The 288,358-nt window shown below is 44.1% G+C and overlaps 3 protein-coding genes across 6 annotated transcripts; 2 read left to right on the forward strand and 1 right to left on the reverse strand.

Moving 5' to 3' along the window:
• The first annotated feature begins 289 nt into the window (after window positions 1-289).
• On the forward strand, window positions 290-78,604 carry COL6A1 (collagen type VI alpha 1 chain). The gene is made up of 35 exons (XM_063116063.1): window positions 290-583; window positions 2,233-2,362; window positions 6,191-6,391; window positions 14,737-14,896; window positions 19,469-19,588; window positions 19,700-19,720; window positions 21,713-21,733; window positions 21,825-21,869; window positions 22,377-22,430; window positions 24,536-24,580; window positions 25,096-25,122; window positions 28,316-28,342; window positions 28,442-28,486; window positions 31,719-31,772; window positions 33,847-33,909; window positions 35,797-35,859; window positions 37,893-37,946; window positions 38,033-38,068; window positions 40,172-40,234; window positions 45,144-45,206; window positions 46,635-46,697; window positions 47,412-47,474; window positions 48,204-48,254; window positions 48,360-48,395; window positions 49,283-49,345; window positions 51,617-51,682; window positions 52,259-52,294; window positions 52,867-52,903; window positions 55,120-55,128; window positions 57,783-57,916; window positions 58,129-58,238; window positions 61,672-61,858; window positions 64,346-64,502; window positions 65,324-65,353; window positions 76,776-78,604. The coding sequence occupies exons 1-35, from the start codon at window positions 475-477 to the stop codon at window positions 77,384-77,386; spliced, it is 3,054 nt and encodes a 1,017-aa protein (XP_062972133.1). The 5' UTR covers window positions 290-474; the 3' UTR covers window positions 77,387-78,604.
• Window positions 78,605-110,314: 31,710 nt separating this feature from the next.
• COL6A2 (collagen type VI alpha 2 chain) lies at window positions 110,315-194,518 on the forward strand. Its single transcript, XM_063116064.1, has 28 exons — window positions 110,315-110,532; window positions 115,277-115,408; window positions 120,809-121,416; window positions 126,906-126,926; window positions 128,206-128,271; window positions 129,236-129,289; window positions 134,106-134,150; window positions 138,475-138,501; window positions 139,692-139,718; window positions 139,808-139,852; window positions 140,577-140,630; window positions 140,814-140,876; window positions 142,255-142,317; window positions 145,078-145,167; window positions 151,118-151,180; window positions 152,433-152,495; window positions 153,662-153,724; window positions 154,159-154,221; window positions 154,607-154,657; window positions 156,581-156,616; window positions 162,580-162,642; window positions 166,206-166,268; window positions 171,552-171,587; window positions 171,910-171,955; window positions 174,418-174,570; window positions 177,501-177,953; window positions 178,854-178,892; window positions 192,180-194,518. The coding sequence occupies exons 2-28, from the start codon at window positions 115,306-115,308 to the stop codon at window positions 192,785-192,787; spliced, it is 3,066 nt and encodes a 1,021-aa protein (XP_062972134.1). The 5' UTR covers window positions 110,315-110,532; window positions 115,277-115,305; the 3' UTR covers window positions 192,788-194,518.
• Window positions 194,519-201,676: 7,158 nt separating this feature from the next.
• On the reverse strand, window positions 201,677-230,818 carry FTCD (formimidoyltransferase cyclodeaminase). Of its 4 annotated transcripts, XM_063116065.1 has the most exons (14): window positions 230,676-230,817; window positions 228,064-228,247; window positions 226,545-226,673; window positions 221,621-221,709; window positions 216,856-217,035; window positions 215,862-215,999; window positions 212,996-213,127; window positions 212,026-212,087; window positions 210,497-210,626; window positions 208,043-208,204; window positions 207,531-207,574; window positions 205,114-205,252; window positions 203,479-203,574; window positions 201,677-201,976 (listed from the first exon to the last, which is right to left on the reverse strand). In XM_063116065.1, exons 1-14 carry the CDS (start codon window positions 230,727-230,729, stop codon window positions 201,890-201,892), a joined length of 1,626 nt encoding a protein of 541 aa, XP_062972135.1. In that variant the 5' UTR covers window positions 230,730-230,817; the 3' UTR covers window positions 201,677-201,889. The 4 variants fall into 4 exon arrangements, with proteins under 4 accessions (XP_062972135.1, XP_062972136.1, XP_062972137.1 ...); XM_063116066.1 differs by lacking the exon at window positions 226,545-226,673 and having other exon boundaries at window positions 230,676-230,818; XM_063116067.1 differs by lacking the exon at window positions 230,676-230,817 and having other exon boundaries at window positions 226,545-226,692; window positions 228,064-228,201.
• Window positions 230,819-288,358: the final 57,540 nt, after the last annotated feature.

The raw sequence follows: 288,358 nt of genomic DNA on the forward strand, positions 1-288,358 counted from the left end.
AACTAGTTTAAAATCTGTGGTTGCACTGTAAGGTACCAATCTGTGCAAATATATAAGGGCAAATAACAAATAATTTTGGTAATGGAATTATGCTTTACACAACCCCTAGAAGCACAACCATATTTGAGGAAAGTAACAGCAGAACTGAACTGAGCAAAGAACACTTTCAAAATGGGCTGGTTCGTTTCATGACTCAACAGCGAGGGCTGCAGTTCAGCTGAAACACCCTGTGCGCGTTCCCTCCCCTCTGGAGTGAACGGCAGCTCCGGCTACATCCACAACCTCCTCTTCAGCTGAATTCCTGATCCTTCTCCCTTCCCTCTTTCTAAACTCAGGGACAGAGTAGAAACTTAGCAAAAATTGCCCAGCAGGAACAAGTTGTCTTTCTCTGATTCTAGCCTCCCCCCCACTCTTCCCCCCCCCCCACACATTTGACTTCAAGTCTCAGTAAATGGTAACTACACTCCTTGCAAGATGAGGTTAGCCTACATTTTCCTCCCTGTCTTGCTTCAGGGCTGTTTTCTGTTGAGAAGGGTGCTCGGCCAAGGGACAGAACTATCGAGCAGCTTGGTAACCTTTCAAGGTAAGAATACATTTTCATGGCGTATGGTTTTCTCCTATCCTGTATCGAATGCCTTTTGATTACATTGAAATGATAGAGTGACATTTATCGTGCATTTGCAGTATTACTTTAGAGCAGGCTTCTCCAGAACTCTCCACGCCTCTACAAATATGAAAAATAGTTATAGGGTCGTGGTATACTTGCAATGATGGCACACAAGTGGGATGCATCATGCAGGTTTTTATTGATTTATCCTTTTTCTTTTATCAACGAATCTTCTCTCTGTTACATTGCCGTTAGATAAACCAGGGCTCCGTATAAAGAAAATAAGGTGTGGTGTGGCGTTTTGAAATACCCTGCAAATATGGTATTCCCCCTTTTGTTTCAAACATCCCCTTGAAGAATTGCTGAGAATAATTATAGTGCCCCTTTGTGATGAAGAAAAACTCTCATAATAAAATAAAAATGCCTTGAAAATGTATACTCAAGAGTATACATTTCAGCATTGAACAATAAGGCTATATGTTTAACTCTGTTTCAAATCAAACTGTGTGGAAGAGAAAAGTGTTTTATATATACTTTTAGCACAGTAAATGTTTACTGTAACCATCTATTTATATAACCCAATGTAACTATTGGTATATTCTACCTCACACTTCAATTTTTTCAGTCCCCACCTCCATTAACTCACTCCAGCAAAGTATTTTAACTGAACATGGCAACAGAGCTCTTCAGATTTCTGATGTCTGTGTTGATATGGGTGCACAGACGGCCCTGCCCTAAAACCTGTGGATTTGAGGTGATGTGTATTTGAGAACCTCACAGGGACTTTTGTGAGGTTGTGTGTACTTCATTTGCATAGGCTCTACGACTGCAGAATTTACACCTTCCATTTTTGGAGGATGTCAATTGTGTGTTCAGCAGGTAAAATTCAAATCTCATCCTCCACATGTAGATGTCCACACAGATTAACCATTTGCACAGGGCTAGTGACCATTTCAGATGTGTCCTATATGCTATGGATGAGGTTCTGTTTTCTTAATAAATATTTTGGAATTTTGGACAGTACTTCTGGCATGCCCAGACGCTCTCTTTTCTTTCCCTTTTACAGCAGGTCCTCACACCAGAAACTCCTTTTGAAACTCCTCTGAGTTTCAAAAGCAGGTTCTCATGTCTTGTGGGGTGGTTGGGTGGTCTGGGTGTACGGTGCTTGAGAAACACAAGGGGCAGACCCTACTGGGGAAACAGAGCTGGTCATCTGGATTTATTCACAGGTTCATATATATTGTTTTGTGATTTCTACACTGGTCTTGTAAGATGCTTAATTATTTGTATCCTCATATAGAAGATGGAAGGCAGGTGAGGTTAAGAGGGAGCAGCTTGTCTTAGGCCACCAAATGAGTTCACAGGAGAAGCAAGACATCCTGATTTGTACCTTAAACTGCAACCCTACACACATGTACTAGTGAGTAAGCACCACTGAACTCAGTAGGACTTACTTCTGAGTAAAACTCCAGAGGATTGCATTGGTAGTATCTTAATTGCTACAGTCCAATGCCCTCCATATAACTCAGGCGTCATCATGATGCATTACAGAGTTTCTGGAGAGTCTTGTAATAAAAAAAAGTACACCTTTTCTTTTTAAATTGCCTCTTTCTGATTTTGAACAGATTGCCCTGTGGATTTGTTTTTTGTCCTGGATACCTCTGAGAGTGTTGCCTTAAGGATAAAGCCTTTTGGGGCCTTGGTTGACCAGATCAAGACATTCACCGAACTATTCATTGATAAGTTAACTGACAGGTAAATACTGTATAAACTGAGATCTCTTGTGCTTGGGAGTCCTACAACAAATATTGTTACATTGGACCTGTATTTGGGAAGTTCTCTCACTGTGCCACCCCATCCCTTGACTGCTTTTCTCTCTCCCCACTCTCTCTCTCTCGCTCTCTCTCTCACGCACACACACACACACACACACACACACACACCTACCTGAAGCAAAAGGAAAAGCGCTTGGGAGAGCAAGTATAGGCATGCAGTTTCTGGAGAGCTAGATGATGCTGAGGCCTGAGGGTTGCATGAAAATGTCAGCTGAGGAACTTATGTGTTATGTGGGTTTCATACTTGCTAAAAATTTCTCAAGCTTCTAGATACTTTCCCCTAAGTATCAGACTGAGAGGGATGTTCTGCACTCTCTGGCTCTAAACTGCAGGTGGTGGTGCTGTTCCCTTTTTAAATGCCTGCTCTAAAAGTTTGCCAATCACAAGTTTCCATTTATCTTATACTGTTTTATGTTCCCTCAGACTCATGTAAGGGAAAGGGAGGCATCTTTTATATCTTATTATGGGTGAACTTGTTACCTCTTTACTGACCCTGCTCATTCTGAAATATAAGTTAGGGTGATAAGTCACGGGGAAAGCTATATTTCTGTGTGACAAGCAAGTATTAAAAATAATTGGCAACTCTAGTAGCTCAAATATTTGGCTTTAAAAATTGTTTGTGTTTACTAATTACCTGAATTGGATGCCCAACACATACTTTTAAATGCACCTTAATGCTTGGTGTGCAGCCCAACATTTCCCTTGCTGCAGAGGTGGAGGAAGACATCCTGAAGAGGGTTTAGGATTGCTAGCATTTTTACTGGCCCTGCTTTGGTGCCCTTAATCATTAACATTCAATGGCAGCCTGACAGGCAGAAATTAAACTGTGAAACCTTTGTGGCATGAAGATAAGAGTGATGAGAAAAGCGTTGCCTGCTTAAACTTCTGCTACATGCCAAGCCATTGTTAAAGGCATGGAAGCAGACCCAGTTGATAAAAAGGCTAGCAACTCTAGATCCCATAGTGTACTGAATTTAGGGATAAATGCCAAGTTCTACATCTAGGAAATAGAACCCAAATGCACAATTACAAGATGGGGGACACTTGGCTCAGCAATACTACATACGAGAAAGATCTTGGAATTGTTGAAGATCACAAGCTGAATATGAGCCAAAAATGTGATATGGCTGCAAGAAAGGCAAATGCTATTTTGGGCTGCGTTAATAGAAGTATAGCTTCTAAATCGCGTGAGGTACTAGTTCCTCTCTATTCAGCTCTGGTTAGGCCTCATCTAGATTTTGTGTCCAGTTCTGGGCTCCACAATTCAAGAAGGATGCAGACAAGCTGGAGCGTGTTCAGAGGAGGGCAACCACGATGATCAGGCGTCTGGAAACAAAGCCCTATGAAGAGAGACTGAAAGAACTGGGCATGTTTAGCCTGGAGAAGAGAAGATTGAGGGGAGATATGATAGCACTCTTCAAATACTTAAAAGGTTGTCGCACAGAGGAGGGCCAGGATCTCTTCTTGATCCTCCCAGAGTGCAGGACACGGAATAACGGGCTCAAGTTAAAGGAAGCCAGATTCCAGCTGGACATCAGGAAAAACGTCCCGACTGTTAGAGCAGTACGACAATGGAATCAGTTACCTAGGGAGGTTGTGGGCTCTCCCACAATAGTGGCCTTCAAGAGGCAGCTGGACAACCATCTGTCAGGGATGCTTTAGGGTGGATTCCTGCATTGAGAAGGGGGTTGGACTCAATGGCCTTGTAGGCCCCTTCCAAGTCTGCTATTCTATGATTCTATGAATTTGTACATTATGAAATCCTATCTTGAAGTATCCCATGTTTGCACTGTTTGGCACTTCAGACCATCTGCGAGCCTCTCTCTCTCTTTCTCTTTCTCTCTGTGTGTATATGTTTGTACAATGCAACAGTTTCCAATCTCTCACCATATCCTGACCTGAATGTTAGTTTATATGTTTGATGCTGCTCACTTCCCTAGAGCTGAATCTATCAGAAGAGATGGAGGAGGCAGGATGTGGTTTAAACCCCCATCTGCCAAGCAATTTGTAGTAGAGAGCAAGAGTGAGCCAGCAATGTCTAGAGAGCAAGATGGTAACGAGGACTGCATGAAATTAGAACAAAGGCCTCATATGGGCCCTTGGGCTGCAGGTTCCCGATCCCTGCTGCTAGAAGAAAAGAAGACAACTGTCCCTCTTAAAACTGATCATTGTAGATTTGTACTAGTAAATGTCATACCGAAGACTGCAAAGGTTTTTCTTTTATTATTTATTTATTTATATTTCTGTACCACCCCATAGCCAAAACACTCTGGGCAGTTTACAAAAGCAAAAAAAAAAAAAAATATTCAGCAGTTTTACATGAAAAACCTGGTAAGCTTTAGCTGGTAATTGTTTTTTCCCCAAAAAAGTAAATGTGTGAGACAGCACTAAACCTTAGTAATTACAGTATTAATTATTTATGTGAAGTAAAGGAAAGATAATTGAGTTCTGGATATTAAAATATTAGACCTCATCTCATAATGGAGAATATGGATGAATCTATTCACACGGAAGGCTTAAAAAGATGGTGATTAGGGGCCAGGGGAACCATTTACATGATTATTGATGAAATTGCTATTGTAATTGCTGCAGGGGTGGAGGAAGACATCCTGAAGAGGGTTTAGGATTGCTAGCATTTGTACTGGCCCTGCTTTGGTGCCCTTAATCATTAACGTTCAATGGCAGCCTGACAGGCAGAAATTAAACTGTGAAACCTTTGTGGCATGAAGATAGAGTGATGAGAAAAGCGTTGCCTGCTTAAACTTCTGCTACATGCCAAGCCATTGTTAAAAGCACAGGAGCAGACCCAGGGCTCTTCCACACGTCGTACTGAAAGCGCTGCCATCCGCCCCCAGTGCACCCCGAAAATGATCATGTAGCTTGCCTGTAAAAGAGATGAAGAAGACGCGTCCTTGCCAGCACCGCCACCCACCTCCCTCCTCGCCCGCTGGGTCGGAGAGCTTGGGGGAAGAAGGCGGGGTGGAGAGCGGAAGAAGCTCTCCACCCCGCCTTCTTCTGCTGAGCTCTCCGTCCTGGCGGCCGAGGAGGGAGGTGGGTGCTGGCGCCAGCAAGGACGCGTCTTCTTCATCTCTTTTACAGGCAAGCTACACGATCGTTTTCGGGGTGCACTGGGGGCGGATGGCAGCGCTTTCAGTACGACGTGTAGAAGAGCCCCCAGTTGAAAAAAGGCTAGCAACTCTAGATCCCATAGTGTACTGAATTTAGGGATAAAGGCCAAGTTCTACATCTAGGAAATAGAAACCAATACAAACTATTTGCAACCCCAAACAAGAGCAAGTGCAGAATTCTTGGGGAAATTTTGCAATTTCTCCAACTTAGATTTGTGTTCAAAAGTGCACACTTTTATATGTACAATTCTGAAAATGTGCACTTGCACACATCTGCACCTTGCAAAATGTTCTTTCCCTCCAATCCGCATTTTCATGCTTAAAAGTGTGCGTTTTTCCTGATTGAAAAAGGTTATGAAATGAGCTTTGTGGAGGAATTTAGGAAACCTGATTAAACTTGAACATTGCATGTTTGCCCATTCCTAGGTAGAAGCTGTCATTTAATAAAAACTAAAGCATTTATACATATTCCTGTCTTTCCAATTGCTTTATTGTACATAATGCGTGTGCACACATGCACTCACATGTGCGTGTGCACAAACACACACACACACACATGCACACACATGGATGTATGCAAGCAAGGGGTGCAAAACTTAACTAAGTCTTTGTCTTTGCAGATATTATCGGTGTGACCGGAATTTAGTGTGGAATGCTGGAGCCTTACATTACAGTGATGAGGTGGAGCTCATCAAGGAACTTACCCGTATGCCCAATGGGCGAGATGATTTAAAAAAAAAGGTGTCTTCCATAGTTTCTATTGGGAAAGGTACCTATACAGATTGTGCCATCAAGAGAGGGATTGAAGAGCTACTGGTTGGGTAAGTGGGAACCATAACTTTCTCATGCTGTCAAGAGAAGAAGAGAAAAGTGAGGGGAGGGGAGCTGACATCCTCTCCAGCGGGTCAAGCAAACGGTGCCATCAGTGCCTGTGAGAGGCAGCAGCTTCTGCCACAGTAGCTGTACAGGCCTGTTAACTATAGTAAGCAAAAGTCTTAAGGTACTTAGAACTCTGGATACAATTCTGCAACAAATTATAGTTCAGATTTCTGGTACAGATTTCAAAACAAAGCACATTCCTATCCTTTCGTTGTGGGTGTGCAGAAGATTTTGGAAAGGTGAGGTCTCAGAAGCTACTTTATTTTTGATGGGACTTTTCGAGCTTCATCACACGTACCTGCTTCCCTCGGATTATCCCCGTAGCGCTAAGCTTTTGCGGTTGTTGTTGTTGTTTTTGCTACCGGGCGACAGCGATCCTTTGCATACCAGGAAGTGAGTTTAAGGGGGGAAATGTAAAAAATCATAAAAAATCAATGGTTGACCCAATTCAATTCAAATTTGGTGTGCTTAAAGCTCTCCCTAATATCTATTAATGTGCCAATTTTGGTGTCTTTATCTTTAAAGCTTATGCAGATGTAAGCATTTGTTTAAAATCCTGCTCCTGTGCCCCAGCGGTGGTTTGGAAAATATGCTCAGAAAGTAGGGGCTAAATATGGCGAATCTTTTGGCTTTGAAGCACAATTAAAGCAGGATGCGTGGGAGTACTTCACAATCAAAGCAGATTATAAGGTGGAAAACTTCTGAGTCCTTTGCATGCAATTCGCAGTGATTGCACAGTATAACGCTGGTGTGATGAAGCTCTTCTATCAAATTAGCAGTCTGCTGGGAGGAAGGGCACTGATTGGATGGGAAAGATTCATGTGATCTTGGATATATTTGTTCTTCAAAACTCTCTACTATTTTCTTTATGGTTTACATTCCTCATATCCTTGATATACATCTGTGTCTCCCAAAGACCCCCTTCTCACTCTCTCTCTCTCTCACACACACACACACACACATGCACATACGCAATTCACCGGGAGCAATTGAACAATTATTGCTGTGTCTCCACCTCCTTACCCCACCCCATGCCAAGCAATTTACCTTTTGAAGAAGGAAGAGGTAGTGGCAGCTGACCCTCCTGGAGCCCCAGGGAAGTATATTTTTCCTTCAGTGTGGGACTGGAAGTATCAATCACAGAACCCCAAGTTTGAAAGATACCCTTCCAGTGTTCCTGATGGACCATCCTGGATGAAGCGGGGTTGTGGAGAGACTCCTGATACTGATGTGGAGAAGGAGCTTTTGGCCAGGTTCCTATCTGTACCATGCTGCCATTCTGTGCTAGCTGAAGCCAGACTCAGGGCCTTGCTAGACCTACCAGATATTCCACCTGGGAGTCAGGGCGACGGTGCACTACAGCTAGCGCACGCCGTCGCCCTTTTCCACACGTAAGATGCGACGGGGCAAGGAAAAGCCCCATCGCATCCGCCATTTTTTTTCAAGTTAAAGGGCCATGTATGCAGGAGCACACCGCCGCACCAGGTAAGTTTTTTTTAAAAAAAATAAAGCCCCCCCCGCTCCCCTTGCCCCTGATTCCCTCCCACAATGCCTGATGCCCCCCACCCGCTTGCTCGCCCATCCAACCCCATCCACCAGGCCCGTCCGCGTCCCTGATCTTCTCCCCCACCCTCCGCTTGCCAGGCCCGTGCCCGTTCTCCTTCCCCACCCCGCTTGCCAGGCCTGTGCCCGTGCCCGGCCCCCATCTCTCCCCCATAATTCCCCCCCCTGGCCTGATGGGCACAGCGGTCCTATGGAGCGCTGTGCCCAGTCCGTGGCTTCTCCCGGCTACTCGCGACTAAGTGAGCAGCCGGAAGTCGCTAGACTTTCCGCAGCCCCGGCCTCAGGCCGGGGCTGCGGAAAAGCCAGGCCATAAGCGAATCCGCTTATCCCGGGTTAAGGGAGGTCTTAGCCCGTCCTGACCCAGGAATCCCCTGTGCGTCATCTGGATGCACAGGAGGGAGACCGGGCCTCACACCGTGCTAAGGCCTCGTCTAGCAATGGCCTCGGGCTACGAGAACCAAGTGTCTTAGAGAGAAGGTCAAGCTTGCTGGCAAAGCCTCAGGTTTCATGCTTTGAAAAGTAATTTCAATAAAGCTTGACAATGTCAGTAGACATGAGCCACAGGTGCTGCTGGTGATGGTATTGCTGCAAGATTCCAAGACTCCAAACCTCAATTTAAGCTTAATTAAAATAAACATCACAAAACTAATTGAAATCGAATGACCTTATGCAGACTGAACAGATTATGCTATCAAGTATCCCCAAACCAGCCCTGATCACACCAGTCAGACAAAGAAGATGGGTTTGCATGATGGGTTTGCACAGGGCCTCAAGAGAAGATTGTGCAATTATAATGAAGATGTCGATGGAAATAGCAGACCACAAGCATGAACTTAAAGTGAAATAGAAGGAGTCTATTACATCACTAGAAACAAAGACCCTAAATGTCTCTCAGTTACAGATCTCAAAAACAGCAGACAAAGTGCTTGAGACTGACTTATCCTGCAAGGACAACATTGCTTCTCTCAAACAATCCAGTAGATCTACCTTGTCAACCAGATCAAAATCTTGAAAACCATTGACACCATAGAAATGTACTGGGAAGAGGCCTTGATAAGTGATTCAAGGACCTCCTCTTGGGGGCTGTCTGCATGTGGGGAAAGCCCCACGTTGGCTGTGGAACTGCACCCCGCCGATTAGATGAAACAGGCACAGCTTCACAGCCACCACAGGGCTTCCCCGTGATGCTCCAATCTGGAAAAAGTCATGGATTTACCCCAACTTTTTCAAAGGGAGTAACACCAACATGATGCTTCTGCCATGTAACGTCGCTCTGCGGCCAATCCAAGGCCAACCTTGGGGCGGAGCCTGGTGGAAGGCAACCAGCAATTGGTTGCCTTCTACCAGGAAAAGTGTGTGTGTGTGGGGGGGTGCCTCTGGGACCCAGGCGGCCACCCAGAAACCCTGCGTTCCCTCCTTGGCGACTGAATTACCTGATGCCACCCTGGGAGAGGGAGAGTGTGTGGTTGATGAGAGAGGTTGCGCCAACCTGGCGCCGTGATGACAGCACTTTGGACTTTAAGCTGGGGCACATAGACATTGAATGGGCACACAAATCACTGTCCCCAAAACCCCCAGAGGGAGAACAACATAAGGATGCCATTATCCAATTCTGCAATATTTCTGTGAAACACAACATTTAGAAATTAATTGGAGAGATCCAAAGATATCTCCTATGAAGGAAACCAACTTCATTTCCCCCAAGACCTCTCAGATGAAACACTGCAGCAAAGGAAAGCTTATTGCCCCTTTACAGAAATACTCTGAAATGTGGGAATTATTACTGGAGATGCCCAATCAAGATTAGTGTTACCCATAACAAAACGATCACTTGCACAAGGAAATGAAGAAACTTTTGGGGTCACACAACTTAATGTAGAATGGCATTCTGGGGGATGAGGAAGTGGACACTGAGGATTTGGAAAACAACAATGGCATCTGGACCTGACCTGAAGCCCACAGAACGGGTGAACAACCTTTTTGGCCTCAAGGGTTGCATTGGGCAGTGCCAGGGGCAGCACATGCACAAACACACACACACACACATGTACACACACACACACCCCGCAATATTCTCTTGCTAGTAGTAGCAAGGGAATCTCTTTCTTACCTTCGATCTCTAATCAGAAAAAAATGTATCTCATTCCATAATTTAACATGTTTAAATTAACAACTCTAAATTTTGTAGATTTCTATAAAGTTGTTTTATATCAGTGGCCTCAAGGAAAAGCCTAAACCAGGGATGGAAGGATCATTCAACTACATAAAATACTCATAAAAAGTTATAGTTGGTATCAAGATAATGTCATTTAAAGTTAGAGATTTCAAAATGCCATGTAAGAGAAGGAGAGTGCACATTTCAGTTAAAGCGGAGAAACCTGGCGCTTGTCTATATGACAACAGGATTGCTCCTCATTAAATATAAACCTGAATTTTCATTGATTCAAATGTAGGTAAAGAGTGTCACACTGCAGCAGCAGCAGCAATTTATTTTCTGAATTATTATTTTTTATACAGAGTTATAAATGTACACGTGCACATATACAATGATATGTAGCTATACATTTTATGTGCGGAGAGCGCATTTTATGACAGGGCGAGAGAGGGACTAGAAAGTTGTTCAAAGTGTGTTTCCTCCTCCATAACATGTTTCCTCCTCCATAACATGCTAGGAGAAGCGGGATCTTTTTACTCGCAGGGAGGCAATGTGTAATGCCCATGTACGAGTACAGCGAGCCGTAGCCATTCATGGCAGGCCTCCACCTGCACCACTAGGGCCGCTGCCACCGGCTGCACCACATAGCCCACCCAGGCAGAGCCGCACTGGGGCGCTTTACCATCGCTGGAGTGGGATGCTCTGTGCATACCTGCTCGCCTGAGCTCAAGTGTTCAGAGGAGGGCAACCAGGATGATCAGGGGTCTGGAAACAAAGCCCTATGAAGAGAGACTGAAAGAACTGGGCATGTTTAGCCTGGAAAAGAGAAGATTGAGGGGAGTCATGATACCACTCTTCAAATACTTAAAAGGTTGTCACACAGAGGAGGGCCAGGATCTCTTCTCGATCCTCTCAGAGTGCAGGACACGGAATAACGGGCTCAAGTTAAAGGAAGCCAGATTCCAGCTGGACATCAGGAAAAACTTCTTGACTGTTAGAGCAGTATGACAATGGAATCAGTTACCTAGCTAGGGAGGTTGTGGGCTCTTCTCCCACACTAGAGGCCTCCAAGAGGCAGCTGGACAAGCATCTGTCAGGGATGCTTTAGGGTGGATTCCTGCATTGAGCAGGGGGTTGGACTCGATGGCCTTGTAGGCCCCTTCCAACTCTGCTATTCTATGATTCTAAGTGCAGCTTGATGGGCCAGAAGCTCACGTGCCTTCTCTCCTTGCCTCTCTGGCCATGCTCTGCCCCTCCTCTAAAGGAGCTGTGCTTCCCTGCCCTTTCTAGCCTCACCGGCTGCTTCCCTCAGGAGCGACAGCAATCGAAGGCGGGGAGGGAGGGTGCCTTTGCATCTCCTCCCCTTCAGTGAGGCAGATGGAGCTGCCCATTGTGCTTGTTTTATATTGTGAAATAAATCTGTTCACAAAAACAAGGGTGCTCTTGGATCCAGATCTGTCACTTGAGGCACAGGTGAACTCAGTGGCAAAGAGCACCTTTTATCAGTTTAGGTTGATATACCAGCTGCGCCCTTATCTGGACAGAGATAGCCTAGCTACAGTTATCCATGCTCTGATAACCTCTCGTTTGGATTACTGCAGTCTGTTATACATGGGGCTGCCTTAGAAAACGGTCCGGAAGCTTCAGCTGGTACAAAACAGGGCAGCCCATTTTGCACCCCTTGCCATTACATGAATAGCTGGGCTAAAACTCGTAGGCCCTGGAATTCTTACTACTGAACTGGACTCCACTTCTGATCAGATCCTGACTATGAGCTATAGAAACCACTGCTGTGCTGGGGCCTGACAGGGGCAGGGTCTTGGGCTTGTTTTGTTTATAAATCATAACAAATTTGTGCATAGGCTGAGTTGTGTTCCTTTTATACATTGCAAAATTTTCAGATGTGTGTGAAAACTGAAGGGGGTTTGGAAACTACAGAAAATAGGAGATTGTCTGCAAAATCGGAAAGAACTCTTTTTCCCTCCAGAAAGACTTGTATTAGTAAATGAGAAGGCATCCCAACAGTCAGATGTTCACATGGTGATTAAGAACAAAAGGACAGTAGAATGATTGGGATGGGGAAAAATATGTTGCAAAATCTTTGTCCAAGTGGCATATTGCTAAAGCTAAAATTTTCTCATACAGTTGGTACCTATTTTGTGAAATATCCATTTAAAACAACTATTCCGGGGTCAGATAAAAACTCAATATATGCTGTTAAATGCCTAGGAGAAAAGCCTTAATCTGGCACCAAAAAGAGAACAATGTTGGCGTCAGGTGAACCTTGTTGGGGAGATCATTCCATAATTGGGGGCCACCACTGAAAAGGCCCTCTCCCTTGCTGCCATCCTCCGAGCTTCCCTCAGAGTAGCACCCGGGGGAGGACCTTACATGTTGAGCATAGTGTACAGGTAGGTTAATGTCGGGAGAAGCGTTCCATCAGATATTATGGTCCTAAACCGTGTAAGGCTTTAAAGGTTAAAACCAGCACTTTGAATCAGGCTCAGAAACATACAGGTACCCAAAGCAAGCAAGTCTTATATGTTCAAACCTTCTGGTCCATGTCACCAAACTAGCTGCTGCATTTTGCACAAGCTGAAGCTGAACCATCTTCAAAGGCAGCCCCACGTAGAGTGCATTGCAGTAATCTAACTTTGAGGTTACCAGAGCATAGACAACTGAAGCCAGGTTATCCCTGTCCAGATAGGGCATAGCTGGGCCACCAACCGAAGTTGGAAGAAGCACTGAGGGTAGCTGAGCCTCAAGCGACAGAGATGGTTCTGCGAGGGTGGGACGAACAAACTATGAACCTGCTTCTTCAGGGGGAGTATATCCCCATCCAGAACAGGTTGAACAGCCTCCATCAGGTCAGAAGAACCACCCATTAACAGCATCTCAGTCTTGTCTGGATTGAGTTTCAGTTTATTAGCCCACATTCAGTCCATTGTCGCAGCCAGGCACCGGTTCAACACATCCACAGCCTCGCCTGATGAAGAAGAGAAAGAGAAATAGAACTGCATCTAGTTATACATCTTGATGCATAACTAAGTTAAACATCTTCGGATTCAAATTTCACAACTGCCTGAACTCACTAGGTGTCCATAGGCAAGCTACACTAATCCTCAGCCTCCCATCTCCAATACAGGGATGTTTTTACTAATCTTCCTAGGGAGTTGTAAGAATTACAAAAAGATTACGCACTAAATCAATGCGTCTTTTTACAATCTGTTATTACAATCTGCATGACAACATCCTTGGTAATGAAGTTCAGAATCCCTGAGTATATGTTTTCTTGATACCAGCATTTCCTCATGCCGCAAGATCAAAGTAAGAAGAAATTCGGCTAAACATCTGAACTTCTTTCAAGTCTACTATTTGCCACTCAGAATTACTTAAAATGCTTCATTTTGAGTCTTCAATCTCTGTGCTGGACACCATGAGTCTTTCTACATTAGACTTTTATTGTGCGCTCATGATTAGTTACTCAAGGTAATTTGTGGGTCCTTTACACAACGTCATCATATTCCAAGGCCTCTCCCATGCTTTGCGGACATTATCGTGTTTTTCCCCCCAATGAGAAAAGTGTGGTATTTTTTCTGATTGGCGTCTATAACATCATAGAAAACTTGTGCAATTTTGCTATAGCACAGCACTACCTAGTGGTTGTGTAATAGAACATATAGAAAAGCAAAACATATATTGACACATCTGATTCTAATACCTTTTGCCACTATACTACATTAGCATATAACACTCCATCCACTGTCCCCATTAACTATTTGGAAAAGAATTTGGCAGTCATTAATGGTCCCTTCAGAAACAAGAAGCTCCATCACACCTGGGGAAAAATGCTGGCGACTGAGACTTCTCTGCTCCTGGTTTCATCGCTCAGTTACTTCCTGTTTGAAAATAGGAAGTAAACAAGGAGCAGGAGGCCCGCATTGTAATCATGCTGCTTCTCCCACACACAGCAGGAGACAGCAGCAACTGGGCTTTTTCTGGGTTTTCTTGCGGAGCAAGGAAGGCCAGAAGGGGTGAGAAAGGCAGACAACGTCATGTGAGGGACCTGCGAAAACTCCGTGAGTGCCCAGACATGAGCGCACAATAAAATTCTCATCAGATGGAGCTCAAGGTTTCAGAGAAAACTGTAGTACAATGCTCTTTCTGAGATGCAATACATAATTTTTCTCTTAAAATTAATTGATTTTTGACCAAACAAGCAGACAGTATGAAAACTCTATAAGCTTGATTCTGTCACATTGTCCACCAACACAATGTCTTCAATTGCCATCTTCATTTGGTTTCCTGGCAGTAGATTTAGTATGCCAAAGCCTCTTGAAAGATATATAGTGGTTGGACACCCTTCTAGCCTATTATTATGAATCTGCTGGTTGGATAAGTTGATCAGCAAATACTAAGCAGTGCAATTTTGTATAATTAGACATCATGATGTGGAATGTGCAACAGGCATCTAAATGAGGGAAATGTTGGGGATTATGGTGTGTTGGAGTAGTGTGCTTAAAGAGACAGTATGGATTGTTCATCAGTAGCTGGTTCAATTTTTTACAGAGGGTCTCATCTGAAGGAAAATAAATACCTGATTGTGGTGACAGATGGACATCCCTTGGAAGGCTACAAAGAGCCCTGCGGGGGACTGGAAGATGCTGCCAATGAAGCAAAGCATCTGGGGATCAAAGTGTTCTCCATCGCCATATCTCCAAACCATCTGGTATGAAATACACACACGTGGATGTTATTAGAGCAACTGCTGTCAATAATAGAGGGGATCAAAGAAGGAACAGGATATTAGGTAGTAGATTTGGCTGATTCAGTATCCCATGACCTGGAAGATGAAGTGGGTAGCCTTTGTACTAAAACCTGAATTCAAATCATCTCCAGGGCACCGCTAGCTCCCCATTGAAATATAGTATATCCAGGGAGCTTCAGCTATTGGGCAGTATAAAAATGCAATAAATAAATAAAATGATGCTGTTCAATTACAGATTCCTGGCTTGGGACATAACAGAAAGTTATGCCCAAATTGACCGGTTGTAAAGGTATAATATGCCATGTTCCTAAGGACCAGGGCCTAATCTACATCTGCCGGGGTGGTCAAGAAGTTATCCCTGTGCATCCAAATGATGCACAGCTGGTCCCAGGGTGAACCGGGGACAAGCACGCAGTTCTCTCAAGATAGATCCCCCCCCTCCCCGCTGTCTTGGACCATCCCGAACTCCGTGGGCTGTGTGGCTCTCCCTCCCGGGGTCCTCCCTCTTCCCTACAAATAGCGGGGCTCAGGAAACGGGCATGGAGCTGTGCAGGGGGAGTCCGTGGGCATCGGGGGTGAGGGGGAGAGCATTTTCACCATCTTTGGGATGGCGCTCGGCATCTTCTAGTGCGGAGTTTGTTGTGTGTGTGTGTATAAATAAATAAATAAATAATAATAATAATAACCTTCATGCAGGATCATGCTCATGCAATTGCACAAATGCTTCCTCTTTTTTTTTTTAAATGGCACCCCAGAACTTCCCTCTTTACTTCTGGGACAACACACTGGCATGTGGCCCCTGAGGGACAATCTCAGAACTGGAAGACTCTGTGATCGTCCCTTCCCACCCCCCAAAGGGCTGCAGGTGTAGTTGAGCCCTAGATGGATGTATATTAGTAAATATTCTAATATGCAAAAAAAACCCAAAAAAACCTCACACTATAATTCCTACAAAACAGCTGGTCAAGTTTTTAAGTGCCTGGCAAATCTTCAGGAGAAAGTAGTTAATATAAATCAGGAATTGCCATCAAGAAAAAACCTTTGCATATGGCCCAGCCACTAAGGCTTTCTTTGCCCATGCAATGAGTGTGTGTGTGTGTGTGAGAGAGAAGAGTGGGGTAGGGGTGGAGGCACTAACTGTTGAAAACCCTGGAAAATCTACAGTGCTTTCTGTATGTGCAGATGTCTTTTCAAACCCTACAATGACTGCAAGTAGGTTGGGGTTCGGTGGCGGCTGCTGCTGCTGCTATTGCCCTCTCCAGTATATTGATTGTACATGTGAAAGAAATGTGAAACAGCTTTTATTAGAGGATATATTTTTTTTGTCTGCTGTAGAAATCACAGGGAAACGCCAGAGAAGAGGAGACAGTGGCTCAGTTCAGACAACATGTTAGTTAATGCTGTGTGAAAACTCCACTCAACCAGGGCCAGCGCCAGGAGTAGGCAGGTCAGGCGGTCACCTAGGGTGCAGCCCCTTACGGGCGTGCTCAGGCGGGGCCGGCGGCGTTAGCACTTAGCCAGTGAGGCGGCGCTTCACTTCCTCCCTAGAAGCAGGGGAAGCAGGAGCAGAGGACGGCGCCAGCCCGTCTTTCACGCGGAGGGGCGCCACTGCGCACGTGCAGGGTCCGTTCTCCCGGCCTTTCACGTGCTGCGCGCTGAGGGAGCCTGCCTGAGTCGAGCTGGGAGCGCATCGCTGAGGGGGGCGGCATGTCGTCTCTGACGTGGCTCACTCATGTAGCTGCTCCCTGCTACAACAAGCTGCTCTGCCTGACCTCTCCCGACAGTGGCTGAGCAAGGTGGGAGCAGCAGCCAGGCTGGGGGCAAGAAGGAGCACGTGGAGGAGGGCACGGGGCTGTTTCTGCCCTTACAATTTATGAGGTAGGTTGCCCGGAGCTGCGGATTGGGGCCCTCCCGCCTTTGGAGCTGCTGCCCTCCTCTCCTCATCAGCCATGCGGGTACTGTGATGTTTGGGAGAAAGAGAGAGAGAGAGAGAAGCTGTATGTTTACGTGCCTTCTCTCCTCTTCGCTGCCCCACCGCCCACCGCCTCCCGCTCTGGACTCCAGCGAGATGGGGAGGGAATCTACACGTCGTACTGAAGGCGCTTGCATGCGCCCCCAGTACGCCCCCAAAACGATGGTGTAGATTCTGCCTACCTGCAGCCCAGAAGAGACGGAGGAGGCGGTGGCTGGGGAATCCGGCCACAGCCTTGCCGCCGCCGCCTCCCCACCGGCCTCCTGCTGCCGGGGTAAGAGCGACCCGGGTCGGAGAGTTCGGCGGAAGCGGAAGCCGAGCTCTCCGACCCGGGTCGCTCCGACCCAGGCCTCTCTTATGCTAGGCTCACAGCCACCACTCGTTGTCCCTGTATTCACCCCAGAAGTCTCTCTCCCTGACCTCATTCCAAATTCTTTGCTCAGCAGCACAAAGGGCGGACTTTATTAGGGCATTTGATGTATCAAATGCATTTTTAAACAAATTAGCTGTTCTAAGAAAAAAACATAATAAAAAGAAAATATAATAGTTCAGAAACTCTTCTTGAACAGACGAATTGAAGTTGGCAATTTGGGGTGGGGCTGCAAGTAGCTCACCTTGCCTAGGGCGCAAAATAGTCTGGCACCGGCCCTGCACTCAACAGTTGAGGATTTAGGAGGTACTCCCCACACAACATGTTCTAACTCCACCGTCGTGTAACTGTGGGCTACCATGGTGGTTCTCCCTTTTTTATTGTGAATATTGGCAAAAATAACAAAACATTGTGAAAACGGGGGGGGGCATACATTAAGTATATAGAATTATCAAATTCCATGTGCACTGTTCATTGGGGGGGGGAAGGAGAGAGTTATACAAAGGTTTCAAGAAAAGCAGATCATATATATCTGTGTGTCTTCTTGCAAGTTGCGTCTATATGACACCCGTTCAAAAGTTGATAATGTTATTAAGTGCTCGATCCATTGCATTATGGGAGGTGTGGATTTGTCCTTCCATTGTGATCGTATAAGTCTTTTGGCTGTCATAAGGGCTCTGAAAATCCGTCTGTGCTGACCACGTGTTAACTTCCAAGAAGCCGACAGGTAATTTAGGAGGACATGCACATTGTTCCATTTTATAGATTGTGAAATGTGTTGTTTGAATTGAGCCAGTTTGTCAGCCAGGTAGTCTTTGTAAACCAAAACCTACAACAAATTTAGAAATGGGCATATGGGTCTTCAAGGCTGCCTAAACTAAAGTAGTTACAATTCACTTTTATTACAAACTGGACAGCCGCATTTTGCATCACCAATCAGTCTTTAAGAGCAATCTAAGAGCTTCATCCCACGTACCTGTTTCCCTCGAATTATCCCCTACAGCGCTAAGCTGTCACCATTGTTGTTGTTGCTAATGGGCAGCTAGATCCTTTGCATACCAGGAAATGGGTTTAAGAGGGGAATTTGTAAAAAAAATCATTAAAAATCAACGAATGACCCAATCCGATTCAAATTTGGTATACTTAAAGCTCTCCTTAATATCTATTACTGTGCCCATTTTGATGTCTTCTTTAAAGCGTACGCAGATGTAAGCATTTGTTTAATTTCTCCTCAAATCCTGCCCCTGCGCCCCAGTGGCCGCTCGGAAAACAACAAATGATACGCTCGAAAACTAGTAGCAAAATATTGCACTTCTTTTGGTTCAGAAGCGCAATTAAAGCGGGATGCCTGGGAGTACTTCGCAATAAAAGCAGATTCTAAGCCAGAAAACTTTGGAGTCCTTTGCACGCAATTCGCAGTGATTGAACAGTATAACGCTGGTGTGATAAAGCTCTAATGTATGGCACATTACAGCCATCTAGTCTTGGGATGTGAAATTCACGAGAAGAATGTGTTAAAGCTTCCTTGCTAGATCAGAGGTGGGCATATATCAGGATCTAGTTCCTTTCTTGTGAGACGAGGGTTCCACCAACCACAGACTAATGCAAGATTTATTTATTATTTATATTATTTAAAACATTTCTTATCCGCCTTTCAGGGCAGAAGCCCTCCAAAGTGGCCTACAGCAAAAGAGAGACACTAAATGAAATAATTAATTTTTAGTACACTAAGAATTAATGTCATAATAAATTTGTTCGTCTTTATACTGTCAGAAGGCTCTGTTGTTTTTACTAAGAATTAAAGAATTCTGAGCATAGTAATATGTTTTGAGTGGCAGAATTGAATGGAAGTCACTGCACTCCCTCACCAATATCCACTCCTGGCTACCCCAAGCTGTCTTAATTTTAGCTTTATCATTTGGGGACGGGGGGAGGATAATTGCTGCTATTGTAGCACATTTGGGAATCTGAAAACCTTTGCTGATCTACTGCAAATCTTAGAAATTGATTTTGATCTTCATGTGTACACTGTAGTTATTTCCTTGCTCTCTTTGGACAGCTTATTATTGCAGTACCAAAAGCCAGTGTAGGAATTACATCAGTTCCACAGCTGAATTCACAAGAAACCAGGCTTAGAGAAAGAAAGCATTTTGGTTTCTGATTTTGTGGCCATGTGGTCATTTTGTCCTAGGAATCCAGGCTAAGTGTGATTGCCACAGACCACACGTATCGTCGCAATTTCACAGCAACCGGACTTTCTTCATCGCCACGTGATATCGACAATACAATTGACACCATCATTGATATGATTGTGAGTCTCGGTCTTATCTCTCTTTTTTCATCTGTTGTCTGTCAAATACATTTCATAGGCTTCCCTGATTTCTTCTCTCTCATACAATTTCTTTGTTATTATTTCTTTCAGAAAAAGAATGTGGAGCAAGAGGTAAGTCTTCCTAATGCACTATTTTTCACTGAGGAATAATTTCCAGCTTTGTTAATTTCCTCTAATCTATCGCTATTTCTTCTCCAGTAGAACTTCGGCCCTCAAGCCAAATATAAATCTGAAGGCAGGATTCTCTTTTTTTATTGCCGGTGTGTCAGGAAACAGTAAATTACTTTTCTAAAAGGGAAGTTAGTGGGACAGTCATTACCCTGTGCCCTATTTAGGAGTTTACAGTCTCCTGTCCAGATTACAGAAGAAGATGCAGAGACTCTAGCTGTTTAGCCAGTGACCTGCTCAGAACTCATCCCATAGAAAAATAGTTTTGGTATCCACTGATCAGCAGTGAAGGTGCATTCTAAGTTTGGAAACGCTTGGCTGGAAATTGTGAAATCGCTTATTACATGGCAACTGCAATAACCAGCAGGGACAATAATCTCAGGCCTGCAATGCTGTCTATTTCCCTGAATTTCTGAGCAACTATGGAAAGTTATAACATGGAATTACTCTAAACTGCCCAGAGAGCTTCAGCTGGGGCAGTATATAAATGCAATAAAGAAATAAAATAAAGAAATAGCTGTAAGTTCCCATTCACAGAGAAAACGTGTGTGCGTGCCAGTGCACACACACATAGAGAAGACAACCTTGCACTGGTCCCTCCCCCCCCCCCCCCAGACTTCTCCCAGTGTCTCTTCTTCTCCTTTGTCTGCTACGGTCCCTTCTGCTGCTGCTGCTGTGCTCTGGGCAGACATGGAAAAATGTGTGGTCTGTACAGAGAGGATTTGCCCAGCCCACACCAACAAGCTGATGCTTTTTTTTATTGTCTGCGGACTTCTCAAAGGATGCCATTTCTCAAAGGTGCAAGAGACCCAAACGTGATCCTATATGAGAGGCAGGGAGAGCATGCCCTGCCAACGCCCTGCCTCCTTAGCCCCTTTGCTGACCTTTTAGTGTCTCTGCAGCTGGGGGAATGTTCTGAACATGTGCAGCCATCACACATGCCTAATATTCCTCTCTCCAGCACTGGCATGTAGTCAAGCAATGTCACATTGCTGAGACTTTTAGGGCCTTGCTTGATGATGGGGTAGCCCGGTGCGAGCCCCGGGCCGGCCCCCGTGCACCCAGATGATGCACAGGAGATCCTGGGCCCAGGCAGGGGTAACCCTCTCTTGGCTTGGGATAACCAGCACCGGTTGTGGCCCGGTATTTCCCGCGGTCTCGGGCTGAGCCCAAGACCCCGGGTGTGTAGCCTGTTCCGCCGCTTTTCCTGGCTACCGCATTTACTCGCGAGTAGCTCGGGAAAGCGCTGGACGGCGCGCAGCGCTCCACAGGAGCACTGTGGCCATCAGGGCAGGGTGAGGATATGGGGGGGGGAATGGAGCCAGGGGAGATGGGGGGGGGAAACGGAGCCAGGGGGGATGGGGGTAAATGGAGCCGGGGGGGATGGGGGGATCGTGGGCAGAGGGGGATCAGAGATCGTGGGCGGGGGGATCATGGCCAGGGTGGAGAAATTGGGGGCAGGGGGGAGCGGGGAACCCCCTTTTTTTTTTAAAGCTTACCTTAATCGATGGTGCGCTCCTGCGCACCCGTTAGTTTAAAAATAAAAAATGGCGGACGTGACAGGGCTTTCCTGCAGCCCATTGCGCCTGACGTTTAGACTAGGGCGACAGCCCGCACTACTTTTAGCACGGGCTGGCCCCTCCTCCCAACCGGATTCAAAGGTTGGTCTAGCAAGGCCCCCAGTGTACTACTTCCAATTTATCCATCCCAGTGTTCAAATAAGTTCAGAATCACTAAACTAGTTTGATACCTCTCACATCAAGGCATATGGTACATCTGAAGCAACACTTGGGGAACATGTCAAACTCTAGCTCGCTGCAAAACCATGAATGAATTGTTTTTTACACTAGAATTGTAGCTAAGAGTTCTGCAAAATGTGTTAACTGTGGTGGCTTTCACCTTCTAATTCTATGTTTTCTTTTTGTCTGTTTGCAGTGCTGCTCATATGAATGTCAGGTAAGTAGAAATGAATTGGCTTTCTTAGGAATTAATGTATAATATTATAGTGTTTGCATTTCTAAACACTTTCTGTTTATTGTTGTTTTAGCCTGCTCGAGGCCCCCCGGGACCAGTTGGGGATCCAGGATATGAGGTCTGTATTTTACTCAACTTGCAATTTCTATGAGGCTGAGCTTAGATAAGCCACTAAGCATTTCAGTAGGATTTGAGGAACGCACTGCCACTGTGGGGGGAATGCATGGGGAATGGAGAAATATGGTAATGGGAGGACATGACAGAGTAGTGGGAGAGATATTAGGTGCTTTAAAAAGCCATGCAGCAATACTAGTCATTTACCTAACACTGTACAGCTGAAAGGGAATGGACTGATGAAACTGTGTGTCTCCTTTTGCCATTGCTAAAGGACAGACATTTAAAGTTGCCTCTCGGAAGCAACTCTGATGTGGCAACATTGCACAGCTTTTCAACTCAAAAGGGTTCCTATATTTCAGCTGCCCGCATGAAACTCATGTAGTGGGGATATTGGGCCCTCTTTTCCCTTGTTCCATGTATCTATACAGCAATCAGTTTTCATCGTTGTATTTTATAAAACTAAATGGAAAATGGAAATTGTGTCAAGGCAAATTGTGTTTTGTTCCAGGGAGAAAGAGGGAAACCTGGCCTGCCAGGAGAAAAAGGTGACACTGGAGAGCCCGTAAGTAGCAAAGTGACACATTTGAATTTGGGTGGGAAATATGCAAGTAAAATAAAGTGTGTGTAGGGTGGGGGGAGGTTAGGTACATGTTATTATTGTGAAGTATTCTCTAGATGGTGGAGGGGCAATTCAGGGCTGATTCACTCTTCAGGGCTGATTCATACAGCAAAGCTATTTGTTTCAGTGAACGCCATAAAACATTAAGGGGAAATGTGACATTGCTCCCCCCACTTTCCACCCAAACATACAGACACACCGCTTTCTGTGTTGGGTGGGTAGTGATTGGGCAGCGGGCACCCACAGATGTGGAATGCCTTCCTTAGGGAGACTCACCTGTCTCCAAATCTGATGTAATGGTGGCACGGCAAAGAAGGCTTTTTTATTATTATTATTTGCCCAAGCCTTCTAGCATGTTACTGAAGTTGATTTTAAATGATGGTCTTATTAACTCTACTGGATTTGATTGTGTTGTGGCTTTTTGTTTCTTCTGCTATTCTAATATTTAAACACTGAATTTGGCTGTATTGCATTTCATCATCTTTCATTTCATTAGATTCCCTGGTAGATTTTAACTGGTGGGCAGCATATAAATTCATAAATAAAACATGCAGTGAACACCAGTTGGGAAACAATGGTCAATCCTAGCTTTCTTGTGCATGTCCATTGCATTTTCATCCATGCAATTAGCCTTCATATTTTACAGTGTTTATTGAAGGAGAAATGTATTATAGATGCAACAAACATAAGCTGCAAAAATAAACATAAATAATCTTTCACTCATTCTTGTTCCTGAACAATTTTTTGTGAACTGCCGAGAGAGCTTTTGCTATTGGTCAATATAGAAATGTACTAAAATAAATGAATGAATTCAGATGTTCGAGATTTTCTTGGAACAGCGTTATTTCATGGATCTTGAAAGACTCCACAATTTTCAGTGCAATAATATTGCAATGCCTGGCAGTCTTCTAAAAGTTCGTGGTGAACCTCTGGCCCCTGCACCTAATGCAGGTTGGGAAGCCCCCCAATCTGTCCCTCAGACACTCTCCCAGACAGAGTCCTGTTCTTTATCTCCCATCATGTCATGCTGGGCAACTAAGATGAGGCTGGATGTGTGTGTCTGAATTGTGTGGATGGAGTTTGCATGTGGGTGGGTGGGGTGAGGGTGAGAGAGCAGGATGGCCCCTTCCTACTTTGGGAGTTTTGGCCTTGCCCTTTGCTGCCATGTGTTTCTGGAGAAGTTTAGCTGATGGCAATCCAGCCCCAAAAATGTTCCCTACCCTGGCTTACAAACTTCTTAGAATGAGAACTATCTGTTTTTCTGGTTTTGTGCAAATGTTAATTATAATTTTCACAGATCTATACGCTTTAACAGTGATGACATTTCTTTACCTGTGCAACTACTAAAAGTTTGTTGTTTTCTGTTGGTTTTGGTTCGGGTTTCCACTTCCTAGGCTAAGGGGGATCCATACAAAGAAGCAGATTTTTCATGCGTGCCTCCACCATACGTGTGGATGCAATTCTGATCTTAATTTGGGCCCCATTGAACTAGTTGGATGCATCGTTCACTGTGAACAGAGACGCACGTCTCTATCTAAGGCCAATGGTCGTTATGCTGACTTAACTGAGAATAGCAAGAGTTCAAATAGGGCCCCAAATGCTCTGGCTCTGATGCATGCCCAAGCTACAACAAACCAGTTTGTTGTTCTATTACAGTACTTTCAGTCTTTTTGCTGTTAGTTCAATATTCCCCTAAGTCTCAAAAACAGTACTGGGTAACGGCTAAACAAACTATAGATAATGGCTAACAGATAATGGCTAAACAAACTATATTCATTACCTGAAAGGTAACAATAAACTAAGCTTAACAACAGGCTATGATTGCACTAAGTCTTCCCCACTCCCGCCACCCCACTGCCCTAGTTTCTAGCCACGTGACTTAAGTCTCCCTTTGATAGAGGTCTTCTTGTGGAGCTGACCATATAGCAGCAGTAACTTATGCTCGACTAACTGACCCATATCTGACTACTGAAAATAAATGAAATAAATAGATAAATATGCTTTCTGCAATGCGGTTTGTAACTTGTGGTATTATTGCTTTACCCTAGGGGAAGCAAGGTGACCCCGGACCTGTTGGTTACCAAGGAATGAAGGCATGTATGAATTCTTTTATTGCGTAGCTTGACTTTCCTGAGTTAAATATTATTATTATTATTATTATTATTATTATTATTATTATTAATTTATATAGCACCATCAATGTACATGGTGCTGTACAGCGTAAAACAGTAAATAGCAAGACCCTGCCGCATAGGCTTACATTCTAATAAAGTCATAGTAAAGCAATAAGGAGGGGGAGAGAATGCAAACAGGCACAGGGTAGGGAAAAACTAACAGTCTAAAGTCCGAGTAACATCAAGTTTTAAAAGCTTTAGGGAAAAGAAAAGTTTCTAGCTGAGCTTTAAAAGCTGAGATTGAACTTGTAGATCTCAGATGTTCTGGGAGAGCATTCCAGGCGTAAGGGGCAGCAGAAGAGAATGGACGAAGCCGAGCAAGGGAAGTAGAGACCCATGGGCAGGCGAGAAGCATGGCATCAGAGGAGCGAAGATATTATCTCATACCTTCATTTATAATATATTTTTCATGTTTTTCTTCTTATCTTGTTTAGGGAGAAAAGGGTGGTCGAGGTGACAAGGTGAGTGTGGTACTGATTAACAATGCAGTCTTACAAATCCTAGAAAAAGCAGAGGAGACCATGTTAGTTTACCAAAAAAAAAAAAAAATCCATGGTCCAGGAATGCTTTTGTTAGAGCCAACTAAAATGTCACTTAGAACTTAAATGTAGTGAGCATAATGGAAAAGTAGTAGAGCAGAGAGAACCAGAAGGAAATCATCACCTCTGCATACAAACGCTATAAGAAAGACAGGGAAGGACGTACTGGAGGAAGTGTTGCTTTCTACATCAAAGAGGGCCTAGAGACAAGCAGACTAGAAAACCTAAAAGGAGAAGACAGACGCACCAAAAGTAATTTAGTACTTGCACATGCTATCATCCTGCAGACCAGAACGCACAGGGTGAGATGGAAAATAAAATCAGAGAGGCATTCAAATGACGACATGTTGTAATAATGAGTGACTTCAATTAGAAACAACAATGAGGTTAATTATTATTATTATTATTTATTTATATAGCACCATCAATGTACATGGTGCTGTACAGATAACACAGTAAATAGCATGACCCTGCCGCATAGGCTTACAATCTAATAAGTTGTAGTAAACAATAAAGAGGGAAGGAGAATGCAAACAGGCACAGGGAAGTGTAAATAGGCACCGGGTAGGGTGAAGCTAACAGTATAGAGTCAGAACAAACTCAATATTTGAAGGCTATAGGGAAAAGAAAAGTTTTTAGCTGAGTTTTAAAAGCAGTGATTGAGTTTGTAGTTCTCAGGTGTTCTGGAAGAGCGTTCCAGGCGTAAGGGGCAGCAGAAGAAAAAGGACGGAGCCGAGTAAGGGAAGTGGAGGTCCTTGGGCAGGCGAGAAGCATGGCGTCAGAGGAGCGGAGAGCACGAGCGGGGCGATAGTGTGAGATGAGAGAGGAGAGATAGGCAGGAGCTAGACCGTGAAGAGCTTTGAAGGTCAGCAGGAGAAGTTTATATTGGATTCTGGAGTGAATTGGAAGCCAATGAAGAGATTTCAGAAGTGGAGTGACCTGGTCAGAGCGGCGGGCCAAGAAGATGATCTTAGCGGCAGAGTGGTGGACAGAGACCAGCGGACTGATGTGAGACGAAGGAAGGCCAGAGAGAAGAAGGCCCTAAATAACTGCCCTAGAATAGTTGGTCATGAAACTGACTAGAGTAGAAATGACCCTGGATTTAATCCTAAATGGTGTCACTCAGGACCTAATGTGCAATGTGAGTTTTGCTGAACCAGGTGGAAACAGTGATCACAGTGCTATCAAATTTAATACATATTTAAGTGGAAAATTGCCCAGGAAGTCCAGTGCAGTCACATTTTATTTCAAAAGAGGGAAAGTCTCTAAAATGAGGGAACTCATAAAAAGGAAGTCAAAAGGGGGGAGTCAAAAGGCTTAAATCTCTTCAAATGTTTATTACCCCCATAATAGAAGCTCACCTAGAATGTATACTGCAGGTTAGGAAATGTAGCATCAAGTCCAAGAGGTCATCTGTATGGTTAACGAGTAGTGTCAAATGGACTATTAGAAGAAAGAGGGCTTCCTTCAGAAAATGGAAGTCTTGCCCAAATGAGGAGGATAAAAAGAAACAGCAACTTGAGCAAAGGAAATGCAAACAGATTTTGAGGCGTATATAACTAAAAATATTAATACCACCAATTAAAAATATTTAAATATATCAGAAGTAGGAAACCAGCTAGAGTAGCCGGTGGACCTTTGGATGACAACACAAATTAAAGGAGTTCTAAAGGAAGATACGGAGATTGTGGAGAAGCTGAATTAATTCTTTGTATCTGTTTTCACTGCAGAGGATGTGTAGGACAGCTCCATGTGCCTGAACTGATGTTTTCAGGAAGGGAGTCTGAAGAACTGAGGCAAACTGTGGTGACAAAAGATGACGTTCTCAACCTTATTGTTAAATTGAAAGCTAATGAATCACGAGGCCGAGACAGTATCCATCCTAGAGTTCTTAAAGAACTCGAGTGTGAAATTGCTGGAGTTCTAACAAAATCATATAACATGTGCCTAAGATCAGCCTCTGTAGCAGAGGACTGGAGAATGGACATTACACAAGTTTTAAAAAAGGGATCTGGGAAATTACAGGCCGGTTAGCTTAACATCTGTACTGGGTAAACTGGTTGAAAGCATTATTAAAGATAAAATTGTTAATCATATAGAAGGATGAGCTCTGCTGAAAAAGAATCAGCATGGCTTTCGCAAAGGTATGTTCTGTCTCACTAACCCTTTAAAGTTCTTTAAGAATGACATTAAATATGTAGACAAGGGAGATCTTGTAGACACTGTTTACTTGGACTTCAAAAATACGTTTGATGAAGTCCTTCGCCAAAGACTCTTGATCAAACTTAGCAGTCATGAAATAAAAGGAGATGTCCTCTTATGGATCAGTATCTGGTTAGAGAACAGAGAGCAGATAGTAGAAATAAATGGCAAATTCTGCCAATGAAGGAGAATTCAATGTGAGCAGTTCAATGTAAGCAAGTGTAATGTGATCCATGTTGGGGCAAAAAAATCCCAACTTCACATATACACTGATGGGATATTAGCTGGCTGAACAAGAAAGAGATTTTGGGGTTGTGGTGGACAGCTAGATGAAAATGTCAACCTAGTGTAAAGCTGCTGTGAAAAAGGCAAATTCCATGTTAGGTATAATTAGGAAAAGAAAGACACATGAAATTCTAAGGAACTTGAACCTTGTGGCCAGTATCATGTTCTATGGTTTTTCTGTGTCCCACATTAACACTGCCTACACACAGCCCTGGCAATTAGAATCAAATTATAAGCAGTGAAACTGGAATATAAACGAAGAGTTTCCTTTTTCACTTTGTCAGAGCCAAAGCAAATATGTTATGCTTTTTGTTGGTAGGTGCTGTGGCAATGGCAATGGATAGGAACTGAAATATTTTGCCAGTTTCCATTTACCCCTCCATTTTTTGATGGAAGTTCACAAAGAAATACACCTTGTTCCGAGGGCATGATCTGAGATGTGTGCTAGGATGGGATACTGCCTGGTAACCCATGTATACCACCTTGAATTCCATGATGGGATATATATTAATAATAAAACTAATGAATACCACTTTCCCCCTGTCTGGCTAGGTGGCCTGTGAGGCCTAACTCAACAGTTGATACCACAAATTGTACACAATTCTAAATCCTCTTCTCTCATCTACAGGGCTCAAGAGGTGCAAAAGGTACCAAGGTATGTCTTTCGACTTTCTGTGGGGAATGTTACTTGGAAAGGTTTTGGTGGGAATAATAAAAACCGTTTTATATTTTGTACATTGTTTTCTCCTTTCAGGGGGAGAAGGGCAAGCGCGGCATCGATGGAATTGATGGCAAGAAGGTACGGTTAACATTTGCATGCAAAGTCTCCTATCTATGTTTCTCTTACCGAAGAAATATCTGTAAGCCAGACCAGTTGCATGAAAAATGTGGTTTCAATTGGGCCTGAAGAGGGGTGTCCGTCCGTCCGTCCCCCCGGAAATCCACCGGACAACCCAAGGATATGAACAGGGTCCTTGAAGAGATGAGGACAATTTGTGTGCTGGATCTTTACCCTTCCTGGCTTAGAAAAGTGGCTGAGGAAGGGGGAAGCTGGCTGATTGGGTAAGAGTAGTGGTGAACACCTCTTTATTACAAGGTGTGATTCTGTCTTGCCTAAAAGAGGTGGGTTTTGATGCCTAGAGTATGCAGATGCTACCCAACTCTCTCTCCCTCTTTTCTTTATAAACTCAAGTTTTAAATCAGTGACTGATTTGTTAGCTGATTTGGTAGCTTAATCCAGACAAGACAGAGGTGCTCCTGCTGTGTCAAAATGTAGATCAGGGAATAGAGATTCAAATTGTGCTGGATGGGGTTACACTCCCCATGAAGACTCAGGCTTGCATTTGAGTTCACTCCAGCACCCGGCCCTGAGCTTGGATGCTCACGTTTCAGCAGTGACCAGGACCATGTTTGCACAGCTGAGGCTAATGTGGCAACTGCACCCATTCCTAGAGATGTCTGATCTAGCCATTGTCAGACATGTTTTAGTTGCATCCTGATTGGATTACTGTAACTTGGAGGTGCCTTTGAAAACTATTCATAAACTTCAACCGGTCCAGAATGCTGCTGCCAGACTAGAGATGGGGCAAAAATCCACCTGGGCCTGCAGGAGGGCCGGACACTACTGTGTCCAACCCTGCTGGGCCCCAATGAACACGCCTGGCAGATTTTCACCCTTTACTGACAAAGGGACCGCAGGTCTGGAGTCACTACCACCCTGACCTGCATGCACCCTTTGTCCAGCCACCATTACTGCAGTGGGAGGAAATAGACAATTTCTCTAGCTTTGGAGATATGACATTAGTAGTCCCCCACCACCACCAATGGTGGTCTAAAATGTCCTATTAAAAGGGCCTTTAAGCCCCCTTTTGATTTTGGGGAGAAGGAGAAAGGTTTTTCCCTTCTACTTTAATGGCGGCCTCCATTAGAGTAGAAGGGAAAGAACTTTCTCCTCCTCCTCCCCATCATCATCCCTACCCTCTTTCAGGCCCTGATGGGCACAGAGGGGGCGGGAAAATGCACTTTACAGCCTCTAAAAAGTGCACAATTCTCCCAGCACACTAATGGCATGTGGGGGGAATTGTGCACTTTCCAGAGGCCCTGGATGTGGGTGTCGCCGAGCACTTGGCTGGATCACCAGCTACAGCCTCTCCTGGACAGGGGTAGCTTGCTCAGTGAGCTCACAGGCCCCACGAGTTCTTCTTTCGCTATGCCAGATGGTTACCTGAAGCCTTGTTACAACAGCTCCTCAGTTTTAAGGCAATACTCAAAGCGCTGGCTATGACTTATAAAGCCCTATAGGCCATGTCCTCGGGCCTGGCTGTTTGAAGGGCCACCTTCTCCCATATGAGGCTGCCTAGGTTTTGAGATCTTCTGGGGAGTCTGTCTCTCATTCCCACCAGTGGCACACTTGGTGGGAATATGGGAGGGGGCCTTCTCCGTGGCTGCTCCGAGTCTCAAAAAGTCCCTGCCAAAGAGGCTAGGTTGGCCCCTTCCTTGTTAGACTTTTTATTCAGGCAAGACTTTGGCATATAAGCTGGTCTGTTGCTTCATGGGGTTTTTATTAGGGGTGGGCAAAGTGAGTCTTCTCTGCCTTGAAATTTGATCTGGAGTGCCATAGAGGTGATCCTATGCCTCGATTTCAGAGGGGCTCCCCTCTTTCCACCTCGTCGAATTATCTGTCTGAGAACCATTCAGTATTTGGGTAACCAGTATTAATAGAAATGCTTACAGCTCCCTAATTTTAAAGATAAAGAGGTATAACTAGGCACAGTGATATCTCTTAAGGAGGGCTTTAGCAATGCCAAGTTTGAATCAGATTGGTTCATGCTTTGATTTTTAGGATTTTTTTTAATGGAAATTACAAAAATGCTTACAGCTGTGTAATTTTTATAGATAAAGAGATGAAACTTGGCAAGGTGATAGCTCTAAAGGAGGGCTTTAGCCATGCCAGGTTTGAATCAGATCCATTCATGCCTTGATTTTTTTAGGAATTTGTTTTAAAAAAAACTTCCACTCCAGCCTTCTCCAACCTGATGCCCTCCAGATCTATTGGACAGAGCCCCCAGCCCCAGCACTAGAAGCCCAGCCACTGAAATAAAAAGGCTGCCTGTGCCTGACTCAGGTGTAGAAGCTTTCTCACTCATGATGCCAGCCAGCCCAGCAGCACTTTCACACTGATTGACTTCTATGAGTCCGAGCAGAAATGCACTCTCTCTCTCACCCCCACCCCCGCCACAGCCAGAATCAGCAGCCAGTTAGTGTTTCCCACTCCCCAGAACACAGGAGAAGTCAGGGACAGTGCTGTGGCTATTCCTAATTAGTTAGCTACCCCTCAACCCACTCAGCGTCTTCCAAATATGGGGATATACACACACAGCATTGACACCTGAAAAGCAGTCGGATAATTCCAGAGACTTTAGAAGCACCAATTGGCTGCGTCTCCGCTCTGAGTTTATTCAATGGGTTTGGACGCGGCCAACGGCCGCTCTGGAAGATTGAAGGCTCCGGGGATGTTCACAGTTACCAGATAATTCCGGGGCGGAGTGCACACCCCTAGTTTTTATTGTTTTCGTGCTATTTATTTCTTTTATTGATGTGTTTTAATTGTGTTTTTAATTGATTCTGGGGGTTTCGTAATGTTTTAATTAAGATTTTTTAAACTTTCGATTAGCAGTCTTGAGCTCTATTTTTTGGCAGAAAGTCAGGGTATAAATCAAATACTTAAATACTGACCATAGCAGCTTAGGTCTTTACAGAAGGACCTCAACCCAACCCAGCCCACCTCACACACACATATCAGACAGACTTGGCCATTATGGCAGTTACTGAAAAACTTATTGGGACAATCATTCAGAGCTTCCTCTAATTCATTCAGAGCTTCCTCTAGTTCCTTTTTCTCTAGATGCTGTATTTCCTAGAAGCCCGCTGCCTTCTCATGGCATGGTCATGATTACATAATTACAAACAATGTCATTGGCACTTGGGGTTACAAGGATGGTTAATCTGGACATTTTTTCTTTCCTTTACAGGGTGAACAAGGTTTTCATGGATTACCAGGGTGCAAAGGATCCCCAGGATTTGATGTAAGTAAGCAACCACTCTCAGCTTGCTATGGTAGAAGCAAGTATATAGATACAGATACACACAAAAAAGTAGTATGAGCAACGGAAGTCTGAGGAACTGAGGCAAATAGTGGTGACAAAAGATGAAGTTCTCAGCCTTACACACAAATTGAAAGCAAATCAATCACCAGGCCCAGATAGCATCCATCATAGAGTTCTCAAAGAACTCAAATATGAAATTGCAGACCTGCTAACAAAAATATGCAACATGTCCCTAAGCTCAGCCTCTGTACCGGAGGACTGGAAGATGGCCAATGTAACACCAATTTTCAAAAAGGGATCCAGAAAATTACAGGCCAGGTAGTTTGACATCTGCTCCAGGTAAATTGGTTGAAAGCATTACTAAAGACAAAATTAGTAAGCATATAGAAGGGCAGGTCCTACTGAAGAAGAATCAACATGACTTCTGCAAAGATCCTAGCCCTCCTCTGTGTGACAACCTTTCAAGTATTTGAAGAGTGCTATCATGTCTCCCCTCAATCTTCTCTTCTCCAGGCTAAACATGCCCAGCCTCTTTCAGCCTCCCTTCATAGGGCTTTCTTTCCAGACCCCTGATCATCCTGGTTGCCCTCCTCTGAACACGCTCCAGCTTGTCTGCGTCCTTCTTGAATTGTGGAGCCCAGAACTGGATGCAATACTCTAGATGAGGCCTAACCAGGGCCAAATAGAAAGGAACCAGTACCTCACACGATTTGGAAGCTATACCTCTATTAATGCAGCCCAAAATAGCATTTGCCTTTCTTGCATCCATATCACACTGTTAGCTCATATTCAGCTTGTGATCTACAACAATTCCAAGATCCTTTTCGTTTGTAGTATTCCTGAGCCAAGTACCCCCATCTTGTAACTGTGTATTTGGTTTCCTTTTCCTAGGTGAAGAACTTGGCATTTATCCCTATTAAATTTCATTCTGTTGTTTTCAGCCCAGCACTCCAGCCTATCAACATCACTTTGAAGTTTGTTTCTGTCTTCCCGGGTGTTAGCTATCCCACCCAATTTTGTGTCATCTGCAAATTTGATAAGCATTCCTTGCACCTCCTCGTCCAAATCATTAATAAAGATGTTGAAGAGCGCTGGGCCCAGGACTGAGCCCTGCGGTACCCTGCTTGTTAGCTCCCCAGTTTGAGAAGGTTCCATTGATAAGTACTCTTTGAGTCCGATTCTGTAGCCAACTGTGAATCCACCTAATAGTTCTTCCATCTAGCCCACTTTTAGCTAGTTTGTTAATCAGAATATCATGGGGCACTTTGTCAAAAGCTTTGCTGAAATCAAGATATATGACGTCCACAGCATTCCCACGGTCCACAAGGGAGGTTACCCGATCAAAAAATGAGATCAAATTAGTCTGACAGGATTTGTTCCTGACAAATCCATGCTGGCTTCTAGTAATCACTGCATGGATTTCAAGGAGTTTACAGATTGACTTCTTTATAATCTGCTCCAGAATTTTCCCAGGGATGGATGTCAGACTGACTGGTCTGTAGTTCCCAGGTTCCTCCTTTTTGCCCTTTTTGAAGATAGGGACAACGTTAGCCCTGCTCCAGTCATCCAGCACCTCACCCATCTTCCATGATATCCCAAAGATAATCGACAGCAGTTCTGAGAGTTAGAACTTAGTGTCTGTACTCAGCTAGACCTAAGGTTTATCCTGGGATCATCCAGGGTTCGCCCCTGCCTGAGCACTGGATCCCCTGTGTGTCACCTAGATGAACAGGTTTGACCCCTGGACGATCCAGGGATAAACCTTAAGTCTAGCTATGGACTAGGTCTGATCCAGCATCAGGGCTCTTCTTATGTTCTTATGTTCACATGTGGAGGAGAATGTGCAGCGTAGAAAAGGGTAGCGTGCCCTGTGGGAGGGATACCACACAGATCAGGGTATGTGCAGGAAGCCATTGCAAACCAGGAGCAAAACCAACCCATGATGACTTCCAAATGCCTGTGCAACCTTGATAAGAATCATGGTAATATAAAAAAAAATATGCTATTCATTTCCATTCCCTGATAAACTGAGGAAATTGTTTGTTTTAAACAGGGCTTACAAGGACCTCTTGGACCAAAAGGGGACCCTGGTTCTTATGGACCTAAAGGCGTAAAAGTGAGTCATTCTTTTTTGTTTTCTTGTCACGGCTTGGGGAACTATAGTTACAGGTTCCGGTCAGGTGTCAATCCCATGCTGCAATTCAGATGTAAATTGAACATGAAGCACACAAAGCTTAGCTGGGCTTAATAATCCGCTGTTTCTGGCAATAGCTTTACTAGGGCAACTTTTGACGTCGTGATTGCCTAAAATGCTTACACACCCTTTACCTTCCTTTACACAAAATTCAGAAATGTTTTTCAAAAGAAGTGTGATCAAGATCATGGTGTTGAAAAACAATCTTAATACAGCAGGGTTTATGTTGAACTGAAACTTCCAGCTTTCCTACCCACCTTTTTCAAGAATGCAGTGAGGTCAGGGGAGGACGAGGAAGGGAAATATTAGTTGCTATGAAATGGTGAGGTTTAACTCCAGATAGTCAGACCTTGGCTGTGTCCCAACAGCTTCCCACTTCTCCCCTCACAGGATTTTCTCACATTTCAGTGAGGAAATGTTTCTCGGTTCTGTCTTCAGTGGAACTGCGAAGGTTTTGAAAGCAGTGTGCCAAAATTTGTGGGCAGGTTCTGGCAGGCTGCCCTATGCCCTGGACCTTGCAAGGCTTTGCAGAGAGGCTGCCTGGTGCTAGAATGCACCAGTGAGGATGAAAGCCCTCTACAAGAACTCCATTCTGCATGAGGACAGCTAGACTGACTTCCAGGTTTACTTTTGAAATTATTTTGGATCACCTGGGGCAGAAGTGAGAGCTGTTCGTAGCAAACAATGGCGAAATCTAGGATTTTAGCATAACTGTGATTGTGCAGCAGTTCCTTTCCTCCCCCCCCCGCCCCGCCCCGCCCCGCTGCCCTCCACTTGAAATACAGGACTTCCTGCTGTTTCTTGTTCATATCTTATTTTGTGGGGGAAATGTGATAAAAAAATGTTTTAAAATATAAGGCCTCCGAAGGCAAATCAAAGGAATCCAAGGCAGTTTAGTGCTGGATTTGGGCTGGGAGAGGGTTGGGGGGAGGGGCTTCTGTATTTTTGGCTGCAAATCCAAACCAGCTTCAGCCCAACCTCCAACACATAATATTAACGGTGGATTTAACCAAAGAACTCTGTAATACAAGGAACATGGGCACCGGCACTGCAGGTCATATTTTACATATTTAAAAAGTAAGAATGAAAGAACTAATTGAGTTTTCCCAGATTAATGATGGATATAGGACCATGGTGTGAGGTCTCCTGTTCCTAGTGATTTTCCAGTTAGGGGCTGTTTATTATATTTCTTTTAAAAATTGGACTCATCCCATTGTGCAAGCGCCCCCTGCCGCTTGCAGAATGGAGAATGAAGAGCTTCTGGGGGGCAGGGGGGGGGCAAGCCCTGGAACAAAGGGAAGCCGCTTGCTTCTGCAAGGTGGCCGGCCGGCAGAGCTCTCCCATGGGAGCTCCTAACACACTGACCTGGGCTGGATCTACACTACTGCTTTAAAGTGCTTTATAACAGTTTTATAAAGCGCTTTAAAGCAGTAGTGTAGATCCGGCCCTGGCTCCCTCTCAGAGAGGAGCCTTCCTGCCCAGTTCAGCCCACCACCACCACCACCACCAAACAGAATTGACGTTGTGGAAGCAATGGGTGCCGCTTGGGCCACAGAATTGAGGGGGAACAAAAGATTTGGCACGGATGTAAGCGTGCAATTAGAGACCGCCCATTGTTTTCAAACAATACAGGAACAAGGTCTATCAGAGCCTGAAAAGTGCTTCAAAATGGTGTCTGTACTCTGGAGGCAAAAAAAATCTGCACTTGCTTGCCACTTACGATTAGAAACCCAACTATTGATTTTAGTATAGTGAGTCATATTTTACTTCACAATCTTGTTGTTGTTTTTTTGTCGATTTTCCTTTAAGGGAGAACCTGGGCTTGAGGGAGGACCTGGTAGGCGTGGAAACAACGGAGCCCCTGGAGAAAGGGTAAGGCTGAAGACGTAACCACCTCAAGAGAGGGGTGCACAACTTTTTTGGCACTGAGGACTGTGTCTAGTGGCACATGGGGCCTGAGGGCTACACATGTGCATTAGCACACACACGAGCACACAAACAGAGACACACGGAATCACACATGCACACACACACACACACTTCCGTGTGCAAGGATGGGGAAGGTTTAAACCTTCCCTGCTGCTTGCTGAGATCTAGAGATATCTGGGGGTAAGGAGAGGCCTTTCTTCATCGAAAAGGCTCCCTACTTCAGACCTGGGATTGGGGGAGGACATAGCTCCAATGTGCAAGGGGAACCGTTTGACACTGCCACCATGGGTACTTCTAGATGAGTGCATTGCTATGCATTTGCAGTTCTGGAGGCTGAGGGAGTCAGTAGACAAGCCCTGTTCAGGGGATTTGAGTCTACTGATCAAACACATGAGGAGGGGGAGCGTGCCAGCTTTCATCTCCTCCTATACTTGGAGGGCTGCTTTGTGAAGCAGAAAGCTTCCTCTGGCTGTGGAGACTGACCACAATGACGAGGGTGAGGGCTGAGGCCAGCATGCTCCTTCTCCTCACATGTTGAATCAACACAAATGCTTGAAGCGGGTTAGAGGTGAGAAGTGATACCACAGTGAGGCTCAGCTGTGACAACTTTGCCTTCTGGAGAGAAAGAAGATGGCAACTGGCAGTGAGAATTAAAAGCTGGCAGGCGGGAGAGAGAGAGAGAGAGGAAGAGGAAGAGAGATAACTTTCCTTCTTTAGGCTTTATCTGCAACTTAAGGAGGGAAAGTGAAGACCCTCAGTGTCACCATAAAATCCAAAAAGAAAGAAAAAAGATGTTTTACATGGCTTTACTGGGCAGAACCCACTGGAAATGGGAGTACAGAAAAAAGGACATATTGAGCACTGCGGTTCTAGACTTTGGCCTTAGCTAAACCTAAGGTTTATCCCGGGATCATCCCGGGTGACCCCGGGATGATTCCGGGATAAACCTTAGGTCTAGCTAAGGCCTAAGTTGGGCTACATTTATCACAGCAAGACACATTTCTGGAATCCCCTGGTGACTCTGGGCATGCGACAGCAGAAACCCAGCTGGGAGTTCCAAAGGCTAATCAGGCAAAGTGTGTGTAGGTAGGGTTCCTTCTGAAGTCACACTGCTGGTGTGGCTTTCTAGGGTTTCTCCACGAATCTCTCTGGACCTTTGGGATCTTGATTACAAAAAGAGTGCTAAAAGAGTGTGGAAGAGTAATTTCCTGGTGCATTTGTCTTGTTTCTACTTAACAAAGAAGGTGGTCTAGGCTTTAAGTGGAATTTGAAGTACTTCTTGTAAAATGCACTCAAAATCTCCAAGTTCTCCATAAGCTCATGGTTATGTGAGGCAGTGTTGCTTGGTTAGCTTAGGACTGGAGGAAGGCTGAGCATTTAAACTGATCACTTATTTTAATTCCATGAATTTGAATATAGTTGTGCATGTTTACTATGTGGCCCAGAGGAAGAGCATACTTATTCTCTGTTGTGTGTTTTATTTTTCTTACAAAGCCTCAATATCAGCCATTTTTAGATTGTAAGCCTTTGGGCAGGGACTGTCAAGAAATACTTTTGTGAGCCGCCGTGAGAGCCATTTTTGGCTGAATGGCGGCATAAAAATGCTTAAATAAATAAATAAATAAATAAATAATTTTCCTTTCTGCTCTAACTTCCAACTGGGGTGTTGGAATGCTCTTAAAAGCTTCATTCTTCTGAAGAAACACACGCAGGATCAAAACTGTAAAAGATCAACAATGATCAAGTACATAAAACGCACCGCATGGCCAAACTTCATCTTTGTAAGGCAAGATGGATTACAATTTGGAATGGCAATTGTAAGCAAGGAAGGAAATCTTGATCTGCCAGCTAAACCTGTTTCTGTTGAGATCAACTCTATCATGTGGCTCACAGCTGATGTATGAGCACCAAAACACTTATTTCAGAGCCCTTTGATTTAGTGTGCTTTTTTCTTTTGTCTTTATGTGTTTGTTTAGGGTCAGCCTGGAGGTCCTGGCACCCCTGGAGAGAGAGGAGAATTGGGAGACGAGGTATACATTTAGAAATGTTGTGCATCTAAATGACCAGATTTGTATGCACATCAAAGAGTTCCCATATTTCTTTCCTTTCCTTGTAGGGAAATCCTGGCCCAGATGGCCTCATTGGAGAGAGGGTAAGGCTATTGTTTTCATTGGAGGGAAGGTCTGCCTGCTTTGCAGATTTATTAACAAAACATGGGATTAAGGAACTGATTTTGATCAATCCTCTGAAAAAGTTCAGTAGAGTTGAGACCCAGTAGATGTGATTATAGCGATGATAATGACTCAGAGTTGAATGCTATTGCCTGTGATGTGGTGTAGTAAAAGAATTTCCTCAACTGCAAAATCGTGAGCCTCAAAGGAACATAAGAGTGTTTCATAGCTAAATCCTGTGCATATTTACTCAAAGGTAAGTACCACTGAGGTCAATAGGACTTACTCCTAAGTATTTATTTATTTCATAGTTGTTTTTTAAACCACCATCAACAAAAGTATCTAGTGTAGTTTTCAATGTTTATAAATAACATAATAAGACAATACCATAAGATAAAATACAATCATAAAACAGAATAACCAACAATTTTAGTGCCTAAAACGACTGTAAAACAATTTCCCTACTACTGAAAAGTTATCAGTGGAGCTCCTGGGGAGAGAATTCCACACGGCGGCACAACCCAAAATGCCTCCTCCCTGGTCTCTTCCCCCCCCCCCGGGGACCCTCAGATGGCAGGGGGCACTAAGAGAAGACCATGGGCAGTTGCCCTTCGTCCATGGTCAGGCTGATGTGGTAGCAGGGCTTCCTTTAGGTTCTTCAGTCCCAAGCTTTGCAGGGCTTTATAGGTAAGCACCACCACTTGAAACTATGCTTGGAAATAGACTGGAAGTCAGTGCACAGATGGCTGCCATTTTAGCTTATCAGAGTGCTTCCATCTGGACTTATTTTTGCTCTCAAACTCAGTCTACTTGACAGATTCATGTTGCACATAGGGCACAATACAACCGTTCCCTCAGGTTATCTGGGTTTTTTTTCCAGCCTTTTGTGTTTCTGGTTATGATCCGATGTGCACCAGGAGCAAAGGAAGCTCACCAATGTAGGCATGCCCTAAAGCAGTCTAAAAACACATAGCTCACCTGGTAATCCTTCATCCAGGTTTAGAAAAGGTAGAGAGTAGAGCCAGAGTATGGCAACAGCATGATTTAAGGTTGTAGAAGAAGGGGAGGCCCATGGCTCAGTTGTAGAGCACATCCCCTTCGTGTACAGAAAGCCCCAGGTTCAGCCCCCAGCATCTTCAGGTAGGGATGGCAAAGACTCCTGTCAGTAACCCTGGAGAGCTGCTGCCAGTCAGGATAGACAGTTCTGAGCCCGATGGACCAGTGGTCTGACTCACTATAAGGCAGCTTCCTATGACAGCCAAGAAGGCTGTGAGAAGGAGATGTTTCCAGCACAGTCCAAGGAGCGGTGGATTTCCAAGGTCTATGTAAGGGATGAGGAAGCTCTGCCTCCTGGCCCAATAAGGACACATACAAAATTATGCTAATTGCACTGGCTGAATGTGAAATTATAACTTGACATTGGCATCCTAGGAAGGTATAAAACTGGCGAGAGGATCCCAATAAAGTGAGGAAAAGATGGGGATTAGATGGGTTCTTCAGAAAAGAATCTTGTAATAGTCTTGGGTGAAGAACTGATGTAGTGCAGTGGCTAATAGCCAGAGACTGGGTTCACAAAACATGACAACTAACAGTGGTTTAAATAGTCAACGGTTGGTTATTTAACCCACCATAGGTTATTGTGTTGTGTGGAGGGAGTTTTTTAACCAGTGGTTGGTTATTTGGCTGAAATAGCCAACTCTGTATAGTACTGGTTATTTGTATAACCCACCCACCCCCTGTAATTTGGGCATAATAATATTAACCTACATTAAAGGGCTGTTCTAAGGATTACAATAAAATAATGTAAGTTCTGAACACTCAGAATCATTTTATGAATGATTATGGTTGTTAGTATTTCCTTCCTTCATGAGGGAGCTCAGGCACAAACTGTGTTTGATCGAGTTCTAAGAGATCCCCTGCTCCCTCTCATCCCCAACATGCCCTCAGAATCCTTCCAAATGAGTTTTTGAGAATAAGTTCTCATAATACATTTTTTAGTTGTCTGCTATGGTTGACAGTCAGATTCATAGCTGAATCTAATGTGTGAAATATTCCTAATCGGTGATATGTTCCTTTTCACACAGGGTGGCAATGGAGAAAGAGGGCCACCAGGTATCCCTGGTAACCGTGGACAAAGAGGAGACAAGGTAAAACAAAATAACACCACACAGCACACACACACACACACACACACAGAGAGAGAGAGAGAGAGAGAGAGAGAGAGAATTGCTGTTGCTTCCTCTGCGTTGTCCTGTCTTAAGTATGGATGGAAGTTGTCCAAGCTGTGCCAAACAGAAGGTATGTGCTTCTTAGGTAAGGTTAGATGGATCAGTTCAAATTTGGGTTTCAAATCAGTTCAATTTCATGGGTTTTTAAAAGTATGTTTCAACCTGATTTCACAGGAATATGTGGACATTAAAAAAAAACACGCACAAATTTCTTAGTGGAAAGGTATTTTAACAACATGATCAGAAGATTGCATTTTAAATAACTTCTTTTTTTCAAAAGAGAGAGAGAGAGAGAGATTCTTTTTTTTAAAAGAGAGGAAAGAAAGAAAGAAAATATAATAGCCACATGGAACAGCTATGAAGCACGGCTCCTGCCATGTACATTGAAAATGGGGCTGTCAATCCAGTTTAACATTGCATTAGTCTGTTTTGCAGCTTCATCACATTGCTGACTCATGTTCAACTTGTTTGACTACAAACTTCTTCGGATGTGTTGCTGCAAAACTAAGTTTTCCCATCCTATATGTGTGCATTAGATTTTCTTGTTGTTCTTTGCATTTTTGCATAAGAATTGGTGTTCTTTTGGAGAAAAGGATTGTGTTTAAGGCTACAAGATGTCTCTGAGGAGTCCAAATACCTAAAAGAAAAGCCTTTTACAATTCTTAAGAGTTTTTGTGTCAAATGTCTTGTAGCTGTGTTGGTTTGGAGGATCTGGGTGACTCACTGGGGAGTTTCTGGATTGCATTCATATGTTGGTGAGAAGCAAATCAATAACAGTGTAGTTATAGAGGAGAGGGGAGAATGTTTCTCTTAATAAGAGGTTTGAATTCCTCCATATGAGCTGGGAGGGACTAGGAAAGAATATGTCAGCCCAAAGCTGAAGCATCCAACAGGCACATGAGTAGAACTGGGCAGCTAATAGAGTTCATCTGTCCAAAACCAACATGGGCAGTGCCACGTCTGATGCCAGGAAAGCTGAAACAAGATGCCACTGAGAAAAGTTAGTTCTACTGAATAAAAAACTGTAGTAAACACAGTGAACTGCAGACCCTTATATTCATCTGTTAAATACCTCCCAGAAGTAGGCATGCACAGATCAGTCTGTTTCCACATTAATCTTCATATACTATAGGAAAAATATATTTAAATATATATATTTATAAATGTTTTTATCGTAAAATAAGCATTTTCAAGCAAACCTTGGTATATTGTTTGAGCCAAGAACTGCATCATTCAGCAAAGTGCAAAAATCAAATGATAATTACCTCCCAATCTGCACATTAATCTGGAAGATGAAGATCAGGTCAGCTTGTATTAGAATTTACAAAAATCAAATTTATCAAGCATCCCTGTCCAGAAGATAGATGTCATATGTATCCTAACCTTATAAGCAGCAAGCGTTGTCCTTTTCTCTTCCAGTGAAACTGCTCGGCTAATCTGTATGGTGTCTTTTGAAAGTCTATTTTGTAATTGTAAATAAATCTCAGTACGGCTTCACTGAGCACAAAGTTGATGATGGTCTACAGAATTCAGGATAAGAGATATTTCCACTGTCTTACAAGGCCCTCTGAGACACTTCAGGTCTCCATCAGGACATATGATGTTACAGAGGGCCCTCGCTACTGATCTGATCTTCAGATCAGAGAAGCAGAAGCGGATCGGGGTGCTTCGCCTCCCCTTAAGGCGGAGGCGAAGAGGATCGGGGGGGGCAGTGGAGTGGAGCGAGATGAAGGTGGATCCTTCACCTCAATCCAGAGCTCCGGAAAAAAGGTAAGGGAGCCTTACCTGGCACTGCCGCCACCCGTGCGGCGACGGTGGCATAGCCAGGTAAGGGGGTCTTACCTGGTCCGTCGCAGCCTGTCGCCGGCTTCATTAGACCAAGCGGGGCCTACAGTTCCGGGTTGAGCCACGGGCTCTAGTGAAGCTGGCAACAGGCCGCGACGGACCAGGTAAGTGGTGTGCGCGAGGGGGGGGGTTACCTGGCCCTGGCGCTGCCACCCGTGCAGCGACAGTGGCAGAGCCAGGTAAGGGGGCAGGGGGGAAGGGTCTTACCTGCGTCCGTCCGCGGGTTCAACTAAGCCCGAGGACTCAAACCGGAAGACCAGGCCGGTCTTCCTGTTTGAGTCCTCGGGCTCAGTTGAAGCTGAGTTGAGTCCTCGGGCTCAGTTAAAGCCAGCGCTGCGAAGCTCCGATTCAGATCCGGAGCTCTGCAGCGAAGTGAAGCAGACCACTGGCGGTTCGGCGCACAGTGGATCAGCCCCAATCCGGAAGTTGCGGATCAGGATCCGAAGCAGATTGTGGGGTCCGTGCACAGCTTTACTCACAACACTATGGCTATAGTGGGACTTGTGAGAGTAACAAGTCCCACTATGGTCACCCAATGCCATTAAGATAAGTAGGACAAGCTGAAGGGACTGCAGGACCAGGGAGAGGAACTTGTGGCTATGCCCACTGGCTGTCATACGGAAAGGACTTTGCTTGTATTCAGTGTGCAATCAAAACCACAAGTACTTCTTCCTGTACTGAATTTCTTTTAAAGTGCCCAGTGGATTAACTTGAAGGTACTACCACCTTTGAAGCTAAATTAAAAGCTGGTGAGAACCTCTTCTGCAAAAAGGGGGTAAAGACTGAGTTGACAGCAAAACACTTTGACATTGCAGCCCCAGGACAAAGCTTGAGAAAGAAAACCTGGTGACTAGGATTTTATGTGGAAGCAGAGTAGGTATAGGTTGTCTTTAGCATCGTGGAGTCTCTGAAATAGGGGAGGTTGCCCATGTAACCTTAAACTGTGGGTGGCTGGCCTTCTTTGCCTTCTTAGGCCTCCATCAGTGTCTCTTTAAGGTTTGCTATTCTGCATTTTTTTCTACAGTAGATGTGGAGAAATGTTGTTGGACTAAAACTCCAATAATCTTTGACTATTGGCCATATTGGTTGAGGCTGATGGGAGCTGGAGTCCAACAACATCTGGAAGGCCACATCCTGTACATATCTACTCCGTTGAGTTCAATGGGGCTTACTCCCAGGTAAGTGCGTTTAAGATTACAGTCTTAAAAGTTCAACTCTTCTCTTCTGTTAGGATTGTGCTATGAGAGCTTGTGTTGCACTAGAACATATTATACATGCTGACTTCTTTTAAATACATTGTCATGTGTTACTCTCTGTAAGGGTTTAGGTTCTAGCTAAATTGATTTTCTGGCATGAACGGACTTCCTGTCCTAACTGCACAGTTTTGCTCTTTGCTGTTATAATGGGACTAGAACTCAAACGAGCATACAACGCCATGAGTCTGCTGCTGTGTTGAGTAAGCACATTGGGGGGAAAGTTTAAGTTTCATCTAAATTTGAGTTTCCTGTTTATATCTCATGTTTTCACAAGCAGCAATGCAACTGTACTTTGAGGAACAGATGTGGACAGATGTGCTACGAAACTAATGCCAGAATTGACCTTGTTAAATTAACATTTATTTAAAAGAAAGGAAAGGGTAGTTTTCCAAGTTTCATGGCATCTTCACAAGTGGTTGTCTTCAGAATATCTTTCATGCTTTTTCACAAGACTTACAGGATGCCTAATGTGAGCACCCAGCAGAAGTTCCTCTGAGAGGCGTACGTCTTAGCCTTGCTACTCTAATTCCACACAAAATGCTTGGTTTTGAAAAGAAGATGTTCATTTCTAGTTGTCAGGCTTTCTCAAGCTTTCTTGAGCTGTAACATTAAAATGTTCTGAGTCTAACCCTACCAATATGACTTCTTTCAGATGTTGAATATTGAGTTCTAGGCACTGTTTTCAAAGTAATCAAAGCCTAGAAGCCAAGTAGATTTGCAGTCTCATTAAATGCTTAAGATCCCATGGATCTTAAGTTATTTTAAGTGCAACACCCACAGGGAGCTGTATATAAATGCCTATTGTCCATGTGTCCACAGTTAGATCACTATGCTTGATGCACCACCATGTGCAAAGGAGAACAGTGGATTGTATAACAGTTTCACGGGTCCTTGCACAACAACCCTTCAGCAGTCTGCAGAAAGAAATTGCTACACAAGAGAAATTTTGAGGCAAAACAGGAATTGTTCAGACTGCAAGCTCTTTGTGACAATAATGTAACTTTGGCATGGATTTAGTGGGGTTTTCAGCTTGACTGAGAAGGATAGGTGCTGCTGCTGCTGCTGAAAACTTTACACAACTCAATAAAGGGGCAAAGCACATATGGTGACCATAACGCTCCTGCATTTTCCATATGTGCCCTTTAACATATAAACACTTTCCACACATTAACCCATTTGTATGTAGACTTAGCACACACCTGCCCTGGCCACCAGTTGCTAGTGTGCTAACTCTACATACACACACGGGTCAGTTTATGGGGTAAGAAAGTCCATTTATACATTACAGAGTGCATGCGGAATGCTTACATGGCCTTACCCATGGCTGCTAGCATATCTGTTTTGGTCCATAGTCACATTTGAACCAGTTGAACGTACTCCTCAGTAACCATGTTTAGGCCTGAGTTGTCAGGCCATTTGAAAATAGTTCTCTCAGATGGGTCAATATATTCATGTATAGATCAAGTACCTGAGCAGGATATGAACAAAATAAATTACCTTTCTTTCTAAGCTACTATTTCCTACATTCCAAACTCATCCAAGCTCTAGAGAGCTCCTCCTTTATGTGACATTCTTAACTCTGTTGATTACAGGGAAAATCCAGTACCATTAGAGATATAGAAGGCATATTATATTCATTCCTGAAATTGTAACACTTCATTTCCCTCTTTACTTGTCCTGTTTTACAAAGTATGTCGAAGTTGAGTTTGCCCTCCCCTTGTTTTTAGGGTGATCCAGGGCCACAAGGTGACCAAGGCCGAGAAGGACCTTTTGGACCACCTGGAGATCCAGTAAGACACTTTCAACCTCTTTTACAACCCATCTTTCTTGCGTGGGCAGAGGGAGAATGTGAACGAATGCAAGGGAAGGAATGGGACACCAGGCCAGGCACCCAGTGAGGTCTGCAATGGCTACAGTTCGTAGTCTCCTCTCCCCTGCTCTGGGCTGGTCTACAGATTACCTCTGCTCTGTCTCACAGAGAAAGCTGGAAATGGCATGATTATTTCTTCTAGGCATGGCAAGTAATGCAGTTTTTAATAATAGAATTATATTTAAGCAATATGAAGCTTGGCTACTTTAGAGTTATAATCCGGATTGTCAAACTGTATTAAGTTCATTCTATCCCTTCTCACCCCATTCTATGGCACAACTCAGTTGCACTGCCAGGCCTTCATCTCTAGAGATGGCTTTTGTTGGAAGGGCTGTGACCAGAAGGGGGCTTGTAGTGGAACTGCCCGACTTGGGCAGCCAGTATATGAAAACTTAGTAATGATAAAATACTCATTTTTTATTATTTAATTCAGCACATGGACAAAAGATACTCCCAATTTATAGGGATGTATTGCATATCCTTCTCACAGCAGCAAAATAGAGCTTGTAAAGAAATTAAAATTTTGATGTTTGATGTGGGAGTTCCTTTCATGCTGAAATTCTCATATCAAAGAATGAGTCATGCTAATCCTTTTAATTTCCTTCTAACATGGAAGCCATTTCTATTACCTTTATAGAAGCTAATTATGTGCTTGCTAGTAAACCCCAGCTGCAAGCCCCTGCAAGCCTCAAGACCACGTGCTTTGCTGCCCCTTCCCTTTCCCCTTGCTAGTAAAGCAAATCCCTAGATTTGTGGCAGCTATTAAATTGCTTATCTTTGGAAATCTACGATGATGATGGTGACAACAATGTTAAAGGCTCATTTGCTGTCTTCCCTAATAGGAAAGGATCTTCAGAGTGAACTGTCTCTGTCCAACATTCTGCCTTGTATTTCTGTGTTTATACTATATAATACGTCAGCTGGATCTATGGACACTACAGAAATACTCTCAAATGCAGTGTATCTAAAAGGGGGTTCAGCAACTAGACGCCAATAAGGCAAAACTTGCCTGTGATACTATCTGCCCTGTCCCCCACTGGCCAAGCAAGATACAAAGAGGAATGTGGAGAGAATGGCATCTCTGTCAGTGTGCATCCTTTCGTGCAAGCACTGAGTCATTACTGACTCTTGGAGGGACGCCAGCTTTCGCTGACATTTTCTTGGCAGGCCTTATATAGCGAGGTGGTTTGCTGTTGCCTTCCCCGGCCGTTATTACTTTTCCCCCAGCTAACTGGGTACTCATTTTACCGAAGGATTATTTCAGGCCTTTGCTCTCTGCAAAGCTGATTAGTTGCTGATTATATATTTAGAAGGATAAAACCACTAAACAACCATTTCATTCTTCAAGGGTGAAGCTGGGCCAGCTGGGCCAAAAGGGTACAGAGGAGATGAGGGGCCTAATGGAGCAGAGGTTAGTGAACATTAAAATGTCTATGATTGGGGGTAGTTAGTAAGGAAGTATCCCTACAGGCTAGATTTCCCCCCCCCCCTGAAAATAAATTGCAACTAACTGCCACATTTTGTCCAAATTAATGCCCTTTGGTAATTAATGCCCTTTAGTACAGCTAAAGGTGAAAGAACCTGGAATACTTTAGCTCACCGAAATTCTCTGGACTTTATTTATTTATTTATTTATTTACTGCATTTTTATACTGCCCAATAGCCTAAGCTCCCTGGGCGGTTCACATCAAAGCTCAGTTCAACTCACTCCCATTCTTGTTTGTGACTTCTTGTTGTTGTTCATTCAAATGAGAAATGTGCACAATTCGAACAGGAAGTGCACATTTTGCAAATGCAAATGCAAGTTTGGGAATTTGCAAACATTTTTAGAGAACATGTTTCTGGGTGGCATTCAAGGTACTGGTGGCTATGAACTATAAAGCTCTCTCTATAGCTTGAAACCAGGCTACCTGAAAGACTGCCTTCTCCCATAAAAGCCAACCCAGTTCTTAAGATTTTCAGGAGAGGCCCTTCTTTCAAGACCATCAGAGATGCATTTGGTAGTGACACAAAGGAAGGCCTACTTGGTGAACACTCCCCAGCTGTGGAACATCAAATGATTTCCAAACTGGAATGGAATGCTCATAAATCAGCAATCATCGCTATTTCCCTTTTTACTGCATAGGGCCCTAAAGGACTGCTTGGGCCACCTGGATTACCTGGTGACACTGGCATGATGGGAGAAAGGGTAAGTGGCATAATTTGGGGCTACATTCACCAGGCGCGGCCAACTGCACTTGTACTTGGGGGAAATCGACTTGGTCACAGTCACTCATGGCTTGGTTTCATGTAAATTAGATTGCTGTAACATGTGAGGCTGACTTTGAAAACCATCCAAAAATTGCAGCTAGTGCAGGACACAGCAGCTAGGCTGCTGACTGGGACCACTTTTGTGAAGGGTAGAATGCAACTCCTTTGGTACACTGGTGGCAGTAGCTACGGATCTGTTTCCAAGCATGATTCAAAATGCTGGTTATTGCTTTTAAAGATCTAAGTGGTTTCAAATCAGGAAATTGATAGGGCCATCTTCTGTTGTATGATCTTGTTATTGGGAAAGGCCTTTTGGGGTGATCTGTCCCATCTGAGCCGTGGTTGATGGGGAGGCACTCTCAATTGTGGCACCCACGTTTTGGAACACTCTGCTTTCGCAAGATAGGCAAGGCCTCCTCTCTGGTGTCATATCCCTGCCTCCCCAAAACATTTTGTTTAGGCAGACTTTGGCCTGCATGTTGGTTGATTAAGCTGATTGTCTTCTGGGGATTGTTAATATTTTATGTGATATTTTATTTGGTAGGGATCTTTTCATTGCTTTTATGTGACTGCCAATTTTTCATATGTCAGCTGAAAATTTTGGAAATTATAAATATCCTTAATAGACTCAACTTTGACTTCTACTGACTTCTCAACTTCTTCCTAGGGAGAAGATGGCCCACCAGGAAATGGTACAGACGGTTTCCCTGGCTTCCCAGTGAGTTTCATTCAAAAATGCCAAAACTTTAGATAGAACATTATACAAACTTGTTACCATTTATGTTCTTCTGATTTAACTTCCTATCTTCCTTCTCTTCCCAAGGGATATCCTGGCATCAGAGGTGCCCCCGGAGTTAATGTAAGTCTTAGTCTCAACCTCAAACCGCCTTCCTTCCCTAAATTAAGCAATTTAAACTGAAAAGCAGGATGTTGGCAAACTTCTCCAAGCTGAGGCTTAGGGAAGAACTTTTAGGGCTTGGAAAGCTCACCTTAAAGGTGAGGGAAGCTTTCCCTAAATTTCTTCTCCAGCTCAGATTAAAATAAATGATCTAGAGCAGATCTTCCAGCTTCCCTGTTCCCACCAGGTTTGGGTGCCAGAGGCACCAGCCCATTCCCAACGTATACTCCACTTCCTTTCCTGACCAGTGCCAGCTATTGCTCTCAGAAGGACTATATTTCCTAAGTACGCTGCTAATCAATGTGTGAGAGTTGCATAGAAGGAAGGGAAAAAATCTCTCTTCCCATGCTCACTACTGCTACATCTGCCACCAGTGAAGGGGGTGATTTGGAGAGGATGGAGGCTGCAGTGAACATTGGCAGGGGTATGGGTGGGCACTCTTCTGAGCTCTTAGATGGACTTGGGAAGATCTTATGAATTCCAAGGTTGAATTAATCCAGTACAAAATTGAGAGAGCTCATTATCTGAACTGAAATACCTTTCCTTGGCTGACAGTCCTATTGCAGACTTAAATAATAGTATATGAGAGGCTATATCCACATCCCCCCCAATTGCCCCCAAAATGTTCAGTGCATTGGAATGTAGCTTAGAAACAATTCCAATGGACCAAATTAATTTGGAAACCATCTGGTGACTTTTCCCTGCATGCAGCTGACCACTCCGTCAAGAAGAGAGAGTGCTGTGGTTGCCCTGACCCATAAGCAAGTGTCATTCATTGTTGACTGCAGAAGTCTGTTCTACCCGGTTTGTATGCTTCCACTAGATGGTCTTTGCTCTGTCCTTTTCAGGGTACTAAAGGCTATCCTGGTCCAAAAGGTGATGAAGGAGAGATTGGAGACCCTGGGCTGGAAGTAAGTAAAGAATGGGATATATGATACTTGTCAGAAGTTGACTAGACAATGTGGACATATACGTCTGCTTCTGGCTCACCTGCACTCTTTGCCAATTTGTTCCTGGTCCAAATTCAAAGTGCTGCTTTTAACCTGTAAAACTCTACTTGGCATTGGACCCCAATACCTTGAGGACTGCCTCTATCCATATGAACTTCCCCAGTTTCTGAGGTCAGCTTCAGAGGCCATTCTCCGTGTGCCCCCTCCAAGGGAAGCTAGGTGGAGGGCAGTTCAGTAACAGACCTTTTTGGTGATAGTGCTCAATGTTCTCCCAAAGGAAGCCCATCTGGTGTTGACACTGGCCATTCTACACCTGCCTTTTTTCCAGGAATCATCCCGGGATCATCCATGTGCATGCAAGGGGATCCCAGGAGCAGGCAGGGACGATGCCTCCATTTTCCTGGGATAATCCTTAGGTATAGAAAGGGCCACTGTTATCTTTTCAGTACCAGATGAAGACATAATTAATTTACCAGGCATTTTGGATATTAGTTACGGCCTAGTGGTTCGGACCTCTTTTCTAGCGTTCACTCTAGATTGTGGGGAGGGATTTTGTGTATTGTGAATGAACACTTTTTGTATTCAATTGTTTTTTGACTATATTTTTATGCTCTTTATTTTTATTTATTTTATTTATATTTATATTATTGTGCTGGTTATATTGATTTTGGGGTTCCCCCCCCCTTATATTAATTATGGATTTCTTTATTGTGTGTACGTTGCTTTGGGCAGATTCCAATAGATGCTTTTTATACCCTGTGCTTCATTTGCACCCCTGTTTCCACTGCTTGTGCAACATCAATTTGGTGCTTTTGGGGAAACTGGAAACGAGCGAAAAGGCTCATTTCTGGAAGGAGGCAGGTTGGTGGAGCTCACATGATGGACCTCCATCAACCTGCATCCTCCCAGAAACTGGGAGCCCCACTCATTTGGGGGCTTTCTCTAGGAACTGCTAAAATCTCCTTCACGTAAATGGTTGTTCCCACTTGCACAACATCATCAGTAGGACCCATTACCTGTGGAAGGGAATTGGTGGGGCAGAAGGGAATTTGTAGGAATTAAAGTTCCCTATTGGAGTCTGCCCTTTGAGACTTCTTTTTCTGGTGGGAAGTATAATAATAATAATAATAATAATAATAATAATAATAATAATAATAATAATAATAATAATAATATAATGGCACATACAATTGTAGCCTTAATATGTTTTACAAAACTTGTAGCTTTATGTCTTGCATTTGGCAATCCCCTGAAGTTGTCTTTAATTGTAGTAAATAGCTTCTTATTGAGGAACCATAGAATATTGTGTACCTTGCCCGTTGCATTAACATCTGTCATTATGCGTATAGGGCTAGTTGGAAGTATGTGTTTGGTTTGGGATAGCAAAATCTACAGCAGACTGAAGAGCTGCAGAAAGATCTCTCTAAACTGGGGCAATGAAATTCAGTGTAAATGTAAAATATACGTTGGGACAGAAAATCCTAAATTCCTATACATACTGGTTGGGTCTGAACCAGCTGTGACATTTCAGGAAAGAGATCAGAAAAAGTCAAGATGGATAAATGTACTTCACACAAGAGTGCATAGTCAAATTGTGAGATTTACTAATACAAGACAACTTTAAAACATAATTAAACAATTCATGTAGAATAAGATTATCAATGGCTGTTAGTCATGATTATTAGGAAAGGGACTGAAAATACAATGGGCAGTGTTATATAAGAGAGAGAGAGAGAGAGAGAGAGGCTGCATATTGAATATTGTGTACAGTTCTCATTCTAAAAGGGAGCAATCAAAATCCACAAGTGGTTGGAGTACCTTCTCTGGAAAAAGACTGTAGCATTTGGGGATTACACACACACACACACACACACACACACACACACACACACACACACACACAAAGGAAATGATGGAGTTTTATAAAATTATGAAGAACAGGGCATTAGTATTTCATGCAATGCGTAACCTATAAAACTCACTGCCACACTTTATGGGAGGGAGCTTTCAGAGGTAGTAATAAAAACAATTTGGGACTTATTTGAGTGTTATTTCATCAGAGGTATAGCAGAAAGGGTAACATATGGAAAATGTGATGTGTACAGAAACCGATCATCCGCATTCAGGTAAAGGGAACACCTGGCTAATCCTTCTAACATAAATATCTTCTCTAACAGAGCTAATATTGTGGCCCACCTATATATGGAAATGAATGTCTTTCTTTTCCTTCAGAGCAACACCACTGGGATCAGAGGCATGAAAGGAGCCAAAGGGTACAGAGGACCGGAGGGCACGCCAGTAAGTAATTGTGGTTATGAAAGAGCGGAACACCCATTTCATGATAGCTAAACAGGGTAGGCCAGGGGTGGGGGACTTCTTCCGCCCTCCGCCTGAGGTCTGCATTTCCTTGGGGGCAAACTGTTGGAGGTTGCATGCCGGCCGTGGTGGGGCTGCTGCCAAAGCTGGGCACCCCACAAATCCATACACACACAGACACAGACCCACGCTTGGTCCCCATTTATCCATTTCTCTTATGCACATTGGCTCCCATCCAATTAAACTTACCGCAACAAGAGAAATAGAACCTAAGTTAGTTGCAAATATTTAGTAATGATTAAGTGAATTGGGATAATTATCTGACATGAATTATATCAAGTGGTCACCTAATGAACATAACTCTTTTTACCAAAGTACATGGTAATTCCGTCAATGAACAAATTCAAACATGGCGGTGTCATTTCATCAGCCATTGGGGCATCATGGGACTCTGCCAGACTTTGGGTCACAGCTGTCTTTTGCATCGCTTCCCCTCTGGAATTTGTCTGATGTAACTGAGGGTTCTCTTGGCACTTCTCTAATAGTTTTGTTTTGCAGGGACCTCCAGGACCCATAGGCCCTCCAGGACCAGATGTGAGTGCAACTCATCTTATATGGTGTCTGTCATTCTCTATGTTATGAAGCATGGAGGGCTAAAAGAGTCTGGTGGGAAGTATTCAGCAAAGCCAAGCAGAGCAGATGTTCACTACAGTATTATATAAACAGTGGATTTGTTTTAAGCTCATTATCTTCTATGCTTTGGTCAGCTAGGAAGGAACAACTTCAAATGTGGCAGATCAAGTTCTCATTTTTTCAAGGAAGTCATGGGCCTTACCTATTCTCAATAACAAGGATCCATGGCTTTAGTCCAAAATAAAGAGTAAAATGATGGTGTGATCTTTTCTATTGGAAATATCTGTCTTTACTTCTTGTATATTGTTCAATGCTCCACAAATGCTGACGGCCCTCTCAGGAAAAGCCCTTGAAAACATGCTATGCTTTATGTGCTATAGGTTTCCAGAATTTTGCTTGCTGAATTCACTGTAAACATGACAGGGGGTATTTTCTATGTCTGGTCCTACAGTTGAAGGACCTGGCTAATTGGGGACAGAAATTCTTTATCTCCAGCATCTGGATGAGGCCAACTTTTCTTCCTTTGTTTTTAGGAATGCGAAATTTTAGATATCATCATGAGAATGTGTTGTAAGTATTTGACTTCAACTCTTGCCAAACCAACCATAACCATGCCAGAAACCATGATACCATACCAAGTAATGGCAGCCTGTTGGCTTTACTAAACCATCACCCCAATTTGGCCTGGAAGAAGGTGGCCTTTCAGATTCCCTGGTGCCAGGTCACTTATTTAAAGGGCAATACTAGCAGCTCGAACTGAGCCTGGGAAATACCTGGTAGCCAGTGAAGCTTTTTCAGTACTGGAATTGGATATTACAAGAGCATAGGTAACTGTAGTCAGGTCATCTCTTTGCAAGAAAGGGTGTAGCTGTTGCACCAACTAAAGCTGTTAGAAAGCAGTGCAATCTGCTGTTGCCACCTGGACTTATAGCAACAATGTTGGATCAAGCAGTTTCACCAAGTGGCTAAACTGGTTCCTAAGAAAAGAACAATCCAATCCAGAACAGGCTTAATATCACTTCCTAGGATTGAGAAACCTTCCACCAACAGTATCTCTGTCTTAACTGGATTGAGCTTCAGTTCGTTTGTTTGTTTAATACATTTCTATACTGACCTATAGCTGAAGCTTTCTGGGTGGTTCATTACAATTAGCACTTATTCAACACATTACTGACCTCTTGTAGTAGATAAACACCAGGAGAGATAATATAGCCTTTCAGCAATACTAGGTGGATCCACTTGCTTTCAGCCAAGAGGAGAACTCCAGAAAGAAACCATGGTTGATACTATCAAATGCTGCTGAGAGGTCCAGGTGAATCAATAGGACACAATATGCCTCTCATCACCTCCCCACCTAGCAAAAAATATTATTTCTTCGACACAATCTCTCCTACTAAGTAGGCTTCCAAATCTAGGGTGACCCTATGAAAAGGAGGACAGGGCTCCTGTATCTTTAACAGTTGCATAGAAAAGGGGATTTCGGCAGGCGTCATTTGTATATACGGAGAACCTGGTGAAATTCCCTCTTCATCACAACAGTTAAAGCTGCAGGAGCTATACTGCAGCTATACTGTGACCAGATTTAAAAGAGGGCAGGGCACTGCAGCTTTAACTGTTGTGATAAAGAGGAAATTTCACCAGGTTCCCCATATATACAAATGACGCCTGCTGAAATTCCCTTTTCAATACAACTGTTAAAGATACAGGAGCCCTGTCCTCGTTTTCATAGGGTCACCCTACCAAATATGTACTTTCCAGTTTTAAAGTAGACTTGCTATTGATCTGTTTCCATCTGCCTCCTCTTGTCATTGTCCCAATTATTTCATCATGCATAGCTTTCTGGAAGCCCAGGGAGCCAATTCTGCTCTGGCTGGTAGAAAAGGATGCCTAGAAGAGATTGTGCTAATTGCCCAAGTCATATGAGTTTCAGAAATCAATCAGGGTTTTGACAGCAGTGCAAGGCCTGTGGACTGGAAAATCCTCCAGAACCATCTGATTAAACCCAGAGGAGTTCTTGCTTCTTATCTACCTCTAACCCAATTTTAAAAAGTTATTGGCACAACCCAATATTGAGAGGGACTATTACTGCACCAGCACTTTATCTCCTGTGTGTACCCAAGGGAAAGTACCCTGGGACCTGATTCTTTGTCCCGCTGCCTTGGCAAAGCAGTACAAAGAATCGGGCTGCAAATGTGTTTTTATTATTTATATTTTGGAACTAATAAATGGTTCTACCTACTATTTGGATATCAAGCAAGCAAACTATTACTTTCATTCCATAAATGGCAAAGAAATGATAAGAGCAATTTTTACAATTTTTGGAAAAGGCCTCCTTCCGTACATGCTACTTGCATGCCATTTTTAACTAGTTGAGCAACTCTCTTATGTTTGTATAGCACTGTAAGTTGGGATTTCTTGTATATATTCTCTTCCAAAACATCCTTGTTTGGAAGTCAACAAGGGAGTTGGTTAAACTGCAGATACATCAGGCATTCATAAAATTGGCACGCATGTGTAAAGGCTTTCAGCATTTTGATTATATTTCTTTCTTTTCTATTTGCTAAACAGCATATTCTGTAAGTGAGAAAGAAATTAATATCTGAGACCTGGGAAACATTTTAAAGTTTACCTAATATGAAAGGAAACATTTTTAACGGTTTTATGCTATGCTTTTTTCCTGATCAGAAATGCTGTATGCATTTAATTTCAGCGTTCTTTAGGTTTGCAATGTGTGTATAAAGCATTGATTCTCAGTATATTGTGTTTTCCCCCTTCCTTTCTCCTAGCTTGCTGTGGTGAGTGTCATTTTTCCAATTTCTTTAACAACGTAGTTTCGTTTTTCTTTAACCACCCTCTAGCGTCATCATTAAGGTTTAGTTGAGGGAGGGTCACTCTTCATGCTGCCTGCTGCTTCATGCGGCCACCTATCACCATCACCCTGGCGTCAGCCCATTGCAATTGCTGCTTGCTGCCACAATTTTAAATAGTTAAATTGGCCACCATGTCTAAAACGCTGGTTTTATTCCGGTGCCAAGTGAAAACATGGCTTTTTAACAAAGCTTTTAATGGTTAAATTCACTAAGATGGCACATTGTTTTAACGGTGTTAATTGTTTTACTGCTTTTAAATTATATATTGTTTTAACTTGGTTTATGGTTTAATTAGTTTTTAGCTGTGTATACTGTTTTATACTGTATGCTTTTATCTGTACGCCACCCTGAGAACTTAATGATATAGGGCGGGGTATAAATGTTATAAATAATAAATAAATAATAAATAAAACTAGCTGCCATATCTATACATGCATGTTGGTATCCCAGAGATGCATGAACAGCCCTTCTAATTATCATTATTATTATTATTATTATTATTATTATTATTATTATTATTATTATATTTATTTGTATCCCACCTTTTGCCCATTATTGGGCCTCAAGGCGGCCTTTCAAAATTTAAACATATACATTTTAAAACCTATGAATAGAAATATATTCCAATATTAAAAATATATTCCACTATTAAAACAAAACATTTAAAATACATGACAATTTTAAAAGTCCTTAGCACAGATGGAGGCCCAGGTTAATCACCAAAGTCCTGCTGGAACAAAAATGTTTTTGCCTGCCTCCGAAAGCACATCAAGGAGGGAGCCAGTCTAGCTTCCCTGGGAAGAGAGTTCCAGAGCACCGGAGCAGCCACCGAGAAGGCCCTCTTCCACGTTCCCATCCAGGCGCGCCTGTGATGGTGGTGGGATTGAAAGAAGGGCTTCCCCAGAAGACATCAAAGCACTTGCAGGCTCATAAGGGAGAATACAGTCTTTCAGATAACCTGGACCCAAGCTGTACAGGGTTTTATAGGTCATAGCCAACACTTTGAATTGTGCCCGGAAACAGACTGTAAGCCAGTGGAGCTGTTTTAACAGGGGAGTTGTCTGCTCCCTGTAACTAGTCCCGGTCAACAATCTGGCTGCAGCTCTTTGAACCAGCTGGAGTTTCCGAACACTCTTTAAAGGCAGCCCCACGTAGAGCGCGTTACAGTAATCCAATTGGGATGTAACTAAGGCATGTGTCACCATGGCCAGGTCCGACATCTCTAGGAACGGGCGCAGCTGGAGCACTAGCTTTAACTGTGCAGATGCACTCCTGGCCACTGCCGAAACCTGGGCATCCAGGCTCAGGGCTGAATCCAGAAGTGCACCCAAGCTGCGGACCTGTGTCTTCAGGGATCCAGCACAAGCTGAATCTCTATTCCCTGATCTGTCTTTTGACTGACCAGGAGCAGGGACATTAAATGTAGAAATGCAGTGTAGATTAAGTTAACCAGGAAAAACACATTCTTTCATTGTCAGTAAGTGCTTTGGTAAGTGTTAACATTGATTATTACATTGCTTTGCTGTTGCCAATTTGACAATTAATACTTGCGCTGTGTGGCCCACAGAGAAAATTATCTAATACTTTCTCACCTAATAAATTACCTAATACTTTATCCATGAACAATAATTTAGGCTTACAGGTATTATAGATCAATATATCTCTTAAATTTTGTTTGCATTTATGTTAGGCAACAAAAGGCCATGTTAACATCCAAGTACATCCTTAAGTAAACACCGATATTTTTATTTAGAACACAAAATTTATTAGACTAGCCTTCAAATGTTCATGGAATCACCATCCAATCCAATGTATTTTGTTGGTTCCTGGTTGCAAATACTTCCTTCTGTCCCTATTTATTGCTTATAACCCTTTTCAAGCATTTCAAAGGGTATCCTCTAACATAAACTTGATTTGTTAAAATATCAGCCTTTTTACCTAAAGATATCACTATGATTTCATAAACTAACCATCTGAGAATAAAGCAAATTACACTTAATATGTGCAGGATGGTAACTATCATACCTCAAATAAGAATTAGAAGTTCCCGCCACCCCTCAGGCATCCATTCTTAACACAAATCTCAACATCAAGGAAATTCAGCACTGATTTGTTGTAATTAATTCAAATTTAATAACCTAATGTTTGTCATTTATGTATTATGTTATAGAGTGGCTAAGTGTTTTTAATTTTTGTGTTTTTAATTTTTGTTACTATAAAATGTGTTTTCATAAACTAGAAAGAGAAAAAAACCATGATTTGAAGTAGATTTGCAATTTATAGTTTGTGCTAACTGTAATTTGAGTACTGCTCTGCCTCTGGATATATTGGGAGAGTGGAGTGCAGACTGTACATGATGACTTGCCTGTGCATTTAGAAATGCTAAGCACAGCTGAGTTCTAAACTATGCTTAGCACAAATCATGTTTTGACATGTCTGAATTGAGGCTGAAATCAGCAAGAACACCGCTAGCATTTAGTAGCGCTATAACAGCGATCAAAGGGTTCAGCATCTAGAAGATATAAAGTATTCATACTACTACGCCTGCTTCTATGCTGTGGCCCTGTGCTTTGTTACAGAGTGCAAGTGTGGTCCCGTCGACGTGCTGTTTGTTCTGGACAGCTCAGAGAGCATTGGCCTGCAGAACTTCCAGATTGCTAAGGATTTCATCGTTAAGGTCATTGACAGACTGATCAAAGATGAACATGTGACGGTAAGGCTTGCATGAGTCACATCTACTAGAAAGAACTGAAGCTCGCTTTCAAAACGCGCAGCATAGTCAAAAGAAACAATCCCAAGAATCCCATCTGGCCCAAAACATGTTGCCAACACATTTCCCAAACGTTACAAACCTTCCTTGATGTCTTTCACTATGATAACATTTGGCCTAAAAAAATAATTTGATCTCTAACTTTTCTTTAACAGTTTGCTCAAGGAGAATCCCACGTTGGTGTTGTGCAGTACAGCCATGACAATACCCAGGAACTGGTAGCCATGGGAGCTAACAACATTGGTAACATTGGAGCCTTCAAGGAGTAAGTTTAGTTCAGATGTCAGTGAGCTACAGAGGAGTCCTTGTGCTCCGTTTTATATGTGACACCTCTACATGACTGTCACAGGAACAGCTATGCCGTGAGCTGTATGTGGAAGGGAGACCAGGACCCATCGTGCACCCCATTCCTGTCCCTTCCAAGGACCTTTCCCCTGCCACCAGGTAGAAGTCTTTGTTTTCCCTGGATGCCCCCACCAAGCAGCCTGGGTTTCTTGTAAACATCTTGATGTGTTTTGCTTTTAGAGGTGGAATAGGGTGCAACAAGCAACACAATTTTAAATGTTTACTGAAAAACTCTTACTATTAGGAAAAAAGGGTTTTAACGTCTGAATGATTATGACATATGTGCCCACAAGCGTAGCAGTGTAGTGGAGCCAGAGCTTCCAGGTGTGCAATGTCACCCCCACCCCACCCTTTCAGACTTCCCTGTTGCCCCTGAGTTTAGCTGCAACCTCACAGTAGCTGGGAATTATCTCAGCAACCTGTTATAATGCAAAGTATTATTATTATTATTATTATTATTATTATTATTATTATTATTATTATTATTTATTTATATAGCACCATCAATGTACATGGTGCTGTACAGAGTAAAACAGTAAATAGCGAGACCCTGCCGCATAGGCTTACATGCTAATAAAATCATAATAAAACAATAAGGAGGGGAAGAGAAAGCAAACAGGCACAGGGTAGGGTAAACAGGCACTGGGTAGGGTAAAACTAACAGTATAAAGTCAGAACAAAATCAAGTTTTAAAAGCTTTAGGAAAAAGAAAAGTTTTTAGCTGAGCTTTAAAAGCTGTGGTTGAACTTGTAGTTCTCAAATGTTCTGGAAGAGTGTTCCAGGCATAAGGGGCAGCATCTGGAGGCTTGGGTCATAGCTAGACTTAAGGTTTATCCCTGGATCATCCTGGGGTCAAACCTGTTCATCTAGGTGACACACAGGGGATCCAGTGCTCAGGCAGGGGCAAACCCTGGATGATCCCAGGATAAACCTTAGGTCTAGCTGTGGCCTTGGTCTTAAATGAGCAATTAAGACCAATTAGCTTTACAAAACACCATTCACTATCACCATTCAGCTGTGTAAGTAAATTATATTTAACACGTAAAACAGAACATGACAAAAAGTCGATGTCTGGTCCTATTAATTAATCCAAAGTAGAAATCGGCTTATCCATACACGTCCTCCACAAAAACACTTCCTTTCCAATTCTTAAAATCTGGATTTCCCCATAAAGTTAATTTTGTATGAGAGTACGGATCAAAATGTAATTGGCATGATATTGTACGCCACCCTTCTCCAGTGGCCAAGATTGTGGGAGGGGGGTATTTATTCTAATATGTCAAGAACCGAGTGACATTCATTTGAGAAGAGGTTCTAACCATAAGGATTCCAGAATTGACCAGGGTGGCAAATCTAAACGAAGTGGTAAAGACCAAAATTTAGTACATGCGAATAGATAGGCCTGATGGTACAAAGCAAGATCTGGAAAACCAAATCCAGCTTCTTTAATTGGAAGCTGTATCCATTTCAAGGATATCTGAGGTGGGGTAGGACCCCAGAAGAATTTCTGAAATAAAGCATTAAGTTGTTGAATGTATTTACCAGGTATAAGTAAAGGAATCCCATACATAACATAGACGTTTGAGACATAATATTAATCTTAAGTGTGTTGACTTAACCCCACAGTCTCAACTTTAATGGTGCCCATCTGTCTATATCTCGTGCAATCTCACTAATCAGTTTATTCAAATTCATTTTGAACAATTGAGATAAATCTCTGAGAATAAGTATTCCTAGATAGGTAATAAAAGCAGGGCACCATCGAAATTGACCAATAGGCAACACACTAGGAAAAATGCTATCTCCAGTCAGCATCAGTACTTACTTTGACCAATTAATTGAATAACCAGACAGATCACCAAAAGTATTAATCAATTTCATCAAAGCAGGAATAGATGCCTGGAGTTTAGAAATAAACAATAAAATATCAACGTAAAGAATTATTTTAAATTCTAAGTCAGCATGTACAAACCCGTGAATACTACTATTCTGTCTAATGGCAAAGCCAGGGTTTCCAAAAACAGATCAAATAGCAATGGGGAAAGCGGACACCCTTGCCTAGTACCTTGCCCAAGCATGAAGAAAGCCGACAGCGACAATCAGCTAATGGTCATAACTTTTGCTCTTGGGGATGAATATAAAATTCTAACCTTCAAAAATCCCATTAGAAAACAAAAATTACTCAATGTAGTAAATTTCCAATGAATTTTGTCGAAGGCCTTCTCAGCGTCCAAGGAGACCATGGCCATCTGGTCAATTCTTTCTGTATTTAAAGCTATCAGATCCACAACAAATCTCAAAGTATAAGCCACCTGCCTGCTTTTAATAAATTCCACTTGATCTGGTCCAACCAATGTTGTAATGACTTGTTGCAATCTATCAGCTAAAATTGCTGTTCATATTTTAATATCAATGTTTATTAGCAAAATCGGTCAATAATTAGCACAATTAGTATGATAAGCATCATTTAGCGATGAAGGAAGTGAACCCGTTTCAGCTATATATTTGTAAAGTTGATAAAGTTCTGGAGCTAGAAAAGTAGAAAATGTCTTATACCATTCAATTGGGAACCCATCTGGACACCTAGCCTTGTCAGAGGTGAAAAATGCTAGGACTGGTTTGCTGATATGTATCAACACAGCTGTTGTTGAATTTTTGGACTCCTCTGGGGGGCGTAGCTATGGGGGCTGTCATAATGAATGCCTTCACTTCAAAATTTACCACTACAAACAAAACCATAAGAGCAAAAAGGTAAGAAAATAACCAGGGTCAATGCATCCAGCTAGCTAGAGGGTGACATTTTCCCAGGTCTTTCCAGCAATATCTTTCTCTCAGTTCTCAGCTTTTCCAAGGACTCAGCTTCTCCCCAGCATTTAACACAGGGGTGGGTAACTTCAGAGGATCCAGGGGCAATTTCCTTTTGCCAGAGCCCACCCCAGACTTCCCCCTCATCTGCCGAAATCACCGCTGCTACTGAATTGCCACCAAGACTTGACTGGTGCGCCCTTTAAAACAAGCTTTTGCACACTTTGTGTTAACATGAAAACGCGCCCTTTTTTGCCCCCAGTGCCACTGAGCTGCCGCTATTCAGCGACAATTGGGCAGCAGTGACTTGGGCAGCACAAAGAGGGCTGGGGAGCATAGGCAGCCTGTAGGCCCCATGTTGCCCACCCCTGCTTTAACATATTGCTAACCCAAAAATATTTAGGTATGTTGAGAGAACAAGCCAAGCTTCTCTGAGGTGAGGCAAGCCAAGAAAGGAGCCCCTGGGAGACGCGTTTAGATTTCTTTGCCAGGAAAGGAGTTTTGCTTCCAGCAGCAGATGCTGACCCTCACTGATGCTTGGTTGGAAGGGCTGTGAAGAACCTGCACTGGATCGCTGGCGGCACCTTTACTGGGGAGGCTCTTCAGTTCACCAAGGAGAACTTGCTGCGGCAGTTTCCCTCTGACAAAAGAGTGGCCATAGTCATCACCGATGGACGATCAGACATACTTCGAGACCGAACCCCACTCAATGTTCTCTGTGAAGTCAATACCCAGGTGAGATCAATATTAGGGAGGGTGCAAGAGGAGGGATAGGAAATGAGGGCTTGGGATCAATGTGTCTTCCTTCTGAGTAAAGATCAGGACAGCAGTATTAGGCTACACAGGAGACCAGGTGGGAATCTACACTGATGTTATTCTAACGTTTAGAATGGGTTACTGTGACGCACAGCGTCACGTGACCCTGGGTCTCTAATGTTGTAAATGAGTTGTACTTACTGGTTCTATTTCTTCGTTCCAGTGCAGCTACAGATTCATGTGCCTCGTTCTACCGGTAGTTTTCCTCTCCCTCTTCTCTGAGAGTAGCAGAGCTGCTGGGTTTGCTCCGCCCACTTCCTGTTCTCCTTCCTTCGCCCTGTTTGCTATCTTATCTGCTACAGCAGATAAAACACACCAGCGTTATACTGTGCAATCACTGACAATTGCATGCAAAGGACTCAGAAGTTTTCCACCTTAGAATCTGCTTTTATTGTGAAGTACTCCCATGCATCCTGCCTTAATTGTGCTCCTTTTGCAAAAGATTCGCCCGAGCCGCTGCTGTGGGCGTAGGAGCAGGATTTTAAACAAATGCTTACATCTGCATAAGCTTTATAGATAAAGACACCAAAATTGACACAGTAATTCAAATACCAAATTTGAATCAAATTGGGTCATCGGTTGATTTTTTATGATTTTTTTTAGACATTCCCCCCCTCTTTGCAAAGGAGCTGAGGAGCGCTCAAAGGATCACTGTAGCTGTGTGCAGGAAAATTAACAAGGGTCTCTGCTCCCAGTCCAAAACGGGGCTGCTGCTAAAACTTTTCAATTTGGTCTCCCATCCAAACCCTGACCAGACCCAGCCCAGCTTAGCTTCAGCAAAGTGGCTGGCTCCTATGCACCCAGGCAATTCCCTGGGACTGGTGTTAAGATGTTTTGGGAGGAGGTTTGTGTGTGCTTATGACTATTGCCCTGCACTGCTGGCTAGGAATGAGGCAGGCAGTAGGCGGAGCAAACCCAGCAACTCTGCTACTCTCAGAGAAGAGGGAGAACAACAGAAAGAATTGAACAATGTGCCCTGCAGTAACATTACAGCTAACGTTAAAAGTCACGCTAGTGTGCCCCATGATACAGAGAACCATGTTAGAAAGGGACACTAGCAACGTTATAAGACTAGTGTAGATCTGGCCCATCACTTGTGCAAACAGATGAGTGCAAGCCATCGAGGCGTGGGGAGAGTGATACTAGTATAGTCTAGTTTTAACTGTAAAGTTCCTGTATGTGATGGGGGTAAATGCCAGATACTTGGTGAAGGTTGATATTAATTCATCATTCTTAACATTTTAGAAGGTCAGTAGGAAGTATGCAAAAATTCTGACAAGGCAAGCTAGGATGAATCTTAAATAAGCTTCTTAATGAGATACATTCTGAAATTCACCAAGGCAGGCTGAATCAGGAAAGCTGGATCAAAAGAAAGTTTGGGGACATAATCCGTTCTTCTGCTACAACTCAGTTTCTGTCTAATTTCCATGAATTCAATCTAGTGTAACTCTTTGCTAGATTGATGACAGATTTTCTGGAAGGGAACTCTTCTTGGCATGACAGTCAGAGCATCTAATGCCAGTGCATGTTATTATCTCTCGGTTGGACTACTGTAACCTTCTTCTCAGTGGCCTTCGTCTCACATCAGTTCATTGGTTTCTGTTCACCACTCTGCTGCTATGATCATCTTCTTGGCCCGCCGCTCTGACCAGGTCACTCCACTTCTGAAATCTCTTCATTGGCTTCCAATTCACTCCAGAATCCAATATAAACTTCTTCTGCTGACCTTCAAAGCTCTTCACGGTCTAGCTCCTGCCTATCTCTCCTCTCTCATTTCACACTATCGCCCCGCTCGTGCTCTCCGCTCCTCTGACGCCATGCTTCTCGCCTGCCCAAGGACCTCCACTTCCCTTACTCGGCTCCGTCCTTTTTCTTCTGCTGCCCCTTACGCCTGGAACGCTCTTCCAGAACACTTGAGAACTCAATCACTGCTTTTAAAACTCAGCTAAAAACTTTTCTTTTCCCTATAGCTTTTAAATATTGAGTTTGTTCTGACTCTATACTGTTAGCTTCACCCTACCCGGTGCCTGTTTACACTTCCCTGCGCCTGTTTGCATTCTCCTTCCCTCTTTACTGTTTACTACAACTTATTAGATTGTAAGCCTATGCGGCAGGGTCTTGCTATTTACTGTGTTATCTGTACAGCACCATGTACATAGATGGTGCTATATAAATAAATAAATAAATAAATAAATAATAATAATAATAATAATATTAAAGTCCATAGCATAGGTACTAGAGTAATTCACTCATGTCAAATCACATTTGTCAAATCACTTTTATAAATTCTTCAAGTCAAGGATTAGTTTCATTCTATATTCTTTGGACTCTACCTGGGACATCAGAAAACATGTGTAATATTGGTTTTTAAGAGCATAAGCACTACAAATTTCTGTCACCCTCTAGGTGGTCCCAGTGGGTATTGGTGACCTTTACAGTGCTCCTCCAAACCCTGAGCAATTAATATCCATTTCCTGTGGAGGCTTGTCTATACAACGGGAAAACTTTGCTGAACTACTCGACGACACTTTCCTACAGAATGTTACCTCTGAGATATGCAAAGGTGGGTGAGACCATTTGGGGTTGGTGCTAGTTTGGGGGCAGTTGACGCTTGATTATGGGTTGGTGTGTGTCCAAGAAAATAGCCAATATATGTTCTCACTAATCACAATGAATACAAAAATGCTGGTGAGAAAATAAATGACTATAGAGACCTGGGATGGCTTTAGACAGCCATGTTTATTTGACTATACACTCTGCTAGTTCTTTAGTGACCCAGACAATTAAACATGTTATTCATCATTCTAAAAGAAAATATTTCATAATCCAAAATTGCTCATTTTTTCCAAATTTTCTGTGGGAAAACCAAAAGGTCCTTGGAAAAAAATGGGGAAACCCTTTCCCCCCCCCCCTGAATTTTTCCTTTTTCTCCCCTGAGCTTTCACATTCTACCTAATATATGCATTTTTGCAAGTAATATCCATTTTGTATTCTTTTTTCTTTATATATTATTTTTATGCATAACATCCTAATATATGCATGTTGTACATACTTTTTTAACTGGAGAATTGCATCACAAAATCAGGAAAGGTGTTAATATGGAAGGTATAACCGTATTTCAATTAATATATTGGTTCAGGAAGTGTGAATTAGTTAAGTTTGCATTAAAATGTGAATCAAATTAATTTCTCCTCTATCTCTAATTTGTAGTCACTATTACAGGCGACAATGGGCAAACTTTCAGTGTGCCCCTTCACAGCTAGGGTAAAGGATGGTTAAAGGGGGAAAGGACCCATGTGAAAACTATCTTACTTGTATTGGTGCTCAACATTGTCTGTAACAGGAGTGCCTTAATGTGATTTTGTCTGTTTGTTTATTTTATAGAAAAGAAATGCCCAGATTACACTTGCCCAAGTGAGTACACTGTACAGCTTTTATCAGTTGGCAATTCCTTTGCCCCACCTCTTTAATTCTACTGTTGCCTTAGTTGCTAATGTTTAGCTAATTCCATTTGCCTTGGACACTGCCCATTACCAGAGACTCTTGCTATATGAAATTAATTAAAAGCTACAATTGGCACAGAGCACCAGAGATAGGCAGGGCGGCAGAGACTTGGGGTAATTCTTTTGGGTTTCTGCAGCAGTTCTGACTGGATCAGTCAATCACTCCTAATGCAGACATACAGCAAAATGGTCTGACTTCATAGGCGGCTGAATGTTGCATCGTTATTTGAATTGCTGCTGAACTGCTAGAACAATGGCTCAGACAGAAGGCACGGAGTAGTGGGGGCTTCTCTGAAAGGTGATGCTACTTACTCGGATACAGTAATCCTGCATACTACCATGACTTATCCTTCCCGCAAAGCGCAACTTCAAATTCAGCATAGTTTGTTTATTTCTATGATGATTGTTGTGGATGGGGGTTATCCTGGAGGGCAAGCCCTGAAACTAATACTGACACTCTCCATCCTGTGATTGGAGCCACCATTCACCACATAGAACACCACAATGTTGGGACTTGCCACCTTGCAGGCACCTTAGTGATCAGTGAACTTACCCGAAATGAGTTCGTTATTTCCTCGGAAAGTTCCAGCTGGACATCAGGAAAAACTTCCTGACTGTTAGAGCAGTACAACAATGGAATCACTTACCTAGGGAGGTTGTGGGCTCTCCCACACTAGAGGCCTTCAAGAGGCAGCTGGACAACCATCTGTCAGGGATGCTTTAGGGTGGATTCCTGCATTGAGCAGGGGGTTGGACTCGATGGCCTTGTAGGCCCCTTCCAACTCTGCTATTCTATGATTCTATGATTCAATGATTCGTGCATTCTCAAACAACAGTTCTCCCTTAATTTGAGATTTCATTTTGTACTAAAAAGTTTTTGCACATGTTCAGTGTCAAACTGAACCTTGGGAGCTTCAGTTTGGAATCACGTAATGTGTCATGATGTCATGCATCTCCAACTTATGTATCCTTCCTGATTGGTTGTTTCCACATGGTTTTTCTATGTCATGTTTACTCACTGTTGCCCATCAGTTCAGTATGGAGAAGAGACAAATGGTGCCATTGAGTCCTCACAGAGTCAGAGCAATGGCAGTGAAGACAAAAGATCAAGGAGAATTCCTTGCCGGAGGACCCCAGCTGTTGATAAGAATGTTAATCCAACAAACTCAGTGCATGTTCAGAAATGCTGTGATGTAAATGCATGCTGTGAAGTTCACAATCAGGACTGGCCCTACCATGAAGCGGGAGGAAGCGGGTGCGGCAGGCAGCAGAGTATTTGTAGAGTGTTGCTCTCCCCTTCCAAAGGCTTTGCCACTTCTTGGTCCTTCTGGTCGCCTGCATGGCTGGCCCTGCAGACAGACAGCAGGACCAAGAAGCAGCCACTCACTTGCCCATGTGTCTCCTGCCTTGCCACCCATCTGCTCTTGCACCTCCCAACCCAGCTGGCCCGGCTCACCTGGCTTACTTTTCCTGGCATGGATATGTGCGCCCGCCTTGCCAGCATGCTGCCCATAAGGCGTTTCCACTTTCAGGAGCCACAAAGCACCTGCACGAGGTCAGGCAAAGTATTGTAAGAAGTCCCAGACTGCGGCTCCTGAAGGTGGAAACACCTTAAGGGAAGCACACCAAGAAAAGTAAGGTCGCTAACAGGAAGGTGCGCAGATCAGGAGTGAGGGAGGCAGCGGCGGGTCCCCACTTCAAGTGGTGACCTGCCTTGGGCCCGGCCTGCTCTCAGTCTATTCTGAAATTAGTAACTAGTTCATAACTCAGTAAGCAAAGTTTGCTACAAAGGTGAACATTTCAAACACTCAAGTTGCAACTAATGAACCAACTAATTACAATTTGTTGGCATCGCTATTTGGCACTATGAAGGTTATCCTGACAAGGACTGTTGATATCATCGTCAGTGTTGTCCACATCTCCACCTTGATATCAGGCCATCTACCACAATCTCAAGACCACCACCTTGCCCCACTACTCCAATGATTGTGACATTGGCCTGTTCAATGGTCTCAGTACTGACAACCTCTACTCAATGAAGGGCTTACAAGCAACCTTTGGTACCTCAACCACATGTTTCAGCACTGACATCATTATCAACCACATGTAAGTGTAGAGAGTAAAGGTCCCTTCTACTTGCTACCTTTAACCTCTACACCCATCACCCAGTCAGTACTAGAATCTCTCCTATTGCTCCACTACCTGCTCCCTCTAGGCCAGCCTTCCTCAACCTGGGGTGCTCCAGATGTGTTGGACTACAACTCCCAGAATGCCTCAGCCAGCATTCTGGGAGATGCAGTCCAACACATCTGGAGCGCCCCAGGTTGAGGAAGGCTGCTCTAGGCCATCTCTGCTATCACCTGCCCCTATGATCACCACTGCCTCAACACAACCACAGGCCAGACTTTCTGAAGCCTTCTTTTCTTTCAGATGGACATGGATACCAATTTGACAGCATTCCTATTCATCGGCACCCCCATTTATTTCCTTGTCTGACCATAGGGTGGAAAATCAGAACTCTCCGCTCTCCAATTATGGCAGACCATTAATGAAATGTGTCGTATGAATAGTGCACTCCTTAGGCCTTGACGTACACCAGACTCAAACTCAAATGAATCACCCAGTATTTGAAGTAATACAAATGGAACCTTAGCCCTGGCTGTCAAACTGATAAGGCTTCCTGCCCTGTGGCAGTCTGATAAGGCTTCCTCACTCAAGCCCTTATCCATGCTGTCCACATCATGGAGATTGGAGAATCTCTACGAGGCACAAGAAGTGAACAGTGGCTTCTTGCTCAAACCTGAATTCTATCATCATCAAAGTGGGAAATCTTCAAATCATCATCAAAGAGAAATCTCAAAAAACACATTTGGCCACTGTTGAGGAGCAGGAACAGGAATTGGAGGCCATGGTCCTCAGGATTTATTCTTCAGCAGAGCTAGGTCTTTGAATAGCGACTTACTTGGCCTGCCTGTCAGAATATCAGTTCTTTCTCTGGGAAAAGGTGTTCAGCCTTTTTCAGCATCTGCAGAATTTGAGTTAGTGTCACAGACCACGCAGTCGTGTCCCTGCCTTTGGTACTAAGGACCCTTGAGCTGTCAAACTTTTCAACCTCCTAGTATCTTCTTGGCTATTAAATAACAGTCCTCCACATGCAAGAAGGCTGAGGAGGCCTCCAAGACATTTCCTTGCCTGCTGCCCCCAATGATGCCATGCCATTTTGGGGGCAGACCTGCTTTATATGGCACCGACAAGCATTACTTTGGATACTTGCATGGGAACTGGCTATTGTACAAAAGAGTCACAAAATCAAATTCCACACCATTCCCCCTTGGGTCCAGCACTGAATACAATGCCTTCTCCACCCCATACAGAGAAAGTATTCTCCTTGCTGGCCAAAGGTGCAATTGAAGAGGTGCCCTCGGGAAACCAACATGGAGGCTTCCATTCCCACTACTTCACTGTCTCAAAATGAGATGGTGCTCAAGCTTTTGGACTCCCTCAGATTTTGTGTCAACAGAGAAAACCTCCACCTGGCTCCAACTTGGTGGCTCCAATTCACCCGTGTTCCATCTGAATGATGGATTTCTGGTTCTTAGCAATTGAAGCGAGTCTGGGTTCTTGGTAGGGAATACGAAAAACCTCTATGAAACCAAGTTCCAAAAAAGCCACATCCTGTTGCAGCAGATAGCGTGCCAATAGTCGTTGGAGAGGTTCAGTTTTAACTGGGCTGGGGCCCTTTGGGAGGTGGCTGTTGCCCACCAGGCTTCCTAGGTCCTTGTCCTTCCCTGTTGGTACCTCACCCATCCCTGGTCCTGGGGCAGCTTGAGGCTGGAGGGTGGCCACCACAGACTGGGCACTCATGCTGGTACCTGCATGGAGAGCGGGTGCATATGCCCCAGGCACTAAACTCCCAGCGAAGTGGGTGGTGTTGAACCACCTGCCTTGCGCTCACCCTGAAGGTAGTGGCGGGTTGTTTAGCCACAATATGGCCACTGTCAACCAAATCACCGAAGCCCTGCCTTGCAGGTGTCATGAACTGCAACCAAAAGTCATGGTCCTTGACATCCCACCTCAGGGAACAGTCAAATGCAGTTTGGTGGTGAAAGGATTCATCGTAGGCCGGCCAGGATCTGCCCTCGTATTCTGTGTATGCTCAATAAATCATATCGAGATATTTTGTAAGAATACCACCCTTCTCCAGAAAGCATTGTTGCACAACACCCATATAAATGAGAAAGCCAGGCAACCCATTTGCCCAGGTTCTGGCTACTCTTTTCTTCAACCTCTCTGCCGCTTCGTCAACTACTTTGTCCTTGTCGTTGCTCTCCTGAAAGCAAGGGGGAAAGGTCCACATAGTCACCTTTCAAACCCTTGTCCCTTGTAGCAGGCAGCAAGTGATACCCCAGGGCAGCGGATGAGCTTCCCGTGGGGATTACGTCCCGATCTGCGCCTGCATATGGGTCCCTGATGGCACAATTGGAATCTGCACTGCGTATTCTGGAGGATCTGACTGGACCTCGCTACACCAAAGCACACGCAGTGGTTACAGATGGCAACTGTTGCAGTGCTAATTCATGTGTGGCTGGATCTGTGACTGATTTACGGGCTCCAGAGGAGGTGGCGCCCACCATTCCACCCGTGTCTGAGCCGGCCAAAGTAAAAGGAGGCCCTGCTTGTGTGTTAGGAAGACCCCAGTGGATCTACAGTGTTGTTTGCTGATGTAGGTGAAACAGAAGCAGTATGAGTGGGTCCTGCAGGGACCGCCTGGGAAACAGACACTAGGGCATTGCCTGTGTTTGCAAGCGTCCAACTTATCCCTGTGAACCAAGGAGGGAAGGCACCCATGGCCTGCTGAGGTGCCTCAGCTGTGCTTGCATTTTGCTCACCTTGCACTAGAGAAGATTGCCCAGACAATGGGGTTGGTGCAGGAGCAGGGACTGCCAGAAGAGCATTCAGGGTCAGTAACCCACTTCCAGGGGAAGGCCCCTTGAATCCAGCACACGTGGGCGACTTGGCCCAGCGAGAGAAACTCCCTGGCACACCTGAGGCTGTAGCCACGGGCAGGAGTGCCACCAAACAGCGGCCTACCCACAAAAAGCTCCCTCTTGCTTCTAAATGGTAGGTGCCATGGGCGGGGTCAGCCTACCCAATGGGAGGAGCGAGCCCCGGATCCACAAGTGGGCTCACCAAAGCCTCCCAAGAAAGAAAGCACCACACAAGTGGGCTAGCTGCAGCAGTCACAGGCGGAGATGCCACTGGCTATCGGCCTAAAAGGCGGGTATTGCCCCTGTGGGCCTGGATGGGCCCACCCACTGTGCAGCCTTTCAGGGGGACCGGCCGGTCCACCCACCAAACCTGCGGCCCAGGGAAGTCCAGTGTCGAGCCACTGCACATTCTCCCCCACTGCTCATCTCCCTCACCACCGTGGTGACCGTGCCCCCTCTTCTCCACATAGAATCGGCTGCAGGAACATGTAAGTTGTGTCCAGCGGCTGTGCAGCAAAAGAGGCGGCTGGGAGGGGCGAGAAGGCCTATAAAGACTCTCAGTCCCCTCCCCGTACTGGTGGCACCATATGGAGGCCACCAATGGCGAGCCTCCGCACCCTGTCCTTGCCACCGCCACCTGCAACTGCCCCCCCCCCACTCAGGTGAGCCGGGCGTGGAGCCGAGCCCTTGATGGTCATTTTCCCCCTTTCTTTCACAGTCTCCTTATTTTCATATCACCTATTCATTCTCTCTCACTCTCTCACACACACAAACACACATGCATCTTTTGTGTTAGTTATGCAACATTTCTTATACATTGTATGACCCTCAGTCTCTGAAGGAAAGCTGTAATTTACAACAGTTAAAACATTCACAATTATAACAGAGCCTGGATAACCCCAGGACTCACTGGGCAATGCCAACCGTCTTACGTGGCCTACAGCTGAGATCAGATGTTTGAGAGCTTTACTAGCGGCACATCATTTCAACAAAGTCTGGATCAGTATCAACTAGGGGTGTGCACGGACCCCCCGCTCCGCTTCACTTGCAGATCCGCCATTTTTCGGAGCGGGTCGCTCCGCCCCGCCCCCGCTCCGCCCACTTCCGCTCCGCTCCGTTTTTGCCCCCCCATAGGCTTGCATTGAAAGCTAAAAAAGTAAACAACTTTTTTTCCGTTGAAGTTAGAAACCTCACGTTTGGCACCATGACACCTCATGGGCGTATACACACACACGCCAAGTTTCAAGGCAATCCCATCATCCCCTGATTTTTGGCGAATTTTTGAAAATCGGGCACCCCATTCACACCCCTTGGGATAGCTCCGTCAATTTGCATGTTACAAACCTCAAACTCGGCACCAGGGCAGCTTATCCATGTGTCCACATGCACGCCAAGTTGCAAGCAAATCCCATCATCCCCTGATTTTTGGCGCGGCTCTACCCTCTAACGCACCTCCCATAACCCTAATTCACACCCCTTTAGATAGCTCCGTCAATTTGCACGTTAGAAACCTCAAACTCAGCACCATGATAGCTTATCCACGTGTCCACATGCACGCCAAGTTTCAAGGCAATCCCATCATCCCCTGATTTTTGGGGAATTTATGAAAATCGGGCACCCCATTCACACCCCTTGGGATAGCTCCGTCAATTTGCATGTTAGAAACCTCAAACTCGGCACCAGGAGAGCTTATCCATGTGTCCACATGCACGCCAAGTTGCAAGCAAATCCCATCATCCCCTGATTTTTGGCATGGCTTAACTCACCCCAAATTGTCCCATTCTACAACTACGTCAATTTGCACGTTAGAAACCTCAAACTCAGCACCATGATAGCTTATCCACGTGTCCACATGCACGCCAAGTTTCAAGGCAATCCCATCATCCCCTGATTTTTGGGGAATTTATGAAAATCGGGCACCCCATTCACACCCCTTGGGATAGCTCCGTCAATTTGCATGTTAGAAACCTCAAACTCGGCACCAGGAGAGCTTATCCATGTGTCCACATGCACGCCAAGTTGCAAGCAAATCCCATCATCCCCTGATTTTTGGCGCGGCTTAAACTTTTTAACTCACCCCAAATCAAGTCCCATTCTACAACTACGTCAATTTGCACGTTAGAAACCTATCCTTTGGTCCCATGACAGCTTACCCATGTGTCCCCATGGACACCAAGTTTCAAGGCAATCCCATCATCCCCTGATGTTAGGGGAACTTTTGAAATTTGAACACTCCAGTATGTCAGGGATTTAAAGTTGCAATTGCAGACAGCTCAATGGGGCCAGTTCCAAGGCAATCCCAACATGCCACGAGATAACCCTAAATCTTCTGGCACATTTGAAAAAGGGATTATTGAATTTGATAAAGTCTAAGTGAGCGCAGGAAGGACTTCTCCCCTTAGTCAAAGCAAGACACATACACCATCGCTGCAAGGCGGGAAGGGGAGAATTATTATTATTATTATTATTTATTTATATAGCACCATCAATGGAAAGCAGGCAGGCAGCATGCATTGTAGTGCCGCAAGGATGGCTTGAGCACTAACGCATAGCAAACCAACCCATAAGTGGGCGCAAAGTGAGGCAAAGATGGCTGGTTGTTTCTTTCTAAGCCAGCAGTTACGCCTTGAGGGGCACAGAGGAGGACGATTGGGAGCAAACCAGGCACCAGGCGGGCAGAGAGGCAGGCAGAGTAGGCGAGGAGTCAGTCCTGGCAGATGCCCCACCACAGCAGCACCCCGGGGGAGGCGGGCAGGCAGGCAGGCAGGCTGCGGGCATTTCTGGGGGCACAAGGAAGTGATGGCTGGTTTCTAAGCCAGCATTGCAGTTAGTCACGCATTGCAAACGCAAACCATCCCAGCGAGTCGGTCACCGAGGAGGACAGGCTAGCAGAGGGGCAGGCAGAGTGACATGTCATAGATCTAGTATTGGGGAGGAGTCAGTCCCGGCAGATGCCCCAACACAGTAGCACCCTGGGTGGGCATTGGAAAACGCCATCTTGTGGGTCAATACTTCCCCCACCCCATGTCCTGCAGGGTTGCCTGCCTAACCCTTGTGGGGATGGGAGATGGAGAGCTTAGAGTGGCAGTGCCAGCAGCAGCCTTCGGCTTTCCCCTGGAACCAGTCGCCTTGCCCGCCTCTTTCCCCAGCAAGATCGCCTGGTGCTGCCTATGAAGATGCATCTTCATGCTGCTGGTTCCATAATGCCCTGTCGATGAACCCCTGCTTAGGCTGAGTTTGCAGTGGCGACAGACAGCAAAGCGGGGATCCGCTCCCAACTCAAAGTGGTCCCACACGATGCTTGTCTTTCGTTTCTGTGGTGACACCACCAATTGCCCGCCTGAGCTCTCTGGTGTTGCCACAGAAACAGGGGTGTGGGATGAGACTGGGGAGAGAGCCTCGGCCTGCTGCTGCTCCTCCTCAGCCCCCACATCCTGGAGGCCCACCGCCTCCTCCTCCTCCCCCCCCTCCACTGTGCTGAGGACCTCGTCTAGGTCCATCAGCGGGCTCGTGGGCTGAAAGGAGAATGAAGGAGTTGGGGATACTCCTCCTCCTCTAATGGCACTGCTGCCACGTGCCTCTTGCAAACGGGCACTTTTCCCATTCCCACCCTCAAAAAGAGAACGCCGGGCACAAGTTGCAGAAGAGAGTGGCTCTGCCTGCTGCTTGTCCTGCTTCTGTTTTGGAGCAGTCAGCCAAGGAGTTGCCCGTTTGAGTTTCACAGGAGGAGAGGAAGCCCTGCTGGCAGACTGAGCCTTGCTGCTTTCAGCACGCCTGCTTTCTCTTTTCATGATGACTAACAAAATATTAATACTACTAATACTATGTATAAGGTACTACTAAGAATATGTATAAGAAGAATATAATATGTTTAAATGTAGGGAAATGGGACAAGAACAATAAAATATACTACTACTAATATGTATGAGAATATACTACTAAGAATATCTACAAGAATATAATAATATGTTTTAGAATATTACTAATAAATGTAGGGAAATGGGACAAGAAATGGGACAACCACTACTATAAGAAGAACAAAATATGAATACTACTACTAATATGTATGAGAATGTATACTAATAGACTACTAAGACTATGTCAAAGAATATAATAATAATATGTTTAAGAATAGGGAAATGGTGTGCGTATGCTTTCCCCAAAATGCTCAATCTGTGGCTGCCTGTTGAACTTGACAAAAGCAGCCCACTCCGTCGAAGTTACACAGAGAAGAAAAAGAGAATCCAATTTTTTTGGTATATTTGGTATATAGAAGATAGAAGGAAACACAATCAGGATTTAAGAGAGGGGAGGGGGAAAAAGAACCAACCACTACTATAAGAAGAACAAAATATGAATACTAATATAATATGTATGAGAATATATACTAATGGACTATGTGAAAGAATATAATAAAATATGTTTAAGAATATAAATGTAGGGAAATGGGACAAAAAGTGTGTGTATGCTTTCAAAAGAAAGCTTTCACAAAAGCAGAACAGTCAGGCTTTAATACAGGGAAGGGGGGGGGCAACCAACCCAACCACACACTCCAAAATTCAAAAATAAAGTTTATATTAAATCAAAGTAAGGGGAAAACACAGGGCAAACTAAGCTACAAGTCAGAAAGAAGCAAACAAACACACACACGCGCCAAACTAAACCTATATTAAATTAATCTATCTCCAAAGCAGGAGCACTAGCTAAGTAAGTGTTCCCTCCACGAACGCCAACCCACAAAGAGACACAAAACAGAAAGTTCTCAGGGTGGGTCTGCCTTAGTCCCCCCTCCAACGCTGGGATTGGAGGAGGATGCTTTCTGAGGAGATGAATTCTCATCAGGATTGGGAGTTGAATGTGCCTGTCATCGCTTCCAAAAAAATAATAATAATAAAAAAAAAAAACCCAAACCCCGATTTTTTAAAAAATATTGCACGTGAACCACAGCACGCAGAAAGTTGAGAGTGGTCTCAAAATGACCCCCATCCACGACTCTCTGTGCACAAGAATTTTCAGAACGATAGCTTAAACCCCCCCCCCAGTTATCCCCGATTCTTTCCCTCAATGCAATCCTATGGGCGAAAAGCCGAAACGCCGTTTGAGCCCTGCGGTTGACCCGATTTTTAAAAAAATATTGCACGTGAACCACAGCACGCAGAAAGTTGAGAGTGGTCTCAAAATGACCCCCATCCACGACTCTCTGTGCACAAGAATTTTCAGAACGATAGCTTAAACCCCCCCCCAGTTATCCCCGATTCTTTCCCTCAATGCAATCCTATGGGCGAAAAGCCGAAACGCAGTTTGAGCCCCGCGGTTGACCCGATTTTTAAAAAAATATTGCACGTGAACCACAGCACGCAGAGAGGTGAGAGTGGTCTCAAAATGACCCCCATCCACGACTCTCTGTGCACAAGAATTTCCAGAACGATAGCTTCAAAAACAACGTAGTTATGCGCGATTATTTGCCGCAATGCAATCCTATGGCGAAATGTTTTCAAGATGGCGACCGGAGCGCTCCGACTGAACTCGGAGCTCCGAAAAATGGTCGCTTCTCTTCGCCTTGCTTCTAGGGGGTCCGCGGTCCGCTCCTACTCCGCCTCTGGGTAAGGCGGAGCAGGCCAATCCGCTACTGCTTCTACGCTCCTAATCGGAGCGGAGCACATCCCTAGTATCAACCCATAGCTTTTAACCTGCCCATTTTTCTTCTCTGACAAAAAAATTATTATGTAATTTACAGAGACCATTGTATACCAACAGGACAATCCCTACTCCCTAAATGTATTGTGCTGGTATTGGGTTGTATTCAATGGCTGCACAACTGGAAGACAGCTTGTACAAACAATCTTTCCCTTCTCCTCTCCCCCCCCCTCCTTCTGGAAAACCTCTCCAGAGGTTGAGGGGCATCCAGAACAGTAAGGGTGGTGAAGTTGATTGGTGAGAGATTCAGGGCAGATTAAAGTTCACAAAGTCCATAGTTAAACTATGGAATTTGCTACCACGAGATGTAGTGATGGCCACCAATTTTGATGGCTTTAAAAGGGGATTGGACCAATTCATGGAGGATAACGCTATTGATGGCTATTAGCCTTGATAGCTACATGATGCCTGTGTTCACCAGTTACTAGCAAACGTGAATGGGAGAGTTGCTATTGTACTCATGTCTGCCTGCAGGTTTCCTGGGGGCATCTGGTTGGCCACTATGTGAACAGAATGCTGGACTTGATGGACCCTTGGTCTGATCTAGCACAGCTCTTATGTCTGCTTGCACAGCCATTGGAAGCAACTCATTGCCAACTATAGAACATTCAGTGCAGAGTTATTAGAAAATATGTCTTCTCTTTTCAGTCTCTTTTGCTGGCCCAGTGGATCTCACACTCCTTGTGGATAGTTCTACCAGTGTTGGAAGCCGTAACTTTGATACCACCAAGAAATTTGTGAAACGCCTTGCAGAACGATTCCTGACAGCAGCCAAACCTGCAGAGAACACCGTGCGCATCTCTGTCATCCAGTACAGTGGAAAAGCCCAGCAGAAACTGGAAGCACAGTTTGAACAGAATTACACAGTGATTGCTGATACTATCGAAAAAATGGAATTCATTAATGATGCCACAGATGTGAATGCAGCCCTGAACTACGTTACCAACCTGTATCGGCAGTCTTCACGTTCTGGTGCTAAGAAGAGAGTGTTGGTTTTCTCTGATGGCAACTCTCAAGGCATCACCAGAAGTGCCATTGAGAGGGCGGTTCAGGAGGCCCAACAGGCAGGCATTGAAATTTATGTACTAGTGGTTGGCACTCAAGCCAACGAGCCCAATATACGTGTTCTTGTCACTGGAAAAACGGCTGAATATGACGTGGCCTATGGAGAGCGCCATCTTTTCAGAGTGCCTGATTACCAGTCTCTGCTGAGGGGCGTCTTCTATCAAACTGTCTCCAGAAAAATAGCCGTAGACTGAGGAGGTGGAGCATAGAGAAGCAGGATATATAGATTCTATGTTTTCAAAAATAAAATGTTAGCAACCAATGGAACCCATGTTTTTATAGAAAACCATACATAGCCCACTTGCATCCTTTCTCTCAAGAAATGTTATATCCATCCCTGTCCATCCCTGTTTTCTTTATTGTGGATGAAGTCTTCTAACCTGCAGGGGGGAATGTAGGGTTGATTTATTCCTGCCTTAGTCAATAGTTTTCTGAAAAGACTATTTTCAAATCATATCTCACAGATAAACTGGGCTGATAAGGAAGTTTAAATGCACTATCCTCTTTTCTGAGGTTGATAGCACATTTAGCGCAGATATTAGGATCTTCTTCATAGAATAAAATAACCCTCTATCTCACTGCTAAAATTACTATTTTCAAAACTTGGCTGTTCTTTTATTTTGTAACAAGAAAGATATTGAATAGTGATTATTGTTCAGACAAGTCAGCTCCAGAAAGATGATTTTGTCCTCAAAAATATATGGGCTGCTTCTTGAGATACCTATTGCTCTCCATTGTGGAGGTTATTAAAGTGGTAACTTCAGGTTTGCAATCCAGCTCAAAGCCAGTTATGTTAACAACAAGATTTAAACCAACAGCATCTCACCCAAACTAGAATCTACATATGGAGGAAGCGACAAATGACTTATTCAACAACAACGTTTGGGCATCTTGACTTCAGAGGGCCCGATCCTTTCCACTGTGATAGTCAACATGGGTGCTACCTCAACCTGGCATCCACAGGCTGAGGTTTACATTGTTGGTTTGTTTACACCAGCCTTCCCCAACCTGGTGCCTTCCAGATGTTTTGGACTACCATCAGCCACAGCAAGTATGGCCAGTGGTTAGAGATAATGGGAGTTGTAGTCAAAATATCTGGAGGGCAAAATGTTGGGGAAGCCAGTTTACAAGTCATTCCCGAAAAGTGTATTTAAAGTTGGGAATTGGTTTGGACAGGTTGAATTCAGTATTTCCAATGGTGCTCTTGCTATGAATTCAGTATACTTGTAAAAAAAAAAAAAAAAACAGGATTTTTTTCAAGATTGTGGCTTTTATTGTTTTGTAATCAATATTCATTTTACCATTTCATTTTATTTTATTCCTGTGTTTTACTGACAGTTGTTCATTTCAAGATTTGTTCAAATAAACCATTTTCCACAGTTTCGGCGGGAGGAAAATTGGTTTTATGTCAGTCATTAAATTACAAGGAAGGATGGGAAGTAGTGTTCATTGGATAAAATATGTGTGTGTTTTCACTGCTTATCTGAGACAACCTTGAATTCTTGATGAGATTAAAGACGTAGGCCATAGCTAGACTTAAGGTTTATCCCTGGATCGTCCAGGGGTCAAACCTGTTCATCTAGGTGACACACAGGGGATCCAGTGCTTAGGAAGGGGCGAACCCTGGATGATCCCAGGATAAACCTTAGGTCTAGCTGTGGCCATAGTTATGCTACAGAAGAGCAGACTTTTATCTCAAAACCATGATCCTTCACGAATTTACCCACCATGTTCAGTGAGGCTTTTTCCCAAGTTAGTGTGCCTACAATTGCAGCCGAAAACTGCTTAGACAGTTACACACCTACCAGGAAATCCTGGGAACTTTTGTTCCGAGGAGGGCTAGGAATCCTGACTGGAGGATTCTTAGTACCTAGGTGTCTCAGAATTTACTAGTGGAAGCCATGGGAGTTATTGTATATAACTGATACAGATTTGTAGTGGTATAGATCTGAATCTGTTTTCTTATAAACAGCCTACACAAGCAGGTTTTTATTTTCAACGATAATCCTTTGAAGAACACTTGCATATGAACTTTGCAAGGGAAAGGTTTCACACTGGATACAGTAATTTATCAGATACTACCAAATACTGATCTGTCTCAAGCTTTATATACAAGATGCAATTTTTAAAATGTTTGTAGCCCCTGCTCTGTAGATCAAATGAAAAAAAAAATACATTGACTAGAAACTACATTTGGTTTAAAATGGCTTTTTTTTTGTACTTCCTGACTGTTAGAGTAGTATGACAATGGAACCAATGACCTAGGGAGGTCGTGGGCTCTCCCACCCTAGAGGCTTTCAAGAGGCAGCTGGACAACCATCTGTCAGAGGTGCTTTGAGGTGGATTCCTGCATTGAGAAGGGGGTTGGACTCAATGGCCTTGTAGGCCCCTTCCGATTCTACTACTCTAGGATTCTATGAGTTACCACATTAACAGTACAATCCTATGAATATTTACTCAGAAATAAGCCCCACTGAGTTCAATAGGACTTACTGCTCGCAAAGTGTGTCAGGGATTGCAACATATCAGTTTTCATCTGTGATGCATTCGAGACTAAAAAGATGTCCTTCGTGTCACACTTTAAAAAGACCTACATTACTCTGGTAACTTTCTTGCCTGGTTTTCTCCAGCTGCCACTTACTTATTGTAGTGCATGGCTGCTATTGTTCTCTCTGTGTGGTGCTCTGATTCTTTGCATCAAATGAAAAACACTAAAAATAAATGTATAATGTAATGAAACCCAGAGAAGCTTGCAGACATTGATGACACCTATTTGGTTCTTAATTATAATATTTATAGACCACTTTTCCATAAGGTTAACAAAGCAACTACAAAACCTAAATCCTAAAGTACAGCAACTAACAATAAATCAGGACACCAGGAAACCACCCGCGAAACAAATCAAATCATCCACATGCCTGCTGAAAAAGAAAGGTTTATAGCCTTTCCAAAACCCTAGTAAATTGTAGATTTCCCATCTGCAGGCAGAATGTTGAAAAGATTAAGAGGAACTGCTCCTAGATGTCATAGCTTTCGCCTGTCGTAGCAACAGAAGTACAAGCAGTGCCTACTGACCCAGTTTCAACGGGTGTGTGAATGGAATGAGTGTATAGTGTGAGAAAAGGTGGTCCTTCTGATATGTGAGTCCCAGGCTGTGCGGCTTGAATTGCATCCAGAAGCAGTAGGTAACCGGTGTAGTTGATGCAGGATAAGACTGAATTGTCAGCCACAGACCAATTAAAGTTTCTGAATCATCTTCAAGGATAGCACCACACAGGCAGCATTCAAGCCTAAAAGTTACAAAACTATGGATCAGTGTAGCAAGGTTCCATCTTGAAGGGGGCTTTCAATGGCTTTATATTGGCACTGAATGGCTTTGGTGATGACACTCAGGATTTGACATGGCAACTCTCTGACACAAAAGGAAAAACCACTGGATCTTTCTCCCTGAAACACCTTCCTCCAATTTGAAATGGCCAAAAAGAACAGTGTGTTCCACTGTATCAAAAACACTAAGGTGTTCAAAAAAAAAGTCATAAACCACCCCCAGCATGCTAGGAGTTTTAGGAGTTGCTGTTTTTTTCAGTCTAAACATACATAGGATTGTGCCCTAAGAGATCTAACAAGTTTACCCAGATATTCCTTGTTCAAAAAGATACACCATTGCCTCCTTTAAAATTTGACAGAGGCTACCCTCCCTCAGGAAGCCTTTAAATATTCTAACCAAAACTCCATTATGTTCTCCCAGGCCTTAGCTAGACCTAAGGTTTATCCTGGGATCATCCCGGGGTCGTCCCTGCCTGCTCCCGGGATCCCCTGTGTGTCATTTACATGAACAGGGTTGACCCCAGGATGATCCCGGGATAAACCTTAGGTCTAGCTAAGGCCCCAGTTGACCTAACCAGCCATCATAGGCATGAGTCCAGCTTGCATGGCTTCTGCTACTTCAAGCTTCTTTAAAGGAGAGCAGCAACCCGTCTACACTTGTCTAGATGAAACGTAACAAGTTGGCAGAGATGACATCAGCAGTCACGTGATGCTGTTGTTGTTACGTTTCTTCTGACTTTTAAAACCGTTCCACTTTCTGTTAAAATCGTTTTAAAACTAACAATGTGCCCCAACCTTTCGTTGTATTCAATGCCGTCTTTCAAAGTCATGTCTCGTGACCATGGTCTTTGCTTCCTGATTAGGACAAGTGAGGGCTTTTCTAGGGGAGGGAGAGCTGGCACAACGCGACGAGGGGGAGGGGGAGGGGGGGCGGTGAAAGAGGGGACAGAGGCTTAATTTTTTTAAAAAACCGCTTATCTTTCGGGGCGCACATGGCCCCTTTAAGACGCTGCAGGGCTTCCCTCGTCCCTATGCGTCGCCCCACCTCCCTGCCGGCTTATCCCGGCAGGTCTAGCTCAGAGTCACCGGAAGAAGGAGGTTTACTTCAGAGCCGGTATGAGCATAATGAAGAACGTTCTAAAGAAGAGCGTGCCCGGGTAAAACGATAGAAGAAAAGGTATTTCGATTGACTGGGCTCAAGTTGCATTTTGTAACGTAGCAAGGGAGGACTCAACAATGCACTTAAACAACGGTGTAATGAATAGTGTAGATCCTGCCCTGATCTGAATGATCCAAAACAGTCATGGTAAGCAGCTGCTCCTAACACAGCCAGAAAAACTATTTACATCGCACAGTACACCCATCCCTAAAAACAAGTCAATGGAACAGTGTCTCCCTCCTTTACTCTCTCCTGCTTGTACAGAATGGCTGGCTGCTTCAAAGAGAGTCCAAGAGAGAAAGGGACTAGTGGGTGTTGGGTCACGTAGCCTGATGGAAAATGTTTTATTTTATCTCTTTCTCTGCTACAGTGTTGATGGCCCTTGATGGGATTTGGTAGGCAAGGGGACTGATTGCAACTGGCCAGGGAGGCTGAAGTGCCCCTCTCTGTGTCAGTTGTATTGATTTATTTATTTAAACATTTATATCCCGCCCTATATCACAGGGATTTCAGGGCGTCGTAAAGATAAAGTAATACGTATAAAATAGAACAATAAATATACAGTTCTAAAACAAATTAAACCATTAATATGTTAAAACCAGCATGGAATTTTAAAACAGTAAAAGCCAATTGAAACACGACAGGCTGTAGGCTGCAGCCATCAAATGCTTTGTTAAAAAGCTGTGTCTTAACCTGGCGCCGAAATGAAGCCTGTGCCGGTGCCAGTTAGGCCTCCAGGGAGAGGCCATTCCACAGCCGGGGGGGGGGGGCACAACAGAGAAATCCCTCTCCCATGTCCCACTATAGTGTATATCTCATGTTGGTGGGGCATGAGGAAGGGCTGCCCCAACAGATCTCAGGTCTTGGGCAGGCAGATATAAGGAGAGGCGCTCCCTCAAATATCAAGGTCCCAAGCCATTTAGGGCTTTAAACATCATTACCAACACCTTGAATTCCGACTGGAAGCGTATAGGCAGCCAGTGCAATTCCTTTAAGACCAGTGTTATATGGTCTCTGTAAGATGCTCCACTCAGCAATCTAGCTGCTGCATTTTGCACTAGCTGAAACTTCCGAGTCATCTTCAAGTGCAGCCCCGTGTAGAGGGCATTGCAGTAGTCTAATTGGGAAGTTGGGTGGGGGAAGTATGGAGCCACATGATGGCATTTTCCAACGCCCACCCAGATCACCACCTGCATCGGTGAGATGGTGGCGTTGGACGACCAGCCATTCAGCCTCGTTGACAACGCAGGCTTCAAGAGGCTGATGGCGCTTGTGGTTCCATACTACAAGCTGCCATGTTGCACCACCCTTAGCAGGCGGGTGGTGCCTTCCCTGTACTGTTCCTGCAGAGAGTTAGTGCTGGCTCATCTGTGCCAGGCAGAGGCACAGATGGTGCACTTCACCTCGGACATTTGGTCCAGCGAGAGCGGAGCACATGCTTACCGATCCCTGATGGCTCACTGGTGGGCAGCCGTGGGGCAGGAAGCATTCAGCACTAAAGGGACTGGCAAGGAGGGCTACTGCTGGGCCCTCCTCCATACGCAAGTGATGGACCGGTCCCACACAGTGGCGGAGATTACGGAGGCCATGAACCGCATGGTGGATGGGTGGCTAGCTGGGCACCAGCTCACCCGCGGTTACATGGTCATGGACAGGGGAGCCAATGTGGTGAAGGCGGTGTGCGATGGCGGATTTGAGGGCATCCGCTGCATCGCACATGTCTTGAACCTGGTGGTGAGGGAAGGCCTTGGAATGGGCAACAAGGCCAAACTCGGTCCCCTGGCTGGTATCCATAATGTCCTGGAGAGCTGCAGAAAGGTGGCAGGGCATTTCCACCACAGTGTCAAGGGCAGTTGATTGCTGCGGGAGAAGCAGGAGGAGTTGAATCTCCAGCAGCACAGGCTAGTGCAAAACGTGGTGACACGCTGGAACTCCACCTACCTGATGCTGGAGCGTATGGTGGAGCAACAGCGTGCCATCCACGACTTGTTCAGGGTCAGGGACATTGGCCTACAGGCACCACTGGGCAGGCAGCAGTGGGAGGCCATGTCCCAGCTGGTGGCGGTCCTCAAGCCGTTCCTTAAGGCCACCGAGACCCTGAGCACTAGCGCTGCCCTCCTCAGCCAGGTGATCACTGTATGCAGGCATCTCCAGAAACAGATGGGCGAGTTTCTGGAGTACAAGGATCCCGTCACCAGGAAGCGCTTCAAGGGGGCGGAGCTTGGCAGCCATGGCGGTGGCAGGTTTCTTCTGAGGCTCTGAGCGGCGTTGCCGGAAAAAGCAATTATCTATTTTCTAATGGGCATAAATCTTTGAGCAAACGACAGGAAATGATTATAAAAGCTATCGGAGCTGGAAAGTGTTGAGAAGAGCCGATGGGATGAGGTGAGCTTGACGGAATGCCTTTATAAACTGCAGAGGCGAAACCGAAAGTAACATGATTGATGTCGCAGTTTGAAAAGAAAGAACTTATGCTTGTTAGACGTTGATCTGATTTACAGCGATCCTCACTTCTCATCCTTTATCTTAAGTTGGAAAGATTGAAATACTGGCTTTGAAGTTGTTTGCTGTAATTTTTGTAAAGTGGAAAGTGGAAGCTGTTTGCGGTGTGCCGAGAAGGGGGGGGGTGAAGGGGAAGAAACAGCATTCTGTGAGGGAGATGTGGGATTTTGAGAAACTGTGAATGATTGGATCTGATCCCCTCTAGTGAATGCTGTTGTGAACTGAATATATTTCCTCCCCCTCGGGAAGAAGGTGGTGTGTTTGGCACATAGAAGAGAAGCCAGTAAAAGTTGCTAAGGAAGTGGGGGCTCTAAGATTTATGCCCTACTCAGAAGGGTCCTATGTCCAACATTAAAAAAAAGATTAAGAAGTGGGAAAAGTTGAATATACAAAAAAAGAAACCTTCAAATCATAATTTAACCCACCTCTCCCACCTGGAAGATACAGCCCCTGGAACAGACCAGGAAGACGAAGTTATAGACCCAGTTTCTTTGGATACAGTACCAAATAAAGAAAAGAATATGGCTGAAGGGGGAAAAGCAATGGACAGCAACTTTCCCTCCCTAGCAGAAATTAAGGCAGTTATTGTAGAGAATAATATCATCATTTTTAAAAAAATGGATCTGCAAATGAATGAATTTAGACAACAAATGCGTGTTCTTTCGGATAAGACTGCAGAAAACTCGGATAAGATCAAAGAGATAGAGGCAAAAGCGGAATTGGACCAGAAGAAGCAAGAGGCCTTTGAAAAATCAACAAATATTCAATTTAAGGAATGGGAATTACGTCTGATCGCCTTGGAAGACCAATCTCGTAGATCTTCGATTCGAATAAAGCAGCTGAAGCAGATACAAGGAGAAGATCTTAGAGAAATCATTCTGAACTGGTTCAAAGAGCTGATGCCTGACATACCAATAGATGGATCGGATCTGGACCGAGTCCACCGCGTGGGGGGGCAAAACTACAAAGGGACTAGAGATATTTTGGTGAAATTTGGTAACTATTATAAAAAAGAGCAAATCATGAAAGAATTGAGATCTTTGACCCAGTTACAATATAAAGGCAAAGCAGTGCAAATTTATAATGATCTTTCTCAACATACATTAAATTGGAGACGGAGTATTAAACCAATAACTGGAATGTTAATGCAGAACAAAATTCCATACGCATGGGGTTACCCGGTTTTCTTAAGATTTACATATGGGAGGAGGGAACACAGAGTAACCTCATTGGATCAAGGTAAAGAATTGCTGAAGAGGCTGGGTCTGGATGGGGAAGCAAATGGGGCTGGAGTGGGTGGGGGAGGGAATGAGGCTGGGACATCTGGAGAGTAAGAGAATTGTTAATTATGTTTGGAGATAATTGCAAATAGAAATGCTAATATAGAAACCTGCCGGCCAGGCGCAGCACTGCCTCCCCCCCCCTTTAAAGTAGATGGCTGGAGTACTAGACTCACGGGGATATGGGGGGGGATTAGAGTGGGGGGGTGGGGAGGGGGGGAAGGTAGGAGAGGAGGGATTGGGGTAGGAGGGTGGGGGTTTTATGTATGGAGTTTGTTTTTTTATGTAAGCAAGTTTGAACTGCTGAGCACAAGGGATCGGAAGAGATTTCAAAAGGGTGATTATGGATAAAAAGATAAAGGTATCAACACTCAATGTTAAAGGTTTGGGGGCAGTCGTGAAAAGGAAGAGAATAGAACAAATGCTTAATAAAGAGGGATCAGATATTATAATGGTCCAAGAGACACACCAAGGCTCCGAGAATTCGAATATGATAAAATTAAAGTGGTTAGCCTATTATGAAAAGTCATTAGGGACATCGAAAAAAAATGGAGTGGCCACTTTGATTTCAAAAAAAAGTGGGTTTATATTAGAAGAAGTAAAAAAGGATGATAAGGGCAGATATCTTATGTTAAAAGGTAAAATTGAGGGAAAGGTCTATACTTTGATTAATGTTTATGCCCCAAATGAGAGGCATAGAGAGTTTTTTATAAAGTTGTTTAAAGAAATAGAAGAATTTAAGGAGGGGTATGTTATATTAGCTGGGGATTTTAATATGGTTATGGATAATAAATGGGACAGGTCAAATCCCACTAATGCTGAAAAGAGGAACAATATGACTATATTGAATAAATTAGTAAAAGAAAATGATTATTTAGATTCGTGGCGTTTATTTAACGGGAATAGGCCTGGATTTTCATACTTTTCCCCAGTTCATCATACATACTCCAGGATAGATTATATATTTGTTTCAAAAGATTTTGCAACGAGGATTTGTAAAATGGAAATGGGGGTAATAAAAGTAACTGATCATGCCTTGTTAAGTCTAGAATTTACAGTTAAGAAAGATTATAAAGAGGCATATAGATGGAAGCTGAATACAAAGATATTGAAATATAATAAAATAGTAGATAAAATTCGGAAGGAACTGTCGGAGTCATGGGAAATTAATGAAAAAGGAGGAACAGCTGGGTCAGTCATTTGGGACACCATGAAGGCTGTAGCAAGAGGAATCTGTATTAGAGAAACATGTAGTTTAAAAAGACAACAACGTGCAGAACAGGAAAAGTTAGAGATAGAAATTAAAAACTTGGAGGAAAGATATTGGCGAGTTAAAGATAAATATAAATTAGTGGAAATACAAGCTAAGAAGAAACAATTAGAAAATTTAAATATAGAAGAGATTCAAAAGAATTTAATGTATATGAAAAGGGAATATTTTGAAAACAGTGATAAGAACTCGAGGTTGCTTGCCAAGCTCACACAAAAAGAAAAAGGGAGGAATGGGATAGAAACATTGAAAGATAGCCGAGGGAATTATTGTCATGCAATGAAAGCTAAAATAAAAATTTTTCAGGAATTCTATCAGGAATTGTATAAGGGTAAAGAAATTCAACAAGAAAAGATGGAGGAGTATATTGGAAGGTTTATAAAGAAGGGAATAAAATTAGAATATAAGGAGTTAATGGAGTCAGTAATAACTCAAAGAGAAGTTGAAGAGGTTATTGATAAGTTAAAAGTTGGTAAATCACCGGGAGCAGATGGTTTGGGTCCAGAATATTATAAGGTCTTCAAAGACTGTTTAGTTCCAAAATTGATGGAACTTTATAATAGGATATTATCAGGAGAGAAGATACCTGAATCATGGGAACATTCAGTGATAATTCTGATCCCAAAACCAGATAAAGATTTGACTAATCCCGATTCTTATAGACCTATTTCTTTAATAAACCAGGATGCTAAAATTTTTACATCTATTATGGCCAAACGGCTAAATAAATTTTTGGCAGAATATATAGGAGCAGATCAATGTGGGTTTGTGGTAGGAAGGCATATGCATAATTTAGTGGGTAGAGTTTTAAATGTAATAAATGTAATAAAAAAAGCAAATATTAAGGCAGGTATTATGGCATTAGATATTTTTAAAGCTTTTGATTGTGTGAGCTGGCAGGCACTAAAGAGTATTATAGATAAATTGGGATTTGGAAATAAATTTAAAAATGTAATAGAACAGCTATATTCCCAAAATACGGCGATAGTGGTGGTAAATGACGGACTTACTGAAAAGATACGACTAGCCAGAGGAACAAGACAAGGATGTCCGCTCTCGCCGGTCCTGTTTGTAATGGTTATGGAAGTTTTGGCGAAGGCACTAAGGGAGGATGAAGAGTTAGAAGGAATTGGAGAGGTAAGGGAAATAAAGTTAAACATGTTTGCGGATGACACTTTATTGACCATTAAGAATCCATTAAGAAAATTAGAAAGAATTAAATATCAGTTGAGGGAATTTGAGGAAATTACAGGGTTAAAAATAAATTGGTCTAAATCAGAGATGATGTTGTTTAACTATACCAAGAAGGAAGAAAAGGATTGGGAATTTAAGGGAATGGAATTGAAAGTTAAGAATGAGATTAAATATTTGGGAATTAAAATTACAAAAAATTTAGAGAATCTTGAAAAGGAAAATTTAACGAGGTTAAAGAAAGAGGTATTAGAGAAATTGGAGAAATATAAAAGATTAAATTTATCTTGGTTCGGAAGAATAGCCTTAATAAAAATGAAGATATTAGCTAAAATTAATTTTGTATTTAGAATGTTACCTATAAAAATATCAGAAACCGAGATAAAAAGTTGGCAAAATATTATTAATAAATATTGTAATGGAGAAAAGAGAGCAAGAGTGAATAAAAATAATTGGTACCTAAGCCAAAAAAGGGGGGGAATGGGTCTCCCAAACATAAAATTATACTACGTAGCAAATAGATTAAGACATGTTGTAGAAGCAATTATGGGAGTAGGAGATTTATATTGGATGGAAGAAAAAACCATAAATAAGGTAGAGATGAATTTGGAGAATGTTTTTTTTAAAGACGGAGGAAGAAAGTGGGTTGGAAGTATAGATAATCCACTCCTGAGGACTCAATGGGAAATTTGGAGTAAATTTAAAGGGAAGCTGCTTCCGAGCAACTCTCCCTTAGCACCGATAATAATGTTAAAGAATTTCCCAGAGGATCTAAAGGGTAGATTATGTAAAATATTAAAAGAGAAAAATAAAATAAGATTAAAAGATTGGGTAAGAGATATTAAAACAAGAGAGGATATGGAAAATTTGTTAAAGGAGAAGAAGCTATCTTGGCTAGAATATGGTCAATTAGAGCAATGGAATAAAAAGTGGATTAAAGATAATAGAATGTGCAGAAAGATGACGAGGTTTGAAGAATTAGTAGTAAGTAAGGAGGAAGGGAAAGGAGGGAGTATAGTTTCAAAAGGATTAATGAGTGAAATATATAAAATATTGTTAGAGAAGGAGTTTAGAGAGAATACAGAGAAAATGGTTTGGGAATCAGATTTGAAGATACAAATAGGGCGACAGAGCTGGGAGGGACTATGGAAACAAAGAGTGTTGAGAAGTTTATCAGTAAGAATAAAGGAGAATTATTTTAAAATCCTATGGAGGTGGTACCTAACCCCGGTTAGATTGAATAAGATAAGTGATCAACATTCAGCAAATTGTTGGAGAGGTTGTGGGGAAAAAGGAACGTATTTACATATGTGGTGGCAATGCAAATATGTACAAAGATTATGGAAGATGGTGTTCTCAGAAATTGAAGAAATAGTGGGAATGAAAATAGAACAAACACCAAAAATAGCATTGCTGTCACTATTTGAAGATATAAAGTGTGGAAAAGGAACTATAGAGCTGCTATCGAATTTGTTGGTTGCAGCACGACTGATGGTAGCTAGGAACTGGAAGGTCCAAGGGGAATATTCTATTGAGGAATGGTACAAAGAAGTATGGGACATAGCCATTAATGATAAACTGACATGTAATATTAAGTGGAGAAAAGGCGTAACTAAAATAAATGAGTTCGAAGGAATTTGGAAACAGTTCCTAGTGTTTGTGTTTACTAAGGGAAGTGGGAAACCACCAGCAGAAGAAACGATTAGATTTTGGACTCAAGAATGATCCCGAGGTGGGGGGTGCACTTTTATGTTAAGAACGAAGATGTTGTAGTATGATAAGGTATATGTAATAGTTTTTGATATTTGTACTCAACAATCATTCAATATGTATGCAGCAGATATTTGATGTTTTTTTTTTTCTTATTGTGTTTTGTTTCAGTTATATTTTGGTAATGTTTATCTATGTTTATATAGTGTTGAAAATGAATAAAAATTTAATAATAATAAAAAAAAAGGAAGCGCTTCAAGCCCGAGGTACGCAAAGCGGTGACTAGGCTGAGGGATGGCCTGACGCGGAGTCTGGAGCCCATCCAAACAGACAGGGTCCACATGTTGGCCACCATGTGCAACCCTTGTCTGAAGGATGGGCTTTGTGAGCCAAATTCCAGGCCGCACTGAGTGGAAGTGCTCATGGGCCAAGTGCAGGCAGCACAGGCCAAGAGGGTGGGGCAGAGTGAGGCAGAGGAGCAGGCCACCACTCCCCACAGCAGCAGCAGCAGCACCAGCAGCCTCACCTGCATCCCTCCCAGCAGGAGCACAGGCCAGGGGTTTTGGGCACAGGCTCTGCACGCTGTGGTTGGGCAGAGTCCTGCCCCAGCCACCAGCCAGGATGACGCTGCAACCACCGTGCAGTGTTACCTGGCAGACCCCATGGAGGACTGCTCCATGGACCCCCTGGCCTACTAGTCATCCCGCCACCGGATTTGGCCAGACCTGGAGCAGGTGGCCAGTGATTGACTCAGCTGCCCACCCACCAGTGTTCCAAGCGAGAGGGTCTTCTCTATGGTGGGTGACATAGTGACCCCTCACTGCTCTTGCTTGGTAGAGCAGCTGGTGTTTCTCAAGGGCAACCTGCCCCTGCTGGGATACCCCACCCTCAAGCCCTCGGGGGAGTGACGAGCAGGCTCCACTCCCTTTAATTCCACCCCTCCTTTGGTTGGCAGACTATAGTTCAGGCAGGCAGGCAGGCCTTTTCTTTTTAAAAGTGATGATGATGATGATGATGATGATGATGATGATGATGATGATTATCGTTAGCATTTTATTTAGTGGCTGCATTTCAGTTCACAAAATCAACTCTGCATCATTCGATTCTTCTTTCTGTAAGGTGATGCCTTGCATCCCTCCCTTCTTCCTCTTACATACAGGCAGGCTGTTACAGTATTTATCCAATTCAGTCTAGTCAGGCTGGCTCTGTATTACTCCTACCACAAGAGTCATCATAGGCAGGCTGAATCTTCCCCTAAAGCAGCACACTTCGTGCCTGGGTGGACATCAGCATCACCATGAGCCTCTGCAGAAGCTGTAGGCAGAATTTGGGACTGTGTGTATGTGTGACTATGTGACTGTGTTTGCTTTGCTCACACTGCAGAAGCATACCAAAAGTGAGGACAAAGCAAGCACCACACGACACACCCATCTGTGATTGGGTGAAATGCAAGCGGGGGCAAGGCAATGCCTGGCACCACTACCAGTAGCCAGGCTGCCTCTCCCACTGTGAAAATCAAATGGGCTAGTCCTTCGCTCACTTGCCACAATGACTTCCCAGAAGTGTCTCCCTGCTGTGAATCCCTCACATCCCAACACAAACATTATCTTTCTCACAGTCAGCTCTGTTGTGTGCTCCTCTCTGGGCTCCTGGCTTTGAGAAGTTGTAGGCACGCCCGTCTGTGGTTGAGTGAGGTGCAAGCAGGGGGAAAGGCAATGCCTGGCACCAGCACCAGTAGCCAGGCTGCCGCTCCCGCTGTGAAAATCAAACGGGCTAGTCCTTGGCTTACTCGCCACTATGACTTCTCAGAAGTGTCTCCCTGCTGTGAATCCCTCACATCCCAACACAAACATGTTTCTCACAGTTAGGTCTGTTGGGTGCTCCTGTCTGGGCTCCTGGCTTTGAGAAGCTACTTCACACATCAACTCGTGGCAGTCATTGACTTCACCATAGCTGTAGGCCTGGGCTGTTCTCCAACTGGAATGGGATTTAGACTCCAGCAGTCCACTGGTTGTCCTCTGGAGGTTGCTGGTTGAGGATTAATTTCTCCAGGTCATCCAACACGTCCACTTCGCAGTACTGGAATGCTATACAGGTGGATCATCCAGCAACGTTAATGCTCCAAGCCACAGCATGGTAGATGGCTGCATCATCTCCCACACTCAAAGTAACTGCTTCAATAACAAAAGCATCATCATCATGGGACTATGGAACCCAAACCAGGTCCGGCTTCGCTAGCTCCTCTCACTACATTCACCGAGTATTTCTTGCAAGCAGCAGAATTGCTGCTTTTCCACCCCTCCTTTCTCGTTCTGGTTTTCTCAATTCAGTGAAGTCAGGCAGGCTGTAATGTGGTTCAACTTCATATTGTTGTTGTGATTGTTATTATTAATATTAGTAGTATTACTGCTAGAATTCTTGTTACTATTATTATAATTGTATAATGGCTGTGATGACAGTGCAGTCAATCAACTCTGAAGCAAGGAAGACAAAGGTTTACTCTTCTCCTCCTAGCCCCCTATTAGTTATGGGTCGCGAAAGACATCTGTCTGTGCTGTTCCCACCTAACAAGGCTGGTTTGCAATACTGGCCTGGAATGGAAACAATCACGTTAAATTCCCTAAAAAGTAGGTGAGACCAAAAATAAGGGCTGAGTCTGAGGCCATGGCTAGACCAGGCCTATATCCCGGGATTGTCCCGGGATCATCCTTGTGCATCCAAATGACACACAGGGGATCCTGGGAGCAGGCAGGGACGACCCCTCTATTTGCCTGGGATAATCCTTAGGTCTAGCTAAGGCCTGATTATCATGTCAAGAATCCAGCCGAAATTAAGCCTTTAAGAAAGCAACCCTATGCCACCTAGACAGCATCTGAGAAGACATAGGATTGTTCATTTTCTTGGAGCCCAGAAACTGTGCTCCTCGCCCACCATTATGAGGTCAGCACATTATGCAGTATCCCTTGTTCATCCTAACCTCCTTCCCTCCCTCTCCGGAGTATTGTGGCTGGATTAGTGAAATTGTTCATCTAGTGAAAATGCAGGGCGGCTGGAGCCCAGATGCAGGGATCAACGCTGGGCTCCAGCCGTCCTGCATTTCTTACTCAGCAGCCCCTGAGCTTGGAGGCTGCCCGACTATCTCCAGAGGGTTGTGCCCTTTCATTTATTCAGTGGGAGAATTAAACAGGTGCTTTAATCTTCCCCAATATGTTTAAATTAACTTTGGTTAGCTCATGTTCTATTTTTAATGAATACATGTGAGATGTTTTAAGTGTTCGCTTGGAACAACAAGCGGATGGTGGGGACATTTTTGGGGAAGAAAATATTGTTGATGGCTCTCGATCAAGTATATTTGCTGGATGGCCCATCACATGGCTGTTCTATCCTGACCAATACAGGGCTGCTATTGGAAAAGTTCTGTTGCTCATGTTAACTTCTTCCCTGTCTCTCCATAATGCTTGGGAAGGAAGGAAAGGAACCTCTCGTGCAAGCATGGAGTCATTACTGACTCTTGTAGGGAGGCCAGCTTTCGTTGACGTTTTCTTGGCAGGCCTTATAGCGGGGTGGTTTGCCGTTGCCTTCCCCAGCCGTTATTACCTTTTCCCCAGCTAACTGGGTACTCATTTTACCGACCCTGCATGGATGGAAGGCTGAGTTGACCCGAGCTGGCTGCCTGAAACCAGCTTCCGCTGGGAACAAACTCAGGCCGTGGGGAGAGTTTCAGCTGCAGAAACTGCTGCTTTACTGCTCTGCGCCACACGGGAGTTTTTCTCACCCGCATCACATAATTGGCTGCCACTAGACCTGGCTGAGAAGTTCAGTTCAGTTCAGTTTGATAAGGATTTATCAAAATCCACAACATTCTCCATATTCAGGACAAAAAGAAGTTGAGATTTTTTAAAAAAATCTGATTGTGGGAGAAACTGAAACTGGCCCAGGGCTTTGAATCCCTGTGTGCTCAGCCATGTCAGTGCTTCATTGATGTCGCCACCTCTTTTTGCAGACAAGCTCAGGCAGTTATATCTCCATGCTGGGAATAGCTCTATATCTTATGAATTTGGCTGGTGCAGATGGGTGAGGATTTTGTTTCAGGTAATTTTGGATAACAATTCACCAAAGTTCTTCATATTCGGGAGAGAAAGAGTTAAGATTTTTAAAATTCAACTGCAGGAGAAAGTGAAACTGACAGAATTGACTTTGCTCTTGCTTGCTGCTGGGAAGGGTTGGGCTGTCTGAGTCCAACAGGGCAGCCTGAGTTATCTTTTGTCTCCCTTTCCTTTGGACGTGGTCTGTGCTACAAGAGAGAAGCTCCAGCTTTTGCGATTTTAGAACAGAAGGAAATAGCTGACCACAAGTTTAATGCCTCATGTTGGCCCCCGTGGATAATGACTCATTCCAATACAGCCACATCTGGATTTACTTACTCCTCCTTCAGAAAAGTGCTGGGAAATAGTGAGGCAAACATATGTGTCAGGCTGAAGTCTGACTCCCACTCTTCATTCTAAAATTATTGTAAGGCTGAGGGCCTACTTTTAGTTTTTTAGTTGTATATACTACCAACTGATTTTAGGCATTTCATAAAATCACTATCACCACCATCATCATCATCATCTCGCTCTAATGGCATTGCAATGAAATTATTTATTTATTTAAGCATATTTATGCTGCCATTCAGCCAAAAAAAAAGGCTCTCATGGTGGCTTACAAAAGTATTTCTTGACAGTCCCTGCCCACAGGCTTACAATCTAAAAGGCATGACACAAAAGGAAAGGTGACTGGGAGGGAGGAGGAGGAGGGGGAAAAGGAAAGCAAATTTAGGCACTACAATCTTAGTTGCAAAGTTCAGCAGTGACAGTTGACAGCAGGAGGGAGGGGGCTCTCAGCTAGAGCTGGACCCAGGCACAATGGAGAGGTGCCTGGCTGCTGCTTCCTCCCTCACTGGTGGTCTCTGCAGAGACAGTTGGTAGGAAGAGGGAGGGGTCTCTCAGCTGGAGCTGGACCCAGGCATGATGGAGAGGTGCCTGGCTGCTGCTTCCTCCCTCATTGGAGGCCTCTGCAGAGACAGTTGGTAGCAGGAGGGAGGGGTCTCTCAGCTGGAGCTGGACCCAGGCACAATGGAGAGGTGTCTGGCTGCTGCTTCCTCCCTCATTGTATAGATAAATGCACCCCAGGCCTGCCCCCCACCCCGTGTGTGTTTCCATCACCCTATCGTTGATGGAAGAGGAGAGTAGCTGTGGTTTACAAAGATAATCTTAACCTGACCAGACTCCTTGTCTGGGAATTGAATCACATTGACTCCGAAGACCAGGGATAGAATGGGGATTCTGTTAGTTTACCAGCCACCCCGCTGCCTAGCAGACTTCCTGGCTGAGCTCATGGAACTGGTCTTGAAGCTGGTGTTGGAGTCACCCAGGTTTTTGGTCCTGGGCGACTTCAATATTCCATTCGAGACCAATTTGTCAGGAGCAACTCAGGAGTTCATGGCATCCATGACAAACATGGGCCTATTCCAATTGGTCGCTGGACCCACACATTCAGCAGATCACAGCCTTGGTGCTGTTTTTAGTTGCGAACAGATGGATCTGGGGGAAGAGGTGTTAAATACCTCTGCATTGTCATGGACAGATCATTCTCTGGTCAGGATTAATATCACGGCTACTATCCGCCCCTGCAGGGGTGGTGGGCCCATTAAGATGGTCCACTCTCGAAGGCTAATGGATCCTCTTGGATTCCAGAAAGCCTAAGAGGGTTCTGTGGCTGGTATCGTCAACGACAATATAGTGAAAAAATGTTGTCTTCAACCAAAATCAATCCGAGAAACAAAAGGGTTTAAGGAAAATAATATAAGGCAGTATAAAACAATATTCTTAAATAGAAATGGAGCTATACATACAATGGAATCATATATATATATATATATATATATATATATATATATATATATATTCATTGAACAAAAGTATATGATTTAAACTTACAACATAAAATTACCCCAAATGCATTTTGACCCACATGGTCTTCATCAGTGGGAAAAGATTAAACAATTTTTAAACATGTTATTGCCCCAAATACAGTTCTTCCAATAGGATCAAGATCTGACTAGGACTATCAACACAATCACCCCCCCCACGTCCTCTCCGACCTGCTTCTAACAAGGCACCCTGTTATACAGCAGATCTCAGAGAGTTGAAGCGGGAAGGATGATGAATAGAGTGCCGATGGCAGAAAACTCGACCCATATCTGACAAGACGCAACATAGAGAACATCTTCATTCCTATGGGGTGGCAATACGCGCAGCAAAGAAAGCTTTCTTCTCTGCATGCATTGCGTCTGTGAATTCACATCCAGCAGAACTGTTCAGGGTGGTGAGGAGTCTAACGCAGACACCTTCACCTCTGAACCCGACTTTAGAGCTTACGACAGTTCGCTGTGATGCCTTTAACGATCATTTCACAGATAAAATCTCTCAGATAAGAGCCGACTTAGACGCACTCATTATAGCAGGTTGACAATGGAGTGTCCAGCAACTCCGCAAGTAGGATTACTCTGAATCAGTTTCAGTTGGTGAGTACTGAGGATGTGGACAAGCTGCTTGGATGAGTAAGGAGAATAACTTGTCCTCTCAATCCTTGTCCTTCTTGGCTGGTCGCCCAGACAGCAGACGCAGTTAGACTACAACTACAACATATTATTACTGGATCTCTAAGGGAGGGGAGTTTTCCACCTTGTTTAAAAGAAGTGGTGGTATGCCTCTTCTAAAAAAAAGCCCTCCATGAACCCCCTGGACCTTAATAACTACAGACCAGTGTAGAATATTCCATTTTTGAGCAAGGTGATTGTGAGGGCAGTTGCCTTCCAACTCCAAACAGTCTTGGATGATACAGATTTTCTAGACCCATTTCAAACCAGCTTCAGGGCAGGATACGGAGTTGAGACAGCTATGGTCACCTTAATGGATGATCTACACTTGAATATTGACAGGGGTGCTTTTGGACCTCTTATCTGCTTTTGATGCCATTGACCATGGTATCCTTCTGGAACGCCTGGGAGGTATGGGAATCGGGAGCACTATGCTTCAGTGGTTCTGGTCCTATCTTTCAGGGAGGTTCCAGATGGTGATTCTTGGGGATAGCTGTTCCTCAAAGAAGGAGCTGTTGTGTGGCGTACCACAAGGTGTCATCATTTCCCCAATCCTGTTTAACATCTACATGAAACCGCTGGGAGAGATCATCCGGAAGCATGGAGCGGGGTGCTATCAGTATGCTGATGACACCCAAATATACTTCTCTATGCCTTCAACAACAGCTTCAGCTAAGGATAGTGTGTCTTTCCTGAATGAATGCTTGGAGGCGGTGATGAGCTGGATGAGGAAAAACATACTGAAGCTGAATCCAGACAAGATGGAGGTGCTTACCGTCAAAGGCCCCAACCTGGGTTTGGAGGTGTGTCAACCAGTTCTGGATGGGGTTACACTCCCCCTGAAAGACTGTGTTCGCAGCTTGGGGGTGCTTCTGGATCCGTCGCTTCAAATGACAGCCCAGATAGATGTGATGGCCAGGAGTGCCTACTATCAGCTTCAGGTGATACGCCAGCTGTGCCCCTTCCTAGAGCTGGAAGACCTAAAGATGGTAGTGCATGCACTAGCAACTTCAAGGCTTGATTTCTGCAATGAGAGCTACCTTTGTACTTAGTCTGGAAACTTCAATTAGTGCAAAATATGGCAGCCAAGGGCCGATCTACACCAAGCAGGATATAACGCTTTTAAAACGGTATGAAAACAGTATTTGTAATGTGTCCTGGGCCTGAACAGTTCTCATAACCATTATAAACCGTTATAAGCAGTAGTGTAGATCCTACCCAGGTTGGTCACCAGTACATCTAGGGGTGACCATATTACACCAGCTTTAAAATTCTTACACTGGCTGCCAATTAGTTCCTGGGCAAAGTATAAAGTGTTGGTTATTACATTTAAAGCCCTACATGGTTTGGATCCAGGTTACCTGCTGGATCGCCTTCTCCTATACAATCCGCCCCACACACTCAGGTCCTCTGGGAAGAATCTACTTCAGCCAGCAAAAACTAGATTAACAACTGTTACCCAGAGGACCTTCTCTGCTGCCGTTCCCAGACTGTGGAATGGCCTGCCAGCAGAGATCCGCCAACTCAGTAGTCTTTCTGAATATAAAAAAGCAATAAAGCCTTATCTCTTGTGGCAGGCCTACCCAGTCAAATTTTAAGATGTCTGGCTGTTATTTTAATAATGTATTCGTTTTTATTATGTTTTAATTTCTCGATGCAAAGATTACCGCAGACACGGACTGCAGCCAGGAAATCAGAAGACGTTTACTTCTTGGGAGGAGAGCAATGACAAATCTTGATAAAATAGTTAAGAGCAGAGACACCACACTGACAACAAAGGTCCGCATATTTAAAGCAATGGTATTCCCCGTAGTAACCTATGGCTGCGAGAGCTGGACCATAAGGAAGGCTGAGCGAAGAAAGATAGATGCTTTTGAACTGTGGTGTTGGAGGAAAATTCTGAGAGTGCCTTGGACTGCAAGAAGATCAAACCAGTCCATACTCCAGGAAATAAAGCCAGACTGCTCACTTGAGGGAAAGGCAAAACTGAAGTACTTTGGCCACATAATGAGAAGACAGGACACCCTGGAGAAGAGGCTGATGCTAGGGAAAGTGGAAGGCAAAAGGAAGAGGGGCCGACCAAGGGCAAGATGGATGGATGATATTCTGGAGGTGACGGACTTGACCTTGGGGGAGCTAGGGGTGGTGACGGCCGACAGAAAGCTCTGGCGTGGGCTGGTCCATGAAGTCACGAAGAGTCGGAAGCGACTGAACGAATAAACAACAAAATCAGTTTTATGTATTTTATAATATTTTGTATTCTATGTTGTTCCCCACCTCGATCCAGAGGAGAGGTGGGTAATAAATAATTTTATATTATTATCATCATCATCATCATCATCATCATCATCATCATCATCATCCATGGACGCTCTCCATGTGATTAAGAAGCCTGAGGTTCCTCCATGACACTTTCTGAGAATTCCAAACCTGCCTTCCAGCTCACACCCCATAGATATGCTACCACACAACAAACCAAAACTGCTGGCCTAAACATGTTTGGGTCTAATTTCCACGTAAAGATGGTTAAAACTAAACTACAAATGTAGTAGTTACAATAACTCCTCTTTCTTTCCTTTCTCTGTAGTTGCTGGCTTGGCTTACTTAGTTGAGTTGTTTTGGGCTATTCCCCCCATCCCACCCCCATAATGTCTTTTTCTATGTTACGTCAACTTTCTGCTTGGGTGTGGGTTGTGTAGATTGCTTGATGAATGGAAAGTCCAATAGCTCTTTTCAGAAATCATTTTCTAAATATAGGATTTGGAAAATGTCAAAATAATGTATGCTAAGAAGTCACCTCCCTCAAGTTGGAACATTAAAACCATCTGCACATAGGAACTGAGAAAGCTGCATGGTAGAAGTTGCTTATTTTTCATCAGAATTCAATAATGGAACCGGTTTTTGTGAGTTCGTATTCTAAAAATGGTGATTTCTTTCCTCCTTCAACATCTTGTATGACAAATCAGTTTAATCCAATCATGATAATGAACAGATACCACATTGCTCTTCATGCCAAGTGACGCTTCCACCAGCCAATGGGGCGGGAGGGGGGGGGAAGGCAACTTTCACCAATTCTCTCTTGCCCTTTTGGCTTCTTGTACCTAGAAAAATTGCATCCCCTTCGTTCTGCCACTCATGGAATAGTAATGCTCAGGGCCCATTCTTCACTGCCTTATTACCAAAGTAACTGAAAAGCCTAATTTCGAAAGAGTAATGCCTGCCATATTGTTAAAATGGTTCCACATATAAATTGTGAGGTAAAAGTCACCCCATGGTGTATGAATTAGCCCTATATTATGATCATTAAAATTTAGGAAGCAAAAGATATATATATATATATATATATATATATATATATATATATATATTTAAACTCCTCATTGCAGCCATATTGACCCTCCACCACCACCCCAAACAACTGGAAAAGAATGTGTGTTCCAGTCTACAGCATTCCGAAACCCATATTTGTGTATTCAGAGCAGTGCTGAGCTGCCTAGTTTTATAGAATTTGTCCTGCTCCTGTCCAAGACTAGTTCAAATTCTGCTTCTGGATAATTCAATAATTAATGTCCCCTTCCTAAATATCCTCCCTATTACTCATTGCAAAATAGTGGCCTCTGAGCTGTATAAACCAACCACTATGTTCCAAGGTAGCATTACTCATTCAACCAACAAAATGTTAACAGCAGAAATATTGTATTTTCTCAGAAGCTATTGCCAACAAGGTTTTTCTAGGTGGTGGCATTTGAGTCATGCAGAGCAAAGTCAAAGGCTTAGAGTAAAGAAAAATGCACAAATATTACTTCAGGGGTGGTGTATAATGATGGGGTTGAATGAACCAAAAGGGTGCTAGAGAGCATTCACATTTCAAGGCATAATTAGAAAAGATACAGAAGGAAACCCTTGCTGTCTGTGGTGTGTTTATCTGTCTAGTTTGATTTCTTGGAAAACTAAATTCAATATTTCTCCTTCTGGTTTCTCTGGTGACTAGAAAACAAAGCAAATACAACTGGACTTTCCAGTCCTTAGTATATTCAACCAGGCAACAGTGATGTCATGTGGAAAGGAACAAGAACATGCCAAACTTACAGCTAGCTTTACCTTTTCACATTATTATTATTATTATTATTATTATTATTATTATTATTATTATTATTTCTTACCCGCCTCTCCCTCTGGATCGAGGCAGGGAACAACACAAAATACAAAACACCATAAAATACATAAAGCTGATTAAAAACATATAAAACTAATGCATTATTAAAAGGCATCTTAAAATCCAACTGGGTAGGCCTGCCAGAAGAGATCAGTCTGACTTTCTTAAATTCAGGAAGACTGATAAGTTGGCAAATCTCTCCCGGCAGCCCATCCCACAGTCTGGGAGTGGCAGAAGAGAAGGTCCTCTGGGGCCTTAGCTAGACCTACCTTTTGTTCTGGGGGAGAGGAGGGGAGACCGCACATTGCGATTAACGCAAGATCTCACCCCCGTTTACACGTAAGGTGTGACGACCTCAGGAAGAGAAGTGTCACACCCGCCATTTTAAAAAAAATTTTTAAAGGAGACAGAGCGCATGAACGGTCGTGCGCAAAGGTAAGTTTTTTAAAAAAAAAATTAACTACTTTCCCCATTCCCCTACCCTACTCCCGATGGGCACAGAGCTCCTGAGAAGAGCTGCGCCCCGTGCACCATCTAGATAGCATAGTAGACAGTGCTGGAGTGGAGTCAGTTGGCATTTATTTATTTATTTAGAATATTAACTTCCTGACTGTTAGAGCAGTATGACAATGGAATCAGTTACCTAGCTAGGGAGGTTGTGGGCTCCCCCACACTAGAGGCCTTCAAGAGGCAGCTGGACAACCATCTGTCAGGGATGCTTTAAGGTGGATTCCTGCATTGAGCAGGGGGTTGGACACGATGGCCTTGTAGGCCCCTTCCAACTCTGCTATTCTATGATTCTATGATTCTATGATTCTATGATTTATATACCGCTCCCCATTGAAAAATTTCAGAGCAGTGTACAAGATAAAATGAAAATAAAAACAGAATAAAACAGTTAAAACAAAATTTAAAAGAAGCAAAAACAGAGATTCAAGGCTGCATATTAAGGAAAGGCTTCTTGGAATAAAGATGTTTTCAGGAGGCGCCGAAAGGAGTACAAGGTTGGAGCCTGTCTGACCTCCAGAGGCAGGGAATTCCACAGGAGGGGCGCCACCACGCTGAAGGCTCTTCCCCTGGTGGACTCCAATCGGACGATGGATCTAGGTGGAACCACCAGGAGCAGGCCCTCGGATGACCTCAGGGACCGGGCAGGTTGGTAGGGGAGAAGGCGCTGTCTCAGGTATCCTGGTCCCAAGTTGTTTAGGGCTTTGTACACAAGTACAAGAACCTTAAACCTGTCCTAGTAGCGAATAGGTAGCCAGTGCAGTTCACTCAGCAGAGGAATTACATGCTGGAAAGGGGCAGCTCCAGACAACAGCTGAGCTGCAGCATTCTGCACTAGCTCTGGCTTCCGAAACAGCTTCAAGGGCAGCCCCACATAGAGCGTGTTGCAGTAATCCAATCTTGAGGTTACCAATGCCTGTACCACCGTGGCCAAGCTATCCCTGTCCAGGAGAGGCGTAGTTGGCGAACCAACCGAAGATGGTAAAAGGCACTCTGAGCTGTGGCAGCTACTTGAGCCTCCAATGACAGAAATGGGTCTAAGAGTACCCCCAAACTACGAACCTGTTCTTTCAGAGGCAGAGCAACCCCATCCAGAACAGGCAATGAGCCTGTCTCCCGGACTCGGGAACCACTCACCCACAGGGCTTCCGTCTTGCCAGGATTCAGTCTCAGTTTATTGGCTCTCATCCAGCCCATTACTGAGTCTAGGCACTGGTCCAGGACCTGCACAGCCTCACCTGATTCAGTTGTCACAGGGAGATAGAGCTGTGTGTCATCACTGTATTGATGACATTTAGCTCCAAATCCCCTAATGACTGCTCCCAACGGCTTCATATAGATGTTAAATAACATTGGGGACAAGATGGTGCCCTGCGGCACTCCATAGCTCAATTGCCAAGAGGCCGACGACTGGTCACCCAATGCTACTCTCTGAAAACGACCCCGTAGGTAGGACCGGAACCACTGTAACACAGTGCCTCCGATGCCCATCCCACAGAGTCGATCCAGGAGGATACCATGGTCAATGGTATCAAAAGCCGCCGAGAGATCGAGCAGGATTAACAGGGTTGCATTCCCCCTGTCCCTCTCTCGATAAAGGTCATCCATCAGGGCGACCAAGGCTGATTCAGTCCCGTAACCAGATTGGAACCCAGACTGGAATGGATCTAGATAATCAGTAGCCTCCAAGAGTGCCTGCAGTTGCTCCGCCACAACCCTCTCAAGTACCTTCCCTAAAAAAGGAGTGTTTGCAGCTGGGCGGTAGTTGCCTAATACCATCGGGTCCAGGGTGGGCTTCTTCAGGAGTGGTCGCACTACTGCCTCCTTAAGGACAGCAGGGGCCACCCCTTCCTGGAGGGAAGCATTTATCACTCCCTGGACCCACCCAGTCAGACCCCCTCGGCTTGCTTTTACAAGCCAGAAGGGACAGGGATCGAGAGGGCAAGTGGCTGGTCGCATTGCTGCAAGCACCTTGTCCACATCATCAGGCTGCAATAACTGGAACTGATCCCACAAAATCGGGCAGATGGTGGCATCAGACACCTCAACTGGAGCTGCACTAACAACAACATCAAGTTTGCTGTGGAGAGAAGTGATCTTGTCCTCAAAGTGTGATGCAAAAAGGTCATAGCGGGTCCTCGACAGGGCCAGGGCCCCATTTGCTGGGGAGGATGTTAGCAGCCCCTGGACCACCTGGAAGAGCTCCGCTGGACGGCTACTTGAGGACACAATGGAGGCAGCAAAATAAGCCTTCTTTGCTGCCCACACTGCCATGCAATAGGCACGAATATGCACTCTACAGCGTGCTCGGTCATCTTCGCTTCAAGTCTTGCACCATTTGTGTTCTAGCCGATGTCCAGCCTGTTTCATTGACCGCAACTGCTTAGTATACCAAGGAGCAGAGCAGGCTCTACAGGACTGGAGAGGACACTCAGGTGCGATCAAGTCGATGGCCCTCCGCATTTCACCGTTCCACAGTGGGGCTAGGGCCTCGGCTGGATCACCAGCTCTCTCCACTGGAAAATCCCCAAGAGCATTCAGAAATCCATTGGATTCCATCAGTTGTCATGGTCCATGTTGGTACCAACGATGTGGGGAAATGTAGTTGTGAGGTCCTGGAAGCCAAATTTAAGTTGCTAGGCAGGAGGTTGAAATCCAGGACCACCAAGGTAGCGTTCTCTGAAATGTTACCAGTTCCACGCGCAGAGCCAGCTAGACAGGCGCAGCTGAGAAGTCTCAATGTGTGGATGAGACAATGGTGCAGAGAGGAGGGGGTTCAGATTTATTAGGCACTGGGGAATGTTTTGGGACAAGCCGGGCCTGTACAAGAGGGATAGGCTGCACTTAAACCAAAATGGAACCAGATTGCTAGCACTGAACATAAAAATGGTGGCAGAGCTGCTTTTAAACTAAATCCTGGGGGAAAGCTGACAAGAGCTGGGAAGCATCTGGTTCGGGTTAAAGGACACGGCAGAGACATCTGGGGAGGGACACCATGTTTAGGTGTTTCTATGTAAATGCTAGAATCCTCTGAGCCAAAATGGGAGAATTGGAGTGCTTGGTTTAAAGGAGAACCTAGACATAGTGGGCATTACAGAATTGTTTTATTATTTATTTATTTATTTATTTATTACATTTTTATACCGCCCAATAGCCAAAGCTCTCTGGGGGGTTCACAAAAATTAAAACCATAATAAAACAACCAACAGGTTAAAAACACAAATACAAAATACAGTAAAAAAAGCACAACCAGGATAAGATTAAAATACAGAGTTATAACAGTAAAATTTAAATTTAAGTTAAAATTAAGTGTTAAAATACTGAGAGAATAAAAAGGTCTTCAGCTTTTTGTAAAAGAGTACAGTGTAGGCGCCAGGCGGACCTCTCTGGGGAGCTCATTCCACAACCAGGGTGCCACAGTGGAGAAAGCCCTCCTCCTACTAGCCACCTGCCTCACTTCATTTATTTATTTATTTATTTATTTATTTATTTATTTATTTATTTCACTTATATACTGCTCCCATAGCCAGGGCTCTCTGGGCGGTTTACAGAAATTGGCAGGGGCTCACGGAGGGGCTCACAGAGAAGGGCCCCTGTAGATGATCTTAAGGTCTGGGCAGGTACATATGGGAGGAGGCGTTCCTTCAAATAACCTGGACCCAAACTGTTTAGGGCTTTAAATGTCAATACCAGCACTTTGAATCGGGCCCGGACCTGGACTGGCAGCCAATGAAGTTGTAAAAGGACTGGCGTAATATGATCTCGCCGGCCAGTCCGTTAGTAAATGGGCTGCCCTGTTTTGTACCAGCTGAAGCTTCCGGACCGTTTCCAAAGGCAGTCCCACGTATAACGCACTGCAGTAATCCAAACGAGAGGTTATCAGAGCATGGATAATTGTAGCTAGGCTACCTCTGTCCAGATAAGGGCGTAGTTGGTATATCAATCTAAGGCGATAAAAGGTGCTCTTTGCCACTGAGTTCACCTGTGCCTCAAGTGACAGTTCTGGATCCAAGAGCACACACACACACACACACACACACACACACACACCGGTGGAATGGAGAGAACCCGTGGGATACGGTCATCCCTGGATACAAACCTTACAGAAGGACAGGGAAGGGCATACGGGGGGGCAGTGTTGCTCTCTATGTCAAAGAGGGCATTGTGTCAAGTAGACTAGAGCACCTAAACAGGGAAGTCTCTTCCACAGCAATTACAAGGCCCTAAAACTAATGTAGTGCTAGGAACGTGCTATTGTCCCCAGACCAAAATGGTCAGAGTGACCTTGAGATGGAGAATGATATCAGGGAGGCCTCCAAACAAGGCCGTGTTGTAATAATGAGTGACTTCAATTATCCTCACATTGACTGGACAAATTAATATTCCAGTCATGGCAATTAGGTTAAATTTCTTGATGTCCTAAATGACTGTGCCCTGGAACAGTTGGTTATGGAACCGACCAGAGGGGAGGCAACCCTGGACCTAATCCTAAGTGATGCTGCCCAGGACTTAATACGAGATGTAAAGTTTTAACAATGTATACTATGTTTTTAATCAGTATTTTTTGTATTTTATACTTACTGTCGTTCTCCGCTTCAATCAGGATGGAGAGGCAGGTAAGAAACAAATTTATTATTATTATTATTATTATTATTATTATTATTATTATTATTATTATTAAATATTGTTGAACCAAACAGTAGGGCTGTGCTTCGCTTCTCTTCGGATCAGAGAAGCAGCAGCGGATTGGGGTGCTTCGCCTTCCCTTAAGGTGGAGGCGAAGAGAATCCGGGGGACAGCAGAACATCGCGGAGCGGATCGAGATGAAGGCGGATTCTTTGCTTCGATCTGGAGCTCCAGGGGGGGGGGGCTTACCTGGCGCTGCCACCACCAGTGCGGTGATGGCGGCAGAGCCAGGTAAGGGGGCAGGGGGGAGGGGGGTCTTACCTGATCCATCGCAGCCCATCACCGGCTTCACTAGAGCCCACGGCTCAACCCAGAATGGGGCCTACAGTTCCGGGTTGAGCCATGGGCTCTAGTGAAGCTGGCGACGGGCCGTGATGGACCAGGTAAGTGGTGTGTGCGAGGGGGTTTACCTGGCCCTTACCTGGTGGTGAAGCCAGGTAAGAGGGCAGGGAGGAAGGGTCTTACCTGTGTCTGTCCATGGTTTGGCAGTGGTTTCAACTGAGCTCGAGGATTCTGCGGCCTGGTCTTCCGGTTTGAGTCCTCGGGCTCAGTTGAAGCAGCCACCGGACCGCGGACAGACGCAAGTAAGGGGGGAGGAGGGAGGGGGGCTTACCTGGTGCCGGCGCCACTGTTGCCACCGCTGCTGCAGAGCTCCAATTAGGATCCGGAGCTCCGCAGCAAAGCGAAGCGGACCACTGGCGGAGAGGTGCAGAGCGGCCAATCCAGAAGTTGCGGATCAGGATCCGAAGCAGATTGGGGGGTCCATGCACAGCCCTACCAATCAGTAACAGTGAGCACAATGCTATCAGGTTCAATATACACTTAAGTGGGAAATTGCCCAGGAAATCCAACACATTCACACTTGACTTCAAAAGAGGAAACTTCTCTAAAATGTGGGAACTAGTGAAAAGAAAGTTGAAAGGGGGAATCAAGAGGGTTAAATCCTTGGAAAATGCATGGAGTTTACTCAAAAGTACAATAAAAGAAGCTCAACTAAAATGTATTCCACAGGTTAGGAAAGGTAGCACCAAATCCAAGAGGTCACCAGCATGGTTAACAAGCAGTGTCAAAGAAGCTACTGTAGAAAAGAGGGCTTCCTTCAAAAAATGGAAGTCTTGCCCAAGTGAGGAAAATAAAAGGGAGCACAAGCTGGCACAAAGGAGATGCAAGCAAACAATAAGATTTGCAAAAAAGCATTTTGAAGAGAACATCGCTAATAATATCAAGTCCAACAACAAAGAATTCTTTAAAGATATCAGGAGCAGGAAACCAGCTAGGGAAGCAGTTGGACCATTGGATGACAATGGAGTTAAGGGAGTACTAAAGGAGGACTGAGAAATTGCAGAGAAGCTGAATGAATTCTTTGCATCGGTGTTCACTGCAGAGGATACAGGACAGATGCCTGTGCCTGAACAGATGTTTTCAGGAAGGGAGTCTGAGGAACTGAGGCAGATTGTGGTAACAAAAGATGAAGTTCTCAAACTTACTGACAAATTGAAAGCAAATAAATCACCAGGCGCAGATGGTATCCATCCTAGAGTTCTCAAAGAACTCAAATATGAAATTGTGGACCTCCTCACAAAAATATGCAACATGTCCCTAAGCTCAGCCTCTGTACCAGAGGACTGGAAGATGGCCAATGTAACACCAATTTTCAAAAAGGGATCTAGAAAATTAAAGGCCAGTTAGTTTGACATCTGTTCCAGGTAAATTGGTTGAAAGCATTACTAAAGACAAAATTAATAAGCATATAGAAGGGCAGGTCCTGCTGAAGAAGAATCAACATGGCTTCCACAAAGGCAATTCCTGTCTCACTAATCTACTAGAATTCTTTGCGAGTGTCAACAAACATGTAGACAGGGGTGATCCAGTGGACACTCAGCAATACTACAAACGAGAAGGATCTTGGAATAGTTGTAGATCACAAGCTGAATATGAGCCAACAGTGCGATATGGCTGCAAGAAAGGCAAATGCTATTTTGGGCTGCATTAATAGAAGTATAGCTTCCAAATCGCATGAGGTACTGGTTCCTTTCTATTCGGCCCTGGTTAGGCCTCATCTAGAGTATTGCGTCCAGTTCTGGGCTCCACAATTCAAGAAGGACACAGACAAGCTAGAGCGTGTTCAGAAGAGGGCAACCAGAATGATCAGGGGTCTAGAAACAAAGCCCTATGAGGAGAGACTGAAAGAACTGGGCATGTTTAGCCTGGAGAAGAGAAGTTTGAGAGGAGACATGATAGCACTCTTCAAGTACTTAAAAGGTTGTCACACAGAGGAGGGCCAGGATCTCTTCTCGATCCTCCCAGAGTTCAGGGCACGGAATAATGGGCTCAAGTTACAGGAAGTCAGATTCCAGCTGGACATCAGGAAAAACTTCCTGACTGTTAGAGCAGTATGACAATGGAACCAGTTACCTAGGGAGGTTGTAGTCTCTCCCACACTAGAGGCATTCAAGAGATAGCTGGACAACCATCTGTCAAGTATGCTGTATGGTGGAATCCTGCATTGAGCAGGGGGTTGGACTCGATGGCCTTTTAGGCCCCTTCCAACTCCACTATTCTATAATTCTATGATTCTATGACATTGTTTACTTGGATTTCCAAAAGGCTTTTGATAGAGTCCCCCCATCAAAGAGTCCTGAACAAACTTAGCAGCCATGGAATAAGAGTAGAGGTCATCTTATGGATCAGTAACTGGTTAAAGAACAGAAAGCAAAGAGTAGGAATAAATGGTCAATTCTCCCGATGGAGGAAAGTAAATAGTGGGGTCCCACAAGGATCGGTAGTGGGACCAATTCTTTACAATTTAGAATCATAGAATCATAGAATAGCAGAGTTGGAAGGGGCCTACAAGGCCATCGAGTCCAACCCCTTGCTCAATGCAGGAATCCACCCTAAAGCATCCCTGACAGATGGTTGTCCAGCTGCCTCTTGAAGGCCTCTAGTGTGGGAGAGCCCACAACCCAGGCAACTGATTCCATTGTCGTACTGCTCTAAGAGTCAGGAAGTTTTTCCTGATGTCCAGCTGGAATCTGGCTTCCTTTAACTTGAGCCCGTTATTCTGTGTCCTGCACTCTTGTTCATAAATGATCTGGAATAAGAAATGAGCAGTGAAGTGGCCAAGTTTGCTAACGACACCAAATTATTTAAGGTTGTTAAAACGCAAAGGAATCGTGAAGAGCTCCAAAGGGATCTCTCCAAGCTGGGAGAATGGGCATCCAAATGGCAGATGTAGTTCAATGTAAGCAAGTGTAAGGTGATGCACGTTGGGTGGAAATACTCCAACTTCAAGTATAACCTAATGGGATCTGAGCTGGCGGTGACCAAACAAGAAAGCGATCTTGGGATTGTGGTGGACAGTTGGGTAAAAATGTCCACCCAGTGTGCGGCCACTATAAAAAAGGTAAACTCCATGTTAGGCATTATAAGAAAAGGAATTGAGAATAAAACAGCCAGTATCGTATTGCCGTTATACAAATCTATGGTGCGACCACACTTTGAATACTGTGTACAGTTCTGGTCGCCACACCAAAAGAAGGATATTATAGAGCTGGAAAAGGTGCAGCAAAGGGCAACTAAACTGATTAAGGGGCTGGAGCATCTCCCCTATGAGGGAAGGTTACATCAGCTGGGATTGTTTAGCTTCGAAAAAAGGAGGCTAAGGGGAGACAGGATAGAGGTGTACAAAATTGTGCACGGTGCAGAGAATGTGGATAGGGAGACATTTTTCTCCCTCTCTCCAAATACTACAAACTGGGGTCATCCCATGAAGCTTACTGATGGGAGATCCAGGACAAATAAAAGGAAGCACTTCTTCACACAGCGCATAGTTAAATTATGGAACTCAATATCACAAGATGTAGTGAGTCCCCTTTTTTTTTAAAAAAAAATATTATCTGTAACTCCACAGCTGTGCAGATACACATAATAAAAATAAATGGGGAGGTTGGAACAGACAGCCAGAGGGAGTAGAGGGGGTTCTCCCTGGCACTCCCCCCTCTCCTCACGTCCTCTTCTTGCTGCCTTATTCCTAAAAACCCCCATTTTTTTTTTTGTTTTTATACAAATAATACAATAAAATGAAAAAGATGAAATGGCCGAGTTCCTCTCCTCCCACCCACCCGTATTTTTTTTTACTTTTAAAGAGGGGGAAGTTCGCACTTGCGTTCCTTCTGGTGCAGATGCCAGGAAGGAATGCAAGTACGGGAGCAAGGCACTAAAGCACTTTTTGTGGCAGACTTTGCAATATCACACATAAAAATCCGGAGAAAGACAGAACTGGACTCAGAGCTGAATTTTGCAAAGGTAGGATTGGTCTGAAGCATGACGCTTTTTATTTGAACAGTTTTACCCGGTCCATTTTGTTTTGTTAGCTGACAAAAAAGAAAAGAGCTGGACATAGTAGAGGAGGCACGGTTAGGCTAATGTAAGCAACACTGTTCTCGGTTTCATACATTTCCGTCATAAAAAGAGGCTCCCTTTTCCCATCTTGGGAAAGGACAGCTTCTCTCTCTCCGACTCAGCCTTCACTTTCCTCTCCACCCCTTTCTGGGGCAAGGGGGGAACCCTGCACCCCACCTTTTAGGGATGTAGAATTTGGTAGATCCACAGCACCACTCTGTGGGCTTTTGAGGTACTGACTGTTTGGATCTTTCTCTCAAAGATAGACTTGAAGGAGGAGAATTCTAAAGTAGGCAGTTACTTTTTGCCAGCGAGCTAACAGAGGCTTCCAGCTACAGAAACCTCTACCACACCCAATTGGTTCCTTCGCTTCTCTCAAAATTTAAGAAAAGGAAAGTAGTCGTTTCTCCCTGAAGATGCAAATTCCCATTTGAAATCAAAGGAAAGCAAGACATTTCTTCATTTTATATTTTTCCCCAAAAGAAGCTTTGATGATCTCACTGTTTTACAAGTAAGTTGACTATAACTTTCTATTGCAGCCCTTTTCTTGCTTTTATTTATTATCTTCAGAGTAAGGCAAATTATACATAAAAGTTGTGCATTAAATATAAAGCTAAGTAGGCTGTATTGCAACTTGAGCAATAATTAAGTGTGAATTATGCTGTGCATCCATTACACAGAGGCAGACCCGGCCCTTCAAAACTCCTTACGTGAATGCTTCATCTCAATGGAAGTTGCTCAGAGGAAGTTTGTGTTTTCTGTTCGTGCTGTGTCTCCAGCAGAACTGAGCTCCTGGGATGAGGGTGGTGGACTTAGGCAGCAAGGCCAGGAATGCCATTCATGGTGTTGGTGGTGGAAAGTTTAATAACTATTTGTACTGTTACCTATGGGATTGTATTAGCCCAAGTAATTCCTGGACTATTCTCAACATTTCTGCACCAAAAAAATCTCTGGTTTAAGTCTGCTGAAGGATGAGGAACTGTAGGAACAACACTTTTGGCCCCCAAATAATCATTTTGTAATAATCTGTGATTATTATTAGATGCTTGTGTTTCTTCTTAAAACACAGACACTTTTCCCTTTAATGTTGCCACGCTAACTTCCATAGTTTTACAAAGAAATCACAGAGTTCACAGGTTGGATTAAGCTTCTGGCTTGATTCTACTTTACTGAACTATATCTATTACCTTTAAATAGCATTTTGTGATTTTCAAAGATGAATTCTGTGTGTGTGTGTGTGTGTGTGTGTGTGTGCGTGCGTGCGTGTGTGTGTGTGTGTGCCTGTGCCCATGTGTTTCCTGTTTGTGTTCTGGTGTTGTATGATGAAGACAGGTTAGGCAGAAGACTTGCAGGAATTGTCCATCTATCACATATGCCACGCATGGTTTTCTTCCTCTTTGTTATTGCAGAAGACTCTGGACATAATCTCTAGCCTAGCCAAGCCAGCTGTTTGGGCCAGCTGTTGCCTTTCATAATAGGAGATGCATACTCAGATGTACCAGCAGCCCTCCAAAACTGCAGGTGGTGAAGGGGAGCAGTTTGCACAGGCTTTGTTTCTGGGAGTCTCACTGTAGCTCATAGATGAGGGTATGAAACAGTGAAGACACAATCTCCCTGTGTTGCCTTACAATGGGCACCATCAGCTGGGTTTGGGGCCAAAGAAAGGCATTGCATGATGGGACTCTTCCAAAAGCACTTTGATTTTCCGTTCCCTTCCTTGGCCTGATGGGTGGCTCCTGTGACACTTCTAGAGCCACGGGAGCATATGCTTTGCCTGGCATTATGAGAACACAACTGAGTGATTTTGGCCGTCAGAACTTTTAATTAAAGCTGCATGTCATGTTCTCCTAGGGAGCATTCACACAAAAAGCTACGGGGGGGGGGGGGGAATGCAATGGAACGTTGAAAGAGAAATTAAATCTTAATATGCAGTATTAGAGAAAGCATTCCAGGCCCCAGTTTTGCAGTCAAGAAAAAACGTGAAGATCAGGGCAGGATCTACACTACTGCTGTAGTTTATAACAGTAGTGACAACAGTTGGGGCTCAGGACACACTCCATATTCAGGTTTAAAAATGTTTTCCAAGTGTCATATCCTGCTTGATGCAGATCTGGCAGATCTTGGCAGAAAAACATAGGTGGAAGATCTCCATTTGAGGCATCTAAAGCAACTCATTGTTTAAATTTACAGTATATTTCCTCTGCAGGGGGGGAAAAAACCCTGCATTCTATAAGAGCATGAGGATTGTCTGTAAGTGTGTGTGTGTGTGTGTGTGTGTGTGTGTTTGTGTGTGTGTGTGTTAAGACTCACATTTTTCTGAAATCTTGCCAACCTCACTTTTACGATGGTGTAACTTAGACAGAACAAACTCTGGTGGAAACTTTTCAGGGTACAGAAATGATGGGTTGGATCCAGGATCTGCCTTGCATGAGAGAAAGGGCTCCACTCGGAGAAGGTACCTCTGGTCAATTTGGGGGGATTCCCAAGCTCCCGCGTCATAGCTCACCCCATTCAGCAGGGTCTTCTGACTCTCTGCGTAGCATTTTCAGGGGACTAGCGGGGCTGCCGTGGGAGGGAGGGGGTGGCCAAGCCCACTTTTGTCAGGGCAGTTGCTACAACATAAATCTGGATCCAATCCAATGTAATTTAGGGAACCGGGTGTGATTAGGGTGCAGAGATGTAGGGAGCTAAAGTGCAGGCCTGAAAATGCTATGTAATGTCAAGGAACTTGAGCAAGGTTGACCAAAACTAAATGGGGGACAAGTAGACCATTTATACCAGAAATTTCAAATTTATAGGGCAACATGTTGCTCATAAGCTATTCTAATACACCTTAGTTCTAGAATTTAATGAGAATCAACAACTTAGCTCAGTGCTCAAGAATAGGCTGGCTTGCCAAAAGCCCCGGGCTGCAGGCCAGGGAAAGATCACTGGGACCAGAACCTGAAACACACTTCCTAGAAGGGATGATGCTACCATCCGCTGGCTCAACAGAAAGTAGTGCCATTAAACAGTGCCTTTTAATGTGAAGACCACAAGTGTCAGTCTAGTCCTCACTGTTTAAAGTGTATCCATTTTTTATTTGCACTCTTTGATTCTTCTTATGTTTCCCTTTGGGAGGTTAAAATACACTTTGGTTCCTGAAGGCTTTCGGATTATAGATGGATACGGAGGTATCCATTTATATTGTACATTAAAATTAGCAATTTGTTTTGAGTAAATGTGTTTAGTATCAGGGCTATAAATCTGGTAACCACTACCTGCATGCCTCTTCTATACCAAACAGAATAAATTCACACCAGCTAAATCCAGTGCACACTGTATTTATCTTTCCTAATCAAGGTACCTAATTTAACTGGGCGCAAGCCTGTAAAATCTGGAGTTGCTAACTTCTTTTGAAATCAGTACAAATGGTACTCAAACCAATTCCTTTCACTGACATGTAAAGAAAAGAGTTGGGCTGGGTTCCTTCTCCGTAACATGCGAGCATCCTATGTGAAGGGAGTAAAAAAAAAAAAGAGTAGCATCTATTCATAAAATAGAGTAGCACCCACTTCTGATTTCAGTCTGAAGTTGGTACAGCCCCAGCAGGAGATTGACCATGCCGTTGAATTAGGCCATACTCTCGCCTAATCTTCTTTTACAGAAATTTTGTGAAGATACAATGGGAGGAACATCGTAATCTACTTTATATGCTGAAAGTGTTGCAGCACGGGTTACGAATACTACTGTATATCCTCAGCCTTGCCGCAGATGGGGGCACTTGCTTCTTCAATGCCTTGTCACTCAGAGAAGGCATAATGGCAAACAGGGGGCTGCCTATGTGCAGGGGAAAGCCCTGCAGTGGCTGAAGATCTGTGCTGCATCCGTGAGATGACGCAGGTGCAGCTATGCAGCCACTGTGGGGTTTTACTGCAAAGCTGTGGATTGAAAAAGTCAGGATTGCCTTCCCCAGAAAGAGCAGGGGGGGGGGGTCGTGGACCCAGATATCCTTTGGAAACCCTGTGCTCCCTCCTCAGTATTAGGATTATCTGACACCACCCTGGGGGAGGGAAACCACGGGGCTTCGGAGGGGAGTGGCCACCAGATAATCTAGAAGCTTGTATTCTTTTCCCTACTGTCCATCATTCCTATCCAGGAAAGTTTAACTTCCTTTCCCATTCTTACTAGTGATGAATGGCTTATATATAAATAAAATAATGGTGCTGTCACCCCTGACAGGAAGCACTTGCCCACTTCTGCTCTCCTGGATCGTTCCCTGCTGGACTAGCAGAAATCCATGACAGGAAGGAAGGTGCCAGATACCACAAGTGCAAAGAATGCACCCAGCCTTGGGATTAAACTGTAGGATTAAGCTAGGCATTACTTAATGATGATGATGATGATGATGATGATGATGATGATGATGATGATAATTTTATTTATTTATTTCTTACCCACCTCTCCTTTTGGATCAAGGCAGGGAACAATATTAATACAATACACTATAAATCAGATACATAAAATCAATACAACATCAAAATAATAATCAACAGAACTTAAAAATTCTTGGTTTAACTTTCATCTGGGTAGGCCTGCCGGAAGAGATTAGTCTTTATGGCTGACTTAAACTTGGAGAGAGTGTTAAATTGATGAATCTCCTCTAGCACGCCATTCCACATGAATGGCCTCAATGTAGTATTCATGCACAGTGTATGTAACTTTCTGAACTGATTTGGTTAATAACTAGAAGTAATCAGCACATCTTGTGTAGGATTAGCCAGATAGTTCATCAGCCAGGTCAGGTATAACGAATTGGATAGGCTTGTTACACCGATGTGCATGTTCATGTTGTCCCCAAAGCTGCTGATTTCCCACATGCCGACCTTCATTTTGCTTTTACCACCAATAGCTGGACAGCTCCATCCTCGACCACCACCATATTCAGCCAGCTGCCTGAGTGCTTCAAGCAGAATGACTTTTCCTCTAGGAAAGACTCTGGTGGGTTCACAGAACAAATACAGCCAAGGACAGCCTTCTGGGGGAGGTCCTTCCTGGGAAGAATTGCCCTCCCAGGCTTGAGTTATCTGGAAGGGCATGCCCTCTTTCTCTAGGCTAGATTTCACTAACCTCATGTTAAGGCTCCTTCTCCAGGTCATTCGATAACATTGTCCTGAAAATGAAGTAAGCCCATTGAAATGTTACACTGTGCATGCCAAATGTCTTAGTCAATTTAACTCTCATGTACTGTGACTATGTTGGCTCTATCCTGACAGGACTCGAAGTATATGGTAGAATTGCTGAGATGTTCTCAGAAGCTTTCTTAGCTGTTCTGCTCTGCACAACTCTGGCTCCCCTCCATGCTCAAAATGATGAAGATACAATCCCTGGCGCTTCTTCCTGTGCAGGTAAAAGCACAAATTTTAAAAGCTCAAACTACTCCATTATCTTTTCCTTCCACCTTATTCTCCATCATACTTATGGAAAATTCTTTGCTGTCTACAATTTGGCAACCTGGGAGTACATCCAGGAGTGATCCTCATGCTAACCAATGAGCTTCTTTTACCTTTGGAAAGTCAAACTTCATATGTTTCTCTAAAATTGGAGGGGATAACATTTGAGTGGTTGTTTCCCCTTCAATCTACCAAGATCCAAATCTGATAGCAAGAAAGTTAACTAAAGGCACAAGCCTATGCATGTTCAGACAGAAAAAAAGTCTCACAACTCCCAGCACGACCAAGCCAGCATCACTAGCTGCGTCATGCTGGCAGTTGTAGGACTCTTCCCATCTAAATGTGCATAGGATTGCACCCTAAGTTTGCAATCCTATTCACACTTACCTGGGAGTAAGTGCCATTGAACTTCTGAGTAGTCAAGTATAGCATTGCACTGTAAATATACTTTGAAAGAACAGGGAAGAAATAAACAAATGGACATGCCATTTCAGGAATGATGTTACTTGCAACTGCTTACGTGGATGTGTTTAATCCGCGGCAGGCGGTGGAGCCAGGTAAGGAGGGAGGGGGCTTGTTCAGCCCCCATTTTATCCCTCCTTCCCCACTTACCTGCCCCCGCCGTGGAGGCAAGTAAGTGGGGAAGGGGGCAAAATGGGAGCTGAATATCAATCCGGACCTCCAGATCTCACTCCAGATCCAGTTCCGGAGTGGATCAGGGCAGGTTTGGATAGACCCGAACCGGATCAGGCCTGGTCTGGATCGGGTTCCGAAGTGGTTCGGGTAGGTGGTGCACAGCCCTAGTATTTATGGAAGAAAAAGACTAACTCATGCAAACTGGTAAAGGGGAGGAAGAAGCGGGAAAGGAAGCCTGCATCCAAAAGCACCCTGGGCATGTATGTTGGGTGTAAGTTTTGCTTCCCAGTAAGAAGCAAATCTAGTTCCCATGCAGTCTCAAGCAGGGGATTTATAAAGTTCAGTTGGATCCTGTCTTTCTCAATGGAGGTTTACTTGGAAGTAAATGTCACAGGCGTCAGTAGGACTTACTCCCAGGTAACTACTATGTTTAGGGTTGGGACTGGGAAGGATGAATCAAGGTTTGCTTTTTCTTGAGGGTACCTGAGGGGGATTCACCCCAATGCTGGATGAGAGGGGAGAGGTGTTAGGTAACAAGGACTTAATTCAGCCCTTCTAGTACCCTTCCCTGAGCAGGGGAGGATACTAGAAGCAGGTCAATGATGCTTTTCATGCTGAAATCTGTTTTTTCCCCTGCGAGTGGCACATTAAGCAAGAAAAGCTGGGTTTTTGGTAGGGCCCACCAACATGTCCAGCCCAAAGGGCTCAGAGACAGGAGTCTTTTCCCTTTTTCTTAGGGTGACCAGATGACCTGGAAAACCCTGGAGACATCTGAAAAAATGGGGGTTCTCCAAGACAACCAGGGCTGGGACCCCATTTTCCAGGGGAAAGGCCTGGAAAGGACGTGTTCCCAGACTTCCGGGAATGCATCCTTCAGCCCCTCCCAGTGCCAATCTGGTCTTCTCATTGGCTGGTGCAACCTCCAAATCATCCCCCCAACTCACACCCAGAAAACTACAGCCCTCCCCCCCCACACACACACACTGCAAACACGCACCTGCATTGTTTGTCATAGTCAAACAACCAGGCACACCATTCAGACATCATCACATCAATACACTCACGCACTGCCAGCACACAAACACACACACACATTTTATTTATTTATTTATTTATTTATTTATTTATTTATTTATTGCACTTATATACCCCTCCCATAGCCAGGGCTCTCTGGGCAGTTTACAGAAATTCTAAATTAAGATTAAAACGAGTTTACAAAATTTAAAATTTCTAAAACATAGAACGTACACACATAAAGCATTAAAAACCGTTAAAAAACTAAAACATGTGGGTGATTAAGATGTGCCACCATATGCCTGGGTAAAGAGGAAAGTCTTACCCTGGCGCTGGAAAGATAGCAGCGTTGGCGCCAGGCGAGCCTTGTCAGGAAGATCATTCCATAGTCTGGGGGCCACCACCGAAAAGGCCCTGTCCCTCGTTGCAACACTCCGAGCCTCTCTCAGAGTAGGCACCCGGAGGAGGACCTTAGATGTTGAATGTAGTGACCGGGACATCCATTCACTCAAACAACCAGGCACCCCATTTACCCAAACACTCTCTCTCACACACACGTCTTACCTACAACTTGCTTCTTCTTCTCTGGGAGAGGCAATGGGAGGGGAGGCATGGGAACGCGTAGTTCTAGGTCCTCTTCCCACTCACCCCGCTGATCCAGGTCTTCTTCATGGCCAGCGCAATCCCGTCAGCCAAGGAGAAGGCCAGATCAGTGCTGGGAGGGGCTGGGGGATGCATTCCCAGAAGTCAGGGAATGCATCATTTCCAGGCCTTTTCCCCAGAAAATGGGGTCCCAGCCCCACTTGCCATGGAGAACCCCTGTTTGTCCAGAGGTCTCCAAGGTTTTCCAGGTCATCTGGTGACCCTAAGAAAAAGGGGAAAGACTCCTCTCTTCAAGCCTCGTTGTGGGGTTCCCAGGAGATTCTGGCTGACAACGGTTAGAAAGAGGATACTGGACTTGATGGGCCTTTTGTATCATCTAGGAGGAATCTTCTTATGGCCCCAGGGCAGGGGTAGGCATCCAGGGACCATTTTCACCCCCAAGCTCCTCCGCAGATCACACCTCCTTTACTACAGTACTAAAAAATTAAAAATAAATAAAAATAAATTTAAAAATAGCATCAGAATTTAAAAAATGTCATCGAATAAAACAAAGTGGCATCTGGAGCAGCAATGGAGCTCTAAAAAGGTCAACATTCACTTGTTTTAAAGCTAACTTTGACATATTTGATGCTCTGTAATAGCTACAGAACAGTCAAATTACCCCAAAAGCTTCAAAATTGCTGTTCCAGATGCCATTTGTTTTGTCTGTTTTAAATTAACAATTTGGGGGCAGAAGGGGCCACCTGCAGCCCACAGACTCCCCACCCTTGCACTAGGGCGTGGTCCAAAGGCACACGATACAGCAACTTTGTTGAGGCTAAGTGGGTCTGGGTCTGGTGAGTGCTTGTGTGGGAGATCCACCTAGGAAGGCTCTACATGTTGCCCTGAGTTCCACCTTGGAAGAAACATGAAATACGTGTAGAGAGAATGAATTTCTATGTTTGAAGATAAACGAGAGCCCATTTTCACAACTAACTCCTGGCAGGGCAAGCATCAGCTATCATTCCAGTGAGGAGTGACACCTTGAGTGAAATGTGGAGTGCCCTTAGCATGTGCTGGGGCATGCAATGCACGCAGGGTAGCTTGAAGTGGTTCCTCTGAGATCAGGGAGTATAAAGAAGATGGTTACCCGTATAGAGCAATAATTGTTCTTATAACACTGTTATAAGAACACTGCACAAGAAATGGGTCCTCTAAAGGTGAATACAGAGTACACTTGTTACAGAGTGAACAGCAAAGCCATAGTGTCTGTATGCATGCTTTAATAGCGCCTTCTTGCTCGCTGCTCTCAGAAAGAGGGACATTGCCCTTGTGTTTGGCATGGCATGAGATGCAGGTATGGGGAAGAAGAGGGAAATTCCAGAAACTCATCTTGGAATTTTTACTTTATATCTAATAACTGCTTATGGATCATGTCTGAGTTTTGCGACCTTGAGACACAAAAATATTCCCTGGTTTTTTTTCGTGACGTTGAGTGTAGCTGAGAACTTTTCCTGATTACAGTTTATATATTCATGTGGTGTGGGTAGATTGTCTGGTGTCCCAAGACCCAGACCCTCCGATATTTGTTTCCAGCCCATAGACTTTTCTGGCAGGAATAAATAATAGGGATGTGCAAAGTGGGTCTTCTCCGCCTCAAAATTTGAGCCAAATCTCCATTGATGTGATTCTCTGCTCCAATTTTGGAGCAGCTCCCCTTACTCAGCCCCATCAGATTACCCATCGGAGAACCGCCGCTTTTTGGAGAACCACTCTAATCAATGGAAATTAAGCAAAGGCTTACAAATCCCTTATTTTTAAAGATAGAGATAAAACTTGGCACAGTGATAGCTCTTAAGAAGGGCTGCCAAGATTGAATCAGAACAGTTCCTGCTTTGATTTTTAAGATTTTTTAAATGGAAATTAATAAAAATGCTTACACTTGAGTAATTTTTATAGATAAAGAGATGAAATATGGCATGGTGATAGCTCTTAAGGAGAGCTTCATCCATGGCAAGATTATTATTATTATTATTATTATTATTATTATTATTATTTTATTTATATAGCACCATCAGTGTACATGGTGCTGAATCAGATCCATTCATGCCTTGACTTTTTAAAGGATTTTTTTTTAAAAAAAATCCCCATTCCAGCCTTCTCCAACCTGGTGCCCTCCAAATCTATTGGCCAGAGCCATCCCCACCCCCACCCCCCACCCTGGAAGCCTAGCCACTGAAATAATGTGCTTTCTCACTCACAATGCCAGCCAGCCCAGTAGCACTTTCACTCCGTGGAAATGTGGATGATTGACTTCTATGAGTCCGAGCAGAAACGTGCTCCATCTCTCCCCTGCCCCAGCCCAAATCAGCAGCCAGTTAGTGTTTCCCACTCCCATGAACATTGCAATTGGAGGAGAATTGCTGTGGCAATTCCTAATTGGTTACCCACAGAAGTTGATATCAAGGCTACCCCTCACCCCACTCAGTGTCTTCCAAATATGGAGATATTCAATTTAGACACACAACACACACACACAGAGCAGGATAATTTCAGAGACTTTAGAAGCTCCAATTGGGCACGTCCCCACTCTGATACTAATTGATGGATTTGGAAGCAACCAATCTCTGCTCTGGAAGATCGAATGTTCCGCGGATGTTCACGGTTACCAGATAATTCCTTGGCAGAGTGCACACCCCTAATAAATAATGCTAGTACGAATAATTGTGAAGGCTCAAAGTGTTACCCACATTTTATTATAGCAATTCTTACAACAACCCACTAAGGTAAGTCAACATTACCATCTCCATATTGTGAATGTGGATGGTTGAGAGAGAGAGAGAGAGAGAGAGATGGATACCTAGTGAGTTCATGGCAACAGTGTATATTTGTTTTTAATGTTCACTGTTTTTAACTTTTGTAAACCGCCCAGAGAGCTTCAGCTATGGGGTGGTATATAAATGTAATAAATAAATAATAAATAAATAAACAAACAGTGAGGTTCAAACCTGCAATTTCTCAGTTTCTTACTAATGGCATAAAAAGGGGCACAGATTCAAAAGTGCTCAGACCTGGGTAGTACTGATGCTCAAGCACATTTTTCCTCACTTTCTTTCTATTCAGACAAGACTGACTGTCCCATCAGGGTGTACTTTGTGATTGACACATCTGAGAGCATTGCCCTGCAGACTATACCCATCGAGAGTCTGGTGAAACTCGAAAAGAACTTTGTCCATGAATTCATCAGAAGGCTAGAGAATGAATTCTACCAGAGCCAAGTGTCCATGACTTGGCAATATGGAGGACTTCACTTTTCAGATGTGGTGATTACCTACAGTGATTTCACCAATGACAAGAACACGTATCTCAAAGCGTTGGACAACATTGAGTACATTGGCCGGGGTACCTTCACAGACTGCGCTCTCTCCAACATGACTGCACAGATACTGGCCAACACAGCCAGCACAGCACAGGTTGTGAAGTATGCGGTTGTGATCACTGATGGCCATGTGACGGGAAACCCCTGTGGAGGGATGAAGCTGCAAGCTGATAGAGCACGAGATGCAGGAATCAAGGTCTTCGCAGTGGCCCCGAGCAAAAATGTTTATGAACAAGGGCTCCGAGAAATTTCATTCTCCCCGACTGAGCTTTACCGTAGCAACTATAGCACCACACAGAAAGATGGCATTGATGTAGATCACAGCACAGTTAATAGGATCATCCAAGTTATGGTAAGAATTGACCTGTTCCTTTAGAAAACAAAATTAATATCCCCAACCCTGTGCGAGAACTAAAAATCCCCATTTATGCCAAAGGGTTTTCAAGGGGGGAAATGGGAAGTACATGTGTGAAGGGGGGAGATTGAAACCTCCTCTCAATCCGATTTTGGAGCCCTGTTCACTTACTTGTGAGTAAACAAGATATGGTCAACTGCTCATTATGCATTTTACATATCTTGTGTTTGACCAAAAGGATTCCAAATATTTTGCTGATTTCTTTGGCTCATTGGGGCTCACTCTCCAAACTTTCAGGTGAGAAGGGTTGAGCTGGATTTTGTTCTTGACTGAAACAGGCCATCTGGGTGTTCCCCATTTCTGATCAAATCACTTCTGTTTGTTTTTTCCTGATTTAACCCAGACATTTAAGAACATGGCTACAGGCTCCTCCTGCTCCTCAGAAGTAAAATAAATTCCATTTTAAGCACCCTATGATCATCAGATAAGATTGCTAAGTTTTTAACAAGCAAAACATGGCAGTTCTTTGAGTTTGGGATTTGCTACAAGTGGTTGTTTCTGTGCTGCTGTTACAGATACTTGCCAAATATATGTGAATACACTTGCAACAATTTTCATAAATCAAGTATCTTCCTGATGTCCTCTGCTTCTGCCAAGCCTACGTATTTAATCATCCCCACTCCAAAACTGAGAAACTGCATGCCCTCCACAATGGAGACAAAGTCTCTGATTAGTGGGCTGTGCTTTTCAGAATTGTTACCCTTTACAGGCGTTCAGAAACACAATCCTAATTCTCATTTTTATGGTCAGTCCTACGTCTGGACTCTACCACTTCAAACCACAGGTGAAATTCATGTGACTGAATCCTCCCTTATGCAAAAAAAGATCACAAAGAAAATTGGCATATGAGGAGAAAGCGTTGCAGTCCAGCCTTTTCCCTAACATGTCCAGGGGCACATCTAAACGGGCTCTTCAAATCAGCTTACCTCCTCATTTTCCCGTTGTTCAACACATGATGCAGTGCCGATGTATAGCTCCGAAAATGTGCATATTTGTAGCTTCGGTTATACAGTTTTTCCTAAACCTTCACATTTACCCTGCTTTATTCCTTATGTGTCGCTGGGGGGGGGGGCATGGCGGGGATAAATCCATCTTTTGTGGGCATAGCTTTGAGGGCAGGACAAAGTGATGTCATGTCTTGCCCATTTCCCGCCACACCTCCCACTTCTCCTACCTCTCTCATACCTGCCCGTTTCTGCAAGCAAGATTGTAGTTATAGGCACCAATTTCAATGGAAATAAAAGGGGGTTAGGTCGGCAGAGCAGGCCGCCTTTGTATTGTATGGGTAGACGGGACCTCATATCATGTAAAGTCCATTTAAAGGGAGAGCATTTAAGGGGGTAGACTGGGCACTCGATTGTATACATGATGCTGCACAGATCAGTAGATCGGGCTGCAGATTGGTAGACCAAGCCGCCGTTTTACTGAAGAAATGAAGGTGGTAAACTGGGCACTTGATTTAAAGTCACTTAAAACACACAGGAGAAGTACATTTATCACTGTTTTTATTCCTGCCCAGGAAGAGCAGTCGCCATTTTAGAAAGGGAAATGAAAAGTGTAAGAATGGTGACTGGAGAGAGAGGGTGAGGGGAGAGAATTCATCAAGCCAAGCTGCTCCTCTCACAAAGGGAGCACTTAAGGGGGTAGACTGGGCACTCGATTGTATATATGATGCTGTGCAGATCGGTGGACCAAGCTGCCACTTCACAGAACAAATGAAGGGAGATGTATAGTGTGATGGAACCGCTCGGCTTGACTCCGCGATTCCCTGGCCAGGAAAGGGGGCTCTGGCTCAGGCAGCCCAGTCACACGCCCCTTCACTGCCGCTTTTAACCCTTTAGGAGTCTAGGTTCTCAAGGAACGACACCACGCAGGAGATAGGGACCAAACACTTTTATTCTTCACACAACACACTTCCATAAGGGTCCACACATTAAGGTAAACACGTAAGAGGTTTTGCGGGAAAACACGGACAAAGGAATGACACACTTCGGACAGCAGGGACTAATACCTCACCCTTATACACACTCAGATCAATTGGATTCGCACTCCCCACTAACCACCCACCAGACATAACTCCGGCACTTGTACCCAAACCTAATCTAAAACAAAACAAACACTTAACACTTCGACTCAACCTCTTGTTGCTCACTTCAACTCGGCTTCACACCACTTGAACTGACTCTTTCCGTCAGCGGCCACGTGGGGCTTCCGCCATCCAGCCAGCCTGGCCTGGATGCTCCTACTCACCATGCACTCACCGGACTCCTAACACCCATAGGAAAGAGACCGGACCCTTGGGTGCCAAAGCTTTTTATCCCTTTCTGGGACCCTCTTGTCACCAGACCCACCCTGACCAATAGAAACTCCTTAGCAACCCACACCTCACCTGAAGGGAGGGGGGAATGCGCCCAGTCTCCCCCCAGTACCAGCCCGGGGAGGCGTTATCAGATGCCAGGCACTTCTCGCACAGCGCGGCCTTGGCATTTTACTTGCTACTCCCTTTTCAGACACAAAGAAACCCCTCTCCCTCTCCCCGGGATGAAGCAAAGATGTTCTCTTAAAGGGACCATGGGCCCAGCCCATGACAAATAGGTAGATGGGAGCGATCGCCATTTTGGATACCAAGGTGTGCGCATCCTGCAGGTAATTACTTGCCCAGATGCAAAGGATCGCAAGACCACGTCATACCTTCCCCAACATCATGGGCAGAACTTTGACGTCACCATTTCATTTTATCTTCCTTACTTCTTTAATATTAATAAATCTCGGTATGTGGATTTTAAATTATATGTTTAGCCATCCGACCGTGCAGACTTCTGTACCCTTGTATGTGCATAAAGAACGTACTTTTTAAAAAGGTTCCCGCCCACATGGAGTAACTTCGCTCCACAAGGGCTCGTATGACAGGATTCCTGCCCCCCGTAAATTGAAGGGATAACTCGCTGTAGCTGCTGCAGTATGATGATATGGGAGGAGAATCGAATCTCGGAAAATGCAGGTTAAAAAATAATGAGGCGCAATCCCAGCGTCTTATAGATGAGGACCAGGAAACTTTTTTTGCTGGAGGGGAAGCATTCCATGATGTAAGTCCCCCCCACCTCCAGTTTAAGGTTGTTCAGGCCAGATACAGGTTGACCACCTCAGTCAGAACTAGGCCTGGGAATAGCAGTTATGGGTGAATACATCTAAATATAGTAGAATGGGTTTAAACACCATTCTGCTGAGAAAACAGATGCAGAACAGTGGCTAACCATGTATTCCTGAGCATTTACCCATTGTTCCTTGTGGTGAAATGCTTGCTTTTATTTTTACAACAGGAGAATATAATGCTTCTTACTATCAGACATGATTCAGATGTTGCAAGAAGGGGCAGCTTACTCCACACCACCACTCCCAGTCTGTATAACACTAGCAAATATCAGGGTGACCAGTAAGAGAGAGTTAGTCCCATAGAGATGTACGCATATTAATTTTATTTAAAAAAATAGTTAAAATAAACAATTATGTGAACATGAAAATAAAATTATAATAACATTTTACAAATATAAAAGTAACATAATTAAACACAGTAAAAAGTGTGTAGCATTTTTAAGCCCTTATTTGATAGTATTATTCAACATAATCCGTAACTCGGAGCAATGTTAGCCACAACTGGAGCAATGGCAACCACTGGAATTTGATAGCCCCACCACACTATGTCAGTGTTCCAGGGCATCACCTTCAATCCTACATGGGGGTTGTGATATATATACACACATGCAGAAATGTTTAGCCACACCATACTGACCTTAGTTGGTGACAGCCAAGCTTTAGCTCCCGTCTCTGGATGAAAGTTGTGCCGCTGAAATGGCTGATAGGTGCAAGAATATTGCACCTTCATGTTATAGTAATCCTCCCTTGAGCTCCCAAACTCTACTTATCAAGACCTTGACCTCCCCTGCATTTATTTATTTATTTATTACATTTTTATACCGCCCAATAGCCGAAGCATAACGAAGGCTTTGATGGGGTGAGGCTGGGGAGGTAGATTGGGCTTGTTATATGGATTCAATAGGAAGCTTTTCCTTTCCTGCTTTTCATCCTTTGAAAGAAAGGAGAGAGAGAAATGTGCCACTTCCCCAAAGCTTCTTATTTCTAGGAGACTCCACACTCACATTCTGCTATGTGGATAGTCCAGGATCATGGCATTCGTAAGTCACATCATGAGGTCTTAAGCAACACAGAAAAAGGAGAATGTTGCTGTACTTCCTTAAAAAAAAAAGAGTTGCAGAACCAAGGACTGATTCACAGAGCCCTCTCTGAGTGACAATGTTTATTTATTTATTTATTTATTACATTTCTATACCGCCCAGTGTTACCCTAGAGCTTTCAGTGGAGTGTCTTCAATCATTTTCAGTGAACATGAAAGTGTTTATAATTTAAGCCACCTTTCAAAGATTTTCTGGAGCATAGTAAGACAAATTGGTGTATTAGACAAAATCACTGAATAAGTCCAATGTGTTGATCTCACACAAATTCTGATCAGGTCAACAAAGGCCTTAGCTAGACCTAAGGATTATCCCAGGCAAATGGAGAGGTCATCCCTGCCTGCTCCCGGGATCCCCTGTGTGTCATTTGGATGAACAGAGATGATCCCGGGACAATCTTGGGATATAAGCCTGGTCTAGCCATGGCCAAAGGTAAGTGATTAGCAGCTATCCAGTAAAAGAGTAAGTAGGGAGTGAGAGTAATCTGTATTTTAAACCCTCAAATGCTGCAGCTTATACTATGCAGATTGAATAGATCTGCACATCAGCCTGTCTCATTCTGAGACCATTGACTTCTCCCAACCCTGCTACCTGATCCTTTTACCTGGGATGGCAGGGATGGAAGCTGGGGACTTCTACAGGCAAAGCATGCTGCCTCCCACTCAGCTATGACCCTTTCTGTTTACTTTGTAGAATATATTCTGTTTCCAAAATACATATTTCGGAAAGCATTTGGGTTTTCCTGACAAGATGTGCAGTGGCAAAGAGCAAAGTGGGGAAAGAACATGAAGACAGGTGTTTGATAACAAGAAGGACCCAGGGTGTCAGGAACAGGAACCCAGGGGCAGAAGTGAAGAGCTAAGCAGAGAACCACCCATCATCCCTAAGATTGCTCCATTCCCTCAATAGTTTCTGATGCTTTGTCAGAGAAGCATTTCTGGGCAATTAGAAGGCCTGGATGTTTGCTTTAAAATTAATGGGACTTGCTTTAACATTAATGGGGGAGCTGGGATGTCCAAAGTGCCAAATTCAGGGCCAGAACCCATGTTTGCTCAGAAGATACTGCGGTAAATCTGAGATATATATGGAGGAAAGAAGTATGTATGCACAGAAATACTCTGTAGATGTTTCCTACAATTAATTGAGTAATTTTTCTTTTTGTCTTTTCCCAAACAGAAACATGAAGCCTACGGAGAGGTAAGTACCTGAGACAGTTTGTTTTCAAACAGCAACATTCCAAGGGGTTGGCAAAAATGCCTGCAGCTATGGATATGCAGCCATAAGCTTCAAGGTAGTCCTACCATTTTTATGTACTTACTTGGGAGAAAATGCTATTTAACTCAGTGAGGCTTATTTCTGATGAATAATGTATAGTTCTGGGCTGACAATTTGTCTGAGGCCGTTGCTAGACGAGGCCTTAGCGCGGTGTGAGGCCCGGTCTCCCTCCTGTGATCCAGATGACACACAGGGGATTCTGGGGTCAGGCCAGGCTAAGACCTCGCTTGAACAGGCATAAGCGGATTCGCCTGAGGCCGGGGCTGCGGAAAGTCTAGTGACTTCTGTGGCTTTTCCCGGCTGCTCGCTTACTCGCGAGTAGCCGGGAGAAGCCACGGACTGGGCACAGCGCTCCATAGGACCGCTGTGCCCATCGGGCCGGAGGGGGGAATCATGGGGGGGGAAATGGGGGCCGGGGGAAAGACCGACCTGGCAGGAGAGGGGGGGAGAAGAGCGGGCACGGGCCTGGCAAGTGGGGGGGGGAGAAGATCGGGGACGGGGACGGGCCTGGCAGACGGAGGGAGGACGGGCGAGCGAGCGGGCAGGGGGGCATCAGGCATTGTGGGGGGGAATCAGAAGCAGGGGGGGGCTTTATTTTTTTTAAAAAAAATCACTTACCTTGTCCGGCGGTGCGCTCCTACGCACATGGCCCTTTAAGACTTTTAAAAAATGGCAGACACGACGGGTCTTCCCCTTGCCCCGTTGCGTCTTGCGTGTGGAAAAGGGCGACAGTGCGCGCTAGTTGCAGCGCACCGTCGCCCCGACTCCCGGCCGGATTATCAGGTAGGTCTAGCAAGGCCCTGAGTCTGTCTTAACTGTTTTATGGATCAGCTTATTATAGGCTTCTTAACTAATGGTACTATGAATGAGGAAGGAGGGGAAATGCACAAACCCAAATTCAGTAGGTGCCCAGTTCATATTGCAAAATTATGGGGTAAAGATGCACAATTCACAAACCTAGAAAGAGTACTAGTGTATGGTAGCAATCTTATCTTCCCTCTTGGAAATAGGGCACAGTAGGACCAGAACCCTAAGGGTCATTTACGGAGTGGTGAAAGGGATAGGAATTTGAAGGGACTTTGCCACTTAAATGTCAGTTTGCCTCTTGGCTCCAAGGCCTCTTTTGTGAGAGTATAGATAGAAATGCATCAAGTTCTTAACTATGAAAGCTTCATTTAATTTTCATTGTAATTGTTTTCAGTGCTACAAAAAGAGTTGCCTCGAAATTGAAGGCCTACCTGGTCCAAAAGGCTTTCGAGGACAAAAGGTAAGTTCAACGGTAGAAGTCAATAGGGTGAACCTACAAGCAAAACGAACAAGGGGTGTAATCTACCTGCCAAGGAAAAATCCCTTTAGTGGCTCTAAATTACCCAGCACATCATAGGTTCAAGGGTGAATTGTCCAGTACCTACTAAGAACACATACTCTACTACTGGACAGTATTTCATGAGCTGTAAAGGAGACAGTCAGCATGACTTGATTTTGTAAGATAGCAGAATATATGTTAGAGATTCATTTTACACAGGCACATATACTGTCCCTATAACTGTGATATTTCTGAGACAGATGTTTCTCCTTTATTTGTGATCTTCTTAGGTCTGGGTTGGGCAACCCAGGGCCCTCCAGATGTTTGAGCCTACAATTCCCATCAGCTCTAGCCAGCATAGCCATTGGTGAGGGATGATGGGAGTTGTGTGCCAAAACATCTTGATGGCCACAAGTTGTCCACCCCTCCTGTAGCTGAATTTAGAATGCCGAGAAGTTACTAGCTGTCAGTCACATTGAACGTATATGGCACTCTGCAAAGAACAGTGCTTGAAGAAGTAAAAGGCAGTTTGGCAAGACAATCCAGAAGCCCTGGAACCATATTAAGCCAAGACGCTCCTTGGCTTAGTCATATATGTACATGTGTACATGCATGTGTACGTATACCATCTGGCCATTAATGGTCCTTTGATAGTAGATGATCCCAGATTGACTATTTCTACTTTCAGAGTTGGTCTCTTCTGTAACAAGATCCTTCTCATAACATATTCATCTTCTTCTGCTATGTGAAATCTAATATGACTGATGGAATTCCTGAAGACATTTGTTCTGAGTTTTTGTGATGTATTGCCTGGCACAGACACTACAAACTGCTAAAATTGCCATTTTATTACAATAAGCGAAATGCAAGAAATACAATTCTATTTTTTACAATGTTTATTGATTTATTTTTATTTTGCTTTAAGGGTGCAAAAGGTAACATGGGAGCCCCAGGCTCACCTGGGTTGAAAGGACGACAGGTGAGTAATTGAAAAATGTGAAGATTCAAATAATTTCACTACTGACACTGCGCTAGACAAACCACTGCGTTCACTTCAGACATTAAATATTCAGTATCATATTGAGTCATATTCACATTTGAATGCCAGTTTGGGGATTGATAGTTAACCCACAAGTTAAACGTGATCCACACATGGAATTTGAATTTGATTCTATCAAATTCCACTTGAGAGAGAGCCCAGTTAGTACAAGCCTGCAGTTTTCCTTGCAGCAGCCTTTGTAACTTACAATCTATGCATGCTTATCAACTGTTGCAAACTGCCCAGAGAGCTTAGGCTGTGGGCAGTATAAATATGTAATAAATAAATAAATAAACAAACTGAAAGCCAGTTGTGTATAATCTTCATAAATTCTTTGATTTTTAACATATTAGTATTTTATTTATTACATTTATATACCACCCAAAAGCTCTGGGTGGTTCACAATTAAAACACAAATACATGATAAAATATAGTATGAAATGTAAAAGTTTAAAACTGCAGTGCAAAAATACAAACCAAAATAAAACCTAGCAACAATGAAGAGAGTTAAAATACAACAACAGATTTAAAACAACAGAGCTAAATCATTAATCTGACTGGGAAAATAAGACGGTAGGAAGAGCACAATATAGGTCTGAGGTGAGCCTCTTTAGGAAGCTCATTCCATAACCGAGGTGCCACAGCAGAAAAAGCCCTCTTCCTGGTAGCCATGCACCCCATTTCCTTTGGCAGGGGCTCCCAGAGAATGATTGCTGAACAGGCAGGTATACATGGGAGGAGACAATCCTTTGGATAACCTGGCCCCTGTCTTGACAGCACTGGTTCCGCCATTCTTCTAAAGACCATGGCCTAGGCGGTTTGAAAAGGCTGAGGCCCGGCATATTTTCAAAGGGGAGTGACACCCTATACCACATAATTGTGGGAATTGTAAAGTTAGCCCCAATAAATCTCCAGGAAGTACACAGCAGCCCACATTGGCCACTGACGAAGACCTTTTGTCAAAACGTGTTTGGCCTTTTTCTACATTGTTTTAGTTATACATTGGTCTGTGCAATATGTTATTGCACTTTTAATGCAATATTATTGTTAATCCTTATTTTATTTTTGTATATTAAATATTATGGTTTCACTGTATATATATCCTTAACTTTTGTTGAGCATTATATGGTTGTTTGTTAAGGATTTCACCTTTCCTTGCTCTTGGAGTACCGGTTTCATGCCATGAGGCCTCGGGCGCCTGCATTTGCGCTCCTTCCCGGCATCTGCATGAGAAGGAACACAAGTGTGGAGTTGCCATCGCCACTGCTGCCGTACTAAGCACTGGAGGGGGGAGGGGGGAGAAATGGAACAGCCAGAGGGAAATAAAACTCTCCTCCCTCTGACCTCCTTGTGGCTGCCCGTCCCTCCTCCCCCCCATTTTTTAAAACTGTATCTATGCAACTTAACAGAAACAGATAAAAAAATGATTAAAACCAGGGGGAGGAACGGGACCCAGTCCCCTCCTCCTTCCACTCCTCCTTCCCCCCATCTTTTTATTTATTTATTTATTTGCAGGAAATGCAAGGCCGTTACTCTCCTCTCCCCCACCCCATTTTTTATTATTATTATTATTTACAAGGTTGTGCAGGGCTCTGCTGAGCTCCTGGAGGTCCACCCCCTTCCCTGTCCAGCCGATGGCGACCAATCAAGGGGCGCTATCGGCTGTGACACGCCACTGCAGCCAAAAAATTGGGGTAAGTGCCCAACTTTTTTTCAGCAGAGTTTCTGGGGTTTGCCCCTGGATGGCTTCACAATGGTGGTTGCATCATGTAGATGACCTGCTGCAATACTGCAAACGAGAAGGATCTTGGAATTGTTGTAGATCACAAGCTGAATATGAGCCAACAGTGTGATGTAGCTGCAAAAACGCAAATGCTATTTTGATCAGAGGTCTGGAAACAAAGCCCTATCAAGTTCAGTGCAAGAATCCACCTTAAAACATCCCTGACAGATGGTTGTCCAGCTGCCTCTTGAATGCCTCTAATGTGGGAGAGCCCACAACCTCCCTAGGTAACTAGTTCCATTATCACACTGCTCTAACAGTCAGGAAGTACAAAAAAAACCACATTTAAAATCAAATGTAGATCCTGGCCCTCCTCTTTGTGACACCATTCAAGTATTTGAAGAGTGCTCTCATGTCTCCCCTCAGTCTTCTCTTCTCCAGGCTAAACATGCCCAGTTGTTTCAGTCTCTCCTCATAGGGCTTTGTTTCCAGGCCACTGATGATCCTCGCTGCCCTCTTCTGAACACGCTCCAGCTTGTCTGCACCCTCCTTGAAGTGTGGTGACCAGAGCTGGACGCAATTCTTAAGATGAGGCCTAACCAGGGCTGAATAGAGAGAAACCAGTACCTGGCAAGATTTGGAAGCTTTACTCTATTAATGCAGCCCAAAATAGCATTTGCTTTTTTTGCAGCCACATCACACTGTTGGATCATATTCAGCTTGTGATCTAGAACAATTCCAAGATCCTTCTCGATTGTAGTATTGCTGAGCCAAGTATCCCCCATCTTATAATTGTGCATTTGATTTCTTTTTCCTAGGTATAGAACTTGGCATTTATCCCTATTAAATTTCATTCTGTTGTTTCCAGCCCAGTGCTCCAGCCTATTAAGGTCACTTTAAAGTTTGTTTCTGTCTTCTGGGGTATTAGCTATCCCACCCAATTTTGTGTCATCTGCAAAATTGGTAAGCGTTCCCTGTACTTCCTCATCCAAATCATTAATAAAAATGTTGAAGAGCACTGGGCCCAGGACTGAGCTCTGTGGTACCCCACTCATTACCTGCCCCGCAGTTTGAGAATGTACAATTGATAAGCACTTCTTTGAGTCCGATTCTGTAGCCAACAGTGGATACACCTAATAGTTCTTCCATCTAGCCCATTTTTAGCTAGTTTATTAATCAGAATATCATGGGGAACGTTGTCAAAAGCTTTGCTGAAATCAAGATATATTATGTCCATAGCATTCCTACAGGGTTATTATGTCCATAGCATTCCTACAGGGTTAGGGTAACATGTAAGGTTTTAGTTGTATGTGCATGTATGAATGAAATCTTTATTGCTAAGTGATAAGCCTTCACAATTTGACATAGTTAGAAAACTAAAATACAAGTAAAAATATGAGCTAAAGTAAATGGAATAAAAATAGATAGTTTAAAATAAAATAAAAATGTTAAACAAAAATACAAGAATATAAAAATACAAAATCACATTAACATAAATCACTGCATTGTTTTCAAGGTGCTTACAGACTGACTTCTTCATAATCTGCTCCAAAATTTCCCCAGGGATGGATGTCAGATGTTGGCAGGAGTGCTATAAACCAACTAACCAATGGGAGCTTCCATGTTTTTCAAAAAACCCATAATACAAACTGCCTCTCTCTATGGATCAATGACAAGACATAGTCCCCAGGGGTTGGGGGCAAATACACCTGAATACATAAACTATGCAGAGGTCTATTCAATGTTCACTCACCACTTAGTTGCACGGGTGCTGTCATTAGCCCCTCCATCTGCAGCTTTGTCATCCTTCAAAGCCCCCCCAAGCTAAACATGACACCAGTCACACAATTGCCAATTGTGTGCAAGGCCTTCAAGTTAAGTAATAGACACAGGAGTTCACCAGGAAGCAAGAGGTTAAAGAGCCCTTCCCTCCCCACTAGGGTCCCAATCCAGATTGGGGCTCCCCATGCATGATATTGATGTTTAAAATAAAAATGTATTCACCCAATTACTAATTGCATGAGCAGTGTCCGATTTAGCCTGGCCTTGGTCTATGATATGAGTCTCATGTGGCACAGAGCGGTAAAGCAGCAGTTTCTGCAGCTGAAACTCTCCCCACGACCTGAGTTCGATCCCAGCGGAAGCTGGTTTCAGGCAGCCGGCTCGGGTCGACTCAGCCTTCCATCCTCCCGAGGTCGGTAAAATGAGTACCCAGTTAGCTGGGGGGAAAGTAATAACGGGCGGGGAAGGCAATGGCAAACCACCCTGCTATAAGGCCTGCCAAGAAAACGTCAGCGAAAGCTGGCATCCCTCCAAGAGTCAGCAATGACTCAGTGCTTGCACGAGAGGTTCCTTTCCCTTTCCTGGTCTATGATATAGACAGAGAGCAATTCCAATAAGCAGATTGTTTTTTTTTAAAAAAACCAACAACAACGGGGGTGGAGGGATATCTCACTACAAAATGCACTACTGTGTGGCCCGATTGGAATCCACCAGGAGAAGAGCCTTTAATGTGGTGGCCTCTTCTCTGTGGAACTCTCTACCCCTAGAGGCCAGGCAGGCGCCAACACTAGGCTGCTTCCGGCACCTCCTGAAGACATCCCTGTTTTGAGAAGCCTTCCCCAGCTGACTAGCCACTGTTTTCTCTAGCTCCTTTGTTTTTAAATTGAATAATTTTAATTTGCTTTTTTAATCTACTTTTTTAACTCTTTATATCTATGTTCACCGCTCTGGATTAATTTGAGCGGTATTTAAATGTTGCATATAAAATAAATAAATATAAATTACTGCTTTTAAATTATATATTGTTTTAACTTGGTTTATGGTTTAATTTGTTTTTAGCTGTGTATATTTACTGTTTTATACTGTATGCTTTTATCTGTACGCCGCCCTGAGATCTTATTGCTATAGGGCGGGATATAAATGTTTTAAATAAATGAATGAATAAATAACAATGCAATCCTAAACATGTCTACTCAGAAGTAAATCCCATTGCATTACAACTAACAATATTATTTGTCTCTTTAAATATAGGGTGACCCAGGAATTGAAGGTCCAATTGGATATCCTGGTCCCAAGGTAAATAATTTTGTGTCTCATGTTAATACATGTATTTTTGTGTATATTTCTTAAATAAGATAGAGGATACCATTTTGTAAATTCATAATTGGCTTATTGCTTCATCAGTGGCACTGCAGAAGGCCACAGTGTTTGACCCAGGGGCACTTTGCCAAAAGGAAAAGAGAACTGACTATTAGATCAATATGTACATGGACTAGTGTTAGGCAAATGCCATGTTATGATAACTGAATGATTGCTGTGTTAATAAGGAATCCGTTTTCATGTTCCTGACCAATATGCAAGGGGTATCCAAAGCATCAGCAATTGATCCATTTCAGGTTTTATACTGTACCTGGGCACAGGGAACAGACTGGGGGGTGGGGTTTGAATAGCCCCAGTACACCGAGACAAAAGACCAAGGAAAGTGAAGGATGGGCAATACGACAGTCACAAACGGCACTCACAGTAGAGTAAAACTGCCAGAAATGTTGGGCGACAGAAAGAGTCAGAATTTACAGTGGCGTGGGTTTATGCAGAGATCTTTTTTCTTCAAGGAAGATCAGTGTCAGTGAAAGTAATCCAGAGAGGAGTTTTGCATCTCAGGAATGAAATCAGGGATGCTTCTGCACCTCGTCACTGCTACTCTGCCTCGACCAGCATGCAAAATATCAACTCTGCTCCATATCACTCGAATCCAAATAGCATTTTGTAACCACATGTGCGCTTTCCATTTTCCCAGCCTCAAATATTGGTGTTGTGGTCTTCAAAATGGCATTAGCATTCACTTAATTGTTTCTTTTTGCTGCTTCACTCCTGGAACATAAAGCTACATCTCATGTACCTGCTTCCCTCGGAATATCCCCATAGCGCTAAGCTTTCACTGTTGTTGTTGTTTTTGCTACCAGCGGACAGTGATCCTTTGCATACCAGGAAGTGAGTTTAAGGGGGGAAATGTAAAAAAATCATTAAAAAAATCAACGGATGACCCAATCCAATTCAAATTTGGCTTAAAGCTCTCCCTAATGTCTGTTACTGTGCCGATCTTGGTGTCTTTATCTTTAAAGCTTACGCAGATGTAAGCATTTCTTTTAAATCCTGCTCCTGCACCCCAGCGGCGGCTGGGAAGATACCCTCAAAAAGTAGTACCAAAATAAGTCGGGTCTTTTCCCTTTATAGCACAATTAAAGCAGGATGCAAGGGAGTACTTCACAATCAAAGCAGATTATAAGCTGGGAAACTTTGGAGTCCTTTGCATGCAATTCGCAGTGATTGCACAGTATAACGCTGGTGTGATGAAGCTCGTAATTCCTGGTATTACAATACATTTATTTTCCCTAAGCAGGGCGAAGGGGGGGGGCGGGGACCAAGCCACTCACATGTGGTTGATGATGCCCATTTCAACTAGTGGGACTCCGCCCAACACAACCCAAAGTAAGGTGGATTAGAGTGAAGTGTGACTGCAAAAGCGCTTGGTTTGATGGGGGGGGGCATATAGTCCACTTTTTGTGCCGATGATGTGCCAAAGCCAATTTCACCCCAAAAAAGCAGAGAAAAGCTAAAAGCAATTCTCAGTGCATTTCAATGAAGATACCTCCCTGCTTTTGGTACTTTTTTTAAAATAAGTTGAAATAAAAGTTAAATAACTTATAAATAAAAGTTAAAAAGCTTTCATTTCTGTGAGACAGCTTTGCAATGGTGGGGCAGGGAGAAATGGGGGAGAAATAGTGAGGCTAGAGGACAGGAGGGGAGAGGAACAGCAAGATAAAGGAGCGAGTGGCAGAGGAAGAGCCAGGCTTAGGTCTAAGAAGGGAGAGAAGGCTAAGGATGGGGAGGGGGGAAATAGCAAGGAGAGAGCTTGCAGGGGAGAAAGAGCAATGCTAGTCATAGAATCATAGAATAGCAGAGTTGGAAGGGGCCTACAAGGCCATCCAGTCCAACCCCCTGCTCAGTGCAGGAATCCACCCTAAAGCATCCCTGACAGATGTTTGTCCAGCTGCCTCTTGAAGGCCTCGAGTGTGGGGGAGCCCACAACCTCCCTAGGTAACTGATTCCATTGTCGTAATGCTCTAACAGTCAGGAAGTGATAGAGAGAGGGCAAAAGGGAAAGTTTTACAGGGACAGGAAAAAGATTGGGCAGGGCAGGAAGCAACACTGAGCTCCATCACATCGGCGGTTTAATGCACTCTCGCCGCATCTTGTATTTGGAATTGCAGTGCGGGACTCACATGACATCATCCATTTTGCTTATTATTTTGGTGTGGGGAAAGGCTGGATTATTTTCCCCAAGCAGATTTAATGTGCCCTTAAGCCTTCATGTATTGCTATCCTCTCACTTTTTTCTTTGTTGGGGGCCTGTGCTTTGAATGGTGTCTTGCTGATGAAAGGGGAGGGCAGAGTGGTTCTCCTCCTCCAGCATGCCGTGTCAAACAAATGGACTTGTACTTAGTCAGTTAAATGGACATTTTACTGTTCCAGCCCCACGCTCATTGCCTGCAGAAATGGAACCCAGCCGATGAAATGTTAAATTAGTAAATCGCTCAACAACAAAGCCAGAGCGGGGGTGGGGGGAGCCCACATCCCTGAGGACCCCAGCACATCTCCATTTTTATGAGATGCACAGCTGCACATTATCAAAGTAAAGGAAAACAGATCCTCCACAAATGCAAACAGATGGAATTTCACATTTGTGGAGTATCAGGAGAACGGTTTGAGGGGGGAAATTAAAAAATCCTAAAAACCAAGGCATGAACAGATCTGATTCAAACTTGGCATGGCTTAAGCCCTCCTTAAGAGCTATCACAGTGCCAAGTTTTATCTCTTTATCTTTAAAAATTACACAGATATAAGCATTTTTATTAATTTCCTTTTTTAAAAAATCCTTAAAATCAAGGCATGAACGGATCTTATTTAAACTTGGTATGCCTTAAGAGCTATCACTGTACCAAGTTTCAACTCTTTATCTTTAAAAATTACGCATTTTGGTTAGCCACAAATGTCAATATCAAAGGTACCCCTCAGCCCACTTAGCCTCTTCCAAATATGGAGAGTGACTTACTTCTGAGTAAACATGTATAGAACTGACTTTTAATAGTGTGGTCACTCAGAAGCTATTTTTTAAAGTCTAAAACAGCAAACTGGAAAGAAGTGCTCTGCAACCCTATACTTACTTCTGAGGTCTTGCTTCTGTTTACTCAGAAGTAAGTCTCTCTGTGTTCAATGGGGTTTCCTCAAAGGTAAGCATGCATCAGATTTTAGGATAACTTGGAAGCAAATTCAGTTGAAATTAATGGGGTGAGGGAATCAAGCCCAGGCAATAAACGAGCTCCATTGAACACACACCCACACAAGAGAGAGCGAGAGCGCTCCGATTCTGTCTTAATCCACCCCTGTGCAGAATCGGAGAGGTGTGTGCATGTTAATGGGAAGAAATGCCTTGAAGGGGGGGATTTAAAAAAACCAAAAAATCAAAGCATGAACCAATCTGATTCAAATTCGGCATGCCTAAAGCCCTACTTAAGAGCTCTCACAGTCCCAAGTTTCATCTCTTTATCTTTAAAAATGAGGGAGCTGTAAGCATTTTAGTTCATTCCCATAGGAGCTCCAATGAGTGTGGGGAGAAGGCTGCCACGATGGCCATCAATGACAAAAACCAATGAACTGGAGAGGGGGAAAGGAGTGAGGTGGAGTGGGTGCAATTAGCAGCAGGAGAGCAAACAAGGGAAAAGACAGTTCACCGGTATAGCGATGATCATGAAAGGGAGGAACGCTTGCCGCGCTTATGAAATGGAGGTAAAAAACGCAGAGGCAAACCAGGGAAAGAAATAGGTGTGATGGAGCTCTCTGTTCCTTTCCCGTTTCCTCCTAGCCTCTATCCTTGCTGTTTCTCTCCTCCTCTTGACTAGCCAAGCCCCCATAGCAATCATTATGTGACTAGCCACATCCTCCATGGGAGACATTTTGTGGTGGTGCCCACAGCAATTTCTCAAATTCCCAGATGTGCTCACGGACTCATGGTTGCAGTGGAATTGCAATGCTTGGGTTATCAGAGATTTTGGATTGTCCTTTTGCTACTCAAAAATCTCTGTTTAGTTGCAAGGAGAATTATATTATTATCAGTAGTAGTAGTAGTATTTAGTACATTTCTATACTGCCCCATAGCCAAAGATCTCTGGGCAGTTTTCACAAGTGTAGGCATACTTGTTCAGGAAATTAGGAATTGGAAACTTGATTGAAATCATTTCTTCAAACTGATGCTCTTTCTGAATATGGTTTAAAGCAGTTATTTCAGCTGTCACATATATCAACAAATACTAACAATGTCCATTTTTCTTTTTTTCTGTAGGGTATTCATGGGCTAAAAGGAGAAAAGGTGAGGTATTTTATATACTGCTTTCAGAAAATCTTGGGAAGTATATTGTGTTTATAGAAAAAGTTTGTGTTATATTTGCATATCTCAAATTTAGTATCCAAGAAAATGTTACCAGTGAAACAGAGATTTTATAGTACGGAAATCAAACAGAATTGTGTAAATTTAGAAGTGAGGTTTGCTTGTGCTTATTTACTCAATTAATAATGATCATTGCAATGGGAATTGATCAGTCTAGCAATGGAAACAATTGTACATCTTGTTGAACTGTATGTATTTTGTATGGCCAGTGCTTGCCGGAATGCCAGTACGTATTATATATGCCTATTCTCTATGGGTGCAGGAGCAGGGAGCTCAGGGAATTTTTGTTTTAGGGTAATATTCAGTAATGCGGAATTCTGCCCTTCTTCCCCCCCCGCCCATTCTTTCTCAAATAATCTCTTAACAGTCTGCCATGACATTGTGGCTATAAGTGGACAGGGATAGCTTGACCACGGTGGTACAGGCATTGGTAACCTCAAGATTGGATTACTGCAATGCGCTCTATGTGGGGCTGCCCTTGAAGCTGCTCCGGAAGCCGGAGCTAGTGCAAAATGCTGCAGCTCAGCTGTTGTCTGGAGCTGCCCCTTTCCAGCATGTAACTCCTCTGCTGAGGGAACTGCACTGGCTGCCTATTCACTACCGGGCCAGGTTTAAGGTTCTTGTACTTGTGTACAAAGCCCTAAACAACTTGGGACCAGGATACCTGAGAGAGCGCCTTCTCCCTTACCAACCTGCCCGGTCACTGAGGTCATCCGAGGGCCTGCTCCTGGTGGTTCCACCTAGATCCATCCTCCGATTGGAATCCACCAGGGGAAGAGCCTTCAGCGTGGTGGCGCCCCTCCTGTGGAATTCCCTGCCTCTGGAGGTCAGGCAGGCGCCAACCTTGTACTCCTTTCGGCACCTCCTGAAAACATCTTTATTCCAAGAAGCCTTTCTTTAACATGCAGCCTTGGATTTCTGTGTTGTTGTTGTTTTTGCTTCTTTTAAATTTTGTTTTAACTGTTTTATTCTGTTTTTATTTTCATTTTACATTGTACACCGCTCCGAAATTTTTTCAATGAGGAGCGGTATATAAATATTCTAAATAAACAAATAAATAAAATAAGTGGGCGTGGCTCATCTTTGATCTTTTCTTCCTTTGTCTTTTGTAGGGAGAGTTTGGAGGAGACGGGCGGAAGGTGAGACCCAATCTTTGAATGCCACCCGTTGTTCCACCTTTGACTTTATGGAGAAACCCCTTTCTAAAGCTCTGGCTGTTTTATTTCAGGGATCTGCTGGTTTGGCTGGAAGGAACGGCACGGATGGGCAGAAGGTAAAGTTACTCAAGGGTGGGTGTGGGCGTGGGGGGTGTATAATATATATATATATATATATATATATATATATATATATATATATTATAATTTTTATTATAATAGACAGCCTTTTAAAAAACAAATGTAACATTCTGAAATTGAGCTTTAAATGTCATTTCAAAATTGAAGACTAGGTAGATGGCTCTTATCCTTTATGATTTAATGTTCATAGTAATAGTAGGTGTCATCTAACACTTCTCTCCAAATCTCTAACATCATCCTCATTTCCTCAAATTCAGGCCACTGATGGATGGAGGATGTTGGGGTCTCTGAGGCAATGTTTTAGCCTGCCTGACACCCTCAACATGGATGAAAACTCGGACATGTCCCATGCTGATCCCCACTAGACCAAATGGCAGACCAGAATGAGTGCAGTTAGCACCAGTGGCACCGAAATGCGTGGCCATCGCATAGCCCCTGCACCCAACGCCTTCCTATGACCTTGTTTGCTGCTCTCCTTCCTGCCTGTTCAGTTTAGTGCTCCATTATGCTCCCATCAGTGCAGAAAGCTGCCTTACAAGGCCTCCTCTTTCCAGAATGTTCTATATAAATAGGGCCAAGTAATCAGTGGACAACAGTGGGACCTCTTATGAGGAGAACGAAAAATGTATAGAGTTTCTTTTTTCTTTTTAAAAATGTTCACAATCTCTCATTCTGTGTTTTTATATGTGACCTTTCCAGGGCAAACTGGGACGTATTGGACCTCCTGGCTGCAAGGGTGATCCAGGCGACAGGGTAGGAAAGTTTCTAATCTTGACTCTATAAGTTCCACCAGCTTTTGTTGAAACATAGGATGGCTTCATCCTTCTTTTATTTTGTGCCACACAGCCCATTCTGATAGATTATACTTTATTTTCTAAAATCGATATGGCTTGTGGTTAGTTTTGCTAACAGTTTTTTCCTTGAATTCCTTCCTAGGGCTCTGATGGTTATCCTGGAGGTGCTGGAACTCAAGGACCACCAGGAGATGAAGGAATAAAGGTCTGTACTATTCTTAAAAGTGACCAAAGGCAGCACCAGATAATCAGTGATAATTGGGAAACAAGTGGCACATTCATTTGTCTCATTGTGTCATGTTGTGTGAAAAGCATGTCCAATAAACAGCCAGTGTCAAAATACCTCAAACGGTTTTTTTAGCTTAGAAGAATGATGGGGCGTGTGGGAGCAAGGGAGAGATATGATAAAGATGTGTACAATTCTGCACAGTATAGAGATGGTGGATAAAAAGGCTTTTATTCCCATCTCTTACACCATTGTACATCTTACACCCCCTTACATTGTACACCATTGTACAATGGGCAAACAATGGGTGGGGGCATCGGGAATGAGTTGGACACAGAACGCTGGACTACGTGGACCCACCTCAGTCTGATCCACTCTCAAGTCTCTTCTTAGGCTCTTAAGAGCAAAGTCGATTCTGTGATTCCAACTCAGCAAGCAAGCAAGAAATTCAGCTGCAGAGTTCTGTGGATCCTGGCCTCTTCCCCTCCCCTATCCACCCACTCTTCTCACGCCCCCTCTCTGAGCTTCTTCAGGATCACTGTTGCAACCTCAAAGGAGCAACTGGTGCGATGCTTTCTGCTGTGTCTGCGCAGGGATGAGGATGGGTGAGGGAGGGAGGGCTAGATGTCGGATCCCCCCTTCTGAGGTCGCAGGAGAGAGAATCTGATAAATGCCATAGTCCCTGGGATGGTCTCCAAGGGATCATGGGAGTGCCCTGCAAATCCTGCCTCTTGCACTAATACACACGTCTAAAAATAGTGCTGTTAAAAAGGCTTCTTGGGCCGTTGTTAGACGAGGACTTAGCCCGGTGTGAGGCCCGGGCTCCCTGCTGTGCGTGCAGACAACGCACAGGGGATCCCGGGGTCAGGCTGGGCTAAATCCTCCCTTGACCCGGGATAACCAGATCCGCTTATGGCCCGGCTTTTCCGCAGCCCCAGGCCAAGCCCGGGGCTGCGGAAGGTCTAGCTACTTCCATGGCTTTTCCAGGCTGCTCACTTACTCGCGAGTAGCCGGGAGAAGCCGCACACTGGGCACAGCACTCCATAGGAGTGCCATGTTTTCTCAGCGAAAATGGGGGGGGGCAGGCAGTTTATTGGAAAAATAATGCATGGGGAAGGGTTAAAAAAAAGAAAAAGGAAGAAACAGTGCAGGGGTTCCGAGCTGAATTCCGCCACCCACAACAGCTGCTTTAATACTGTGTAAAATATCAGTAATTAAATATGAAAAGACAATTGTCAGGTATCAAATATCAAATGCTGAATATAGAAGAGTTTGTTGAATTCATAGAAGTGGTTTGGGTGCAGTCTACATATATACAATACAACTTTGCTTATGCTCACTTTGACGTCTATTTCAGGGTGATCCTGGCCGGCCTGGTCGTAGCGGAGCTCATGGGCCACCTGGAGAAAGAGGAAGCAGAGTATGTACACCTATGTTACGAAATACTAACTCACTTACAGCTACATCCAATATTATGCAAGTGGACGTCTGCTCATGCAGTGAAAGCTTCCATTTCCCTTCTCTCCCCTCCAGCCCCTTACACACACACACACCCAAAAACTGCTTTGGAGAGTCCCCCAACCCATTGGAGCAGATTTGGGAGGCATCATGGGGAGGGGAAATTCATTCTGCAAGCAGTGTCCATTCCACTAGCAAAAGGACATGTCTTAACACAAAACCTAGCTTTTTCACCATCTGAGAACAAGGCAGGGTCTACACTACTACTTTAAAATAGTTTATAACTGTTTTGACAACTGTTAAGGCCCAGGACACACTCCATATATAGTTTTCCAAACGTTTCCAAAGTGCTTTATCCTGCTTGGTGTAGATCTGACCCAAGAAATCAGAAAACGGGCATAAATTGTGAATACAGTGATCTGAGCATGTCCCTTTTATAGCAGCTGTAATAAACTAAGATCCTGGACAAAACAGACTAGATTAATGCTAGTCATCTTTCTCCCCCTCCCACTTTTAATGTCTGGGGTTTTCTAGGAGGTGCTATCTTTAGATTCACACTTGGTGATTCCACTCAGTGCAGATATGGGTGAAAGCGCATTAAACAGCAACAATATTCAGAATTGGGGGCAATACCTCCATTATTGCAATACCCAAGGTCTTCTGCCAGTGATGTTTTAACTAGGATGACGCTTCCTTTCAAGTGCAAATTTTGGAGAACCTTCAAAATCTTCTCTTAGATCTGCATTCATTAAGACTGAAGTCTCTTCTCCACTCCATGTGATGTTTATTGAAAATACTTTAAAAACTGTTTCCCCAGATTCAGAATGGAAAATTCCCAATATTATTCCAGATTTGCAATTGCTGAAATGAAATTTACACAGGATCTACGCTACTGCTTTAAAACAGTTTATAACAGTAGTGACAACTGTTGGGGCCCAGGACACATTCCATATACAGTTTTAAAACCATTTTCCTGGTATAGATCTGGCCCTTCTCTATTTGGAGTTAGTTTTGAAAGAATTCATCTTTTTTAAAAAAATCCAACATTTGGGGGGGGGGGCTGCTTCCTTCCCCTCTACTCTGGTGTTTTGTTTTTAGAAAATCCAAACTCTTTTTCCAAATTCACACTTGCTGAAATTCAAAAACTCAAGTGTATATTTCTGATACAAAAACTTCTTTGAAAAGCCACAGTGTTTCCCCTTTTCGGATAGTTTTGTGGTGCAACCATGTAGTGCAACCAGGCTTAATTAAATCTAACTAGCTTATTTATTTTATTTATTTATTTATTTAAGGATTTTTATGCCGCCATTCAGCCAAAAAAGGCTCTCACGGCGGCTTACAAAAGTATTTCTTGACAGTCCCTGCCCACAGGCTTACAATCTAAAAGACATGACACAAAAGGAAAGGGGATTGGGAGGGAGGAGGAGGGGGAGGGGGAGGGGGAAAAGGAAAGCAAATTCAGGCACTACAATCTTAGTTGGAAAGTTCAGCAGTTACAGTTGACAGCAGGAGGGAGGGGGCTCTCAGCTGGAGCTGGACCCAGGCACGGTGGAGAGGTGCCTGGCTGCTGCTTCCTCCCTCACTGGTGGCCTCTGCAGAGACAGTTGGTAGCAGGAGGGAGGGGGCTCTCAGCTGGAGCTGGACCCAGGCACGGTGGAGAGGTGCCTGGCTGCTGCTTCCTCCTTCACTGGTGGCCTCTCCAGAGACAGGAGGGAGGGGGCTCTCAGCTGGAGCTGGACCCAGGCACGGTGGAGAGGTGCCTGGCTGCTGCTTCCTCCCTCTCTGGAGAATTATTATAATTCATATATAAGTTATCAAGGGGGCATGACGTCCTTGTTACAGCTGCTTCACTGGTTCCCGATTTGTTTCCAGGCACAATGCAAAGTGCTGGTTATGATCTGTATCCTAAGGTGCAAAATGCCCTGGGGTCAGGCTGTCTGATGGAATGCCTTCCCCAACATTAGTCAGCCTGGGTATCGAGATATTTGCAGGATATTTGCCACTCCCAGGGATGTAATTGGCAAGGATGAAAGAGGGAGCCTTCTCCCTGGCTAAGGAGGCCTATCTAAGCCACCTTTTTACCAAGAAAGGTCTTTAGCCTGCCAAATTGGTTAGGTTCTGCTGCTGATTTGATGGTTTTAGTTCATTTGGGCTGGTTTTTCCATTTGCTCTTATTTATTTATTTATTTATTACATTTTTATACCGCCCAATAGCCGAAGCTCTCTGGGCGGCTCTTGGGTGGATTCTGCTCATTTTACATTTTACATTTTTGCCATTTACTGTTTTCATTTTAACTGTACGATTATGGTTATGATTGTGATTGTTTCATCTGCCATGGGCATTTATTGTACGACAGTAGGACAGAAACTTAAATAACAAAATTGCTACTTATGAGTAAATAAGGCTGATGTGATGACAAAAGTGCAAGATCTCCACAAACAGTTACCTCAGTGGTCATAAAGTCCCTACCCTCACTGTGCAGTGAAAAGGGAGGCTACAGGGCCAGGGACAAGATTTGGTTCCCTGTACTGGTGACAGGTATTTGCTGGTTGATGTTGGAGAATGGGGAGGGGAGGATTCTGCACCAGCCAATACCTAATGTTGGGGAATGTCGCTCCTTGATGCTGGTTGAGCCCAATACAGGCAATGCTCTGGCACTGCCTTCTGTTACCTTGCAAACTCTAATTTATTTTAATGTTTTCTTCCTTTTATTTTTCAAAGGGACCAAGAGGTGCCAATGGAGCTCCTGGCAGTCATGGTAGCAAGGGAGGCAAAGGCAGCCCTGGATCTCCTGGACCCAAAGGAGAACCTGTAAGACTGTACATGATTTCTGTAGCCCCATAGGTTTCATCTATTCATCCCAATAGCAATATTCCAATACAGGGAATATACTGAGGCTGCCCTTATTAGCCCTTTGATCCTAAATGCATGAACTAGATATAGGTTCCAATGAAATTTGTGGACTTAGCATGATAGCTTGTGGGAAATTTTACTTTATAATCCCCCTGCAGTGCCCCACCATATGTAGAGGGTTGGGGATCCTATTTCTTTTTTTATGATACCAAAATATCACTATTTAAAGAATGTGCCGTTACTCCTTATCTCTTCGTTTTTTCGGATTAATAAAACCTTATCCCCTTAACACACACTCAGTAGTGAAGTACCAGGCTAAACAGACATGTAGATCTATGTAAAAGTTAAAACAAATGTAATGGTTTATTTAAAACTTATTTACATATTATATTGTTTGATTATATGGAAGGGTAGATGTTATCAATATGCTTTATGAGTTATTTGCTTTTACAGGTACTGTTTCTTTAAGGAAGTAGTTGTTTCATTATTCTAGCTCATTTTCCTATTTTAACCCAGTTACCAGTCACCCTACGTTCTACCTTCAAACCAATTAGCTCACCCAGAATGACTTAGAGGTCTGGACCGAAGTTCTGTCTCTTGTCAGAAACTCACTTGAAGGATACAGAGCGGTAAAATTCCTTTCAATTATCTCTTACATTGGACTCGCAGCTCCCTGACACAAACAGCCATTAACTCTTAGGCTTGCTTTTGCTGCACCAGAACACATCAGGGACTTACTTTCAAGGACGTAGTAAAGAATAAGTCATTCTGTAGTCTCACTGCTTCATGAGGCCAGTTTCCTTCCTCTGACAATCTCACCAGAAGCCCCTCTTCAAGACAGTTTCCAGAGTCTTCTTTTCCTAGCATATCCTCAAATGTCTGTATTCTGCTATTTCAGCTCTTTTTTTTTTACCTCTTCCTGTAGACTATGGCCGTAACTGTGGCCTAGGTGACACACAGGGGATCCATTACAAATTTGTTCTCTCCTCTTTCTCTTCTGCCATTTCACTGGCCAAACAGCAGCACTACTCAACGCTGATCCAGTCAAATGCTAGACACCCTCAGCGGCTCTTCAAGTCCTTCAATTCTCTCCTGAAACCTAATCCACCATCTCTCCCCACCTCTCTGTCTGCCAATGACTTTGCCTCTTTCTTCAATGCTAAAATCCAAACTATTCGCTCCGATCTGGCCAGCTCTGCTCCGCTTCCAGCTCCTGTGCCTCACCTGTCAGTTCCTCCTGCAACTCTCTCGGCGTTCCCCTCAGTCTCAGCTGATGAACTGTCTAAAATACTGCGCTCGTCGAAGCCTTCCACTTGTTCCCGTGATCCAATTCCCTCTCGCGTCTTTATTAATCTTATCCCCGCTATCCTCCCGTCCTTGCTTCACATCATTAATTCTTCTCTGTCCTCTGGCTCATTTCCCTCTGCTTTTAAACATGCTACTGTCTCTCCCATTCTCAAAAAACCCACTCTTGATCGACTTTCTCTGTCTAACTACCGACCTGTCTCTCTGTTGCCCCTTGTCTCAAAGATTCTGGAACGTGTGGTCTACTCTCGCTGTCTTGACTTTCTCTCTAGTAACTCTGCTCTGGATCCCTTTCAATCTGGATTCCGTCCTTTGCATTCCACTGAAACAGCCCTTACCAAGATCACCAATGATCTTCTCACTGCCAAGTCTAAGGGCCATTATTCCGTCCTTATTCTCCTTGATCTAACTGCAGCCTTTGACACGGTTGATCACGATCTTCTCTTAGATTCCCTCCATGACCTTGGACTCTGTGGCTCTGTCTATAACTGGTTCGCCTCCTATCTAGAGGGTCGCTCTTTCAGCGTGTCGGCTAACGGCAGCTCGTCCTCCTCCTTTCCCCTTTCAGTAGGGGTTCCGCAAGGCTCGGTGCTTGGCCCGCTGCTGTTTTCTCTATACATGCTGCCCTTGGGTAAACTTATTCAATCTCATGGCCTCCAATATCACCTGTATGCCGATGACACACAACTATATCTCTCATCTCCGGAACTTTCTCCTGATGTCCACGATCGTATCTCAGCATGTCTTTCAGATATCTCAGCCTGGCTGCTTCATCGCCGTTTGAAACTCAATATGGCAAAAACTGAACTGCTTGTTTTTCCTCCTAAACCTTCTCCTCATCTCTCATTCTCTCTTACTGTCAACGATGTCACGCTTACTCCGGTCAAGGAAACTCGTAGCCTTGGCTTTATATTTGATTCCTCGCTCTCCTTTATTCCTCATATCGAGGCAGTAGCTAAATCTTGTCGTTTCTTCCTGTATAATATTGCCAGGATTCGACCATTTTTGTCTGTCTCTTCTGCCAAGACTCTCGTTCACGCACTGGTTATCTCTCGGTTGGACTACTGCAACCTTCTTCTCTCTGGCCTTCCTTCGTCTCACATCAGTCCGCTGGTCTCTGTCCACCACTCTGCCGCTAAGATCATCTTCCTGGCCCGCCGCTCTGACCATGTCACTCCGCTTCTGAAATCTCTTCATTGGCTCCCAATTCACTCCAGAATCCAATATAAACTTCTCCTGTTGACCTTCAAAGCTTTTCACGGTCTAGCTCCTGCCTATCTCTCCTCTCTCATCTCACACTATTGCCCCGCTCGTGCTCTTCGCTCCTCTGATGCCATGCTTCTTGCCTGCCCAAGGGTCTCTACTTCCCTTGCTCGGCTTCGTCCATTTTCCTCTGCTGCCCCTCATGCCTGGAATGCTCTTCCAGAACACTTGAGAACTACCAACTCAATCACAGCTTTTAAAACACAGCTAAAAACTTTTCTTTTCCCTATAGCTTTTAAACTTTGAGTTTGTTCTGACTCTATACTGTTAGCTTCACCCTTCCCGGTGTCTGTTTACACTTCCCTGTGCCTGTTTGCATTCTCTTTCCCTCCTTATTGTTTACTACAACTTTATTAGATTGTAAGCCTATGCGGCAGGGTCTTGCTATTTACTGTGTTATCTGTACAGCACCATGTACATCGATGGTGCTATATAAATAAATAATAATAATAATAATAAGGCAGGGGCGAACCCTGGATGATCCCAGGATAAACCTTAGGTCTAGCTGTGGCCTATGATTCTGCCTTCTCCTTCCTTCAGTTTTCTCGGCCTGGCTAAAGCCACAGCTAGACCTAAGGTTATCCTGGGATCATCCAGGGTTCGCCCCTGCCTGAGCACTGGATCCCCTGTGTGTCACCGAGGTGAACAGGTTTGACCTCTGGACGATCCAGGGATAAACCTTAGGTCTAGCTATGGCCTAAGTATCCAACTCATTTTTGATGATGTTGGGACTGTCCTTTTCTACTTTCTAGCCAGAACCTGCTGACCAATGACTTGTTAACATACTGTTAGCTGCAATAGGATGTTTGTTAACTGGCTTGTCACAACCTCACCTTTTTGATTCTCTTATCCAGCATATAAATATCTAGCACAAATGTAAACCTACCAAGGTCTATTATTGCTTCCTTGGCAACAATGTCAGTCATAATTATTAGGCTGCAGTTACAGGTAACCCTTTTTCCTTAGGGTCTTAACAATGCTACATTATATAACACCCTTCTGCATGGATTTTACACAGCATTTTAAACATCTTTTCACTCAAGATATTCTCCATACGGCTATAATCCATAGTCCCACAATTTCCATTTTGCTTTCTTCCACTTTTATCCTGGCCTTCCCTCCTAGAAATTCAGAGCAATCTCACCACGATCTTCTTGCACACAAAGATACATATGACAGGAACTGCCCAAGGCTACCTAGTAAGCTTCATAACTGAGTGAGGGTTCGAGCCAAGTGGCATCACACTCTAGCCATTACACTGCACCAGCTGTGTGAGGCTCCCATTGCTGGCTGCAGCCACTGGTGTCCTGCTGGCCCTCCCACAGCTGGCAAAGGAGATGGGGTCCATCAGAATGCAACAGCCTGTTCAAGATTGGGATGTGGGGGGGGGTGTATATGAGGAGCCCCCTCTCCACACAACTCAAAATAGCAAATAAGGGCTGCAGTTCATCAGGCTGCTGTGTCCACCTACTCACATTGAACAAATTCAAGATCAGACTCACATTGAACAAATTCAATTGAAATATTGCTCTATCAGTATTGTTGAGGTTCATGCCAGTGGGCTGCAGTGTACCTGTACATTCTGTCATGTACATTCTGTCATGTACAAACAACCAAAGGCAAAGGCTCACGATCAAAACCTAAGCATGTGCTGGCATTTAAATTTATCATAGCTTTAACAAAGGACATGCTAAGCATTTTTAAGGCCCAGTGATTTAAATGTAAACGCATCTTTACATGTCCTCATTGCCATCAATGTGAATTAAGAGAACTGAACTTTGCTGGATCAAACCCAACCCCCTCTCCCCAGTGTGTTTGTTTACTGACTGAACCCAAACCAGTTATATAGAAAACATGATTTCTTGATTATACTTTCACCCACTGTTTATCCTTCAATCTACACATTACACTGTGTTTCGTAATTCTTTCCTCCAAGTCTTGTTCTGTTTTTCAACCAAAGCAGCGGGTTCTGAGCAGAAGGAGGGCAGAGGCAGAGAGACAACCAAATCCTTTCCTCTCTGGTCCTCTTACAGTTCAAACTCCTCCCCACCCGACTCCCAGCCAATTTTTCACCCATGACATGAGTCCCTATATCTTTCCCCTGTGGATGAAAAAAAAAACCCAGCTTGGGAATGATGATATTGAGCTGGAAAAAGAGCAGAGGAGAAAAGTGTTAAGCAGCCTTTCCCCATCTGTTCAGATTCAGTCATAAATTGATTAATGAAAGACTTTAGTTTTTCTGAACTCAATTCAGAAAACATGTTGCATTCTTGCTGACATAATCAAGAGCACAATGGGGCATCCAAAATTCCCCTCTGGACACTGCCTCTGATATGGCAAGAACATTACAATGAACTGACCATAAAAAAAAAAATATGGAACGGCATGTCCTGGCAATGCAAGAAGAGGCATGATTACAGAGGTTGGAGTAGCCTTTGAGAAGTATTTCAATTCAAATATAACATAATGGACATGCTTGGAGAATATTTGCTGAATCTCTGCATTCCATGTCATTTGGAGAGGCCTCACCTCTCACTTGAATCTTCGCAATGCAATAATGAAAGACATCCCTTCAACAAGAGTGATGATAATAAATATCATCAACAGAAAAATAAAATGGATGAGGGCTGAGATGCTTTTGTACATTGTAGAGTCTTCTAGCTGTACGAGGTATGTCTTGAGTATCTGCCATGCACTTAGCTGTTGACAGTTCCTGCACCATACACACACGTTTTTGTATGATGAATACCACAGCCGCTTCTTTTTAATCCAGGTTAAGAGACTATGATAAATTGTGTTCAATGTTGCCATAGTTAGTCAGCAGCAGGTATTAGTTTTCATCCTCTGCTTCTTTTTCTGTCTGATGCTTTGCTGCAGCTTCCTTCTAGAGTTGAAGGTATCCTTACATGCTTTGTAAAAATATGTCAAACATTCTTAGGAGTCAGAACAGCCATCAGGATTTGTCCTAGTGAATTGGCCACAGAAACTTATTATTTTGCCTTCCCTTCCTGGTATCCTCAGAGGTCAACAGAACAAAACATATGAAAGTGCTCTTTGTGCAGCTGGGAGCATGTGTAGCAGCAACACACACACCCCAAGTTTGTATGTGTAGTAATATGTGAAATCAGTAAGTTTTTTAGCCAAGAAGTAGGTCTTCTGAAAGATATCATCAATACCTGCTGTGCGTCTTCCAAACTGGTATTCAAACTGGCGAGAAGAAAAATCCAGGCGAAAAGAAAAAGATTCCCAGCTAGGGGAGATATCTGTATAAAGCAAACAAAACACTGATCAATAAACTGATCAATGTCCATTTTTTCTGTTGTTTCTCTATTTTACTAAGGGTCGTCGTGGTGACCCTGGAGCAAAGGGGGGGCCTGGAACATCTGGACCCAAGGGAGAGAGGGTAAGTTCAACAGGTTTTCAAGGTAATGGAGGGAGATCCCTCCCGACTCCCATATATTGGACTGTGTGAGAGGAATACATCTGTATACATTTAGATTGCAATTATAAAAAATGTAAAACAAATCCATGAAGGAGAAGTGAGTGGAAAAGGGTTTTCCCTTTTTGTTAAAGATATATACAGTTGCACTGGTAGAACTCAAGGTACATTTGGGTACATTTTCTTCATACTACTCTTTCTTTAAATATTGTTATTAAGATTTGTGTTTCATTCCACTTTTCAGGAAATATCCTGGATGTTTGCTTATGGAATTAAAATGTTAAAAATATATATAAAAAGTCAACTAAAACCGCTCAAAATAATCAAAACATATATCAGTTAACAACAAATAATCAGCTACCAAACCAATCTTGGAGCAGAAGCAATCCCATGCTTGAGTTAGTTTACTAGGAGTTTACTCTAGAAAAGTAAATCACAAAATAGTACCAGAGGTAGGTAGAGGGAGTGGCCACTCACAATTTGTTTTCGTCACTGTCACTCTCCATGACATGGGAGGGCAGCATGTGCTGGTAGAGTTGAGCCTGAAGTTCTCCTTTCCTTACAACTAGTTGAGACTCTCTGCTTTCCTTGGGGATTGGCAGTTAAAGGTGCAAATCCCTGATAGAATCAGAAAAATGAGCTTATTATTATGAAAGAATGTTCCAGAGCAGTGATGCCTCCCAAACAAAGCTGAATATTGGAGTGGGCAACCTGCAGTCCGTGAGCCACATGCAGCCCTTAGACTGATTTTACATGGCCCCCAGACTTATCTGACTCTCCTGTTCTTTTCCTTCCTTTTCCTTCCTTCTGCATTCTGAATTGTTCTGTTAAAGATGAAAGAATGACTCAATCTCTTTATCCTGGTGAAAGAACTAGCAGAAGCTCTTTCCAATACTCTTCATTTCAAAAAATACTATTTAAATTTAGCATTACCAAGTAAGGAAATGTTTCTTGAAATGAGTTCCACCACCCTGGTCCCATCCAAGGACAGCTGTGACTCCACTAACTGCTGGCCTGCTCCTGACCAATTACAGACAGACAGATGTTTATAGTCTGTCTCTGTGGACATGGTCTCAAGCAGTAGGTAGTTGGTAGTAGCAACTATAGCTAGTGCTCCTCTTTCTCTCATAGTTCTTGTTACCAAACCAGGAAGAAAGAACTCCCTAATATTAGACTGAAAGCAATGGACATGTAATGACTATTTCTTTATTCACAGGGAGATCCCGGTTCTGAGGGACAAAGAGGGCTACCAGGAGAAGTTGGAAATAAAGGCGGAAAGGTACAGAAGAATGATGCAATGAAAGCAAATGCTCCTGCTTTAGACCTCTTTCGTCACTGTATTAATCTTCTCCTGCAAGAGCTGCCTAAGCATCAGGAAATCTATTCTAGGGCCTTAGCTAGACCTAAGGTTTATCCTGGGATCGTCCTGGGGTCATCCCTGTGCATCTAAATGACACACAAGGGATCCCGAGAGCAGGCAGGGATGACCCCGGGATAAACCTTAGGTCTAGCTAAGGCCTAGGACAGACCTCTCTCAAAACATCCCACCCCGTCTCAGTTCCAACTCTAAAAACAAACAAGTGTGCCAAATTGGTGGACTCTCCTCTAATTCCCACCAAAGCAGCATGGTGGCCTGTGGGTGATGAAAACAGGAGCAGCACCCAGCAAAGGAGCCCCAACAGCAGTGTACAGCCTTCAGCAAGAGCTTCAAATCAAGTATAGAGCTGCAAGTTCCAGGTATAACAATGAGCTCAAGAACGACCCTCAGCTGCAAGTCTCATAGATAAGGAGACATTGAATAAAATCAGTCACACATTTCTTTCCCTCCCTACTACTCAATCGTGATCCTAAAAATAATTATTATTAATTCATTCTTATCTGGATTCAACAAGTTGGCTGGTCCACATGGATTTAAGAGGAGAGCTCAAAGGTGAATACACATTGCATACACATGAACCTGTGAATTCATCTTGTTCTGACTTTATACTGTTAGTTTTACCCTACCCAGTGCCTGTTTACCCTACCCAGTGCCTGTTTGCGTTCTCTTCCCCTCCTTATTGTTTTATTATGATTTTATTAGAATGTAAGCCTATGCGGCAGGGTCTCGCTATTTACTGTTTTACTCTGTACAGCACCATGTACATTGATGGTGCTATATAAATAATAATAATAATAATAATAATAATAATAATAATAATAATAATAATAATGGCTGTCACAACTTTGATGGTGTAAGAGCAGAGTAACCTGTGTAGATGTTATAATGTTTGAGTGATCAGTTGTTCCATAGTATTTCCCTAACATAACAATGAATTAATTTGATTAATATGTTATGTAATGGCCTGCGGGTGGCCGGGTAGCACTTACTAGCTAGATCTCCATAAGCCTAAAATTTCTGATGTGAAGAATACAGCTGACTGTCTGTCTCATTTGGATGTTTCACAGGGAGATCGAGGATTGCCTGGCCCAAGAGGTCCTCAGGGTGGTGTGGGAGAACCAGGAAAGCCTGTAAGTTTCATCCAAGCACATCTTCAACATATGGACATCAACTTGCTCTTTCTATTGCTGCCCTCCCAGGCAGCTGTCAAGATAAGGAGACAATATATTTTATCACTCCAGATTTTCTGATGGCCAACCAAATAATTCACTGTTAATCAATGTTTAATCTCAAGTTCTTTGTCCCTTGGTATTGATTTCAACTCGTCAGCTGAACAAATTTGTCCATTTGTTTGTGAAGATTATTCAATATTGTAGATTGAATATTGTAAATGTTATCTGGGAGGTGGCAGGAGTTTCCTATTAAACCTTACTTCTTCCTGCTCATTAGTCTTTGGGGGGAAATGTAATACCCATGAAAGCACTACGACAGTGGAATTCCCAATGTTTGTACAGATCAGTGTACCTTACACTCCTTTTTTGTTTTCTACCACACACAATCACAGGGCTCACGAGGGGATCCCGGTGATGCAGGCATAAGGGGTGACGCAGGTCCTTCGGGACCAAAGGTAAGACATACAACTGAAATAGGGTTGTCTTTACACTTTATACCCTAATGTTGTTCCAATCTAGCAAGCCGATGCAGGCCTGTTTTTAATGCTGGCCATTTTCTAGGCACAGGAAACCTCCTTTTACCAGGCTTCAGGTTTTTAGTATTTGTAATAAAATATAGTGAATTGTCGTTATCATCAGTGAATTCCATCATCTCCTTTTTCTTGACAACTAAATTAGGAATGTGATGTTCTGCAACTGTTCAGTGTACCTCTTGCTCATTAGGGCTTATTAACACTAAAAGACATCACATAACTTTTGTGCTCCGCAGGAAAATAGAGTCGCCTCTTGACAACTTTGCTTTCTCCGAATAATTCCCCCCCCCTTTTTTTTTAATCATAGGGTGACAGAGGAAGACCTGGCTTTAACTATCCTGGTCCCAGAGGACTCCCGGTATGTGTGGTCCATATAGCATATTTATACTTAAATGCCTGACGTAGAAAGACTTCATAGGAAACAAAGCAGGACGGTGAACAAATGAACAGCCAATGTGCAGTCGAGGCCAAGCGAAGTCATAGAATCATAGAATAGCCGAGTTGGAAGGGGCCTACAAGGCCATCCAGTCCAACCCCCTGCTCAATGCAGGAATCCACCCTAAAGCATCCCTGACAGATGCTTGTCCAGCTGCCTCTTGAAGGCCTGTAGCGTGGGAGAGCCCACAACCTCCCTAGGTAACTGATTCCATTGTCATACTGCTCTAACAGTCAGGAAGTTTTTCCTGATGTCCAGATGGAATCTGGCTTCCTTTAACTTGAGCCCGTTATTTCGTGTCCTGCACACTGGGAGGATCGAGAAGAGATCCTGGCCCTCCTCTGTGTGACAACCTTTTAAGTATTTGAAGAGTGCTATCATGTCTCCCCTCAATCTTCTTGTAAACCATGGAAAGCCGGGGGGGGGGGCTCTAGCTCTGAATAGGAGCAAGCAGGTGGACCGCAGTCCCCAGCACCTCAGGGTCGATTAGGTAAGCAAATGTACAGCGGTGAAGGTGCTGAAGAAGAGGTGCACCAAGGGGCTCGCTGTGGGCGTCTTGTCTGCCACCACCAAAAGATGGACCTGGCATAACATAACAGTGTTGTCTGGGCACTATGTTCACACACCTAGAGGGTACAGTGAAGTCTGGGGTAGAAGCTTCACAAATTACCATGGGCATTCTTTACCTTGAGCCTCTTTCAGGATAGACCTTTCTGTTCTGGTGTCTGGGGCTGGAGCTACAGGAGCAGAGAGTTGAGGAATTGGTGGTGTTGTTTTCCAATCTGTCAGTTGATATTACGAAATGGTTTTAATAGGATTTCATTTTTTGTTATTATTTTGGCAATAATGGGGGTTTATGGTGCTATTTTTATCTATTTTTAAGCTTTTAGGATTGGGAAGGTTAGTTTGATATGGATACAACTGAATAAAACATAAATATTATTTGCCTTTTGGTGATTTGCTTACAGCAACAATATGGTAAAAGAAACTTTGCTCCAGAATTAGTTTGCCTTTCTCAGTAATCTGAATCTAACGTTAGTGCTGTTTTCATTTTTGTTCTTTCATTTTACTATTTTATTAGAATTTTATTATTAAACCATACAATCAAAAAGGGTGTTTTTCTAGTTCTTAGCTGTATATATTTATTGTTTTTTCTTGTATGATTTTATCTATATGCCTCCCTGAGATCCTAGTGATATAGGGATGGATACAAATGTTTTAAATAAATAATAAATAAATGTATAATAAAAGGTTGAAGGATCCATTACAGCATGTAGGTCAATAAACAGATAGTTACAATTACAATTTTCATTCTGACACCTTTTGACTTCTAAGAGGTTTGTGAACCCCTTAGTCTTACTATTTCCAGTATTCGAGGCAGCAAGCCTGTGTGCACCAGTTGCTGGGGAACATAGGTGGGAGGGTGCTGTTGCACCATGTCCTGCTTGTTCATCCTTGGCCGATGGCTGATCAGCCACTGTGTGAACAGAGTGCTGGACTAGATGGACCCTTGGTCTGATCCAGCATCAGGGCACTTCTGATGTTCTTAAGAAAACATAATGGACATCAGATGACCTAAAAACCACAAGTTCCCTTTGCTCAGCACCTCTGGAGACCTAGGCCAGATCTACACCAAGCAGGATATAACACTTTGAAAACAGGTTGAAAATGGTATCTGGGGTGTGTCCTGGACCCCAACAATTGTCAATACCGTTATAAAGCAGTAGTGTAGATCCTGCCCTTGCTAGCCACACTCCGTGTTTGCTTTACAGTGTCCTCTTCATTGTCTTGTTTGGGCAAAAAACAGGGCAAACTAAAAGCTGATGATCTCTTCTCTGTTTCCAGGGTGAGAGAGGTGAGAAGGGGGTCCCAGGACCAGAGGTATAGTATGACAATCAATGTGCCTGCTTTTCCTTTTTTATATATATATATAATTTTTATTTGTTTTCTACACTATATAAACATACATAAAACATTACAATAATAATAATAATAATAACAAAAAGAAAAACATCAAACAACTGCTACATACATATTGAATAAATGTTGAGTACATATATGTTGAATAACTATTACCTATACCTTATCATACTACAACAACATCATTCTTAACATAAAAGTGCACCCCCCACCTCGGGATCATTCCTGAGTCCAAAATCTAATCGTTCCTTCTGCTGGCGGTTTCCCACTTCCCTTAGTAAACACAAATATTAGGAACTGTTTCCAGATTCCCTCAAACTCATTTATTTTAGTTACGCCTTTTCTCCACTTAATATTACATGTCAATTTATCATTAATGGCTATATCCCATACTTCTTTATACCATTCTTCAATAGAATATTCCCCTTGAATCTTCCAGTTCCTAGCTACCATCAATCGCGCTGCAACCAGCAAACTCGATATCAGCTCTATAGTTTCTTTTCCACACTTTATATCTTCAAATAGTGACAGCAATGCAATCTTTGGTGTTTGTTCTATTTTCATTCCCACTATTTCTTCAATTTCTGAAAACACCATCTTCCATAATCTTTGTACATATTTGCATTGCCACCACATATGTAAATACGTTCCTTTTTCCCCATAACCTCTCCAACAATTTGCTGAATGCTGATCATTTATGTTATTCAATCTAATCGGGGTTAGGTACCACCTCCATAAAATTTTAAAATAGTTCTCCTTTATTCTCACTGATAAACTTCTCAACACTCTTTGTTTCCATAGTCCCTCCCAGCTCTGTCGCCCTATTTGTACCTTCAAATCTGATTCCCATACCATTTTCTCTGGGTTCTCTCTAAACTCCTTCTCTAACAGTAATTTATATATTTCACTCATTAACCCTTTTAAAACTATACTACCTCCTTTCCCTTTTTCCTTATTTACTATTAACTCTTCAAACTTCGTCATCTTTCTACAAACTTTATTATCTTTAATCCACTTTTTATTCCATTGCTCTAATTGCCCATATTCTAACCAAGATAATTTTTTCTCCTTTAACAATTTTTCCATATCTTCTCTTGTTTTTATATCTCTTAACCAATCCTTTAATTTCATTTTACTTTTTTCTTTTAATATTTTACATAATCTACCCTTCAGATCCTCTGGGAAATTCTTTAACATTATTATCGGCGCTAAGGGAGAGTTGCTCGGAAGCAGCTTCCCTTTAAATTTACTCCAAATTTCCCATTGAGTCCTCAGGAGTGGATTATCTATACTTCCAACCCACTTTCTCCCTCCATCTTTAAAAAAGACATTGTCCAAGTTCATCTCTATGTTACTTATAGTTTTTTCCTCCATCCAATATAAATCTCCTACTCCTATAATTGCTTCTACGATATGTCTTAATCTATTTGCTACGTAGTATAATTTTATGTTTGGGAGACCCATTTCCCCCCTTTTTTTGGCTTAGGTACCAATTATTTTTATTCACTCTTGCTCTCTTTTCTCCATTACAATATTTATTAATAATATTTTGCCAACTTTTTATCTCAGTTTCTGATATTTTTATTGGTAACATCCTAAACACAAAATTAATTTTAACTAATATCTTCATTTTTATTAAAGCTATTCTTCCAAACCAAGATAAATTTAATCTTTTATATTTCTCCAATTTCTCTAATACCTCCTTCTTTAACCTCGTTAAATTTTCCCTTTCAAGATTCTCTAGATTTTAATTTTAATTCCCAAATATTTAATCTCCTCCTTAACTTTCATTTCTATTCCCTTATGTTCCCAATCCTTTTCTTCCTTCTTAGTATAATTAAACAACATCATCTCTGATTTAGACCAATTTATTTTTAACCCTGTAATTTCCTCAAATTCCCTCAACTGATATTTAATTCTTTCTAATTTTCTTATTGGGTTCTTAATGGTCAATAAAGTATCATCTGCAAACATGTTTAACTTTATTTCCCTTACCTCTCCAATTCCTTCTAACTCTTCATCCTCCCTTAGTGCCTTCGCCAAAACTTCCATAACCATTACAAACAGGACCGGCGAGAGCGGACATCCTTGTCTTGTTCCTCTGGCTAGTCGTATCTTTTCAGTGAGTCCGTCATTTACCACCACTACAGCTGTGTTTTGGGAATATAACTGTTCTATTACACTTTTAAATTTATTTCCAAATCCCAATTTATCTATAATAATCTTCAATGCCTGCCAGCTCACACAATCGAAAGCTTTAAAAATGTCCAATGCCATAATTCCTGCCTTGATATTTGATTTTTTTATTAGATTTATTACATTTAAAACTCTTCCCACTAGATTATGCATCTGCCTTCCTACCACAAACCCACATTGATCTTCTCCTATATATTCTGATATAAATTTATTTAACCGTTTAGCCATAATACATGTGAAAATTTTAGCATCCTGATTTATTAACGAAATAGGTCTATAAGAATTGGGATTAGTCAAATCTTTATCGGGTTTTGGGATCAGAATTATCAATGAATGTTCCCATGATTCAGGTATCTTCTCTCCTAATAATATCCTATTATAAAGTTCCATTAATTTTGGAACTAAAAATTCTTTGAAGACCTTATAATATTCTGGTCCCAAACCATCTGCTCCCGGTGATTTACCAACTTTTAAATTATCAATAACCTCTTCAACTTCTCTTTGAGTTATTACTTTCTCCATTAACTCCTTATATTCTAGTTTTAGTCCATTCTTTATAAACCTTCCAATATACTCCTCCACCTTTTCTTGTTGAATTTCTTTACCCTTATATAGTTCCTGATAAAATTCCTGGAAAAATTTTATTTTATCTTTCATTATATGACAATAAATCCCTCGATTATCTTTCAATGTTTCTATCCCATTCCTCCCTTTTTCTTTTTGTGTGAGTCTGGCAAGCAACCTAGAATTCTTATTACTATTTTCAAAATATTCCCTTTTCATGTACATTAAATTCTTTTGAACCTCCTCTATGTTTAAATTTTCTAATTGTTTCTTCTTAGCTTGTATTTCTACTAATTTATATTTATCTTTACCTCGCCAATATTCTTCCTCCAAGTTTTTAATTTCTATCTCTGACTTTTCCTGCTCTGCACGTTGTTGTCTTTTTAAGCTACACGTTTCTCTAATACAAATTCCTCTTACTACAGCCTTCATGGTGTCCCAAACGACTGACCCAACTGTTCCTCCCTTTTCGTTAATTTCCCATGACTCCGACAGTTCCTTCTGAATTTTCTCTACCACTTTATTATATTTCAATATTTTTGTATTTAACTTCCATCTATATGCCTCTTTATAATTCTTCTTAACTGTAAATTCTAAGCTTAACAAGGCATGATCAGTTACTTTTATTACCCCCCTTTCCATTTTACAAATCTTCATTGCAAAATCTTTTGAAACAAATATATAATCTATCCTGGAGTATGTATGATGAACTGGGGAAAAATATGAGAATCCAGGCTTAGTCCCATTGAGTAAACGCCACGAATCTGAATAACCATTTTCTTTTACTAATTTATTCAATATAGTTATATTATTCCTCTTTTCAACATTCGTGGGATTTGACCTGTCCCATCTATTATCCATAACCATATTAAAGTCCCCAGCTAATATGACATACCCCTCCTTAAATTCTTCTATTTCTTTAAATAATTTTATAAAAAACTCTCTATGTCTCTCATTTGGGGCATACACATTAATTAGCGTATATACCTTTCCTTCAATTTTACCTTTTAACATAAGATATCTGCCATTATCATCCTTTTTTATTTCTTCTAATATAAACCCACTTTTTTTTGAAATCAAAGTGGCCACTCCATTTTTTTTTGATGTCCCTAATGACTTTTCATAATAGGCTAACCACTTTAATTTTATCATATTCGAATTCTCGGAGCCTTGGTGTGTTTCTTGGACCATTATAATATCCGATCCTTCTTTATTAAACATTTGTTCTATTCTCTTCCTTTTCACGACTGCCCCCAAACCTTTAACATTGAGTGTTGATACTTTTATCTTTTTATCCATATTCACCCTTTTTAAATCTCTTCCGATCCCTTGTGCTCTACAACTCAAATTTACTTACATAAAAACACAAACTCCATACAACAATCCCCCACCCTCCTACCCCAACCCCTCCCCTCCTACCTTCCCCCCCTCCCCACCCCCCCACTCTGATCCCCCCCATATCCCCGTGAGTCTAATACTCCAGCCATCTACTTTAAAGGGGAGGGGGGGAGGCAGTGCTGCGCCTGGCCGGCAAGCTTCTATGTTGGCATTTCTATTTGCAATTATCTCAAAACATAATTAACAATTCTATTACTCCCCAGATGTCCCAGCCTCATTCCCCCCCCCACCCACTCCAGTCCCACTTGCTTCCCCATACAGACCCAGCCTCTTCAGCAACTCTTTACCTTGATCCAGTGAGGTTACTCTGTGTTCCCCCCTCCCATATGTAAATCTTAGAAAAACAGGGTAACCCCATGCATAAGGAATTTTGTTCTTCATTAATGTTTCAGTTATTGGTTTAATACTACGTCTCCAATTTAATGTGTGTTGAGAGAGATCATTATAAATTTGCACTGCTTTGCCTTTATACTGCAACTGAGCCATAGATCTCAATTCTTTCATAACTTGCTCTTTTTTATAATAGTTACCAAATTTCACCAAGATGTCTCTAGTCCCTTTGTAGTTTTGCCCCCCCACACGGTGGACTCGATCCAAATCCGATCCGTCTATTGGTATGTCAGGCATCAGCTCCTTGAACCAATTCAGAATGATTTCTCTAAGATCTTCTCCTTGTATCTGCTTCAGCTGTTTTATTCGAAGTGAAGATCTACGAGATTGATCCTCCAAGGCTATCAGTCTTATTTCATGTTCTTTAAATTGAATATTAGTTGATTTTTCAAAAGCCTCTTGCTTCTTCTGGTCCAAATCCGCTTTTGCCTCCAAATCTTTGATCTTATCTGAATTTTGAGATGTCTTATCAGCCAAAATACGCATTTGTTGTCTAAAAACATCCATTTGCTGATCCATTTTTTTAAAAATAATGATATTATTCTCGGCTATTGCTGCTTTAATTTCCACTAAAGAGGGAGGCTGACTGCCAATTGCTTCTCCCCCTTCAGCCATGTTTTTTTCTTTATTTGGTACTGTATCTAAGAAAACTGGGCCTATATCTTCGTCTTCCTGTTCTGCTTCAGGGACTGTACTTTCCAGGTGGGAGAGATTATGATTGGATGGTTTCTTTTTATGCGTAATTAACCTTTCCCACTTCTTCTTAAATCTCCTTTTAGACATAGGACGCTTCTGGGCAGGGCATAAATCTGTAGATTCCAATCTAGGTCTCCAGCAATAATTTTCCCATATAGAGAGAATTCGTTTATTTTTGTAAAGACCTTCTGTAGGAAATTTAGTTGGTTTGTGTTAGGGCTATATATCGATGCCAATGTTATTAACTCTTTGTATATTCCTATATATACAAATATAGATCTTCCGTTTTTGTCTTTCAATGTTCGTTTTGGTTGAAAATTTATTTCCTTGTTAATAAATATTCCTACTCCTCTTGCACTTCTGGAACCTGCAGCCAAAAATTTATGGGTGCATTGCATACTGCCTAGTATTCCAGTGTTTGTCTTTGGTTTATGCAATTCTTGTAGAAATAATATCTCTGGTTTTTCACTTTTTAGTCTGTGAAAAGATACCTCCTCTACTTAGGGAACTCTTCCTGTGCACTTCCTGTACTTTCAGTTTAGTTTTAACTCATTAAATCAATAGTTCAGAGATGTGTTGTTTAAAAGAAAAACAAAGGGAAATGGGCTGGTGAAAAGAAAGAGCCAAGCTGTGAAGAAAAATGAGATATATACTTACCCTTTACACCGTTTTTGGAATAGGGTGCACGAGGCGACTTTGGACAAAAAGGCCCTCCAGGAGTAAAAGGAGTGAAAGGTTCACCTGTAAGTAGACTCTTTGTATTGCTCTATAATCTTTTTTTAACTATCTTTAAAATTTAGTAAAATTAATTTACTGTCTAGACTTGCTGGACATATTTTCTGAGCCTAAAAGACATTGCCCCTCTGTGTTGCCCTTCCACCTGTCATAGGTTTTTGGCTGATGACTCTGGAAGACAGTGAGATTACCCCCTACCTTTCACAGGCTTATAGCTTCCCTTGTGGATTTTAAATTATAGTGTAGACCACATGTAATAGACCCATTCAATCTTTTATATTGTATTTTATATTATGGTTTTATACTGTTGTTTTATACTTTGAATGGTTTTAATTTTTGTGAACCGCCCAGACAGCTCCGGCTATTGGGCGGTATAGAAATGTAATAAATAAATAATAAATAGGATAGCTGATTATAATTACTGTAATAAATGCCAGTGTTGCACAATCAAATTGTGTGTGGACATCCCAGATATGTGTATATACATCTTTCAACACCAGTTAACATGTGATAGTCCCCAGGTTACCTAGATCGGTTTATTCTGGTGTCTAAAGATGTGTGTGCCTGCATGTGTGATATCCATATTTCACACATTTGCTGAGAACAACTCTGGTGTAGCACAGGTGTTTTCTACAGCAAACACAATTATTTGGAACTGGTTTCATTCTATCAATGATCTCTTTTAATCATAGGCATGTGCAGCACATTTCCTTAGGGTGCGCATCCAGGGATGTATTTATTAAAACATTTTCTTAAGGTGAACATTGATGGAATACTCAAGATGTTGATGCCCTAACCTGCATTTGTGTCAGGGTCCGGGGCGTGGGCGGCAAGGCCTCAGCGCAGGAATGCTGGGGCCGGGATGGACGGCGGTGGAACTGGCAACAGAGTCCAGGCAGAACCAGAATCCAAAGGCAGAATAGAGTCCAAGCAGGGCCGGAGGCAAAAGGCATGGTCCAGAGATAAACAGGGTTCAGAGTCCAGGAGGAACAGGGTTCAAGCAGGGTCAGACAAAGCAGAAGGCCAGGTCTGGAATCAGGAATGGGCTATAGCTGGCACAGGAGACCATGTTGCTGTGGCAAAGGTTGGAGTGGAAATGCAGTTCTTATATAGCCCTTTCCTGGCTGCTTCCAGCTGGTCTGCATCAGGCCATCTGTGAGTGCCTGATGATATGAACCTGGATCCTGCAACTAATCTGCAGCTGGCAAGGTGCACTGCAGCCACCAGATGGTGCTGTAGGACAGAACCTGACAATTTGGCTTGCCTGACCACAGGAGGGTCATTATGGATGAGGAGGGTGGGATGAGGAGACGCTCCTCAAGCTCCAGATTTGGTGGGGCTTTGTGGTTCCACTGGCCGGAGAAGGGGCTTATGAGGTGCTGAGCCCTCCTCTGCCATAGCTCCTCATGCTTCCTCACTGCAGGCTCTTTTCTCCAAATTCATTTCATACCTGGCCTGGGAGAAAAATATGTGGGGAGATAATCCAGGGGAGCAGTTTAATTCCCCTCACCTGCACACAGCTTTTGAAGTAAATAAATAGACCCAGCCCCTTTTAAATGTGAATGGGGCAGACATCTCCTCTGTTTTGTCCCTTAGTTACTGGCCTCTATGGTGAGGCCAAAGGGTTTTAGGTTTCTCAGGGTGCTTCCAGATGGATAGCTCCTAGTGCTATCAAACCAAAGACATTGTGCAGCCGTTCCCCTCCTTAACAGACTTTTTGTAGAAAGAAAAAAAGATAGAAAACAATAGGGGAAATTTGGGAGGGTTACAAATCGAAACCATCGTCATTTGAGGCAGGGCGCTTTGCACAGCGAGTCTCTCAACTGGAAGCATCTTCAGTCTGTGTATCCCATAGTCTTCTCCTGTTTCCTATAGTAATTTCCAGTTGCTGAAGATGGAAACTCAAACATCTAATTGAAGCTATAATGTTAGCTGGAGAAAAAAGGAATAATTTTTAAGAGATGAAATGGTTTGAGAAAGGTTTATTTTCTCATGGCATACACACGGTCCTTTTGCCACACTCTTGCTTCTGTTCAAACAGGTTTTGCAAGTTTTGAAACAATACAAAACCCTGCAAATCCTGTTTACCTGAGGTGAAAGTGGGATAAGCATGTCTATTATGATCTGTGATGACTGTTTCAAGTCAGTTCCAACAATGAAAAAACAAGCATATGTTTCCAGACTTAATGATTACTTTATCTGTTTTGTTAATGATTTATTTTCTATATAGTAAAACTTTCTGCAATGATGATTTTGTTAATAGTCCTCCCATGAGTCACTGATGAGGTTGTGGGCTGTTGTTGTAGCTGTTTGTTGTACCCATTTGACAGATGAAGAATTGAGGCCTGGAGATTTATTTAGGATTGCATAAACAGTCTATGGCTATATACAGATTTGAACCCTTAGTCTGAGCACAACCCTATTAACTACTCTGGTCTCTTTAGCAGTCTAGTTAAGGAAGCTGCAGTTCAGGGAAGTGTGTGTCTTGTGCCATTAGACCAATTGGAGCTGATCAAAGACTTCTGCTCAAATGTGTCAGGAGAGGGTCCCAGAGTGTGACCTAGTTGATGGAGTGCCACAACAAGCCCGTGTACAGCCAAGAAGCTTGTTGCCAGATCGTTGGGAAGTTCCCAGGACACTTTCAGGCTGGCATTCCCCTTTATGTGGTGCGTAGCCCTCTCCCCTGCACATAACGTAACAGGTAGGTGCTTCACTTAAAAGCCCAGTTCACATGGAGACCAGATTCATGTGATTTCCCACCCCCCACCCCTCAAAAACAGAAAGGCTGATGTGCATGTGGGAGTCTTGTGCCCTTCAAACGTTACATCATGTGCACGGTGGAATGGTGAGACCTTCTTCTTCAGTACACAAAGAAGGTCACCAGCCTGGTAAATGCCTGAACTGATCTTTTCTCTCAGCCTAATGTAACCCATGGTTATGGATGAGGATTCATGAGATGAGAATCATAAAGCAGGGGCCCTTCCACACGCCGTACTGAAGGCGCATGCATGCGCCCCAAGTACGACCCCAACACGATAGTGTGGACTACAACCAGAAGAGACAGAGGAGGAGGAGGCTGGGGAATTCGGGCGCATCCTTGCTGCCGCCGCCACCGCCTCCCCGCCGGCCTCCTGCTGCCGGGGTAAGAGCGACCCGGATCGGAGAGCTCGGCGGAGGCGGAAGCCGAGCTTTCCGACCGGGGTCGCTCTTATCCAAGCAGCAGGAGGCCGGCGAGGAGGCGGCGGCGGCAAGGACGTGCCCGGATTCCCCAGCCGCCGCCTCCTCTGTCTCTTCTGGCTGTAGTCCACACTATCGTGTTGGGGTCGTACTTGGGGCGCATGCATGCGCCTTCAGTACGGCGTGTGGAAGGGCCCCATTTTGTGTGTTGCCAAGGGACATCAAAATGATAGATAAATGAATAATAAATAAATAATATTTGAGACATCACAAACCTAGATGGACTGGATGAGCAACTAGAGATTCACCTAGTCTCCAAGACAGTATATTTCTTGCAATATGTTCACTTGCATTAAAAATGCAAGTTGATGAATATATTTCTCTTTCTTTCTAGGCTGAGCCTCCCCCAACAGGTGAGCCTGGCCCCAGAGGACCTCCTGGTGAAACCGGCCCTGAGGTACTGTAGCTGTTTGTCCCATTGGATGTCATATCATGCCTGCTACAACTCCCTTTCTTTGGTATTCAGGATCTTTACTGTACGCAAAGTACACATAATGTAAAGAGCTCATCCAGTGCAGCCTCCAGCCCATTTAAAAGACATTTGTGTGGTTTCGATCGGTCAGGTAAGAGCAGTTTAGCACATTTATGGAGGTCAGCAAGGAGGGGAGTCCATATGGAAGAACTGCCACTTCCTGAGTCCTGTTGGGCTCGTGCCAGCCAGAGCAAAAAGGAGGGGCAATGTCTTTTTCTTCCCCTCCTCCTAGGTTTCAAAGGGAGATAAAATAACTCCCATAGCTCAAGGACGGATGTAGATTTCTCCTGTTTGGGGGTTGGGGGAACTGGAGGGCTTTGGATCCAGCAGATCCAAGGCCTCTCCAATCCAGCCCACCCCTCCCCCTTTCATCAGAGCAGCGATGGTGGATGACAGCAGACCTTGCCACTGCAACAAGAAGGGTTCTAGCAGGCTTCTTCACCTGCAGGCCTCTCTGAAGTTGGAGAAGGAGGCCCTACAACCTCTAGTGTCCACTCAGCTCTGTGGAAGTTGTTGTCAAATAATTTTATGAAAAGGTTTTTTGTATGTGTGCATGTCCAATTTCAAGTAATAGCAATTGATTTCTATAGATGATAGAAATCAATTGTTTGTACTCTTCTATTGTTTTTAAGAGGCATGGTTTTGACATGTGCAATGATGTATTGGACAGAGGAGCCTTTTGCCATCTATACCTGCAACTGGGGGAGGAATTCATTCAGTTAACGTTTTTGTGTGCACATACCTAATACCTAATGTACATTGATGGTGCTATATAAATAAATATTATTAATAATAATAATTTCATACTTTCAAACTAGTACATGAACCAAACTCAGTTATTCTTCAAAATTCACACTTTTCCAAATTTTGCAATGGAGTTCTCCAATCAAAATATGTACAAAAATATGCATAGTGGGACAAAATGCACACAAAAATGAATATATATGTGAAAATAAAGTTTAAAAATTAGAGAAATTGCTTGCAAAAATGTACATATTATGCAAAATTGTAAACTTAATATGTATTAGGAGAAATGCACACAAAAATGCATACAAGTTTTCATACGAGCTTTATTTTTAAAAAGTACTTAAGAGGGACTTAAGACTAGAAAAAATAGAAACTGCTTTTTATTTTAGTTTTATTCTGACATTAACAAAACAGAACAGAAAACAAATCATGAAGAAAAATAAATAAAAGAACAAACATTCCATGCATAGAAATGTTGGTGGGGGGGTGTCATCAGATCAAAAAAAGCAGGGAGTTATGCATAGGTTTCAAGAAAAGCAGGCCAAATATCCATGTATTTATCCACTCGCAAGTGGCATCCCGTTCAAATGTAGATAGCGTTGTTAAGTCTTCAGCCCATTGTATTATAGGAGGTGAACATTTATTCTTCCAACATAATATCAGTCTTTCAGCTGTCATAAGAGTTCAGAAAGTCCATTTGCTCTGAGCCTGCATTAACTTCCAAGAAACCAGTAGGTAGTTTAGGGGGACATGTACATCATTCCATATTAAAGACTGTTTCAATACAAAGTTTATCCTTATTATGACCGCCTCCCAAAAGGGGTAACTTTTGGGCATTGCAAGAACATATGAATAAAAGAAGCATTAGGTTTATTATATCTTCAAGAAATATGCAAATTAGACAAACCCTTCTTAAAAAGATGTTGTGGGGTCCAATAAACCCAAAACAAAATATTTTGCTGAATAAGGCATAGTCTAAGATCAGTAGGAGCTTCAGATACAGACACTAAGACAATAATCCATTGATTAAGTAAAATAGGACACTCCAATTCTCTATTCCAATCCTGTCTTATACCATGGGTATCATATTTATTTACTACTATTAAATGCTTATATATATATGAGTCGTGGGTCGACGTGTCTGTTCAGCTGCTATAAGTGTTTCTAACAGTAATGGAGGCTCTGAAGCTGTGAAAGCGGCCAGATTAAACCTAGATTCCCGCAAGTGTTGCAGTTACAAATATTGCCATTCAGCCATGGTAGGTTAATTATATTTAACACATAACTCAGTGTCTGGACCTATTAATTGATTCAATGTAAAAATCATCCTATCCATCCATGTCCTCCACAAAAACACTTTCTTTCTATTTCTTAAATCTGGATTTCCCCACAAAGTCAATTTTGTGTGAGAGAATGGATTGAACTGTAATTGACGTGATACTCTATGCCACACCTCCCTAGCTGCCAAGATTGTAGCAGCGGGTTTGTTAATTCTCATATGTCGAGAGCCGAGTGCCGTCCATTTGGGAAGAGGGTCTAAACATAAGGATTCCCGAACTGACCAGGGTGGGAAATCTAAACGAACTGGAAAAGACCAGAACGTAGTGCAAGCCAATAGATAGGCCCAACGGTACAAAGCAAGGTCTGGAAAACCAAACCCACCTCCTTTAATTGGGAGCTGCATCCGTTTCAAAGATATTAGTGGTTGGGATATTCATGGTGGAAAAATCAGAAACTGAAGAGAAACCAAAATTGATAGTTTTCTCCAAGGCACTCTTTACCTCAGAACACCATCACGATCATCTTTCCACACAATGCCATTTTGGCCATAGTTTTTTTAACTTCTACTTTTTCAACATACATATAAAAGAAACTATGTGTGTCAACCGGTTCTGGATGGGGTTATACTCCCCCTGAAAGACTGTGTTCGCAGCTTGGGGGTGCCTGGATCCGTCACTCCGAATGACAGCCCAGAAAGATGTGACGGCCAGGAGTGCCTACTATCAGCTTCGGCAGATACACCAGCTGTGCACCTTCTTAGAGTTGGAAGACCTAAAGATGGTAGTGCACGTGCTGGTAACTTTGGGCTTGACTTCTGCAATGTTCTGTACATAGGGCTACCTTTGTGCCTAGTCTAGAAACTTCAACTAGTTTAAAATATGGCAGCCAGGTTGGTCACTGATACACCTATGGGTGACCATATTACACCAACATTAAAATTAGTTCACCGGCTGCCAATTAGTTTCCAGGCAAAGTATATAGTGTTGGTTATTACCATTAAAGCTCTACATAGTTTGGGTCCAGGTTACCCACTCCGCACACAGGTCCTCTGGGAAGAATTTGATCTATTCAGCCAAAACTAGGCTGACAGGTATTACCCAGAGGACCTTCTCTTCTGCTGCTCCCAAACTGTTTAATGGCCTGCTGGGAGAGATTTGTCAATTTAACAGTGTTTCCAAATTTAATAAAGACATAAAGACTGATCTCTTCTGGCAGGCCTACCCAGTCGAATTTTAAGATGTCTGACTGTTATTTTAATAATGTATTAGCTTTATGTTTTTAATCAGTTTTATGTATTTTATAGTATTTTTGTATTCAGTGTTCTCTATCTCGGACAAGAGGGAGAGGCAGATAATAAATAAATAAATAAATAAATAAATAAATTTAGTTGTAGTAGTAGTGTTATTTAAAAATGTTTTTAGCACAAATGAAAAAAGTGATTGAAAAATTCTGACAAAAAGGTAAAACAAAAGTCAAGTACCGTATTTTCCGGCGAATAAGACGACTGGGCGTATAAGACGACCCCCAACTTTTGAGAAGATCTTCCTGGGTTAAAAAGTCATCTTATACTGGGCGTATAAGACGACCCCCAACTTTTGAGAAGATCTTCCTGGGTTAAAAAGTCATCTTATACTGGGCGTATAAGACGACCCCCAACTTTTGAGAAGATCTTCCTGGGTTAAAAAGTAGTCTTATACGCCAGAAAATACAGTACTCAGGAAAATTGTCCTTTCCTTGCTTACATGTCTATTTCATGCCAACCAATGTGGATGGAATTTATTTATTTATTTATTATTATTATTATTTATTTATTTATTTATTCATGGTGTTTCTATACCACAGAATATATTAAAATCCCTCAGCGATTTTATATTAAAATATTTGGATATAATATTAAAAACACAACATTGAAAGCACAATATTAAAATAATTGCAGAAAAAAGTGTTTAAGGAGCAGCAAAATAGAGCAGCATGATGAGTTTAGTAACAGCCTACGGAAAGCCTGGGTGAAACTGTGCATTGTTGGGAGGCATTTAAAAGATTCCACATTTTCTGCCTCCCAAACTGCATGGGGGACTTTTTTCTGATATAGCCAGATACAGTGCTCTATCCCAGAGAGAGAGAGAGAGAGAGAGAGAGAGAGAGAGAGAGAGAGCGAGCGCATTATATCCCATTAACTGTGGGAAGTCATTTGTAATTCCACCAGCAGAACAGCAACAGTTGAGTAACAATAGGAGCTGAGCTACCACTGTGTTAAACTCCCAGAAACACAAACCAGAGGTGTGGGGGGGGTGGAGGGAGCGAGAGGGAGACTTTTTAAAAATGGTAACTCTGGGACGAGGGACAATTTTTCATTGTTTACAAGCAGTCACTCATATTGCCAAGAGCTACAAAAGATTCAAAATGTGTTACAAATACTATCCTCTTTTAAAATGTGCCAGAAAGAATCTAGAAGAAGCAGTGTTCCTGTTGCAGGTGAAACATCCATAACAGTTTTTTTTTTTTTAGTGTGTAGTTGGACACAAAATGTGCAGTTGTGGAAAAAATGTGCAATTGGAAATTTGATAATGTGCAGTTGAAAAAAGTGTTGAAAAAAATGAGACATGTGTTATGTGTCTGTGTTTATTAAGAACTTAACAATAAACAAAGTCAGGGATGGCATGTAACACAAATTATATAAGGAAGCAGATGAAAGAGCCCTTGATGGTGTGACTAATGTTGTTGGGTCCTGTGACAATGTTGCCTGAATAGATGTGGGGGCACAGTTGGCACTTGGGTCTATTGCATGGTCTGATCCCTCTGTCTGTGTCTCTGTCCTGTGTACTATTGCTGATTAGCATCTGCTTCAGGTTGGGAGGTTGTCTGTAGGCCAGGACCGGTCTGCCTCCCAAGGCTTGTGAGAGAGAAGTCTCTGTGCTGATGATGGTTTGGAGCTCACTGGTGATCATTTTAGTGGTTTCAATTGGGGGCTGTAGGTCGGTCTGTCGTCCTTCCTGGGTATCTAAATGGTCCTGTCAATCTGTCTTTAACTTTAAGGTGCAACCAATGTTGGGGATAATCTGTTCAGTCGTGAAAGAGAAATAATGTGTTTGACTTTGGGGGGGGGGGTGCCTGACAGGGCATTTGTGCAGTTGAAAAATTTGGTTTTAAAAACCCCCTGTCACTTTCATCATTTTATAGGGTGGCCCTGGTCCTGGTGGAGATCCTGGCCTAACTGTAAGTAGATAAAGTTTTCTGTTAGTACAAATCCAATTAGGGAGCTTGCTGTCTAGTTCTAATTTTTAGTGGAATATAACAAGGCATTCAAATCATTGCTTACCACTACATGGGTAGATGTGATTTCAGTTGAAATTTGTGGCAAATATCAATTTATAAGCAAAAGCAAAGTTCAGCTATATCTTCTTGAACAAAGGAAGAAACAAGAGAGCATGTGATCTCTCTTATTCAGACAGCCTGAAATTGTTTTCTCAATCAGAAGATGCAAATGAAAAGTTTTAATCATTATACAAATTGTGCTACTTCCTTTTGTTGTTGCTAGGACTGCGATGTGATGACCTACGTCAGAGAGACCTGTGGCTGTTGTGGTTAGTTCAGAGTCTTTTCCTTGTGGTTTTAGATAGGGTGACCGTATGAAAAGAAGGACAGCACTCCTGTATCTTTAACAGTTGTATTGAAAAGGGAATTTCTGCAGGTGTCATTTGTATGTATGGAGAACCTGGGTAAATTTCCTCTTCATCGCACCAGTTAAAGCTGCAGGTGCCCTGCCCTCTTTTAAATCTGGTCACTCTAGTAGAGCTCCTGCAGCTTTAACTGTGGTGATAAAGAGGGAATTTCACCAGGTTCTCCATATATACAAATGACACCTGCTGAAATTCCCTTTTCTATGCAACTGTTAAAGATACAGGAGCCCTGTCCTCCTTTTCATATGGTCATCCTATTTTAGAACAATGATAGTTTTGCATGATCTTCCTTTAAAGTATGGTGGCTTTCTTCGGAGTGCAAATTTATGCTCAGTTTTCATTACATATTTTGTTTGTCAGGCTTGGTTTGGTCACAGGTTAACCACTGGTAGCTCTTTGGCCACATGGGACCTGCAAAGCAATTTTATCTGGCCCCGTTAACCCTAATAAGTTTTTAATCACATGAAGGAAAAGAAAGTTGTTCTCAGAAGTAGAGAGAGATAGGTGTGGGTTTTTTACAGAGAGAGATTTAGGCCATGTTTGAACATTGCACTGTACCTTAGTTTCAGACAGCTTTCTGCAACTTGGTGCTCTTAGTATAACTTCAACTACAGCTCCCAGGATTCCTGACCATGGGCTATGCTGGCTGGGGCTTATGGTAGTTTATTTAGGGTGACCATATGAAAAGGAGGACAGGGCTCCTGTATCTTTAACAGTTGCATAGAAAATGGAATTTCAGCAGGTGTCATTCACCAGGAGAACCTGGTGAAATTTCCTCTTCATCACCACAGTTAAAGCTGCAGGTGCCCTGTCGGCTTTTAAATCTGGCCAATCTAGTATAGCTCCTGCAGCTTTAACTGTGGTGATGAAGAGGGAATTTCAGCAGGTTCTCCATATATACAAATGACTCCTGCTGAAATTCCCTTTTCTATGCAACTGTTAAAGATACAGGAGCCCTGTCCTCTTTTTCATAAGGTCACCCTAAGTTTATTTATTTATTACATTTCTGTAATAAATAGGCAAAGCTCCCTGGGCAGTGGGCAGCAGTTGAGGGCACCAGGAGCTCCATCCGGTGAGCATTTTATTGCACGCTTGTTACTGGGCACTCACAGATTTCTTGGAGGTCCCCCACATGCCATCGTCTGCCTCCCGCGTGCCTCCTGCCACTTCTGGCCTTCCTTGTACCGCAAGAAAAACCAGAAAAACTCCAAAATATTTTTTAAACAGGAAGTTGCTGCTTTTTCCTGCTGTGCGTGGGAGAAGCAGCATGATTACAACACTCGACTGAATGGGCCTCGTGCTCCTTGTTTACTTCCTGTTTTCAAACAGGAAGTAACTGAGTGACGATGGGGAAGTGACAGTAGCCAGCATTTTTTCCTAAATGTGATGGAGCTTCAGATTGGGAAGACTGGTTTACTATGATGTCAACAAGCAGGAACAAGCCACAGCAAGCCGCAGGCTCCCCCACAGCCCCTCACTCACTCCTCCTCCCATGCAGCCGAGAAGAGGAGTTCAGAAGCTTTTGTTTCCACTTTTGCTTAACTGCAGTTTTCTTTGTCATCCAGACACAGAACTCTGGTTAACATTTATTGTTTTATACTGTTTTTATATTGCAATGTATGTATTTTTCAATAAACAATTTGGAATCCTAGGTACAGAGGAATAAAAGCAGCTTAAAAAAAAACATTAACTATGGTTAGTTTCAAGCAAACCTGCTCTGTAAACCATGGTCTGAAGTTGGCTTGTTTGGACTAATGACACTTAATTGTAACCACAGTTATAATTAGCGAAATGGTTAAACAAAAGCTTCTGAACGCCTCCTTCACTATGTGGGAGGCATAGCGGGAAAGGAGAGGGTGGGCATCCAAGCTTGAGGGTCACTGTGGCTCATTTCCGTACATTCAAGTCATGTTAAACTATGTGTAGTATGACATGCAAATGCATTCATAATGTTACACCATGCTTTGGGCATTATAGTGCCCCAGGAATGCTCATATGCATGTACTCCATGAGCTGGTTCCAGGATCAGTCTTCTGTAGATGGAAAGGCTGTGCTCACAGAAGATGCCTCAGCTCAATTTTTGGAGTCCCCACTACACACACACACACACACACTGCATTACAGCCTGCTCCATTCGTAGGGCTCGACCTTTTGTGTAGCATTTTCAGAAGGCTAGACTAGGGGCTGCTATAGAGAGGAGGTGGCAGAGAAGTCTGCTTCCAGTTGCATGTGCTTAAATCTGAATCCAACCCCAAATTGTAATGCTTTGTGATGCAATTAGCTCCAGAGCTCTCCAGGTTGGCATGGACCAATTTTATGGGGTTTGAATATGGGGTTTCTGATTGCTTTGTCTCTGGTTTCCATAGACTGTGAGAAGCGGTGTGGTCCCTTGGACATAGTCTTCATCATAGACAGTTCAGAGAGTATTGGCTACACCAATTTCTCTCTGGAAAAGAACTTTGTCATCAATGTGGTGAGCAGGCTTGGCTCCATTGCCAAGGATCCAAAATCTGAGACAGGTTAGTGGTCTGACTGAGAATCTGATTTCACAGTTCATCATTATCTCTAGCTATGATTATTTTGATATTTATATAATGGCACAATCCAATGTTTTTTAACTACCAGATGATTCCTAAAATTGGCCATTAAAAAGTTCTCCCTCTCTTCCCCAGTGAAGGAAAATCTCTTAGTTTCCTGATCTGTATGCTATATTGAGCATGTGCTGAATATTGATTTTAGGAAACTATTTGACACAGTAATCCCCCAAGACACATTATTCATGGCTCACCTTGAGATGGCGTGGAAGCCAGGAAACATGCTCCTTTGGAAATGGGGGCCATTCAGAGGCCTTGTTGTATATGTAATTTGCACACACATATTTCCAAAGTATTTTCTGATTCTGATAGTCATTGGCTGCATTTGATTATAAACAACCATAATGTGGATTAAAGCCAGCATTGAATTGTCTATTAGTTAATGGTGTGATTGATTGAGTGATTGAGTGATTGAGTGATTGATTGATTGATTGATTGAAACATCCCCCCCTCTCCCCCCTTCAGTCCTCCTGGTGGTACCCCATCAGCCATTGTGAGTTCTGCTGGCTGAATCAAAATGGTAGTTGTTGCTTTGATCGCTTTTGCCCGTGCACTCTGTAGTCGCCGAAAATAATCAATTGTGTGCGACAAAATTGTCAATGGAGCCCGTCAGACAACACGATAACCAATTGTTGTTCATTTAATCAACTCTGCATAGCATTGCTTATTTGCGTTGGTTTTTTCAGCCAAGTAACCAACCGTGAAAAAGTCCTGACAGACAACACAATAACCAACCATTGACTATTGGCTGATGTGGACAAATTCATCAGCTATAGGATAGCTTTATTTGTGCTAGCTGCAAGAAAAATAAGAAAAGCCTTTCTAAACCATACCACTGTCAAATCCTAAGGGATGGGGCAAGTTAAACAGAAGGAATGTTTTAAATCCTGATCATTTTATTATATTCTTGTATCAAATGTTTTTCTGCTGTTTTATACTAGTGTGCCTTGTGTTTGTATTGTGATGGCCATTGGCTATAAACAATAAAATCTTGAGATTGAGATATTTAACCCACCATTGGTTATCATGTCATCCAAACCCAGTCATTATGACCTATGGATGGGGCAGGATTTTATTCAGTTCCTATTTTGATAAGAACTTAACAAAAACTTACAAAAGAATATGTACAAAAATGCATATGTATTTTCTAGCTGATTTGTTATTTTTTAAAGCTGCAAACTGATGTGGAAACAAGACAGAATGTACTGAAGATGGGGAAAATGAGAGCCTGAAATAAATTGAAAGTGACACAATTCACCACCCCTTGACTTGTTAGGCAGCCTTCTCCCCTCATCCTTCTCCCCACCCCTTCTCCCCTCATCCAGCCCGCAACTATATGACAGTGGGATTGCTCCTTATTAAATATAAACCCAAATTTTCATTGATTCAAATGTAGGTAAAGAGCGTCACACTGCAGCAGCAACAGCGTTTTTTTTCCAGAATTTTTTTTTAGAGTGCAGTTATAAATGTGCACATGCGCGTTATCGCATATACAATGCTACAACACTATGGAGTAGAGATGGTGGAAACTATAAATTTTATATGCGGAGCTCCGCAGATTCATATGACAGAGAAACCAGGAGCGGGGGGGGGAGGAACGATGCAGGAGGATGCCCATTCCCTCCTCTTTGTTTTAATAAGCTTTCTCTGCAGAGAAAGAGAAAGAGAATTCAAACTAAAAACAGAGCGAAGGAACAAGGCAGCCAATTGGTGGGAAATCAGCCAATCATGTTGTCCTACCCTCAAAGCTCTTCCCAAATGTCAAAATGCAATTTAACTCCCCCAAAGACACATAACCATAACGCGGTGCAAATGCGGATGTGATCGAAAAGTCGTGGTTAATATTCATGCGCATTATCGCTTTAAAAACCCGGTGCTACGGTGAATGGACGGCTGTGTCATGTGTCTTGAAATGCGACTATGCGCATTTAAGTAAGGGTAAACAAGCTGTATAGACAAGTCCCCAGCCATCTGGCAATCCAGCAGGTTTGGGAGAGAGAAAGGGTTTTCAGTAACCCACACTGAGGTGTGATGCTAATTACAGGAGACTTGTCCTGCTGTTTCTTAACTTCTACAAACATCAGCACAAATAAAAGAAATCTGATTCTTCCTCAAGCCCTCTATGCGTGTCAGAGGTTCAATACAGAAATGGGTCTTAGAGCAGTAAAGCAGCAGTTTCTGCAGCTAAAACTCTCCCCACAGCCTGAGTTCGATCCCAGCAGAAGCTGGTTTCAGGCAGCCGGCTCAGGTCCACTCAGCCTTCCATCCTCCCTAGGTCGGTAAAATGAGTACCCAGTTAGCTGGAGGAAAAGTAATAACGGCCGGGGAAGGCAACGGCAAACCACCCCGCTATAAGGCCTGCCAAGAAAACGTCAGTGAAAGCTGGTGTCCCTCCAAGAGTCAGTAATGACTCCGTGCTTGCACAAGAGGTTCTTTTCCTTTCCTTCCTTGGGGAAAGGAAGTCAGACACAGGAGAGTGCCCTCTCATTTCTTATCTTTTCCAAACTCCAGCACAAGTGGGAGCTCAGTGGGGCTGTCCTGTTTGGCCTATTTCTTCCCAGAGGGCATTAGCCGTTGGCAGGAGGACTTGTGGGCAGCTGACCATCTCTTCTTTCAATTGCTAAACTTGCTGAATTAAAATATGGGTCTTTGTAAAAAAAAAAAAAAAGGCACCCTGTATATCTCTGTAAGTCTTCTAGGAACGTTTTGTTTCTTAGAAGGAAAAGGATTTGAAAACACTAGATCAATGCAGAAGGGATTGTGAATTTCAGCAGGTTGGCTACAGATCAATGTGTTGCATGCTCTGGGGAGGAAATGATCCAATAGAGTGTGATAGATAGATTATTTCCCTGCAGGTGCCCGTGTTGGAGTGGTGCAGTACAGCCACGAGGGAACATTTGAAGCCATCCAACTGAATGACAAACGCATTGACTCCCTTTCCAGTTTCAAAGAGGCAGTGAAGAAGTTGGAGTGGATTGCAGGGGGCACCTGGACCCTCTCTGCACTTCAGTTTGCCTACAATACGCTCATCAAAGAAAGCCGGAGAGAGAAAGCTCGAGTGTTTGCTGTGGTGGTGACTGATGGGCGCCATGACCCACGAGATAATGACTCCCACTTACAGGCCCTTTGTGGTGGGGATGTTATTGTCAATGCCATTGGGATTGGAGACATGTTCAACATGCCAGAGGAAGATGAGACCCTGCGCTCGATTGCCTGTGATGATAAACAGAGAGTCCAGAAAATGAAGTTGTTTACAGAGTTGGTGGCGGAAGAGTTCATTGACAGCATGGAGCATGAACTCTGTCCAGGTCTGTCAAGTTTGCCTCTGACGGGGCTGAGACAAGATAATTAGAATGTGATGTAATCTGCAAACTCAGTGGAAAGTCAGAGTTTTCATTTATCTTTTTTTTTTAAAAAAAAAAAAAAACATTTTATTTTGAGGTTTAGAGCTCAGTGGTTCTGTCCATAGCAAAGTGGTCAGTAATGGGCTGCATGGAACATTATGCTGAAGTGATAAAGGGAAGCACTCTTTCCCTAGAGGTGTCAGGCTGATGACAATATGTTCAAAAAGGACTTAAGCTGTAATAAAAAGGACAGGATATACATAAAACAAATACACAAAATCTCAATAAAATCCCAAGCCATGTGCCTCTGCCAGCTAAAATTCAGCATGAAGAAAACAGTGTTACAGTGTTGCAACCTGTCCTGGTGTCCCATACATATTAGGAGCACAATCATCCTATTTTGCATCAGCTGGTCTCTTGAATAGATTTCAAGGATGAGCCCATGTGGAGTGTCATACAGTAGTCAGAGGTTCAGAGTATATCAGTACGATATAAAGCCATTTTAGTACAGCCCCTTCTGCCTGCAGCCCTGAGGTCTCCTGTCTGTAGTGCAAGAAGTTTTCCTACCAGTGATGGGGAAAATACTGGGCCCATGTATCATTTTTCCTGAATGGTATAAAACAGATGGTTGTATGCTATTTTTATTAGAAAAAAGGCCTGTTGGGGAAAGTGTGAGGCATCCTCTTTTCTCTCCACTGCTGCATAACAGACTGTTGCATTGAAGTTAAAAAAAATATTAAAGTTTGAAGATATATTTTATCCTGTATTATTCCTAGTTTACTATAGTTTTGCATGGCACATTAGCAGCTACTACAAATGGTGGTTCTGCATAATTTTGATCTAACGTTTTCATTCTCATTTCAGATCCTCAGATTGTCTGCCCTGATCTACCCTGCCAAACAGGTAAAAACTGGAATAGCCTGTGCTATGATTCTCTCACATACCCCATTTACTGTGCAATATGAAAGAATACTGATTCAGTCAAACAATGGGAAGTTCTAGCCCAGGAAACAAAGAGGGGAGAGGGAGAAATAATTTTGACCAGAATCTTCATATACTTCCTTTCTAACATCATTGAATCATTTGTCTTTGTTCTACAGGTAGGTACATTTTTTGCATTACAGCTGTTCTGCTTTGCGTAGTTCTACCCATTTACACTAGAGGGTTGTATGCAAATGTTGCTGTCATTCCAAACCTTCTTTGAAACAGATGTTTGTGAGAGCAGCGCCTATTGGGTCTGATTGGTGAAGGGATGAGAACAAATTAGACACACAGGCATAACTTGATAATAAATTGGCCACAACTTTATTGACTCACTTGAATAGGCTTGGCAGCAGCATAGAGTGTGGATCCGGTAATTGGCCAGCCCGCCTGCTGACCGATTCCCCTTCCTGGCCCGCATGCCAGGGGCACTGGTGGTGGATAGTAGGGCCAGGGACACACCAAGGCATGGACCGCTAGTGTGAAACCCTTTCTACCACCCCAGGGGCACATCACAGTGTGGACCGCTAATGTGAACCCCTTTCCACCTCCCCGGATGTGGCCAGCTCGCAGCCTCCATGTTGGTCTGGTCTCGGCGACACGTCCCTGAGATCCCTCATGGGAATCCTCACTGTGGGGGAGCAGGGAAGCCAATCCCACTCCCCCTCACCAGTGGATCCAGCCCAATGCCTATCATGCCACAAGAGGTGGGGGAAGGGTGTCCCTTACCAACCCCGCCTCACCACCACACCTATTCAGGTTGCAGCCAATTCTAGACACTGTCAGATGTCTTCCAACCACAAGGGCTTGCACAAGGCACTGCATGGCCTTATTCATTTTTCCCCTGCCCACCTTGGCTGTCCGGGTCTTTGGTCACCTCCACACTTGTCTCTCAGGAGCTCCATCCAAGACTTGTCCATTCCTTGAAACCTTTTAACCTCCTGTGTATCATGCCAGGCCCGGAAATCCATGCTGAAGAGTTTTTGCTCCACAGCTATAAACAAATAACTTTTGTGATGAGAGGCCCTTTGTGGGCTGGTGTATGATCTGTTGGTAAATTCCACAACCGATTTTAATTTATTTATTTTATATCTATTTATTTAATCCACCATCATGCCCAGCTCAGTTGTGGCTGATCCAATTCTGAATTAATATAAGCTGAATTCATGAATAGCGAGGGCCAAGGAGCTGATACCGACCAATAGTACGCTCAGCAACCATACCACTAAGATTCCCATGCTGCCATTAGGTGGTGGAACTTGGCCCCTTGCTCTTTCCCCCATGGATTTACTCTTGGGAAAGTAAGCAATTGCTGAAGCCAGCAACTGCTATCCTGGAGCCGCATGGGAGGACCGCCTGACACTGAACCGGAGGCAGAACCAAGGAGAGATCTCACTCTCCTGGGCCTGCCTCTTTGGCCACACCCATCATCACGCTGATTGGCTCAGCATCCCCCTCCTGGGAAGGCGATGCTGCTGCTGGGTCTGTGCTGCTGCGGTGGCTGGACCACAGCACTGCCCTCCACCAGCCTTTCTCCCTTGGCTGCCGGCCAGCACGCCTCACAATTCACTGCTCCCCATTAAGCGGGGAACTAGGCCTGTCATAGTATAGGAACAGCTTTTAACAATCCAGTCCATGGGCCAGAGACTGACAGCAGGTAAACAAGCGTTTTCAGTAGAAACACTTGTGAAATGCACCACATTTATACAGAAGTAAGAAAGGTCATGTTGAGTAGCTACTGCACAAATGCTGGTTTTTAACATGGTGTGGGAGGCTCTGAGTCGTCGTCGTCATCATCATCTGATACCTGCATTTGAAACGGATCAGCACAAGGTGCTGCGACTGCCCTGTTTTCGTCAGCAAGGTCATAATGTGGGACTTGGACTCAGGATAAATCCACACAGAATAGTAGAAACTCATGCTAGGGTACTGTTTGTTTTTAGGTTTGGGACAAATCATTTGATAGTCCAGGAACAACTTTAGTCAGTTTTATAGCCCTTTGCTATCTGTGCCTCTCATATTGTGCAACACCAGTGAGCTCAACCATCTTGATCCCCCTGACATTCCCCTCATTATCAGCTGGAGCTAGTTATGTAGATGTCCATACTTATTGAATGAACCAAATTCTTGGAGCCCAGAAAAGCAAATGCTATTTGTGCTTTGGTTCTGAAGCTGAAATAGGGCAAGCCCAAAAATGCATCAAGGGTTATAAGCTTAGCACTGTGCAGTCAACACCGTAGACTTACTAAAAGTTCTTGGCTCATGACCAAGAAAAGAACCTGCCTTTTATAATTGACAGAAAGAATAGATAAGCTTGATCAGGTAAAAACCACGCTTAGCTTAGAAGGCAAGGGAGGAGAGTTAAGACAAGTATTTCAACTAATTCTGGGGGGGATCTACACATCGTCGTGAAGGCGCTTGCGTGCGCCTGCAGTGCGCCCCGAAACTCATAGTGTAGATCCTGCCCTATCCTGGCCAGAAGAGGAGGAGGCGGCCCCGCATCACCCCTCGCGGGGACGGGGCGAAAAGTTTCTGGGCTCGGCAGCTTCGCTGGGGAATCCGGCCATGTCCTTGCCGCCGCCCACCTCCCCGCCGGCCTCCTGCTGCCGGCGAAAGAGCCACCCGGGTCGGAGAGTTCGGCGGAAGAAGCCGCTGCCCCGCCTTCTTCCGCCGAGCTCTACGACCCGGGTGGCTCTTTCGCCGGCAGCAGGAGGCCGGCGGGGAGGTGGGCGGCGGCGGCGGCAAGGACGTGGCCCGATTCCCCAGCGAAGCCGCCGAGCCTGGAAACTTTTTGCCCCGTCCCCGCGAGGGGCAATGCAGGGCCGCCGCTGCCACCGCCACCTCCGCCTCTTCTGGCCAGGATAGGGCAGGATCTACACTATGAGTTTCAGGGCGCACTGCAGGCGCACGCAAGCGCCTTCACGACGATGTGTAGATCCCCCCCAGATGTGAAAAGTGCTGAGTTGCAATTACATTTTTGTATTTGGTTGGTGAGATCCCTGATCCCGGGATCCCCTGTGCGTCATCTGGATGCACAGGTGCGATCCCGGGTATCAGCTCAGGATAACCGCTGGTGTGTTAGATCGCATTGCTTATTTCTGTTCCCAATGACTAATTATTCATTTATAAATTATATATAGTGTTTGAATGGGTGAGGAAGAAAGATAAACTGTTTGTCCTGGTAGAACGGAATGCAGTGATGTGACTGTGTGATGTCTTCATACCAAGCAAATAGCATCAGGGCAGTTTTGCTTTGATTATCTCAATTTGTTCACAAGCAAAATTTGAAGTGAATCCCACATCAAAAATTAATTGCAGCAAAACCTCACTGCAAAAATTGCTGATGAAACTCTGCTATTCAGTCTCTCAAATAATCAAATTACCTGAACACCTAGGCCTAATCTACACCTGCAGCCCTTTTGCAATAGAACAGGGCTGCTTCCAAATTTTCCCAGCTTCCACGATCAGCACTCACGGGGCACATGCAACTGATGCTTACCGAGTGATCAGCTGTCCATCATGTGGCCCAGTAGGGATGACTTTGATATTATTCTGGAATAAATGGCTGGTGTAGAGAAGCCCTAATGGCCAGTAAACTATTGTGATGGAACATTGCTCTCTCTCTCTCTCTGAATGGGAAATCAGGGGATAATTTGAGCTGCTTAAGGGTTTCTTCTGTGAGTGAAGCATGTAGAAGAGGCAGTAACTATCCTTCCTATGATAACATTAGGTACTTGTTTAATAGCCTAAATCTTCATGGTTTTTCCACAGGAACTGAAAACAGGGGCAGTGTTTGAATGTTTAAGGGGCTAAGGAATGAGACTCTGCCATTGGTGAATGTGGACTTAGGCTGTGGGACACCATAGTAAAAAATAATTTATAATTATGACTAGTTCATTAGATTTAATTCAAATTTTAATTATAGTTAGCTGCTCTTACATTTTTCTTGATTTCTTACAATTTTACAAAATGTTTTAATGGACTTGGTGCCATGTGAATATTGTCAGTTGCTTATTGTGTGTTTCATAGTTCTGTTCCTTCTGTTGATATACTTATTAGTCCATTCATATAGTCAAGCAGAATACTTCTCCTTTCAAAATATTTTCAGCAATGAAAGTGAACACAGAACTGCAATTGTTGTGCTTGGAAGGAGCCAACAATTAATTCCTATTTCATTCATTCCGGAAAACCTAGCATCAAGATTAGGTCATAACTTAAACATTTCAACTACAAAATAACATTTCTTCTGACGTGCTGGTCTCAGGGTTTGGCGGAAAGTGTTCAGAAAATTCAGCGGGGGTGTGTGTGTGACAGGACGTAGGTGATTCCCTGTAAACCGCCCTTTCTGCCTATTGTACTGTCAGTACAAATAATAACAACTAGAATAGTTGTATGCCATAATTACTCCCATCCTTTCAAAGAGTAAGTACCTCTGCACACATTGAAATGATTTTTAAAATCCAGTAACCAAAAAGGAATAGTTCTACTGATTTTAATAGATCTAAATCAGACCTTTAGTGAGATATGCTTCTGTAATGTAAAGCATTCTTACCTTGACCCTTTCTACACCTAAGGATTATCCCAGGCAAATGGAGGGAATCGTCCCTGCCTGCTCCCGGGATCCCCTGTGTGTCATTTGGATGCACGGGGATGATCCCGGGATAATCCTGGGCAAAAAGGCAGGTGTAGAAAGGGCCTTTGAGTACTAACTTCTCTGCCCCATGTTAGCACTTTTCACTAAGGGCTCATCTACACCAGCAGGATATTCCACTATGAAAGTGGTATGAAAGCGGTATATAAAAGGCAGGAGCCCCACTACTGCTTTATAGTGGTACTGAAGTGCAGTACTTCAATACCGCTATAAAGCAGTAGTGTGGCTCCAGCCTTTTATATACCGCTTTCATAGTGCAATATCCTGCTTGGTGTAGATGAGCCCTAAGTGGCTAGTATTTTATCAATCTGACAAGGTCCTAGTCCTCACTGAAGTGATAAACCTGCATCTGAGCTATAGTAACTCAAACCGCAGAACTCACATAGACATGAGGGAGAATTTAGTTTGGTCTACATTTTGTGTTTCCCCGACTAATACGTGAATTGGAACATTGTTATCCTTCGGACTGCAGACTTCTCTGAACTTTGCAGCTCAGAAACTGCATATATTAGGGAAGGTTGTGTAGAGAAATGTGTATATTAAGAGAGATACAAAATGCCTGTGTTCAGGGAAAGTGTGTATGAAATGAAATGTGGTGTGTGTGTGTGTTTTACTTTAAACAGAATTGTAGTCTTGATGCAGAAATTGGATAGAATGGACTTATGAATAAATATATTGAAAACTGGCATGGGCAGGAAATAGACTGATGTATCCATTCCTAAACTCACATAATAGAATGTTATTCTATACAAAAGAAAAGCTTTCCACATAGAAAACTAGCACGCCAGGGAGAGGCATGCTAATTTTCCACATGGAGGGATTTTTCTTTGTACAGTCTAAATTGTTGTAGCTGAGACACAGAGTTATCACCTCAGTGAGAACTAGGAACACTATTTTCTGTCAGGCAATCTGGATTGAGGTCTGAAAAGCCAGTAAATGTGGCTCATACGCCTCCAGGCTCAGCCCTAGCTCCATCCAGGAGGCTTCCATTTTTAAAATCAAAGGCTGCCAATTGAATACCTGCATCATGCAAAACCAAAATGAATCAAAATCAGAGATCCATTTCATGCTAGAAAGCCCTGAAAATATTCTTTTGACACTCACTTGCAGATGGGAGGAACCCTGGGATCGAAAACCCAGTTATTTTCCGCCCTATGGAAGAGGGAGTCAAGATAACTTTTCCCAGCACCAAACCCATGATCGCCCAGTTCCTGAACTCCACGAGGGAGATCCAGGACCCCAGCATGTACACCCAGCTGGTGGCCACCTTGGCCTATACCGCCGAAAAAGCCAAGTTTGCCACTGGACATGAGCGGCAGGAATGGATGGATTTATTCATTGATACTTTTAAAATGGTGCACAGCGAGATTGTGGGTGATCCGGAGACTGTAATAGGCCTTTGCTGAAACTGTGCTACTGCTTCCAAGAATAGTAAGACTTGTTTCTGCCTACAAAGCATAAAGCTAGTCAGACCAGCCACTTTAGTTGTAGAAATCTCACTGGAACTCTCATTAATGCTAGGAGATTACTACAAGAGAAGCTTCTAGATTAGGAACATTCTAAAAAGTCTGTCTCAAGCGCTTTAGAGCTTTGCTGCCAGCCCTGTACACTGGTCCTTTGCCAGAGGATAAATCTAGCTAGCCGTTTTTAATAATAGAGGCTGCCTGAGTTTCTTCCCTAGACATCAGTTAGAGTTGATGAATTTACACATTCTCTAAACCAGCCTTCCCCAACCTATTGCACTCCAGTGTTTCAAAGTACAAACTCTATTTGTATGGTCAATGGGCTGGGATGATAGGCTTTGTAGTAAAAAATATGGACACCAGGTTAGGTGAAGGCTACTCTCAACAATCCAACCCAAGATAGGTGGGTGTAGAGGGGAATCTAAGAGAGAATTGCAACTGCCCTTGATCTTTCTAGAATGGGGTAAAATAGGGTGATAGCTGTGTGTTGCAGCCACATGATAGCTACATAAAGGCCCTACAACATGTACATGGCCATTGTAGCTTTTGGCCATGCTGTAAGCTAAGAAATACCAGCTGCACACACACACCTGTTTCACACTTCTCTGGATTTTGAAGTAAGTACAAAAGCATAGGAATGCTCAGTTTTTCCCACATACTCACAGAGGATTGGTTCTCCACACAGCATGTGGAACATTTCTAAACCTGTTTTGATCCTGAATCAATAGCATTGCCAGCATATGTGAATGCCAAAAACTGTTTTTTATGAGCTTACAACATAGTAATATGTTATTATGTATGTGTGTTCTTTTAGCTATTGACTGTCTGTAAATGTCTGTCTGTCTGTCTGTCTGTCTGTCTTTTAATTGCAAGGGGTTTCCTAGATATTCAAGGGAACAGTAATCCCTAAAAATGTTCCTTCCCTTGAATTCTAAAGGTAACAAAAGATGAACTTGAGTGGGAGTGTTTCTGACACACATTCTGTTCATTCCAAAGTGTTTGTTTTCAGAGAAGGTCTGTTCAAGCTATTGAACTTCATTGTAAGGCCCCCTGCTTCCTTTAGCACTCCTAAAGACAGAACTTCAATACAAGCCTCTCAGATCAATTGGCCACCTCTTGTAGCAACTGGACAAAACTAGAGCAGAAGAAACAGAAGGGAGCCTTCCCAAGGAAACCCGAGGACACCCATTGATATATGCTCTTTGTCCTTTGTCTTGTTCTTCTGTTTTGTTTGTGTTGTATATGTGGGGATTCCCTTTTTGCACATTTTCATTGTCCTCTTAGCTAGATAGTAATATCCATTGTCCCAGGGGAAAATTATTAATGTAAGCCAGTAACCCAATGACTGCATATTTAAATAAAAATACTGTAATATTTAATGCAAAAGGAAGATTTTTTAACCTTGTGATCAAGAATGACACATCCGGCCACCTTTTTATTTTAACTAACATCTATATGATGCCTGTGGGAGGGTCCACAGCCAGAACCAAACATGCCATAGAAGGCCAGGAAGAGAATTAAGCTAGCCATCAAACACACTTCTCTGCAGTGCAATATTTGCACCACTGTAACAGAAGCCATTTTAGGCAGCTAATCCATTCCCTTTGAAGAAATACTGAATTTGTAATATATTAGGTGGGGTGGAGGCAGTTAAAAATATATCAGCCTATTTTTTTTAAAAAAAAAACCTAGGCTCTGAACAATTGTACAATTTAATAATTGTATTTTAATCTTGTTTTATCATTTTTAGTCCTAAGACAATGTAAATGAGACAGAGTGTTTTCAGAAAACAGAAATTCAGAAATGCTTTTCTCCAAGCATTATTATTTTTATTTTGAGTCACCAAATGATAGGAAGCATCCAGAACTAGGCTGTCTGAAGGCAGTCCAGCAACCTGATTTCACCTGATTCCCAGCACTTGGGTGACTGTAAAATTCAATCTCAGCTGCCTGTCTCCAGTGTAAGAATTAGTGACATACATCTGCTAGTTAAGTAGAACCAAATTCTGAATACAGTTTCATTTTTGTGCAGGTCTCCCTTCCTCTATTCCAGCTAATCAATTCCAGTAAACAGAGGATTACTATAAAGACAGACTTCACACTAATTTTACCCTAACCAAAAATAACCCTCCCCGCTTTTGGGGGAGGCAGTGGCATCAAGATGCATGTCCCTATGTCACGGGGCAACACAGATTCTGCATATATGATTTCTGAAGCTTGCTGGATTATATTGCCTCTAGCTCTGAACATATATGGAACCACCCATAGGAATGAAATTGCCATCTATACTTTTAAAAAAATCTTCCTCTCATACTGGAGAAAAGGTTTGGACCTGCTTCTGTGACTATGGTCTAAGCTGGCTTACAGGATGCAATCAGCTATGCTTTGAGTAGATGTGTTATAGATAATTTATATTAAATAGAATATTGTGGGCATATAAAAGAGAGGGTTGACAATGTATCCCACACCTTGTATTGTATAAAGTACTTGAGAGAAAACAGTATTCCAATTAAAATATTGACGTGAAGAGATAAATGTACCTGGTCTGTGATGGTGTTTTCCCTCATGCCTCCAGTGTAAAAACAAAACAGTGTAGCTTTGTCAAAAGACAATGTGTGTTGTACGGTAACTTCCCCTACAATCAGTTAGTTAGAGATGTTGACCTAATCTGGCAGATTCAATTTCTTGGAGGGGATAGTATAGTTCCATTGATATCAATTATATTGAACCTTTCTTTTGTCTATCCAGTTTCAACATCTGGATGCACAAACACTTATACAAACAAGTGGGAGTCAGGAGGGGTTAAGAATGGAGAGATAGACCAAATGCACATCTGAGTGTGTATCCCTTTGAAAATGAACAATATCTATGTTTGGCTGTGCACTTTTTATATGGAATTTACATGGATATCAGTGGGTAGGAAGTAGGAAATCAGGAAACTCCATGAAAATAAACTGTTGAACACACATCAGAATCAGGTTTTTTTTTCTTGTTCTCTCTGAGTTTTTGCATTTTTATCTGTTGATTTTATATTGTAGTCAGGCCCAGAATGTTCAGATTCATAGTTTGTATGGAGCTGCTAAAGGCTTTTATTGTATGAAAATGAAGGAAACATTTTAAGGGGTATGAAATGAATTATCACGCATTTTTGACAAACTGTTTTCACATTGTTGGTTGTTTTATTATGTTCTTCATGGTTTTAATTTTTGTGAACCGCCCAGAGAGCTTCGGCTATTGGGCAGTATAAAAATGTAATAAATAAATAAATAAATAAATAAATAAATAAAATAAAGTGGCCAGTGGCATAGTGGGCCCAGGGCTCGCAGGGACACTGCACCAACACTTTTTATGAGCGGGGATGCTGACGTCATCTGCCTCCTCCCTCAGAATCCCCTGTTCCCTCTTAGGTTAGCTGCAATTCTTACAGTAGTTGTGGGGAGGAGTTTAATTTTCCCAGCAACAATAAATTGTTCCTTGCTGTAATGTAAAGTATTTGTGGGGTGACTTGGGCCACAGCTAGACCTAAGGTTTATCCTGGGATCACCCAGGGTTCACCCCTGCCTGAGCACTGGATCCCCTGTGTGCCACCTAGATGAACAGGTTTAACCCCTGGACGATCCAGGGATAAACCTTAGGTCTAGCTATGGCCTTGGACTTTATTGGGCAATTAAGACTCATTTGATTTTCAAAAAACAACAACAACTTGATCCTAGCAAATGAAAATTCCTAGAACTATGGATCAACAGAGCTGCCTGCAATTTGGGACTCTCCTTGGAGGTGTGGCTGTGGGGACTCCTGACGAGTGCCTGCACTTCAAAATATACCAATACAACACTGAAAGTGACAGGCTTCACACATCCCTGATAGTAGTTCAAAGTTAGAAATGATGGAATAAAGAGTAGCTATCTGGAAAAAAATCACTCTTGTTTACTTATAATATCATGAATACCATTGGCAGCAGCATAAGCACTTGCCCCCAAGTTTAACCTTGAAAAGGACTCAAAATGGACCTCAAAGATTAAGTAATTTATTAACTACCTGATCCTGATACACTGAGTTCAACAGTATATCTTGCATAGAAAGTATAGCTAGGATTGCAACCTTACAGTTATTAAGCTAAAATACATTCCGGATTATTCTCCATAAGGAATCATCAGGGTCTATCAGGAATCCAGCATCCAAGTTGAAGGAGTTGCCAGCATGTAGCCCAACAGGAACAGAGGGGGCTAGCATGGTCTGGGACAGGCAAATCAAGCCCTGAAAATGGCAGCCTGAAATCAGAAGGGTCAGAAGCTGTTAACATAATCTGGGGAGCAGGAAGCAAGAGTTTAGCCACACAGGGTCTTCTCTAATGAGGCAGATTGAAGAGCAGACTCTGAGGGTGGAATTTAAAAGCCCGTGTGGAGCTGGGCTGGCCCTTGGGAATAGCTGAGTGAGTCAGGGCTGGTCCTGCTGCCTAGATGGAATCCTTGAAGAACATAGTTCAATCTGAGGGGGTTGTGACCGAAATGTAGCCATGGTGGTGCAGCAGCTGAGAGGTGCCCAGGCATGGCTTCTTGGAAACCCTGCTTCAAAGTGCTGTGGACATTCTGCAGTTAGGCAGAACGTCAGGCTGTCACCTAAATATCCTTCAGTGCAGAGCAAAGAAGGTGTTGGGAGTTTTGAAAGTGTGGACCTTTTCAGGCATTAATTTCTCTACAGGTAAGTAAGCTCTCAATTCATAGGTGGATTTTCTTATGACTTTTTTCCAAGTTGCCTTTCCTTCAGGTTTCCCCCCCCCCCAAAAAAAAACAGTCCCCCCTCTTGTGCACAGGTTCCTTTATTGTATATGTCTATTGTATCTGAAGCTCAGAGCAAAATGAAGTTAAACATCTATATCTTTTCTCTGAGTTTCAAAAGATGCTTCCAACGTGATGCGTAAGTTGCTGTTAAAAATGCCGAATTAACACATAGCAACCATGTTAGTTGCACAATTTTCTAGTTTATAGCCATGAACTGTAGGAAGTTGGAGAATATGGAGCTAAGAGAAATCCATCCCATAATTAGCACAGCCTTTTCCCCATCTACTACCACTAGCTTGGCAAGACTTTTTATTGCTGCTCAGCTGACAGGAATAACGGCATATCAAGCTGGATGGTAAAATTGGCCTCTGCCTCTCCTGTTCCTTTTTCTGAGCGCTTCGAATAATTCTTTCTCTTTTTTACTTTCTTTATTTCTGCAGAAGCACAGCCAAAAAAACCAGTTTCTCTCCCCTTCCTTGGACTCCACAGCCTCCCAACAATTTCTCTTTGTGATAAACTGTGGTTCTGGGTGTGGTTCTGCTTCGGGGGGGAATCCGCACGTCGTACCGAGATCGCTTCTAAGCGACCCCAGTGCGGCGTGAAAGCAAGCTTGTAACTTGCCTTTTGAAGAGCCAACGAAGAGACGTCCTTCCTGCCGCCACCCGCCACCCAACTCCCTCCTCGCCGGCTGGGACGGAGAGCTCGGGGGAAGAAGGCGGAGTGGAGAGCTTCTTCCGCTCTCAACCCCGCCTTCTTCAGCCGAGCTCTCCTCGCCGGTTGGCGAGGAGGTCTGTGGGTGGCGGCGGCGGCGGGAAGGACGTCTCTTCGTCGGCTCTTCCAAAGGCCAGTTACACAATCGCTTTCACGCCGCACTGGGGTCGCTTAGAAGCGATCTCGGTACGACGTGCGGATTCCCCCCTGGACTATCTAGAAAGTCCTAGACGTGTGCTTGTCAGAGAGTTTATATCTAGAACATAGGAGTTTCTTGTTCTGTTCTGGAAAGTTTTCATATGTTGGCATGAACCCTTTCATTAGAAGGTATAAAATGACAAAGAACTAGCAATGTCATCCACAAGTATTTTAATAGTATTTATAACAGGAAAGCAAGACTCACTTGTTAACGGAAAGAAAATGTGGTCCAGAGAAAGACTTAGGACACAGGCAACCTGGTGCCCTCCCTTGAAGTTTTGGACTACAAGTCTCATCCACCCCAGCCAGCATGTCATGGTCAAGGATTATGGGAGTTGTAATCAAAACACCTGGAGGGAACCAGCTCGCCAACCCCTGGAAAAAGGCCTAGCTACATGTAATTTGAATAAGGTGGTTAGCAAGTACATCATGGTGGTGGTGTTTTTTTAAAAAAGTAAAGGCACGCACACGGAAATTTGCATTAGTAAACAAGCTCCCCTTGGGGCCAATGAAAGGTTCATTTTCCTAATGCTAATTGCAGAGCAGGGGTGTGAATTTCACTGAGATTACGGCTTAAACCTCCCCATCTCTTTGATAATGTTCCCCGTGTCTAGTATTTCATTTTGTAAAACACACGATTACTAATTGTATTATTGTTCCATGTGATTAGTCCTTTGTTTGATTCCTTTAAAATTCACATGAATAGCTGGTTGCAGGATTGTTAAGGTTTATCATATTCCTCTGGAATACATTGGGTATAGGAAACAGATTGAAGTCCCAAGAAATGTACTTTCTATACCATGGGTTCTCAACAAGGGGGGGAATTCCCCCCCCGGGGGGGGAATTTTAGGGTTCCAGGGGGGGAATTGGGACCACTATTCAGCAAAGTATGATGTCCTGTAGATTATGTCTTCCTACACATGTTATTAAAAACGTCCCAGAAAAGTGTCATGTGGTCTGCAAAAGCCAGGCCTTTGCTCTCTTCTCCCTCCCTCCTCCACAATCCTAGAAGTTTCAAGCTGCCCATTTAAAGGGGCAACACAAAGCATGGGAGCTGAGAATGTAAAAGGGGCTATGCTTTGTGTTGCCCCTTTAATTGGGCCTAATATAGAAAAAAATAAAAGATTTTCAATATGCATATTATTTGGAATGCACCTTTTGAGTTAGACTATCTTGGGAAGGGGAGAATGGAGCAAAAAAGGTTGAGAACCACTGTTCTATACTGTATAGTGTAAATTATAAGAAATATATTTATTGGAGCAGAAAAGAGAAAACACTCCATCAACCTGATGCCAAGAGCTCTCTAGACTTTACAATTTCCCCCACCCACCCCCAAAAATCTTCCATTTACACTCTTAGAGTTGTGTCCTGGAGTCCTGACTGTCTATTTTCATTTCTACTTATAGAGCTTGCTGTTGCCCAGTGTACACAGCGCCCAGTTGACATTGTCTTCCTCCTGGATGGTTCTGAAAGAATTGGTGAGCTGAACTTCCAAAAGGCCCACCATTTTGTAGAAGAGGTGGCCCAACATCTCACACTGGCCAGAAGTGACAGTGACAACATGAATGCACGCCTTGCCCTCCTACAGTATGGAAGTGAAAATGAGCATGTGGTGGCTTTCCCATTGACTTACAATATCACTTACATCTCAGATGCCTTAGCTCAGATCAAATATTTGGACTCTTCTTCCAACCTTGGGTCTGCCATCATCTATGCTGTCAACAATCTTGTCATCAACCCAAGGGACAGCCAGAGGGCAGCCCGGCGCAATGCAGAGCTTTCGTTTGTCTTCATCACAGATGGTATTACAGGCAACAAAAACCTGGTTGAGGCTATTGACTCCATGAAGAAGCAGAATGTTATGTCCACGGTAGTAGCCTTAGGTAGTGATGTGGACATGGATGTTCTGCTGAAGATTGGCCTTGGAGACCAGTCAGCCATTTTCCGGGAGAAGGACTATACCAGCCTCTCCCAGACTGGTTTCCTTGATAGTTTCATTAAATGGATCTGTTAGTTGCAGGGAAATGCCAAAGATAGTTTGTACCAAAGTTAGTTGCAGGGAAGTCACCAAAGATATTAATGTTCTTGCATTGTTATATGGTTTTTAGCAAAAGTAAGCTGCCCAAGGGCAGCTGGCAGAAATTTGCAGGGGACTTATTTTTATAGCTAAAATCTGCAGCTTTATTTTAAATTTCATAATGAAACTAATGTTTATGGTGCTAATTAAATCAAGATGGAGGAAGAATCCAGAGCTGCAACAAGTAATTTGTCATGCCGTACAATATTGTTCTACTGTAATCCTGTAGGTGCTATAACAAAGGAGCAACAACACATTCATAATCATACAAACCATAATCATCTCCAGCTGCCACAAGGGTCCGCAGTGAACTGCCCCCATGCCCTCCTAATAATCTGTTTCTGGATCCTGGTTCCTTTACTGGCAGACAGGGATAATTATTTTTTCCCTAATCCTGATATTGACAGTTCCTTCCTCTCTTCCCAGGGTAATGGCCCATGTTTTCTAAGCAGCAATGTGGCATCTCACTTTTTTCACAGTTGAAAACCCTAACAGGCTGTTGTGCTACCAGCACAGAGTCCTGAGCGTTGGCCCACTCCATTAGTGAATCCCTGGTGTTCCCTCCTTGCTCTTTGTACAATTGCTTAAGCATTGCAACAACAGATGGTTCCTGACATATCATGGTTCATGCATTAAATGCACTTCACAAGTTTAACTTTGCTCTCATGTTGAAGGGATGTGGCATCAATTATCCCATGGGACCGCCTTCACAGCACTGGGTTGGTGCTGTCTCCTTCTTCAACCCCGTGCTTTCCCTCTCCCAGGGCAGCATCAGGTAATGCCAATGCTGTGGAGGGAGCATGAGCTTTCTGGGCGGACATCCAGGTCCTGGAGCCACCACCCTGTTTCTGGTGGAAGACGACCAATCACTGGCCGCCATCCACATGGCTCCTCCCCTAGGTTGACCCTGGATTGGCCACATGACACGGTGGAAGTGCCATGTTGACGTCGCTCTCTTGAATAAGTCATTATAAATCCTTGACTTTTCAAAACGCAGCTTCGTGGCTGTGAACCTGCACCTGCGTCATCTGACCAAGATGATGCAGATTCACAGCCACCACGGAGCTTCCCCCCCCCCACATATAGACAGCCCCCATGTCAACATTGCTCTGTTGTGACCTGTACAGGGATCCTATTGGATTGCCTTCTGGCGTCCGCTGCCACAGCATGAGGTTTTATGCTGCAGTGGCATCTGCTTTCCCTCTTGTTTGCAAATGACCCAGTTAAGAGAAGCAGAGCAAGCTGAAAGCACCCCTGGTTGCCTTGCCTCAGGCTCTTGTTTTCCTTGTTTCCTCAGTAACAAAAAGCAGCACTGCTGACCTGGACTAGGATTTAAACAGTGCCACAGGTAGACATTCCCCTTCTGGGATCTTCCCAGCCTACACTGCAGTACCTTTCTTACGTATCCAACCTTCCTGTGGAAAGTGTGTCTCCTATACTGCTACTAACTTGTACTAGCCTCCTTTCTCTTGCATTAATCGCAAAGCACCTCTCCCCTGAGAAATAGTGTGAATCATCAAGTCAGCCATGATGCAAAGCCATGTTGCTTGATGAGCAATGAAATCACAAGTTTAATGTATTCTTGGCATTGCTGTTTCTGGAATAACATCCTTACTTGAGCCAAAATTGCACTCTTGGTAAATAAACCTTTTTCACACTACTTTAAAATAGTGTCATTTATCATTTGGCACTTACCTCAGAAGATCCAGTAAGGAAGAAAAGATGAAACTTTTGCAAAATACCTTTGGATTGTTGGCTCCAGGACCCCTCCATCTGGAACCACCCAGAGTAAAGAAAACCACCAACAGTTATATGCAGGACACTTGTGGCATTCCACTCCACACACAAAAATAGGGTTCTTCAAATGCACGGGGTATTTATTCTCCCTGAGGGGACTATGAAATAAAGTCTTTGTCAATTGTCTTTGTCCTAGAGCTTCAGCTATGGGGAGGTATATTAATAAATAATAATAATAATAATAATAATAATAATAATAATAATAGAGATTCTCCCAGCTTTTCTAATTTCCTAAAGATCTTACTGAATCTCAAGTATCCCAGAAAATGAGCATAATTATGACCCTCCAGATGTTTTGGACTTCAACTCCCATTAGCCCAAACTAGCATGGTCAGGAATGCGGGGAGTGATAAACTTAAAAATCTGGAAGACACTAGGTTGGGAAAGGCTGCTCTAGTCAGTCTCTTTGCAAGCGATAGAAGATCATCAGACGGAGGGGAAATCGCGTTTCCCTGCTGTCACTTTGCCTCCTGCTTCTGTCCCACAGTAGGGATGGGCACAGCCTGACCAGACCATCAGGAACAGTCAGAGCAGGCGTACATGGCACACAAAGTGCTGAGACTGGCAAATCTAAAAGCAAGTATGCTGCTTTTCAAGAATCAAGGAAATTCAATGGGTCTTACTTTTGAGTAAATATCATCTATGGATGAAAATACAGCTTATGCAAGCGTGAACCTTGACCACAAACTTGATTACAATCTGCTACTTTATGATCCAAACAGGAAGAAAAAGCATGTAGCATAAATCTATTTGGAGGTATGAAAATGGCCAGAGTTCTTGAGTAGTAATAGGTAGGTACTTTTCATCAAATTAAAAGTGACAGGTGGGGTACACTATTTGGGGCCACAGGGGCTCCCCAGTTTTAGGGGCCCAAGGAAACAAATGGTTTTTTGGGGTTCAGGGCCCCTGTGGCCCTTCCTGGTGAACTCCCGGTGCTCCCGGGACCCTGTGGCCCCCACTCCTGCCACCACTTTGTGTGTGATGGGTATTGGAGTGGGGTGTGACCCCTGTACACACTCATCCTGTCACCCCTGACCAGTTGGAAAGAGTTTTATTTATTTATTTATTTATTTATTTATTTATTTATTACATTTTTATACCGCCCAATAGCCAAAGCTTACCTTTTGGATGCCCCAAGGTGCTGGACGATCGGTCATCGCACCTTTTAACGTTTGGGGTGCCGGACCACCCCCAGAGCTCGTCAGGGACTCCCCGCATCCCAAGGACACTATAGAGCCCGTTCCTGTCCCTCTAGGCCATTATGTTGTGTACAGCAGCAATTTTGTGCATGCCCCAAGTTTGTTTCAGGGTGGGGTGTGACCCCTCTAGGCGCTCAGCCCACAGGCCTGACCAGTGGGAACTGGTTTTGGACCCCCTGATTGGCTATTGCAGTTTTTGAAAACCAATATGTTTTGGGGTGGGGTGTGACAGCTCTAAGCACTCGGCCCAATGGTCACGACCAGTTGGAACTGTTTTCGGCACGCAATTTTTAAAAGGGGGCCCTCGGGGTAGTATAGGACTCCCTTTCTCGGCACCTTGAGCACCACCATGAATCCATGGAATCCCGTAGAGCCGCTACACACCCCACCCCAATACCCATCACACACAAAATGCTTTTTCTTCCTGTTTGGATCACAAAATAGCAGATTGTAATCAAGTTTGTGGTCAAGTTTCAAGCCTGCACAGACTGTATTTTCATCCATAGATATTTACTCAAAAGTAAGGCCCACTGCCATGTATACCTGCTCTGACTGTTCCTATAGTTCCCTGCAAGGCCCAGCCAGGGGAAGCCAGTAAATTAAACCCAGGGGTGGAGGGTGGAGTGCCATCAAGTTCAGCTGGGAGTGGTTGCTGTAAAACATGGACCTGCAAGGAGTGGTGAGGCCTGGGTTTCTGGCAGATCCAGCCAGGCAACTTTATGGCCTGTAAGTCCCTCTGTTTGGTAGCCCGCAGCAGCACCTGCTTTATAAAATAAATGGCCACATGAGAACTGCTGTTATGGTCCGCCACTTTTTTGTCTTTAGTAGTCTGTGGTCCAGACCCCTTCAGAAGAGGGAAATAGTGTTATGTGGTTGGGGTCAGTCTAAATTATCTCCAGGGTTCCTTACTCAGTGCCTCTGATCGCAAAGAGATTGCGATCCCCCACAACTCTGTAACTTGAAGTTACTAGGCCTGTGGAAAACAGATTTTAAAACATAAGCAGGAAAACAATGAATATGCCTTTTAACTTGTTAAACCAATGAAAACATGCCACACAAGAAGTCTTAAGATATGAATGGTTTATAAAGAAAAGTAAATGCAAAAGTATATCAGATACAGAAGTGAAATGTCAAACATGCAATGACTAGAAAGAAAATACATGTGCATAGTATGCAAAAATACACTACACTTCAACTGTTTCTAAGGCCTATTAGTAAAACAGTGGGACTAGGCTGAAAACAATGTGGTTGGCCTAGAAGCATTTTGAAAGCTTTCAAAGTTGGACTTAAAACTTACAATGACACAAACTAGTTAAATGGAATATTTGAAGCTTTCAACTTTATAGTAGTATGGTCCAAACTCTTAGAAAAACAGAAGGGAGCCGTGTGTGTATATGGGAAGGGGGGTGTTAAAAGGAATGTGTAGCTACCTATTCCAAGGAGAGATCTGAAAACCAGGTTATCATGCATCCAGAGGGAGGTTGAAAGACGGTTGGATCCAGGGGGCTGAATCCAGGAGGTTGAATCCAGGATATAGAACTCAGCAAAGTCCAAGTGAGGAAAATTAATCCAGGTAGAGAGTGTACTTTAATGGGAATTAACAAAAATGCTTACAGCTCTGTCATTTTTAAAGATAAAGGGATGAAACTTGGCACCATGATAGCCCTTATGTACCCAAATTTGAAGTAGATATAGTTGACTATTGATTTTTATGCATTTTTTTAAAAAAAATTGGTGTTAAAATTATTTTATTTTACAAATGTCATTTTTAAAGATAAAAAGTTGAAACTTGGCAACATGAAAGCACTTAAGGAGGGCTTTATCCATGCCATGTTTGAATCCGATCTGTTCATCTATTGATTTTTAGGAATTTATTTAAGTTTGAGGTTTTAAAATTATTATTTTTAAAAACTGCTGGAGCCATATCGTTCAAACTCAGGTTGTCAAACCTCCTCTTTGGGGTCTTGCACCTTGAGCAGTTTCAACCCTTGGCATCAAGGGGAACTCCAGTTTTTAGCCAAGAAGTGCTGGGGGAGCAGGGCACCTTTCCTGTTGCAGATTTGGTGGGCAGTTGAGTACCTGGACCTCAGAAGAGGTGAGGCATCCACAGATCAAAATGTGGGAAAGGAGAGGTCAGTCAAAGCAGCCCACAGGGCAAAACAAAATGGGCCATAGGCCTTGTTGTTGTTATTGCATTTATATCCTGCCTTTTTTCCTCCAAGGAACCCAAGGGGGTGTACATAATCCTCCTCCTCTCCATTTTATCCTCATAACAACAACACTGTAAGTAACGTGGTTGGGCTGAGAGTCTGTGACTGGCCCAAAGTCACCCGGTGTGACAAGTGCACAGCCCGGGTGGACCATTGGGAGACTTTGGCACAAAGATAGAGAGAGAAGAGAGAGGGAGATTGTTTGAGGCTGGAGGCTTTGGTTTGGCTGCAATGAATTAGAGAGAGAGAGAGAGAGAGAACAGAGGCTGCACAGACAACCCAGAGACACCTGTTCTAACTTAGCCCCATGGTGCTGGTGTGAAACGCAGGGCATTAGAAAGAGGGTCTCAGAGTTGCGTGTTTGTGGAGGAAGTAAACAGGAGTTCAAAGTCTGGATGTGCGAACTGGTGCCAATGCACAAGCCTTGAGAAGCTAATATATATAAATGAGATGCGTGAATGGGCGAAGTAGTGTCCACCGCCCACAACACCCACCCTAATGTTAGAGTAGAGAAACTTGTGACAATCATACACAAGTTAAAAATAATAATAATTGAAATTTAAAATTAAAAAAGCCAGCCAGCCGGCAGCGAGCCCCTTGAACAGCAGCAGCAGCTTACAGCGGAGTGAGGATACAGTCAGAAAAGTTACTTGAGGGAAGGGGAGGATGTATCACACACTGAATAGCAAAAGCTTCAAAGTACAGCAACAGCTACAACAGTAGGGCCGTAGCTAGACCTAAGGTTTATCCCAGGATCATCCCGGGTTCGTCCCTGCCTGAGCGCTGGATGCCCTGTGTGGCACTTAGAGGAACAGGTTTGACCCCAGGACAATCCTGGGATAAACCTTAGGTCTAGCAAGGCCCTAGGAGTAAGTGAAGTTAATTTCAGTTACACTGAATGTGTAAAATCAGATATGTAACCAAGACTGTGTTCATGTGGGCACACACACCCTTGGTGCTGGACACGCCACCTGGGGCTGGACATGTTGGTGGGTATGTCCTCTTGGGGGGCAACCATGTCCTCCTTTTTGGCTTCCAAAATATGGTCACCCTAGTGAAGCCCAACCTTCATCAGTGAGCAAAATCAAATAAGGGGAGAGCCATGTGCCTGGGTCAGAGAAGCTGGCCTTCAGAAAAGATAGCCCAAAATAGTCTCAAAGCCAAGGGAAAACATGTTCCAAAAGAGAAAAGAGGACTCTTCTTCTCTCAAAAAGGAGGCAAGAACCAGCTGATTCTGCTTCTCAGACTTCAGGCAGCAAAACCCTCTGCTCTCAAGGAAAGCCAGGCTTGCTTATGAATTTAAGTTTCACTCCCATTCAATTCCACAGCTTTCTTATGGTGGGGTCTGATCACGCTGAGGGGACTGCTTGTCCACATACACACACACAGAAGTCACAAAAATTCATAGCTGCTTACTGCTTCTGCTTTTACTCCAGATGGCATATTCCCTCCTCCTTCTCCCCTCCCCCTAAACATTCTGAGTGCCGCCTTCTGATCTTCTATAACCTTTCTCTACCTAGCAATAAAAAATATGCATCTGGATTAAAATAAACGGGGCAAGGAATAAAAAGAACATGATAATCGGAGTCTACTACTGACCACCCAATCAAGAAGAAGACAAGGATGAAACCTTTGAGAAACAAATTGCCAATGTTTCAAGGAAGTGTGATGTAGTAGTGATGGGGGACTTCAATTACCCTGATATCTGTTGGGAGACAAATACTGCCAAAAGTGGCCCTTCCAAGAAATTCCTGACATGTGTGGGTGATAACTTTCTCCTACGGAAAGTGGAGGAAGGAACTAGAGGATCGGCAATCCTTGACTTGATATTGACCAATAGGGATGACTTAGTGGATTAAGTGGCAGTTATGGGAACTCTGGGGGAAAGTGACCACGTCATACTTGAATTCTTGATTATGAAGGAGACAAAAGTTGAGTGTAGCCATACACATACTCTGGATTTTAGGAAAGCTGATTTTAATAAACTCAGAAAAATGATAAGTAAGGTCCCGTGGCAAATGAGCCTAATGAGAAAAGGAGTGCAGGATGGGTGGGAGTATTTAAAAAAGGAAATTTTAAAGGCACAGTTACAAACAATTCCAACAAGGAGAAAAGATAGAAGACAACAGAGGAAAACAATGTGGCTCCACAAAAAGCTTAGAGAAGACCTGAAAACAAAAAAGGATACATATAGGAAGTGGAAAGAAGGCCAGGCTACAAAAGAAGAGTACAGACAAGTGGCGCAGAAGTGCCGAAATGGCGTCAGGAAGGCTAAAGCTGTGAATGAGCTGAGATTAGCGAGGGATGCTAAAAGCAATAAAAAGGCTTTCTTCAGATATGTGAGTAGTAAAAGACAGAGGAAAGAAATGGTGGTTCAACTGCTTAATGAGGATGGCAAATTGATAACAGAGGACAAAGAAAACGCTGAAGTGCTCAATTCCTACTTTGCCTCAGTCTTCTCACAAAAGTGGGTTTATGACCCCCCTGGAAAAAGTGAAGCAGAAGTTGAGGGGGCAGGATTGCAGTTTGAGATTGATAAACAAATGGTCAAAGAACACCTAATTACTTTGAATGAGTTCAAATTTCCAGGGCCCGATGAACTGCATCCTAGAGTAATGAAGGAGCTAGCAGAAGAACTCTCAGAACCCTTGTCTATTATCTTTGCAAAATCATGGAAGACGGGTGAGGTGCCGGCGACTGGAGGAGGGCTAACATTGTCCCTATCTTCAAAAAGGGCAAAAAGGAGGAACCTGGGAACTACAGACCAGTCAGTCTGACATCCATCCCTGGGAAAATTCTGGAGCAGATTATAAAGAAGTCAATCTGTAAACACCTTGAAATCAATGCAGTGATTACTAGAAGCCAACATGGATTTATCAGGAACAAATCCTGTCAGACTAATTTGATCTGATTTTTCGATCGGGTAACCTCCCTTGTGGACTGTGGGAATGCTGTGGACGTCATATATCTTGACTTTAGCAAAGCTTTTGACAAAGTGCCCCATGATATTCTGATTAACAAACTAGCTAAAAATGGGCTAGATGGAACAACAATTGGGTGGATTCACAGTTGGCTACAGAATCGGACTCAAAGAGTGCTCATCAATGGAACCTTCTCAAACTGGGGAGAGGCAACGAGTGGGGTACCGCAGGGCTCAGTCCTGGGCCCAGTGCTCTTCAACATTTTTATTAATGATTTGGACGAGGAGGTGCAGGGAACGCTTATCAAATTTGCAGATGACACAAAATTGGATGGGATAGCTAATACCCTGGAAGACAGAAACAAACTTCAAAGTGATCTTGATAGGCTGGAGTGCTGGGCTGAAAACAACAGAATAACATTTAATAGGGATAAATGCCAAGTTCTACATTTAGGAAATAGAAACCAAAGGCACAGTTACAAGATGGGGGATACTTGGCTCAGCAATACTACAAACGAAAAGGGTCTTGGGATTGTTGTAGATCGCAAGCTGAATATGAGCCAACAGTGTAGTATGGCTGCAAGAAAGGCAAATGCTATTTTGGGCTGCATTAATAGAAGTATAGCTTCCAAATCACGTGAGGTACTGGTTCCTCTCTATTCGGCCCTGGTTAGGCCTCATCTAGAGTATTGCGTCATGCAGACTACAGATCACACCTCACTGGCACAGTAGAGATGACGTGTAACACTAGGAATACAGCACAATTAATTCTATATTTATAGCTGTATTCCTGCAGAAAGCAGGCAAGGATACTTCGGTATTGGGCTCAGTCAAAGGGTCTATCCACACGCAGCTTGGTGATACTACCAATGGGGATTATACATGCTTAGATAAGCTGCTGCTTGTATATCCTTCACAGTGTCCGCCTCTCCAGCTGCTCTAGCACAAATGCTGCACTTTTCTTGGCGTCCTCCAAGAAATGTGAGAGTTTCCCATGTACCTGGACATAAAAGGAGAGTTAGAATTGCATGCTTTAGTCCTGAACCAGAAATAAAGGAGGCAGGCCAAGGGGACAGTAAGGACAGCATGCTGGGTGTTTGTTGCCACCATAGTGCACCTTCCAATGAGTAGACTACCATGCTCAGCCTTGGATTACCTGTGTCTGTACAAACAAGAGTGGTGGGCTGTGAAGCTTAACCTCAGGAGAGCACCACATGGAAGCACTATATAGGGCAAGTGTTTGTTTTTATTATTCCAAAATCCATATCAGGGTGATAACCAAAAGATCACCCAAAATGCACATTCTTTTGAAGTCTCAAGATCCCTTCATCAGGCAATAGGTTACCACAAGCAGGAGACAGCGGGAATGGGGGAGACAATAACCCTGACTTGATAGCAAGGTCACAGTCTCTGCACATCCAGAGAACTTTTCTACAAAAGGCTGATAATCAGCTGTTAATCCGCTGGATCGACTTTCACTTTTGTCACAGAACCGAGATCTGAGCATACAGCCGGAGCAATACCTTTCCTGGTTTTCCACTATGTAACCTCTAGGTGGCACTGTGGTTTAGCAGAGTAGCACAAATATGCAAGAAGAAATCACACTTCCTTTCAACTCAAAACTAAAGTCTGTGGAATACAGAGATGCACGGCATTTCATTGGAGATTAACATAGCTGGAGCAGCAGTAAGGGGGCTTTTTATGGCATCATGGTGTATATATCATTCACAAAATTTTACATGAAGTCCAGATCATGTTGTCTTCTACTCACAACCCCCCTTCCTTCATGTTTTCTCACTACTACTTCTGTCTTTTTTATTTATTTTTATTTATTACATTTATATACCGCCCCACAGCCAAAGCTCTCTGGGCGGTTTACAAAAGTTAAAAACTGTAAAAGTTAAAAAAAGTATACAGAATTTAAAAAACCATCAGAAACATAAAAACAACAGTATCCATTTAAAAACAACAGTTCTGGGGTCCGTTAGAAAACAAACTTAGCATTGTTAAATGCTGTTAAATGCCTGGGAGAAGAGAAAAGTCTTGACCTGGCGCCTGAAAGCTAACAGTGTTGGCACTGGGCAAGCCTCATCAGGGAGATCATTCCACAGTCAGGGGGCCACCACTAGGGTGACCATATGAAAAGGAGGACAGGGCTCCTGTATCTTTAACAATTGCACAGAAAAGGAAATTTCAGCAGGTGTCATTTGTATATATGGAGAACCTGGTGAAAGTCCCTCTTCATCACCACAGTTAAAGCTGCAGGAGCTACACTAGAGTGACCAGATTTGAAAGAGGGCAGGGCTCCTGCAGCTTTTGAAGTCTCAAGATCCCTTCATCAGGCATCCTGCAGCCACCACCGAAAAGGCCCTCTCCCTTGTTATCACTGTGAAAAATCCACTGAGGAAGAAAAGAGGGAAGAGCAGCATGAAGCCTTCTGATTTTTTTGTGCTAGGAGCCCTCCATCTGGAAGCATTCTTAAGCGTGAGTAGCATTTCTTACCTGTTGCTTAAAACTTTCATCTGTTATATCTTTCAGGTTTGTGACAACATTGAAATAGGCACCAAACACACCAGCTTCTAAAGCTTTAGCTGCCACCTACACACAAAGTATACAAAATATAGGCCTATAAGGCTCCTTTATTAGTAAAGCATTCATTTTAAACTATTGTAAACAAGATAAGGACATATTAGCCCCACTTGGAAGTCAAGCTGAAAATTACACAGGTTTTATTCTATCCAATTTCATTTAATTTTGCAATTAACTATTTTATGGTTTGATGTTGCTTTGTTAAGACATTACTTTTTTCTTATCTGTAGCTTGAGAATGGTATTCTCTTGCAGCACACTGAACCAAACAACTATTTCAAGAATCGGCAAGAGTTTTATGAATCTGGATATGCAGTAATCACTTTTCAAATTGAAAAAAAACGGTTGTTTCCTAAAAATGTTGATTAGGATTCATGGAACTATATTTAAAGATAATTATCTCCCATTTCAAAGGCACGTTTTTGCATGCAAGCTGTTCTGCAATTTTTACATCGTTTAGGGTGACCGTATGAAAAGGAGGACAGGGCTCCTGTATCTTTAACAGTTGCACAGAAAAGAAAATTTCAGCAGGTGCCATTTGTATATATGGAGGACCTGGGGAAATTTCCTCTTCATCACAACAGTTAAAGTTGCAGGTGCCTTGCCCTCTTTTAAATCTGGTCAGTCTAGTACAGCTCCTGCACCTTTAACTGTGGTGATGAAGAGGGAATTTCACCAGGTTCTCCTTATATACAAATGACATCTGCAGAAATTCCATTTTCTATGCAATTGTTAAAGATACAGGAGCCCTGTCCTCCTTTTCATATGGTCACCCTAGATACAGCAAACCCCTGAGTTTGACTGGACTTGCAGACAATGGTGAAATGCCCAAGGGAACCTGCTAAAAGTCATGGCTGAGCAGGCATTTGAGCTCACCTTTCCAATACAACACATACACTCTCTACATCCGTTTTTCCAATGCACCCACATTGCCCCCTCCTTGCTTTGCATATGCTGTTGCTGCAAGCCCTGACTTTAATTATTTACACAATACTAAAAACCTAAAGATTTCTTCACTTCCTAGGACACTTCCAAATGAGGCATTTATCACATTATCAACCTGCCTCATTCATAGAATTTTAAAGAGGGTTCAAATGACGTTGCCTTCCGTTTGAAACCCTCCCATGTTGTTCCACTGCTTCTTCTGCCTGACTACAGAAAATTCATTACGAAGAAAAAGCTGGAATAGTTGCATAATGTCTTATTGATTGATTGATTGATTTAAAACATTTATATCCCGCTCTATATGTCATTAAGGTCTCAGAGCGGCATACAGATAAAAGCATACAGTATAAAACAATAAATATGCACAGTTAAAAACAAATTAAACCATGAACCAAGTTAAAACAATATATAATTTAAAAGCGGTAAAAGCAGTTCAAACAGTTAAAACAATGTGCCATCTTAGTGAGTTTAACTCTCAAAGCTTTGTTAAAAAGCCATGTTTTCACTTGGCGCCGGAATGCAATCAGTGTTGTCTTCTAACTGTTGGTGCCAGTTGGTGTCAAACATTCCCAAGCCGTGTAGCCATAAAATACTTATACTATACCTGAATATCGGATTTGCAGGCTAAGTTTCCTTGCTGAGCCATTTTTTTAAGAACAGGCCATAACGAGTGAACTTTTTCTGCCAGTGAAAAGGGGACACCAATGGCTTCTTTCAGGCCCAGCTGCATGGCTACTGCACGCCTACGGGGGAGACGTACGGTCAGTCTGAGTAGAGGACACAAGCAAGGGAACTAGGCCTAAAGGCACCGTCCACAGGAGAGTTGCAGCAAAGACTGGTGGAGGGGGGGATCGCAGCCAGGGGGGAAATCAGGGGCAGGGGGGAGCGGGGAAATATATATATATATTAAAAAACCTACCTACCGTCGCTGGAGCACTCCTGCACTGCTGGCCCCTTTAAAACTTTTTAAAAATGGCGGGCGCAACAGCTCTCCTCCAGAGCTCATCGCGCCTCACATGTGAACGAGGGCGAGATCCCGCGATAGTTGCATCACGGGATCTCCCCTCCTCTAGCCTGGATTTACAGGTAGGTCTAGCTAAGGCCTAAGAGTTTCTCCAAATAAGTGATTTATAGCAAGCTTGAGATTGGCCATTCATGGAAGTTTGCAGGCTCATTACGCAATGCCATCAGCATTCAGGGCCTCTTCTGGAACCCCCTGGAAATTGTGGGTTTAAAACCCCCCAGAGATAATGTGGGAATATTTTGACAACGGTTGCGGCCCAGGACACACTCCGTATACAGTTGTCAAAACTGTTATAAAGCGCTTTAAAGCAGTAGTGTAGATCCGGCCCTGTACTACCACATCCGAAACATGGGGATAAAATACTGATTTCCCTCACAGAGATGTTAAAAAGATTGCTGGGATAACACACTTGAAGTACTTTGAACAATGAAAATGCTACATAAATGTGATTTTACTGATTTTGTCATATACAGAAAATGCAGCTTCCCCATAAATAGAAATTCAGGCTCAAAGGAAAAGCAAATGACTGGCAAACAAATGCCTGAAGGAACGTTACCTTACAAATGAATATGTGCCCATTTCCCATCCTCCTTTCCAAGACGCTGTAACAGCGAATTCCCAGTAACCTCATCGAACAAGTAGGATATTCCACTATGAAAGCAGTATGAAAGCGGTATATAAAAAGCCGGAGCCACACAACTGCTTTATAGTGGTAATGCACTGCAAGATCTACACTACTGCTTTATAGCGGTAATGAAGTGCACTGACAACTGTTGGGGCCCATGACACATCTACACCAAGCAGGATATAGCACTAAGAAAGAGGTATGAAAGCAATATATGGTATTTGTCATGGGCCCCAACACTTGTCAGTGCACTTCAGTACCACTATAAAGCAGTGGTGTGTCTCCTGCCGTTTACCGTATTTCTTCGATTGTAAGACACCATCAATTGTAAGACCCAACTAATTTCAGTACCTCCAACAGAAAAAAAAAACCTAAGACACACCCGCGATTCTATGGCTGTAGCTAGACCTAAGGTTTATCCCAGGATCATCCCGGGTTCGTCCCTGCCTGTGTGGCACATAGATGAACAGGTTTGACCCCAGGACAATCCTGGGATAAACCTTAGGTCTAGCTACAGCCTAAGACGCACCCCATTTTTAGAGATGTTTTGATAACTGGCAAATAGAGGGAGAAAACGTGGAGGCAGTGACAGACTTTGTATTTCTGGGTGCAAAGATTACTGCAGACGCTGACTGCAGCCAGGAAATCAGAAGACGTTTACTTCTTGGGAGGAGAGCAATGACAAATCTTGATAAAATAGTTAAGAGCAGAGACACCACACTGACAACAAAGGTCCGCATAGTTAAAGCAATGGTATTCCCCGTAGTAACCTATGGCTGCGAGAGCTGGACCATAAGGAAAGCTGAGTGAAGGAAGATAGATGCTTCTGAACTGTGGTGCTGGAGGAAAATTCTGAGAGTGCCTTGGACTGCAAGAAGATCAAACCAGTCCCTACTCCAGGAAATAAAGCCAGACTGCTCACTTGAGGGAATGGTATTAAAGGCAAAACTGAAGTACTTTGGCCACATAATGAGAAGACAGGATACCCTGGAGAAGAGGCTGACGCTAGGGAAAGTGGAAGGCAAAAGGAAGAGGGGCCGACCAAGGGCAAGATGGATGGATGATATTCTGGAGGTGACAGACTTGACCTTGGGGGAGCTAGGGGTGGCAACGGCCGACAGAAAGCTCTGGCGTGGGCTGGTCCATGAAGTCACGAAGAGTCGGAAGTGACTGAACGAATAAACAACAAAATATGGGAGGGAAGTGTGTCTTAGAATCGAAGAAAAACCGCTTTCATAGTGGAATATCTGCTTGGTGTAGCTGAGCCCTCAGATTGTTCAGGGGAAGCTAGTTTATGCCAGTGTAAAAGTGAGTTGTTTGTAGTGTCGACATGCCTTCAGACTACAGTGTCAAGCAACACCTTGCTACGTACCTTTCTTTCTCCTCAGGTGTGTTCTTAGGAAGCTTCATAGCATCCTGTGGAGAAGAAGAAAAAGCATATTACTTATTAAGTTAGCTATGTCCAGTAGTTACCCAGGCTATGAGAACTATGGTCCAGAATCTTCCCAATTGCCTGGCCTGAAACAAAACCACTTGTATGGACCTGTGTACAGACCAGAGCTTTTTCTTGTAGTTCACTTCCTCCACCCCTCCCTGTTCAAATACTTAAAACCTTGTGCAGTGCCTACTCATCCTTCTCCCAGGAATACAGGCTTCATTTTTTTAAAAAAAATATCTTTCCCCAATTTTTGTTTTAGGTGACTGAAATGGAATGACATCACCACAATGTTTACCAAATCAGAAAAGTGTATTCCAAGTTCTAAAATTAATTGTTACCATATTGCCTTTCTATGCAAACTAGAGAAAAGTGTAACAAGAAAACGTATGAAGGCCACAAGGAGGAGTAAGGGACAGGGCAGTTAAACCTTTGTCAATCCCACTCACCATGTAGCTGCTGAAAGCGGAGGAGTCTGTGTCCACCATGACTACTAGCTCATTCATGGCCTGATGGAACGGAGGTATGAGCTGCCTCATAACTGAGTCTAGTTCCTCAAACTGGCGCTTTCCATATGTCATCAAACCCACCATGCAGCCCAGAGCTGCCCCCTGGAAGGAGACAATAAATTGTAAAGAGTATGCACAGGACTTAACCGCAGAATGGCAGGATCCAGTCCTGGAACACAGTAAGAAGAATGTGGGAACTGGATTTCCTTGCCATCGCCACTACCCCCCCCCCCCGAGTAAACACTGCCGATGCACACATATCTGAGATGCTGAGGCCTAAGCTGGCCTACACTTGTCCTTTTAGAAATTAAACCAATGAAAATCCATTTATTGATAGAATTTCTGAGTTGCATTTTTCCAGCTTAAAGAAATGCTCAAGAACCGTACAACAATTTAAAAAAATAAATTAAAATTATTTTAAAGTGGCATTATATCCACATTCAGTACAAAGCAGTGGAACAGCTAGTTAACAAAAAACTAGTGGTTGATAGTAGTGACGGCCACCAATTGTGGTGGCTTTAAAAAGGGGTTGGACAAATTCCTGTTGGAGAAGGCGATCCATGGCTACTAGCCCTGATGGCTGTGTGCTATCTCCAGTATTCGAGGCAGTAAGCCTGTGTGCACCAGTTGCTGGGGAACATGGGTGGGAGGGTGCTGTTGCACCGTGTCCTGCCTTGTTGGTCCCTGGTTGATGGCTGGTTGGCCACTGTGTGGCCACTCTGCTTGGACTAGATGGACCCCCTCGGTCTGATCCAGCATCAGGGCTCTTCTTATGTGAATCCTTTAAACCACAACAAATCAAATTGAAGGATTTATGGTTTCATTGCGATGAGAAGCCCGTAATCAAACTTTTCTGAATGCAATTGCATACAATTACTGAATACAATTAGGGTCTTGCCAGTGGAGCATAGGGTTGCTGTATTGTTAAGGCGGGAAGTGCTATGTGGAACCACCATTTTAAATTCTGTTTCCAGATAATTGCAAAGAAGCAAAGCCTCAGCAGTGTGGAAGTAACTAAAGACGACAGGGGCTTTTCCCTACCCCCATCTTGTGCTCATCTCTCTTCACCCCATCTACAAGGGGTATTTACTCCATCGTCGCTGTGAATTTGTGTACCTTATGTTTATATGATGCAGCCGTCAATTCACCAAGTCATTTTAGCGTGAATTTTAACTTTGCTCCACCATCACCATGGTTCTCTGTGCATGCGAATGCAGTACAGAGGGATCCATTTTGGAACAAACGTTGTCGGAACATGTATGACTCACCTGGGCACACCCCTGTGCATGTGCAAAACCTCGCAAGATTGCAGGGTGGAGGGCAGGAGCCAAGTGAGTCTTTACAAATGGTAGGCATGGCAAAGGTACCACTAGCTAGCCAAAGTAATGCAGACAATTATGTTAAATGCCAAGACTCAACAGTCTGTAGTTTCATAGGTGCATGGAGGCATCCTTTCGCTGCTGCAGAGTTGCACGGTGTAACAGAAGAAGGAAAATTACTGTGAGAGCCCCATTTTTAGTTGCTATTTGCTGTGCATTACAGCCATGTAACCTGATGCTACAGAATTTGGGGGCAGAATATCCTGCATACAATTGTATCCATGAATCGTGGCAATTGTCATTTCACAACTGCGATGCTGTAAGTTTTGGGAGGGTTCAGCAGTGAAACTGGCACGATGTAAGACAGGCCCCAGGGTGCCCGATATAAGGACACAATAATTTCCCTGCAGTTTTGAGTTCGGGGAAAGAAACTTTTCACCTCTTTCCAGGCAATCTGAAGCACAGAGAGTAACGTTTTGTTGTGGGACTGGGGGCAAGAAGGATTTAGCTTACATTTCCAAGAGCAAATATTTTCCTTAATAATACTCTATCAGCATAAATTACACTCTGGTTTTCATAGAATCATAGAATCATAGAATAGCAGAGTTGGAAGGGGCCTACAAGGCCATCGAGTCCAACCCCCTGCTCAATGCAGGAATCCACCCTAAAGCATCTCTGACAGATTGCTGTCCAGCTGCCTCTTGAAGGCCTCTAGTGTGGGAGAAGCCACAACCTCCCTAGGGAACTGGTTCCGTTGTCATACTGCTCTAACAGTCAGGAAGTTTTTCCTGATGTCCAGCGGGAATCTGGCTTCCTTTAACTTGAGCCCATTATTCCGTGTCCTGCACTCTAGGAGGATCGAGAAGAGATCCTAGCCCTTCTCTGTGTGACAACCTTTTAAGTATTTGAAGAGTGCTATCATGTCTCAATGAACTGACATTTTTTATCTGGCCTTGAGAATTAACTATGTATGATTCTTGTTTGAAAATACAAACAAGACATGCAGCGGAAGGAAATAAGGGGTTTCATGTTGAGGGTAGGTCTTTAAGCTGGACCAATCAAGAGGCCCATGTACCAAAGACGCCATTGCTGCAGATACTGATCCTCCTCCAGGAGCAGCTGACCTCGCACCAACGTTCTGCACAAAAGCACGAAGAGGCAAAGATGTCAGGCTTCCCCTCTCTTTGTTATCCTGCACCATGTTCCTTTGAAAGACAAAGAGGATACGTAAAAATCACTTCCACGTACATCTAGATGTTAATAACTTGAATGCAGTAAATCCCAGTTATTGAAAGAGAGTGTTTAGAAATCTCTCTGCCATATGTGGGATGATAACTTCTTTGAACCGAAACAGGAAATGGTTCAAAGGAGCACTTGACACATTAGCGCAACACAGCAAAATTAACAAGTGTTATTCATTAGAGCAGGAGTGGGCAACTGGCAGCCCTAGACCTGTATGCACCCCTCCGCCTAATTTCAAAAGCCCTCCGCATCCAATCATTAAGACTTTTGGAAAGAGTGATCTGTCCCTTCCTTAGGAGAAGAAAGAGGGAGAGGGGAAATGGGGTGGTAGAAAGAGAGAGGGAAAAGAGTGGCAGAAAGAGAAGGGGGGACCCATCCACTTTGGGCTCTGGTCTTGCTCATCACTCACTGACAACATGTGGTCCCAGAGGGATTAGCCATGAGGAATTGCAGCCCTTGACCAAAAAAAGTTGCTCACACCTGGAGAATTCTGTCTGTAAGAGAGCAAAGCCACTGCACGGCAGCAAAACCACCCTCACTTAAACTAAACTGAGTTGGGATACTGTGTTGTTGGTGCTGGATGGAGACTAGCACCAGTGGCAGGGAACGTTCCTGGCTGAAACCAAGTAGTGAGAGGGCTCTACTCAGTATGTCCCTTTTCCCACCACTCCTACATAGTGGCGTAGGCAAGAACATAAACAAATGCCCTCCCCTTTCAGTTGCTGCACAGTAGTGATGGCATCCAGGTAATGCCGTCTCCAACCCCACCATGGCATGCACCATTGTGTCAAAAAACAAAACAAAAAGCCTCTCACTAATTAATACGATAGACTATGGGCTATAGCTAGACCTAAGGTTTATCCCTGGATCGTCCAGGGGTCAAACCTGTTCATCTAGGTGACACACAGGGGATCCAGTGCTCAGGCAGGGGCGAACCCTGGATGATCCCAGGATAAACCTTAGGTCTAGCTGTGGCCTATATCATCCTGCCCCAACCTGATGCCAGTCATTTAGACCATAACCCCCATTATTTCTATTCACTGGCCATATAGGCTGGGATAAAGTACAAAAGATCTGGAGGGTTCCAGGTTGGGGAAAGGTGGATTACATCTTTCACTTTCTGAAATAATGGATAAAACATGGTAGATACGTGCTTCTGCTAAATTTTCTTTAACCCGCGTGCGTCCCATGTCTCTGTCAGCAGTACAGTGCAGACAGATGAGAGGGAACCTTGCGGCATTTCAAGGTGCGTCCTAGGACAAGAAGGGGATCTGTCCCAATCCACAACCTAGCTCTCCAAATGTGTGGTACCAACAAACAAACAGAAAGAAAAAGAAAAAAAGAAAATGGAAGTATCCCTACTCAATGATGCGCTCCTTGGGATTGAATGGAGACAAAGAATCCAGCCCCAATCGGTTGATTACCTGAGAGTAAAAAATATATATAAGGTCGATGTTGATTTCGTTAAACAGAAGCTGAAATATGAAGTAGACGAGCTTCCTTGATTGGACCAACTTGTATTCAGATTGATTTGGCCAGTAAGCCCTAACATAACGGGGCGCTGTGGAATGGTACCCTGGATGTGGCCAGCCCCTAGTCCCCCAAATGAACAGAAGCTTTGAGGTTTCCATTCATCAAGACAATGATGGGAGGGGGAGCAGTCACACCGTGTAAACTCCCCATCTGTTGCACCACTTTTGAAAGGGTGGTGGAGAGTTATTGTGCAAAAGCTTGTGCCTCATAACAAGCTTTGGCACAAGATTTCAAGCCATCCCAACTCCCAGACATTTCTTCCCTGCACTCCCTTTATTTATTTATTTACAGTGCTTTATTTAGATGTATAGCTCTTCCTGTCCCCAAACTCTACAGCTCTGCAATAAACCTATAGAGCAGGGATGAGGAACAGGTGGCCCTCCAGATATTGCTGGACTGCAGATCTCATCATCCCTCACCATTGGTTATACTGCCTGGCACTGATGGGAGTTGCAGTCCAACTATCACATTCCCCACCCTTGATATAGCGAAAATACTGTTAGCAGCCAAGAAACACCTACACAGAGAAAGCATGCATGGAAAGTAGATGACAGTGCATCAGAAAAGCTGATTCCTAAGACAATGAGAAGATGAAACGGACTGCAAATAAAAAGGAATGTGAGGTGTTGAAGAGGTATGTGTGTTATCATGAGAAATTAAGGAACAGCCACCATGTCACACTTGAATGATTTTAGAATTGAAATTAATTAATCCTATGAATAATGTTCATAGGACACTGAAATATTTTGGTCATTTCTGATTTCCAAAATCAGGATATAAATTAATATTGAAAAGTTACCAGTCTGACTTTATGATCTTCCTCAAGGATGAAGAGATTTTCTTTGTTGATATAAAATTCTGCTGCATCCAACATGGCCTTTTTGGGGACTAGACCTACTAGCTGAGATCCCACCACTGGCAGATTGAGTTCCTAGAAGCAAGAACTAGGATTTTACAACAGTCAATGTATGGCAAAGCTATTCATCTGGAGTCCAGCAAACCCACATGAGCCACTTCCACAGGGATTAAATCACTAGGTCAGGGTAATGAGTCCCTGGCAGAAATGGGACATGGTAGGCCCCTGCCCATTTAAGCTAAGCTCAATTTACTGCCCACACTACTGCACATATTGGAAAAGAAACCCAATGGCAATAAGGCTTCTGAGAATGAATCTGGCTGGCTGTAGAATTTTGAACATGAACCAGTTGGATCACAAATCCCCAGTGTAATTAGCAAGAATGATATGTGCAACACATTGAAATGGACTATAACGGGTTTGAGTCAAGGGCCTTTTAAATATATCCCATCCCATCCACATGAGCAAGTTTTCCCATGAGGACTCCCTCCACAACAGGCAGAATTTAAGCACAAGCCAATCACATGGTGTGGGGTCGCCTATGCCGGTCCCAGCTATGAAACTGGCCTTCCTCCAGTAGTGTTTTCCATGCAGAATGCAGAAAACATATATGATCAGGCCCAGCTTCTGTCATAGAATCATTCTTCTCCTCACAGAAAAGCAGCTACTACATGGCTAGAGCAACCATGAAAAGGCTCATTTTAACATCCTGGGTTTGTTTGTTTGTTTGTTTGTTTGTTTAATGAGATTTGCTTAAGATAGTATGATAGGTTGGTGGTCAGTCTGGGAATCTGGTACAAGGAGTCCATTTATATATATATAAACATTTTTATGGATTTCCTGTTCCAAGCATTTTCCTAGCACCTCAATGTGCTAAAGGGAATGGGACTTCTATACTGTTCAGGATACTGGATAAAAATAACACTTAGTATTATTGAAGACAACTCGGAAATTGCAGCTAGTGCAGAACGCAGCAGCTAGATTGCTGATGGGTACATCCCACAAAGTCCATATAACACTGGTCTTAAAGGAATTGCACTGGCTGCCTATATGCTTCCAGTTGGAATTCAAGGTGTTGACAATGACATTTAAAGTAGGGGTGTGCACGGACCCCCCACTCCGCTTCACTTTCAGATCCGCCATTTTCGGATCAGGCCGCTCCGCCCCGCCCCCACTCCGCCTGTGCCCACTCCGCTCCGCTCGGAGCTCCGTTCCCCCCCCCCATAGGGGGGTTACCGGGCCCTGCCGCCATCACTGCCCATGCGGCGGCGGCGGCAGAGCCCGGTAAGGGATCAAGGGAGAGGGGGACCTTACCTGCCTCTGTCCGTGGTCCGTCGCCGTCTTCAATTGAGCCCGCGGTTCCACCAGGAAGTCTGGGCCGTGGACGGAGGCAGGTAAGGGAGAGGAGGGCGGGAGGGTTACCAGGCCCTGCCGCCATCGCCGCCCATGCGGCGATGGTGGCAGAGCCCGGTAAGGGACCAAGGGAGAGGGGGACCTTACCTGCCTCCATCTGCGGTCCGTCGCCATCTTCAATTGAGCCCGCGGTTCCACCAGGAAGTCTGGGCCGCAAGCGGCCCAGACTTCCTGCTGGAACCACGGGCTCAATTGAAGACGCTGACGGACCGCGGACAGAGGCAGGTAAGGGAGAGGAGGGCGGGGGGGGGGGATTACCGGGCCCTGGCGGCGTCGCCGCATGGGCGACAGCGGCAGGGCCCGGTAAACCCCACTTACCTTTCCCACTTACATCCCTAATTTAAAGCCCTAAACAGCTTGAGGGAGCACCTCTCCCTATATATGCCAGCCTGAGACTTGAGATCCATTGGAAGACCCCTCCTTCATGCCCCACCAACATGAGACATATGCTATGGTGGAACATGGAAGAGGGCTTTCTCTGTTGTGGCACCCCAACTGTGGAATGCCCTCCCTTTGCAGGCCCGACTGGCGCCAACGCTGACTTCATTCCAGCACCAAGTAAAGACATGACTTTTTAACAAAGACTTTGTCGGCTAAATTCCCCAAGTTTGCACATTGTGTTAACTGTTTTAATAGGTTTTTACTGCTTTAAAATTCTGTACTAGTTCTAGCTCGATTAATGGTTTAATTCATTTCAGCTGTGCATATTTATTATTTTATATTGTTTGTATAATTTTATCTGTATGCCACCCTGAGATCCTAGTGATATGGGCGGGATACAAATGTTCTAATAAATTAAATAGTATTTGCATAGTGATTTTGAATTTAAGCAGTATTTTAACTTTTTTTTAATTGTTGCAAATTTTAAATGTAAGTCACATTAGGGGTCCGATTTGGCCTGACAGATGAGTCATACCTTCGTAAATAGTAAAATAAGATAAACACCAACCCTATGTTTTTGTAGACGTGTTTGAGTTTGAAATCTGCCACTTTATTGAGGCTTAGGTGACCTCAAAAATGGACAAAGTTTGCCTACAAGTGATGGGGGAAGAAGGAAGGAAAAGTGTCCCACTTGTTTTCCTCCTTTCCCGTACTGTAGCACAGCACAGAAAGAGAGGGGAGAGGTTGTGACCCAATTACCTAGGTCCCAGGCAATCTGTTCCAAGCTCAGCTGCCTAGACCATCAGGGAATTCTCCCTCTCTTCACACACCATGCTGCACCCAATAGCACCTAATGTCAAGTCTGAGAACAACTGTATAAAAGTGAATTAACGGCATAGCTGAGGAGCGTTTCAGAGGGCCTTTCAGACCGCACTCCCTGCGCCCAAGCACATTTCACTCCAAAAGCCTTTGTTCACAATGGCACCAGGTGGTTCAGTATCCTTGTACAACTCACCTTGGCATCACTGCAGACCTCCTCATAGACCATGTAAAGTGGGGTGGTTTCAAAGTCCAACAAATTTGTAGAGACTTGAGCAATATTTTCCTCATCCAAATACCAGCCCATGCCTTGCACTTGCTTCAACCGCCCAGGCTGCAAGGGGCAAACAGGGGCCGGGGGGGGGGGGGAGAGAAAGCCTATTTCAACCATGCAATCACTCTGTGCATCGCTGAGACAACATTGCCCCCTTCCTGTCTTAAACTGTCTGTGAAATTTCTATAGAAAGCCCAAATGTGTACAAAAAGTAAGAACAGAGAGTAGTGCTGAGGGACTTCTGATCTGGCCAAGTAAATATATGGCTGGGCAGAATATGGGCTGTAGGCTGGCCACTAACAATGATACTTGATACCAATGGGGAGTAGGGAGGCAAGAGGGTATACACGCACACACCCCAATTATAGGATGAGGCCTATTCAAACCAGGTGATGGCATGTAGTGAATCAGAAGGCAGGACTAAGGATGTATGAGAATTTCATTTCTGTTCACAGAACATCCCATTCACAATTCTAGACATGAGAGGAGCATTCTTTTCTGAGAAATATTCAGAAATTCCCGAATTGGCGATCATGTTCAAAAAATGCATATTTTTAAAAATTTCAATTTGAAATGCATTTCCCCCACCCCCCAAAAAATATGCATTTTCATAATTCAGTCAATCAGGGGGAAGTGTGCACTTTTGAAAAATACAGATAAAAATTTACATCTTTTCCAATTTGAAATGCACACATTTTCCATTTGAATGAGTGAAAAAACAGGTTGAAAATGAAAATGGGAGTGAGCCCAAATTTCGGCAAGCTCGAAAATGGCAGGTTCTCCCATCCCTACGCAAAGCCAGGTTGCACCTGTTGCCTAGGGGGTAGAATGACTTCGAAGTAGAGGTGGACCAAAGGGCAAAAGGGGTGAGTGGCAGGGAGGCTGCAAGTCAGTTCTTCCCTGGACCCTGGAATACCTGATCCTCGCCACGGCCCTGCTCCCGAACATTAAGGGCTATCCGATGTGCCAGCTCCTTTGTGCACAGCAAATTGACATTATATGCTATGAGGAATTTCCGTGCCCCTGTTACTGTTGCTCCCCATCGTGGAACAAAGGTTGCAGAGCCAAAATCAGGAATCCATTCATCTTTTTTGAGCTTGAAAGAAATAGAGAAGAAAAAAAAGGGGGTATTATTCCAATCATTTATTTATTTATTTATTTATTTCACTTATACACTGCTCCCATAGCCAGGGCTCTCTGGGCGGTTTTCAGAAATTCTAAAATTAAGATAAAAACGAGTACATAAAATTTAAAATTCTAAAACACAGAACATACACACATAAAGCATTAAAAACCGTTAAAAAACTAAACATGTGGATGATTAAGATGTGCCGCCATATGCCTGGGCAAAGAGGAAAGTCTTAACCTGGCGCTGGAAAGATAGCAGCGTTGGCGCCAGGTGAGCCTCGTCAGGGAGATCATTCCACAGTCTGGGAGCCACCACTGAAAAGGCCCTGTCCCTCGTTGCCGCACTCCGAGCCTCTCTCAGAGTAGGCTCCCAGAGGAGGACCTTAGATGTTGAACGTAGTGACCGGGTATATTCACATCGGGAGAGGCGTTCCGTCAGGTATTGTGGTCCCAAGCCGTGGAAGGCTTTATAGGTCAAAACCAGCACCTTGAATTGGGCTCGGAAACATACAGGCAGCCAGTGCAAGCGGACCAGAGCAGGTGTTATATGGTCGAATCATAAGAAAATTCTCACTGTGTTCAAGGGAGGGAGGCAGAGCCAGGGAGTTGGGCTTGCTGAATATTGTCATGCTGCAGGGATGCTTATAATGTTTAACAGTGGACTGATTTAGAAACACCTGAAGGGATTTTTCTTCTTTGTGGTGGTGATGATTATATGCAAAGGATGATGTTACACTTTTTATCAGGCTCCTGATTTCTTGATGTGGAACAAGGGGCTGCTATCCCTCTTTTCTCTGTAAAGCAGAAACATAGTGAAAAAGACAGCGATTACACTTTGACTTCATGATGGGGACTACGAAGAGGAAACCAGCTTGGTACTCAAAATTTGTCATCTAATCAGAAGAATCATTTGGAACAAGAGAAGCTGTAGACTTCTGCATTTAGAGCTGATTTGTGCAACTTTTTTTTAGAGATGAGGTAAAGGGAATTTAATATTTTTCAGTCACTCTTTAAATGCTAGACTTGTAAGCTGAAGGCTTCAAGTCATTTTCAGAGATGGGCCATGTGGGTGTTACGTTCATTTTCCATTAAAGACACCATAAGTTAAATCTGACTTAACTTTTTATTTTCTTCATGGAAGGAAACTCATGGAGAAAAGCATGTTGGAATGCAAAATCCACGCAGACATTGCAGGAAAGATTCATGAGCAGGAGTGAGAGGAGCCCTTCTCCTCTGCCCCCGCCCCTGCTCCTCTGAGAGGGGTTTGGCATTAGTAACTAGCAGAACTTGAAGCAAGAGCTTAAAGCTGCAGACATGGTCGCTCCATTATGGCAGCCTTGTAGTAAATGAAAACTAATGACACGTGAGCCCTATATTGTGTGTGGGGACAACATAAATGCAACAAGAATGTGCCTTGCAAAGGGAACTTCCACCTATGCTTCCTCTCAGATGTAAACACAGGTGCCACAGCGTACTTTACACCTCCATTTGAAATATAGCAAATGTGATGCTATGTAAAGAGATATATGCCAACATGACCTCAGACTCAATGTAAATTGTAAATAAGTTGATTGTCCCTGTGTTTCCAAAACATGTAGGTGACAATGGGTAATATCAAGAGAGGGAGGCTGAGAGAAGCAAGAGGGCAACCTTATGTGAAATCCCCTGGGTCTTGTGGGAGGATGGTGTGAAAGAATGTGTAGGACCGTAAGGTTCTAGGAAAGGCAGCTGGAGGGAGGAAACGGGATGCACGTCAGCCAGGCCCCTCGGGTTCTCTGGTGTAGCAAGACAGGGATAACCCAGCGCCAGGGATGAGGGTGCCAGATGTTCCCAATAACAAAGGGCAAAGGCGCCTAATGCCATAAACCAACCTTAGGAATTGTTGGGAAGTCAGGAGATGTTGTCAGAGGTGTTGGCAATCTTTCAATCAGTAAGCAATTTGTTCCAGAATTGGACATGACGTATTATCAACAAAGAGCACCTCAAACATCTCCTTTGTGGCCATAAGCCCCAATGAGAAACCAAGGGTATAGAGTAGGGTGACCCTATGAAAAGGAGGACAGGGCTCCTGTATCTTTAACAGTTGCATAGAAAAGGAAATTTCAGCAGGTTTCATTTGTATATATGGAAAACCTGGTGAAATTCGCTCTTCATCACAATAGTTAAAGGTGCAGGAGCTATTCTAGAGTGACCAGATTTAAAAGAGGGCAGGGCACCTGCAGCTTTAACTGTGGTGATAAAGAGGAAATTTCACAAGGTTCTCCATATATACAAATGACTCCTGCTGAAATTCCCTTTTCAATACAACTGTTAAAGATACAGGAGCCCTGTCCTCCTTTTCATATGGTCACTCTAGTATAGAGCCTCTGGATTGCCAGCACTCATGGCATTTTGGTTGGTCTTGGGTGCACCCAGGAACAGAACCCTTCTTAAGAGAGGAAGGCGGCAGCTCAGTAAGGGAGCGGGCCTCTCCTGGGGATCCCACTTTTCACAAGTGACGGAACTTGGTGAAGTGTTAGCAGGAGAAACACTTCTGCTCCTCACCCAGCTGACCAACCTGCCATTGTTCTTGACAGCTGCTCTGCTGCTACCACCTCCTTGAGCTTCTTCCTCTCCTCAGTAGGCCCACTGCTCCCGCCTTGTACACAAACTATCATGAGAGGACGGCTTGGGTAGGGTCACCAACTGTCAGGATTTCCCCGGATTTGTCCTGGTTTTTGTTCTTTCCATGGTGTCAGGGGGGATTTTCTATCATTTTCAATAATGTCCTGGAATGACACACCTTCCCCTTTAAGGCTGCCATTAGCATGGCAGGAGGGAATGACATGCTTTCTTGAGGCACATCATTCCCCCACCCCGAGCTCCAATTGAGGTCTTAAAGGGGAAAGTGGGTCATTCGTGGACATTATAGAAAAGGCCCCAATTGGAGTGGATGGTGGTGGTGCAGAATGAAATCCTTTCCCCTCCTCCACTCCAATCGGGTTCTTTAAGGTGGCGGGGGAATAACGTACTTTCTGCAGGACTCAGAAAGCTGCTCCCCCACACACACACTAGGTGTCCTCTTTTTTGGTTTCCCAAATATGGTCACCCTAGGCTTGGGTAGCTTATAGGAGGGAGCGGCTGGCCGAGTGTGTAGGCGTAGTGGCTGCAGCTACAGATGCAATAGGTGCTCCCCCCTGCTTCAAGTGGGGCCAGCTCCGAAGGAGGCACTTGAGAGGGAGAGAGTTGGGCTTAGGGCTGCCGGCTCCATCGAAGGCTGCCTCCTTCTCCTTCCTTGCTTGGCGGCATCTCCTGGCAGGCTTTCTCTGCCCCTCCCTGGCTTGCTCCTCAGGACTGCCCCGTCTGCCTCCCTCCCTCCCTCCCTCCCTCCCTCCCTCCCTCCTCAGGGCCTTGCCTCCCTTCCCCTCACCCCTCTCCTTTCCTGGGCCCCTTTCCCAGTGAGACAGCCTCTCACTTTCCCTTGTTCCTAGGGTGGAACAAGGTAAAGGAGGACAGGGCTCCTGTGTCTTTTAACAGTTTTATAGAAGAGCAACACCTAGTGAAATTCACCAGCACCTGGTGAAATTCCCTCTTCATCACAAAAGTTAAAGCTGCAGGAACCCTGCCCCCTTGACCAGGTACAAAAGAGGGCAAGCCTCCTGCAGCTTTAACTGTTGTGATGAAGATGTCGGGGTAATCACTGAACTTAAGCGTGCTGTAAAATACAGACTCACAGTGATAGCAGAGTATACAGCGGCTCTTAACTATGAATACAGCAAAGACTAAAAAATATAAAGCAGAGATTTTTGTTTGTAGAGTACAAAAATAAATACTTTACTGACAGAAAATAATTAGTTATGGCAAAACAATGTACAATTCAATACTCACACATGGTCACATGATATACAGCTTACAACAGGTTTCACAGCAACAAGAGTGATGATTTAATCTGGTTACAGTGGTTCCAAACACTCTTTATATACACTTCACAGCACAAATGATGCAATCGATAATTGGCACTAATAGAAAAATTAACACTATGTCATAGTCCAATTATTCAATCAAGCCCATCTGCAAAGTTGACCTTTCAGTGATTTGTCTTTTGCTGACTCCACACTTTATCCAGGATTTGCAGAATCGTCCAGAAATATGGAAAAGGAAAAACAGAGTCCAGTCCAGGACTCAACAATTTCACCAGGTGCTGCCTGCATACCAAGGACACCTACTGAAATTCCCTCTTCCTTTCAACTGTTAAAGATACAGGAGCCCTGTCTTCCTTTCCATACGGTCACCCTACTTGTTCCACACACACCCCGTTGTCTCATGGAGCATCTTACCCAATTTTTGGAAACCAAAGGTCTCCACCACCCCTAGCGCCACGTCAGACATCTCATCCTGAAAGAGGCGGGGAAGCCAGTGAGAGGCACCTGCAGCTTGCTGGCTTCCGAGGTTCATCCTCATGCCAGGACATTTTAGAGAATTGTACAAAATCCCCCCCCCCCCCGGACACCCAAGAAATGCCTGAAACCCAGACAAGTTCAAGGAAAACTGTCCATATGGTCACCAAATCTTACTTTTTCAGGGAGGGCTTCATACTCTCCTGCTCGGATGGCTGGCAAAGATCGTCTGCTCTCCTTGAGTGCTGCTTCTCCATATAGATACACTGCAAAGAAAGGCCAGCTTAGCGAAGGGGCACGGAATCTGGGGTTGTCAGGCTGTGACCTAAAGAACTGCATTTGCAGCGAATGGAAGTCATGAGAGCCAGCAATGGTACAAACACCACCACCACCCTGCAGCATCTTCAGTGTACGCTCCAGCTATGGCGGGGCTTTGGGTAAGATGCCTCCCAAGAGTTTTGATCCCTGAGTAGCCCCACCTCTTTTTCATTGCTGTTGCTACTGCCCCTACTCTTGCCTTGTCCCTCTGGGCCCAATCCACACCATCGGCCCGACAAAGGCAGCAAGGCTGACAGAAGCTGCTGCTCCCTTTTCTTGCTCCTGCTCCCTTGTTTAGAACAGGCAGTGACAGCTGCAAGGGTCAGTTGGCTGTGGGTGCTGGCAGTTGAGCCCCTTCTTGGGTGTAGGCCTCAGTAAATGCCGAATGCTGCTGCAGGTCCTGTGCAAAAGCTACTGTTGGCTTCTCCAACCTGAAACTTGGTGATTCTATCCTAATGGGACAATTACAAGTCATTCAGCATTATAAATTTGTGTGTGTTTTGTGGGGGGTGGGGGGTGGGGACACCTTTGGATTCCTTATGCAGTTGAATCCAATTATATAATGACCACCATACCAAAAGCATTAGTATTCAGATTTAATGTATTTAAGGTTGCAATCCTAAGGATTCTTAATGTGTCCCACCAAACACAATGGGTCATAAATCTTTTTGAGACCATGCTATGAATAGGGTTGAACAATATAATTAGGGTGACCATGTGAAAAGGAGGACAGGACTCCTGTACCTTTGACAGTTGTATAGAAACGGGAATTTCAGTAGGCGTTGTTTGTATGCATGCAGCACCTGGTGAAATTCTCTCTTCATCACCACCATTCAAGCTGCAGGAGCCCTGTCCCCTTTTGTATCTGGTCACTCTGCAAAAGACAGCAAGGCTCCTGCAGCTTGAACTGTTTTGATGAAGAGGGAATTTCACCAGGTGTTGCATGCATATAAATAACATCTGCTAAAAATCCCTTTTCTATGAAACTGTTAAAGATACAGGAAACCTGTCCTCCTTTTCATATGGTCACCCTAATTATATTCCTAAATATGTTTAATTGGAAGTATATTTAAGTATCAATACATTATTTAAATATACTGTATTACTATAATTAATTTAAATATACTGAGACCGAAACTGTCCAACCCAGTGTGTGTGTTTTACCTCAGTGCATGAATAACTAATCATATCTTTATATGCCCACTTGAAATGCAACCTAAGGCTGGGCGCTCAAGCCTTCCTGATTTACATCAACATTGGTGCCACCGCTCCCTTAAACTACAGAAAGGATGGGCGACCTTTTGGGGTCACGGACACACTGGCAATTTCATAAACTGCCCTATGCACCACCACAAAATGGTCACCATGAGAGGCATGGCAAAGGATAAGTATCTTGCCCAAAAGACTGAGTACAAGGCAGAGATGAGGACTGAGCCCCAACATACTAAACAATTCCTTTTAGCCCAGTTTTTGGCACCAACAGAAACCTATTCCATAACAATTCTAGCTGCTGGTAAGGAAATGTGTTAATCTTTTTAAGAAGTGGGAGGGGGCAAAGAGCCTCATGTGGCACAGAGCGTAAAGCAGCAGTTTATGCAGCTGAAACTCTCCCCATGGCCTGAGTTCGATCCCAGCAGAAGCTGGTTTCAGGCAGCCGGCTCGGGTCGACTCAGCCTTCCATCCTTCCAAGGTCGGTAAAATGAGTACCCAGTTAGCTGGGGGAAAGGTAATAACGGCTGGGGAAGGCAATAGCAAACCACCCCACTATATAAGGCCTGCCAAGAAAACATCAGCGAAAGCTGGTGTTCCTCCAAGAGTCAGTAATGACTCAGTGTTGCACGAGAAGAGGGAGGGGGACAAACACTTTGTGGACACCAAGAAAGCTGTCCTGGGATGCGTTGGGGCACATGGTGCCATGGTGCCCCCCCCCTTCTCTGCAGTGTCCTCCTAATGTAAAAGCAGCAGAGCAATCAGGAAGGGCTGCAGTCATCAGAAGCTATTGCCAAATAGTAAAGCAATAAGGTAGGGTGACCATATGAAAAGGAGGACAGGGCTCCTGTATCTTTAACAGTTGTATAGAAAATGGGATTTCAGCAGGTATCATTTGTATATGTGGAGAACCTGGAGAAATTTCCTCTTCATCATATTTAAAGCTGCAGGTTCTCTGCCCTCTTTTAAATCTGGTCACTCTAGTATAGCTCCTGCAGCGTAACTGTTGTGATGAATAGGGTGACCATATTTGGGAAACCAAAAAAGAGGACACCTAGTGTGTCTGTGGGGAAGCAGCTTTCTGAGTCCTGCAGAAAGTACGTTATTCCCCCGCCACCTTAAAGAACCCGATTGGAGTGGAGGAGGGGAAAGGATTTCATTCTGCACTACCACCATCCACTCCAATTGGGGCCTTTTCTATAATGTCCACGAATGACCCACTTTCCCCTTTAAGACCTCAATTGGAGCTCGGGGTGGGGGAATGATGTGCCTCAAGAAAGCATGTCACTCCCTCCTGCCATGCTAATGGCAGCCTTAAAGAGGAAGGTGTGTCATTCCAGGAGATTATTGAAAATTATAGAAAATCCCCCCTGACACCATGGAAAGAACAAAAACCAGGACAAATCCGGGGAAATCCTGACAGTTGGTCACCCTAGTGATGAAGAAGGAATTTTACCAGGTTCTCCATATATACAAATGACACCTGCTGAAATTCCCTTTTCTATGCAACTGTTAAAGATACAGGAGCCCTGTCCTCCTTTTCATATGGTCACCCTAAATAAGGCCTTTGTACAAGCAGGGCCACTGCTGATTCTGGGCTGCAACTTGCACAGTAGGGATTTATCGCTTCTTCTAGGAACTGGAAACAAGCAGAAACACTAACGCCTGGAACGGGACAGGTCCACAGAGCTCACACAGGTGTTTCCACTCATTCTGGGGTTCCCTAAAGGGAGCACTAAATTCTCGTGGCACAAGTGGTGAGTGCCACTTGGGGAATAGGATCGGCCGTGGGCCCCACTTGCGGAACGGCTCACGTGGGTACTGCCCAATGTGAACAACTTAAAATCTGAACATCAATAAAGTCAAGAGACATAAAACTAGTTCAATCAGATAAAAAGTTACTAATCTGAATTTTAAAATCTAAATTTTTCTTACATTGTCTTATAATGCCTGTGCAAACAAAAAGATTTAATCTAAAAAGAGTACACATTTGGCCCCAGATGTATTTCCTATGGGAGATTAATATAGAAAAGGCCTTCTCTTTTGAAAGCATACACAGAAGGTGTTTATCCGATTATATTAATGCATGGGTTGAAATGTTTGCGCCCTGAGCTGTTTAGGGCTTTAGCCTGCCCGAGCCTTGAGGTCTGTTGGAGGAGCCCTTCTCCGCATCCCACCAAAGCAACATGTACACTATGATGGGACAAGGGAGAGGGCCTTTTCTGTTGTGGCACCCAGACTGTGGAATGCCCTCCCCTTGGAGGCCCGATTGGCGCCTACGCTGATTTCATTTCGATGCCAAGTAAAAACATGGCTTTTTAACAAATCCTTTGATGGTTAAATTCAGTAAGGGCACAGTGTTTTAACTGTTTTAACTGCTTTTACTGCTTTTAAATTATATATTGTTTTAACTTGGATCATGGTTTAATTTGTTTTTAACTGTGCATATTTATTGTTTTATACTGTATGCTTTTATCTGTACGCCGCTCTGAGATTTTAATGATATAAGGTGGGATATAAATGTTTTAAATAAATAAATAAACAGTAAGCACCAACACTTTGAACTAGGCTTCATAGTGAACATGCAGCCATTGGAGCTCCTTCAGAACTGAAGTAATATGGCTTCACAGAGTACAGGGGTGGGGAACATGTGGCCCTCCAGATGTTGTTGGACTGCAGTTCCCATTAGTTCTCACCAGCAGAGAGGGATGATAGGAGCTGCAGTCTAGCAGCGCGTTTCCCATCCCTGACCTAAGCAGCTGAATTCTGTACTAGTTGAAGCTTCCAGAAGAGCCTCGTGTGGCGCAGAGCGGTAAAGCAGCAGTTTCTGCAGCTGAAACTCTCCCCACGGCCTGAGTTCAATCCCAGCGGAAGCTGGTTTCAGGCAGCCGGCTCGGGTCGACTCAGCCTTCCATCCTCCCGAGGTCGGTAAAATGAGTATCCAGTTAGCTGGGGGGGAAAGGTAATAACGGCCGGGGAAGGCAACGGCAAACCACCCTGCTATAAGGCCTGCCAAGAAAACGTCAGTGAAAGCTGGCGTCCCTCCAAAAGTCAGTAATGACTCAGTGCTTGCACGAGAGGTTCCTTTCCTTTCCTGAAGCTTCCAGACTGTTCTCAAGGGCAGCCCTAGCCTGGTTTCTATGCATTAGAGGAGACACCTGCACAAGGAGGCCTAGACACATCCAGACCAACAGGCATAGGCTCTGAACAGGCAAGCTGGATGGATGGTATGCTTACGCACAGAGCCTGTGCAGGCATCACTTCACACACAGGGTGATCAGGACCAGTGGGCACAATCTCAACCCTACCAACATGCCTGTCCTCACAGTTCACTATATACAGTGTGTGTGTGTGTGTGTGTGTGTGTGTGTGTGTGTGTGAGAGAGAGAGAGAGAGAGAGAGAGAGAGAGAGAGAGAGAGAGAGAGAGAGAGAAGAGGGGGTTGTAGGTGCCAAAACATAAGAATGCAAAGTCCTGTGCAAACCAGAACACAAGAAGGGAGATGAAATTCACTTGGTGGCCATTTGCTGTCTTTCAAATTCAACATTCTCTTTCTTTTGCTGGGACCAGCTCACCAGGTACATGCAGTTCCTCTGCTAAACACTTTCCAAATACATTAGCAGAGTGAATACATTCTTCCATAGCAACGTTCCTCACTGGGATGAATGGGCAAACATCCAGAGCTCCCATACGAGGATGTTCACCTAGAACAGGAAAGCACGGCTTCAGGAAGGTGCAGCAAAATTAGAAAGGGGGAACGAAAAGGCGCTGTTAAGGTCAATAAAATATAACACGTAGAAAAAGCTGGATTTTCAGATGTCTGGTTATGTCCAATTTTTGAGGACTAAGCTCATATCCAGGGTCACTGACAACGCTGGAGAGAGTAACTGATTAAACAAAATATATTTGTTCTCAGGGTCATTGGCTCCAGACAAATAGTGACACACCACAAATTCAGGACTGTGCTTGAAAACGTCAGTTAGGATGGATATCTCTGATATATTCTGATCCTTGGTAATTTTTTATCTTCTTCGGCACAGAAGATACCAATTTCAGCCAGAACATCAGGCATGACTTGGGACCAAATTAGATATGAAGGTAGGAACGGCTACACCACATTCATGTAGAACATGAGGCCTATTTTTTACAACAAAGGTGACATGTGGATGAAGAGAACTGAACCTTCCCCTACATTTCCTCCCCAAACTCTACCGCCTCAGGCACTTTCCCCAAACCCAGTTCTGGTATCAGAAGTGAGCCAGGCTGAGGGTGCTTCCAGACACAGGGCCCCCAATGTTGGCATTCAGAAGGCATTGTACAGCTCTTCTATCTTATTCTTCTTAATAGCTTCTGCATTAACGAAAAAGATGGAAGAAGTCATAAGAAAACATGTGAGGGCCATGAGCAGAAGATGACATCTGTAAATGTCCATGAATGAGAGAGGGCAATGGCTCCATAAAAGCCTTTCCAAAAAGTGCCTGAAGGGATGGAGTGCAGGGTTAGGAGGTTGACATGGCGGAAAGGACACACATCTGGAAACCTGAGGGGCAGGAGTCCTGAGAGCTACCTGGAGACGAAGAGAAGCAGCTATTTGTATGGAAAGAGCTAGGCACCTCCCTCCACCCTTGTGCAATATCATACCCTCTCAAAACTCCTTTCTAATTGGGAAAAAAAGTCTGACCTGCAGGATCTACACGACTGCTTTAAAGCATTTTATAACAGTCTTGAGAACTGTTGGGGCCCAGGACACACTCCATATACCGTTTTCAAAACGGTTATAAAGCACTTTAAAGCAGTCGTGTAGATCTGGCCCAGGATTCCTTATGGTTTTAATACTTGTACATAATGCGTAGTTCGCCCAAAATGTCTACTGGATATAGTCCAGAAGAAAGAACAATACGTCTTGATACCAGGTAAGATTAAAAAGTAAATCTGATAGGAGGTAATGACGTTATTCAGAAATCCCAGGCCTTCATGGGTGCAAATTGGCTTTTATAACTAATTTCTACCACATCCAGGACCAAACTACACCAGCGAAACACCTTGTTTAACTCACCTGTTCTCCATTATTTCCACTTCTCTCCCTCTAATTACCTTTATGTTTTGCCATGTCAATGAGTTGAAAAGCTGTTCTGGCTGCATTCAGCGCACCCTCAATCACATCTTCGGGGGTCCCCACAAAGGTGTAAACCGTCCGATTGGTGGAAGGGCCTGCCTCCACGTCCAGGAGCATGCAGCCCTCTGTCTGAGAGATGGCCTTGCCAATAGCATCTATCACCTGTGTCAGAGCATAGCCTGTGAGTGACCTTTCTCCCCATTTTAAATTCAATTTAAATTTGCTTCGAGATTCATATCATGTTATCTACATTGGAAATCTTGGCCCTGTGAGCAGCCGCATTCTAAATGTTCTGCTCTTAAAAAGCAGCCTAAAAATCTTTTTGAAAAACATAAATGAACTCAGACTCAGTTCATTTTATCTTGAAAAACTTAGGAAAGTACCTTCCCTTGGATGGCTTCAAAGTATTCAAAGAAAATATCCATTTGATTAAAAAGTGCAATCCATGGATGAGTTTGAGCCCTGTATACCAAATTGTATACAGACGTACAATTCCTTGACCGCGAGGGATGCACAATCTGTGACTCTTGGCTACTCCCTGTGTGGCCCCCAAAGCCAGCAAGACCCTCCTCACTTCTCCTGCTAATCAGCTGGGCTGCAGGGGGGAAATGCTGTTCCCTGAGTTCTGAAATCACTGTTTCCCCCCAGCTAGTCCTCATCAGGCAGGTGTGTGTTTAAAGGGGGCAGCATGTTGAGGTGCATGTGTACACCTATAGTGCGATAAAAAAAATCCTGATTCAGAATCAAACTTTTTCTTGTTAGAAAGTTTGAAGTTCCTGTGTTGATGGATTGCCACTTTGAGCTCAGCAGCAGCGTGCTGAGAGAATTAAATATTCCCCCACTGTGTTTGTTTTTTTAATATTGCCATTTCTGATATCAGATTTGTATCCATTTGTTCTTTTGCACAGTCCTGAGAACAGTGAGGCCTTAGCTAGACCTACCTAGCACCATCAAGGTGCTGGTTTTGACCTATAAAGCCTTCCACGGCTTGGGACCACAATACCTGATGGAACACCTCTCCCGACGTGAATATACCCGGTCACTACGTTCAACATCTAAGGTCCTCCTCCGGGTGCCTACTCCGAGAGAGGCTCGGAGTGTGGCAACGAGGGACAGGGCCTTTTCAGTGGTGGCCCCCAGACTATTGGAATGATCTCCCTGACGAGGCTCGCCTGGCACCAACGCTGCTATCTTTCCTGCGCCAGGTTAAGACTTTCCTCTTTCCCCAGACATATGGCGGCACATCTTAATCACCCACATGTTTAGTTGTTTTTTAACGGTTTTTAATGCTTTATGTGTGTATGTTCTGTGTTTTAGAATTTTTAATTTTATGTACTCGTTTTTATCTTAATTTTAGAATTTCTGTAAACCGCCCAGAGAGCCCTGGCTATGGGGGCAGTATATAAGTGCAATAAATAAATAAATAAATAAATACCTTTTGTTCCAGGGGAGAGGAAGGGAGACCTCGCGTTGGGATTAATGCGAGATCTCGCCCCTGTTTACACGTAAGGCGCAACGACCTCAGGAAGAGAGGCGTCGCGCCCTCCATATTTTTTTATTTTTAAAGGGAGACGAGTGCACGAACGCTCGTGTGCTGAAGGTAGGTGCTTTTTAAAATGTCATTTCCCTGCTCCCCCCACCTTAACCCCAACGGGCGCAGCGCTCCTTCCAGCTCCGCACGAGTAATCGTGCGGAGCAGGGTCAAGCTGTGGAAACAGGCCAGACGTTCCACGGTCTCAGGCTCAGCCCAGGACCGCAAGAAAAGTGGGCCCAAAGGGGAGGGCTCTCTCCCTGGGCAAGGGAGGGATGATCCCTCCCTGATCCCGGGATCCCCTGTGGATGCACAGGGATGATCCCGGGAAGGTTCACCCCAGGATATAGCCTGGTCTAGCTAAGGCCTGAAAGGGGAGACATTCCTATTTCCCTTTCGTCTTCCCTCCCTGTGGGATCATGCAGACTTTCTTTACAAAGCAAAAAGTTTTGCAGTAGTGGGTGAAATTTTCCCTCAAGAGTCAGAGAGGTTATCATCTAAGTAGGTCGTAAAGAACTGCTGGTGGGCACTGACTGACTAAGAAAAGTGAGCTCCCAGAGATATGAACTAAAGAAATGGCCCATGAGACAATTGTTGATGTTTGTCCCAACATCACATTTACCATTTTTACGATTACATTTAAGAATATTCCCCACCCCACCCCCCACCCTACGCCCTCTAACAATTCAATTTGTAACTTTGAGAATGTTAGGGTTTGGATTTCACAGAAAATCCAAATGTCTTGTATATACACTTAAGATACACATAGAAAAGATGCCTTTGCAGTACTAAATAATAATAATAATAATAATAATAATAATAATAATAATAATAATAAAATTATTTCTTACCCGCCTCTCCATTTTGATCGTAAATGTAATATAAAATACATAACACTCCTGTGAAATGTTTCTCATGTACCAAAAATGATGGGTTAATGCTTACTTGCCTCCAGTTCCTCAAGCTGGCAAAACTAACTTTAAAACAGATTTCATGACTGGCCCTTATCTATATTGTCACAAACCTGTCTCCTTATACAGAAAAGGATTCAAAACGTACCTCTTTGTTGTTGCCTTCAGAAAAATTGGGGACACACTCCACTAATCTTGACATTGCGCTGTTGTGCGTTTTCTAGATGTGTGAAACTCCTGGATGTTTTCTCCCTCTACCCTTCTAGAAGAAAAATGTAACTATAGGACCAGGAAACTTTATGGCTTACAGCCACAGATGTTTCTCAATCTCCAGGGTTTTTCATTAACTACCTGAAACTGCATCAAATAAAAGGAAACTTGCCTTACCAGACTGGCACTTTGGACTGTCCTTTTCCTCTGTTTTCCAAGCCGGGCCCCTGTCTATACAACAGTGGGATTGCTCCTCATTAAATATAAACCCAATTTTTCATTGATTTGAATGTAGAAGACGTTTACTTCTTGGGAGGAGAGCAATGACAAATCTTGATAAAATAGTTAAGAGCAGAGACACCACACTGACAACAAAGGTCCGCATAGTTAAAGCAATGGTATTCCCCGTAGTAACCTATGGCTGCGAGAGCTGGACCATAAGGAAAGCTGAGCAAAGGAAGATAGATGCTTTTGAACTGTGGTGTTGGAGGAAAATTCTGAGAGTGCCGTGGACTGCAAGAAGACCAAACCAGTCCATACTCCAGGAAATAAAGCCAGACTGCTCACTTGAGGGAATGGCATTAAAGGCAAAACTGAAGTACTTTGGCCACATAATGAGAAGACAGGACATCCTGGAGAAGAGGCTGATGCTAGGGAAAGTGGAAGGCAAAAGGAAGAGGGGCCGACCAAGGGCAAGATGGATGGATGATATTCTGGAGGTGACAGACTTGACCTTGGGGGAGCTAGGGGTGGCAACGGCCGACAGAAAGCTCTGGCGTGGGCTGGTCCATGAAGTCACGAAGAGTCAGAAGCGACTGAACGAATAAACAACAAAATATGGGGGGGGGGGAAGTGTGTCTTAGAATCGAAGAAAAACCGCTTTCATAGTGGAATATCTGCTTGGTGTAGCTGAGCCCTCAGATTGTTCAGGGGAAGCTAGTTTATGCCAGTGTAAAAGTGAGTTGTTTGTAGTGTCGACATGCTTTCAGACTACAGTGTCAAGCAACACCTTGCTACGTACCTTTCTTTCTCCTCCGCGACTGAACGAATAAACAACAAAAAGAGGGTCACACTGCAGCAGCAACAGCAATTTGTCCCCTGTATTTTATTTTTTGTAGTGCAATTATACATGTGCACATTGTCGCATTATGGGATATACGATGCTATGGAGATGAGTGAAATACTATAGTTTATATGTGGAGCTCCGCAGATTGATATAACAGCAAAAACCGGAGTGGGGGGCGGGGAAGAATTAAGCTGCACAGGAGGATGGCAGTGCGTTTCTGCGTCTTTGTTTATGCAGAGTTCCATAGGATCAGATCAGATCGTTCAACCTAAAAACGGTGCAAAACAAGGAGCCAGCTGATAGATGGGAAAGAAGGAAACCGGCCAATCATGTTCACCTGCCCTCAAAGCTCCACCCACCTGTCAAAATGTGAGTTAACACACCCAATGACACATGACCATAACGCAGTGAAAACTCGGACATGAGTGAAAAGTCAAGGTAAATCGCTGATGCGAATATGCGTATTATCATGGTTAAAATGTGATGTTACTGCAAACAGATGCCTGAGAATGTGCACAGCTACATCAGGGTAAACAAGCCATATAGACAAGCCCCTGGACCTGGAACTGGCTGAGTTCATCATAGTTACGATAGTGTGATTCAACAGCAACATTTAAGGGAAGAATGTTACCGCAAGAACATTCTAAAACCATCAAACTATTCTCACAAGGAGAAGCCATGCCACAATTAAAAGAACTGCATGAAAATGATGACACTGGGCTTTATGTTGAGAGTAAGAATAATGACATTCTAGGACATGTCTCAGTTGTTCATTGCCAACATAAAGCAGAGTTTTGCTAACCATCATTCAAACCATCTGAAGTTTCTCAGCTGCATGTAAAATTGCAATTTGAATTCATTGTAAAACACTCATGGATTTCCCTGACCGGTTTGTATAGAGCAGCTTCAGAAGGGGGTGCTTTTCTTTGGAGCCACACTTGGAGTGGGGCCTTACCATACACACCCATGCTGACTCCGATTGGAGGAGCTCTGTGGCAGTTTCAAAACACCTGCAGAAATGTGAATACACATTTAACATCACATGTAATTTGGGAAGAATCTAGGAATCTAGAGTTTGGATACACCGGTCTGCCCAAATTGTTGAGATGTTGCCCCAAGAAAACTGGTGGTGTGGTGGTGTTAAACATTTTATGACCTATGGGTCAAAATCGGCATCCACCCTCTGGGAACCCTTTCGTCATGCAGTTCAGGAGGAGGGAAATGGACAACCATCTGTCAAGTATGCTTTAGGCTGGTGTTACGTGATGTGCTCTCATTAGACCCGTGTACAAACTTGCACACGTTCTAATGAGACTTACACCCACTTCTAAGGAATCTTTTGACATTGGCAATAGAGCGTCTGTGGCGAAGTAAGGCGATTCTTACTCAAGAAACTTACAGCACTGAAGGGGATAACGCCACAATGGCACATTTATTGAGTTGAAACAAATACAAAGGCACAAGCTAGTTTTGGGGAAATTAGCTGAGCAAGTAGAGGCTTAGAAGCAGTTTCAAGACTGAAAAATAGACTTTTTGAGACTTAAGAGCATACACACAGAGACAGCAGGGGAAAGAGTAGAGGGAGTCTTTAAAGGCAATGTACCTTTCCCTGGGCTGCAGCCCTTTCCTGTAGACCGGAACCGGGGAGCGTTGCAACTCCTGGTCTTAGGTGAAGTGGAAAAGAATACAGCGAGGCAAAGCACTCACCCATGGCAGCTTGCTCACACAAGCTGGAATGTATAGTATGCCCTGTGTTTCTGGTTCAAGAGAGAGCGAGAGAGCTAGCCCCCTTCTTCCCCCAAACTTGAGGGTTTTTGTATGATCTTATCTAAAGCTCGACTTGCTATGGGAACAAAAGTGGGTGATTTGGGATGATGGCTGTACTTGATGCAGCGAGTTCAGCAACAGGGCTGCATTAGCAGGTGTATGACCAGGTATGACTCTTGCCATCCAGCATTCATATTCTGCTTAGTTTTACCCCTACCTTTGTCTCTGGGGAATGCATTTGAAGAAGTCTATCAGGAAATGGTTACTTGACCCAGGCCTTTTGTGAATGGTCTGTCTGTAGGTGGGGTTTTGGGTTGTTTCAAAATGGAGTCAGTACTGCTCGCAGAAGCTACCTTGTAACAGCGGATTCCTGCATTGAGCAGGGGGTTGGACTCGGTGGCCTTAAAGACCCTCAACTATTCTATTATTCTATGATCTTTTAAATGTGTCCTGAAAACATATCTTTTTAGACAGGCTTTCCCTGGACTATATAACTGGGGTGAACATAAGCCTGGTTTTCCGTTTTTTTGCCAGTTTTTTTTTAATTAAAAAAAATTATACAGTCTCCTGATCACCTGAGCTTGTCTCTTTTATGTCTAGACCAATTAGAGGTCTCCACCTGCCCAGGCCATGCCTCCGCTGCAAAGACAGACGATGGTGACAGACTGCAGACTCCAGACCGCCTCTCAGGAAGAGGGAAAAGTCGGGGTAAGTCCCCAACTTTTAAAATTTGGAGCTTCAGGGGAAAGCCCTGGGATGGCTTCACGACGGCTGCTGCATCATGCTTGACGTTTCGGATCTCCCGATCCTTCTTCAGGAGCTACAAATTAACGAAAAACTTTTTTATCAACACATACAATACTTACATTGAATTTTTGTCATAAATTGTATGCACATTAACAACATTAAAATATGCAAAAAGAAAACAAAAAAGGAGAAGAGGGAAGGGAATATAGGAGGACAAGAGAAAAAGAGAAAAAACACTAGCGACTATCTCTTCTTTTTCATTGGATTCACAGAGTGGTTTTTTCCCTCCTTCCTTTTGACGATTACTAGAAGCCAACATGGATTTGTCAGGAACAAATCCGGCCAGACTAATTTGATCTCATTTTTTGATCGGGTAACCTCCCTTGTGGACTGTGGGAATGCTGTGGACGTCATGTATCTTGACTTCAGCAAAGCTTTTGACAAAGTGCCCCATGATATTCTGATTAACAAACTAGCTAAAAGTGGGCTAGGTGGAACAACCATTAGGTGGATTCACAGTTGGCTACAGAATCGGACTCAAAGAGTGCTGATCAACGGTTCCTTCTCAAACTGGGGGGAGGGAACGAGTGGGGAACCGCAGGGCTCAGTCCTGGGTCCAGTGCTCTTCAACTTTTTATTAATTGTTTGGACAAGGAGGTGCAGGGAACGCTGATCAAATTTGCAGATGACACAAAATTGGGTGGGATGGATAGCTAATACCCTGGAAGACAGAAACAAACCTCAAAGTGATCTTGATAGGCTGGAGTGCTGGGCTGAAAACAACAGAATGAAATTCAATAGGGATAAAGGCCAAGTTCTACATCTAGGAAATAGAAACCAAATGCACAGTTACAAGATGGGGGTACTGGGCTCAGCAATGCTACAAACGCAAAGGGTCTTGGGATTGTTGTAAATATGAGCTGAATATGAGCCAACAGTGTGATCTGGCTGCAAAAAAAGCAAATGCTACTTTGGGCTGCATTAATAGAAGTATAGCTTCCAAATCGCATGAGGTACTGGATCCTCTCTATTCGGCCCTGGTTAGGCCTCATCTTGAGTATTGCGTCCAGTTCTGTCACCACACTTCAAGAAGGATGCAGACAAGCTGGAGCGTGTTCAGAGGAGGGCAACCAGGATGATCAGGGGTCTGGAAACAAAGCCCTATGAAGAGAGACAACATTGAGGGAAGACATGATAGCACTTTTCAAATACTTAAAAGGTTGTCGAACAGAGAAGGGCCGGGATCACTTCTCGATCATCCCAGAGTGCAGAACAAGGAATAACGGGCTCAAGTTACATGAATCCAGATTTCAGCTGGACATCAGAAAAAACTTCCTGACTGTTAGAGCAGTACGACAATGGAACCAGTGACCTAGGCCGGATCTACACTATTGCTTTAAAGCGCTTTATAACAGTTTTATAGAGCTTTAAAGCAGTAGTGTAGTGTAGGCACTAGGGAGGTTGTGGGCTCTCCCACACAAGACAAGAGGCCTTCAAGAGGCAGCTGGATAACCATCTGTCAAGTATGCTTTAGGGTGGATTCCTGCATTGAGATGGGGGTTGGTCTCAATGGCCTTATAGGCCCCTTCCAACTCTACTATTCTATGATTCTATGGAGATTATAAATTCATACAGGAGGAGATATTGCAAATATCAGCTGCAAACCACTGAGGGCTTTATAGATATGAATCAGAACCACAGGCTGAGCTTGGAAACAAACTGGAAGCCAGTGTAGTTGATACAAAACCAGCATTATACAGCATACAATACAAAACACACAAACGCACACACACCCCAACACGGAAGTTCCAAACCAGGCTACAATACAAAAACAGAGTGTATGCTCAAAGGCGGCTATGACAAACATTGTTTATTGAATCGAATCCATTTCAGAAGCAAGAGCTGCTTCATCAGGGGCAACCTTGCCAAAGCCACATTCTGGAAAGAGGCTAAATCAGCTCTCAGACAGTCTGGCTCTTCTTCTCACACCCTCAGATCAACTTTCTTACCCCATGATGCCCTGACAGTATATATTCAAATGCTGGGACATTGCACCAGCCCAGTCCTGGCAGGCTGAAGGCACTGCAAGCCAATCTGGGCTCTCCCTCATCCACTACTATACGTCTGATCCCAGGTCCCAGCAATAAGAGGTGCAGTTCACGTCATGGCACATGGTGTGGTGGTGGTGGTGGTGGGTGGGCGCACTGGCATGCATTGGACCTCTGTGTGCATTGCCAGAAGAGACGGGACCCATGTCCCTTATGAGCAGTGTGTTGGGGGCACCATGGATATGGTAAGACAGACAGACGCGAGGCTATTCCTAGAACGCCCAGGTGCTGCTCTAGCCTGAATCCAAAGAAACACGCATGGAATAGCCAGGGGATGGACATGGATGAAAGGCCAAGCCCAGAATAAGGCCACGTCACAGTAACAATACCCCTGGCTGCTCAGTTGCTGAGGTCATTGTGACACGCCCTCCCCTGTGACACATGACACAGCTGGTTCTGGGGCCAGCTGGGCAGAAATCCTGTCACCTGATGAGTGAGTGGTTTTCGTTGTTGCGTTAGAGTGAGAGAGGGAGAGAGAGAGAACAAGAATGTAAGTAGAATTCCTTAGCTGCCCTGGTTTCTGGTTGGCCCATTATCCAGTGCCTTCTGAGGGCTTCCTTCCTCCCCAGCAAAGGCCGGGCTACCCTTCAGAGACCACACGCAGGGCAGGGCGGCAGGAGGGGGACATCTTCACAACTTTAACCGGTGGCAGGTGGAATGAAGCCACGAAGATTAAGAAACGGGCCTAAACCCACACAGACCAGGAGGAGCCGTCAAGCCCCCTTTCTCACCTTCTGCTCACTCTCTTCTAGGCTGTCCAAGTTGAAGAAGTTATTCCATAGCAAGAGGAGAGCCAAGGTGCACCCAGGAGATGCAGGAAGCAGCGAAGCAGCTGGAGCAGTTGCGGAGGCGGCCAAGGCTGGTCGCAGGTGCTGGCGCTTTGGGCCGTGCTGCCGAGGGACCCAAATACGGCCCATGGCGGAGGAGGAGGGACAGGAGGCACCAGCGCCTCCTCCCAAGAGGAAGTGGTTTTCCCTCTTCTGCAGAGGGAGAAAAACTGTTCTGGTGGAAGAGCCCAAGGAGAAACCCTCTCTGGGATGTGCCGTCCGAGGTGAGGAGATGCCTAGGTCCTTGGGGGGATGGATAGGCCAGGGGGGATCGTGACCAGGGGGGCTGGCCGCTGCTTGGGGCACTCTAGCCAGTGCCAGCTCCAGGGTCCGGGGGGGAAGGGAATGGGCCCCTCCTTTGGTGAGTCTTGCTAATTATGTTAACATGGTCTCTGTGTCTCCTTTCCCCCCCAACAGAGTCAAGATCCTCCAATGTTATCCAGGTGGTCCCCTCTTCGTCCACCATTGACCTCAGCTGTGGTCAGGTGTCATCATCAATTTATAGTGCTGACGTCTCGAATGTGGACGAAGAGGGTAAGAAACAGCGCAGAGGCTTCCCTCGTAGGTGTCTTTTGCATCAAGGACCTTTCTTGCTGCTGAGCCATTGCTTTTCAGCAAAGAGGCGTCAACTTAAGTTGAGATATTAAGACTAAGTTTAGATATTATGTTACTACTAGGTGTAGCTATGCTTGGTTGCCTAGATGTATTTCTTGTATTGTGCAGCAGTCTCCTGTCTGCGCACTAGAGTAGATGAAACGCCAACCACGCCATATGGCAAACATGGGTCTTGGTGAGAAAGGCCCGACCACAACCCACAGGCTTGGAAGCAGCAGTTCCCACCTCCTTTGGGAGCTCGATTGCTAGCCCCAAGCCAGTGACCCCCCTCCTCCCAACCATTTCTGAAGTCTAATGTTCTGCTATCATTAAGACCCCCCTTCTCCTTTCTGCCTTACAGGTGATGATCTCCTGGTGGAGGATCTTGACTCTTACAGGATCTGAAACATCTTGGCACATCCCTCCTTCTTTCTTTCCTTCCTTCCTTCTCTCTCTCTCTCTCTCTCTTTGCCTTTCTCTCTTTCATCCTTTCTTTTCCATTCTATCTTTTTCCTCTCTCTTTTTGTCTCCTTGGGCTCATTTTCCACCGCGACAGACTTTTCCCCTCTGCAGAGGAAGAACCACTTCTTTTTGGGAAGCTGTGCTGGTGCATCCTGAACCTCCTCCTCCAGCCTGGGCCGTACGCTGCTTCCTCTCCAGCACAGCCCGAAACGCCAGCGCCTGCGACCAGACCTTGGACCAGCCACACCAGCTCCGCCATGCTCGCTGCTTCCTGCTCCTCCTCCCGGGTTCACCTTGGCTTTCCTCTTGCTATGGACAACCTCTTCAGCTTTCACAGCCTAGGCCTTGCCTACTGAGTTTCAGCCTTTTCATTTGCTGGCTTTCATTTGTTATCATCATCATTATTATCATTATTATTAAATATTTGTTCAATATTAACTCTTTTTTGGTTGTCTTTCATCCTTACAGATGCATGGGGAGGGAACAATGTACTTGGGTCTACTTCCGTTGTAAAAAACTCAATTTACACCAAACACACACACACACAAGCACGAATGCACACACACACACACACACACAAACACACACACACCTGGAACCTGTAAATAAAAGCCTCCATAATAATCCGTTTAAAGGCACCTGAAGCAACAGAGCAGGCTTACCAACAGAACCACACTTGAACCACATGGGCGAATACAAGGAAGGGCTGGCGGGGGACTGAAAAGATAGTAACGCCACCTAATTGACCTAGATATTTTTCATGCTGTGCCTTAATATAAGTTTCTTCTCCTGTCTTAAAAATGAGGTGTTGGGAACATTTAGGACATATTCAGTCAATTAGGTGCTGGGAACATTAATGCTGCCTGTGCATCCACGAAAACTAAAGGAGTGGCAATTTGTATGACATGGAACATTCCTTTTGAAGCAACTGACCAAAAGAAAGCTGTAGAAGGGAGATCTAGAGCTCCATCACACCTGCTCGTTTGCCCTCGAATTATCCACCCTCGTTTCCATAGCGTGTGAAAGCCTGATCAACTTACGCCTTTGGGCCTTTACGTTTCATCCATCTTTACACTTCTCCTCTCCTGCGCACCAGCGTATCGGTGTTGTTCCAATGAGATGCACCTCCCCCTCCCCCAGATCTCCTTTGTACCTCCCCCTACAGTTCATTGGTTGGTGGTAGTTGGACACCTCGCCCTCCCTAGTAAGCGACATGGGGCCCTCCTGGTCTTGCCCTGCTTTTTCTAGAAAGTAGCTTCTCTTGTTACTAAATTCACTTCGGGGGGGGGGGACTCTGTCTCTCTCCTACGTACTTTCGTGGTTATTCCCTGTTGCCTAGGCTACGCCCGTTCCCCTCACCCTACCTGGAGGTTTTAGAATGTGAACATACTAAAATCAGATGCGTGCTGACCTTTGAGTAAACTCCATTGAACACAGAGAGAGACTTCTGAATAAACAGAAGTAAGACCTCAGAAGTAAGCATGGGGCTGCAGAGCACTTCTTTCCAGTTTGCTGTTATGGACTTTAAAAAGAAAAAGAAAAAAGCTGAGTGACCACACGATTTAAAATCACTTCTATGTGTTTACTCAGAAGAAAGTCTCTCTCTGTTCAATGGGGTTTAAAAGGTAAGCTTGCATATGATTTTAGTATGACTGGGATGTAAATGCAGTCGAAATCAATGGGATTTACTTTTGAGTAAGGGAACCAGCAGATCTCTATTTTATGAACTTGAAGATGCACCGCTTCGTATGATCAAAGCAATAGAAGATCGATCCTTCAATCCTCCGGACTTGTGGACTACCAGGAAAAGGGTTTAAGAGAGGGAAATTAAACAAAATCATTAAAAAATCAAAGGATGACCCAATCTGATTCAAACTTGGCATGCTGAAAGCCCTCCTTAAGAGCTATCACTGTGCCCATTTTGATCTCTTTATCTTTAAAACTTATGCAGATGTGAGCATTTGTTTAATTTCCATTTTAAAAATCCGTTAAAATCAAAGGATGACCCAATCTGATTCAAACTTGGCATGGCTAAAGCCCACCTTAAGACCTATCACTGCCAATTTTGATCTCTTTGTCTCTAAAAATGAGGGCACTGCGGGCAAAAAGGCTGCATTTTCCACATTTCTTTTAAGGTGAATAGGCCTACTCAGGAGTAAGAACAAAGAGTTCAATGGGACCTCACTCCCTTCCCCTTCACAGCTGAGAGGGGCACTGCTCTGCCCTCCTCTTTTATTAGTGAGGCCGACCTTAGACATATGCGCCCCCAACAAAGAACGGGATGGTGGATAGAAGGCAACCACAGAAATACATGGGAGGGAGGAGAGCATTTATTTCACAGGGAAGGAACATCATCCAGTCTTCCTGTGTTCCAAAAAGGAATGAAACATGGAGGATAAGAGCTGAAGTTTGTGCAGGACGTGGACGACGTCATGTGGGTAAGGTATCGAGCTGCAAAAGTGCATACCAGGCATGGGGAGTGTGCGATAAATCGCTGGTGTGATAACACTGATGAACTTATATGCACCTAATTAGAAACAAGGTTTATTCTTTCATGAGGTTTTTGAGGTAATCTTAAGAGTTTGTTGAAGGTGAAGTGAGATTCGGAGGTGATTTCAATGGAGTAGTAAATGCTGCTCGAGACAGGAAAAAAAAACCCCAAGTCAAAGGAATCTACCAATATCCTTCCATCTAGCTTTTTTAAAGGCATACACTCCTTATATTTGATAGACATGTGGAGTTTTAAATAGGGTGACCATATGGAAAGGAGGACAGGGCTCTTGTATCTTTAACAGTGGCATAGAAAAGGAGATTTCAGGAGGTGCCATTTGTATGCATGCAGCACCTGGCAAAATCCCCTCATCACAACAGTTAAAGCTGCAGGAGCCCTGCCCTCTTTTGTATCTGGCCACTCTAGTATAGCTCCTGCAGCTTTAACTGTTCTTCAACAGAGAGCTTCGGCTATTGGGCGGTATAAAAATGCAAATTATTATTATTATTATTATTATTATTATTATTATTATTATTATTATTATTCCTGCCTCCAACGGCCTTGGAATGTGTTTGGTGTGCAGTGGGAGGGGCATGGAATGGAGGCAGAAAGGGGAGAAACCGACAGAGGAAACCAGAAACCAGCAACCAGCAGCGTCTGGTGGAGACGGCCTGCAGTGCAACGAAGAGTGCACCTCCACCCAGCATCAGTCAACCAGGGACTAGAGAACTGGGATAAGCGGCACGGTTAACTCTTCTTCACAGTGAACTCAGAGTTGAACATCTTTGGCTGGTTATTCTGTTAATTATTTTCTTCATGGCATTATTCACCCAACATTCTTAAGTTAAGTAAATAATGCCAAATACTGAATCTGTTTGTCTCTGCAGTGACATCCTAGTTATAAAGACAACAACCTGAAACGTTACACCTTTCTTTTATTTGCCCATACAGTTTAGTGTCTTTCTGTCCGTTAGTTTGCTCTGCCTTTAAAGGGGTTATTACCGTATTTCTTCGATTGTAAGACGCCATCGATTGTAAGACGCACACAAATTTCAGTACCACCAGCAGGGGAAAAAAACCACCCTAAGACACACCCGCGATTCTAAGACACACCCCATTTTTAGAGATGTTTATATGGGGGGGAAAGTGCGTCTTAGAATCGAAGAAATGGGGTATCAAGGTTTTATTGGTTGGTTTATTTTGTTGTTGTTTTTTAAAAAAATCTTGGTGTATATCTAGACTTTTTAATCTAGGGGCTCATCAAGCAGGATATTCCATTATGAAAGTGGTATGGAAGCAGTATATAAAAGGTAGGAGCCACACTACTGTGTTGTAGCAGCATTGAAGTGCACTGTCAAGCGTTGGGGCCCATGATGCATCTACACCAAGCAGGATATAACACTATGAAAGCAGTATGAAAGTGGTATATGGTAGGTGTCAATGGGCGTAACAGTTGTCAGTGCACTTCAATACCACTATAAAGCAGTAGTGTGGCTCCTGCCTTTTATAGACCGCTTTCATACTACTTTCATAGTGGAATATCCTGCTTGGTGTAGATGAGCCCTAGGTTTACTCAAGTCCATTGTTCCTTCCCAAGCATCTGTAAGTATGAAGAAAGCCAACAATATTTAACATTCCATATTTAATTAAAACACAACAACAATCAATGCATCAATATAAAACCTCACCAATGAAATGGCACGCAGACTATGAGGACCTGACAAGCCCCATTTAACATCTTCTCCTCACTCTGTTATAGGTTGTGAAAGCTGCAGAAAGAAAGAGAAAGGAAGGAAGACAGAAAGAAGGAAAGAAAGACATGCAAAGAAGGTGAAGATCTCTACATAGCCAAGATCTTGCAGCAGGAAATCCCACCTGTGGAAGAAAGGAGAAGGAGTCTTAATGACACCACCACATTTGACATAATTTCATTGTCCCCTCCCCAAACATTTGTAAGTATAAAAGGGAAACAACAATATGTAACAACAACAACTCCAAAAGCAGAATCAATATAATGAAACGGCACGCTCCGTTTAACTTCTTCTCCTCGCTCTGTTATAGGTTGTGAAAACAGCAGCTCTGCAGAAGAGAGGAACACACACATACAGAGAGTGAAAGAAAGAAACACGTGACAGGATGTTTCAATCTCTTCACAGTCAAGGTCTTCCAACAGAACATCCCATCTGTGGAAGAAAAGGAAAGGGAGACTTAACAACATCACAACATTGGACATAAGAAATAGTTGTGATGAGAGGTTGAAACGCAATATCCTCTAAAACTTGGACAGCCTAGAAGAGAGTAAGGCCGTAGCTAGACCTCAGGTTTATCCCAGGATTGTCCTGGGGTCAAACCTGTTCATCTAAGTGCCACACAGGGCATCTAGTGCTCAGGAAGGGACAAACCCGGGATGATCCTGGGAAAAACCTTAGGTCTAGCTACGGCCTAAGGGGAAGGTGAGAAATGGGGCTTGCCGGCTCCCCCTGATCTGTGTTTCCAGACCAAGTTTAGGCCATTTCATTTGCGAGGCTCTCTATGGCTTCATGGGTTCTCAGCTCTTTCCTGCCACGTGTCATTGATCTCCCATGATTCCCAACTTTCCCGGATATGCCGCATATGAGCATGGGATCAGGAAAAGACTGATCAGATGCATAAACTTGCATAAGATAGTTTGACCAATGATTACTTGGGTGATCTGGCTCACATACATTACAAGAGGGATAGGCCAAATGCATATTCTATATTTAGTAGGACTTCTGGGTAATCTGCTGTAGGTCACCAAGGATATCTTACAGCAACAAAAAGAAAAAGGCTTTGGTAATCAGGAGTGGATTGCGGGGCATTGGTGCCCGCGGCCTCCACTTGCATACCACTGCAATAGGCTCTTGCCGTGGGACAGGTATTGCTGGATTTTATGTGGCATTCCGTGGTACATTTAGTACCGCGGACTTAATATCAAAACGTAAGGCAGCTCCCACCTGATGCAGAAGAAAGATGTGAGGGAGGCCTCTGTGTTGAAGTCTTTCTTACCCTCTTCATCGACATTTGAGACATCAGCGCTGTATATAGATGATGAAACCTCGCCGCAACTGAGGTCCAGGGTGGATGAAGAGGGGACAATCTGGACTTCATTGGAGGAACTTGACTCTGTCAGGGGAAAGGCGACACAGAGACCATGGAGACATAATGAGCAAGACTCCCCCAGGGAGGAGACCATTACCCCCAGAACCCTGGAGCTGGCACTGGCTAGATTGCTCCAGACAGCTGCCAGCCCCCATGATAAGGATCCCCCCTCCCCTATCAATACCCCCACCCCAAAGACCTGGCACATCTCAGAGGTTTTTTTCCCTTGGGCTCTTCTTCCACCACGACAGCTTTTCTCCCTCTGCAGAGGGAAAACCACCTCCTCTTGGGAAGCGGTGCTGGTGCCTCCTGTCCCTCCTCCTCCGCCATGGGCCGTACTCTGCTCCTCTTGCAGCACGGCCCGAAGCGCCAGCACCTGTGACCAGCCTTGGACGCCTCCGCAACCGCTCCTGCTGTTTCGCTGCCTCTGTCCTCTCCTGGGTGCACCTTGCCTCTCCTCTTGCAACGGAAAAACCTCTTCAACTTGGACAGCCTAGAAGAGAGTGAGCAGAAGGTGAAAAATGGGGTTTGCCAGACTGAGTTTAGGCCATTGCATTTGCGAGGCTCTTTATGGCTTCATGTGTTCTCAGCTCTTTCTTACCCTCTACATCAACATTTGAGACATCTGCGCTGTATATGGAAAATGAGACCTCGCCACAGCTGAGGTCCAGGATGGATGAAGAGGGGAGAACTTGGACTTCATTGGAGGATCTTAACTCTGTTGGGAGAAAGGAGACACAGACCATGGAGACATAATAAGCAAGACTCCCTGAGGGAAGAGCCCATTACCCCCAGAACCTTGGAGCTGGCACTGGCTAGATTGCTCTTCTCTCTTCCCCTGGATGCACCCACCGTTTCTCCTTTTGCAATGAATCATTTTCTGCAACCTGGAGGGAATCTACACGTCGTACTGAAGGCGCTTGCGTGAGCCTCCAGTGCTCCTCAAAACGAGGGTGTAGACGGAGAAAGAAGAGACGGAGGAAGAGGCGGTGGAGGAGGCGGCTGGGGAACCGGCCGCGTCCTTGCTGCCGCCGCTTCCTCCCTGCTGGCCTCCTGCTCCCGGGGTAAGAGCCACTCAGGTCGGAAAGCTCGGCGGAAGCGGAAGCCGAGCTCTCCGACCCGGGTGGCTCTTACCCCAGCAGCAGGGGGCCAGCAGGGAGGCGGTGGCGGAGAAAGAAGAGACAGAGGAAGAGGAGGAGGAGGCGGCGGCTGGGGAACTGGCCACGACCTTGCCGCTGTCGCGGCGGCCCCCTGCTCTTCTTTCTCCACCATGTGAAAGGATTTCTGCCAATCTGACACCTGTGTGTTTCTTTTGCTTCAGGCTAGATATGCACTTGTTCTTTTTATGAATAGCCTTGAGTCTGGTGTGTCCCCCCCCCATAACCATGGTGTCCCAGCATACATACAAAGGACATAGGACCTGTCACTTTGGCAATGTAATCAAATACATTCCAGTGCACACCTACACCCACCGCAATATGCCACAACATGAATTGCACCTCTCATTGCTGGGACCTGGGATCAGACGTACAGTAGTAGTTGAGGGAAAGCCCAGATTGGCATACGGTGCCTTCAGCCCACCAGGACTGGAGGGATGTGATATCTCAACTGGGTATCATGGTGTAAGAAGATGTGATGGTGTAAGAAAGAGAGCCAGACTGTCTGAAAGCTACTTTACCCTCTTTTCCAGAATGTGGGTTTGACAAGGTTGCTCCTGATGAAGCAGCTCTTGCTTCTGAAATGTATTCGATTCAATAAACAATGTTTTTCATAGCCACCTTTGAGCATACACTCTCTTTTTGTATTGTGGCCTGGTTTGGTGCTTCTGTGTTGGTGTACGTGTGTGTGTTGTAGACTGTATAACGTTGGTTTTGTATCAACCACTCTGGCTTCCAGTTTGTTTCTAAGCTCAGCCTGTGGTTCTGCTTCGCACCTGCAAAGCCCTCAGTGGTTTGGGGCTGATATTTGAAACATCTCCTCCTCTATGAATTTATAATCTTCTTTAGAGGTCCTCCCATATGTCCACCCCTAGGGTGAGCCTAGGTTAGTGGACTCACGGCACGGGGCCTTTTCTGCAGCAGCACCCAGTTTTGGAACTTCCTATAGGAGAGGTCAGGTTGGTCCCACTTTTGCCTAGCCTGAGGTGGGCAGTATAGACTGTTTTGTTCAAATGTTTGAAAGCTCCATCACAACTACACTTTTGCCCCGTATTATCCCCCTTCATTTCTATAGCATGTGAAGCCCTGATCTCTTACACCTGTGTGCTTTTAGGGTTCATGCATCCTTACACCTCTCCTCCCCTGCACACCTGCAAATCGGCTATTGCATCCGCCTGTGGATCTCCTTCATTCCCCCCCTACACTTTATTCGTTGTTGGTGTTCGAACAACTCCCCGCACCCTGCACTGACTGTTATGGACATGGGACTACTAGGGTGTTGCTCTGCTTTTTCCTCAGCAGTAGCTTCCCTTGTTGCTGAACAGATTTGGGAAAAACAAAAACTTCTCTCCCCTAAGTAGTTTCGTGGATATCCCCTGTAAGTCATTAAGCGCCCTCCTACACATCTTTACTTGGAAGTAAGTCCTGGGTAGGATCTGCACTACTGCTTTAAAGCACTTTATAACAGTTTTGACAACTGTTGGGTCCCAGGACACACTCCATATACCGTCGTCAAAACTGTTATAAAGCGCTTTAAAACAGTAGTGTAGATCCGCCCCCAGTTAGGAGCACTGAACACTGCCTGGGATCAAGCTGGTAGAAAGAAAGAAAGAAAGAAAGAAAGAAAGAAAGAAAGAAAGAAAGGGGTGAGGAGAGAGAGAGAGAGAATCCCACTTCAGTAAAGTGTCCACCTGGATGGAAAGAGACACGGGGCTCTTGCTTCCCCACTGACTCGAGGTTGCCTCTCCACCTCCCCTTGGTGCAAAACAGAGGGGGGGCACCTGGAATAAGAAAAGCTGCCGCTGCAGCCCTCCTGGCATTGGTACCCTCAGCCAACTGCGGAGACAGCTGGTGTCCAAGCCTTGTGGAAAGGGCACCAGGCAAACCCGGTTCCCCTCGCCCCCTTCCTGCACCTGCCTTGCATGGTGCCCCTCTTATACATGCTCCATCTCCAGCCTGCATGTGACTTTAGCAGTTTAAATCAATGGGATTTACTTTTGAGTAAAGGAACCAGCAGATCTGTAGTTTATGAACTTGAAGTTGCACCGCTTCGCATGATCAGAGGAACAGAAGAGCAATCCTTCGCACTGGTGGAAAACAGGAACAGAATTTAAGGGGGGATTTAAAAAATCAAAGGATGGCCCAATCTGATTTCAATTGGGCATGCTCAAAGCCCTCCTTAAGAGCTATCACTGTGCCAATTGGAATCTCTTTATCTTTAAAAATGAGGGTGCTGCTAGCAAGGAGGGTGCAGTCCTTCTACAACTTCATTGGCTGCCAGTCCAGGTCCGGGCCTGATTCAAAGTGCTGGGATTAATATTTAAAGCCCAAAACGGTTTGGGGGCAGGCTATTTGAAGGAACGCCTCCTCCCATATGTGCCTGCCCGGCCCTTGAGATCATCCACAGGGGTCCTTCTCCGTGAGCCCCTGCCGAAGGAAGTGAGGCAGGTGGCTACTAGGAGGAGGGCTTTCTCTGCTGTGGCACCCTGGTTGCGGAATGAGCTCCCCAGAGAGGTTCGCTTGGCACCTGCATTGTTTTCTTTCCGTCGCCAGCTGAAGACCTTTTTATTTTCTCAGCATTTTAACACCTCATTTAACTTAAATTTAAACTTTGCTGTTTTTAGGGTGACCATATAAAAATGAGGACAGGGCTCCTGTATCTTTAACAGTTGCATAGAAATGGGAACTTCAGCAGGTGTCATTTGTATGTATGGAGAACCTGGTGAAATTCCCTCTTCATCACAATATTTAAAGGTGCAGGAGCTATACTAGAGTGACCAGATTTAAAAGAGGGCAGGGCACCTGCAGCTTTAACTGTTGTGATGAAGAAGAAATTTCACCAGGTTCCCCATATATACAAATGACACCTGCTGAAATTTCCTTTTCATTACAACTGTTAAAGATACAAGAGCCCTGTCCTCCTTTTCATAGGGTCACCATAGCTGTTTGAATCTCATGTTTTAACCTATATTAATTTTTGCTGTGTGGTTTCATTCTGGTTGTGCTTTTTATATTGTATTTTGTATTTGTGTTTTAAATATGTTGGTTGTTTTTATGCTCTTCATAGTTTTAATTTTTGTGAACCGCCCAGAGAGCTTCGGCTATTGGGCGGTATAAAAATGTAATAAATAAATAGATTAAAAAAATAAAAAAAATCCATCTTTCTTTTAAGGTGAAAATGCCTACTCAGAAGTAAGAACATAGAGTTCAATGGGACCTCCAAGGGATTTTAATATTAAGATGTTATCTAGAATAGGTTTGTCTTAATTGTCTGCTGTAAAATCAGACGTGTGACCAAAGCTATGTTTGGGTGGACACCCCCCCCCCTTGGAGCTGGACACACACCCTGCGGCCGGACATGTCCTCCTTTTTGGTTTCCAAAATATGGTCACCCTAGCTTTAGGCTTACAACAAACCTATGAGGTAGGTTAGGCTAAGAGATAGTGGTTTGAATAGAGGCAGACAAAAAGTCTCCAGAGAGTTGGAAGTCGTAGAAACGAGGCTCTCTTGCCCGGACAAACACAAACACACACACAGAGACACACATGCTGTTCTGGCGCTGAAGTAGTTTCTTCCCATCATTGATAATGCAAATGTTTTTCCCCAGAGCCATTTGTACTGAGTAAGGGACAGGTTGAGCATCATTGACCCATTTTTCTCCAGTTTGCCACATGGCATATCGTATGTCTTTTTTCAAGAGAGCCAGTGTGGTGTAGTGGCTAAAGTGTTGGACTGGGAGTCAAGAGATCCGGTTTCTAGTCCCCACTCAGCCATGGATACCCACTGGGTGACTTTGGGCCAGTCACAGACTCTCAGCCCAACCCACCTTACAGGGTTGTTGTGAGGATAAAATGGAGAGGATTATGTACACCGCCTTGGGTTCCTTGGAGGAAAAAAGGTGGATATAAATGCAATAATAAATAAATAAATAAAAATTGGTAAAAACTGCTGATGTACTTTATTCAGATTTGTTGAGATGTACCTTCCATTGGTTTGGTGAAGTTCTGAGCAGTACAGATTCTTTAAGGATTTTCTGCCACATGAAATCCTATGGCAGCAACTACTGGCATACTTATGTCAGGCAAGCTCAAAGCTCCATCCGATGAGCGTTTTATTGCACGCTCGTTCCTGGGCACTCACGAAGTGTGCTCAGGTCCCTCACATGACGTCGTCTGCCTCCCGTGCGCCTCCCGCTCCTTCTGGCTTTCCTTGCTTGACAAAAAGCTCTCCACAAAGAATGATGTATTTTTGAACACGGAATCGCTGCTCTCTCTTGCTGTGTGCAGGAGAAGCAGCGCCATTAGAGCAGCGGACTCCATGGGCCTCGTGCTCGTTCCTTAGAGGAAGTAACTGAGGAACAAAAACACGGGCAGAGAAGTGACGGGGAACAAAATGGGGGCCGAATATCGATTCGGGGGAGGTCCGGATTGACCCGGGATCCAAAGCGGTTTGGAGAGGGATTGAACAGCCCTAGTGGAAACCAGACCTTACCCAGAACATTTTAAAAAGAACAAACATTACAAGGAGTGGGACTATGGGGTCTCCCTGTGTCCCTTCCCCACTCCTGCAATGCCTTCCCAAGGGCCCCAAACAGAGAAGGATGAACAATGATCAGCAAGTGTTACAAACTTACGTCATGCCAATTATATCAAAGCCAATTGGAGAGGAAGGTCTATGGATCAAAATGCTTCATTAAAAAAATGAATTACCGTACTATTAAAAATGAATGACTAGAGACCCACTTCTTCCTTAGTACTACAGAGCAAGTAGGTGCAAATCACTCAAGCAAACGAGCCAAACCAAATACCAAAGAGGACGGCTGAAAACAACTAACTGTGTTGGGAAAGCGTTCCCTCGAATTGCTGCATATGAAGTTCTGCCTGCTCTGAATGGAACCAAAATCCTCGGACGGGCCAGACCAGACCAGGCAGCCCACCTGCTGCCTGGCCGCTGCACGACCGCCAACTTCTGTGCCCACCTAGCTGCTGCCCGCTGCATCACAACACCTGCCACCAGCTGCTGCATGCAGAAATCTCAATCTCCCAACCTGGGCATCGATCCAGGCCTTCTGTCTATTACCTTCGCAAAATCATGGAAGACGGGTGAGGTGCTGGATGACTGGGAACTACAGACCAGTCAGTCTGACAGCCATCCCTGGGAAAATTTTGGAGCAAATTATAAAGAAGTCAGTCTGTAAGCACCTTGAAAACAATGCAGTGTTTACTAGAAGCCAATGAAAAAGAAGAGATAGTCCCTAGTGTTGGAAAATAGAAAAAGGGTTTTACTTTTGGCTACATATATCTTCAATCTTTAAAAATTGTATTGTTGTAAAAGGACAATGTATAAAATGCTTGACGTTTCGGATCTCCCGATCCTTCTTCAGGAGCTACAAATTAACGAAAAACTTTTTTATCAACACATACAATACTTACATTGAATTTTTGTCATTAATTGTATGCACATTAACAACATTAAAATATGCAAAAAGAAAACAAAAAAGGAGAAGAGGGAAGGGAATATAGGAGGACAAGAGAAAAAGAGAGAAAACACTAGCGACTATCTCTTCTTTTTCATCGGATTCACAGAGTGGTTTTTTCCCTCCTTCATTTTGACGATTACTAGAAGCCAACATGGATTTGTCAGGAACAAATCCGGCCAGACTAATTTGATCTCATTTTTTGATCGGGTAACCTCCCTTGTGGACTGTGGGAATGCTGTGGACGTAATGTATCTTGACTTCAGCAAAGCTTTTGACAAAGTGCCCCATGATATTCTGATTAACAAACTAGCTAAAAGTGGGCTAGGTGGAACAACCATTAGGTGGATTCACAGTTGGCTACAGAATCGGACTCAAAGAGTGCTGATCAACGGTTCCTTCTCAAACTGGGGGGAGGGAACGAGTGGGGAACCGCAGGGCTCAGTCCTGGGTCCAGTGCTCTTCAACTTTGTATTAATTGTTTGGACAAGGAGGTGCAGGGAACGCTGATCAAATTTGCAGATGACACAAAATTGGGTGGGATGGATAGCTAATACCCTGGAAGACAGAAACAAACCTCAAAGTGATCTTGATAGGCTGGAGTGCTGGGCTGAAAACAACAGAATGAAATTCAATAGGGATAAATGCCAAGTTCTACATCTAGGAAATAGAAACCAAATGCACAGTTACAAGATGGGGGTACTGGGCTCAGCAATGCTACAAACGAAAAGGGTCTTGGGATTGTTGTAAATCACAAGCTGAATATGAGCCAACAGTGTGATGTGGCTGCAAAAAAAGCAAATGCTACTTTGGGCTGCATTAATAGAAGTATAGCTTCCAAATCGCATGAGGTACTGGATCCTCTCTATTCGGCCCTGGTTAGGCCTCATCTTGAGTATTGCGTCCAGTTCTGTCACCACACTTCAAGAAGGATGCAGACAAGCTGGAGCGTGTTCAGAGGAGGGCAACCAGGATGATCAGGGGTCTGGAAACAAAGCCCTATGAAGAGAGACAACATTGAGGGAAGACATGATAGCACTTTTCAAATACTTAAAAGGTTGTCGAACAGAGAAGGGCCGGGATCTCTTCTCGATCATCCCAGACTACAGGACACGGAATAACGGGCTCAAGTTACAGGAATCCAGATTTCAGCTGGACATCAGAAAAAACTTCCTGACTGTTAGAGCAGTACGACAATGGAACCAGTGACCTAGGCCGGATCTACACTATTGCTTTAAAGCGCTTTATAACAGTTTTATAGCGCTTTAAAGCAGTAGTGTAGTGTAGGCATTAGGGAGGTTGTGGGCTCTCCCACACAAGACAAGAGGCCTTCAAGAGGCAGCTGGATAACCATCTGTCAAGTATGCTTTAGGGTGGATTCCTGCATTGAGATGGGGGTTGGTCTCAATGGCCTTATAGGCCCCTTCCAACTCTACTATTCTATGATTCTATGGAGATTATAAATTCATACAGGAGGAGATATTGCAAATATCAGCTGCAAACCACTGAGGGCTTTATAGATATGAAGCAGAACCACAGGCTGAGCTTGGAAACAAACTGGAAGCCAGTGTAGTTGATACAAAACCAGCATTATACAGCATACAATACAATACAACACACACACACACACACACACACACACACACCCCAACACGGAAGTTCCAAACCAGGCCACGATACAAAAAGAGAGTGTATGCTCAAAGGCGGCTATGACAAACATTGTTTATTGAATCGAATCCATTTCAGAAGCAAGAGCTGCTTCATCAGGGGCAACCTTGCCAAAGCCACATTCTGGAAAGAGGCTAAACCAGCTTTCAGACAGTCTGGCTCTTCTTCTCACACCCTCAGATCAACTTTCTTACCCCATGATGCCCTGACAGTATATATTCAAATGCTGGGACATTGCACCAGCCCAGTCCTGGCAGGCTGAAGGCACTGCAAGCCAATCTGGGCTCTCCCTCATCCACTACTATACGTCTGATCCCAGGTCCCAGCAATAAGAGGTGCAGTTCACGTCATGGCACATGGTGTGGTGGGGGGGGGGGGCGCACTGGCATGCATTGGACCTCTGTGTGCATTGCCAGAAGAGACGGGACCCGTGTCCTTTATGAGCAGTGTGTTGGGGGCACCATGGATATGGTAAGACAGACAGACACGAGGCTATTCCTAGAAAGCCCAGGTGCTGCTCTAGCCTGAATCCAAAGAAACACGCATGGAATAGCCAGGGGATGGACATGGATGAAAGGCCAAGCCCAGAATAAGGCCACGTCACAGTAACAATACCCCTGGCTGCTCAGTTGCTGAGGTCATTGTGACACGCCCTCCCCTGTGACACATGACACAGCTGGTTCTGGGGCCAGCTGGGCAGAAATCCTGTCACCTGATGAGTGAGTGGTTTTCGTTGTTGCGCTAGAGGGAGAGAGGGAAAGAGAGAGAACAAGAATGTAAGTAGAATTCCTTAGCAGCCCTGGTTTCTGGTTGGCCTTCTGAGGGCTTCCTTCCTCCCCAGCAAAGGCCGGGCTACCCTTCAGAGACCACACGCAGGGCAGGGCGGCAGGAGGGGGACATCTTCACAACTCCAGCCGGTGGCAGGTGGAATGAAGCCACAAAGAATAAGAAACGGGCCTAAACCCACACAGACCAGGAGGAGCCGTCAAGCCCCCTTTCTCACCTTCTGCTCACTCTCTTCTAGGCTGTCCAAGTTGAAGAAGTTATTCCATAGCAAGAGGAGAGCCAAGGTGCACCCAGGAGATGCAGGAAGCAGCGAAGCAGCTGGAGCAGTTGCGGAGGCGGCCAAGGCTGGTCGCAGGTGCTGGCGCTTTGGGCCGTGCTGCAGAGGGACCCAAATACGGCCCATGGCGGAGGAGGAGGGACAGGAGGCACCAGCGCCTCCTCCCAAGAGGAAGTGGTTTTCCCTCTTCTGCAGAGGGAGAAAAACTGTTCCGGTGGAAGAGCCCAAGGAGAAACCCTCTCTGGGATGTGCCGTCCGAGGTGAGGAGATGCCTAGGTCCTTGGGGGGATGGATAGGCCAGGGGGGATCGTGACCGGGGGGGCTGGCTGCTGCTTGAGGCACTCTAGCCAGTGCCAGCTCCAGGGTCCAGGGGGGGAATGGGCCCCTCCTTTGGTGAGTCTTGCTAATTATGTTAACATGGTCTCTGTGTCTCCTTTCCCCCCCAACAGAGTCAAGATCCTCCAATGTTATCCAGGTGGTCCCCTCTTCGTCCACCATTGACCTCAGCTGTGGTCAGGTGTCATCATCAATTTATAGTGCTGACGTCTCGAATGTGGACGAAGAGGGTAAGAAACAGCGCAGAGGCTTCCCTCGTAGGTGTCTTTTGCATCAAGGACCTTTCTTGCTGCTGAGCCATTGCTTTTCAGCAAAGAGGCGTCAACTTAAGTTGAGATATTAAGACTAAGTTTAGATATTATGTTACTACTAGGTGTAGCTATGCTTGGTTGCCTAGATGTATTTCTTGTATTGTGCAGCAGTCTCCTGTCTGCGCACTAGAGTAGATGAAACGCCAACCACGCCATATGGCAAACATGGGTCTTGGTGAGAAAGGCCCGACCACAACCCACAGGCTTGGAAGCAGCAGTTCCCACCTCCTTTGGGAGCTCGATTGCTAGCCCCAAGCCAGTGACCCCCCTCCTCCCAACCATTTCTGAAGTCTAATGTTCTGCTATCATTAAGACCCCCCTTCTCCTTTCTGCCTTACAGGTGATGATCTCCTGGTGGAGGATCTTGACTCTTACAGGATCTGAAACATCTTGGCACATCCCTCCTTCTTTCTTTCCTTCCTTCCTTCTCTCTCTCTCTCTCTCTCTCTTTGCCTTTCTCTCTTTCATCCTTTCTTTTCCATTCTATCTTTTTCCTCTCTCTTTTTGTCTCCTTGGGCTCATTTTCCACCGCGACAGACTTTTCCCCTCTGCAGAGGAAGAACCACTTCTTTTTGGGAAGCTGTGCTGGTGCATCCTGAACCTCCTCCTCCAGCCTGGGCCGTACGCTGCTTCCTCTCCAGCACAGCCCGAAACGCCAGCGCCTGCGACCAGACCTTGGACCAGCCACACCAGCTCCGCCATGCTCGCTGCTTCCTCCTCCTCCTCCCGGGTTCACCTTGGCTTTCCTCTTGCTATGGACAACCTCTTCAGCTTTCACAGCCTAGGCCTTGCCTACTGAGTTTCAGCCTTTTCATTTGCTGGCTTTCATTTGTTATCATCATCATTATTATCATTATTATTAAATATTTGTTCAATATTAACTCTTTTTTGGTTGTCTTTCATCCTTACAGATGCATGGGGAGGGAACAATGTACTTGGGTCTACTTCCGTTTTAAAAAACTCAATTTACACCAAACACACACACACACAAGCACGAATGCACACACACACACACACACACACCTGGAACCTGTAAATAAAAGCCTCCATAATAATCCGTTTAAACTGGCACCTGAAGCAACAGAGCAGGCTTACCAACAGAACCACACTTGAACCACATGGGCGAATACAAGGAAGGGCTGGCGGGGGACTGAAAAGATAGTAACGCCATCTAATTGACCTAGATATTTTTCATGCTGTGCCTTAATATAAGTTTCTTCTCCTGTCTTAAAAATGAGGTGTTGGGAACATTTAGGACATATTCAGTCAATTAGGTGCTGGGAACATTAATGCTGCCTGTGCATCCACAAAAACTAAAGGAGTGGCAATTTGTATGACATGGAACATTCCTTTTGAAGCAACCGACCAAAAGAAAGCTGTAGAAGGGAGATCTAGAGCTCCATCACACCTGCTCGTTTGCCCTCGAATTATCCACCCTCGTTTCCATAGCGTGTGAAAGCCTGATCAACTTACGCCTTTGGGCCTTTACGTTTCATCCATCTTTACACTTCTCCTCTCCTGCGCACCAGCGTATCGGTGTTGTTCCAATGAGATGCACCTCCCCCTCCCCCAGATCTCCTTTGTACCTCCCCCTACAGTTCATTGGTTGGTGGTAGTTGGACACCTCGCCCTCCCTAGTAAGCGACATGGGGCCCTCCTGGTCTTCCCCTGCTTTTTCTAGAAAGTAGCTTCTCTTTTTACTGAATTCACTTCGTGGGGGGGGGAACACTGTCTCTCTCCTACGTACTTTCGTGGTTATTCCCTGTTGCCTAGGCTACGCCCATTCCCCTCACCCTACCTGGAGGTTTTAGAATGTGAACATACTAAAATCAGATGCGTGCTGACCTTTGAGTAAACTCCGTTGAACACAGAGAGAGACTTCTGAATAAACAGAAGTAAGACCTCAGAAGTAAGCATGGGGCTGCAGAGCACTTCTTTCCAGTTTGCTGTTATGGACTTTAAAAAAAAAGAAAGAAAAAAGCTGAGTGACCACACGATTTAAAATCACTTCTATGTGTTTACTCAGAAGAAAGTCTCTCTCTGTTCAATGGGGTTTAAAAGGTAAGCTTGCATATGATTTTAGTATGACTGGGATGTAAATGCAGTTGAAATCAATGGGATTTACTTTTGAGTAAGGGAACCAGCAGATCTCTATTTTATGAACTTGAAGATGCACCGCTTCGTATGATCAAAGCAATAGAAGATCGATCCTTCAATCCTCCGGACTTGTGGACTACCAGGAAAAGGGTTTAAGAGAGGGAAATTAAACAAAATCATTAAAAAATCGAAGGATGACCCAATCTGATTCAAACTTGGCATGCTGAAAGCCCTCCTTAAGAGCTATCACTGTGCCCATTTTGATCTCTTTATCTTTAAAACTTATGCAGATGTGAGCATTTGTTTAATTTCCATTTTAAAAATCCCTTAAAATCAAAGGATGACCCAATCTGATTCAAACTTGGCATGGCTAAAGCCCACCTTAAGACCTATCACTGCCAATTTGGATCTCTTTGTCTCTAAAAATGAGGGCACTGCGGGCAAAAAGGCTGCATTTTCCACTTTTCTTTTAAGGTGAATAGGCCTACTCAGGAGTAAGAACATAGAGTTCAATGGGACCTCACTCCCTTCCCCTTCACAGCTGAGAGGGGAACTGCTCTGCCCTCCTCTTTTATTAGTGAGGCCGACCTTAGACATATGCGCCCCCAACAAAGAACGGTATGGTGGATAGAAGGCAACCACAGAAATACATGGGAGGGAGGGAGGAGAGCATTGATTTCACAGGGAAGGAACATCATCCAGTCTTCCTGTGTTCCAAAAAGGAATGAAACATGGAGGATAAGAGCTGAAGTTTGTGCAGGACGTGGACGACGTCATGTGGGTAAGGTATCGAGCTGCAAAAGTGCATACCAGGCATGGGGAGTGTGCGATAAATCGCTGGTGTGATAACACGGATGAACTTATATGCACCTAATTAGAAACAAGGTTTATTCTTTCATGAGGTTTTTGAGGTAATCTTAAGAGTTTGTTGAAGGTGAAGTGAGATTCGGAGGTGATTTCAATGGAGTAGTAAATGCTGCTCGAGACAGGAAAAAAAAAACCCAAGTCAAAGGAATCTACCAATATCCTTCCATCTAGCTTTTTTAAAGGCATACACTCCTTATATTTGATAGACATGTGGAGTTTTAAATAGGGTGACCCTATGGAAAGGAGGACAGGGCTCTTGTATCTTTAACAGTGGCATAGAAAAGGAGATTTCAGGAGGTGCCATTTGTATGCATGCAGCACCTGGCAAAATCCCCTCATCACAACAGTTAAAGCTGCAGGAGCCCTGCCCTCTTTTGTATCTGGCCACTCTAGTATAGCTCCTGCAGCTTTAACTGTTCTTCAACAGAGAGCTTCGGCTATTGGGCGGTATAAAAATGCAAATTATTATTATTATTATTATTATTATTATTATTATTATTATTATTATTCCTACCTCCAACGGCCTTGGAATGTGTTTGGTGTGCAGTGGGAGGGGCATGGAATGGAGGCAGAAAGGGGAGAAACCGACAGAGGAAACCAGAAACCAGCAACCAGCAGCGTCTGGTGGAGACGGCCTGCAGTGCAACGAAGAGTGCACCTCCACCCAGCGTCAGTCAACCAGGGACTAGAGAACTGGGATAAGCGGCACGGTTAACTCTTCTTCACAGTGAACTCAGAGTTGAACATCTTTGGTTGGTTGTTCTGTTAATTATTTTCTTCATGGCATTATTCACCCAACATTCTTAAGTTAAGTAAATAATGCCAAATACTGAATCTGTTTGTCTCTGCAGTGACATCCTAGTTATAAAGACAACAACCTGAAACGTTACACCTTTCTTTTATTTGCCCATACAGCTTAGTGTCTTTCTGTCCGTTAGTTTGCTCTGCCTTTAAAGGGGTTATTACCGTATTTCTTCGATTGTAAGACGCCATCGATTGTAAGACGCACACTAATTTCAGTACCACCAGCAGGGGAAAAAAACCACCCTAAGACACACCCGTGATTCTAAGACACACCCCATTTTTAGAGATGTTTATATGGGGGGGAAAGTGCGTCTTAGAATCGAAGAAATGGGGTATCAAGGTTTTATTGGTTGGTTTATTTTGTTGTTGTTTTAAAAAAAATCTTGGTGTATATCTAGACTTTTTAATCTAGGGGCTCATCAAGCAGGATATTCCATTATGAAAGTGGTATGAAAGCAATATATAAAAGGTAGGAGCCACACTACTGTGTTGTAGCAGCATTGAAGTGCACTGTCAAGCGTTGGGGCCCATGATGCATCTACACCAAGCAGGATATAACACTATGAAAGCAGTATGAAAGTGGTATATGGTAGGTGTCAATGGGCGTAACAGTTGTCAGTGCACTTCAATACCACTATAAAGCAGTAGTGTGGCTCCTGCCTTTTATATACCGCTTTCAGACTACTTTCATAGTGGAATATCCTGCTTGGTGTAGATGAGCCCTAGGTTTACTCAAGTCCATTGTTCCTTCCCAAGCATCTGTAAGTATGAAGAAAGCCAACAATATTTAACATTCCATATTTAATTAAAACACAACAACAATCAATGCATCAATATAAAACCTCACCAATGAAATGGCACGCAGACTATGAGGACCTGACAAGCCCCATTTCACATCTTCTCCTCACTCTGTTATAGGTTGTGAAAGCTGCAGAAAGAAAGAGAAAGGAAGGAAGACAGAAAGAAGGAAAGAAAGACATGCAAAGAAGTCGAAGATCTCTACATAGCCAAGATCTTGCAGCAGGAAATCCCACCTGTGGAAGAAAGGAGAAGGAGTCTTAATGACACCACCACATTTGACCTAATTTCATTGTCCCCTCCCCAAACATTTGTAAGTATAAAAGGGAAACAACAATATGTAACAACAACAACTCCAAAAGCAGAATCAATATAATGAAACGGCACGCTCCGTTTAACCTCTTCTCCTCGCTCTGTTATAGGTTGTGAAAACAGCAGCTCTGCAGAAGAGAGGAACACACACATACAGAGAGTGAAGGAAAGAAACACGTGACAGGATGTTTCCATCTCTTCACAGTCAAGGTCTTCCAACAGAACATCCCATCTGTGGAAGAAAAGGAAAGGGAGACTTAACAACATCACAACATTGGACATAAGAAATAGTTGTGATGAGAGGTTGAAACGCAATATCCTCTAAAACTTGGACAGCCTAGAAGAGAGTAAGGCCGTAGCTAGACCTCAGGTTTATCCCAGGATTGTCCTGGGGTCAAACCTGTTCATCTAAGTGCCACACAGGGCATCTAGTGCTCAGGAAGGGACAAACCCGGGATGATCCTGGGAAAAACCTTAGGTCTAGCTACGGCCTAAGGGGAAGGTGAGAAATGGGGCTTGCCGGCTCCCCCTGATCTGTGTTTCCAGACCAAGTTTAGGCCATTTCATTTGCGAGGCTCTCTATGGCTTCATGTGTTCTCAGCTCTTTCCTGCCACGTGTCATTGATCTCCCATGATTCCCAACTTTCCCGGATATGCCGCATATGAGCATGGGATCAGGAAAAGACTGATCAGATGCATAAACTTGCATAAGATAGTTTGACCAATGATCACTTGGGTGATCTGGCTCACATACATTACAAGAGGGATAGGCCAAATGCATATTCTATATTTAGTAGGACTTCTGGGTAATCTGCTGTAGGTCACCAAGGATATCTTACAGCAACAAAAAGAAAAAGGCTTTGGTAATCAGGAGTGGATTGCGGGGCATTGGTGCCCGCGGCCTCCACTTGCATACCACTGCAATAGGCTCTTGCCGTGGGGACAGGTATTGCTGGATTTTATGTCTCATTCAGTGGTACATTTAGTACCGCGGACTTAATATCAAAACGTAAGGCAGCTCCCACCTGATGCAGAAGAAAGATGTGAGGGAGGCCTCTGTGTTGAAGTCTTTCTTACCCTCTTCATCGACATTTGAGACATCAGCGCTGTATATAGATGATGAAACCTCGCCGCAACTGAGGTCCAGGGTGGATGAAGAGGGGACAATCTGGACTTCATTGGAGGAACTTGACTCTGTCAGGGGAAAGGCGACACAGAGACCATGGAGACATAATGAGCAAGACTCCCCCAGGGAGGAGACCATTACCCCCAGAACCCTGGAGCTGGCACTGGCTAGATTGCTCCAGACAGCTGCCAGCCCCCAGGATAAGGATCCCCCCTCCCCTATCAATACCCCCACCCCAAAGACCTGGCACATCTCAGAGGTTTTTTTCCCTTGGGCTCTTCTTCCACCACGACAGCTTTTCTCCCTCTGCAGAGGGAAAACCACCTCCTCTTGGGAAGCGGTGCTGGTGCCTCCTGTCCCTCCTCCTCCGCCATGGGCCGTACTCTGCTCCTCTTGCAGCACGGCCCGAAGCGCCAGCACCTGTGACCAGCCTTGGACGCCTCCGCAACCGCTCCTGCTGTTTCGCTGCCTCTGTCCTCTCCTGGGTGCACCTTGCCTCTCCTCTTGCAACGGAAAAACCTCTTCAACTTGGACAGCCTAGAAGAGAATGAGCAGAAGGTGAAAAATGGGGTTTGCCAGACTGAGTTTAGGCCATTGCATTTGCGAGGCTCTTTATGGCTTCATGCGTTCTCAGCTCTTTCTTACCCTCTACATCAACATTTGAGACATCTGCGCTGTATATGGAAAATGAGACCTCGCCACAGCTGAGGTCCAGGGTGGATGAAGAGGGGTGAACTTGGACTTCATTGGAAGATCTTAACTCTGTTGGGAGAAAGGAGACACAGACCATGGAGACATAATGAGCAAGACTCCCCCAGGGAAGAGCCCATTACCCCCAGAACCTTGGAGCTGGCACTGGCTAGATTGCTCTTCTCTCTTCCCCCGGATGCACCCGCCGTTTCTCCTTTTGCAATGAATCATTTTCTGCAACCTGGAGGGAATCTACACGTCGTAATGAAGGCGCTTGCGTGAGCCTCCAGTGCGCCTCAAAACGAGGGTGTAGACGGAGAAAGAAGAGACGGAGGAAGAGGCGGTGGAGGAGGAGGCTGGGGAACCGGCCGCATCCTTGCCGCTGCCGCTGCCTCCCTGTTGGCCTCCTGCTGCCAGAGTAAGAAACACCCAGGTCGGAAAGCTCGGCGGAAGCGGAAGCCGAGCTCTCCGACCCGGGTGGCTCTTACCCCGGCAGCAGGGGGCTGGCGGGGAGGCGGCGGCGGAGAAAGAAGAGACAGAGGAAGAGGAGGAGGAGGAGGAGGCTGGGGAACCGGCCACGACCTTGCCGCTGTCGCCGGCGGCCTCCTGCTGCCGGGGTAAGAGCCAAACGGGTCGGAGAGCTCGGCTTCCGCTTCCGCCGAGCTCTCCGACCTGGGTGGCTCTTACCCCGGTAGCAGGAGGCCAGTGGGGAGGCGGCGTCGACGTCAAGGACGCGGCCGATTCCCCAGCCACCGCCTCCACCGCCTCTTCCTCCGTCTCTTCTTTCTCCGTCTTCACCCTCGTTTGGGGGGCGTACTGGAGGCGCATGCAAGCGCCTTCAGTACGACGTGTAGATTCCCTCTTGGATAGCCTGGAAGAGAGTGAGCAGAAGATGAGAAATGGGGCTTGCCGGCTCTTGATCTGTATCAGGAGTTGGCACAGAAGAACTGGGTTTAGGCCCATTTCTTCTGTGAGGCTGTGGATTCCCTTATTCTCATTTGTTTCCTGCCACATGCAAATGGCTGGAGTTCTGAAATGTTCCCCTCTCACCGCTCTCCAAGTTAAACTGAAGTGTTTTAACCTGCCCTGCGTGTGATCTCTAAAGGATCGCCCTGCCTTTGCTGGGGAGGAAGGAATCCCTTGGAAGGCACTGGATGATAGTCAAACAGAAATCAGATCTGTTAAGAAATTGTACTTACATTCTCATTTTTTCTCCCCTTTCCTGTGTGCCAGTCAAGGAAAGATACCATCCACTAGACATGTGAAAGGATTTCTGCCAATCTGGCACCTGTGTGTTTCTTTTGCTTCAGGCTAGATATGCACTTGTTCTTTTTATGAATAGCCTTGTGTCTGGTGTCCCCCCCCCCCCCATAACCATGGTGTCCCAGCATACATACAAAGGACATAGGACCTGTCACTTTGGCAATGTAATCAAATACATTCCAGTGCACACCTACACCCACCGCAATATGCCACAACATGAATTGCACCTCTCATTGCTGGGACCTGGGATCAGACGTACAGTAGCAGTTGAGGGAAAGCCCAGATTGGCATACGGTGCCTTCAGCCCACCAGGACTGGAGGGATGTAATATCTCAGCTGGGTATCATGGGGTAAGAAGATGTGATGGTGTAAGAAAGAGAGCCAGACTGTCTGAAAGCTACTTTACCCTCTTTTCCAGAATGTGGGTTTGACAAGGTTGCTCCTGATGAAGCAGCTCTTGCTTCTGAAATGTATTCGATTCAATAAACAATGTTTTTCATAGCCACCTTTGAGCATACACTCTCTTTTTGTATTGTGGCCTGGTTTGGTGCTTCCGTGTTGGTGTACGTGTGTGTGTTGTAGACTGTATAACGTTGGTTTTGTATCAACCACTCTGGCTTCCAGTTTGTTTCCAAGCTCAGCCTGTGGTTCTGCTTCGCACCTGCAAAGCCCTCAGTGGTTTGGGGCTGATATTTGAAACATCTCCTCCTCTATGAATTTATAATCTTCTTTAGAGGTCCTCCCATATGTCCACCCCTAGGGTGAGCCTAGGTTAGTGGACTCACGGCATGGGGCCTTTTCTGCAGCAGCACCCAATTTTGGAACTTCCTATAGGAGAGGTCAGGTTGGTCCCACTTTTGCCTAGCCTGAGGTGGGCTGTAAAGACTGTTTTGTTCAAATGTTTGAAAGCTCCATCACACCTACACTTTTGCCCCGTATTATCCCCCTTCATTTCTATAGCATGTGAAGCCCTGATCTCTTACACCTGTGTGCTTTTAGGGTTCATGCATCCTTACACCTCTCCTCCCCTGCACACCTGCAAATCGGCTATTGCATCCGCCTGTGGATCTCCTTCATTCCTCCCCTACACTTTATTCGTTGTTGGTGTTTGGACAACTCCCCGCACCCTGCACTGACTGTTATGGACATGGGACTACTAGGGTGTTGCTCTGCTTTTTCCTCAGCAGTAGCTTCCCTTGTTGCTGAACAGATTTGGGAAAAACAAAAACTTCTCTCCCCTAAGTAGTTTCGTGGATATCCCCTGTAAGTCATTAAGCGCCCTCCTACACATCTTTACTTGGAAGTAAGTCCTGGGTAGGATCTGCACTACTGCTTTAAAGCACTTTATAACAGTTTTGACAACTGTTGGGTCCCAGGACACACTCCATATACCGTCGTCAAAACTGTTATAAAGCGCTTTAAAACAGTAGTGTAGATCCGCCCCCAGTTAGGAGCACTGAACACTGCCTGGGATCAAGCTGGTAGAAAGAAAGAACGAAAAAGAAAGAAAGAAAGGGGTGAGGAGAGAGAGAGAGAGAATCCCACTTCAGTAAAGTGTCCACCTGGATGGAAAGAGACACGGGGCTCTTGCTTCCCCACTGACTCAAGGTTGCCTCTCCACCTCCCCTTGATGCAAAACAGAGGGGGGGCACCTGGAATAAGAAAAGCTGCCGCTGCAGCCCTCCTGGCATTGGTACCCTCAGCCAACTGCGGAGACAGCTGGTGTCCAAGCCTTGTGGAAAGGGCACCAGGCAAACCCGGTTCCCCTCGCCCCCTTCCTGCACCTGCCTCGCATGGTGCCCCTCTTATACATGCTCCATCTGTCTAGAGGTGTGAAGGGTTGGAAAAATAAAAAAATAAAATGAAGAAAAATGGATTATAGGGATGTTTTATTTTAGCATGACGAATAAAATGTTTAAGACAATGTGATCAGATATTTACTTCTCCAAATGATTTCTAAAAACTATGTACAGTGTTAGATTATTACAATTTCTGTGTACCAAGGACAAGCAAGTCCTAGGTTGCAAAATGAGACTACAACTCTCAAATGCAAGAGCAAGATGCATTTCTGCCTCTAGGGGGCAACGCTGCCACTGAAGCAGAAACTAGAAGGGATAGTGATAGCTATAGCTCGGGAAATGAGTCTGATTAAATTTCATGCATATTCATTGAATCTTGGTCCCCCACCTTTTTCTCAGTTCTTTTTATGGGAATGGGGGCTTGACACTGTGGAGGACTAGCGGAGACATAAATAATTTCCTTTGTTACTAATGTTGATGGTTTCCTCTGTTGTTGTTTTAAATTGTTTTTGCCTGCTCCTCATAAACTGGCAAAACCAAAGAGATTCCTTATAGTTCAGGTGATCCTAACAGTTCAGGAGCTTTTGTTACCAAAAAGGTAAAAAAAAGAAAAAAAAGAAAGGAAATTCAGTTTGTAATAGTTGTTTGAATACACTGTATTTTAATATACCAAATGTAATAATTTTATGCCAAACCAACTTGGACATAATTGCATTTTATGTTCCTAAAGTAACAACGTGACTTTCAATCTGTAAAAAGCGCTAATACTGCATTATTTCAGTTTTTCTGAAAATTTCTATTTTCCCCCGAAACCCCACCCACCCCGGAAGAAAAACATTTTTTCCCCATGGCTTCAAAATTTCTGGAAATTTTACATATCTACATCTGTCAAACGCGCGCGCACACACACACACACACGCTTTCTGTGGATCTCTAGAACTAGAATATGTGTTTACTCAGACTCTATCTGTTCAATGGGGTTTACTCAAAGGTAAGCCTTCATGTGACTTTAGCAGTTGAAATCAATGGGATTTACTTTTGAGTAAGGGAACCAGCAGATCTGTAATTTATGAATTTGAAGATGCACTGCTTCGCTTGATCAGAGGAACAGAAGAGCAATCCTTCGCACTGGTGGAAAACAGGAAAAGAATTTAAGGGGGGATATAAAAAATCAAGGGATGGCCCAATCTGATTCAGATGTGGTATGCTGAAAGCTCTCCTTCAGAACTGTCACTGTGCCAATTTGGAACACATTATCTTTAAAATTTATGTAGATGTAAGCATTTGTTTAATTTCCATTTTTTAAAATCCACTAAAATCAAGGGATGATTCAATCGGATTTAAATTGGGCATGCTCAAAGCCCTCCTTAAGAGCTATCACTGTGCCAATTTAGATCTCTTTATCTTTAAAAATGAGGGTGCTGCTAGCAAGGAGGGTGTAGTCCTTCTACAACTTCATTGGCTGCCAGTCCAGGTCTGGGCCCGATTCAAAGTGCTGGTATTGACATTCAAAGCCCTAAACGGCTTGGGGCCAGGTTATTTGAAGGAACGCCTCCTCCCATATGTGCCTGCCTGGACCTTAAGATCATCCACAGGGGTCCTTTTCCGTGAGCCCCTGCCGAAGGAAGTGAGGCAGGTGGCTACTAGGAGGAGGGCTTTCTCTGCTGTGGCACCCCGGTTGTGGAATGAGCTCCCCAGAGAGGTTCGCTTGGCACCTACATTGTTTTCTTTCTGTTGCCAGCTGAAGACCTTTTTATTTTCTCAGCATTTTAACACCCAATTTAACTTAAATTTAAACTTTGCTGTTTTAATCTCATGTTTTAACCTATATTAATTTTTGCTGTGTGGTTTTATTCTGGTTGTGCTTTTTATATTGTATTTTGTATTTGTGTTTTAAATTTGTTGGTTGTTTTTATGCTCTTCATGGTTTTAAAAATGTAATAAATAAATAAATAAATAAATAAATAAATAAATAAATAAAAATTTCCCACATTTCTTTTAAGGTGAAAATGCCTACTCAGAAGTAAGAACATAGAGTTCAATGGGACCTCCAAGGGATTTTAACTATAAGTTGTTATGTAGAACAGGTTTGTCTTAATTGTCTGCTGTAAAATCAGACGTGTGACTGTTATATATAGAAAAATATGTTGCTTTTTCAGGGTTATGAGTGTATTGTGATGAGATATAACCAATGGATTATATAGATGTTATAAGGGAAATATAGTAGATAATGCATTATTAAAACATTTTGTGAGAGTTTCTGAAATGGGTCAGCTAAAAGGAATGTTGGTATTTTCAGCTGGGATGGTGAAGATGGCAAAGGGCAAGGGGAGAAGACCTAGCAGAGGGAAGGTCATATTATTATAACAGAGATAACATGAGTAACGAAATTGTGTGTTAGACTTACTGGAGCCCCCTCAGAATTTATGACTTTGAGGTTAAATAACTATGTGAACTGTCAGAATTTATGTTTTTGAGGTTGTGATAGGGGAAGAGAAACAAATCTGTTGTTTGAACTCATGACCTTATGGGGGGGACGTGATGAAGAGGAATAAAGAAAGGTGTGCCCAGAAAGAACAAAATCTAAATTTGGACATAAGTAAATGATAGTGGGTGGAATATCAAATGAAATGAAAAAGCAAGTAAACAAGGGAGGAGTTACAAGGCGTACCGGGATAGGCTGTAACCCCTTTAGTCTCTGACCAATGGAGAGACTGGGGAGGGACTGCTTCGGCCGGGCTAAGGGATAAAAAGACTATGCACTAAGTGGTGGGTGTGCCTACCTGCCCAGACACCCAAACTTGCAAGTTTGCTCAATAAAACAGAGTGTTTAAACTTTCACCACTTTGTCCAAGCAATTTCATTTCAAAATCGTGTTTCTAACATGACCAAACCTATGTTTGGGTGGACACCCCCCCCCTTGGAGCTGGACACACACCCTGCGGCCAGACATGTCCTCCTTTTTGGTTTCCAAAATATGGTCACCCTAGCTTCAGGCTTACAACAAACCTATGAAGTAGGTTAGGCTAAGAGATAGTGGCTTGAATAGAGGCAGACAAAAAGTCTCCAGAGAGTTCGAAGTAGGGGTGTGCACGGACCCCCCGCTCCGCTTCTCTTGCAGATCCACGATTTGCGGATCAGACCGCTTCACTCCGCCCCCGCTCCGCCCATGTCCACTCCGCTGCGGAGCTCCGGATCCGGATTGGAGCTCCGTTTCCCCCCCCCCCCCCGAGGCTTGCATTAAGCTTACAACTTTTTTTCTGTTAAAGTTAGAAACCTCAAGTTTGGCACCATGACACCTCATGGAGGTATACACACGCACGCCAAGACTCAAGGCAATCCCATCATCCCCTGATTTTTGGGGAATTTATGAAAATCGGGCACCCCATTCACACCCCTTTTGATAGCTCCGTCAATGTGCACGTTAAAAACCTCAAACTCGCCACCATGATAGCTTATCCAGGGATACACACGCATGCCCAGACTCAAGGCAGTCCCATCATCCCCTGATTTTGGGAGAATTTATGAAAATCAGGCACCCCATTCACACCCCTTTCGATAGCTCCGTCAATGTGCATGTGAAAAACCTCAACTCGCCACCATGATAGCTTATCCAGGGATACACAAGCATGCCCAGACTCAAGGCAGTCCCATCATTCCCTGATTTTTGGGGAATTTATGAAAATCGGGCACCCCATTCACACCCCTTTCGATAGCTCCGTCAATGTGCACGTTAAAAACCTCGAACTCACCACCATGATAGCTTATCCAGGGATACACATGCATGCCCAGACTCAAGGCAGTCCCATCATCCCTGATTTTTGGGGAATTTATGAAAATCGGGCACCCCATTCACACCCCTTTCGATAGCTCTGTCAATGTGCATGTTAAAAACCTCAAACTCACCACCATGATAGCTTATCCAGGGATACACATGCATGCCCAGACTCAAGGCAGTCCCATCATCCCCTGATTTTTGGGGAATTTATGAAAATCGAGCACCCCATTCACACCCCTTTCGATAGCTCCGTCAATGTGCACGTTAAAAACCTCAAACTCACCACCATGATAGCTTATCCAGGGATACACACGCACGCCCAGACCCAAGGCAGTCCCATCATCCCCTGATTTTTGTGGAATTTATGAAAATCGGGCACCCCATTTGCAGACGTGGACTGTTCTCTGACATTTGGACAGATAAAAAAATGGGAAGTGAGTACACTCACAGATGCCATCTAGACCCACAATCATGCCAAGGTACAAGGCAATCCCATCATCCGCTGTTTTTTGGCAGGGCTTAAACCTGCAGACATCTCAATGGGGCCATTTCAAAGGAAATCCCAACATGCCATGAATTGGGGAGTAGAGATAAACCTATGAATCTTCTTCCACACTTGAAAAATGGATTTGGAACTTCCCAAAGTCTAATTGAGCGCAGGAAGGACTTCTCCCTTGAGTCAAAGCCAGACACACACAACATCCCTGCGAGGCAGGCAGGGGAGGAGGGAGGGAAGGCAGGCAGGCAGCAGACATTTCTGGGGGCATAAGGAAGTGAGCCAAGGATAAGCCAGTAATGCATATAAAATGGAATAAATAAATAAATAAATGAAGGAAGGGTGGAATTAAAAGCAGCAGTGTTGCTGAATAAACAACAAGAAGAACCTTTTTAAAAAGGCTATATCTGTCTTTTACCAGTAAGAGGGGGACGTGCCCAGGGGAGGGGGAAGCAGCTGCCAATTTGACTGGTCCTAGTGACCAGTCTTTTAAGAAGCAACGCTGTCAGTTCAACTCATGAAAGCCATTGCTCCACCACGAGAGCTCTACTAAGGAGTAAAGCTCTCACTTCAACTCATGATAGGCATTGCTTTACTCTCTTTGGAGGGCTCTGATAGCCCTCCAAGTACAGGAGAGAGTGGCGGCACGTCCACATGGCGTGCCCTAGGGGAGCTCATCCCCTTGCACCACATCTTTTCAGTTGTTCCCCAAAGTTAGGGTGGGTAGCAGTGCTCTCTTATTGGCTTAGTATATGATTTCAGGTTGTGTTTGTGCATTTGGTGGGGCTACTGTTTTAAAAAACACTGCGAAAAGTCCGTTCAGACTAAGAAAGAGAAGTTCCCAGAATCCTAAGTTACCCGTTTTGCCTACCCCCTCCTCCAACTTTGGGATCATGCGATCATGACCGGGAGTTGACTCTGCCCCTCAGCAATCGAAACAGGTAACCATTTTCCCGCCTTTACCCTACATTAAAAAAATTCTAGCACATGAACCGCACCACGCAGAGAGCTGAGATTAGGCTCAAAATGACCCCCATCCAAGACTCTCTAAGCACAATAATTTTCAGAAAGATAGGTTCAAAAACAACACAGTTATCCCCCTATCTTTTCTGCAATGCAATCCTATGGGCGAAATGTTTCAAAATGGCGATCGGATCGGTCCGCGAAAAGAGAAGCGCTCCGCGTATGGCTGCTTCTCTTCACCGTGCTTCTACGGGTCCCCGGTCTGCTTCTACTCCGCCTCTGGGCAAGGCAGAGCAGGGCAATTCGCCCCTGCTTCTACGCTTCAAATCGGAGCGGAGCACATGCCTAGTTGGAAGTTGTAGAAACGAGGCTCTCTTGCCCAGACAAACACAAACACACACACCAAGACACACATGCTGTTCTGGCGCTGAAGTAGTTTCTTCACATCATTGATAAAAAAAAATGTTTTTCCCCAGAGCCATTTGTACTGAGTAAGGGACAAGTTGAGCATCATTGACCCATTTTTCTCCAGTTTGCAAGATAGCACATCATATGTCTTTTTTCAAGAGAGCCAGTGTGGTGTAGTGGCTAAAGTGCTGGACTGGGAGTCAAGAGATCTGGGTTCTAGTCCCCACTCAGCCATGGAAACCCACTGGGTGACTTTGGGCCAGTCACAGACTCTCAGCCCAACCCACCTTACAGGGTTGTTGTGAGGATAAAATGGAGAGGAAGAGGAGGATTATGTACACCGCCTTGGGTTCCTTAAAGAAAAAAAGGTGGATATAAATGCAATAATAAATAAATAAAATAAAATTGGTAAAAACTGCTGATGTACTTTATTCAGATTTGTTGAGATGCACCTTCCATTGGTTTGGTGAAGTTCTGAGCAGTACAGATTCTTTAAGGATTTTCTGCCACATGAAATCCTATGGCAGCAACTACTGGCATACTTATGTCAGGCATGCTCAAAGCTCCATCCGATGAGCGTTTTATTGCACGCTCGTTCCTGGGCACTCACGGAGTGTGCTCAGGTCCCTCACATGACGTCGTCTGCAAACGACACCTCTTAAGTATGATGTTTTTTTAAACTCGGAATCACTGCTCTCTCTTGCTGTGGGCACGAGAAGCCGCGCCATTAGAGCAGCGGACTCCATGGGCCTCGTGCTCGTTCTTTAGAGGAAGTAACTGAGGAACAAAAACACGGGCAGAGAAGTGACGGGGAACAAAATGGGGGCCGAATATCGATTCGGGGGAGGACCGGAGGACCGGATTGACCCGGGATCCAAAGCGGTTTGGAGAGGGATTGCACAGCCCTAGTGGAAACCAGACCTTACGCAGAACATTTTAAAAAGAACAAACATTACAAGGAGTGGGAGTATGGGGTCTCCCTGTATCCCTTCCCCACTCCTGCAATGCCTTCCCAAGAGCCCCAAACAGAGAAGGATGAACAATGATCAGCAAGTGTTACAAACTTACGTCATGCCAATTATATCAAAGCCAATTGGAGAGAAAGGTCAATGGATCAAAATGCTTCATTAAAAAAACGAATTACCGTACTATTAAAAATGAATGACTAGAGACCCACTTCTTCCTTAGGACTACAGAGCAAGTAGGTGCAAATAACTCAAGCAAACGAGCCAAACCAAATACCAAAGAGGACGGCTGAAAACAACTAAGTGTGTTGGGAAAGCGTTCCCTCGGATTGCTGCATATGAAGTTCTGCCTGCTCTGAAGGGAACCAAAATCCTCGGACGGGCCAGACCAGACCAGGCAGCCCACCTGCTGCCTGGCCGCTGCACGACCGCCAGCTTCTGTGCCCACCTAGCTGCTGCCCGCTGCATCACAACACCTGCCACCAGCTGCTGCATGCAGAAATCTCAATCTCCCAACCTGGGCGTCGATCCAGGCCTTCTGTCTATTACCTTCGCAAAATCATGGAAGACGGGTGAGGTGCTGGATGACTGGGAACTACAGACCAGTCAGTCTGACAGCCATCCCTGGGAAAATTTTGGAGCAAATTATAAAGAAGTCAGTCTGTAAGCACCTTGAAAACAATGCAGTGATTACTAGAAGCCAATGAAAAAGAAGAGATAGTCCCTAGTGTTGGAAAATAGAAAAAGGTTTTTACTTTTGGCTACATATATCTTCAATCTTTAAAAATTGTATTGTTGTAAAAGGACAATGTATCAAATGCTCGACGTTTCGGATCTCCCGATCCTTCTTCAGGAGCTACAAATTAACGAAAAACTTTTTTATCAACACATACAATACTTACATTGAATTTTTGTCATAAATTGTATGCACATTAACAACATTAAAATATGCAAAAAGAAAACAAAAAAGGAGAAGAGGGAAGGGAATATAGGAGGACAAGAGAAAAAGAGAGAAAACACTAGCGACTATCTCTTCTTTTTCATTGGATTCACAGAGTGGTTTTTTCCCCTCCTTCATTTTGACGATTACTAGAAGCCAACATGGATTTGTCAGGAACAAATCCGGCCAGACTAATTTGATCTCATTTTTTGATCGGGTAACCTCCCTTGTGGACTGTGGGAATGCTGTGGACGTAATGTATCTTGACTTCAGCAAAGCTTTTGACAAAGTGCCCCATGATATTCTGATTAACAAACTAGCTAAAAGTGGGCTAGGTGGAACAAACAGTAGGTGGATTCACAGTTGGCTACAGAATCGGACTCAAAGAGTGCTGATCAACGGTTCCTTCTCAAACTGGGGGGAGGGAACGAGTGGGGAACCGCAGGGCTCAGTCCTGGGTCCAGTGCTCTTCAACTTTGTATTAATTGTTTGGACAAGGAGGTGCAGGGAACGCTGATCAAATTTGCAGATGACACAAAATTGGGTAGGATGGATAGCTAATACCCTGGAAGACAGAAACAAACCTCAAAGTGATCTTGATAGGCTGGAGTGCTGGGCTGAAAACAACAGAATGAAATTCAATAGGGATAAATGCCAAGTTCTACATCTAGGAAATAGAAACCAAATGCACAGTTACAAGATGGGGGTACTGGGCTCAGCAATGCTACAAACGAAAAGGGTCTTGGGATTGTTGTAAATCACAAGCTGAATATGAGCCAACAGTGTGATGTGGCTGCAAAAAAAGCAAATGCTACTTTGGGCTGCATTAATAGAAGTATAGCTTCCAAATCGCATGAGGTACTGGATCCTCTCTATTCGGCCCTGGTTAGGCCTCATCTTGAGTATTGCGTCCAGTTCTGTCACCACACTTCAAGAAGGATGCAGACAAGCTGGAGCGTGTTCAGAGGAGGGCAACCAGGATGATCAGGGGTCTGGAAACAAAGCCCTATGAAGAGAGACAACATTGAGGGAAGACATGATAGCACTTTTCAAATACTTAAAAGGTTGTCGAACAGAGAAGGGCCGGGATCTCTTCTCGATCATCCCAGACTGCAGGACACGGAATAACGGGCTCAAGTTACAGGAAGCCAGGTTTCAGCTGGACATCAGAAAAAAACTTCCTGACTGTTAGAGCAGTACGACAATGGAACCAGTGACCTAGGCCGGATCTACACTATTGCTTTAAAGCGCTTTATAACAGTTTTATAGCGCTTTAAAGCAGTAGTGTAGTGTAGGCACTAGGGAGGTTGTGGGCTCTCCCACACAAGACAAGAGGCCTTCAAGAGGCAGCTGGATAACCATCTGTCAAGTATGCTTTAGGGTGGATTCCTGCATTGAGATGGGGGTTGGTCTCCATGGCCTTATAGGCCCCTTCCAACTCTACTATTCTATGATTCTATGGAGATTATAAATTCATACAGGAGGAGATATTGCAAATATCAGCTGCAAACCACTGAGGGCTTTATAGATATGAAGCAGAACCACAGGCTGAGCTTGGAAACAAACTGGAAGCCAGTGTAGTTGATACAAAACCAGCATTATACAGCATACAATACAACACACACACACACACACAAACACACCAACACGGAAGCTCCAAACCAGGCCACGATACAAAAAGAGAGTGTATGCTCAAAGGCGGCTATGACAAACATTGTTTATGGAATCGAATCCATTTCAGAAGCAAGAGCTCTGGAAAGAGGCTAAACCAGCTTTCAGACAGTCTGGCTCTTCTTCTCACACCCTCAGATCAACTTTCTTACCCCATGATGCCCTGACAGTATATATTCAAATGCTGGGACATTGCACCAGCCCAGTCCTGGCAGGCTGAAGGCACTGCAAGCCAATCTGGGCTCTCCCTCATCCACTACTATACGTCTGATCCCAGGTCCCAGCAATAAGAGGTGCAGTTCACGTCATGGCACATGGTGTGGTGGTGGTGGTGGGTGGGCGCACTGGCATGCATTGGACCTCTGTGTGCATTGCCAGAAGAGACGGGACCCATGTCCCTTATGAGCAGTGTGTTGGGGGCACCATGGATATGGTAAGACAGACAGACACGAGGCTAGCCTGAATCCAAAGAAACACGCATGGAATAGCCAGGGGATGGACATGGATGAAAGGCCAAGCCCAGAATAAGGCCACGTCACAGTAACAATACCCCTGGCTGCTCAGTTGCTGAGGTCATTGTGACACGCCCTCCCCTGTGACACATGACACAGCTGGTTCTGGGGCCAGCTGGGCAGAAATCCTGTCACCTGATGAGTGAGTGGTTTTCGTTGTTGCGCTAGAGGGAGAGAGGGAAAGAGAGAGAACAAGAATGTAAGTAGAATTCCTTAACAGCCCTGGTTTCTGGTTGGCCCATTATCCAGCGCCTTCTGAGGGCTTCCTTCCTCCCCAGCAAAGGCCGGGCTACCCTTCAGAGACCACACGCAGGGCAGGGCGGCAGGAGGGGGACATCTTCACAACTCCAGCCGGTGGCAGGTGGAATGAAGCCACAAAGAATAAGAAACGGGCCTAAACCCACACAGACCAGGAGGAGCCGTCAAGCCCCCTTTCTCACCTTCTGCTCACTCTCTTCTAGGCTGTCCAAGTTGAAGAAGTTATTCCATAGCAAGAGGAGAGCCAAGGTGCACCCAGGAGATGCAGGAAGCAGCGAAGCAGCTGGAGCAGTTGCGGAGGCGGCCAAGGCTGGTCGCAGGTGCTGGCGCTTTGGGTCGTGCTGCCGAGGAACCCAAATACGGCCCATGGAGGAGGAGGAGGGACAGGAGGCACCAGCGCCTCCTCCCAAGAGGAAGTGGTTTTCCCTCTTCTGCAGAGGGAGAAAAACTGTTCTGGTGGAAGAGCCCAAGGAGAAACCCTCTCTGGGATGTGCCGTCCGAGGTGAGGAGATGCCTAGGTCCTTGGGGGGATGGATAGGCCAGGGGGGATCGTGACCGGGGGGGCTGGCTGCTGCTTGAGACACTCTAGCCAGTGCCAGCTCCAGGGTCCAGGGGGGGAAGGGAATGGGCCCCTCCTTTGGTGAGTCTTGCTAATTATGTTAACATGGTCTCTGTGTCTCCTTTCCCCCCCAACAGAGTCAAGATCCTCCAATGTTATCCAGGTGGTCCCCTCTTCGTCCACCATTGACCTCAGCTGTGGTCAGGTGTCATCATCAATTTATAGTGCTGACGTCTCGAATGTGGACGAAGAGGGTAAGAAACAGCGCAGAGGCTTCCCTCGTAGGTGTCTTTTGCATCAAGGACCTTTCTTGCTGCTGAGCCATTGCTTTTCAGCAAAGAGGCGTCAACTTAAGTTGAGATATTAAGACTAAGTTTAGATATTATGTTACTACTAGGTGTAGCTATGCTTGGTTGCCTAGATGTATTTCTTGTATTGTGCAGCAGTCTCCTGTCTGCGCACTAGAGTAGATGAAATGCCAACCACGCCATATGGCAAACATGGGTCTTGGTGAGAAAGGCCCGACCACAACCCACAGGCTTGGAAGCAGCAGTTCCCACCTCCTTTGGGAGCTCGATTGCTAGCCCCAAGCCAGTGACCCCCCTCCTCCCAACCATTTCTGAAGTCTAATGTTCTGCTATCATTAAGACCCCCCTTCTCCTTTCTGCCTTACAGGTGACGATCTCCTGGTGGAGGATCTTGACTCTTACAGGATCTGAAACATCTTGGCACATCCCTCCTTCTTTCTTTCCTTCCTTCCTTCTCTCTCTCTCTCTCTCTCTCTCTCTTTGCCTTTCTCTCTTTTATCCTTTCTTTTCCATTCTATCTTTTTCCTCTCTCTTTTTGTCTCCTTGGGCTCATTTTCCACCGCGACAGACTTTTCCCCTCTGCAGAGGAAGAACCACTTCTTTTTGGGAAGCTGTACTGGTGCATCCTAAACCTCCTCCTCCAGCCTGGGCCGTACGCTGCTTCCTCTCCAGCACAGCCCGAAACGCCAGCGCCTGCGACCAGACCTTGGACCAGCCACACCAGCTCCGCCATGCTCGCTGCTTCCTGCTCCTCCTCCCGGGTTCACCTTGGCTTTCCTCTTGCTATGGACAACCTCTTCAGCTTTCACAGCCTAGGCCTTGCCTACTGAGTTTCAGCCTTTTCATTTGCTGGCTTTCATTTGTTATCATCATCATTATTATCATTATTATTAAATATTTGTTCAATATTAACTCTTTTTTGGTTGTCTTTCATCCTTACAGATGCATGGGGAGGGAACAATGTACTTGGGTCTACTTCCGTTGTAAAAAACTCAATTTACACCAAACACACACACACACAAGCACAAATGCATGCGCACACACACACACACACACACACACACACCTGGAACCTGTAAATAAAAGCCTCCATAATAATCCGTTTAAAGGCACCTGAAGCAACAGAGCAGGCTTACCAACAGAACCACACTTGAACCACATGGGCGAATACAAGGAAGGGCTGGCGGGGGACTGAAAAGATAGTAACGCCATCTAATTGACCTAGATATTTTTCATGCTGTGCCTTAATATAAGTTTCTTCTCCTGTCTTAAAAATGAGGTGTTGGGAACATTTAGGACATATTCAGTCAATTAGGTGCTGGGAACATTAATGCTGCCTGTGCATCCACGAAAACTAAAGGAGTGGCAATTTGTATGACATGGAACATTCCTTTTGAAGCAACCGACCAAAAGAAAGCTGTAGAAGGGAGATCTAGAGCTCCATCACACCTGCTCGTTTGCCCTCGAATTATCCACCCTCGTTTCCATAGCGTGTGAAAGCCTGATCAACTTACGCCTTTGGGCCTTTACGTTTCATCCATCTTTACACTTCTCCTCTCCTGCGCACCAGCGTATCGGTGTTGTTCCAATGAGATGCACCTCCCCCTCCCCCAGATCTCCTTTGTACCTCCCCCTACAGTTCATTGGTTGGTGGTAGTTGGACACCTCGCCCTCCCTAGTAAGCGACATGGGGCCCTCCTGGTCTTGCCCTGCTTTTTCTAGAAAGTAGCTTCTCTTGTTACTGAATTCACTTCGGGGGGGGGGGAACTCTGTCTCTCTCCTACGTACTTTCGTGGTTATTCCCTGTTGCCTAGGCTACGCCCGTTCCCCTCACCCTACCTGGAGGTTTTAGAATGTGAACATACTAAAATCAGATGCATGCTGACCTTTGAGTAAACTCCGTTGAACACAGAGAGAGACTTCTGAATAAACAGAAGTAAGACCTCAGAAGTAAGCATGGGGCTGCAGAGCACTTCTTTCCAGTTTGCTGTTATGGACTTAAAAAAAGAAAAAAGAAAAAGCTGAGTGACCACACGATTTAAAATCACTTCTATGTGTTTACTCAGAAGAAAGTCTCTCTCTGTTCAATGGGGTTTAAAAGCTAAGCTTGCATATGATTTTAGTATGACTGGGATGTAAATGCAGTTGAATTCAATGGGATTTACTTTTGAGTAAGGGAACCAGCAGATCTCTATTTTATGAACTTGAAGATGCACCGCTTCGTATGATCAAAGCAATAGAAGATCGATCCTTCAATCCTCCGGACTTGGGGACTACCAGGAAAAGGGTTTAAGAGAGGGAAATTAAACAAAATCATTAAAAAATCAAAGGATGACCCAATCTGATTCAAACTTGGCATGCTGAAAGCCCTCCTTAAGAGCTATCACTGTGCCAATTTTGATCTCTTTATCTTTAAAACTTATGCAGATGTGAGCATTTGTTTAATTTCCATTTTAAAAATCCCTTAAAATCAAAGGATGACCCAATCTGATTCAAACTTGGCATGGCTAAAGCCCACCTTAAGACCTATCACTGCCAATTTTGATCTCTTTGTCTCTAAAAATGAGGGCACTGCGGGCAAAAAGGCTGCATTTTCCACATTTCTTTTAAGGTGACTAGGCCTACTCAGGAGTAAGAACATAGAGTTCAATGGGACCTCACTCCCTTCCCCTTCACAGCTGAGAGGGGAACTGCTCTGCCCTCCTCTTTTATTAGTGAGACCGACCTTAGACATATGCGCCCCCAACAAAGAACGGGATGGTGGATAGAAGGCAACCACCGAAATACATGGGAGGGAGGAGAGCATTTATTTCACAGGGAAGGAACATCATCCAGTCTTCCTGTGTTCCAAAAAGGAATGAAACATGGAGGATAAGAGCTGAAGTTTGTGCAGGACGTGGACGACGTCATGTGGGTAAGGTATCGAGCTGCAAAAGTGCATACCAGGCATGGGGAGTGTGCGATAAATCGCTGGTGTGATAACACTGATGAACTTATATGCACCTAATTAGAAACAAGGTTTATTCTTTCATGAGGTTTTTGAGGTAATCTTAAGAGTTTGTTGAAGGTGAAGTGAGATTCGGAGGTGATTTCAATGGAGTAGTAAATGCTGCTCGAGACAGGAAAAAAAACCCCAAGTCAAAGGAATCTACCAATATCCTTCCATCTAGCTTTTTTAAAGGCATACACTCCTTATATTTGATAGACATGTGGAGTTTTAAATAGGGTGACCCTATGGAAAGGAGGACAGGGCTCTTGTATCTTTAACAGTGGCATAGAAAAGGAGATTTCAGGAGGTGCCATTTGTATGCATGCAGCACCTGGCAAAATCCCCTCATCACAACAGTTAAAGCTGCAGGAGCCCTGCCCTCTTTTGTATCTGGCCACTCTAGTATAGCTCCTGCAGCTTTAACTGTTCTTCAACAGAGAGCTTCGGCTATTGGGCGTATAAAAATGCAAATTATTATTATTATTATTATTATTATTATTATTATTATTATTCCTACCTCCAACGGCCTTGGAATGTGTTTGGTGTGCAGTGGGAGGGGCATGGAATGGAGGCAGAAAGGGGAGAAACCGACAGAGGAAACCAGAAACCAGCAACCAGCAGCGTCTGGTGGAGACGGCCTGCAGTGCAACGAAGAGTGCACCTCCACCCAGCGTCAGTCAACCAGGGACTAGAGAACTGGGATAAGCGGCACGGTTAACTCTTCTTCACAGTGAACTCAGAGTTGAACATCTTTGGTTGGTTGTTCTGTTAATTATTTTCTTCATGGCATTATTCACCCAACATTCTTAAGTTAAGTAAATAATGCCAAATACTGAATCTGTTTGTCTCTGCAGTGACATCCTAGTTATAAAGACAACAACCTGAAACGTTACACCTTTCTTTTATTTGCCCATACAGTTTAGTGTCTTTCTGTCCGTTAGTTTGCTCTGCCTTTAAAGGGGTTATTACCGTATTTCTTCGATTTTAAGACGCCATCGATTGTAAGACGCACACTAATTTCAGTACCACCAGCAGGGGAAAAAAACCACCCTAAGACACACCCGCGATTCTAAGACACACCCAATTTTTAGAGATGTTTATATGGGGGGGGAAAGTGCGTCTTAGAATCGAAGAAATGGGGTATCGAGGTTTTATTGGTTGGTTTATTTTGTTGTTGTTTTTAAAAAAATCTTGGTGTATATCTAGACTTTTTAATCTAGGGGCTCATCAAGCAGGATATTCCATTATGAAAGTGGTATGAAAGCAGTATATAAAAGGTAGGAGCCACACTACTGTGTTGTAGCAGCATTGAAGTGCACTGTCAAGCGTTGGGGCCCATGATGCATCTACACCAAGCAGGATATAACACTATCAAAGCAGTATGAAAGTGGTATATGGTAGGTGTCAATGGGCGTAACAGTTGTCAGTGCACTTCAATACCACTATAAAGCAGTAGTGTGGCTCCTGCCTTTTATAGACCGCTTTCATACTACTTTCATAGTGGAATATCCTGCTTGGTGTAGATGAGCCCTAGGTTTACTCAAGTCCATTGTTCCTTCCCAAGCATCTGTAAGTATGAAGAAAGCCAACAATATTTAACATTCCATATTTAATTAAAACACAACAACAATCAATGCATCAATATAAAACCTCACCAATGAAATGGCACGCAGACTATGAGGACCTGACAAGCCCCATTTCACATCTTCTCCTCACTCTGTTATAGGTTGTGAAAGCTGCAGAAAGAAAGAGAAAGGAAGGAAGACAGAAAGAAGGAAAGAAAGACATGCAAAGAAGTTGAAGATCTCTACATAGCCAAGATCTTGCAGCAGGAAATCCCATCTGTGGAAGAAAAGAAAAGGGAGACTTAACAATATCACAACATTGGACATAAGAAATAGTTGTGATAAGAGGTTGAAACGCAATAATCCTCTAAAACTTGGACAGCCTAGAAGAGAGTAAGGCCATAGCTAGACCTCAGGTTTATCCCAGGATTGTCCTGGGGTCAAACCTGTTCATCTAAGTGCCACACAGGGCATCTAGTGCTCAGGAAGGGACAAACCCGGGATGATCCTGGGAAAAACCTTAGGTCTAGCTACGGCCTAAGGGGAAGGTGAGAAATGGGGCTTGCCGGCTCAAACGAGGGTGTAGACGGAGAAAGAAGAGACGGAGGAAGAGGCGGTGGAGGAGGAGGCTGTGGAACCGGCCGCATCCTTGCCACCGCCGCTGCCTCCCTGTTGGCCTCCTGCTGCCGGAGTAAGAACCACCCAGGTCGGAAAGCTCGGCGGAAGCGGAAGCCGAGCTCTCCGACCCGGGTTGCTCTTACCCCGGCAGCAGGGGGCCGGCGGGGAGGCGGCGGCGGAGAAAGAAGAGACAGAGGAAGAGGAGGAGGAGGAGGAGGCTGGGGAACCAGCCACGACCTTGCCGCTGTCGCCGGCGGCCTCCTGCTGCCGGGGTAAGAGCCAAACGGGTCAGAGAGCTCGGCTTCCGCTTCCGCCGAGCTCTCCGACCTGGGTGGCTCTTACCCCGGTAGCAGGAGGCCAGTGGGGAGGCGGCGTCGATGTCAAGGACGCGGCCGATTCCCCAGCCACCGCCTCCACTGCCTCTTCCTCCGTCTCTTCTTTCTCCGTCTACACCCTCGTTTGGGGGGCGTACTGGAGGCGCATGCAAGCGCCTTCAGTACGACGTGTAGATTCCCTCTTGGATAGCCTGGAAGAGAGTGAGCAGAAGATGAGAAATGGGGCTTGCCGGCTCTTGATCTGTATCAGGAGTTGGCACAGAAGAACTGGGTTTAGGCCCATTTCTTCTGTGAGGCTGAGGATTCCCTTATTCTCATTTGTTTCCTGCCACATGCAAATGGCTGGAGTTCTGAAATGTTCCCCTCTCACCGCTCTCCAAGTTAAACTGAAGTGTTTTAACCTGCCCTGCGTGTGATCTCTAAAGGATCGCCCTGCCTTTGCTGGGGAGGAAGGAATCCCTTCAAACAAAAATCAGATCTGCTAAGAAATTGTACTTACATTCTCATTTTTTCTCCCCTTTCCTGTGTGCCAGTCAAGGAAAGATACCACCCACTAGACATGTGAAAGGATTTCTGCCAATCTGGCACCTGTGTGTTTCTTTTGCTTCAGGCTAGATATGCACTTGTTCTTTTTATGAATAGCCTTGTGTCTGGTGTCCCCCCCCCCCATAACCATGGTGTCCCAGCATACATACAAAGGACATAGGACCTGTCACTTTGGCAATGTAATCAAATACATTCCAGTGCACACCTACACCCACCGCAATATGCCACAACATGAATTGCACCTCTCATTGCTGGGACCTGGGATCAGACGTACAGTAGTAGTGGAGGGAAAGCCCAGATTGGCATACGGTGCCTTCAGCCCACCAGGACTGGAGGGATGTGATATCTCAACTGGGTATCATGGTGTAAGAAGATGTGATGGTGTAAGAAAGAGAGCCAGACTGTCTGAAAGCTACTTTACCCTCTTTTCCAGAATGTGGGTTTGACAAGGTTGCTCCTGATGAAGCAGCTCTTGCTTCTGAAATGTATTCGATTCAATAAACAATGTTTTTCATAGCCACCTTTGAGCATACACTCTCTTTTTGTATTGTGGCCTGGTTTGGTGCTTCCGTGTTGGTGTACGTGTGTGTGTTGTAGACTGTATAACGTTGGTTTTGTATCAACCACTCTGGCTTCCAGTTTGTTTCCAAGCTCAGCCTGTGGTTCTGCTTTGCACCTGCAAAGCCCTCAGTGGTTTGGGGCTGATATTTGAAACATCTCCTCCTCTATGAATTTATAATCTTCTTTAGAGGTCCTCCCATATGTCCACCCCTAGGGTGAGCCTAGGTTAGTGGACTCACGGCACGGGGCCTTTTCTGCAGCAGCACCCAATTTTGGAACTTCCTATAGGAGAGGTCAGGTTGGTCCCACTTTTGCCTAGCCTGAGGTGGGCTGTAAAGACTGTTTTGTTCAAATGTTTGAAAGCTCCATCACACCTACACTTTTGCCCCGTATTATCCCCCTTCATTTCTATAGCATGTGAAGCCCTGATCTCTTACACCTGTGTGCTTTTAGGGTTCATGCATCCTTACACCTCTCCTCCCCTGCACACCTGCAAATCGGCTATTGCATCCGCCTGTGGATCTCCTTCATTCCTCCCCTACACTTTATTCGTTGTTGGTGTTTGGACAACTCCCCGCACCCTGCACTGACTGTTATGGACATGGGACTACTAGGGTGTTGCTCTGCTTTTTCCTCAGCAGTAGCTTCCCTTGTTGCTGAACAGATTTGGGAAAAACAAAAACTTCTCTCCCCTAAGTAGTTTCGTGGATATCCCCTGTAAGTCATTAAGCGCCCTCCTACACATCTTTACTTGGAAGTAAGTCCTGGGTAGGATCTGCACTACTGCTTTAAAGCACTTTATAACAGTTTTGACAACTGTTGGGTCCCAGGACACACTCCAGATACTGTCGTCAAAACTGTTATAAAGCGCTTTAAAACAGTAGTGTAGATCCGCCCCCAGTTAGGAGCACTGAACACTGCCTGGGATCAAGCTGGTAGAAAGAAAGAAAGAAAAAGAAAGAAAGAAAGGGGTGAGGAGAGAGAGAGAGAGAATCCCACTTCAGTAAAGTGTCAGCCTGCATGTGACTTTAGCAGTTGAAATCAATGGGATTTACTTTTGAGTAAAGGAACCAGCAGATCTGTAGTTTATGAACTTGAAGATGCACCGCTTCGCATGATCAGAGGAACAGAAGAGCAATCCTTCGCACTGGTGGAAAACAGGAACAGAATTTAAGGGGGGATTTAAAAAATCAAAGGATGGCCCAATCTGATTTCAATTGGGCATGCTCAAAGCCCTCCTTAAGAGCTATCACTGTGCCAATTGGAATCTCTTTATCTTTAAAAATGAGGGTGCTGCTAGCAAGGAGGGTGCAGTCCTTCTACAACTTCATTGGCTGCCAGTCCAGGTCCGGGCCTGATTCAAAGTGCTGGGATTAACATTTAAAGCCCTAAACGGTTTGGGGGCAGGCTATTTGAAGGAACGCCTCCTCCCATAGGTGCCTGCCCGGACCTTGAGATCATCCACAGGGGTCCTTCTCCGTGAGCCCCTGCCGAAGGAAGTGAGGCAGGTGGCTACTAGGAGGAGGGCTTTCTCTGCTGTGGCACCCCGGTTGCGGAATGAGCTCCCCAGAGAGGTTCGCTTGGCACCTGCATTGTTTTCTTTCCGTCGCCAGCTGAAGACCTTTTTATTTTCTCAGCATTTTAACACCTAATTTAACTTAAATTTAAACTTTGCTGTTTTTAGGGTGACCATATAAAAATGAGGACAGAGCTCCTGTATCTTTAACAGTTGCATAGAAATGGTAACTTCAGCAGGTGTCCTTTGTATGTATGGAGAACCTGGTGAAATTCCCTCTTCATCACAATATTTAAAGGTGCAGGAGCTATACTAGAGTGACCAGATTTAAAAGAGGGCAGGGCACCTGCAGCTTTAACTGTTGTGATGAAGAAGAAATTTCACCAGGTTCCCCATATATACAAATGACACCTGCTGAAATTTCCTTTTCAATACAGCTGTTAAAGATACAAGAGCCCTGTCCTCCTTTTCATAGGGTCACCATAGCTGTTTGAATCTCATGTTTTAACCTATATTAATTTTTGCTGTGTGGTTTCATTCTGGTTGTGCTTTTTATATTGTATTTTGTATTTGTGTTTTAAATTTGTTGGTTGTTTTTATGCTCTTCATAGTTTTAATTATTGTGAACCGCCCAGAGAGCTTCGGCTATTGGGCGGTATAAAAATGTAATAAATAAATAGATAAAAAAATTAAAAAAATCCATCTTTCTTTTAAGGTGAAAATGCCTACTCAGAAGTAAGAACATAGAGTTCAATGGGACCTCCAAGGGATTTTAACATTAAGATGTTATGTAGAACAGGTTTGTCTTAATTGTCTGCTGTAAAATCAGACGTGTGACCAAAGCTATGTTTGGGTGGACACCCCCCCTTGGAGCTGGACACACACCCTGCGGCCGGACATGTCCTCCTTTTTGGCTTCCAAAATATGGTCACCCTAGCTTTAGGCTTACAACAAACCTATGAGGTAGGTTAGGCTAAGAGATAGTGGTTTGAATAGAGGCAGACAAAAAGTCTCCAGAGAGTTGGAAGTCGTAGAAACGAGGCTCTCTTGCCCGGACAAACACAAACACACACACAAAGACACACATGCTGTTCTGGCGCTGAAGTAGTTTCTTCACATCATTGATAATGCAAATGTTTTTCCCCAGAGCCATTTGTACTGAGTAAGGGACAAGTTGAGCATCATTGACCCATTTTTCTCCAGTTTGCCACATGGCATATCGTATGTCTTTTTTCAAGAGAGCCAGTGTGGTGTAGTGGCTAAAGTGTTGGACTGGGAGTCAAGCGATCCGGTTTCTAGTCCCCACTCAGCCATGGATACCCACTGGGTGACTTTGGGCCAGTCACAGACTCTCAGCCCAACCCACCTTACAGGGTTGTTGTGAGGATAAAATGGAGAGGATTATGTTCCTTGGGTTCCTTGGAGGAAAAAAGGTGGATATAAATGCAATAATAAATAAATAAAATAAAATTGGTAAAAACTGCTGATGTACTTTATTCAGATTTGTTGAGATGCACCTTCCATGGGTTTGGTGAAGTTCTGAGCAGTACAGATTCTTTAAGGATTTTCTGCCACATGAAATCCTATGGCAGCAACTACTGGCATACTTATGTCAGGCACGCTCAAAGCTCCATCCGATGAGCGTTTTATTGCACGCTCGTTCCTGGGCACTCACGGAGTGTGCTCAGGTCCCTCACATGACGTCGTCTGCCTCCCGTGCGCCTCCCGCTCCTTCTGGCTTTCCTTGCTTGACAAAAAGCTCTCCACAAAGAATGATGTATTTTTGAACACGGAATCGCTGCTCTCTCCTGCTGTGTGCAGGAGAAGCAGCGCCATTAGAGCAGCGGACTCCATGGGCCTCGTGCTCGTTAGGCACTTCCTCTTTTGAAAGAGGCCTTCTGTCTATTACCAGGCCTTCTGTCTATTACCTTCGCAAAATCATGGAAGACGGGTGAGGTGCTGGATGACTGGGAACTACAGACCAGTCAGTCTGACAGCCATCCCTGGGAAAATTTTGGAGCAAATTATAAAGAAGTCAGTCTGTAAGCACCTTGAAAACAATGCAGTGTTTACTAGAAGCCAATGAAAAAGAAGAGATAGTCCCTAGTGTTGGAAAATAGAAAAAGGGTTTTACTTTTGGCTACATATATCTTCAATCTTGAAAAATTGTATTGTTGTAAAAGGACAATGTATAAAATGCTCGACGTTTCGGATCTCCCGATCCTTCTTCAGGAGCTACAAATTAACGAAAAACTTTTTTATCAACACATACAATACTTACATTGAATTTTTGTCATAAATTGTATGCACATTAACAACATTAAAATATGCAAAAAGAAAACAAAAAAGGAGAAGAGGGAAGGGAATATAGGAGGACAAGAGAAAAAGAGAGAAAACACTAGCGACTATCTCTTCTTTTTCATTGGATTCACAGAGTGGTTTTTTCCCTCCTTCATTTTGACGATTACTAGAAGCCAACATGGATTTGTCAGGAACAAATCCGGCCAGACTAATTTGATCTCATTTTTTGATCGGGTAACCTCCCTTGTGGACTGTGGGAATGCTGTGGACGTAATGTATCTTGACTTCAGCAAAGCTTTTGACAAAGTGCCCCATGATATTCTGATTAACAAACTAGCTAAAAGTGGGCTAGGTGGAACAACCATTAGGTGGATTCACAGTTGGTTACAGAATCGGACTCAAAGAGTGCTGATCAACGGTTCCTTCTCAAACTGGGGGGAGGGAACGAGTGGGGAACCGCAGGGCTCAGTCCTGGGTCCAGTGCTCTTCAACTTTGTATTAATTGTTTGGACAAGGAGGTGCAGGGAACGCTGATCAAATTTGCAGATGACACAAAATTGGGTGGGATGGATAGCTAATACCCTGGAAGACAGAAACAAACCTCAAAGTGATCTTGATAGGCTGGAGTGCTGGGCTGAAAACAACAGAATGAAATTCAATAGGGATAAATGCCAAGTTCTACATCTAGGAAATAGAAACCAAATGCACAGTTACAAGATGGGGGTACTGGGCTCAGCAATGCTACAAACGAAAAGGGTCTTGGGATTGTTGTAAATCACAAGCTGAATATGAGCCAACAGTGTGATGTGGCTGCAAAAAAAGCAAATGCTACTTTGGGCTGCATTAATAGAAGTATAGCTTCCAAATCGCATGAGGTACTGGATCCTCTCTATTCGGCCCTGGTTAGGCCTCATCTTGACTATTGCGTCCAGTTCTGTCACCACACTTCAAGAAGGATGCAGACAAGCTGGAGCGTGTTCAGAGGAGGGCAACCAGGAGGATCAGGGGTCTGGAAACAAAGCCCTATGAAGAGAGACAACATTGAGGGAAGACATGATAGCACTTTTCAAATACTTAAAAGGTTGTCGAACAGAGAAGGGCCGGGATCTCTTCTCGATCATCCCAGACTGCAGGACACGGAATAACGGGCTCAAGTTACATGAATCCAGATTTCAGCTGGACATCAGAAAAAACTTCCTGACTGTTAGAGCAGTACGACAATGGAACCAGTGACCTAGGCCGGATCTACACTATTGCTTTAAAGCGCTTTATAACAGTTTTATAGCGCTTTAAAGCAGTAGTGTAGTGTAGGCATTAGGGAGGTTGTGGGCTCTCCCACACAAGACAAGAGGCCTTGAAGAGGCAGCTGGATAACCATCTGTCAAGTATGCTTTAGGGTGGATTCCTGCATTGAGATGGGGGTTGGTCTCAATGGCCTTATAGGCCCCTTCCAACTCTACTATTCTATGATTCTATGGAGATTATAAATTCATACAGGAGGAGATATTGCAAATATCAGCTGCAAACCACTGAGGGCTTTATAGATATGAAGCAGAACCACAGGCTGAGCTTGGAAACAAACTGGAAGCCAGTGTAATTGATACAAAACCAGCATTATACAGCATACAATACAACACACACACACACACACACCCCAACACGGAAGTTCCAAACCATTGTTTAATGTTTTTCTTTTGTTATTATTATTACTATTGTAATGTTTTATGTATGTTTATATAGTGTAGAAAACAAATAAAAACTATATAAAAAAAGATTATTATAGATAAATTGGGATTTGGAAATAAATTTAAAAGTGTAATAGAACAGTTATATTCCCAAAATACAGCTGTAGTGGTGGTAAATGACGGACTCACTGAAAAGATACGACTAGCCAGAGGAACAAGACAAGGATGTCCGCTCTCGCCGGTCCTGTTTGTAATGGTTATGGAAGTTTTGGCGAAGGCACTAAGGGAGGATGAAGAGTTAGAAGGAATTGGAGAGGTAAGGGAAATAAAGTTAAACATGTTTGCGGATGATACTTTATTGACCATTAAGAACCCAATAAGAAAATTAGAAAGAATTAAATATCAGTTGAGGGAATTAGAAGAAATTACAGGGTTAAAAATAAATTGGTCTAAATCAGAGATGATGTTGTTTAATTATACTAAGAAGGAAGAAAAGGATTGGGAACATAAGGGAATAGAAATGAAAGTTAAGGAGGAGATTAAATATTTGGGAATTAAAATTACAAAAAATCTAGAGAATCTTGAAAGGGAAAATTTAACGAGGTTAAAGAAGGAGGTATTAGAGAAATTGGAGAAATATAAAAGATTAAATTTATCTTGGTTTGGAAGAATAGCCTTAATAAAAATGAAGATATTAGCTAAAATTAATTTTGTGTTTAGGATGTTACCAATAAAAATATCAGAAACGGAGATAAAAAGTTGGCAAAATATTATTAATAAATATTGTAACGGAGAAAAGAGAGCAAGAGTGAATAAAAATAATTGGTATCTAAGCCAAAAAAAGGGTGGATTGGGTCTCCCAAATATAAAATTATACTACGTAGCAAATAGATTAAGACATATTGTAGAAGCAATTATAGGAGTAGGAGATTTATATTGGATGGAAGAAAAAATTATAAGTAACGTAGAGATGAACTTGGACAATGTTTTTTTTAAAGATGGAGGGAGAAAGTGGGTTGGAAGTATAGATAATCCACTCCTGAGGACTCAATGGGAAATTTGGAGTAAATTTAAAGTGAAGCTGCTTCCGAGCAACTCTCCCTTAGCACCGATAATAATGTTAAAGAATTTCCCAGAGGATCTGAAGGGTAGATTATGTAAAATATTAAAAGAGAAAAGTAAAATGAAATTAAAGGACTGGTTAAGAGATATAAAAACAAGAGAGGATATGGAAAAATTGTTAAAGGAGAAAAAATTATCTTGGTTAGAATATGGGCAATTAGAACAATGGAATAAAAAGTGGATTAAAGATAATAGAGTTTGTAGAAAGATGACGAAGTTTGAAGAGTTAATAGTAAATAAGGAAAAAGGGAAAGGAGGTAGTATAGTTTTAAAAGGGTTAATGAGTGAAATATATAAATTATTGTTAGAGAAGGAGTTTAGAGAGAACCCAGAGAAAATGGTATGGGAGTCAGATTTGAAGGTACAAATAGGGCGACAGAGTTGGGAGGGACTATGGAAACAAAGAGTGTTGAGAAGTTTATCAGTGAGAATAAAGGAGAACTATTTTAAAATTTTATGGAGGTGGTACCTAACCCCAATTAGATTGAATAAGATAAATGATCAGCATTCAGCAAATTGTTGGAGAGGTTGTGGGGAAAAAGGAACGTATTTACATATGTGGTGGCAATGCAAATA

Source organism: Elgaria multicarinata, chromosome 2 (genome assembly GCF_023053635.1).
Source record: "Elgaria multicarinata webbii isolate HBS135686 ecotype San Diego chromosome 2, rElgMul1.1.pri, whole genome shotgun sequence".
In the NCBI taxonomy this organism is placed as follows: Eukaryota; Metazoa; Chordata; class Lepidosauria; order Squamata; family Anguidae; genus Elgaria; species Elgaria multicarinata.

What these genes read in the sequence shown, in the direction of transcription:
- COL6A1 (XM_063116063.1), top strand. Translation starts at nt 475, where the DNA reads ATGAGGTTAGCCTACATTTTCCTCCCTGTCTTGCTTCAGGGCTGTTTT. An exon ending in GAGGAGAATTGGGAGACGAG is followed by an intron (nt 37,947 to 38,032) that starts GTATACATTTAG and finishes CTTTCCTTGTAG; the next exon opens with GGAAATCCTGGCCCAGATGG. An exon ending in GTGGACAAAGAGGAGACAAG is followed by an intron (nt 40,235 to 45,143) that starts GTAAAACAAAAT and finishes CCTTGTTTTTAG; the next exon opens with GGTGATCCAGGGCCACAAGG.
- COL6A2 (XM_063116064.1), top strand. Translation starts at nt 115,306, where the DNA reads ATGTTCTCAGAAGCTTTCTTAGCTGTTCTGCTCTGCACAACTCTGGCT. An exon ending in TTGGAGGAGACGGGCGGAAG is followed by an intron (nt 139,719 to 139,807) that starts GTGAGACCCAAT and finishes GTTTTATTTCAG; the next exon opens with GGATCTGCTGGTTTGGCTGG. An exon ending in AGGGTGATCCAGGCGACAGG is followed by an intron (nt 140,631 to 140,813) that starts GTAGGAAAGTTT and finishes ATTCCTTCCTAG; the next exon opens with GGCTCTGATGGTTATCCTGG.
- FTCD (XM_063116065.1), bottom strand. Translation starts at nt 230,729, where the DNA reads ATGTCAAGATTAGTGGAGTGTGTCCCCAATTTTTCTGAAGGCAACAAC. An exon ending in CTGCAGCAATGGCGTCTTTG is followed by an intron (nt 208,205 to 210,496) that starts GTACATGGGCCT and finishes GTCTCCTTCCAG; the next exon opens with GGGGCAGCTCTGGGCTGCAT. An exon ending in ACACCTGAGGAGAAAGAAAG is followed by an intron (nt 205,253 to 207,530) that starts GTACGTAGCAAG and finishes TCTCCCCCGTAG; the next exon opens with GCGTGCAGTAGCCATGCAGC.